This window comes from Cinclus cinclus, chromosome 22, assembly GCF_963662255.1.
Source record: "Cinclus cinclus chromosome 22, bCinCin1.1, whole genome shotgun sequence".
NCBI lineage: Eukaryota > Metazoa > Chordata > Aves > Passeriformes > Cinclidae > Cinclus > Cinclus cinclus.
The window spans coordinates 9,725,619-10,002,965 of NC_085067.1; the positions used below are offsets into that span (position 1 = coordinate 9,725,619).

General features: G+C 48.8%; 1 protein-coding gene across 1 annotated transcript; it reads left to right on the forward strand.

The window, feature by feature from the left end:
- Positions 1-46,999: 46,999 nt before the first annotated feature.
- On the forward strand, positions 47,000-241,955 carry GALNT17 (polypeptide N-acetylgalactosaminyltransferase 17). Its single transcript, XM_062506983.1, has 11 exons — positions 47,000-47,237; positions 100,275-100,458; positions 120,524-120,690; positions 129,241-129,415; positions 131,090-131,287; positions 175,076-175,193; positions 229,269-229,454; positions 232,551-232,688; positions 233,794-233,889; positions 241,104-241,271; positions 241,827-241,955. The coding sequence occupies exons 1-11, from the start codon at positions 47,000-47,002 to the stop codon at positions 241,953-241,955; spliced, it is 1,797 nt and encodes a 598-aa protein (XP_062362967.1).
- Positions 241,956-277,347: the final 35,392 nt, after the last annotated feature.

Below are 277,347 nucleotides of genomic sequence, written 5' to 3' on the forward strand. Positions count from 1 at the left end.
TTATTATTATGTTCAAATTAATTATGCTCATAATTTTTTGAATCCTTTTGCCTCCTGAAAAATGTGTCAACTGTTTAATTATTTTCTTTCCAGGTGAACAACTGGAATAATCTGTAAGAGTCTAATTTAAAAGTACCTCTAGTTAAAGGCAACTTGCAGAAAGGTATAGAGAGATTCTGTGGTTTTGCTTGGCTAAGGCTGACATATCAAAATGTCAAAGCTTGCTGAGGGAGTGTTGAGTGCTAGCCCTGTAGGAGTTCTGAACTTTGGTCCTACCAGAGAACTGATATGGGGCTTTTGCTCCCCAGAATGCTCAGGCAGGGGATTCCTAACATCCCTTAGGAATGGGTGGTCCCTCTCCAGCTCAAAGCAGGCAGGAGGAGAAGGGTCCCGAGCAGACTAAGCTATTATAGTGCTGTTCCTCTTCCAAAAACTCTTGGCTGAAAGGAGGTGAGGGGAAGCATGAACCACCTGCAGGCTCTGAGAAGGAGGGAGAACAGAGCATCCAGGGGCTGCAGGCAGGCAGGATTGGCTTGGCCAGTGCTCAGCAGCCACAATCTGCCATGTCCTGGTCCTTCTGTCCCCTGCTTTCCTCCCCCAGCCAGGCTGGGAATGAGAACATCTATAAACTTCCCAGTAACTTCCCAACTGTCCCTGGGCCCAAGTGTAACCAGTCTTGGAGGATGCTGTGCTTTACTTTTTTGAACTATTTCTGCAAACCTGCTGCAGCCCTGTTGAACTTCAGATCTCTTCTTCCTCATCCATTGCCCCCTATCTCTGCCCTCTGCAGAGGGGACCCCTGGTTTCTTGCAGTGTTACAGGCACCCACCTGATGCACTGCTTGTTCTGGAATAAATTGAGTCCAAATTAAAGTAAGCCCTGAGTTGTGCTTTTCCAGAATTTAGACATTCAGCCACAACCACTGTGTGTGAAGGACAGACTGTTCCTGCTGGTGAGTTATCTGTCCTCTGGACAATATTTCCTAGAGTGGGAATTTTCCTTCTTCTCTGTCTGCAGCCAGGTTGGAGTAGCTGTGTCTGAGACAGCAGTGGAGATGGAAATGACCCTGCCAGTGAGGAGCAGCCAAGCCTTACAGTAGATAATGCTACAAGAATTTCTGAAACAGGGTGGCTTTGGCAGCTCTCTGTGCACTGTAGGACCTGCTCCTACTACATGGTAGGAAGGACTTGGGATGATTAGCATGAAATTGAATTCTGTGTTAATCAATCAACCAGGAGTAGAGCACAGAAGTGACGAGCCTGTAATTTCATTCCTTCCCATCCCTTAAATAACAGAGCTGCAATCCCAGCTCGAAGGGGAGCAGCCACTCCTGGGTGGTTATGTGAGAGTCGAGGCTCTGTGTGACCTTTGCAAGGGGACAGGATTCCAGTTCACTGGAGCAGCCCAGGGCTCCCCTGATGGTAAATGGAGACTGGTTCATTAGCATTTGGTTTTGTCCTTGCTCTTAGCTCAGTATCTAGGAACAATGGTTGTTTTAAATTAGGCTGGAATGGAAGCATTAGAGGACTGGGACAGGGTATTGTATAGGTATGAAAGTACTGTATTACCAGATTTAGAAATCCAATAAGATATCTGATTCCAGACAGCAAAAAATGCAGTCTTGCATCAGAATGTACAAATGGGTGTCTCTTACTCCTTGTTCAGAGAAAGTGTCAAGGGTGCACACAGCACATTAAAGTGATTATGTTGTTTGTGGAAAGTCCAGATTCTGGAAATACTTAACTTTGGTATGCATGCAGTCACAATGAAATTGGGGCAAGTCATAGAATGAGATCATCTAGGGTAGAAGGGACCTTTAAGATCAAGTCCAGCAATTCCCTTAGCACTGCCAAGGCCACCACTAACCCATGTCCCCAAGTGCCACATCCACAGGGCTGTTAAACCCCTCCAGGGATGGGGACTCCACCCCTGCCCTGGGTAGCCTCTGCCAATGTTTGACCAACACTTAAATGAAGATGTTTTTCCCAATATCCAAATCTAAACTCCCCCTGCCCAGCCTGAGGCCGTTCCCTCTCCTCCTGTCCCTGTTCCTGGAGCAGATCCCAAATCCCCCCCAGCTGTCCCCTCCTGTCAGGGAGTTGTGCAGAGCCACAAGGTCCCCCCTGAGCCTCCTTTTCTCCAGGCTGAGCCCCTTCCCCAGCTCCCTCAGCTGCTCCTGGGGCTCCAGCCCCTTCCCAGCTCTGTTCCCTTCCCTGGACACACTCCAGCTCCTCAGAGTCTGTCTTGTCCTGAGGAGCCCAGATCTGATCCCAGGACTGGAGGTGTCCCAGCAGTTCCAGCACAGGGGACAGTCCCTGCCCTGGTCCTGCTGGATGCACTGGGGCTCATCCAAGCAAACTTACTCTTCTGAAATTTAATTTCTGGAGGAGAGAAGCTTTCATTGTTTAAGTGTTTAATGCCAGTCAGTTGCTAAACATTTCAGCAAACATTTCCAATTGTTTTCAAATTATGGAATTATAATAATTATGGAATTAATCAATTAGAGTTGATGTTTTGGTTTGGAGACCCCTATAAACTTGGACATTACCAGCAAATAAAACATGAATTTATATTTCGCTTTACAGTGTTAAATAAAGTAACTGCAGTATACCTCAATCCTTCCTGCAGGCCACTGTCCTCTAAAGTAGGAGGTGTTATTATGGTGGTATTCAGAAATCACTGAATATTTACCGTGTATTGTTCAGGAATTACTTTTAATTGAAATAGAACAAAACTGGCAAAAGCTGGAGAAAGTATTCAAAATTCCACGGCTTGCCACAGACTACCACAGCTTTCAGAATATATTGATTTGGCCACATTAAACACAATATGTGATGCCAGGGCCTAGACTGAGAATGTGTAGCATGAATAATTTACCACCTAGATGAGTGAGCCTGTCTCCAGGAGCACAGAGAGAAACAACCCTGCGAGCTGAGGCTCTGCTCTAAAAGCCAAGAGCTTTGTTGGAAGGGGAAGCATGTGATGTTGAAAGGCCTCAGGAGGGTGAGAGGTTGTACACAGCAAGCAAGAAATGTCCCACTCATCTCGTAGCTTCCCTTCCCTGCCTGAGAATGTGGGAAGTTCTACAGATGCATGTCTGACCTGGGCAGAGCTCCAGGTGCTTGGAGAAGTCAGAGTGCTCTGCAGGGCAGGGCTCAGCCAGGAGAGAGGGACTTGCACAGCCCAGGAAAACCTGGTGTGCAAAGGCTGCCTCTTGTTCAGCTCTGCCAGGCTCTGGATGCAGGCAGAGGACTGTTGGAGAGCCCTCTGTCACATCCTGTCCTTTGTGTTCAAGGATGGATCTGTCTGGAATAGACAACGACCCTGACCCAGGGATTGTTCTGCAAAATGAATCACCAGAACTGCAGGTGCTTCTAGTTCTGTGGAGACATAAAGACTTGGTACCTCACAGGACTTCACCAACAGAGATAATTTTCCACAGAGCTGCTCCCATCCTCTGTTTTCTGAGAGGTTTCTGACTTGCCCATTTAATTGGCACTGTAATTTACAGACGAACAATTTCTCTGTCCCTTCCCCTTCCCCAAAACACCCAATACTCTGCCTCTCTCCATCACTCCTTCCTGTTTCTTAAGGGGAGGACAGAGAGAATGGAATCAAAACAAGTGAAAATGCACAACAACTAACATATATTTTGAATAAACTAGCAAGTTGTCACTTAGTGTGACAAGTGGAGGAGGAAATTGGAAGTTGATAAACAGGAATTGTTGATGTTTTTCTACAAGGAAACTATGAGAAGATAAATGGTAGAGAAATGTCATTCCTTCTTTCTCATCTACCTTAGCCTCCCTTTGCATGGGTTTATATGAACACTTGTGGTTCAGAAAGTGTCCCATGTTCCTGATCAGATCGCCAAACCAAGGCTGTTTCTGAGCAATGGTTTCACTGTCTAGTTTCCCACCTCTGAAAAAGGGAACTTCATACATCTGTTCAGATGCAGACCTGTAGGAAATTCATGGAAAGAAATTTCTGCTTGTACATTGTATTTGAATTCCTGAGGGGGAACCTGACAAAATTTTTGAGGTTTTTCAAACCATAATTTTTCAAAAATGTTGCTGTCTTCTGAAACCCAGACACAGTGTGGGAAATTAAAGGACTATGAAACCCTGGGATATATAGAAATGGTAAAAAATAGTGGTTCTACTGAATGCTTCAGCTTTTGGATTTTCAGAATTAGCCATTCCAGCCTTTACATTGACTTGGGCCTTGGGCTTGGTTCCGAGGTGCAAGTTCTTTGTCGTAACATCAAAGCCCAGATTATTCTAATTACTGTTCTCAGTGTAAAACTTGTATTCACTCTTCTCCTAACTTTGCTTGGAGGAAACCTCAAATGAATTGAAGTTCTGGTCTGAAGTCATGGTCATGACTGGATACAGACTGTGCTTTTATCTGTTCAGAAAAAAAAGGAGTCCTGACTGGGATGAGTGACACAGCAAAAGATGGTGTTTAGAGCATTATTGTGATAGAACAGTTTAATCAAATATTATCTTGGCAGGGATGTCCGATTTTGTAATTTTCTCTCTTCTGTACTAGTTGGAAAACAAACCACCGGGCGATTCCAAGTCAGAATAACAATTTAATAGAAAAATTAAAATAAGGGCAGAAAAACACTGTCTTAACCTGACAGAGTCCGGATACAACCTGCCCCCCTGTTGGTCAGGGTGGTGGTAGCCATCCCATTAAATGGTGGCTGCAGTCCTGTCGGAATGACAGATGTGCTTCTGTTGAAGCCATGATCCTCTAGAAGGGTCTGGTCTTCCTCTGAAGGCCCAGTGGTGGTTATGGAGTTCTTGTCCTCTAGGAATTCAGTAGGTAAGGCTGCCCTTGGTGTTCCAAACCTCAGATTAGATCCAGAAAGGAATGCTTGACTCATCCCCCTGGGCTGAGCATCTCACAATGGGATGATGTAATTTTAGGAGTCATGCAGTGAAACTTGGTGGCCCATTAGTGGAGATAGCCCCCGGAGTTATTAGGGAGGAGTCATGGAGGAGATGAGGAACACTGCTTCACCTGCTTTGATGGCTTATGAAGGTGGTAATAGAATACATACACTTGGTTATAACTTACATTTTAACCTAAGGCATCTTCACATCAGGAATCCTTGCTTTTGGGATTTCTTTACTTCCATTTTGCTCTTCCAACCCAATTGAGAGGACAAGAGCAAAAGCTGGGCCAGGGGAGGCTCAGGTTGGACACCAGGAGGAATTTCCCCATGGAAAGGTTGGTCAGGGCTTGGCAGGGGCTGCCCAGGGAGGTTTGGAGTGCCCATCCCTGAGGTGCCCAAGGAAGGGTTGAACCTGGCACTCAGTGATCTGGGCTGGGGACAAGGTGGGGATCAGACACAGGGTGGACTCAAAAACCCTGGAGATCTTTTCCAACCTTAATGATTCCATTTTCCAGGAATGATTATATTTTCCATGTTTCTACTTTGGCGCTTAGTACAGGATCTCTCGCAGAGCCTTTTAAAGGCACCAGGAAGAAGAAGCTGTTCTGGGACAGACCTGTGAGGACCTACCCACAGACTCTCTGCTGTGATAGTGGTGGTGGCTCTGCTGCCTGGGGGCTGCCCCAAGGAGCTCTGTGGCTCATTTTTACTCATGTTTTGAACACCCAAACCCATAATTCCCAGTGGAACTGCTGAGGGCTTGCATGACAGCACAACCTTTGCCTTTTCATTTAGCCTCGGACCTGATGCAATCTCCATTCCAGCAAGGAGGTGTGTTCTGAAATTAAAACAAAGTGGTGATAAGTTTAATAGGGTGATAAGTTTAATAGGATTCATGAGTTTAATCTCTCCTGACAAACTGAATTCACCATGATAGTGAAAGAAAGGCGTTACCACGCAATTAAATTGTTTTAGGTTCTAGACAAGGTCTTTAATGGATGTCTGGTCCTGTGTTTTAATACTAGATGATAGAATTATTTCCTGTCAAAAACTTTCTAAATGTGGGAAACAAGAAAATATCTTCAAGCCTAAAAATGCTATTTATAAGTTTGTTAAAATTATTGGAAAAATGCTAGAGACCATATTGCTAACTCCACTTTTTAAATGATAAGTCTTGTTTGTTGGAAGACCAAGTCTTCATTCTTCTGTTAAAAAACAAAGAGCGTTTTCCACACTGGATTAAAGAGGCTCCTGGTTTTAGAAGACCTTGCTGAAGCATATAAAATATATTGGTTAAAACTAAGGAGCTGGCTGTGAGCGTACAGCTCCAACGTCTCTTGAAGAATGAACAGAATGAAAAAGGTGTAATCACCGTGAACAAAGAGGGAGATAGGATTCTTGAATTGCTCAATGGGACTTTCTGGTACCACAGTCACCACAGTCACATTGGAACAGTCCCCAGCAGTAAATTCAGTAGTGGGGCTAACATCTGTATTCTCTTATCTGCTCTCAGATTGCAGGGAGGTCCCGTGCACTGGGTACGGCCTCACTGCCACACGGCTGGGGCCGTGTTTGCTTCTGATAACCTTGTTCACAGCCCTGCAGGGAGAGGGGCAGGACAAACACCTGCAGTCTGGGGAGTTCAGAAAGCACACAGGGCTGGGGCTGCTGGGATGTTGGTCTGCACCAGCCTCTGGCTCTCAGCTGAGCAGCTCCTCCGAAAAGGATCCTCTCAGTAATGTTTGAGGTTCCTGTGAGCTTCCTGTTAGAGCTCATAGACACAGATCCTTGTGCTCAGGAACACAGAGAGAAGAGCACAAATGTGGGCTAAAAAGCACTGCATGCTGTGATGAAAGAGCTAGAGTTTTGTCAGGCTGTATGGGGGAGAGCAAGGGTGAAGATCCCCAATGTCTGCAGTAACCTCCTGAAATGTCAGTGGTACAGAACCACAGCAGAGCCAATTCACAGCCTGCAGCTTCCTCCTGAGGGGCAACTCCCATCTCCGCTTCTGTGACAGGGACAGCACCCAGGGAAGGGCTGGAGCTGTGCCAGGGCAGGGTCAGGCTGGAGATCAGGAAAGGTTTTTCCCCCAGAGGGTGCTGGGCACTGCCCAGGCTCCCCAGGGAATGGGCACAGCCCCGAGGCTGCCAGAGCTCCAGGAGCTGCCAGGGATGCCCAGGGAGGGATTGCTGGGGGGCTGGGCAGGGCCAGGGGCTGCACTGGGTGATCCCCGGGGGTCTCTTCCCACTCAGGACATTCCATGATTCTACTGTTGTTTATGTGCTCTTGAAGAGTAAGAACTTTACATGCTTTTCTTTTGTTTCCTCTTTAATCCCCAGAGAGACACATCAGTGCCCTGTATCCACAGGGTATATAATAATTACTGTAACACATCAGATTCATCTTCTGGTGTCTGTATGGAGAAATATTTTAGGATACTAAGGAAGTTACACATGCTTTTTCTTCTCCACAAGAGTTTCTTAGGCCTCTGGGGAGGATGCTTTCTTGGTTAAAAAAGAGACATTCTTTGGATATATTTGGATAATGTTCATTGTATAGACTCTGTGACTTGCTTGAGAGCAAGCATGAAAATTAATCTCCTTCTTAAGAGAGTATACAGACAAGGGGAAACTTGAGAGATTATTGCATCCTGTTTGAGGACATATCAAGTGAATAGAGCATAATGTTATTCATAATGATACATTTCTATCTGACATCAGCATATTATACCTGTATGGAGACTTAAAAACCTATTGCTTCATTAGTGAAGGGCATGTGCATGTTTGCTGTAATGCTTCAAACTGTCACTTTGGGCTGTGCTTAAAAGGACAAATTAGGCAGTTCTGGGTTTGTCTGAAGGCAGCTGAATATATTGCTCATAAAACTGGTGTATTAATTTGTCTCTCTGAGAATCATCCAGGGATGCAGCTCCTGTTTTGAGGCCTCAGGCACACATCTGAGCTGTGGATGGAAAGAGTAGGATGTGCCTCTGTTTGCTCAGAGGGGCTCCTTGGCTCCATGAATAAACAGAGGCTTTCTCTTAAGTAAACTGAGGATGTGAACCTTTGGATAAATGGCCAGATTTATGCCTCTGTCTGTGAAAAAATAACAGGGACAGCCATAACCTTTGTCTTGTGTTCCATTGTTTGTCATTATGGTGGTACTGTCAAACAACACTGACAAAAACCACCAAATTAAGAATGGCTCAAAATGTGTTTGGTAAATGTTGAGGCTGTCTTGGGTATTCTGCCTTCTTTCCCAATACTGAAGTGAAATAATAATTAGTATCTTCAATTCTGCCTTCCTCTCATAATTAAAGGTTTGCATAGCTGGGAATCCACAATTGTTGGGAAAGCAGCCTTTGGAATCCCTCAGGATTTCTTTCCCATTTTAAAATCATAAACAACGTCGGTGTTGACCTACATAGCCTCTGATTTTTCTTTTTTAACCTAAATTGTTGCAAAGGCTACTAATTACAGTACTCAAAAGTAAATTAGCAAACCATCAGTAAAAATTACATTAAAAGCAACATTATTTCCCATAAAATTAATAAGCCCTTTTCAGGTGTGATTTATTTTTGGAACAATTACTGTACAGTCTCCTGGAAGATGTATTTCTGTGTAGTTAATATAATATACATGTATGCAATTTTCCATTTTAGTGCCTATGGATTGCTTCATTTTTCATCTGTATTAGGCTATTCTTATAATTTCCTCTGGGCTTTCAGGAATGGCAGACATCAAGGGAAAATTGGAGTGCTAAGTCCTGTGGGAAATGCAAAAAAGCAAATAGATCAGAGTCGAATGGAAAGGACTGAGTTCAAGTGCACTTGCATCATGAGAATTTAAACTGCCTCCAACCTTTTAGAGATCTGAAAGTATTTTATTGAAGGAACTTTGCTTTTATGTATTTTACTGGGAAATGAATTCTAATTGTGAGCCAAGTCCTTGTGCATGTAAGAGAAGAGTGTCCATTCTGCTCTGTTTGACAGCCTCCAAGCTGACAAGGTGAAGATGAATGTGTTTTGCTCTCAGCTGTATCATTTGAAAATCATTTGGAAACTTAGGTACAAGTTACAGTAGCTCAGGAAGTTTTATAATACAAACCTAGTTCCCAAAATTCAGATTTGCTACTTCAAATGTCCAGGGCTGCAGGGCACACTGGTGTCAAAATGTAAGAGAAGGTAAATTCGCTTTTATCCATGTGAACTGAGAAGCAACTGTTTTAGTTCAAATGAAGCATGTGTACAACTGGAATGAGTCCAGAGGAGGCCACGAAGGTGGTCAGAGGGCTGGAGCCCCTCTGCTGTGGATACAGGCTGAGGGAATAGGGATCCTGGAGAGGAGAAGGCTCTGGAGTCACCTCTTTGAGGCAGCTCAGTACCTGAAGGGGCTCTAAGAGAGCTGGAGACAGGCTTCAAAAAGGGCATGGAGGGAAAGGGCACAGAGAGTGGCATCACACTGAAGGACAGCAGGTTTAGATGGGATATTGGGAAGGAATTTTTCCTGTGAGGGTGGGCAGGCCCTGGCACAGGGTGCCCAGAGCAGCTGTGGCTGCCCCTGGATCCCTGCAGTGCCCAAGGCCAGGTTGACAGGGCTTTGAGCAGCCTGGGACAGTGCAAAGTGTCCCTGCCATGGCAGGAGTGGAATGGGGTGATCTCTGAGGTCCCTTCCTACCCACATCATTCCATGACTCCATGGACTGCAGTCATGGGCCCTGGGGTGAATTGTTCCCCTTTGCTGTCCCCTCAGGCCTGCCTGTGGGGTTGTGCTCACAGGCTCTGTCTTCAGTCAATTACAGACATTAATTTATCTTCACAACTCTCAGTGAGATAATTAAATATCATCTTATTAAAGAGCCTGAGTGCTGCAGTACCTGTTTATAATACAGTCTGGGATAATGGAGTTAATTTATGTTCCACTGGCAGGGGTAGCTATAACTTTTTGCTTGTTTAATGGTTACTTGTGCTTTTACAACCACTTGACAAAGAGAATCAGGCACAGGATTTGGCTGTGCAGAGTGAGGGAACAAAACTGGAGCAAAGGAGCTGATACATAATCTTCTAAGACCACCTTATTGTGCTGAAATCAAAGGTGTTGAGCAGGGACATGGATAAGAGAACTCCCAACCAAATAGATTCAAAGCTCAAGTTAAATTTCCATCCTAAACCAAGTCATTCAATCCAGTCTGTACCTATTATGGGGAGACTTATTAGACTGGATGGTTCACCCAAACCATTTTAGAAAGTGCCCAGACTGAGTGAGAAAGTGCCCAGGGGTGAGTGAGAGTCAGAGAAATACAGTCTGTCCATATCCAGCTGGGCACCTCTGTGAACTTCTGGAGATTTGTTACCCATTCAAAATCAACCATTTTCTGTAAACTGGTCCAGTTGTTAGGAAAATTAGATTTTTAGAGATGCCCATGAAGAAGTCACCAGATACCTAGTTAGCCTTCTTGGAGGGATTTGCATACCTGGCTTCTTTAGCCTACAGTGCTGAGAGCTGAAACTATTCCACAGTGAAGACCTGTGCAAGTTACCTGGACGAAGTTTTGTGCCTTTGTCATTTCGTGCATTGCTTTTCTTAGTGCGCAGAGCAAAACACTGCAAAAAGGCATTTCCTTGTGAACATTTATATGTTATCAATCAAGGAGGTTATATTTATGCCCTTCCAGAAAGGTCAGGTTAAAAACTCCCATGCTGGATTAAACATGTGTCAAAATCAGATATTGTACAAACACAAAATTTAGAAGTTCAGCTCTTTTCTTTGAATGAACTGAAAACTCTTGATTGAATTTTGTTCTCTGCTTGTGATTTGGCACTCAGTGCTTCGTACCTTTACTAAAACTCTTCCACTGGCACTTCAAATTCATGTGGATCTTCCAGGGCCACCAGCTCCCACTGTCTTGAGGGGGAGAAAAGAGTTCTAGCACTGATACCTTCCAACTGAAAAGGAAACGATACAATCTTTTTTATTGTGTGCTCCTCTTGTATGAAAGATCTTTTTTCTCCCTTGATCATCCCTGGGCCCTGAAGATTCTCTAGCAGGCTACTACCTCAGCCATTTGACATAAAGGGTTTATTATTAGATGTTACAGCTTTTGCAAGCTGCTCCTCCAGAATGTTTTGACCTGGTTTGTGGTGGCTGTACAGTCAGCTTGCTGGAGTAGTACAGGTGCTCTTTATGTGAGGTACAGCTTCACCTCTTGAAGCCTCAGTGTGGTGTCATTACATAACCTTTCTGCCATCTGCAAGGAGCTTGCTCTTTCCACTTCTGAGGGATTTTTCTGAGCTTACTTCGAGTTGTTTTTGACTGCAGCAGAGTCAACTGCCACCCTTTTCTGTTAATCCAGGGTGGACCTTAAACACCAAGGGCTCTGCAGGAAGAACTGAAGCCTCAGTGCTGGCCAGGGCCATGTCAAGAGTTGCTTTTCCTGTGGTTTCCTAATTAACTACTTAGTGGAATAGTGATTAGTGATATAGAAAAATCAGTCTTGGCATTATGCCAGTAAATGTGACATTTACTTGATGCACATGGGGACCCTGGATTCACTCTTTACAGCTGCAGTTTTTGGTCCTGTGTTTCTGTGGTCTCTCTGAGGCAACATAAATCTGATTTGCATTTCTCTTTTTGAGGCCTTGAAGATGCTACTGCTGCTGTATGTGCGAGAGTGAGTGCTGAGAACTGCAGCTGGGACCAGGGGCTGCCCAGCTCTTGGGACAGTATCTATGCACGAATGATGTCCAAGTCACTACACCTGAAAGTTGTTCTTCTTCCAGGTCCATGCATGTTAAAAGCAAGTTCATACACAATATCAAATGTCCTCAAGGAGAGAGATCTTTCCAGATAAGACTGGGGGGGACGAAGCACTGTAGAGCACATTTTGTATGTACCAGCTTTGAAATCCTGATCAAAACTCAGAATTCCTCACTCCTTGATCTCACTGTGCTGCACATGTGATGGAGATGGCAGCTGACCTTTTTGGCTTTACTGATTCTCCAGATGTTCCCCACTCCTGCTGCAGAAGGTGCTGGTGCTCACTGCTCAAACCTGGCTCCTGTTCCCGTGTGTGTGGCCCTGTCCCTGTCTTGGGTGGGCATGAGGAACTTCCTGATTTCATTTCCTTTCTGGTTTTCGAACAAGTCTCCCAGAGAATTGCACACATGTCCTGTTTGCTGGGGTTTTTTGGGTGTGATACAAGTAAGGAAGGGTTTTCTGCTGAGGAGGAGATAAGCTCAGAAGACCTGAGAATGAGAAAATCTAATTACCATTCTGCTATTGCTCAGCATGACCTGTTTAACTTTCAGTCATTTCCTCAAAGGTGACTACAAGTAAGTAGCCATGAGTTTGGTTACTTTACTGAAGCAACTGGGGCTATCAAAGCCTGCCTGGCATCTTTATAGGCTACCGTTCTGTTTTATAGAGGGGAAAATGCAATTTTTCTAAAAATTTAATATGTAGGACAAAATTGCTTAAGTAAATTTGCTGAGATAAGGCTGGAGTGTTTTAGTAGTGAGTTTGGAAGGAGAGCTAAAGAGGAGGGTAAGACACAGAAATCTGAGCCTTGTCTGAGCCGATGCTGCTCTCAGGAGTGCCAAGACTTTCTTTTAGCATGTGGGAAGTTTTATAAGGACACAGACTGAGGCAAAAAACAGCACAATTCAAAGATCATCCATCTCTTCTAGTGCTAATAATTTCTTAGCTTTTATCTCTCTGTGAATCTAAAAGCACTTACACAGGAATTGGTATAAATTCTCCCCATTAGCCTGTCGTCACCTAATAGCTGAACCAGAAATGGAACTGGAGTGCTGGCTTGTCAGTCTGGTGAAACACTGGGATCAGGGGCTGTGCCAGGCTCTGACTGACAGAGCTGGGGGATGGTGTTGCTGTCACCCCTGCCTGTTCTGGCATCTCAAGCCATCCCAGCCTGGTGTTTACAGCACTGATCCTGATGGTCTCGTGGTTCACCACACTGCCAAGGAACACAAGGAGGACATCAGGTCTGGAGCTTTTTAGCCTGCTTGCTCATTATTTTTGGTCTGAGCAAAAGAGTGAGGAAGGCAGGTCTTGTGCCTTGGGAAAGCAAAGCAGTCTGGGAGGTGATTGTTTCAGCACTGTTATTGTCTTCCAGTGGTGTTGAGTGGAAAACTCTAGGTTTTAGAGGTGTGTTATTATTATTATTGTTGTTGTTAGTATTTTCATACTCCTGAATCCATTGTTGTTAAGTTCCTGTTAGAGGTCCTAAATGTATTGAAGAAGTCTGTAAGGGAACCCTTGTAACTACTTGTGTGTGTCTGAGGCGTAGGCTGACTGTTTTTGAAGCAATGGAATATGCCAGTCAGAAGCCAGGTAAAAACAAGTGATTTCAGTACAAGAGCTAATGTTCCAGTGACTTCAGACTGATTAGCTGCTTGCTCTCCTGGATCAAATTACTTACCTGCAAGTAAATAATTTCTGAGACCCCCGCAAACAGGTTCTGATGTTATCAGAGGATTTAGACAATGTGAAGTCCTCACAGTGTTCATGAAGAAGGAGGTGTTCTGTCTTCACCCCAGCAGCCAATAAAAACCTTCCCTCGGTTCGCGCAATAACACAAATGTGTGTTGTATTTGCTTTTCTTTTAGATCTCCTTATTCCAGTTGACAATAAGAGTCAGATGTGCCAGATATGCTTAATCTGGAAAAGAGTGTCAGTAGGATCAGTGGTTTCTCTGCTTTCTTATTTCCTACCCTTTTAATACTCAGAGCTGCTGCTCTGATTTCTCCTGGCCATACTTCTCTGTGTGTGGGGTTCTTTTTCCCTATTTCTGTTTCCCTGACTTTGGGTGGGATAACTGTGTATAACTGTGTATAAACTTGGTTCTTCCAGGAGGTACAATAATAAATGAAGTCTGGTAGGTGGCATGAAGGTGGAAATAATGTTACAGGGAGCATCCTGTCTGTGACTGTAGGGCACTTTGTGAAGGTCCGCGTTTATTTTAGGAGTACCTTGGTTACTGCTCACTTTTGCTTCTTCCACACTTAAAAAAACCACACAAATAATTTTCATGCAGTAAACAGGAAGGTGGTGCTATAAATAGAAATTGGAAGACAAACCATTTTTCCACAATGAAAATATTGCATAATGACAATAATGGTGATAATATTTTTTCATCAGAAATAACGCTTGAGATCACGATACTTTGATACTTTTGAGAGGATAATCCTGTCATTTAAAATGTTGCACTGAAATTTCCCTTCTACACTGAATGCAAGAGCCTCAGATTCCAGGTTGCTGGGTGGTAGAAAGCAGAGATAACACCATCTCTGCTCCTGGAATTTATTCTCTTTGTGCTGTTTCAGGTAGATCTCACATATGAGTGAGTCCACTCCTCAAACAGGTGTCAACCACACAGCTGCCTCAGCTGTGACTTTGCAGCAGCTTTGTGAAAGGGTGCAGGGACCTTCGCCAGGGCTGGGAAATGGGAATTGCAATAGGGAGATGCTGGTTGCTGGCCTTACCAGAGTTTCAGCCTCACTGGTCTGTCTCCATGGTGATATCCTGAGATGTGGCTCAGCAGGCATTTGCTCTGGGTTCTTTTCTGGAAGGTCAAACTGAAGCTGATAACCAAGTCATGAGTCTGGGGAGGTGGGGTGGGGGATTGGGGTTGCTTTCAGTGGAAATGGGTCTGCCAGTTTGGGTCTGTGCTTGGCAGAGTTGTCAGACAGCTACAGGGAGGTCAAGGCCCAGCTCCAGCTGCAGAAGAGTGCTGGTCAGGAGTGGAAAGCAAATCCTGGTACAGCTCAGTGGAAGGATTTGCCATTTCCTGATGTCTCTGGAAAGAAGGGGAGTTCTCATGCAGATGGGCTGATAGTTGCATACAGACATGAGACACAGCCAGAGATGCCCTAAAAGAGCAGCCCCACAGAGGGTGTATAGGACCCCCAGTTGAGCTGTTTGGCTTGGGCATGTTGAGCCAAAGCTCCCAGAGCAGTGAGGAAGGGTGAGGAGAGCTCCAGGCTTGCCCTGGAGACACCCTGGCCTGAAGTGCAGTGCCACAGAACCCTCAGCAATACAGCTCCCCTCATCCCTTCCAGCAGTGCTTGCTTGTTCTCCTGGGCTTGGCAATAAACCAGCAGGAAAAGGGAGTTTATTTTTACCTCTCTGAACCTCTCCCCTTTTCTGCCATACTTAAACTGGGACGAAGGAATTGAAATCATGATGAATTGAGATGCTCACTTCTACTGAGGGCTGAGCTATTTGTTTCCGAATGGAGGGGAGAGGATGGATTTTTGGGGACAACTTCCTGTTGGATTGGTTTATAGTGAAGCTGAACTCCATATTTACATAAGGAAAAGGAACTGAGATGTTTTAACAGTGGTATTTTGCTTGAAAACTGATTTTTCATGTTAATTACACATCTGCGGAGCGACTCTCGTATATGGCACTTGGAGTTACAGATGGCACAGGCTGGCCCCCAAGAGCCCTGGTTTGAATCATTGCCCCTCTGTAATAGACTGTGAGCCAGCCATGTGTGATGTTCTTGACAAGGATAAACCCAGCTGGCTCATAGTAGCAGAAACCAACATTTATTTCAGTCAGCTATTGAGTGATAGTCCCTTCAGTGTTGCTCTTGCTGCCAAGTTTGTTTTCCAAAACCCCTAAGGACACGGCCGAATATTGTTGGGAGCAGTGATTTTTTTCACACTCCTGCTTTTTGCCACCATCTCACACTTATCTTTACTTTCCAAGTGTAAAACTGTTTTCTTCATTGCTTAGCAAGAACATTTTGATGGTAAAATATGGTAAAATATATCTGGGAGGCTCTTCCTTACTGTTCTGGAGAAAGCTGCATTCCAGAGGTCGTGGGATGGGTATGTAGAAGGGAGAGTAGTTTGCTGCATGTGGTATGTTGGGTTTGTTGTTTCTTTTAAACAGCCAAAAGAAAGTACATGAACAAGAATGTAGAATTTCAGCTCATGAGAACTGAAAACTGAAATGGCTCCAGGATCTGGGTCAAGAGGAAAACTTGGTGAACTTTTGCATAGAACAAATACTTCCCTAGTGCTACACTGTGCTTTTCACAGAGTGCAAGAGAACCCAGCATTTGCAGGGACTCTAAGGAGAACACAGAGTGAGGTGGAGGGTGGAGGAATCAGCTCATGTGGGCAGTGAAATCCCAGACCATTGGCACTGACTGTGAGGGGACAGCAGCACAGCCTGGGTTGGCCTCCTCCTTCTCCTCCAAAAATTCTACAAACTTGAGGAAAATGCTTTTTAAAAAGAAATATCTCTTTTTAAAAGCGATTTATTTCTCAAAGCAATATACTTAAATATGTAGGAAACAATAAAATAAAGAAATAGATATGAAATATATGAAAGTTGATTTGCCTATGATCTTGTTAAATGTAGGCTTTGATTTTTGAACATGAGAACATTCATACATAAAAGTTAGCTCCGTTTGAGTTTGTTGTTATTTCCTCTTCCATTATTGCCTGGATTTTTGTTTTCCTGACAGTCAGTGTCTCATTCATTCCTTTGTGTTCAACCCTCATGATCAGGGGGCATATTCGGATTTCATTGTGCATGCAGAATTCCTGGTTATTGCACTTGAAACACATCTTGGATGGAGCCATTGGAAATGTAAACCAGGTGCTGAAAGCTCAATTGTAGATGGAATGTGTGAGGAGTCTCTGTGCCCAGGGACATAAATCTACCACCAAAGAGAAAGGAACAGGATTGCAGAGGTTGTAATTGCAAATCCCTTGCACGGGCAGCAAAGCTGCAGGGGCAGGACAGGCAGAGTGATTTCTTGTTGAAGTCTTTGCTCTTTTCTTGATGTCTCCAGGAGCCGCTGTGTATAAAGTTCATGTTGTCTGACTGCCAAAGGAAACTCCTGCATGGTGTCAATGTTCCTTTTCCAGAAGGGAGTGCTGAGGCTGGGAGCAGAAAACTGAGGGGGGCTGTGCTGAGCTGTCAGACACCCAGCCTGTCCCTCTGTCCCCAGCCAGCTGCTGTGGCTGCCTGGAAAAGCCTGTGCCACACCTCCAGAGCCTTGGGAAGGGGCATGTCTGAGACCTGCACCCAGCTGGCTCCATTGGGATGTGCTTCTCTAGGAAGTATTTTGGTGCACCCAAAATAATCACATTCTGGTTGTTGGAACCCTGAAGCCTGGGAGTTTTGAACTTTCTGTGCTTTCTGGCACTGACCCTCAAAGGAACACTGCTTTTTGACTTGAGGCCTTGGAGAAGGCTTCCAAAGTTGAGTGATGGAGTTGGAATCACTGGTGTGTAGTTTGGGTAGAAGTGTGTAATATCACATGGTAAAGAGTTTGAAATTTGGGGTTTTAGAATATAGTAATGGGTATGGGACAAGATGGAGGTTCTCAGGCGTTGGCTCTTCTTCCTTCTTGTTCCTTCTTCTTCTTGGTTTAGGTAGTAGCTTTTTGTTGGATAGAGAGTACCACAGTGTGGGTCACAGGTGTTTGGTCTTTGGGTCAAAAGTATAAATAATATAGATGTTAGTTTTTAATTGGATAGTTAGGCTTTAGAAGACCATGTAACAAGTGAGATACAGCTCCATTTTGTCACTTTTAGCTTGTTAGCTAGAAGTGCTGTAGAACTCACTGTACTTTAGATGAAAATTAATAAACAACTGAGTCTGAACACAAAAATCCATCTGTCATGCTTCAGTCCTGATTCTGACTGAAGGCAGAGGGAAAAAGAAGATCACCACTGATGTCTGGTCACTGTGAAGTTACTGGAATAGAAGAGATGGGTAAAGAGTAGCTAGGAAAGGAACAGGAGCTTGGGGGATTTGATTAATAAGGAAAATCACTACAAGGTATGGAGGGTGACTGAGAGGGGAATGGAACATAAGTCACTATAAGTATTTGAAGAACAATATTCAAGACAGAAGGGGGGTGAAACTAAAGAGGTATGAAATAAATGCAAGGGGGAGGCAGGTGTCTGACAGCGAGATGTTTCAGGCTGGGTAGTCAATAGCTCAGAGGGACTCCTGACCATCTCCTGACCACTCCTGGCTTGTCTAAAAACTAAACCAAAGACACAAGGAATGACACCTCTAGCAGGCAATCCTTTGTGGTGAGGCAGGAGGAGATGGAGTGGCTTAGATATTCCTACCAGCATTCAGAACTGAGAGCATGGCTGGTGTTCTGATATTTCAAAGTTGAGGTATCATAAATGGGCATGAGAAAGCTGAGCAGCTTAGTGCATAGACCTTGTGGAAGGTAATAGCTGGAAACTATAAATCCTGAGATTTCTGGGAAAAAAAATAATGCTTCTGACTTCACCTTGAATTAAAGAAATCTATTCCTGTGATGTAAAATGGATTTTTAATTGTGAATTAGACAGCTATGATTGTGTGTTAGGCTGTCCCAGTTGTTACAGCTGTGGGAGGTGTGTGAGAAGTCCCAAACCAGGCTGGAGGAGGAGCACTGTTCCCAGGTCTGCAGCAGGATAACAAGGCTTGTGTCAGCACACCTAGTAAAAATCATCTGCTTAAAACAACTCAAACAAATTCAGTATGCAAACCAGCAGGATTTCCAGGGATTGAAAAAGTTATCTGGCACCATGTCACTGCTCTCCAGGGTTCTCTGCTTCTGGCTGGGGAATGAAGGCTCCTGCTGCCCTGGAGAGCCAGAGCTCTGCTCTTCCCTCCTTAATTACCTGCTTTCAGTTAATCCCATGTTATCAGGCAACCCACAATGAACTGGAGAAACTCAGGTCTCTATATTATAATGTTTCCCAGTTGTCCAAGATCCTCTGCAGGAGCACATCCCAGTAGATCTATATAACTGTCTTCTATATTTAGTATAAATTCAATACTGTCAGCAAGAAAGATCACTTACAGCACTCCCATTGTATTTTAGTTTTAGTGAAGCCATTACTGGAGTCATGTCTTTTATTTATATTAACATGTTGTTAACTGTAAGCTCATAAAGATGTAAAGTGCATGAAATCAATTAGGTACAGATTTAAGGAGTGGACATAAAGGAAATTTTCTGATTTACTTTCCCATTTGTTGAATATAGACCTTGCATTACTTTGAACATGAAAGGAATCAATTGATTCTATTTAATTCCCTTAATTAATTTCTGTTATCGTTTTCCTTGCCTCTTTACTTCCACTTAAAACTACCTGGATCCCAGTTAGAAAATTCCCTGAAGTCATAACAATTTGAAATTAGAAGGCTTATTTTAAAATATCATTTGGGCTTTTAGAGCTTATTAGTTAAAAACTGTGTTCCAGGGTAATCTTCAACTTCACAGAATGGTTTAAAGTTTTAAAAAAATTATTTTTTGCGTCTGCTTTTATAAGGTTTTCTTTCTTTTTTTATTAATTTGTAACCCGAGAAGTATGGAAAGCTTCTTGCTCAGTAGAGAGAATTTTCTAAACATGCCCAAGCCCATGGTTTGCTTTTTAGCAAGGGAAAAGCCTATCAACTTTTTTTTTTTTTCAGTATTTTGTCCAAAACACTGAGAGCCCTCTGTGTAAATGCTAGTCAAATTAGATTTGCTAGGGATACAGTTTTTCCAGTACTGTCTACTTGTGAACCAGATTTCCATATTGCTTTTTTGATGTCAAAAGCTGCTGCTGACCTCCAGAACCTCAGGATTGCAAATAGCAGCAGCCACCAAGCTTTTGGGAAACTTCTTGGGTGGGCTTCAGTTGGTCAGATCGTGTTTTGTGCTGGCCATGGACACTACAAAAATTTAGTAACTTTAGAGATAAAAGAAGTGTTAATGAGTCAATAAATTATGTGGAGATCAGCCCTGTGAGTTGCAAGATGCTGCTGCTGTGCTGCTCCTGTTTGGCTTTGGATGTAACTGGAGCAGGCTGGGCTGCATTGCTGGGTGGTTAATTAACCTCTTACCATTACCACGAACTAATGAGCAGAGCCCGGCCAGGGTGGTCTCCTGGGGCTTTTATCCCTGCTGCCCCTGAGTACCTGCAGTCCAAGGGCCCCCTTGTCTTCCCATGTGATGGTCCTTACTTTGTAGGAGCCTTGCTGTGCCACTCCTGGTGGGACCTTGGTCACCTTTGGAGCCAGGCTCTGCTCCAGGGCCCAGCAGTGACACCAGAGGAACGGGCAGGGACTGAGCCCAGCAACTGCCCCTGCACAGGAGGCACAAATTCTGCCCTGGGCAGTGCCCAGCCCTGAACAGGCTGCCCAGGGAGGGGCTGGAGTGTCCCTCAGCAGGGATATTCCAGAGCCACATGGGCACAACCCTGTGCCCTGTGCTCTGGGATGGCCCTGCCTGAGCAGGGAGGTGGCACCAGGGACCCTCTGTGGTCCTTTCCAGCCTGACCCTGTCTGTGCATTTCTCTCAGATTCCTGCCCAGAATCATTCTGTGTCTTCCCAGATGAAGTCTCTTGGTCCCTGTGGAAGGAGTGTTGCTGTTGGGTGAGCAGAGCTGGACTGTCCCAGCTTCCACTCCTCAGGGCTCTGTGGCCTTTTGTGTGTGCAAAGCATGGAGTGAGGATCAGGCCAGCGGGACTTGGAGCTGTCAGGAGCTTTTTAGTCAAATCCTGGAAAACATTCCTCTCTGAGGCACTGGAGCCTCTGCCTGAATCTCAGTGTATCTGTGCAGTGTCTAAATTTAGGATGTGAGCACTTGGTTCCACAGACTTCACTGAAGTGTTGGATTTAGTAAATACTTCAGTGATGAGTTAGGGGCTTGGAAACTGGGAATCCTGAACAGTCCAGCATTGAATCTCCAAGACAGCTGACAGTCCCGCACCACATAAGGGTCAGAGTCTTACAATTAAAACCTCAAATGCTCATGAATAATGTATGCGGTCAAATCAGTTAATCACAGAAAAGGAATGGGCTGTGTGCTATCCTTTAATGTTCACTGTTGGGAAACAGGAGGGGAAGAGGCCACTTCTGTCCATTCTGTGAGAGGAACAAGAAGCAGCAGCAGCTGGAATTGGCTGGGGCAGAGCCTTGTGCTCTGAGATCACTCTGGAAAACAGAATTAGTGATGGATTAAAGTTGTGAAGTTGTCATCTGACCTGTGTCACTGAGCATTTGGAAGGGAAATGCTTTCAAATGTGCCTCTAAAGGCTCATCATCTAATGAGACAGAATAAAGAGTAATTCTTTAGGGAAAGAATTGGCTGAATGGAAAACAGTGGCTACACCCCAGCCCTTGACTTGGCCAGAAAAAGAAGGGTTTCTAAAAAGCATTGGGGGGATGTGTGTTGGTGGGCTTAGGTGGGATGTGCCATGCTTGGGATAATCAGTTTTTTGGTCCCCTGGGGCTCTGTTCTGGGGGAACTCTTCAGATGCTACAGTGGTAACAGATTTACGTGGGGGGTTTTGTGTGTGGTTTGGGGTTTTTTGTATTTTTGGGTTTTGAAACGAAGTGGATTATTGGGACTTCCTTCTGGGAACAATTTTCTAGGTAAATCTTCTTTAAGCTGTAACTGCTCTTGGGTCCAGCTGAAAGTGAGGAACCCTACAGCTGAGGATGTTGTCTCATATTACAGCTGGAGGCAGGGAAGTGTTTAGGGATTAAGAGAAAAATACCACCAGGCTTTTGCTGCATCTTACAAAACCAGGCTTTTAGGTGACTTTCTCAGTTTATGACTGGAAGCCCCTTGGCACAGCAGAGTTGTCATGGACACTCCAACTCCAGGACACTAAAGCCCATCATTTCTTACATTTATGAAATCTCCAACACTTTACAATCTGCTCTCAGTACCTCACAAACTTACATCAAAGCAGATGGTGCAGAGCTGCAGGAATAACCTCTTTACCTCCTCAGGCTTGGAGAGGGCTCTGCTGCTCAGAAAGCTCCAACAGTGCCAATAAAGTCATCACCTTTAATGTAAATAAAAGTACCATTTGTCATGGTTTCACTAGAGAGCACTCACAGCTATGGATGTGGGGCTGCCTTTTGCAGCCCAAAGCCTTCTGAGCTCCCTTCATCAAGGTGAGCTATTTTGGACACATGACATCAGTCAGTGAGCACAGACCTGCTGACCCAGAGCTGCTTGGCAGATTTTGGAAGCTGGGGCAAGTGCTGGGATAAAAGGTGGACTTGATTGTTTCTTTCTTTGCAGTGATGTGGGGAGAAGTGTTCTTCATGTTCAAGTTACAAACTGGAGAGCATAAGTTGAAAATAAGAGGCATTATGAACCTGCCTTGGCTTTGGAGTGGATCCGGATTTCAGAGTCTGTCAGACTCACCCTTATTTCCCTGTTTAATTGGCAATTAGTGCAATAGAGCTGTGTGCACCCCTTTAGAATTAATTTCAGCTGGGTGCTTGACAGATCACGAGAAGGAGCCAGGTGAAGAGAGGATGAGTCTTGAAAGGCAGTTTCTTCCATGTTTCCTTAATTATTCTTTGGAAGAGCTGCCAGCAACAACAATGCCTGTGTTATTGCTTTATTGAGCAGATGTAGGGAAACAAATACATTTTTTTAAGAAAACGTAGCTTTTGGGTCTGGTTCTAATAAATTATTTAAATTTATGTAAATTAGTAAGCTGTCAAGTATGCACATGATTCCCCCTTTCAGTGCTAAAAATAATTAATTGTAACTTTTGTGGAGCGTGGCACTGATACTTCGTTGGCTGGAGCAAGGCAGCCAGTGAAGGGCTGCCTGAAGAGCTGGGAGCTGATGGTGCCAAAGGCTCCTGGCTGCAGCCATGGGGTGACAAATCTGTGACTGAAGGTGCTGTGTCCTGCCCTGGGCACTGTGTGCCACTCAGAGGAATCCAGCCCTGCCTCTCCTGGACAGCTCCTGAGGCATCTCCAGCTGCCAGGAGCTCTTTGATGAGCACATCTGGGGCCAGAGCAGACTTAGAGCAGATGCCAAGACAGGTGCCCCCTCTGTGGGCTCAGCCCCTGTCCAGGGGCAGTCAGGAGCATGTGAGGGCTGTCCTGCAGGAGAGCTGAACCCCTGAGCTGGACAGGGCCATCCTGCTGTGGAGGGAAGCACAGGGAGGGCTCAGGCATGTTCCTGATGACAGCACAAACCACACCAGAGCCCCAGCCTGGCCCTGAGCCAGCACTGCAGGCACAGGAGCTGCGACCCTTCTGTCCCCTCCATCCTCAGTGCTGGCCAGGGAGCCCAGGGACACCTGAGAACAAACACACTTCATGCAGGGTCTGGGAGAAATACACATTTTGTTGTGCCCTCGCTGCATTGGGCCTTTGTCATGTCCATGCAGTGCAGGTGTGCAGGAGCACTCCCTTAGTTCTGGCTTTGTCCCATTTTCCAGCTGTTCATTCTACACTTTGCTTCACCTCTTATGCAGAACATTCTTCTGATCTATTTCTTTCAAGTGAAGCTACAATACAATATTAGAGAAAATTAAACAGGGGGAAACCTTACCTTTTGGGGAAAAAAAAAAGATCTTGGTGATTTTAAACTGTAAGTGCAGAATAAACACAGGAAGTTAGCATTTCTTTGGATCAATGACTGAATTGAAATTGGATGAATCATTGATTTTTTTTTTGGTGTGGCAGAGATGTACTACCTTGCATCAAGGAATGCCATAACTTGTAAGTAATGGGTTTGTGTGTGTGCTTATGGAAAATGGGCTGGGTTAATCAAGGTGAGAGTAATAAATACTGAAAGCCATACATCCTACCAGGAGAGGTGACAACCTGTAAAATAAAAAGGGGTAATTTTTAGGGCCTGCTATAGACCTGCTTTGGTGTTTGGTGGGACCACTGAGGTCAGGAGAGGTAGAGTGGGTTTCTAAGGGAATCAGGTTTTCAAGGATTTGGTACAGATGTTGGCAGTGTCCATGGGATTAGACCAGTGCAGAGATGCAACAGCCTTTTATAAAGCAAGAGGAACCTTTCTGACAGCAGTTACTTTATGAAATAGTTGTGTGGTTTGAGATGTTGAAGGGCTGCAGCTTTATTTATTTATTTAAACATCCAGGAGAAACTTAAAACTATCCTTGTGAGGGGAGATGGGAAAGTGATTATGGTTAATCTACACTTCAGTGGCTCTCCAGTCATTAACTTCAGCCTCAGGTACACTAACCTTGCAAAGAGAACAAATCAAAAACGCTTAAAAGGTTTAGCTACAACCCCCACCCACCAACACCCACCTTCAGCATAGTTAAAACATCAAAAGGGAAAGAGGCCTTGATAATAATGACGTTTGGAAACTCAAGAAATTACAGAGGTCACTTCAGATCCCATGGCCCCTGAGCAAAACCATTTCAAGGCATTTTACTTTTCTGACCTTCTTTGTACATATTTGAAAGCCACAGCTTTTTACCTAAAGTGCTCTAAAGAAGATTAAACAGCTCTTTAACATCTGCTGTGTTTGGTGTGTAGGAAGAGCTCTCGGTTGCTGGCAAGATAGATGGGTTTTTATGTGATTTGGAAAAGGTGTTTAAACATACTTTGATTTATGTTTTTGCATTCTGTTACACTCAGAAAAGGGGTAACGAAATACCATGCTTTAATTTGGTGATTTTCATTCAGGAGAAAGAAATGCTTTAAAAACAAAGTATACCCACATCTAGAGGTCAGTTCTGTTGCAGGCGTAAAAAGCAGCATCTGTTTAACAGCAAGTAGTGACTGTGTGTAATGATGTGATACAGAAATGCAGAGAAAAAGGGTACCTGGGAGAACATGGAGGATAAAATTACAGGCTGATTTGAAAGAACAACTAATATTAAACAATTGTGGGGCAAATGAGAGATTTGGCAAATGTGGTGTAAGTAAACTGCCTTTCTCATTTAATGTGATAAAATATCTCTATGATTTTATAGACTCATATCTTGCCTGCTGTGGTTAATCAGAGGACAGAGCTACTCTGAGGATGTCAGGACTTGGAATGTCCACACCTGTCTCCATGTTGGGGCTGACTGGGATTACTGAACTGGGAAAGGCATTTGAACTGCAAAGGAGAGCAGAGCCTGGACCAGCTCTGAGCTCTGGAGGGCCAGACTACCTCGAGGGCTGAGGGAAGGGCTCCTGGAGGATCCAGGGGTGCAGCTGACACACAGGTCTGCACCCAGCACACCTCAGGGACAGACACTCATCTCAGTGACACTCACCTCTGCACAAGGGCATCCTTAAGTCACAAATACCCTGTCCTGAGGTGCTGCCTGCTTCCCAAGACCTCTCGGTAGAGGCTCCTCTTGGAAAAGTTCTCAATAAAACACAGCTGCATCTCAGACTGGGGGGAATTGTGAATACTCAAGAGTTTGTGATTGTTAACAGGATATTCCTGGAGAAAATGCCACACACAGGCAGGGGAAAAGGATTGGGCAGAGTCTAGAACTGCAATTCTCAACCTCTTATTTTCATTTTTCTATACCCATTTTTCTTTTTTTTTTTTCTTCTTTATTTATTTGGCTTCATATTTGGTTCTTTATATTTTTGGTTCTTTACTCAGTAGAAAACACCTGACTGCTCATAACATTTGAAGTCCTCCTGGAAGCTCCCTGCAGCTGCCAGGTGATCCTTACCCTGGATGTCTTCCCTAAAACAGAGCTCCCAGGACAGTGTTGACCTTTTGGGATGGCTTTGGCTTGGATCCAGCAGAGGAACAGAGCCAGCAGCAGTTTCCAGCCTTTTTTTCTCTCGGGGACTCTCATTCCAATCACAAATCTGAATTCAGGGCTGCATTCTGCTCAGCCTGTGAACTCCTCAGGGATCATCTCTTAGGATAGAGCAGCAATGTGGAATGGGAATGGTGTTTGCAGTCTGCTCTGGTGCTGCCAGCTGCAGCCAGCAATGCAGTGCTCTTCACTCAGCCATGCCCTGATATTCCCTTAAATTCCCTCTTGGGCTTTACACCCCAGCAATCCAGGCTTTCTTCTTGGAACACCTTCACAGTCAGATCTGGAGAAACTCCTTTGGAGAAGTAACTGTAGATTTTTGAACTTCAGATGAAAAGCCAGGTGCTGAATCTCTTATTTATCAGAATTTCCCTTGACGTTAATAAGAGATGGAGCTGACCAGAGGATGCAGAGGTTGAGCCTTAGGTTTCTGGAATTCACATTTGCTGTTGCCTGATATGCATTGCCTTGCATGAGTTAATTATCCTGTATAGAGGATCAGTTTTTCTTCATTTTATATTTACATGCTTTGCTCAGAGCTCCTCTGCTGGGATGAAGGAATTTCACGTGGTCAGTTTATTCCTGCAATGAGATTAAAACTGAAGTTGAGCAGAGCTCATTTGATGTCTGGGCTCTCACAAAAGCATCTTCCAGCTGTGGCTCTCTGAGCTTGTGGTGAGGAACAGAAGGCTCTGTCCAGATGCTTTTGTATCCCACAGAGTCTGGGATGGTGTTGGGGGTTGGTTCTTTCCGTTTTCCCTCTGTGGAATTTTCCCCCTTGTCATGCTAAGATACCTGTTGACTGGGCCCTGGTGACAAGGGGGAGGGGAGGGGAGGGAAGAGGGAAACCCCACGAGATTCAAACATCCAGAAGAGGAAGAGGAAGGCTCTGGCTCGGCCCATTTCCCCCCTGAGTTCAGACGAGAAGGACGATCCCTGCCTCTGTCCCATCCCTGCCATCCCAGCGCCGGGAGCCACCTCACTGCTGTCAGACCCTGCCCTGCTGCCTTCTCACTGTAACCTGCCACCATCCAGCACTCTGCTGAGCACCAGGACCCACACCGTGAGCGGAGGGCTCTCTCTCCATCTCTCTCTCCCCCTGGGACAGCGCTGCCATCACCCCCAGCCCTCCTGCGGCTCTGCGGGACCCGCCCGCCCCCAGCACCGGGAACTGCAGCTCAGGGAAAAGGTGCCTGCAGCCAAAAAACACTGGGACTGAGTTACTGTTCTGTTTGTGGCTAATTTCATAGCTGTTGTTGTTCTTGTTTGTCTTGTTAGTTATACTAGTAAAGAACTGTTATTCCTATCCCCATATCTTTGCCTGAGAGCTCCCTTAATTTCAAAATCATAATAATCTGTAGGAAGGAAGGATCACATTTTTCAGTTCAAAGGGAGGCTTCTGCTTTCCTTAGCAAACACCTGTCTTTCAAACCAGGACAGATTTGTTTAATGAATGGGATTTTGAGTGAAGGCCTCAACTTAGAACATTAGAACTGGGCTGAATTACTGCAGCCTTTCAGTAGCTGGAAGAGGCTTCCAAGAAAGATGGAGAGGGATTTTTACAAGTGTGTGTAATGTCAGGACAGGAGGAATGGCTTCCCACTGCCAGAGGGTGGGGATGGATGTGATATTGGGCAGGAATTGTACCCTGGGAGGGTGGGCAGGCCCTGGCACAGGGTGCCCAGAGCAGCTGTGGTTGCCCCTGGATCCCTGGCAGTGCCCAAGGCCAGGCTGGACATTGGGCTTGGAGCAGCCTGGGACAGTGGAAGGTGTCCCTGCCATGGCAGGAGTGACACTGGATGGGCTTTAAGGTTCCTTCCAACCCAAACCAGTCTGGGATTCTGTGATTCTTACTGTGGGAGCCAGCAGGGCTGATTGTGCTTCCCTCACTTCTGTCCAATGAATTTTGTGTATCAGGGCTTGATGTGCTTTGTCCCAGGGACAAAAGCTTTTGTAGCTCAGCATATTTGCTGAGATCTCCACTGCTCTCTCAGTAAAGAGATTAGTTGAGGAAATAAGTTTTGCTCCCTTGGGAACTGTGGTGCATTGCCAGTTTGTAGATACACAGATGCCATCACAAGAAAAAAATCCAAATATTGTATCAAGCTGTAATGCCTGAAACATGTCTAAATGTCTAAAAGACTCCTGCTTTGATATTGAAGACTTAGACGTCATAAAAGGGAATGGATATGATTTAATTTTTTACAAGGCTACAGCTGAAGAGAGTGATAAAATTGTAATGGTGCTGCTCTTTTAGGGTATTTGCAGGGAAAACCAAACATCTTCGTAAAGTAAACTTCATGCTGTATTTTCAGAAGCAGGCAAGTCATAGTATAACAATCTTCACCAGAGGGGAAACAGGAAATATCAACCCTCTGTAGCCTCAACCTGCCCTCTCTAAGTGCACATCATCTCCTGGTGCTTTGGCTCTTGGCTCCAGTGTCCCAGGTGATTTGAGTTCTTATGTTGACTAGGAGAAGAGCGAAGCATCCAGATGTTTTATTGTAGCTTTATATTTGTCACGTGAAATGTTTGGCTCAGAGAAACTGATTCCACATTTTTAACTTGAGGAAGGAAAAAGGTGTGGTACTGGGAGCACCAGAAATAGGCTCCAGTTCTTTCATGCCTGATTTCTTTTCATGTTGCACTTTGCAGCTCTCCCCAAAACTCGGTGGGAGTTTGGGCTGTGGGAGCAGGAGATGTCACCTGGCCCCATGATCTGGGGCACTTTTTCCCCTGCTCCTCTGCTTGCCTCTCCCACAGAACTGGGTCACTGCTATGGTTGATTTGAAACTGGTTGTTTTGGGCAGTGCTGTATCAAGTTCTCTGGTTAACCTTGCTTTTCTCTGAACTTAAGGGGAAAATTATAATTTGCATTAATTAGCAAGAATTGTTGCAAAACCCCAGTGCTGAGAGGTGAAAAATTGAAGCTGTGAGCAGCAGTGGTGTGAACCTGCACTCGATTACAGAGCAGTGATGGATTTCACAGCCAACGCCCTGAGTTGGGGCTGTCCCTGACCCAGCCAGGGTAACCAGGTCCCTGCTGTCACCTTGCTTTGAGCTTCATTGCCTCTCTCTTCTCCCTGTGCAGAGCCAGCACTGCAGGGATCCTTGTCCTGGTGGCTGCCAGGCTGCTCCAGGCCATTTCATGCGCCAAGAGCAGACCCAAACTCTGCCAGTGCCATTGTGCCATGTCCCCAGTGCTGCTGTTTGTCCCCAGCCTCAGGGCCAGCCCTCCTGCTCAGCTGCCCCTCAGTGGTGCAGAAAGCCCAAACACACCAGGTCTGTGCCCTGCAGGGGCCCTGCTCCTCCCTCCTGCTCCTCCCCACGCAGGGGCTCAAGCCCCTTCTGCCCTCACAGCCACAATTCGATATTCTCTCTCAGGATGCTCATCAGTAAATGCAGCTTGGGGGAGAGGAGAAAGCAGCTTTCTCTGTCTCACATTTTCAGAAGCTGTAAATAGTACAATAAACTTAAACTTCACTGGAAAGCACTTTGTGAAATCCAAGCATATTTTTCACCCTAATTTGTCATCTCTGTGAAGTATCCTTTTTTTTTTCTTACAGATTTATTGTTTTTCTTTGCCAAGTGATTCCTGAAGCCTATCAGTATCACTTTTTAAAATGTATATATCATAAGGGACTTGGCAATTAAACAAACGAAAGAATACCACCCAGGAAATGCTTTGGAGTTTGGTTATTTAAATACCTACCTTGTTCCTGTGGAATATCTTCAGTTGAGATAAATAAAATCCATCAGGTTTGATTCCTTGCAATACCCGAAGGAGCTGACAAGAAAGATGGAGAGAGACAATTTACAAGGGTCTGGAGTGAAAGGACAGAGGGGAATGGTTTCAAACTGGGAGATAGTAGGCTCAGATGGGATATTGGGAAGGAATTGTTCCCTGGGCAGGCCCTGGCACAGGGTGCCCAGAGCAGCTGTGGCTGCCCCTGGATCCCTGGCAGTGCCCAAGACCAGGTTGGACACTGGGGCTTGGAGCAGCCTGGGACAGTGGAAGGTGTCCCTGCCATGGCAGGGATGGCACTGGATGAGCTTTAAGGTCCCTCCCAACCCAAATCATGGCATGGTTCTCCCTCACCTCCCTTCACATTGTTGCCAACACCATTTTCTTTGTGCACAGGCCATTTTTCTCCCATTGTTGCTGGTCTCTGGTTTCAAGATGTACTGTGAGCACTGGGATGTGCTGGGATACCCAGCGGGGTAGGTGAGCCTGCTGCATCCTCAGAGCACTGGGAGACAAAGCTGCAGCCCCAGAACACGAGCTGTGCCTGGCTGAGGAGCACAGCATGGGCTAAAATGGTGATCCATGAGCTGTGTGGGTCCAAGGTTGGGAGGGGCTGAACCTGCTGCTTGTAAAGCACCATAGGTATAAGTGATTCACCAGGGAATGCCAGGTTTAGTACCCAGTGAGGACCAGGCTTTGCTATTCTGGTCAGGTACTTGTAAACAGCTACTTGGAGATCCCTTCTAGGGATATAAATAGGCTTTAGCAGGTAAAGCACTACCTTGGAGTTGTAAATAAAGATGTCAAATGATAGTCCATAACCAAACTGCAGATACTGGGTGGAGGGTAATGGCTTTCGCTGTCTTCATGGGTATCTTATATCTAATTCACCATAAAAATGCTGGATTTTATAGCCATGGTTGTACTGAAGTGAAGGATGTTACGTTCCCTTCCTCCAGCATTCCTTCTGAACATTCCCTGTTCCCAGTAACTGCAGATCCCAAGAAGGTTTTCATTTAAGGTCCATATGAGAAGCATATCGCAAAATATCTCTTTGATCTGTCATTTATTAATGGCACCTTATGAAATATTTTGTTTATTTGTCTTCAGGGCTGTTCTTGCCTACCCTTGAAATTCAACTCTCTTCCCTGGGCAAGCTGATATTGTTTCGTTCTGGGGAAGTGAAAAAGATCCCTCTGCTGTGATGGGGTGACCCTGGCTGGGCACCCTGTGCCCACCAAGCCCCTCTGTCACTGCCCTGCTCAGGACACAGGGAAAGGCTGTGGCTGGGATAAGGGCAGGGAGGGATCCCAATCCCACACCAGGTGCTGCTATGGGCGAACAGACTCAGCTGGGGAAAATCAGTTTAATTTATTACCCATTAAATCAGAGTAGGAAACTGAGAAATTAACCCAATTCTTAAAACACCTCCAAACCTCTCCCTTCTTCCAAGGCTGAACTTCACTCCTGATTTTTTTCTCCCTCCTCCCCAGAGGCTCAGGGTGATGGGAATGGGGCTATGATCACTTCATCACACATTGTCCCTACTGCTCCTTCCTCCAGAGGGCTTCGATTCCTCACACTGCCCCTGCTCCAGCCTGGGGTCCCTCCCAGGGGAGAGTTCTCCAGGAACTGCTCCAGTGTGGATCCCTTTATCCATGGGCTCAGTCCTTCAGGAACTGCTCCGGTGTGGATCCCTTTATCCATGGGCTCAGTTCTTCAGGAACTGCTCCAGTGTGGATCCCTTTATCCATGGGCTCAGTCCTTCAGGAACTGCCCCAGTGGGGATCCCTTTATCCATGGGCTCAGTCCTTCAGGAACTGCTCTGGTGTGGATCCCTTTATCCATGGGCTCAGTCCTTCAGGAACTGCTCTGGTGTGGATCCCTTTATCCATGGGCTCAGTCCTTCAGGAACTGCTCTGGTGTGGATCCCTTTATCCATGGGCTCAGTCCTTCAGGAACTGCCCCAGTGAGGTCCCTCCCATGGGGTAATGAGCCCTTACAACAAACCTGCTTCAGTGTGGGTTCCTCTCTCTATGGATCCTCCAGGTCCTGCCAGGAAGGACCCTGCTCCAGCACAAGCTTCCCATGGGATCACAGCTCCCCCAGGCATCTCCTGCTTTGGGCTTCTGCAGGTGCTGCAGGGGAAACTCTGCTCCCTGTGTCGTCTGATGCCTCTCCAGGGGCTGCACCCTGGAATCTTTGGGGAACCTCAGCTCCTGCACCTGGAGCAGCTCCTGCCCCTTCTTCAGCCCTTCCCTTGGTCTCTGCAGAGTTCATTCTCTCTGACATTCTCATCCCTCCCTTCTCCAGCTGCAGTGGGGCAGTTTTGGTGGTTTTTTCCCCTCTGTTCTTACCCCAGTTATCCCAGAGGTGCTACCACAGTCCCTGCTGGGCTCAGCCTTGGCCAGCGATGGGTCTGTCCTGGAGCAAGCTGGAATTGGCTCCATCAGACACTTGCTGCAGCCTCTCACAGAACCCATCCCTAGAGCCCCTCCATCCCCCAGTCAAACCCCAAACACAACTGAGGGTTAAACTTCAGCCTGGGGAATAAGCAGCAGCAGAAATCCCTTAGAAGGCTCTTGCTTCTCTGAAAGTGCCCTTGATGATGCAGATTGAAGGTAGATCAGTATGGAAAACATGACCTAGATGTTCTTTCTAAGCAGAATACTTATATATACACACATAAATATATATGTAATATAATCATCTTGCAAGCACTGGCAGCTCTTTAAAGGAGCAGCAAAAGCTCTTTTTCTTCAGAAATGCCACATCAACAGCCTCAGCACAGTCCCCAGTGATTAAAGCTATACCTACAAGAAAAGCTGGAAGCTCTGCCAGTAAACCTTCCTCCTGCTAATGCTGCTGAAAGGCCCTTCATTATCCCACCCAAGGCAGAGCTGAAAAACAGATCCTTTCCAGCATCCCTGCATCAAAAAGGAGAGATTCAGGCAGTGACAGCAGAATCAAATATACAGAAATATTTTGCCCTTTCTACAGTGATTTGCAGATGCCCCTGAGACCCCTATTCCATGTACAGAGAGTCTGTGCTTCCCATAAGCGGCCATTAGACTGCTCACTCAGAATTTTTCCAGAAAGCTGTTTTGATTTAGGAGTATGTTTTAATATGAAATCTAGTAGCTGGATAATTGATAAATTATGGCCATAAATAGCTTAAATATAATTTGTTATTATGATGTAGAGAAGTGTCATTTTTGTAAGGAGGACTATCAAGTTATTATTGTAGGATTTTAATAGCCATTTATTAAACATTAACATAATTAAAATTAATCCTTTTTGGGTCATTGCATGTATCTGTCAAAATTTATTTTGTTCCCTGGTAGACTTGTAGTCCAAATTAATGTTGAGACCTTGTAGTTGATCACAAATGATCTCCAAAGCCAAGATGGAACTGAATAAACAGAAAGGCAGCTCAAAGGTTTGTACTGGTCACTGATGTGATCCAGCTCAAGGAGCTATTGTAATGAAATTAAAAATATGGTGCTTAAATGGGTTTGAGTCAGAGGTAGGTGTTGTCCTGGCCATTTGCACATGTGTAACAGCCTCTAATGTGCCTTCAGGTTCCCAGTACACTACTGAGATTCAGTGCAGAGACACTAAAGAAATAAAATATAAGATATGAATGTGAGAATTAAATACATTAAATGATGTTTTATTCATTGAATTGCTCCATCTGAGTTGCCCCATTGCCCCAAACCTGGTCCAAAGCTTTATTCCAAAACCTAGGTCTTGAGATCCCAGTTCCCCCAGCATTTCCTGGTGGAAATTTTGTCTAAATGAGCAGCATCACTGACTTCCCCAAGGCTGTCCATGGCACTGCCCAGGCTCCCCAGGGAATGGGCACGGCCCCGAGGCTGCCAGAGCTCCAGGAGCTGCCAGGGATGCCCAGGGAGGGATTGTTGGGGAGTCTGTGCAGGGCCAGGGGCTGCACTGGGTGATTCCCTGGGGGGGTTCATTTTTACTCAGAATATTGTGATTTTACCTTGGAGCTGTAAAGGAAAGCCCTTAATTTCAATTATCTCAAGAGGTGCTCTTGATATGCTTTCTGAAATACTTTCTGTGTGGCCCCTGAGTGGGTGCTAATCCTGAACAGTGAGAGCTCTGTGCTGGGTGCAGTCCTGAGCCTATTGAGTGGCCCCTTGTGATCCCAGCCCTGATTCCTCCTCCATCCACACTGAACCATTACAGGCAGCTTAGTGGCTAAACTGAGCTCAGGGCTTTTCTAACTCTCTTTTTTTTTTTTTTAAATATATGTGCATATATATAATTTCAAAGTGACCTGCTCAGTTCTTACTTCATGCAGTTTAGGTACAAGAAGAAAAGCATCCATTTGGGGAATTTTCCTGTGCAAGATGACAAATGCTCAGATGGGAAGGAGGCTTCTTCCCCCAGTCAGGTGAGTGTGAGTGCTCAGAGCTGTGCCATGTTCACCTTGCTCTCCAGAGGCCTTTTCCTGCCTTCATCCACCTTTTCTCTCTCCAGCTGCTGCAGCAGAGGATGCACAGTACCAGAGGTGGAGACGGCCAAAATTATGCCAAAGAATCCTTGGTGCTGTCCTGTGTCTGAACACCAGGGCACTGAATATTGAACAGGTAGAACAGACACCCTCTATGAGCTGTGCTGTTGGAGCTGCTGTGATTTGCCCTGGAGGAGTTGTGAACAGCATCTCCAAACCCTGTGAATTTTCAGGGCGATTTCTGGAAATGGAAGAATGTTTCCCAGGAAGAGCAAAGCAGTTTGGAAAGCTGCTGGTGGGATGTGTCCAGCCTCTCAGATCTGGGGGGTTTGTGCCTCCTTATATCCTATCACCTCTGTGGGTCATAACATTTCTTTTTTTTTTTTTTTTCCTCTCCCCAGAACGTGTCTCCTCTGTACCTCAAGAACTTCCTGTAGAAAATTTTTAGACTGCTGGTGGCAGCTCCATGGAATGAGTCAGCTCTGTGCTGCTTTCAGTCTGATGAATGAAAAGATTCTGGAGGCATAATTTCCTTATTACTGAATCCTGGGTTTGACAAAACTGTAGAATTCACTGCTTTCTCATAGATATGTGTGTCTAATTGACAAAAAGAAAACAGCAAAGCCTCATGTGAATCAGAATTTCAGAATCATTAAGGTTGGAGAAAAAACTCCAGGATCATCAAGTCCAATTGACCCAGCCCAGAGCACTGAGTGCCACATCCAGCCCTTCCTTGGGCACCTCCAGGGCTGGGGACTCCAAATCTCCCTGGGCAGCCCCTTCCAGTGCCTGACCACCCTTTCCATGGGGAAATTCCTCCTGGTGTCTGCTCTGAGCCTCCCCGGCCCAGCTTGAGGCCGTTCCCTCTCCTCCTGTCCCTGTTCCCTGGAGCAGATCCCAAATCCCCCCCGGCTGTCCCCTCCTGTCAGGGAGTTGTGCAGAGCCACAAGGTCCCCCATGAGCCTTCTTTACTCCAGACTGAGCCCCTTCCTCAGCTCCCTCAGCTGCTCCTGGGGCTCCAGCCCCTTCCCAGCTCCATTCCCTTCTCTCAGGCCTGAATGGGTGCAGATGAGAGGTGCCACTGTGCTGGTAAGTTGTGTGCCCCAGCTTTTGCTGAAGCAGGAACACAAGAAGAGCAACACTCTGGTTAATTATTCTGATACCTCTCTTCCTTAAGAGGCTCTGAGATGAGTGTAGCTTTTAAGGAAAAAATATACATCTTTCCTCCAGTAGGTTACTTCCCAGAGAAATACCAAAAATACCTTTCCACTGAGAATTAGTCTTTCTGCAGTAATTTCTCTGTATAAAATGCAAATCTACTGTCCAGGCCCCAGACAAACCCACACTGGAATGGCATCACTGCTGGTGCACAGTCCTGACTTGCTGCTGGGATTCTTCAACCATTTTCAGCTCCAGCACTTAGGCACAAGCCTGAAACTCCTCACCTTAGTCCTGCTCATATTTTTCCCTTACTTTGAGGCTTTGAACAGCTTAAAGATCACCTCTCTCAAAGTACTTGACAAAAGTATCTCTGCTATGTGAGAAGGTAACTCTCGCACTCCTCATCTGAATCATTTTTCTATCTGCCTGATCTTTTAATGTCTTTTTTCTTTTCCCAGAAAATTCACCTTCATCCTCTTTTTTGTTTCATGGCCTGCATCCCACTCATTTGTGGCCTACTCAGCCTGGGAGGCACCTCTGGAGTGCTGTGTCCAGCTCTGGATCCTCAGCACAGCAGCGACAGCGAGCTCCTGGAGCAGGGCCAGCACAGGCTGTGAGGATGAGGAGGGCCTGGAGCATCTCCGCGCCCAGGAAAGGCTGAGGGAGCTGGGGCTGTTGAGCCTCGAGAGGAGCCCCAGCTGAGAGGGACCCTCAGCCCTGGGTGTCCCTGTGTGCAGGGAGGGTCAGAGCAGGGCCCAGGCTCTGCTCCAGGGCCCAGCAGTGACACCAGAGGAACGGGCAGGGACTGAGCCCAGCAACTGCCCCTGCACAGGAGGCACAAATTCTGCCCTGGGCAGTGCCCAGCCCTGAACAGGCTGCCCAGGGAGGGGCTGGAGTGTCCCTCAGCGGGGATATTCCAGAGCCACATGGGCACAACCCTGTGCCCTGTGCTCTGGGATGGCCCTGCCTGAGCAGGGAGGTGGCACCAGGGACCCTCTGTGGTCCCTTTCCAGCCTGGCCCAGCCTGGGGTTCTGGGATCCACTGGCAAGACAAAAGACAAGACCAAGTATTATAAAGACCATGGAAAGAAACAAGGTATGAAACACATTTAGGCTTTGACTTTCCATGTGGCAGTCTCAGACTCTATTTCCCCACTGCATTCCCCAAATATTTCCTCCCTGTCCCACCATCCCTGGTCATCCTGGCCATCCCTGTCCCAAAGCCCTTCAGAACTGACCAGGATATTTAGGATTAATGGCTGAGCTTTATTGTTTCCATCCACAAAATGGATATTGCTCATCTGAAGGTTATGGTCAGAACCGATGGCTCTAAAGCTCCTTAAAGATATGATGCTGTAAAAATTGTAAAGGCTATTGATGGTTTGTTATTTTTTATCTGTAATATTTACTGCCTTTCACTTCCTTCTTGCATAACATAGCAAATGTTGTTCTGCTTCCTGAAAATGTGTGGTAAATCAAGTGATTCCACTGTTGTTTTCAAATATCCTTACTGAGTGTTAGTTTTCATGCACGTTTTGGAATCTATGTAAAATATGCCTTAAATAGCTGAATAAAATAAATGCCAGGGCTCTTACAGCTTTTTCCACCTGCTTTCAATGCAGAGCTGCCAAACAGTTTCAGTGGTTTATAGCCTGTTGCCCAAAATCAAATTCTGTGTTACTTTTGGTTTAAGGGCTAATAGCTTTTTGAAATATATTAGTGTTTTCTGGTGTCAGATCCAAGATTAGCTGTTTATCCATTGTTCCAAGAGGTATTCTATAATCCTGTGGCACAGTCAACTTTATGAGAAATTTTACAACCTTTCATGAGAGCCTTGTGTTTTAAAATGCTAAAAAAGCAGTTAAGGAGAGAGGAAAACAAAGCACTGCAGTGTGTCCCTGTGATGTTCCATTGGCCTTTGAAGTGCTGGGGAGTGAGGAGGGATGACTGCAGGAATGACTGCAGGAATGACTGCAGGAGGAATCACTTTGCCCAGACAGACTGAGGAGCCAGCCAGCCAAAGTTTTTAAGTGCTGCAGAACTGCTTTACTGGAGGAGTATTTGCCTGAAGTCAATTAACAGCCAGAGTGGGGGAGCCCAAATCACTGCCAGACCTTGAGCATGTCCTTGGGACAGCAGCACTGAGAGAATGACATCCATTGGACTGATGTCAGTCAATCCTGATTTTTTCACGTGAGATCAAAACCAAAGTGGCCAGCAGATTGAGGAGAGGGATTGTGTCCCTGTGCTCAGGTGACACCCCACCTGCAGAGCTGTCCCAGCCCTGGGCCCAGCACAGGCAGGACCTGGAGCTGCTGCAGAGAGTCCAGAGGAGGCACCAGGATGATCAGAGGATGGAGCAGCTCTGCTGGAGGAAAGGCTGAGGGAGCTGGGATTGTTCAGCTGGAGAGGAGAAGCTTTGGGGTGACCTCAGTGTGACCTTGCAGGACCTGAAGAAGCTGACAGGAGAGATGGCAAGGGATGGAGGGACAGTACGGGAAGAATGGCTTCCCAGTGCCAGAGGGAAGGGACAGATGGGATATTGGGATGGAATTGTTCCCTAGGAGGGTGGCAGGCCCTGGCACAGGGTGCCCAGAGCAGCTGTGGCTGCCCCTGGATCCCTGGCAGTGCCCAAGGCCAGGTTGGACATTGGGGCTTGGAGCTGCCTGGGACAGTGGAAAGTGTCCCTGCCATGGATGGGGTGGAATGAGATGAGCTTTACGTTTCCTTCTAACCCAATGCATTCTGGTATTCTCTTCTGTGATTCTGGGATTTCAGACAGTGCAAAAGCAGGACTTTTGGGTGCATCCATTGCTTCCAGGTGGTTCCTCCAGGGCCAGACAAAGGCAGAGCACTGCTGGGCAGGCTCAGGACATCCCTGCTTTGTGCTCCATTGCAGACTGTGGGTAAAACTGGGATGAAGTCTCTCCATAATACTTTATTGCTCTTTTGCATGGGGAAAAAGGGAAACACCCAAGTGCTGTGATGAGATAGACCAGAGGAGGAAGAATTGGATGCGCTCAGCACTGTTTTTTTCCTTTAAAAGCTACTCTGAGACCTTCAGCCCTAGATGCAAATTATATCCCTCCAGGAGAAGTATTTCTGAGGCAGGGTCCAGCACATCATTTTCTCTCCCTGCCTCCTTAAAGATGTCATATCCTTCCCCCACAACAAATGCTATTGTTGGAAAGAAAATGGAAAATTTTTCTGGCAATTCTTCTGAAATGAAAGCAGCAATCTTCAAAGCTAAGAACAATCCCTTCAGGGTAGCTGAGTAACTGCTCAGGCTATACAAAACCAGCCAATTTGTACTTGTGAGGTATCAAGACTCAGCTGCTCCATCGGGCTGGAGATGTTTGTACCTGGCAGTGGCTGGAGTTATGTGTCACTGGGTCATGGTGGGCTGGGCCTGGTCACTGAATGGTGCTCGAAGCCTGTTTTTGTATTGAGGGAGAAATCACAGCCTATTTTGGGCACCATTTTTCCTTTGATTGAGGAAGTCACAGGTTTGGCTGAGCCTTGGGATCTGCTTTCTTTTGCAGCTCTACCATTCTGTGCCTGGTGGGAGTGGGGCAAGCTCAGCCTCCCCTGGTTTGTCCTCCCAGCCAAAACTCTGCTTTGTTTTGTCCCAAATCTCCTACTGCAGTTCCACCTAAACATTAAATGCGAGGAGGAGACAGGGTTCTCTGTGAATAACTCCCCAACTGAGAATATTGGTGGTAAAAAGAAGACTCCTACCTGAAAAGAGCTTTTTGGGGGGGCTTCCGCAGTGGGATTAGCAGTTCTGTGGATCCCACCTCCCAAACCAACCACTCCCCTGTGGCTGGCAATATTTCAGCACCAGTGCTGAAACACCAGATCTGAGGACTTCAGGCTGTTCAGTCACTCTGAAACTGCGGCCTTCAATTGAGTATCTGAATATTTGACCCATGAGAAGATGGACAAGATGATCAGAGGGATGGAGGGTTGAAACTCCTCTCTAAGGAAAGGCTGAGAGAGCTGACAGGAAACCTGTCAAGCTTACAAGGTCCTGGCACAGGGTGCTCAGAGCAGCTGTGGCTGCCCCTGGATCCCTGGCAGTGCCCAAGGCAAGGTTGGACATTGGGTTTTGGAGCTGCCTGGGACAGTGGAAGGTGCCCCTGCCCATGGCAGGGGTGGAATGAGAAGGGCTTTAAGGTTCTCTCCAACCCAAGCCAAGCTATCACTCTATGACTACCCCGAAAATTCAGCCCTGTGCATTTTGCCTGGAGATACCCAATGAATCAACAGCAAATCTGTGATCGAATCCAGTTAGGTTTTGTTTTTCCCACTGTACCTTTCATTGAACGCCACAAGGATACACAGCACCTGTGAGGTTTTGCTGAGACAGGCACTTGGTGTGTCTGGGGAACTGGGAAGACAGTTCATATAGATTCCCAAAATAAAATAAAAGGCTGCCTGAGAGGGAAGTTCAGTTGTTTAACTCAGAGTGTAAACACATATATGTCTGTTTCTTGACCTACTTGATTTTCTAAACATTAAGAACTGCTTTGAATTATTGTTTTTTGCTGGGATGCAGACATCTTGAAATTTTTATGAGAAACATCTTCTAAATTCTGTAGCAAGTATTTACTGATGTCAGTCAATGATGTTTAATCAGTGTGATGCAGTTCACGCTGGCATTTGTCAAGCAGTTGTTGCTGTCTGTGATTCCTTTTTATTGGGAGGTTTAAAATTTTTGGGTTAAAGCAGTGTATTACTTGCAGATGGCCAGCCCACTATTCAGAACCCCAGCAGGATAAACACTCCCCTGGCATGCCTGTGGCACAATTTAAGCACAGTATGAGAGACATCTGAGTACTGCAAAAGAAGAATTACATGAAAAGACATAGGCAGGCAAGTATTTGTGCACAGTGGTTTGTAAAAGTCACGGGATTTAAAAAAAATTTGCTTTCTTTAATACAACACTGTCTGTATTTTGTGATTGACACACGGAGGGTTCTCGTGGATAAGGAATAAAAGAAGGGTGTCAGTTTTCCATTGGCATCTCTGGCCGCACCCATGAACAAAGCTTGGGTTTGTACCTTCAGTACAGTCTCTGTGACTTTGGATTCTCATCCTGCCTGATATGGTCCTGCTGGGGGGAGCAGGAGAGTTGGCAGAGCCATGGACGGTTCAGAAAAGGCTTTGAACTTTGACCTTATGCTGAGTACTTGGTGTAAGACAGGAGATAAGTCATCCCTCTGGGGCATGAGCTGTAGCATCCAGAAAGCCCTCAGAGCAAAGGCTCAAGCAGCAGCCAAGAGGGGATACTCCATTTCTGGGCTCTCCTCTGAGGTGGGAGAGGTCAGGTTGCTACAGGAAGCAAGAGCAGGCTTTTGGGGAGACAGCTGAGCCCTGAGAGGATTCCTCCATCCAAGCGAACTGACTTCTGGGCTTTGTCTGGACATTGAGTTCTGGGCTTAGTCTTTCTTGGCTGCAGTGTCAGAGCTGCACTTCTGACAGTCATGGGAAAGGCAGTCCCCACGTTAATAGGAACAGGGATGATGCAGTTTGACTTTGAGATCTTTCAGCATTTCCCTGCTTCCCACAGGCATGGCTGTCCTGCAGTGCTGGTGCAGGGCCCAGCAGGTAAGTGTGTCAGCCTGGGACTGGTGACAGCCTGACCTCTTGTCCTGAAGGCTCCTAAAGGCTTTGGTCCTGGCCAGGTCCTTTGAGTCATCTCTTGGTCTCCTTGGAATTTAAACTCCAGGGAACAGCTCCCCACTGCCAAAGGGAAGGGATGGATGGGACATTGGGAAGGAATTGTTCCTGTAAGGGTGTGCAGGCCCTGGCACAGGGTGCTCAGAGCAGCTGTGGCTGCCCCTGGACCCCTGGAAGTGTCCAAGGCCAGGCTGGATGGAGCTTGGAGCAGCCTGGGATAGTGGAAGGTGTCTCTGCCCATGGCAGGGGTGGCACTGGATAGACTCTAAGGTCCTTTGCAACCAAACCATTCTGTGACTCTGTGGTTTTTTCAAAGGTCTTCATGTTTTTGAAGACCTTTCTCCATTCTTTCATCTTTTTGTTAGCTGGTATAACATGAAGATACAATGGTATTCCCTGGCTCAAGGACTATCAGGTGTTGATTAGGTGCTGAAATAACTTAGGCCATGTAAGTATATTCTGTAATAAAAAAGAAATAAGTGAGGATTTATTTTCTAGTCACACAAGAAGTCAATATTTAAAATGGATTTTCTGATTTTTCGATGATTTATCAAAATTTCAATGAGTTTGCTCCTCTTGCTCTTCTCCCTTCCCCCCTGTTTTTCAAGGAATAAGCTGAAGCTTTTCAACCCAGCTCTAATAATAAAATTATTTAAGAATTAGGTTCTGGTCATCAAGATGAATATTGATGTTCAAAGCAGCAAAACTGAAGAGTAGTTGACTTTAAACTATGATTTTGCTTTTTGTAAGTTCCTTAATTTCTGAAGTCAGTCAAAAGCTGAAGCCATTCTAGAAGCTTTATAAATGCTGATCCTGAAAGATACTTATTGATAACCATAGCACAGATCTTTTTAATATCCTTGAGGGAGCCATGCAGCAATCTCATATGCTAAAAGCACAATAAGTTGCTTGTTTTTTCACAGCATTTCCCTGAGGTATCAGTGATGAGCTGTCCATGCTCACAGGCTGAACTTAAAAATTCATGAAATATGAATGGAGTTATTGTAATGTGCAACTAAATATGCTCCCAACTTTGAAGATAACACTGAGGAAAGTTACTTTCGTGCATTAGCTGTTCCCATAGTGGAGAAAAACGTTAAGGCTGGGGATAAAGGGTTCACTCCTTGATGTTCTATATGCATCAGAATGGCTCAGAGAGAGCAGAGTGAGCCATAAACTTCAGAATATTGGCTCCTGATAATAATAAAACATCTTTCTATACATGTTTTACTCCTTTCACCAGCCCAGGCCTCACAGTGATGTTGGTGACCCTTGTAGGGAGCAGATTCTACATGGAGAAAACACCAGTGGGAAAAACAAGGAGTTCAAAAGCAACATGGAGGCTTAAATTAATCTACCTAATGAAGATTGGGCTTTCTCAGAGATGGTTTTGGTGGCAAAGCAACAAAATTGAGGCTGAATAATCAGGAATTCTTGAGAGCCTGAGAGAAAAAAGGGAAGATGCAACTGCTGACCACCACCTGAAGCCTGGAAGCAAAGAAATTACTCAAATGGCACTCACAGCACTCTAGTCAGAACTCTCAGACTTAGAGGAAACACAATTAGCTTTAAATTGAACCTTTTCTGCAGGTTTTTGTTTGTCTGTTTTCTTAATTTGCAGATCACTGTTTTCACACATGGATTTGGTTATGAAAAAGCTCATTTATGCAATTGAAAGAAATTTATCTAAAAGACCCAAACATTTTTTTCCCCTTTGAACTGGTGCTACAAGGCTGGAAATGTAACTGGGTGCACCCTGGGATCATCTGGGTGAGGACAGAGCTGGTGCTGAGGGAAGGCACCCTTGCCCTGGAGAACCCCCAGCACTGGCAGAAGCTCCAGTGAGTAACAGAAACGATTTTTCCTGCCTGTTTTACATCTCCCAGACTGTGAAGACAGTCTGCCCCAGATCTGTCATGGTATCATGCTACCATCACACACTCCTGAAGTGATCGGGGGGTGATAGCTCCTGCAAATCAAGTTATTTTTGTATTTTTAATACTTCTTCAAACTGGCAGCTCATGTTGGCTGTATTTTAAGGAGCAAAGATTTCAGCTAAAGCATTACTATGTCATTAACCAATCCATTGAATATTCATGATTTAGTGCATTTTTTTCCCCACAGAAGGAGAAAAGTAATTATTTTGGCTAGCACTTGAAAAGTATGTGTGTGCTGTTCACAGAACTCCACTGGAATGGGCAAAAATAGAATTTTTCTATTAGACATGCAAACTGATCTCCTCTGCCTGATACTGACACATATCCTTCAGTTCTTCTTCTCTATTTAGTAACAATGTTTCAAGCTATTTTTTTCTTGGTAGAAATGTAATGAAAATGAAAAAAGGATAAAAAAAATAGAAGAAAAAAACCTCCAAACTCTTCAGTGGAGGCTGAGCTATGCCTTAGTTGAACCCTGATTTAGAGAGTGGAGTCTTGACAGACCTTTTCAAGCAACCATTTTGTATTTGCTGTTGAAATTTAGTTCAGTGTTCTGGGGGTGCAAAGCCCAAAGGAAATATGTGTGGGGAAGCTGCTCTCAGGCCTTGGGATGCCACAAAGCATAACTTTACCTGGTGTCCTACAGCCATGTCCTGTTGGTGTCCAACATCAGGGCAGGGTGACAGGAAAGAGCTCCAGGTCATGCGAGAAGTTAAATCAGATATTAGGAAAGTTTCATCACTGAGGGTGGTCAGGGCCTGCCCACAGCAGGATGGAATCAGCACCCCTGGAAGGGTTTAGAAGACACATGGGTGAGGCAGGTGGGAACAGAGGTAGTGCTGAACAGGACGGTGAGGCTGGGTTGATGCTTGCACTGGATGATGTTGGAGGTCTTTCCCAACCTTGGTGGTTCTGTGATTCTCTGATTTAGTGGACTCTGATGTTTGTTGTTGTTATCTGAAGCATTCTGCTCTCCCTGGTCGCTGTCAGGGAGGTGCAGAGGGATGTGTACGTGGATAATTCTGCATCTCTGGTGACACAGGTGGCACTTGGCTCCTTGGCAGTCCCAGAGAGCTGAGCCTTGTTCAGAATGTGCTGAGTCAGGCCACATTGAAGGGAATGGGATGCCTAGTGTGAATACTCTGGGGTTTGTTTGGTCTCCTCAGGCCAGAAGTGACTGGAGTACCACTGAACAAAACTGAAATAACTTCTCCCAAGTGAACGAAATGACGGGAAAGTTGTTGCTGTTGCTGAGAGCAGCACAGCAAAAGGAGCCTGTGGAACACAGAATGCTGCAAACCAGTTCAGAAAGAGGGATCAGCTTTTCCTCAGGCTGGTTCCCTTAGCAGTTCTGCAAAGGGGAGCACTGCCCAGCTGCCCCCGAGGCCAGCAGCAGGGCCAGCTGTCCTGGAGGCACGTGCAGCTGGGCTGGGGACAGTCCCAGGTGATGGGATCATGGTCAGCCAGCACAGCTTCAAAGTCTGCTGCTTGCCTCTCCCCAGAATAAAAGAACAACAGCAGCAACAGAAACTTGGGGAGCTTTTAGGAGTTTATCCTTCCAGATAGGGCAGGGGAAATCCTGGCATATGTGTATTTTGACATTTTAGCTCTCATGTTATTCCCCACACAGAGATTTTTTTCCTTGCATTATTTTGGACATCTTTATTGTCCTGCTGTGCTGTCCTCCCCAGGACCACACACTCACGGGTGCCAGGTGCCCTGTAGCCATCTCTCAGCCTAAGGGGACTTGTGGCTTTCTCCCTCCCTCCAGTTTTTTGGGGACTTCTGCTCCTTTCTTAGAGGAAGTGGTAGCAAAAATGCTTGTCTTGTCCTTCAGCAAGGAGCTGCTTCAAATTCTTGCATTCTTCTTTAAGATCCTAAGATTTTTTCTTTTTTTTTTTTTTTTTTGATTGGGATCATCTGTAACAGCCATGTGCCAAAAGCCTTTAAATCCAGCTTTTTCCAAACTGGTTTATAATTAAAATAGATCTTGCTGCTTCTGGTAATACACCAGCCTGACTTCAGTGGGAGCAGTGGTAATGAAGGACAGCAGGAACGGGTCTTTATCCTAGACTGCTTCAGAATAAGCAGCAGGTACTTTTCTGTTTGCACAAATATTTCTGCTCCTGACAGTTAAGGCCATGTGGTTTCCCTTTTTGGTAAACTACTCTGCCAAGTTGGGGTGGTGTTTGTTTATTTGTTTAATAAAAAGTGCGTTTTTTTATAGAGAAGAAAAATCTCCGTTGTCAGCTTTGGAATCAAATCTTGTGTTTATCTGTGCCAGAACACCCCTATAGAACCCCCAAACCAGCTTCCCCTCAGTGCCTGCCAAAAGCTGGTTTTCAGCTATTTGTGAGGCATTTCTAGTGAGGTATTTGTGTCACACAAATCACTCACATTTTCACCCCCTTATAATGAACCTGGGTGTGGATGATGGACTGACCACAGTATTTCAGGGTCTGACTAGGAGTTATGTGCCTGTCTCTTCTCCAGGTTTGTAGCAGGATCTGCGGTCTGAACATACAAACCATAAAAGTCTTCATGTGCAGCTAGGACTGAATTAAAACTCCAAATCCTCCAAGGCAATTTTTGGTTTGTTTCCATGACATTGATTTTTTGTTGTGGTTTTTTTTTTTCCTTTTAATTATGGATTGAAGGTGAGAGGGGTTATTCTTACCTTTTGAAAAGTTGCCTTGTAGGATACTATGACTCAAGGTTGTTTGAATTTCTAATGCCTGTTGGTGCCATCTTTCTGAAAAGCAGTGTTAACTGTGGCATATGGCTAAAAGACAAAGCTTGGAAAACGGGGGTTACTGAGGTTTTTCAGTAGTGGCTGTGCCCTCATGAGAAGATTCAGCATTCAAGCATTAAAACGTTGGATGTGAATTGTAGTTTATGATGTTTTATCACTTCACCTCATGCCAAGGTCTGAGGTACAGACGATCCTTGCTAACGACACTTGTGACAGCTCGGAAGTCATTCTCTCGCTCCGACACGGAGCCTGGGGAAGCAGGATGCTTCCTTTGTGCCGGGGCAGGGAAAGCCAAGGTTCCGAGGGAGAGGACAAACCTTCCATCCGGGAGAGCGGGGAGCAGAATCCAGGAGAGAGCCACGCACCGGCACGGGGGCTCAAACTTTCTGTGACACCGAGCAGCCCGAGCGCGTTACCGCGACCGGCGCCATCTCCATCCGCTACAGTCCCGCACTGCCCATCCCCGCACTGCCCGTGTTACAAATGTTCGTCACACACACTGACTCAGAGCCAATTGTCCATCAACCAGTGGAATTTATTAAGCAAGCGGTAACAAGCAAAAGCAGCGCTGGGCGGCCGGGAGTTTGCACTCCACCAACGGCGCGCACTTTCCTCTCTCAGTCCTTTGGGTTTTATACCCCTTGTTTCTGGTGTACGTGTCCCTTTTGCAATCGGGTCTGCGCTGGCACTGCCTGTTGATAGGGGTCGTACTTTGCCCTCCGGTGGTTGTTGGAATGAAGAAGACTCCTCTTCCTTGCAGCCGTATCTTGACCTATGAACCTCTGCCTTATCAGTAGATCCTTTTTACACATTGAACAATGGATACTTAAGTATGGTTAACTAGCTCAGCTAAAACTAATCATATCAAGACATTCTTGTGGGCTACGGGTGCATGACTTGTGCCCTCTCAAATCCGGTTCTATTTTCTGTTATTTTATTGAACTCCTGGTAGTCCTTTTATTTTAATGAACAATTCTTATGTTGTTTTTATTACACCCAGCACTCCTCACCCCGCACTGCCCATCCCCGCGCGGTCCCGGCGCTCCCCATCCCGTAGGGCCGGCGGGGGCCATGCCCGGCCGCGCTGCCCGCTCGGCCCCGCCGCAGCCCCCGCGCCGCTCGGGCCTCCATGCCGGGCTGTGGCGGCGGCCGGGCCGCTCTCCGCAGGCGCGGGCGCTGCGCGGGGGCTCTGCCGCAGCCGCCGGCCCTGCGCGGGGCGGGGGCTCTGCCGCGGCCGCCGCGCCGCCCCCCGCCCGGGCTCCGTGAGGGGCGGGCGCCCCGCGCCCCCGCCCGCCCCCGGCCCCGGCCCCGCTCCGCCCGCGCAGGGGGCGCCGGCCCGGCCCGCTCCGCGCAGCAGCGGCTCCGCTCCCCCCGCGGGCCGGCGGAGGCGGGAGGCGGGCGGGGGCCGGGCGTTGATGCCGGCGTTGATGTCGCCGCTGCCGCCGCTGCCGCCGCTGCTGCCGCAGGGCTCCTCGGCCGCGCGGCCGCCCCGCAGCCCCGGCGCGGCCGCCCTGCGCGGGGCATGAAGTTGCGGCGGCGGCAGCGCGGCGGGCGGAGCGGGGCGGGCGGCCCCAGCCGCGCCTCCTCTGCGGGTCCATAGTCCGGGGCGGGCTCGCCGTGCCTGGCTGAGCGGTGCCGCTACTCGCCAGCCCTCCCGCTCCGCTCGCCTCCGCGGTCGTGAAGCCAGCGCGGCCGGCCGGGACGCGCTCCCCGCGATGTGCGCGCAGAGGCGGGCGGCCGCCGGCCCGCTCCCATAGCCCTGCCGGCAGCGCGGCGGCTGGCGGGGCCCTTCGGGAAGTTTGATGGCTTCTTTGAGGAGAGTCAAAGTGCTGCTGGTGTTAAACCTGATCGCTGTGGCTGGCTTCGTCCTCTTCCTGGCCAAGTGCAGACCCATCACGACCAAGAGCGGCGACTCCTTCCATGACATCCATCCCAGGGCAGAAGTGGCCAACTTGACAGCCCACGGCATCAGCTCCATCCAGGATGCAGTGCTGAAGAGGCTCTCGCTCCTAGAAGACATAGTCTACAGGCAGCTGAACGGTAGGAACAGTTCTGCTCTTTGATGCCTTCGGGGTAGAGTCGGTGATGGTGAATCGAGCTCGGAGCAGGTGCCCGTCTTGCTTGAAGTTTGCATGACGGGCCCCTGCTCTCCCCTCTGTTGTGCAAACGGAGTCTCAATAGATTGAACTGATTTAGCCTCTGATTTCCGAGTTCCGTGTGTTTCTAAAGCTCGGGGTACCTTGCACAGGATGGAAGGAAATGGTAATAACAGAATGCTGCCTTTCAGATTTATAGTGGCGGTCAGAAAATGAGCAGCACGATTTCTGCATCAAACGAGCCGGGTGTGCAGTGGGTGAACACGGGTTGGATCAGCACAGGGTGTATTGATCGAGGGAATGGCTTTTCCAAATCCCACAGAGCAGAGCTGGGTTGGGAAAGGAGTTTTCAAATGGCTCAAGTGTGTTGCATCATTTGAGTGCAGAAGGTCAGAAAGCAAAAGGCACTTTCTCTAAGAAGTTAGGAAAACTGTTCAGTATTTCCTATGGCTCAGCACTGGTAACTGCTAATTAAAATCTCAAGTAATGCTTCTCTTTATAGCGCAGAAAAGGGATTTCTATTAAAATCTCACCAGGTTCAGTAGTTCAGAGATGTAGAAAGGGAGTTTTAAAGATGCTGTGCAGGATAGAGAAACACATCGTAATGATATAAGAAATCTAGGCGAGGTATCTAATTAAAACACTCACTTTGGAAGCTGATTTTTTTTAAAGTTGTTCCCCACAGATTCACAACTGGGGGTGTAATTTCAATCAAGGGTCTTGCTTATTGCTTCCAATCTCTGTAGCTTTAATCCCTGCAAGTTTCTGTGTATCAGAATGAGCAGAGGTAGTGTTTCTGGCAGTGTCAGTGTGATTCCCTCTCTGAGTTTGGAATATGGAGCTCATGCCCCATACTTTGCTGCGCTGAACCAAGAGCTGGTGTGGGCTGAGTCTGAGCCTGAGCTGTAGCTGGTGTCACTTTGCACCCAGGAGGAGAGGCAGGTGCAGAGATGCAGCGTGGCTTTCCTGGAGCACTTGGCTTGGGCAGTGGCTTTGGGGACAGCACTGGAGCACTCATCTGAGGAGGAAACTGTTACTGATATTCCCACTTTATACACTTGCATGAGAAACCTGTCCTGCCTGTGCCTGGCACCCGGAGATGCTGAAGTGGCAATGGTGAGCGATAACAGAGAAGTGTAAGAATAATGAGGAATAAGGTAGAAAGTTGAATGTTATTTGTGATCAAACTGTGAAATTGCCTGCTTCTGGATCCTGCTAGGGCAGAAGTTTCCAGGAGGACTTAGGCAGTTACTTGGGCAATAACTGCAGCTCAAGATAAGAGCCCTTATTGCAGGATGCTGGACTAGGATAGGACAAGTGATCATGCAGGAGTCTGCCATCCCTGCAGACACAGGGTGAGCTGGGGTTATCACTTACTGCCCTTCTGTGGAGGTTAACGTGGGGCTCCCGCCTCTGCCCTGCCCCGGGGGCTGCTCTTGGCCGTGTCTGGGGCTGGTGAGAGAAGCTGCAGGGGCAGGGACAGCTCAGTGCTGTCCCCAGGCTGCTCTGGGCACGGGCAGCGCTGTCTGGAGCCTGCTCGGTGTTGAGCAGCAGTCATGCACCTACACACCAGGGGAGGCAGAGAGGGAATAGAAACGTTGGCATATCACAAACGTTTTCTCAGGGCAGGCAGAAAGCTGAGCACATGAATGTGACATCTTGTCTGGCCTCTGCATCCTGGGGTGATTTATAGCAGCACTGATCAGTCTGGCTGAAAAATAGCTCTGGCACAGCGCTTATGTAACTTTGGGTCAAGTGTATATTTGGTACGTGTGGTTTTGAGAGAAGCTCAGTGCTCTGAGGAGTGGCTGTGGGCTGTGCCTCAGCTGGGCTGGGGTTTACAGCAACATGTGGGGGCCAGGTGAGCCCATCCCCACCCACCAGCACTGAAGGGAAACAGTCAGGGGCACTGGGACAGCCCCTGGGACTGAGAATCAGGAGCAGCTGGATTAGTTCTCCCGACTGGAATTTTCTGTGCCTGGATCAGCATTCATCCTGGGCACTTGAGGAATACCTAAAATCTCCTGCAAACAGGAGCTCTCCAGTTCTCTTTGAGTTTCATGCTGGTAGTTTTGTGCTGGTGCCTCACAAACCCCACCTTAGCTCTGGGCCAAGCTCCCTGCAAAACGAACCACTGAGTCTGAGATTCCCCTTTTGGTCCTAAAAGGTCATGTTTCATTTGAAATCTGACCTGTGGTTTAGCAGCTACAAGATCATGGAATAAAGTACCCATGGTGTGGCACGTGGAAAGCCTGCACCTCACAGAGCACTGGGAAGTGAGAGAAGCTACAACCCAGTCTCGGTGCAGCCTGCTATGGACCTCTCCTGCATTACAGGACTTGGCTGGATTTCAGTGGGAGTTGAAGCCATCTTTAAAAACCTGAGTGTCTTCAAAAGCTCCATTCTGTGCGGATGAAATGAGCAATCTGATCATACCATTGCTGTGGGTTTGGTTTGTGAGTCATGTAGTGTAAAGCATATCGGAAATAATAGCTCTCAGTGGTACAGCAGCCCTCATGTTTTATATGTGTTTATTTATTTATCTCTGTAAAGGTTGGCTATAAAAACAAGCTAAACATCACTGCTTCAGCTCTGGAAAAGGAGGGATTTGACACAATCCTTCTGTCTGAATGGTGTTTCTCTGCCATGCCATTCTGGAAATAATACACCAGGTTCCCTCTTACTCCTCGCTGGGCAAGAAGAGCTGTCCCAAAGGTGGCCCAATCTGTACATTTGTTTTATTTTTTCTAAAAGTTGGTTATTGCTCTTTAACTTGTTGCACAGGTTGTGTGGGGTTTGCTCTTTGCTGATCTCTAATTGATGCCTCCCACACACAGAAGTCCAAGGGTGCCCTTCGGAATGGAGGGCTTTTTATGTGCAGGCACTGATCTGGGAATTCAGAGGATATTTAATTTCTGCAGTCTCGTGGATGGAATTCTCTTGTCCAGGAGATGTCCAAAGAAAACTAAGGAAGGTCAGAAAGAAATGTGTATTTTACTCTGGGTGTTAACTACAACTTGTCTATTTGATCCAAGCCTGTTTCTTTCGTGTGCCGACATTTACATCAGTACACATTGTGATCCAGATTTTTTCCAACTTTATGGAGATTAGCACAGATGAACTTTGTAAATTTTGTGTTTACTTCCAACTTTATGGAGATTTGCACAAATGAACTTAGTAAACTTCGTGTTTACAAAGAGGGAGTTTCTGTGCTGTGTGACCAGGTGATGAGCAGAAGGGAGCATCAGATTTTCAGGATCTGTGTGCTGCTTCCTGGGAGGTCATTAACCCATCCTATTCCTCTGGGGCTAATATAGGAACCCATTAATGATTATGAGGAATTTGAGAAATTGGGCATTTATAGGACCCAGAGACAGCAAAGGTGGGCCAAGCTTTTAACATCCTAGTGGCTGGAGGGTGAGTGACATGGCTTGAGGAAAGCTGATGTTTGTGTCCAGTGTCCAAAGGTACTGTGAGACCCTCTCCGTAGAATGGGTCAGTAAATGGTGCTGCCAGTGGAAAAGAGGGGTTGGAGGAGGGAGAGAGCTGTCAATAAACCCTGGGTTTGGGGAGCCATCCCCTGTACCTGCCATGTCTGAGCATCTGGAAAAGATGTGAGCAGGTCACCTGTGCTGCTCACTTGGGGACCTGAGGAACCTCCCAGGCTTTGTGTCCAGCTGAGGTCTGGCTCTTGGATTAAAGCCTCCAAGCACCATGAAGGCTGGAAAATCCCTCTCTGGTGCTTTGGATACTGGTGGGTAGGGGTGGATTCACAGCAGCAGCTGATTCCAGTCAGTGCTCAGCTGCCTGGAAGCCAGCATCACATGGATGACGTGGCATCTACCTGAGTAGTGTGGAAAAACAGTACAGAAAGTCTGAACTTCAGGCTAAATACTGGTGACACAGAGAACAGAAGGACATTGCTGACTCATCCACAGCTCTTCTGTTAAATTTTATTTTGTGGTCTCTGAACAGGTTGTAGAATCACTGAATGGTTTGGGTTGGAAGGGACCCTAAAGACCACCCAGTTCCAGCTCTCTGTCATGACCAGGGACACCTTCCACTATCCCAGGGTGCTCCAAGCCCTGTCCAACTTGATGTATAACATCAGGGAGAACTGAAGCAATTTGCAAATTGTTGTAAAAGGGAGAGCAGTGATGAAAGAGTGCTGAAGTGAAGCTGACCTGAAAACAGGTGAACAGACAGGGCTTCTTCCCCTGTGCTAAAGAAATGCAGAGATTCAACTGCTGCTTTTCACAAGTGTTAATGTTGAAAAGGAACTTTACATTCCTTGGGGGTGAAATAAGCCTGTGTTCATTTCTTTAAAGCAGCCTGCATCTATACTTTTGCACATGGAATAATGTGAATATGCTGAGGTATGGCCAAGTGCATGCTAGCTGCCTCCTGTGTTCTGGCTGTGCTCTCCTCTGCTTATCCAATTAGGAAATTAACTTTGGGAGGGTTGCATATGGACATGGAGGCTGACACTGAACCACAGCCCTCAGCTCGGTGTTGCTATCCTTGTAAAGTGGCACTTAATTAACTTAAAACACTTTGGAGATACGTGGATTTGCTTCCCATAAGGAAAAGATAATGCTTATCTTCTCTAACACTTATCATCCTCCAAACACATTACAAACTTAGCTAACCACTGAGTATAGAAATTATATATGTAAATAAGGCAGATTAAAAGTGGTTTTATCAGCATTTAGGAAATGTAATAGCACTACACCCACAGACTGGCAATATTAAGGTTTTAATGGGTAGGTAATATATTAAATGCTAAGAAATTCCCTGATTAAGATAAATAACTAAGTGTAAATAACTGAGAGCAGAGAAAAGCTGTTTGTAGGCAGAAGGACCCAAACTTTAATGATGTTATTGAGCTAAAGTAGTTCTTCATACAAGCAGAGCCTTGGTGGGTGAAATCCTTTGATATAAGAAATGATGATGTGGAGATAAGAGATACACAATGGGGATGTGGCTGCTGTGTTAACTGATGGTTGTCACACAGCAGCTGGGATGATGTTTCCCTGTCTATCCCATTGCCAGCATGTTTCTGAAGTAGAAAATAACTGTATTATGTAGGACACCCTTTACATATTATATAGCAACTTGATGAAAATTGTTTTAACATTTAGGATATACCAAACAGATTTGGTTGCTATATTCTTTATTAGGAATAATGAAAATTATGCATTCAGTAACTGCTTTTAGAAGTTCTCAGCCTAGACTTCCTCACAGCAGGGGAGAGGTCTGCACAGGCTGAAGGCACCTGAGAGCTGCTGCCTGTAAATTATTCTTAGCAGGTTCCTATGAGTTGGGTTTGATACTGATTAAGGAATGAATAAAGGAAATACTTCATAGAGTAATAATAGAGTTAAAAGGTGAAGCTTAAGACAGACATTCAGAAGCATCTGGAATCTCAGGCATTGACATGACATTTAGTTTGCAACCCATCTGACAAGGAACTGAGAGATAATTTTGGGGTTTGATGGTTGTTTGGCATCATGATCCAAATATTCCCTGACACTCACAATGAATGAGTCATAAGCCAGTAACACATTTGTCGTGCAGAGACAACACAGGATTCATGGGATGCAACAGCAGTGACCAGAATACAGTGACAACAGTGGTGGTTTAGTTTTGCATATTAATTCAGGCCTCCCTGAATGGAGAAACAGAACTTTCCTGGCTGGTAGAATTCACAAAGGTATGTTAGATTTACACTGCCTGTTTAGCTGTGCAGCTGTGAGAAATATCTCCCCAGGGATACAAAAACACCCAGGAAGGTGCTGTAATTCTTTGAATAACAGTCCTGCTTGTGAACCTCGGTCTGGAGCAGGAGTGTCCTATTGTGTCTTCAGGGAGAGACACTTGGAGGTGGATTTGTTTGGAGAAGCATGGACATCTAGAGATGTTTCAGTGCTTGGAGGCTTCAGCTGCCACTCCACAGTGCAGGACTCTGCCCATTGTGTTCTCCCCAAAGCATCCTGGATACCCCAAGCCCCTTGGGATGGCAGCAGGAATTGCTGAGGAGCAGTCCTGTGCTTGCTGTTGTAGAGATCTCTGACCAGGCAGGACTCCTGGATGAATTGCCTATAGGCATGTGCTTTCTGTGTGCTTGGATTTTGGGGAATCTTTTGATCCATTCGAGACCATCCTCCCTCCTTATCCTCCCCTGGCAGAGATCGTTGCTGATCTGAAAATGCAGCCTGTGAGAAACCCACATGTTAGCAGGCACAACAAAGGGAAATGAGCCTGCTCAGGTAACCAAGGAGGTTTTACTAATTTTGTGATTCACGCCACTAATCTTTGCCTGAAATGGAACATCTGCTCCAGATGTTGCTGGCAGGCTGCCAGTTCCCAGCTCCTTAGACATGCCTGAGCTGTGGGGTGTAGCTGAGGGCATTCTGCATGCTGATAGATTGCATTTAAAAGGGAGGCTTATTTTTGGTAAGATGTCCTACCAAAGTCTGCAAAGGGCTGTTCAAGCTGAATACTCGGAGTATTGACCCTCCTGTGAGTCAACAGCAGTGATTCAACTCCAGAAATATACCTGAGCAGCACAGAGATTATTTTTCCTGAACAGTTCTGGGACTACAAGCAAGTGTATTTTCCAGCCCCCAGTCCCCATGGTCAGATTTGTTCTAAAAATTGTTGAATGCTTTGCACCTTATAGCTACAAGCCTTGCTATTTCTGCCTATAAATCTAATAGCTATCGACCCACATTCTGACATCCTCTGATGGTTATCTAAAAATAATGCAGGAATGATGCAACAAGACATAAAACTGTGAGGAGAGGGCTGTGCTGCGCTCCGGGTGCAGCTCAGGGCTCTGCTGCTTGGGTCCTTGGGGGGATGCAAAAGTTGCCTGAAAAAGGAAGAAAATTCCTGGTGAGTTGGATAAAAAAAAAAATCACAGTTTTAATTTTCCTTTTTTTAAAATCTGCTACTTGGCGCTCACACCATGCTTGCTGTGTAATGAATCCCAGTTTCTGTGATCCTGCTCTCCCAGGGATTCTTCCCTGGGAGTCACTCTGATCCCTGATACCTCAGGGAGCAATGCCAAGGGCTGTCTGCCATGTCCCAGCACTTGTTCTGCCTTGGAACAGCAAACACAGACAGCATCACCAGGTCTCTGCTGTGGGAGTAATCTGAGAACTCTGCTTTAATGGATTTGTTAAAAATAGGGATCTCCCTGGGCTCTGTGACCCGGGCTGGTGTGCAGGAGCACCATTCTTCCTGCTGACAGGGAAAATGAGAGATCTCTGGACCTCTGGGGCTGTGTCACACACAGTCAACCAGCATATCTTTCCTCACAGCTGGTCTGCCATGGTGAACATGGGGATTTCATTCCAGAGCAGTAAAACCACCAGTGTGATGTGTCAGCATGGGATGCTCAGGAAGGAAGAAGGGAAGGGGAATCCTTGGTCCCTCTCCCCTTTGGTACCCTTATTATGTGCAAGTGGATAATGCTTATAATCACAAACTGGATTGAGTTGGAAAGGACCTCATAGCCCATCCAGTGCCACCCCTGCCATGGGCAGGGACACCTTCCACTGTCCCAGGCTGCTCCAAGCCCCAGTGTCCAACCTGGCCTTGGGCACTGCCAGGGATCCAGGGGCAGCCACAGCTGCTCTGTGCACCCTGTGCCAGAGAGTGAAGAATTCCTTGCCAATATCCCATGTAACCTTGCCCTTTGTCCGTTTAAAGCCCTTTGGTCTTGTGTCTCTTCCCGTGGTTTGAGGTGTGAGTGCCCCCAGCACGTCACCAGCTCTGGAAGGGGAAAGGCTCAGTCTGGGAAGAACTGGGCTCTGCCATGTGCTGCCTCTGGGCATCCTTGATCCTCTGACTGCATTCCCCAGTACCCAAAAGGGATACAGGACTTCTTTGCTCCCATTTCTCTATGGAACAGAAAGGCCTTTCTGTGTTGGTGGCCCCTGGAAATCCAGATTGCTGTTCCTTGTTGTCTAAGTGATGACACAGAAAGCAGAAAGCCATTACAAGAGAGAAATCAGCAGTGGATTAACAGATAGCAGCAGAGCCCCAGCTGAATTATTCTGGATGTTTCCTCAAGCTGCAGAGTCTCAGAGAGCCAAGCAAGGTTTCTTACCCGCTGGTTGTCATAATTTACTTAACCTTAGTTTTAATCTTCATTAGTTCATGCAGTATTTTGGGCAGGGTAATGGCCCAACATAGTTGTGCCTGTTCTCAGAGCATAAAGGTAAAGGGAGAAGGCTAATTTTAAAATAACAATTGGAATCTCTTTCTGGGTCTTTGCCTATATAACACTTTAAATGAAATCATGAGGGCACTCATGTTTACACCAAATTACTGCTAATTCTTCCAAAGTAGTTGCTTGATCACACTTTACAAACACAAAGCAGAGGAGGAGAATAAAAGAGTGAAAAGCCATTTAATGGATTTTAAAGCTTGCTTATATTTCATTATTGGATTTTAAATTTTTGCTGACCTTTGTGTGTTTTTAGTATTTGCTGCCTTCAGAGAGGTGGGGTGGATCACTGAATGCTTTAAATAGCTGGAAACATAAACCCCCTGTTCTGCTGGATTTTATTGCAGTATTTCCTCTTCCACTGACAAGACAATAACAGTAATAACCATTATCCTGGTGTAGGCCACGTCGTGCCTCGCCCTTTGCTAAGTGTAGCCCAAACACTGTAATGTGGGATTTCAGTTTGCTGGAAGTTGTTGCTCTTGTCATCAGGAGGGACTGGTGTCACCACTGAGGGCAGCAGGATCCAGCAGGAAAGGCTTGGGGCTCAGTTTTAACTCTGATGTTTTGTGTGATGCTCCACCAGTCACACAGAATGCTATTAGAAAAAATATGTAAGTTAGTGATTTATGTTTCCTTATGTAGTACTGAAGGGATGTCTCAAGGACAAGAAGAGATGAGGTTTTTATGTGGGGAATGATATGAGAACAAAGAAAACCTTGCAGACGAGTTTTGGTTATTTGAAGATACTTGGAACTGGCATCAAAGAGGTGGGAACGGAAAAAATGAGGCAGGAGAGATGCTGGGCATGCTTCTTCCTCCTTAGGGAATCCCACAGACTGGGTCAGGCTGGAAGGGACCACAGAGGGTCCCTGGTGCCACCTCCCTGCTCAGGCAGGGCCATCCCAGAGCACAGGGCACAGGGTTGTGCCCATGTGGCTCTGGAATATCCCCGCTGAGGGACACTCCAGCCCCTCCCTGGGCAGCCTGTTCAGGGCTGGGCACTGCCCAGGGCAGAATTTGTGCCTCCTGTGCAGGGGCGATTCCTGAGCATCCATTCCAAGGGCTGGGATGGAGCCTGGATGAAGTGATTTCCCTTCCCTTAGGCTGTGGCCTTGCCCAGTGGCCGTGACTGATTCCTGTCCTTGATACTTGGTGCTATAAACCAGTGAGAAGCAGGCTGTTCCCAAAACACTTAATATAAATCATGCAGAATGGGGCAGAAGATTGAGGGGAGGGAGAATTAAACCTAAAGTTGTATTAATTCCCTGTCACTTTAGGATTTCAAAATCCTCTTGGTTTAAGTCTGTATTAATTGCATGACGATTACAGTGAAGGGAAGATATGTTAGAAAATTAAATAATAGAATCATAGAATATCTTGAGCTGGAAGGGGCCCACAAAGATCATCCAGCCCAACCCATGGCCCTGCACAGGACACCCCAACAATTAATCAAGCAATTATTAAAGGGACGCACAGGGGGATTCTGGTTGTGGGAAGGTGGGGGAAGCAGAAGTTTCAGTTTGGAGGAGCAGGTGCTGCTGGTGGATGAGGGCTCTTTGGATGAAGGGACAGGGTGGACCCTGGTTTTCAGGCCCCTCAGGTGGAGATCAGGAGCAGACCTTCAGTCTCTGGAGAAATAAATGATTGATTTACCCTGTGGGATGAGGGAGCTGCTCTCTCTGGCATGAAGGGGAATGGTTCACATGTGGGGCTGTTTGCTCAGTGCTGTGTTAGGAGAAGACAATGAATGAGGTACATCATGCAAGTGATTTATGGAGGTGCAGACACCCCTCAAACCTCCTGTCAGGAGTGTCTGGAGGTAGTTCCTGCCTTTTGTAGTGTCTGACATGGGAGGTGTTGTGGGGTCAGGTCATATTGACTGGAGTTACCTTTGGATCAAGCACTGAATCAATACTGACTTTCTGGGGGAATTTAACCACTGCTCTGACAGCCGTGAAAGGGGCTAGGCAGTAAAATGGGATTTTACACTTTTATCAGTCTTTTCCTAGTAAGTTACTCAACTTCCAAGTACTAATTAATGCTGTGTTCCTTCCATGATTTTTTCTTCCTACTGATGCTGTCTGTTTGATCTGAGAGCAGCTCCAGACCTTGCAAATTAGAGCTGCCTGCCAGACTGCAGTGGGGACAGAGAATGGGAAGGAGTAAAACTTAGACATCACATCCCCATTGGAGGCCTTCAGCATAATTTATGCTCTTTGTGCAGCTGTTTGGAAAATCCTGCAATTCCCTTGAATGTCCAGCTCTGCGTATCCAGAAACACCCAGCTGCAATTCCAGAAATTCCAAAGAAATTTGATTTGGATATCCATATTCACTCCAAAGCTAGAGACCTGGGTGGAGTAATCTCTGGTATAATTTTATTCTCAGGCTGCCCAGACTTTTCCAGCACGAGAAACTGCTTTAATTTGTTTATACTTTTTCCAGCTAAACTGAGATGGTTAGATACTGTGAAGATCATGTTTATCTTTAATGGCATCAAACTGGTCCAAATGTTTCTGGGAAGGATGTGTGAGAAGAATCAGACTGTCCTGAGCTGGAAGGGATCCTCAAGCACCATCCAGTCCAACCCCTGGCCCTGCACAGACACCCCAACAATCCCATCCTGGGCATCCCTGGAGCAGTGTCCAAATGCTCCTGGAGCTCTGGCAGCATCAGGGCTTGGACCATTCTCTGTTCCATGTATCAAGAGCAGGTACCATTGTCCCCATGGAGGGACAAAAGTGGCTATAAAGGGGAAATGAGTGGAGTGGTTGAACTGGCAGCTCAAAAAAATGGGACTAAGAAATCATGGGAGCAGAGAAGAGCAGAAGTGAGGAGGCTGAGATGGGTGGGGACCTTTGGAATTGAGAGGGAGGGATGGGACAGAGTGTCCAAGCAAGGAGAAGCAGTCCTGGGGACATCTCTGGTTTGATTCAGGAATATTTCTATGTTGTGCAGGTGCTTCTTATGTTACAAGTCATGATAAAAGGTCTCTCTGCAAAAAAAAAAAAAAAACGTATCTTTTCAACTCACTACTTTACATAAACGAAGTATAACTAAAAGGAGAGGTACTTCCAGAAGCCTTAATGGCAAATGTAGTCCTTGGAAGTTTGTTCTGGTTTGGTGATTCCAGTGTGAGCCTCGCTCAGGAGATGAGTGAGTGCAAAGCAGGGCAGGTATTATTAGCTGTGTAAAGCAAAACAGTACAGTTGCTGTGGAAAAATTACAGGGTTTGTACTGAAGCAGATATTTAACCTTTGTTTTTACAACTCCAGAAATGAAGCAGTTTGTTTCTTAATGTAGGTTTAATGCTGTGAGTGTGTGCTGACTGGGCTTTCACGTGGAATGGAAGAGATGCTGGGCTATTAAAGTCTGGTTTAATGATCCTTTTTCCCATAACTCCTAATATTTGCCATTTACTAATTATGATGTTCTGAAGTAGTTTGCATTTGCAGTAGATGTTTTAAATGCTGCAGCTGTTTTAGTTTCAGGCTAGATGCTGCTGACTTTTTTTTTTTTTTAAGATGTATTGCATATTATTGGGAATTTTTGGAGGCTGGCATGAAGAGCTCACCTCAGACTGTTCTTTATTAGGAGTTTTTTTTATATCCAGGCCTCCAGTGGAAGCAGAAAAAGATGAGGCAGAGGAGCAGTGCTGAAGAACCCCCCAGCTGGTGAGGGATCCCTCCCTGCCCTTATCCCAGCCAGAGCCTTTCCTTGTGTCCTGTTTCCCCTGCCCAGCTGAGCAGGGCAGTGACAGAGGGGCTTGGTGGGCACAGAGTGCCCAGCCAGGGTCACCCCACCACAGCCCTATTGTGTGAGTGACCTCCCTGCACAGCAGAGCTGAGAATTCCAGAGAAGTGGTGAAAAAAACCCCACACATAAAGTGTGAGTTAGTCTGGGGCTGTACTTGAAGGAGAAATGAGATAAACTACTCAGAACTACTGGGATGCTCTGCAAGGAAGGCAAGCCTGCTAGCTCAGCTGTCTGTTCCCTTTGCGTGTTATTTTACCTTGTATTTTACTTGTGTTGGTTTTTTCCTTAATCCCATTTCTCAATCACCTTCGCCAGAGGCAACTCCAGCTGTGACTTGACAGCTGCTACTGTCTTCTCCAGCATGTGCTGCCAAAATCCCAGCTGATTCTGGGGCTTAAGGCACAGTGCAGTCTATTTTCTGTATTTCTGCCCACTATGAAATCATGCATATTAATATTAATCATCCTCTTTCCAAATTCAGAAGCCTCCAGGCCTATTGCAGTTATGGGGTGGGTTTTTTTATTTAGTTTTTGGCAGGTGTGCCCAGGCAGTAACACAGCTCATGAGCTTGGCCCAGGGCAGAGCTTTGGGGTTGGGTGTACTCAAGTCTTGAACTAAAATCTTAAACTCCTAAGGAAGCCTGAGTGTGAATGAAAATTTGGAATATACTCTCTCCACTTGATTATCCCATGAAATAATTCCTTGACTTGGCAGAAGGGGCTGTGGTGCCAAGGGTGGGATGCCAGGACCTCATGCTGAGCATTGGGGTGTTATCCTGCACACATCTGCTGTGGGTGCCTTAAACTGAGCTCATTTCCCACTGCTTTTAGCTCCAGGCTCCTTCTCTGCAGTCTAGAGGGCAAAATGCTGCTGCTCCTGGAGGCAGAATCTGACTTGAAGCTTGCACCCCTTCCCAAAAGTATTGAAACAGGAAGAGAGATTTTACTTTTCTTGCCTGCTCCTTCCTTGGCATTTCTCACACCTCCACGCTGAGCCTTGGCTTAAAGCCTTGAAAGTTGAAACTCAGGAAGTTGGGGAGGGGCAAAAAAAGCTGATCCAGGAATCTTCTGCCTGGATCAATGGAGCAAAGGACTGGCTGAAGTTGCACAATTGGGAGTCAGGAGAAGTTTGCTCATGTGCTGTGTCAGGAGCTTGTACAAGCTTCAGATTATCTTCAGAGGTGCATAAGGCAAAAGCTTTTCCAGTCTAAGGAACTTCCTTTTCACTTGAGTTTTTAAATGCTGATTTTTAGTTTATTTTTTAACATAAAATTGCTGATAGGGGCATTCAAGTAATAATGAAATTTTTGTGGTTCATTTTCTTTGACTTGTTTTTCAGATGTTACTACATAAACCCTTTCCAGTGTTTGCCTCCTGAGAGCACTGGAATTCCTTTTCCTGCCTTCGGTTGCATTCTCTACATCTTCACACTCAATCCTGCCAGGCCCCCAGAGCTTCCCAAAAGGAGCTGGGTAGCAGCAGCCTGGGGTGCCCAGCCTTGGAGCAGAGCTCAGCTCCCCAGGTGTCCCTTGTCACCAGTTCGGTGACCAGGGCTGGAACTGGGAGCTGCAGGAATGTGTTCTGTGAGTGCATGAGCACAGCTCAGGAATTTCCTTATTCCTTGAATATTGCCTGTTCTGTCAGCCAGGCTGCGAGAGCTGGGGGTGCTCACCTGGAGAGCAAAAGCTCCAGGGAGAGCTCAGAGCCTGTTCCAGAGCATAGAGGGGCTCCAGGAGAGCTGGAGAGGGACTGGGGACAAGGGATGGAAAAACAGGACACAGGGAATGGCTTCCCAGTGCCAGAGGGAAGGGACAGATGGGATATTGGGAAGGAATTGTTCCCTGGGAGGGTGCTGAGGTCCTGGCACAGGGTGCCCAGAGCAGCTGTGGCTGCCCCTGGATCCCTGGCAGTGCCCAAGGCCAGGTTGGACATTTTGGCTTGGAGCAGCCTGGGACAGTGGAAGGTGTCCCTGCCATGGCAGGGATGGCACTGGATGAGCTTTAAGGTCCCTTCCAACCCAAACCATTCTGGAATTCTGTGAAACCGCTGGTAGGGTTTAAAATCCTGCAGCCAAACCTGGATGGTTTTCTGAAAAGTCGGCCTTGCCTGCATCTCTTCATGTGGGGGGGCTGGGAAAACCCCAGGAACTCTGGTTCCATCATTCCAGGTGTAAGCTCTGCTCTTTGCAGGGATTTTAGTGGGGTTAGGATCAGGCTTTGCTCCTAATCTTTATTAATCGCCAGTATGAATTGGAATGCTCTGTGCTAGACTAACATAATAAAAGGGTAGGGCCTAACTTTCAGGCTGAAATTGATGTAAGCTGGGCTTGTCTCATGTGAGTCCCTTGAGCTTCTTCAGTCTAATTCAAGAGATTTTTTTTTTCTTCTTTCTTCCACTTGCTAGGTCATGAAGAGCCTTTGTATTCCATTTGCATTGTGTTACCTGTCAGGGACATGGGCTTGTAGCTGTGGGCCACACTCAGAACTACATGGAGGGCAGACACCTTCCAGATACCCTTTGTTTCTGAGGCTCAGGTTGATTTTTCTGACAAGTACGGACATTTTCATATTTATACTCATGACGGAAATAAATCAAATTAGTCTGAAACCACCCATTGCTCTGACAATGCTCTGCACTTTCCTTACTTTCAGGAGATAAGGAGACGAACAAACCTGCTTTGAAGATGAGCTGATTTCCATAGCAGGCAGAGTGACCTACTTAAAGGGAGAGGGGGAGTGAGCAGGGCTGGGAATGGGCTCTTTATTTATTTATATCATCTCCAAGTGTCTGTGTTAGCTCCCCTGGCTGAGCCCTCTCCTGACACTCACCTGACAGCACCAGAGAACGTGGAGCTGAGCGAGCGCTGTTCGTCCTACAAGGATCTCCTGTGTCTGACCAGCCTGGCTGGAGGCTCTGGGGAGGTGCCACCATTCACACGGGGCTTTTGGGAATGTTCGTCTTGGCTTCGCACTGGGAGAAATCTCCCAGGTTGCCTCACTTAAATGAGGGGGAGCAGGCACCTCGCTTTGGGGGTCTTGAGTGTCATGTTCAGAGCCCTGTGGGGAATTGCCAAAGGGCTCTGGAGATCCAGGGATGCCCTAGGGGATGGGTCGGAGCAGCAGGTGGGTGGTGAGGTGCCCTGCACTCTCCTGGTTTGGGAGCCAGGTGACACATGGAGTGGATGCTGCCTGGGTGGGTGTGGGCTTTGTGGCCTGTTCTCTTTAAAATGGGCTCTCTCAGTGATAACCTGTGTCTGACTGGGGTCAGGTGCCATGCTAGGGGGGACCTAACTCTGCAGAACAGTGTCTGCAAGGCCAGTGCTGACCCTGGCTGTTGCTCTTGGGGTGAAGTCACTGTGTCACAGAATCATCACGGGGGTCTGGGCCAAAGGGACTTAAAGCCCCTCAGCCCTGGAGTCCTGCTGGGCAGGAGCACCTTCCACTGGGCTAGGCTGGCTGATGTGCATCTGCATCAGAGTGACCGTGGTCACACCAGCCATGGAAATGCATCCTTTGTACCCTAAGAGCTGATGTTCCTGTCCCAGTGGGTTTGCGAGCCCCCCTCACTCAGGTGCTGAGGGCTGCTGGGCCCTGCCAGTGCTGCTACCTGGGCTTGTGTCTTAGCTCCACTTGCATCACCTGCAAAATAATTTCTAAACTTAGAGTTGGTGCAGCTCAGGCATTGCAAGAAACTGTGATGATCTGAGCTTTCACAGGCCCAGAATGGATGGACACTCCTGCATTTCCAGGGTGATGTCCTGAGTGTCTGGGCTGCTGGTCGGAGCTGCTGACTGGGACACTCTGGTCTGAGATGACTGTGTTTGTGCAGAGATGAAGATTTGTTCATTTAGGCAGAGAAAGCACTTAAAAGTTTTATTTGCCTACCTTGCAGAGGGACAAATATTTAGTAAGAAGAACGTGTGTCTGGTTGTCTTTGCCTGAAAATCCCTGCCCTGTGGGTAGCTGGGTTTCACTGGAGCCATATGCCGAGTTAACAATGCCCATCAGGAATTCAGCAGGATCTGAGAACTAAAAATTAAGCACCGAGGAACAGGTGAAAAGAGCCTGTTCACAGCCACCTCGGGGCATTAGTGCTCCTGTAACAACTTCGTTCTGTGCAATTACTGTCCCCTGTTGCTTTTTAATAACATTTCTGTTTCTCTGAGTCAAAACTCAGCTCCTCTAAACTTCCATCCTTCACTAGGAACAGCAAATCTGTGAAGTCTGGAGTAAATCTGTGGCCTGCTTTAAGTAACATTTATAAAAAATAAGTTTATTGACTCAGTGCAGAGAGTAAACCTCAATAGGATGTAGAACTTATTTCTGTGAAGGGTAGCAGAGCCCTGGAACAGGTGCTCAGGGAGGTTGTGGAGTCTTTGGAGACATTCCAAACCCACCTGGATGTGTCCCTGTGTCACCTGCTCTGGGTGGTCTCCAGAGGTCCCTTCCAACCCCAGCTATTCTGGGGTTCTGTGAAAATATGTGAACTTCTGGGGAGTTGCAGTGAGTACTGTATCTTGGTGGTTTTTTTGTTTTTTGTTTTTTTTTTTTTCTATTCAGCGTTGCAGGGTTCACCTGTCCTCAAGCTCACCTGTCTTTTTCCCGGGGTGGAGAGTCCCAGTTTATTTCCTCATCTATAAAAGCACATTTTTAAAATATTTGCTATCCTTTTGCTTTGTGTTGCTACATTTCTCTTTTTTTTTTAACTGGAGCTGTCCAGAGCTGCACCCAGTAGTCTGGGTGGGAAAGGTGCCTGAAATAAGAGGAGGGGGACATTCAGGCCAGACACTGGCAAAATGGCACCAGTAATTGCTGCAGATTCAAAGACATTGCTGTATGTGTTACTCCTGCTAATGATGGAGGAATTACTGTTAATTCCTGCTCTTAAAGTTGTTTGGGGCTCAGATGGACAGGACAGTGCCTTACAGAAATGAACCTGAATGGCTCCAGTGCTTCCAAGTCCTCCTTGTCCCACCCTCTTTCCTGTCCAGAAGGAAAGGCTGGAAGATGTTCCAAGTCCTTCTGCTGCTTTACAGGGTCTGTAGAGCCTCAGTGTCTCAGAAAATCAAAGTAAACTCTGAAACCCAAGTCCAGAATGACACAGACTTGAGCCATGTGTGGAACTCTACGCCATTACTGTTGTCACCATCAGGATTTCTGGAGTTCTTAGGAACTGGTGTGACCCTGCACCTCCAAGGATGTCTTACCTGTGGTCAGGGGGTTGCAGAGGGATTTCTCCCCTTTACTGTGAGTGTGTACCTTGTGAAAATTTGGAAGCTCTCTCGGGCCAGAATTTTGATGGTCTGCCCTTGTGCCAGTCTCCACCCTCAGCTCTTCCTCTTGCTCAGTGATCCTTACAGCTTTTCCAGTCCCACATGCTGGACTCTGTTGCTGATGTCAGATAGCAGCAAAGCTGTGATTTATTTTTGGGAGCAGTTGTATTTAATGTGTGTGTCGATAGGATGCACTTCAGATCAGCGCGTCCTGACGCTGGAGAGTGTAAACAACCCAAACAGAAATGGAAAACCTTTTACAGCCTCCTTCTGTGGCATTAAAACAAGTGCTATCTTATGGGAGGAATTTAATGACTCCTTTCAGAAAGATTTATTTTGATATAATATTTTAAAAAGCTCACTTTAATCTGCTCAACTGTTGGAGAGCAAACAAGACAATACCTTCCCCAGATATTTTGTCATTTGATTGAACAGTAAAATAAGTAAGTTCTATTAAAAATATAATTTTTGCAGAGCACTTAGAGAATTATATAATTAAGAAATACCAATGAAGTCGTTCAGGCATAGCCCTGGGTGGTCTGTTGGAGGGGTGTTGTCTTGGTTTAGTTTAAATTTCCTGGCCAATGCATCAAAAATGTCATAGTTTGGTTTGCCAATTTTAATATATATATCTCTTATTGTGAAATATAATTAGGAGCAAAAGCAAAGCAGGCTTAAAACTTAAAAGGGGATAAAGAAAAACTTTATTAAAAACACAAAGAAAATAATAATAAATCCAGAATAGATCTTCAGACCACTCCCTCCTCCCCCTTTTCACACCTTCTTAACAACATACAGAGACACTTCAATCAATTCCTTACTTAAATAATCTTTTTTATTTCACTTTAGGGAGACAAGTTTCTTCCTGTTCAGCTATAGGGATCTTTTTCAAGAGAGGGGAAAAAAAGAACTTCAGTTATCTCCTGACTTCACTTTTTTCACAAATAGCAGCCGCCTGGGAATCCGCAATCACGAAACTCCTCCCACCTTCACAGCCTTCCCAGAGCTGTGCTTGTGGGCCATGTCAAACTCATGGGGTTTTACTTTAAGGACGAGCTACTCAAAGGCAAAAGCTCTCTTTAGTTCTCTTCTCTCTGTTCATACTTCATTGCCAGGAACAGAGATCCCCCTTTTCCCTCGGGGCAAAGGAACTTCCAAACACTTCACACCGCACCCCAGCCCCCCATGTCTTTTTCCATGGTTTGAAGGAATTCTTTAGTGTAGTACAGTCCACCCCTATAACTTACAAAAAGATATTTCAGCCAACCTTCATGGCGTCTCCTCATTCTCCTTCCATTTAGAAACTTAGCTTTTGCTTCTTTGACTTCAGTGTATCCTTTCTGTTCTATTTCTTCTCACCCAGTGAAGGATGGAAGGTCTGTAAGTCTTAGCTGAGCATTGGGGAAAAAAAATTAAAATCTCACACAGAAGTTGCAGGAGTTGGGCCAGGCCATTCTGGAGCTGTGTCAGGATCTCAGGCCGCCCAGGCCACGCTGGAAGGGCAGGACGAAAACTGCAAAGTGCAGCCAGAGGAGAAATGGGTGCCAGGGCTTTGGCTCCATGGCTTTCTCCCGGCACTGACCGCCCCCAGCTGCAGCTGCAGCCCGGGGGTTCTCCCTCTGCCCTGCCCAGCACACAAAGCCCTGGGGGCTCTCCCAAACCGGACCCAGCTGGGCCACATTGGAAGCAGGCCCTGGCCACGGCAGTGTTACCTTGTGAAAAGGCTGGAAATGCAAAAGAGCTTTCCTGGGGTTTACTTGCTTCAAATGTGATTCACGGAGCAAACTGCCTTTTCTAATTGGTTTCTCAGGCTGTCAAAAACTAAACCAGCCTCCAGTTGGTCCCATCAATACACAGAGGAAGTTCTCATGGAGGGAAACTTCCTAGTGTGCCCTCCCCCAGGTGGCTTCAAGGCATAACAAGCACAGGTGTAAAGTGCAGGGGAGTGTTTGATGTCCTTGACTGGAGTTTGGGGTGGGATTCTGCACTGGGGACTCTCCGCTCTCAGTGCTGGCCCCAGTCCCTCTGCTGTCAGGGTGATGGTCTGGGCCCGGTTGTCACCTGAGCCCCTCTCGGGGCAGCAGAGCCTCTCATGAACCAGCCCCAGCCCGAACTGCAGAGGATTGATGCTCTAGGATGCAGAGATGACCCCTGCTGCTCCCAGGGTGGAGCTTTTGTCTGCTCATCAATCTGGTGTTAACCTGCCAGGGCTGTCAGAGCCTGCAGGAAGATGGAGTGGGAAGCAGTAATTCCTGCAGAGAAGCTCTGTAGCTCTGTGTATTCAGGAGTGTCCCAGTGGGATGCAGTGAGCTTGCACCGGGTGAAAACATCTGCAGGAAAAATATTGTTATGCTGGAAGTGTCCGTCCTGCCCAGAGGAGGGTCCAAAAAGCTGCTCAGGTTCACTGACAGTGAGGGAACTGAGAGGTTGGGAAAGGCAGGATATTGCCCAAATATTCAAAGTTTGCCAGGTCCCAGAACAGGATGTTTTCCACACACCAGAAAGCCCCTTGAGAAAAGGGAGGGAAGAAGTGACTCTGGCCCATGTCAGGATTATTTCTGGGAAAGGCTGTCCTGAAAACAGGACTTGGATTGGTACAGACTGGGCAGTACCTACAAAGAGAACCAAAGCTGAAAGCTGTTTTATCCTTTGTTGTTATAGAGCTGTCTTCAAATAGGTGGTGAATGAGAACTCAGATTTTAGGATTGTAACCTCTTGCCTGGAGCTGAAGGCAGTTTGCTGTGGATAATGGCTTTGGGTGGCTGGGAGCCCTTTTCCAAGAGTTTGTGACCTTCGGACAGCAGTGCCAGCACAGCAATCTGGGATTAAAGGTACCCAGGGCTCTTGGGACTCTGGAGCTGCTTCTGTGCCACGGATGAACTCTGAGGCACTGGTGAGGTCTCTCCTAGGGTGTGATACATCTGGATAAAGAATCCCCGTACCTGAAACCTTGCTGAGGGTCAGCAGGCTCTTGGCTCTCAGTTCAGTTGTTCTGCTCTGTGGTGAGATAATAAAATACAAAGATTAAGCCTGGACTTTGAATCCTAAAGCATTACTGTTAGCAGTTGCTCTGTGTGGATGGCACTAGACAAATGAAACTGCTGCTGAATGCCCAGAGTTCCTGTCCTCAGGGCTGGGGAGCTGGCAGGGCTCCAGCCACAGGGGTGGAAAATGCACGAACAGTTGAGCAGTGATGATGACAGTGTCCTTTCTGAGACATGCTCATCTGTGCCATAGGATAAAGACATTCCCATGGGGGTGGCAGTGCAAATCCAGCCAGTGGAGCTCTTGGATGCAGCTGTGGAAGATGGAACAGATGGGTCCTTGTGTGCAAACTGAGTGTGTTTCGTGCCCGTCTGTTGTGGGAGTGGAGCTTCGAGAATGCCAGGCCCTGAAAAGCCCCGAAAAATCATCTTTTCTTGAGGAAATTAATTAACTAGATGTTTTTCCTAATACATGTGGACTGACAATTTGTGCTGTTGCATATGGAGCTTCTGCATCACTGAAGCTTTGGATTCCCTCCCTCTTGCTCTGGTGAAGCTCCTGTAAAGCTCCTGCAATTCCCCTGGGCTGGGAGCACTGCCGCCTGCAGCCCCTGCTGCCTCCCAGAGCACTCAGCCCTTTCCTTGGGGGCACATGAGACTTCACAACCTTCTGAAGCCATGGAATAGATAAAGAGACACAAAATGATGCCGACATCTTGTCTTGGTGATGAGAAAGGTTGGATGCAGCCACTTCCAAAGGGTCAGGGCCACTGGGATGTCCCTGAGCTGTGCAGGTGTTTCACGTGGACCTCTGGAAGAAGGGAGGGCAGTTTTAAAGGCTTCAATCTGGAAGAAACTGGAGTCATAGAGAACATCTCTCCTAGGGGCAAGAGGAGGAGCAGGTTTGGATTTTGAGAAGAAATCCTTGTGTAGTGTTTCTGCCCTTTAAATGGTCTGAACTGCACTTGGTGCAGCTGGATGGGACCTTGCTGATGTGACCTTCCAAAGAGACAGTGGGACTGGTGTTTCCAAGAGGTCCCAGAGCCTGACACCAACTTGGTGCCTCCTGTGCAGGGAAGGGGCCAAAAGCAGCTGAGCCTTCCTGAAGTGTAAAAACGGAGAGCTGGAACATGCAGACCTCCAAGAGAAACTGAAGTGAAAGATCTGAGATGCAGCAATGTCCAAAATCTTCTCTGGCTTTGGGGGTGGGGTGATATGGAGGGTGTTGATTATTTAGGGTGGAGTTTGATTTTTTTGTTAAGTTTTAGGTTTTTGGCTGGTTTTGTTGCCATGTAGCCTGGTGTGCAGCAGTGGTAAAGGGAGTCAGCAGTGGAGCTCATCAGGGGTAGGATTTGACTTCCATTTGAACAACTTGGAACCTCCTTGTTTAAAAAAATGCAATCTCCTTGTTTAAAAAACCTGGTAATTTATAATGGTAAACGATATACCCAGTTTTGTACAGAAGCAAATGGGGAAAGCTGTCAGGCAGCAGATTTCCACTTAGGGGTTGTAAAATCAGGCTTTTTAGATTTTCAAAAGTCATTAGTACCTGTTGTCCAAGTATGCCTGGGTAATTGCTGAGGTTTTTGTTGTCTACATGAGGCATTTCTGGGATCTTTCTGTACCAAGCCTGTGATAAGCAGCTTCCCTTTGGCAAGAGGTCCCTGCATCCCTCCCACTGCTTTCCCTTTATGGCTTAATTCCCTGGGCTTTGCCACACTTTGATTTTATTTCATGCCCTGCAGCACGAGGTCTCCAAATCGCTTATGTCTGTTAAGCAAACACCTCTTTCTGGGATTGATGTTTTAATTTAATAAACCACTTCCTAATGGGGGTCAGCTGCAACTGTGACTTTGTAATGAGTTTGCTAGGAGCCCTTTGGAAGGGCAGAGCCTGGAGGTGTGGGTTCAGAGCCTCTGCAGGGTGATGTGACAGAGGGATTCACACAGTGTGAACTCCTTGTGTTGGGTCAGCTGGTGCTGCCTGAGCCCCATGTTTGCCCTTCCATGGAATCCCAGGAATGCTACAGGACCAAAATAAAGGTGGATCAGAGGTTCAGTTTGGATTCAGCTGCAGACAGCAAATATGTGTGGAAAGGTGTTGTGTATTACAAAGTACAAGGAGCTGTTTCTAGGAACTTAACTAAGGGATCCTCTTTTGTAGCACACATGGGAGATTTTGCCCTCAAATGCTTTGGAATCACAGATTTGTTCAGATTGGAAAAAAAAGCCTGAAGATCATCAAGTCCAGCCACTGGCGCAGAGCACTTCCATGTTCCCTGCTGAACAGTGTCCTCAACTGCCACATCCACGTGGTTTTCTGAATACTGCCAGGGAAGGAGACTGCCATTTCCTTGGGCAGCCCCTCTCAATGCTTTACAACTCCTTCAGTGAAGATACTTTTTTCTGGTGTCCACCCTGAGCCTCCCCTGGCCCAGTCTGAGGCCGTTCCCTCTCCTCCTGTCCCTGTTCCCTGGAGCAGATCCCAAATCCCCCCCGGCTGTCCCCTCCTGTCAGGGAGTTGTGCAGAGCCACAGGGTCCCCCCTGAGCCTCCTTTTCTCCAGGCTGAGCCCCTTCCCCAGCTCCCTCAGCTGCTCCTGGGGCTCCAGCCCCTTCCCAGCTCTGTTCCCTGCCCTGGACACACTCTAGCTCCTCAGGGTCTGTTTTGTCCTGAGGGGTCCAGGACTCAGGGTTAAGCCACCAGTGCCTGGCACAGTGGACAGTCCCTGCCCTAGTCCTGGCACAGCCCTGGTGCTATTGAACACCTGGGCTGCTGTTCAGCTGCTACTGGCCAGCACCTCCCACCAGATCCATTTCCAGCCACTCTGCCCCAGCCTGGAGCATTGGATGGGGAATGTTCAGGTCACACAAATGGAGCACCCAGGCAGGGCTGGTGCTGTTCTACACAGACACCAGGGAGATCCCAGACCAATTACTTGGCTCATGGAAGCAGGTCCAGGGCAGGAAGTCAGAGATTCCCAAGGGCCCCTCATAGCCTTGGGATAATTCACCTGTTGCTGGGCATCAAACATTTTTTCCTCATTTTTTAAGGGTCAGAGAAGCCTGCCAAGGCAGATTGCTGCTCCGTGTCTGTGTTTATCCAGTGTGTGTGCAAGCCAAGGAGCAGGAGCTGTGTTGTGCTTTGTGTCTGGTGGAGTTAATTGGGGTCTTGTTTGTTTGCTGAAGCAGCACAGAAGGATCCCAGGCTCTCAGGACACGAGGCAGAGAGATTCTGTATAAATTATAGAAGATACATGTATTAGTACATTCTTTCATATATCCTTTCCCATCTTTGCTGATCTCTAATAATACAGTGTTTTGGAGACCAAACAGAGGAATGAAAGATCTCTCTCTATTAGGTTTTTAATAAGTTCTCCCTCGAGCCTTTGATTTAATTTTTCACTTTAACATACTCTGTCCTACTGCCGGTGTCTTCCCTTTGGTAACATTTTAAAGTGAACTTCGTTTGCCAGACTTTTCCAAATGGATTTGGGATGGAACATTAGGCGTCAGATTAAAGTTCGTTTCCTTTCCCCCCACATCTTCCAAAGAAAATTCTGGCTTTTTTCTGAAGATGGACACAAATTTCTATTACAAGTCAGTGAACTTCATTTACCACTGCATTAACTATTTTGCTTTGCTACCTTCCTGCCAGCTCTCACCAGGGCATCTCTAGTGAGACTTGCAGCAGAGGAACCAGCTCATTCCTTTGGCAGTGCTGCATTCTGGGGTGTAAAATTCCCTGTAACCTCTGGTTTTATTCATGATGGCTGTCCTGGACCCTTTTTTGTGTTGCATTTCTGCTGGAGCCTTTACCTGCTGAGGTTTTACACCTTGCTACATCCCTGGGGCTCACTGCAGTCATTGTTGGGGTGAGGCATCGAGCTGAGCTTGCCCCTTGTCTCTGCTGTTCCCCAGGAGCTCCAGTTCCAGTGGATTCCCAGCACAGGGCTCGCCCAGCCTGACAACTCTCTTGGTCACACCCTCCAGCTTTAAGATGTCCAGCGTTTCCCTTGACATCTTCACTCTTCATTCTTCATGTCATCCTCCTTTTCATTCCTTGTTCTCTTGCTCTCACTTATATATATTTCTCCCTGTTATTACAGTGCCTGTTGGAGTTGTGCTTTAGCTCAGTATAGCTGATACTTCAGCAAAGGGCCAGGGGTTCCCACCCTGCAGAGCTTCACTCTGCCTGAAGGGCTGGCAGGGAGCAGGGAGGGGAGAAATGGGATGGCAGAGCAGTCCAAAACAGCACAGTTCTGACTGGAGAACGCTTAAACCAACCTTGAGCTTGCAAATGTGTCACAAATCCTTTGATTGGTTTGACTGCTGCTGGTACCCCAGGTTATGGAAAGGGGTTCTGGATGCTTCATGTTACCATCTACTGACCCTCCCCAGGCATCTTTCCTTCTCTGGAAACACTGATAGACTGCAGTGAGAATCAGACTCCACGGAGGGCTGGAGGTGTGCACTGAATAACTTGTTCAGGGCTGAGGGAACTCTCCTGTTGAAACCAGGATCCTCTGACTGTGAGGAGCTGGTGCTTTCCTGGGTTGGCCTTGTATTTCTCTATTAAGGACATGTGATTATCCTGGAGAGGCATTGCTGTGCTGAGAAGTCTTTGCTCAGGATCTCCAGCCTGAGCCATTGTCATGAGAAGAATGGATTTCTCCCCTTCTGTGTATTAGGGATGTGTTGTGACTTTGTGGAATCACTGCAGGAGTAAATGATGTATGAAATGAGAAATCTCTGCTCCGTGTATGCAGGCACAGCCGGGGCTCTAAAACTTTCAGCTCAGAGGCAGCCAAAAAAATCTCTGAAGTGTCCAACACGAGTCTTCTTGTAAAACACTTTCCAGCAGGTTTGGTTTAATGCTTTTTTCTGGTGCACTCACAAGTCTTGAGTGATAATTTCAGGGAGAGATGTCCATGCCCAGTGTGGAGAGCACTCTGTGTGCACATGAGAAGGCTGTTTCCCTGGAAGTTTGTAGCCAAGAAGGGATGCTCCTCAGCTTGGGAGGAAGTATTTTTTTCCTTCAGAGTCCCTTAATAAAGTCCTTTTATAACACTTCCTTCTGTAGACATCCCAGCTTGCTCCTTCCCCAGCCAGCTGAGCTGGACACACTGAAACTGGCAGGTGTTACATGCAAGCAGTGCTCAAGTGAGACTTGGGAAGTTGTGCAGCTTCCTGGCTTTTACTGCCACATGTGGATAAAGCCCAAGGCTGAGGTTCAGTCTGCTCACTGACGTTCTGTCCTTCCTTGGGCCCCCCGCCCTCCTTTATCCCCACAGGAGAGCCTTGGGTAGATGGATCAGCCAAAAAGCATGAACTCCTCACACTGGAAAACATCAGCAACAGTCTTCAGATTCTTACAAGGCAGGTTCATGGAGCTAAAATTACAAGACTCCATGTATTTTCTAAAATAACCTCACCTCCTTGCAGGTAATTCAGTTGGAGAACAATTTGGAATTGATAATAAAGGTCATTTTTCTTTCTACCTTTAACAAGGAGGCAGAATGACTGAGAGATAACTCCCTTTGATTCATTCCAAGGAGCCACATCAGTGTTCCTGGGAGAGTGCCTGGAACTCACAAAATACATCATCTGTTTAGCCCAGGCTGGATGAGTTATCAGTTCAGCACTAACTGTGCCTCTCCTTGCTGCTCTCAGTGGGCCCTTCTTTCCCCCATGGTATTTGAGATGAACCCTTTCCCCTGTTCAGACTTCTTGTGTGACAGACCGGTGACATTAACCCTTAGAGTGCCTCAGTCTGTATCAGAAGCCCTCTAAAAAGCACTTTCCTGCATCAGAACTTTAGATATGGATGAGCATGGCTGACCTCATGCAGTCCTGCAGACACCCTGACCTCTGGTTTTGGCCCTGGTTTCTTGTGAGGTGTGGGGAAATACGATACTGTTCTGTGCCAGCAGCTCCTCAAGTGTCACCCTCACTACATCTATGCCAGGAATAAATAAGTCTAAGGTAGGGAGTGGGGACAGATGGAGAAAAAGTGATTTTTTTGCAGCACTGGTGCAGCCCTTTGGCTTTGCTGTGATTCCAGCATGTTTGGTCATCTGGAAGAGCTCTGCCAGTGACGGCAGAACATGAGACAAGGGCAGCAGGGGTACCTGGAGTCCTTGTGGGGAGTTCTTTTACATTGTGAATCACAGTTCTGTAGGATCTTTCTGATGAGAAAATTGCTATACCAAGCATTCATTTGGGGGCTTCTTGCAGGCTCTGAAAACTGTTAAACTTGGATCTTCCTGGCATCTGACCTTGAACCAGGGACTGCTTCAGAGCTCCAAGAGTGGCTCTTATGTCTTAAAACACTGGGAATGTGTCTGTCAATGCAACTTCGAGGGGGTTTGCTCTCTGTGCTGCCATTTCAGCCTTGTCATTTAGTGGAAGGTGTCCCTGGCCTTGGCAGGGTGTGGAATGAGGTGGTCTTTAAGGTCCTTTCTAACCCCTTCTGTGGTTCTGTGAAGATTTCTCTGCCTTTGCATGTTAAAAACTTGCTTCTCCTTCCAGCTGCTTTTTCTGTGCTTGAATGCCTGTTTTGCTCCTCTTGAGTGAAACCCACTTTAAACCTTAATCAGTTGCCCCTGCAGAGCTTTCACCAGCACATCAGCGATTGCCTCTAGAAGAATGTTGGGGGTTAGGTTTCTTTTCTTTTATTCCTTCTTACCTATAGAAATTTTCCCGTGAGTTGCTGGAAAACGCTGACTGCTGGTACTTATGGGTACTTGAGAAAACAAAGGTTTGGCTGGGCCCGGGTAAAAGGAGGGCAGGGGCAGCTGCTGGCTCTCTGCAGCTTCAGGGGACACCTCGGAGCTGCTGCTGCTTGGGGAAAGGAACTCACCATAACCCAGCCAGGAGCTGCTGCTTCTTCTGTGGGGTGAACCGGGGCTGTGAGAGCAGCCACTGACCGGGACCTCATTAACCCTTGCCTCACTGAAAGAGGGCCCAGTCCCCATGTGCTCATGTTCAGGGAACCCTGATCCCCATCCCTGCTGGACCCCTGATCCCCATCCCTGCTGGAACCCTGATCCCCATCCCTGCCCTGATCCCCCATCCCTGCCCTGATCCCCCATCCCTGCTGGACCCCTGATCCCCCATCCCTGCTGGACCCCTGATCCTCCATCCCTGCCCTGATCCTCCATCCCTGCCCTGATCCCCAATCCCTGCCCTGATCCCCCATCCCTGCCCTGATCCCCATCCCTGCCCTGATCCCCCATCCCTGTCCTGATCCCCATCCCTGCCCTGATCCCCCATCCCTGCCCTGATCCCCATCCCTGCCCTGATCCCCATCCCTGCCCTGATCCCCCATCCCTGTCCTGATCCCCATCCCTGCCCTGATCCTCCATCCCTGCCCTGATCCCCCATCCCTGCCCTGATCCCCCATCCCTGCCCTGATCCCCCATCCCTGCCCTGATCCCCATCCCTGCCCTGATCCCCATCCCTGCCCTGCCCCATCCCTGCTGCTCCTCCACCCTGCTCTGGTTTCTCTGCTCTGCAGCCCCAGCCCCTGCCCTGCCGGGACCGCAGTTCAGGCACTGCCCCGAGTTTCTGCTCCATCTCCTCCCCCAGCCCGGGATTCCTGCTCATTCCTGCCCTTCCAGCTCGGTGCTGCTCAGAGTCCTGCAGGGCACGGGGACCGAGTGTCCCGGGGCTGTGGGAGGCAAATCCTCTCCTCCCTGCTGTCCCCTCTGGGCTGGCACGGGGTCCCTGGGGCTGTTTGTTGTTAATTCCATTGTTGTTGTTGTTGTTGTTATTGTTTGCCTGGTTATACATGCTGGTAAAGAACTGTTATTCCTATCCTTGTATCTTTACCTGAGAGCCCCTTAATTTCAAAATTATAATTATTCAGAAAGAAAGTGTTTACATTCTTCATTCCAAAAAAAGATCCTACCTTCCCTAGCAAACACCTGTCATTCAAACCAAGACAGAAGAGCATCTTCAGGAGTGCTGTGGTTGTCCCCAGGACACTCTACAATAGAATTGTTCATGGAATCATGGAATCTTTAAGGTTGGAAAAGCTCAAGATCAAGTTAAACCTGTGTCCCATCCCCAGCTTATTCCCAGCCCTTCATGGGCACCTCCAAGGATGGGCACTCCAGACCTCCCTGGGCAGCCCCTGCCAGTGCCTGACCACCCTTTCCATGGGGAAATTCCTCCTGGTGTCCACCCTGAGCCTCCCCTGCCCAGCCTGAGGCCGTTCCCTCTCCTCCTGTCCCTGTTCCCTGGAGCAGAGCCCGACCCCCCCGGCTGTCCCCTCCTGTCAGGGAGTTGTGCAGAGCCACAAGGTCCCCCCTGAGCCTCCTTTTCTCCAGGCTGAGCCCCTTCCCAGCCCCCTCAGCTGCTCCTGGGGCTCCAGTCCTTTCCCAGCTCCATTCCCTTCCCTGGATATGCTCCAGACCCTCAATATGTTTTTGGTTTTTTTGTCATGAGGAGCCCCAAACTGAACACTGCACTGAAGGTGCTTCATTAGTGCTAGCACAGGGGGTAAGGTCAGTGTCCTGGTCCTGTGGCCACACTTGGGCTGGCACATCCCAGGTGCCACTGGCTTTTTTGGCCACCTGGGCACACCTGAGCTCACGTTCAGCCTCTGTTACCAGCACCTCTAGGTCCTTTCCCATTGGGCATTTTCCACCCCCTCTGCCCCAGCCTGGAATGTTCCATGGGGTTGTTGAAACCCCAGTGCAGGCCCAGCTCTTACATGCTTATGTTTATGAAAGTGGTTAAGCTGGGTCTTTGGTTGAGACTTTTCATCACAGTCTAAAAATTATAGATGCATGTTTTATAGGAAAATTAATGATCTGCTTTAAAAATCCAACCACAGAATTTAACTATGGTAATCCAGCAGCGTTCACAAAAAATGCAATAATGTTGTGGTTGAAACCACCATGTCTGGGAGCCTGCAGAGATGGCTGGGGCTGGGAGCTTTTCTGTGTGGGTTTGAACCGAGGAGGGGACGTGGCTCTGCTGAGTCCTGCAGAATAATTCAGTAAACCTCATTTTGTGACACTGGGTAGGAACATCTCCATCAGGGCAAACTGATGGTGCTGGAGGTTTGCAGGCTCTTTAACTAATGCACAGGAGTGTTGTGTGGTCTGTAACTGCCCAGACCTCCCAAGGAAATTGATGTCTTTCATAAGTGTAGCTCACAGACAGTTGTTTTTGTGCGTGTGCAGGCTTGATTCACCTAATAAAACCCAGCCTTGTGTTGGTCTGTAATTGTAAATCCTGGAGATCAATGCATTTCCTTTCCATTTAACAGCTCGTGGATGAATGCAGTGCTGCACAAAGGGGATGGTTAATGAGGGTGTTTCAGCAGGGTGTGCCAGGCAGGTGTGGGGGTGAGATGAGCCAGCAATCCCATGGGAGAAGCTCAATCCTGATTTATATAACCCTCTGCCACTAGCTGAACCTTGGCTGACTCTATATATTATATGCCCAGGACATTTGTGGCTGTTAGGAATTGGTTTTGTCTCTGTTTTCAGGAGGGAAACGTGCTGATCACCCATGTTCCTGGAACACAGCATCTGAACTGCCTTCCTCCCTGGCTGGGAGGGTGAGGAGGGACGGGTAGGGCCAGGCAGCTCCACATCCACTCTCTGTGCTGGTGTGTGCTGACAGACTGGCCCAGAGGCTGCCCAAAGGCTCTACCTGCTCCCATTAACCTGCATGCTGACCTCCCCCAGAGCTCAGCCAGCTCCCTGTGTCCTCTCTGAGTGATGGCTTCACATCTTTATACCAAGAAGGAGGGGAGAGTCTTCCCTGCTGAAACAGGAGTGAAGCTGATGAAGCTGATGAGTGGAACAATTGTTTTCATGTTAGATCCAAACACTTTGGTTCCTGCTGGCCACACGAGTGCTCTTTTCAATGCTCCAGCCATGGGTGTCTCTGCTCTGGCCCCTCTGTACCCTGTGAACCCTTTCTGCTTTCCTCTGGTGACCCTCTCTGCCTGCAGAGGCCTTCAGCCAGGGGGAAGTGCTGGAGAGGTGACCCTGAGTAAGGACAGTGCTGTGGTGGAGATGTGATCTCCTTTCTGGAGCTGAATTTTACAGAATCATCCAACCTCAGACTGCTTGGTGTTAGAAGGGACCTTAAAGCTCAGCTTGGTCCAGGCCCCGCCACAGGCAGGGACACCTTCTACTATCCCAGGTGGCTCCAAGCCCCGTCCAACCTGGCCTTCGACACTTCCAGGGTAGTGCATAACACTTTTTATTTTAAAGCTTGGGAGCACAAGTCGTGCACAGAGCGTGGCTTGTGCTCTTCCAGATGGGGCTGGAGCTGGATTCAATTGTTTGGCTCATAATTTAAATTCTGCCCGGGCTGCCTGATGTTCAGGAACGCTGGACAAGGGATTGTTTATGGCCCATATGGACTGTGCTGCACACCCAGGGGTCATTTGGGACCCCCTGTGCCTGGGGAGTCAATTCATGCTTGAGAACTTGGGCCACATAAAGCTCCTTCTGCCCCACAGGGGATGTGGCACCCCTCCTGATTTGTTGTGCTCTTGTCAATGCTGATGTTCCACTGTTTACATTAGCATAATTACATTAACATAAACAAAATATTTATATTGAAGTCACTGCAAGGGAAAAATCACTTTCCTTATCCTGTCTCAATCTCCATGTTGGTCATTTTTCATAACACACCTTTGAATCTTCACTAATACTCCTATTCAAAAAAACACAGAGATCTTGCAGGTACAGCTGATAAGGAATAACATAACTCATGCTGGAGGAAGAACAGTGTCAGTGTTTCAGATACGCAGAAAGCAGGATTTGGAAGTGCTTGGTTTGGACAATGTAAGGAAGAGATTTTCAAGGGCAGAACATTAGATGATATCAAGAGGAATCAAAGGCTATGTTTTCCAAAGAATCTGTGTGGACTGAAGGCCACATTTTATGAGAAATCAGACTTACTGTTTTATAGAAGCTAGGCTTAACTGCATTAGCTTACATGAAGTTCATCAGTAGAGCAGATTGGCAGTGCACTGAGATAAAAAGATCTCAAAAGTTCCTCCAGAATTATAACTCTAGGAAAAATCAAAGCATTTAACATTTACCGGTGTCTTTGGAAATCTCTGCTCTCACACCATAGCTCAAAAACCCCAGTTTTAGGGTTCCAGTACTAAAATCCCCAGCCGCTGTGCCTGAGGCTTCCTTTTCCTGCCGAAGGCAGAGCCACTTCACTGTACCCATGGCAGTGGTACTCCCATGGGAGTCATGGAACCCCAGGCTGGGCCAGGCTGGAAAGGGACCACAGAGGGTCCCTGGTGCCACCTCCCTGCTCAGGCAGGGCCATCCCAGAGCACAGGGCACAGGGTTGTGCCCATGTGGCTCTGGAATATCCCCGCTGAGGGACACTCCAGCCCCTCCCTGGGCAGCCTGTTCAGGGCTGGGCACTGCCCAGGGCAGAATTTGTGCCTCCTGTGCAGGGGCAGTTGCTGGGCTCAGTCCCTGCCCGTTCCTCTGGTGTCACTGCTGGGCCCTGGAGCAGAGCCTGGGCCCTGCTCTGACCCTCCCTGCACACAGGGACACCCAGGGCTGAGGGTCCCTCTCAGCTGGGGCTCCTCTCGAGGCTCAACAGCCCCAGCTCCCTCAGCCTTTCCTGGGCGCGGAGATGCTCCAGGCCCTCCTCATCCTCACAGCCTGTGCTGGCCCTGCTCCAGGAGCTCGCTGTCGCTGCTGTGCTGAGGATCCAGAGCTGGACACAGCACTCCAGAGGTGCCCCCCAGGGCTGGGCACAGGGGCAGGATCACTCCCTGACCTGCTGGGAATAACTCTTCCTGATGCACCCCAGGAAGCCCTTGGCCTCTTGTCCCCAGGACACTCTGCTGCCTCGGGGACAGCTCACAGTCCATCACTCCTTCTCAGAGCTGCACCAGCAGCCCCCCCCCAGCCTGTGCCAGTGCCTGGGGTTGTTCCTCCCCAGGTACACAACGTGCATTTGAACTTCCCGGAGCTTTAGACAGTTCTTATCTGCTCTTCTCTCTCTCCCATCTAAAGGTTATAGTAATTATAATTAGTAATAAAAATCGTATCAGAGATTTCTGTCCTATTGCTCTTTCCTACCTCAGAAGGATCTTTAATAGAGCTGCTGTGAGGCAGAAGCTGGTGTGTCAGGCTTGCCCCCAGAGAAGGTTCATCTCTTGAGCTGGCAGATGTGTATTTGAGCAGGGATCTGACAGATGTGGATTTGAGCAGGGATCTGACAGCCTCCCCCGGCAGCAGCGGGATAACGCACGGCGTGCTGGATCTGCTGTGACATTCATCTGTGCGAGGGCACAGACACAGATGATAAGGCCAACTACACCAGTCATGAGTTGTTTGGCCTCTTTCATGTCTGGAAGATGAATGTCAGGAAGTACCCAAGGCAGCCCATATTCTTTAGATTTTTGCCCTGAATTATTTAAGCATATTCATGTCTGCTTTTGTACCAAATTCCATCTGCGGCCCTGGGACAGATACTGTGGTTTGTACACAGCACTGAAGCAAAAAGGCAATTTTCCAGCAGCAGTCAGTGATGCTGGTGCCTTTATTTTGTCCTTCTGTCTTACCCATGGTACCTTGTTAAAGGCCACGTTTTTTCATCTCCTGCCTTTCCCATTAAAGCAGAACTTGCTGTTCCATTTGACCCTGTTACAGTCTGAGGTTTTTTTCTTGTTTCTTTGTTTGGTGTTAATCCTGCTCCTAGGGATGTGTTTGAGGTTAAACAAGTGCTTCATGCTTTTTGTGCAAGGTATCTGTGTCCCCTTGAACACACCCGTGGCTTTTAGGGACTTTGATTCTTTCTTTGCAGTTGAAGTCCAGGAGTAGATGCTGTGTTGAATGCCATGGGAATACTCATGTTTTTGAAATGAAACAAAAATAAGTAGCCAAAAGCAGCTGCTGGACCAGTGCTTCTGGTTCTGGTCCTGCAGAGGATCTCTGGACACTGACTTCAGTGTCAGCACAGAAATCTCGGAGACTTGTGGGATCCACCATGACTGGCAGGGCTGGAGTGCAGGGTGTGGACAAAGGTAGTTTTAGTTAAGTCAGAGAGGAAAAACAGGGAGAGAGAATCAGTGGTGGCACTTTGGGTCATGATGGAGCTCACTGTGTCCTTGGCCCTCATATGAAGCTCACATGAAATCTTGGCCTCCTTTTAGACTGCAAACTTCAAAGAATTTACCGCTGCTACTGGCTTCTATCTCCTCACCTCTCCCTTTTTTTCCCTTCTCCCCCCTGCCCTTTTCCCTTTCCCTCTCATTTTCTATTTTCCCCTGCTTTTGCTTTTTCCTTTCCCACGCTTTGATCAGAGCAGGAGAAAGTGCAGATGCAGTGCAGCCCTGCCACACAAGTGAGCATTTTATCATTTGGGGTAAGCACATCTCAGCCCTCCTGTCCATTGCTTTGCTCCCCAATTCCTAAATTGTCCAGCTGCCTTCTTCAGAGTGCAGGTTTCAACCCTGACAGTCCCTGGCTCTTGGGACTATGCTTGTCAGGATTCAGGTTTCCAAGAGTGTCATTGCTGTGCCTTCCCTCAGACTTATAGTCACTTCAAAAACCCATTACAGTCTGGGATTTCAAGGGCACAGTTAAACCCCTCCAGCATCCATCTCTTCAGTACATGGATGGAGTGGATGAACTATTTGCAGCCTGACACCATGGATCACAGAGCTGCAGGTATTTCCCTGCCAGCACTCAGATCCTGGCCTTGATTTGTGAGGATGCTGAACACAGGAAGTTTCCCCCAATGCCAGGCAATGCTCTGTGTGCAGGTACATTTGGTGTGAGCAGGAAGCAGGGCTGGAATGGATCGTGTTCTCGCATGGAAAAGCTGTCAGCCCTTACTGAAAGGAAAGGTGGGGGTGTCTTTTCCAGGTACAACTGGCAGCAGGTACCAATCCAGGGCCCTGTCTTTTAGCCAGGCATTGGGTTTCCTTTCTTGCCTGTGCAGGTGTCCCACTGTTCATTTCATTGGCCCATAGAAGTGGTTTAAGACTCAAACCTATTTAAGCACATATTCAGTGTTAAGTTCAGTAATGAGGGCATCTCTCTAATGAGGAAAGGTTGAGGGAGCTGGGGCTTTTGAGCCTCAAGAGGAGCCCCAGCTGAGAGGGACCCTCAGCCCTGGGTGTCCCTGTGTGCAGGGAGGGTCAGAGCAGGGCCCAGGCTCTGCTCCAGGGCCCAGCAGTGACACCAGAGGAACGGGCAGGGACTGAGCCCAGCAACTGCCCCTGCACAGGAGGCACAAATTCTGCCCTGGGCAGTGCCCAGCCCTGAACAGGCTGCCCAGGGAGGGGCTGGAGTGTCCCTCAGCGGGGATATTCCAGAGCCACATGGGCACAACCCTGTGCCCTGTGCTCTGGGATGGCCCTGCCTGAGCAGGGAGGTGGCACCAGGGACCCTCTGTGGTCCCTTTCCAGCCTGGCCCAGCCTGGGATTCTACAGCTTGGTACAGGAAACTGGCCCTTCCAGGGAATGACCAAAACAGGCTGGGCAGGATGGGCACAGCTCATATTAAATATATTTTGGTGTTTAATGCCAGGTTGGACAGGACTTGGAGAAACCTGGGGTAGTGGAAAGTGTCCCTGCCATGGCAGGGGCTGGAATGAGATCTTGCTTTGAAGTCCCTTCCAAACCAGAATGGGAAAGGCATCCAGAGCTGTGGGGGTCAGGTGCAGCTGGGATCCCCTGGTAATGGGACACAGATGGTGCCTGAAACATCTCCTTGTGGGCCCCCAAGGTCCCAGATGTACCAGGAGGAAAGACTCTGACCAGTTAAGTTTGCTGTGGGACAAATTGATGTTCTGCTTTTTCCAGTTGTGACCCCAGGCAAGAGATCTTCATAGATCACTTATCTTTTCAATTATAGAATCAGAGAATCTCCAGAGCTGGAAGCGACCCACAAGGATCATCCAAGTCCAGCTCCTAGTCCTGCAGAGATACCCCAAGAATCCCACGCTGTGCCTGAGAGTGCTGTCCCAACACTTACTGAACTCTAGAGTACTTGTAATTTAAGTTAAATATGATTTATCTTATAGTGAAATTGGTGGAAACTGGAGTCTAAATACCCTTAAATACCTGGCTGCAGGTTCTTGCCTGGAAATTCTCACTCCATATGTAAATAGCGTGTAATATGCCTGAACCAGAGCTGTCACTTGGCCTGAGTTTGGGAAACCTTTTTAATGTCTTTCTTTATCAGAGCTGGAAACATGCAGAGATGGTCAGTAAGAGAGAGCCCCTCAGCCCCAGCTGGCTCTGGCTCTGGATCTGGCTCTGTGTTTTATATGCAGCCAGACTCTTCGCTGTTTGCACTGAGCTCCAGTCAACGTAACAAACTCATTTGTGCTGCCTCAGTGGGAAGGAAAATCTGTTGCTTCGAGGACTTAAGTGTCTGCAGGTTGCTGTGGCACGTGTGAGCATCATGCACAGGCATAAGATGGAGCAGAGATGAGTGAAGAGCTCCCAGGATGGCAAATGTGCTGCTGGAGAGACGTGGGGGCTGTGCTGGGAGTGTGTGACAGGCTGTGATGTGCTCCAGCAATCTGATGGGTGATGACATGGGAGATAGCTGGGCTGTGTGATGCTGCTGGATCTGCTCCAGCAAACATCCCTGTGGCTGCTCCTTCCCTGAATCTCTGGGCATTCTTCGCCTTTCTTATCTTAATCATGTCTAGCTGCCTGTGAAAGGCACTGCTCTAATATTATTGGGCTTTTATTTAGTGCTTCTGATAGCATTGCCCTGGCTGGATCTGTTGGATGGCTGGATTTTTAAAAGGGTAGCACAGATGTACTGAGATATTAAAAAACGAGCAGGACTGCCAGGGGAAAACTCTTCTATGAAATCACTAATTTTTCCATATTTCTGTAGCATGTATGACACTCACAAAGACTTGTAAAGGATCACGGGTCACTCACCTCTCATTTTGGTGGTGGTGGTGCAGGGGGGAATTCCTGCTCTACATTTAAGTTATACACTCGGGAGTTAAAAATAACCTCAGCCCAAGGAATTGAAGGATCCCAGGCTGTTGGGTGGGATTCTGAGTTATCCATACAGAGGTATCATCCAGCTCTGATGGAAAGGAAGGGCCCACCAGACTCCTCAGGCAGCCCCATGTGCTGGGTAATACTGAGCTCAGAACTCTGAGAGTTTTAATCCATTTGATTCCAAAAAGCTTTAGGCTCTTCCAGCTCAGCTGCCTGCACCCAAATGTCAGCTTTTGCACCTAACCCTGGGCACAGCATCCTTAGGGATTGATTTCCCTCCTTCCTCTGGGGGCAGGACATTGCAGCCATGTGCTGTTACTCCACTGGGGCTTTGCAGAGCAGATGGCCTGGAAGAGTGGTGTGCTGGAAGGAGGGGAAAACTGGCTTTATGGAGCTGCTGCTGGTGGTTTGGGCCATGAGGTATTTGGTAGCTGCTGCCAACACATGGATTTTATTTAAATTTCACAGAATAGGGAATCATGTGAATGAAAACATGATGTGCTTTTTTTAGGCACAGCAGCAGTGGCCACATTACTCTGAGTAGGGGATCAAACCTGAGAAGAAAAGTCACTGATTTTTTTTTCCTGTCTCTTAATTGTGATTCCCTGAAAACTTTTACCAGCATCACATTTTTTTCCTGTTATTACTAGCAGGAAATTAGGACTTAGTACTTGATAACTAAGTCTAAGATATAGACTTACCCTTAAGATAGGATTAGACCTCATGTAATGATTTTCAGCTGTTTATTATTTCATTTGACTAATGCATGGCCTAACCCAGAATTCAAAACCAAGAAGAAATGCCAGAAATATGCACAGCAGGGTTTTGGTGTTTGGGTTTTTTTTTTTAACACGAAGCACAAGTTACTTTCTGTAGACAATTGCAGGCACGTAACATACGCGGAATTACGGGATGAGGGACACAATGGTCCTGTATTTATAAAATATTCAGGGTCCATATGGGAAGCATTTCTCTTGCTGCTCTATGGACAGACATTCCTGTGCAGCACGAACACCGTGGTGCTGAGGGGCTGGCACAGCCCCCACACAGCCCCAGGGTTTGGGGTTTCATTGCCTCTGTAAGGTAAGAGGTTGATGGAAATGCTGGGGGTTGTAGGCATTAAGGTGGAGAATAAGAGGAAGTTTTATTTACAGCACAAACTCCAGTCAGCTCACACGAGGATGTTCCATGAGCTCTCAGACAGAGAGACCAAGAAATGGGCACGTGTTGCCCCTCAGGTGCTCCTGAAAGTGGCCTGCTGGTGATTCACAGAACTATCCAAGTTGGAAAAGGCTCCAAGATCGAGTCGAGCTTTGGCTGATCCCCAGCAGCCCCGAGCCCTGAGTGAGCCCTGAGTGCCTGGTGCAGTTGGATCCAGCAGCTCCTGCCTTCTCCCCACGTGCTGTGTGCCAGGAGCAGGCAGCAGATGGGATTTGCTCCTGGAGGAGGAGCAGCTCCTCTCCCCAGCCTGGGGAGGGGAGGGATGTTCATTTTATAACACACTGGCAAGTGTTTAAAAATAAGTCAGCAGAACAGCAGCCAACATTGGCTGCAGATCAGAGTTTTGACGTTGCAAAAGATAAAAGCAGATTTGGTAAAATTCTGTTCAGTCCCTGCAGTCTCCCCCATGCAATAATCCCAGTCTCAAACACAAGGGAGTTTGGGGCTCCTTTGCTTTGGCACGAGCACACAGAGCCCTCAGGCCAGGTTCACCTCCCTCCTGAGGGTGATAAAGTTGTGCTGATTAACAGAGTAATGTCCCAGAGACTTTCGGTCACCTTAAATATATTTATTTATTGCTGTTGTCATTAGTTATTTGTACCTAGGTGGTGTTTAGGAAGCCCAGTCATGTATCAAGATCTCACTGAGTACAAATGAACAATAAAATAACACGGTGCTTCACAGACCTTACAGTTAATGACTTAACTAATTACTCTAATTAATCTGTGCAAAATTGGGGAATTAGCCCTGGGACCTTTTGAAAAATTAGTAAACATATATTGGTTTTCTTTCTGTTAGATACTCTCATCCTGAAGTTCTTATCACTGCTCTGGGTTACAGAAGAACAGCCAAGCTGGGACATCAAAGCACAGCCAAAAATGTCCATTTAGCCTTAATTTATGGAGAGTATTTTCCAGTGTCCACTCCCCTCCCAGGCCTTTCCTAGTGCTGGCAGGGTCTCTGTCTGTGCTGGCAAACGGTGTGGGGATTCTGGGGGGTTTGGGGTGTAGCACATGGGCTGTTTCACAAGCCGTGGTCTGGAAACAATTGATCTTAGAGGCTTGCCTAGTTGAAATGAGCAGCACATCCTTTCCAAGCATGTATTGAAAATATGACAAATTATTTGGCCTAGAGGATGTGATACTATCCTTCTAAATGTATCCTCCTGAGAAGCTGACCTTTAGAAAGGATGTTTTGTTGTTTGTTTTTTTTAACAAGATAATTTCTAGTACCACAAACTCCTGCCAGCCCCAGGTTGGAGCTGAAACCTTGAGCAGCACAAGTACATTTATTACTTCTGTGCTTTTTTTTATTTTTGTGTGTTGTATTTGCTCTGTCCTTCCCCCTACAAAACAGAGGAAAAAAACTGGTTCCGACTGCTCCTTATCTGCCTGGTACTGAAATTAGGGAAGGGATGATGGACACAAGTAGGTAATGGGGGTCATGTGCCACAGAGAAAACTCTCCCTGGGTCAGAAATGAGATTGAGTGAATGCTCCCCTCCAAAAGCCCTGACCTGCAGCAAACTGGTCAGGTTTAGATAAAAGGGATCTGTCCTGAGGCTCACTGAAGTGAGGGGAAGGACTGCCAGGAGGTCAGACTGCTCCAAAGCCATTTTAGCACCTCGGGTTCAAGAGTTCAGTGCTTGTTTTAATCCCTAAAAGGTGTGGAGGGTAATTGGCCATGGCTGCAGTGCCTTCAGGTGCTGTCCCCACCACCCAGAGCCCCCAGCTGTGGGTTCTGAGGCTCAGAACTTCCTTTTTTACCCATGCAAATTAACTAAATTGAATTAAACTAATGCCTCACTTTGAAGTTCCTGCAGTGCATAGCAGTGCATCAGGGTCACCTTCTACCTGCCTTTTCTCCAGGGAAGCCTCTCACAGATTTGGAAAGTGAAACTCCCCATTTCAAATTTCATAGTCCTGCAGTCTTTGTTTCAAGCCTGAATTGTGGTTGATCAGCACCAGCCCCCAAGCATGTTCAGCTTGGTAGCTTGGATTTGGAGTTTCTGATGGTAATGTTTCCATCAATAATTTGAAAACTGAGGACAAGTGTATCCAGAGGAATAAATCCAGAGCATCCTGGCATTCCACTTAACCAGGGATACATTGAATTAAAGGGTTTTGGTAGCCAGAGCTGTCTACTGCTAGGCTGAAGTGAGAAGGGTCAGTTTTGAGGAAAAGAGGGATGAATGCTGCCCTTAGATGCTGTAATAGCCAGAAAAACCCAAATATTCCCTCTCTGAAAGGAAAAAGGCACTTGACCAGGTTGGTAGCACTGGAGAATATTTCTGATGACCTCGAGCACATGTAGGGGTGAGAGGGGCTCAGGCAGAAGGGGTGGATCATGGTACAGCAAGTGTAGGAGAAGGAGGGAAGCTAAAGGAAGGAAAAGGAAGGGAAAGGAAGGGCTGGCTGGGGCACAGAGCAGGATTTGGGGATGGGGATGGCCTGGAAGCCCATGGAGATGCAGGAGGGCTGTGAGCACAGGGTTATCATAGCAGCGACTGTGGGAAAGGGGAAGCAGTATGTGAATTTCTGGTGTGATGGGAAACTTTACACTGGAAAAGCAGCACTGAAGAGCAAGTGCAGTCCTGCAGTCACACTCCACTGTGAAAGTGTGTACTGGAAACTCAAGATTTAAGTGCAGAAGTTGCCTTTCCTCACTTCCTGCTCAACATTTGTAATTCTCTTTGAATTATAGATCCAAGTTGCTCTCAGGTGTTGTCCAAAGGTGGGATATCCTTAATCCCTAAACATGGAGAAGTGGATGCAATACTTGTGGTTTTTCTCTTGAGCACCATCTGAAGCAGGAGCTATTTTGCTCAGAAGTGAACAATTTCCCCAAGGACAATGCAGTTTTTGCACACTGAGGGGTGTGGAAGGCTTGGCCATGGCAAGAAGGAAGAAAAAAGTGGCAGATCCTGGAAAGATGTCTTTGGGTAAGAGTGGGGGGAAAGAAATTATCCCCTTCAGGCCTCGAGTGAGTCAGGGGAGAGTGTGACCCTGTCCCCATAGAGGGTGTCCCCAGTTTAGGTCCTCAGCTCCTGTTGTCTGTCCCGAGCTCCCAGTGAGGTCAGATTTTCATTCTCATGGATTTGTTCTCATCCTGGGGATTTTAAGCATGACCCTTCTCTTCTTAGGGCATCTTTTCCACAGCAGCTCCGGGGTCTGCTTGAGCAGGGAGGGGTTTGGGCTCAGGGTCTGGCAGCTTGATGTCCACTGAGGCTGCATTTTCCAGAGAGCAGCAGATTCCCTGCTAAACCTGACCTGCAAAGGCAGGGAGCTGTTAAATGAGGTTGCTGAGTCTGGGTTCTCTACAACAACATTTTTGGTTCCCCTCTGAACTCCTTCAATTTGCTGAAGGGTGAGGAGGGCCAGCTTTGGCAGGTGGATGCTAACTGTGCTCCTAGGGAAGGTGGAAGAGGGAGGGGTGGATATAACTCACTTAGAGCTGTTGCAAGATACTTCCCAAATGGTTTAAGATGACCCGTTTGGGAATTAATTTAAATATGGCCTTAACAATTTGGATTTCTCCCTGTCTAGGGAGAAGCAATTTCTGCCTGTCTAGGACAAGCAATGGGAAGGCATTTTTAACACAGGTTTTTTAAACACAAAAAGAGCAGTCACTGCCTGTGAGCTGGGGAGCTTCAGGGTTGCTCATTAGCACAGTTCTTAGGGGGGAATTAATTATAATTCATGGGAATTTGGAGCGAGTCTTAGGCCTGATCTTGGCTGCCCCAGGGCAGGTCAGAGGATGGGCTGTACTGGGGGCAGGAGGGGACTGAGGGCAGCAAGGACTGAAGTGTTCAGGGGATGTGGTGTGGAAGGAGACTGGAACTCAAAGGGATGGAAATCAGATGGAGGCAGGATGGAAGGACAGAAGGAAGTGTGTATTGGAGAGCTGGGGGGGTGGGAAGGAGAATGGAGATGAAGATTGTGCTGGCCTGGGAAGTCATGGTGCTGACTGGCAAACACAGGTCAGCTCCTCCAGACCACACATTTGGCACAGGCCACATTTTGTGAGTCCTCTTTGATTTCTGGTCCCCAAGGGAAAAATGCAGTGGCAAGTGTGACTGTCCTGACATTGGTGGTCCTGACCAGGATGTGTGGGGATCTCTTCCACAGCACAGGAGACTAAGGGAACCCATGGGGGCACCACACACTGGGTGTGCATGATCCGCCTCGGGGGCTTCTTCTCACTGAACACTTTGCTCTCAAAAAATGGCTCCAGACACTCCTCTTTGGCTAAAAATGGCATCCTGTGATGCCTCAGCTGTAGTGGCTGAGGCCCTCTGGGTTTACCTGGTCCTTCCAGATCAGCCGTGGAGCCGTGGCTTGGCTCTTGGAGTGAGGTGGTCAAAGCACAGTGGTCAGTGCTCAGGTGTCATCTGTCACTTGGTGTGGTCGCTCCAGAGGGAGGGGCCTCTGGGGGAAACCTCCCTGCCATGGCAGGTTCTCTAATTTCCTTTCTCTAATTTCCTAAGAGATCAGGTTCTGTCTGCAAACACCAATCCTCAGCTAAGTCACCTTGGGTAAGTTATTTTCTGTGTTTGACATCTGGATAAGGAGTGAGGTGTGTTTTCTCCTGAGTTCTCTGACAGCCTCAAGCACAATGGGACCGAGACCCTATTGTACTGTGTACCCTGTTGTGCCAAGTGTTCTACAAAAGGATCAAGGACAGTCCTACTCCAGGTAGCTGAAACTCCCAGTCCTATATTTAGCTGCCTCTCAGGAGTGCTTTGAGCGTTAATTATGTTTTTAAAGCACTTAGTGCCTATCATCAGAAGCTCTCTATAGAAACACAGAGTTAAACAGTCACAGATTTGGGGCCTCTTAGGAACTGTTCCCAGTGCTGAGCAGTGTAACCATTCACAGACGTGCATGGATGGTGGAGAGTGAGCTCCAGGCTCACTCTTCAAGGCAAAGCAGTTCAACTCATGCTTTCCCTGAGCGGTTTCAGCGAGCTGGGGTTGGTAGCAGAGTCCTTGAATGCATGCAAAGCTCTTCCTCCCCCACAGGGAGACTGAATCACACTGGGACAATCCCAGGTTTTTGTCCAAGAGGTATCTGTTGTGCTCCTGTACTCATTCCAACAGTGCATCCATTGCATAAAGCTGCCCAGATCCATGGCTGCTGTGTCTGTCAGGAGAATGCAGATGTGTGCAGTAATAAAGGCACTGAAGTGGAGAATATTTCTCTCTGATGACCAAATTAGCGCCTTTATTTCTGGCTTTGGCTGTGTCACCCCTATGGCCCATTGGCAGAGCACAAATGGATAGCAGGAGTTTGAAGAGCACAAGCACTCTCTGGGCTGCCCTGTGTGTCTGAGAGCACACCCCAAAACCAGCAGGAAATGGCTTTGGGCACTGAGCGAGGACAGTGTCTGAGCACAGAAGTTAAATGCACCAAGCAAACATCTGCCAAATGGACTTTCTTGACCTTAAGAAGGAATTAGTGCGTTCATAGCTCAGTAAAATGCAGTTAGTTGGGATGAGGTTTGTACATACTTGCTAAGGATGCACCTGTAAACCCAGAGTTTGTCTCTCCGCAGCCATTTTCCCATCATAATTGCATCCTTTTTGTGGGAAAGCCAATTTTGGGCAATGTCATCCCTTCTCTAATGTGTCAGTCTTTACAGATAGAGCACATTGGAGGTAGCCCAGGGAAGGATTACTTGGATCAAGGGGCCCCTTTGGAACTTGGAAGCGTTCTGAGCAATGTGGTGCTTCTCAGGGTACAGTCCCAGGGACCCCTTTTGTCCACAGGTGCCCAGCCTGTGTCAGTAACCTGGAACTCTGCTTGGGCCCTGGGTTCCAAACACCACCCATGTGTTCCCAGACTTCAGGAACAGGAAAAAGGGAAGTCTGTAAGGTTTTATAGCCTGGTAGGTGTTTTGGTGACCATCTGCAGTTTCTGCCTCCCCCAGGGCTCTGTGAGGAGGTGCCCTGTGTATGGGGCTCACAGAGCTGTGTAACCTCCCACATACCCACGAAACTCAGCCCAAAACCTGAGCAGCCACTTTCGTATTGATGATGTCTGCTCTTACACTGTGGTATTTCCTTATTTCTTATGTTGCCAAATGGCAGCAATTTACCTCTTTCCAACAGGCCAATCTATACAGAGAGAAAATATTTTCAGGAGGAAAACAGGATCATGCATTAGAGGAAACCACAAACACTAACAGCTTGCTATAGAGACATGGTCTGGAAATAACAGATTCCTTGTGAAAATAAAAATGCTAAATATTATTTATAACCTTTGAATGAGGTTCAAAAAATGTTCATTTGTGTTTTTGTAGGTTCTGTTCTTTTCCTGTTTCTGTACTTGTTCCTGTGGTTCTGTTCCTCTTGCTGGGGTAGTCCCATCACACTGCAGGTGCTGCTCCAGTCACAGCTTCTCTGGGACAAGATGGATTTAAGAAATCCTTATTTTCCTACCTTGTGCTGTGTGTTTTTGGGCTAGTACTGAAGTTTGACATCTCTATGCCCAAGCAACAGCTCTGTCTGGAAGGAAACTGTGATGGAGGTGGGAATGGACTGTGTTACCCAAAGAACTGAAATTTTGCACTGTAGGATAAAAAAAACAATGAAAGCTCAAAGGTTTGCCTGAGCCTGGAGTGGTGGTGGGAGTCACTACCTGGGGATGAGCAGTTTGCAGTTTGGCCTCAGAAATCACTGCCTGAGCACAAATATGAGGGCTGACATTTTGCTGCTGAGGATGGAAAAGTTTGGGAATTTCTTAAAATGCCTGTTCTAAAGATGTTTCCAGACTCTTCCATCCTCAGCAAGAAAATGGTTTGGATTGAAAAGGATGTGTGAAGATCATCTTGTTCCAATGGTCACTCAAAGCCCCATCCAGCCTGCCCTTGAAGATTCCCAGTAATGGGATATAAGTGATTTTTCTGGGCAAAGAGCTGCTCCTGCCGTGGTCCCTGAGCAGCCTGGCACGTAGGAGTGTGTCCTGCCAGAGCAGTGTCCTGGCAGCTCAGAAAGGAGACCAAGATAAGTTCTCTCTTGCTTGAATTGCAGCCCGTCTCCTAAAAATAAAGCTGCAGGTAATTGTTTAATTCATCACCCAAATAGGCCCTTGGCTGAGCAGTGTAAATATGCAAGGTTGTTTTGACCTTGGCCTTGCTCCCTTGAGCTCCTGTGTCCTGAGCTGTGCCACAGGCACGGAGCCAGGCAGTGTTTGGGAGCAGTGAGGGGCTTCAGGAAAGCCCAAGTGCAGAGCTGGCACTGGGCTGTGTGGAGAATCAATATCCCATTGGGTGCATGGACCTTGTCTGTCTTGGGAACGGTGGCAGGCCCTAAATTGATCTTTGAAGCTACTGGAAAGTGTCAGAGCTGTAATGCCAGGTCCTGCTGTGGGTTATGCTCTATGGCCTTGGTGGCTGTAACACAGACTCCTCTCATGACACTTCATCAGGCTTTAGCTCATGGTGAGTCCCTCACAGCAGAGGGATGGCTGGGCAAAGCTTCCAGTGTGGCTCTTTCCCCAGGCTGCCGTCAGGGAGAGGAGAGGCTCATCCATCCTCCTCTCGTGGAGCAGCAGCCACATGCCCAGAGCCCCTCTGGTCCTGCAGCCTCAGCAGGTGACTCCAGGCTCGTGGCTAGGCAGGAGCAGCCAGCCCTGCTCCCCTGGCAGGGGCCTGCTGTCTGAGCAGGGGGAGATGGCCCAGCAGGCCTGGAGGGGGCCTGGAAGCATTTTGTCTGCAGTGATGGCAGTGGGGATGAAGGTCCCGGAATTAAAGTGAGCCCAGGCTGCTGGATGGCAGTGTCTCACCAAGGGGCATTTCAGCCATGCACATCTGGTTGTGGTGCCTTGGATGAAGCTGCTGTCCTGCTGTGCTGTGCTGTGCTGTGCTGTGCTGTGCTGTGCTGTGCTGTGGGACCTCCTCTGCTCTGCTTGAGTCTCCTCACTGGTATCTGGCTGTGCTGGGGAGATGCTGGCACAGAGCAGCTGTGGCTGCCCCTGGATCCCTGGCAGTTCCCAAAGCCAGGCTGGACAGAGATTGGAGCAGCCTGGGACAGTGGAAGGTGTCCCTGCCCATGGCAGGGGTGGGGATGAGGTGAACTTTAATGACCCTTCCAACCTAAACCAGTCTGGAGTTCTATGCTGGGTACTCTTCACAGAGTCACCTCCCCTCTCTGAGGGTCTCCTGTGCTTTCTCACTGCTGCCTGGACATGCTGGTGCTTTGTGGAGATCTGTGCCACTGGAAAAGACCAGGGAGCAGCTGGTGGGAAGGTTGCTCTGGGCTGTTCTGACCAGCTCATGCAAATACCTTGCTGTGTGTTGTGCCTGGATCCCAGGAATATTGCATCCTTGAAAGCAGCCCTTAGGCAGGGCTTACTAAAGCCAGTTCTCTGGAGTTCTCTGACATCCTGAATGCAGGTGTGGTGTAACTGGAGTCAGCTCTCTCCCTAAATGATCTTAGTGATAGTTTTGACCCTGATTTTCCTTTTTGTTACACACTGTGATCTACTCCTTTTTGCCTCTTTTTCCTCCCTTTTTTCCAGTATTTCCAGAATGTGACAGTCCCCTATGTTAGTCAGAGGTATAAATCTGTATTTGTGTCATAACATGCAGGTAAGATTTCTGCAACAAACTCTTTCCTTTACCTTTTCTGCAAATCCCCTTCATCCTTTCCTGCTCCCAGATCCCAGGCTGTTATCCAGAATTCCCAGGCAGCTGTGGTGCTGTGAATGAGAGCAGACATGAAGGGCTACACCAGTGGGGTGTAACTGGTCATTTTGGGACAAACCTGTATGTAACAGCTGTAAGGGATTGGCTTCTTGAGTGGAATTTTCCCTTTGAGAGGGGCAGTCCAGAAGCAGAACAGCTGCTGGAGTGGGGGTGGCTGTACCTACAGGGAAAGGCATTGCTCTCATTGTTAAATTGCCAGGAATGCTTCATGTGTCCAGGCTTTCCCTGGGATATGAATCACCTTCAGTCTTGTCTTTTGTGTCTGAACAAGGTCTCTGTGCTTGAGATTCCCCTGACAGCAGTGGCTGTTTTTCCTGCTGAGCTGCAAAGAGCTTTCTTTAGCCTGTGGATTTCTGCTCTACACCAGCTCTGCTGCCAAGTTCTGCCTTTCTCAACAAGTTATTTTATCAATGTGAGCAGAGTGGTAAATGCCACTATTTTTGGACTTTAGGGGGGACAGAGCGATGTCCAAACTTTCACCAGTCCCTGGTGTTGGAACCAAATAAATCATTCCTCAGGGGTAAACAGCCTTGGCCTGGGGAAGGATTTCTGTTATTTTGTGCCAGGAACAAATCTTGATTGGGGAATTATCATTTGGAAGCAGAACTTGGTAGTGTAATAGGCTAAATAGGCTTTGACATTGTCCCGATGACTGCGTTGTCCTTGCTCTGGGTGCTGATCCTCCCTCTGGCTCTGAAAGTTATTTCCCTCTGTTTCCATCTCTATATTGATAAGAAAACTTCATTTTTGAATCCCTGTCTGTATGGACATGGAAATGTAGATTTGTGTTTAAACATTTCAAATGAGACTTCATACCTGTGCAGTGACTGTGCTCCCTTCTCCATCCTTTCCGAGGAGTGCAAGGTGGGAAGAAACCTGGACATGGCCTGACTGTTCCCATAATGGTGTAAGCACAGCTGGGCTTAAAACATTCTTCCACAGCTCATCATCTAATCTAAGCTTAAATCAGAGAATCCCAGAATGGTTGTGTTGGAAGGGACATTAAAGCTCATCTCATTCCCCCCTGCCATGGCCAGGGACACATTCCACCAGACCAGGGTGCTCCAAGCCCCACCCAGCCTGGCATTAAAAAGATTATATTATTAAATATATTTAAAAATGAGCTGTGCCCATCCTGGTTTTGGTCCTTGCCTGGCTGGGCTGCAAGAAAATGTGTTCAATTCCCTTACCCCTACCTGTCACAATTGTTTAAGTGAAATCTTAATGCTCTGTTGGACAAATTCATTTCAGCCAGAATTATTCACATAATTTTTCATAGGCAGGAGCTTTTTCAGAGATGCAATATGTTGGAGTACAGGTGAAATATGCTCTATTTTCAGTCTGTATCTGCTAAAATCCCTGCTTGCCAAGCCTAGGCCCATTCATCTGCTGCTTTTTCTGTGTTCCTGTTTGTCATTCAGCGTGAAAGCAGAGGGTGGGAGTTTTTGTGAACCCCCACTTCTGAAAGTCACCATGCTCATGGTAATCTCTGCAGTAAACCAACACTTCATTTGCATGGTGAAGGACACCAAGCAGCTCTGTGCATTCCTGCACTGGGGGAGATGTCCTGATATGCTAAAATCCAGCTCCTGGAAAGGGACTGTCCAGTGGAAGGGGAAGCCCTGACCCTTTAGCTGCAGCATCTGATTTGAGGTATAAATTTTTGATAAGTGGTCAGCCCTGGGAAAAATAAATTTAGCATGTACAGTGAATACAATTGTATAGGGTTCAGGGGAATACTGTTTTTTCATTGGGCTCTGGTATTTAAGCTGATTTTTAAACTTTAAATATTTTTTTCCCCAGGAAAAAGCAAACTCTCATATTCCGATCCCTTTACCTCTACTTTTAGTTTCCCTGCAGGAGTATGAGGGCTTTGGGGAGGCAGTGACGGCAAAAGAAGCTGACAGGGTTCTGTTTGTACTCCCTGCACAGTTCCCACAGCCCTGTGGCAGCACAAGGTTCCACCTCTACACAGGTGTAACCTACAGCCAGAGGAGTGGGGGTTATTTACCCTAATAATAACAGACTGGCTAAATAATAAGTCTGGCTAAAACTGTGTAAAAACTGCTGCAAGGAACTGGTGCCTGTTCTTCTGCCAATCCCCCTTATTGTTAATGAACCCTCCCTTTAATAGTCTGTGTTTGCAGTGATCAGCAGGACAGCACTAAAAACTTCAGCAGTTCCCATCATTTCCAGCATTCCCTGGGACATTCTGCCCTTTGTAGCAGTTGTGGTTTCTCACACAATGCCCTGGGAGCCTCTCTGCTGTGTCCCCTGTCTCTGACTCCTCTGCAGGTCGCACATTGGGACATTCACCTTTTCAGTTTAGCTTTTTCCCCAGGTCAGAGATTCCTTGTTAGCCTTCAGCTCTCTGGCTGACTTAGGCCAGGAGCAAACATCCCTGTGAGAACTCTTGGGGCTGAAAAATCCACTGTACTTCACTGAGTGAGAGCTGTGCTTTGCAGAGACATGTCCTTTAATTTCACTTTATAGTTCCCATGTTTTCCAGCACCATTTCAGTGTTACTAATTCCTCTGGAGAAAGGGAGGTTCAAGTTCCTCTTCCCTGTTGGAATGTGGCTTCCACCCTGAGCTCTGTGTGTTCTGTACCTCATGCTGCAGGATATACAGATATGGAAAGATGCAGCTAAAAATTTTGTTTTCCCAGAAATCTTTCCTGTATTAGAATCCCAGAATTGTTTAGGTTGGAGGGGACTTTGAATGTCATCCCATTCCACCCCTGCCATGGGCAGGGACACCTTCCACTGTCCCAGGCTGCTCCAAGCCCCAAAGTCCAACCTGGCCTTGGGCACTGCCAGGGGTGCAGGGGCAGCCACAGCTGCTCTGGGCACCCTGTGCCAGGGCCTGCCCACCCTCACAGGGAACAATTCCTTCCCAATATCCCATCCATCCCTGTCCTCTGGCAGTGGGAAGCCATTCCCTATGTCCTGTCCCTCCAGCCTTGTCCCCAGTCCCCCTCCAGCCCCCTGTGACCCCTTTAGGCACTGCAAGGTTGATGTTTTCCCTCCTCACCCCCAACATTAAGCTCAGCACCCCTTTCTCAGAAATGGCTTTTCATTTCAGGACTCTTCCTTCTTCCCCACCCCCCATCACAAATTTCCTCAGCTCAGAGTTGTATGGGAGGGTTAATATTTTCCTTCATCCAAGCTGACATGGAGCAAAAATCTTTCCTCCCCCTCCAGCTCCCAAGGAGACTTTGGAAATGAAGGCTGCGAATCACATTTGATTGTATTTCACTAAAGGTTTTCTCTGTCCTAGAAAACTCCTGCCTCCTCCTGAAATACACTCAGCTTAAGAAGAGACTAATATATTTACTCTAACTGTACTCAGTCTAGGAATAATTTTGCTGTAGAGATTAAATTTTTATATCATCTTGAAGAAAATCAGCTCCTGCCAGTCCCCAGGGATCCCCTGTCTGGCCGCTCCAGCAGGAGAGGCTCAGATCTTGGCAGCTCCAAGTGTTGTCTTGCTTTTTCTTTTCTCTTCCATTCCTGCTGTACAATGGCAATATATTCCATTTGTTCCAAAGTTCAGAATTTTTAGGAGGTTCTGAAAAAAATTCCTGTTTTAGCTTTGGATGAGTGTGGCTTTGGGATGAGTGAAGCTTGTGGCTGCTCAGAGCTCTGATCTGCACCTACACCTCATCTCCATGCAGCCTGTTCCCATCTCCTGAGCTTGCAGAATTCCCTAGGGGCCAAATTCACTGCAAAGATCAAGATTTTTTGTGGGGATTAGTTCTGTTTATCACTACAGGTAGGCTGGAGCAGGCATTAGGAGAGACTTTCTGGCAGAGGTTCAGCACTTCTGCTTTGTGCCTGCCTGGAATGATAAAGGGTTTGCTCTGTGACTTGGGAACAGTCCTGGCTCTTTGCTTTCAGCCCTGTTCTTCAAGGAAACACGCTGATGGCACCACGCTCTTCTTGCCCTTTTTTGCTCATGCTGCCTCTGTGTGTCACTTCTGGCCCTTCCAGGCCAATTCAAACAGATCCCATGGAGTCCCAGAATACCCTGAGCAGCCACATGGGCTGGGCTCAAGGTAATTCCTGAAGTCACATCAAAGGTACCTCAAATTCACAGAAAGGTGCCCAAAAATGTGGTGAATAAACACCAGTGGATGGATTTGCTGGATGAGGATGTGCTGTCACTATTTGTTTTCAGTTCCGCTGCTCCTGAGACACCTTTTCAGCCAGCTGGAAACAAATTCCTTCCTCTTCTGTTTGGACATGAATTATCTTCCTTGCCAAATGTTCTTGACTCTTGCTTGGAGTGCCATGCACCAAAGTGACATTGCTGAACCCTCCTGACTGCCTGGGCTGGAGAGGAAATGTTGAACCACCCCAGAGACAGACAGGGGATCCTGCCTGGCACATCCCACCTGGGAATGTTCATCTCCATGACTCTCCCTGCTCCTGCTGCTCTCCTGCAAGGGAGGATGGGCTCATGGTGATGCCCTGCCCAACACAAATGGATCCATCTGATTGATTTCTTTGGTTAAAGGATGTTGGTTTATCAGCATGTACCAGCTCAAAGTAGTAGAAAGACAGAATATGCAGAAATAAACTGAGTGAGCAGAGAGAAATGTGTGCTGGTATCTGTCCTCCAGGCTGGAATGATGTCAGTGGTTGGTGGTGTTTTGAGCACTCAGGGAGATTCCTCACCTTGAATTCCAGGTCCTTCACTGAGGTGCTGTGCTTGGGAGCAGAATTCCCTACCTGAGCCAGAGATGAGAACCTCTGGAAGCTGGCTGGGATCCTGTGGGGGATGGATTCATCTTGGAGGGATCATCCTTCCCTGCTGGCCTCAAGCGTGGAGCTCTGGGACAGGCACTGCCTTGCTGTCTGACTTAATTACCTATTATTAGCTGTTGGTAATAACCTGAGCTTGTGATTTTAAAACCTGCTTCTAACAGAGCCAAGTGCTGGGCTGTCCATGGTTCCCACATCCTACTGAGTGTTCTCCATCCATGGAGCCTCTGCCCCCTTCAGGAAGTCCCCACTTCCCTCTGTACAGCGGTGTGGCTTCAAAACACAAAAGCAAAAACACTGGGGCAGGGAGAAATGTGTTCAAATGAATCAAGAAAAGCAAAATTAAGCTTTAAAAGCAAACTGGGAGATGCTGAGGGTTCCCAGAGTGGATAAACTTGGGGTTGGGCAGTTCACAGAGTGACCTGCTGAGCTTCTGCAGGCCACAAAGTGCCACCTTTCCCAGGCTTCCTGAGTGACCCCCTGGCTCCTGCTCAGCCTGGAGCTGGGAAAGGCAGCCTGGATATGTGATCACAGCCTGGGGCTCCTGGCAGCTGATTTGTTGTTACTGTCCTCAGATAAAATCTAATCAAGCCCAGTGTGGTCAGAGGGGCTCTGATGGAGCAGGGAAGGATGTTGCAAACTTCCTTGTCAGAAGGAATAACAACAACAACAACAACAACAACAACAATAATAATTCAAACTGTGCTTCCAACTGTGATTTACATTCCCATACAGCTCATTTTTTCCTGTCTCTCAATGCTACTTTTTGAGGAAAAAAAAAATCTGTGGGGAGGCAGGAATGTTTTCTCCTGGACAATGGAAGTTCTGGACAGTGGTGGGTTTGGGAGCTGGACCAACTTTAAGGTTATTGTCCCTTCCAAAGCTTCAGAGGTGACAAAATCTGTCCTGTTCTCAGTCAGGGCTCTACCACGGAAGTAATGGGAATATACCCTGGTGTCTTGCATTATTAAAAAAACAGACAAAAAGCAAACCAAAATCCATCATTATTATTTTATGTTTCTGACAAAAAAAAAGAGTGAATTCTGCTAATGAAAAATATTCAAATTCCAGGTGTCCTGTCTAATAAATAATAACATGAACATGGACTTGGCTTCCCACAGCCACCACCAAATCATCCATGGAGCTCTTTATATGGAGCTCATTTTGAACTTTACCTATTTCCTTCAGCTATGCAGATATAAACAAATAATTCCCCTTGATAAGAGTCTGGGAACGCTGTACTTTAAAAGATAAGAAAGCTTTGAGGGGAAATTGTTTTTAAATCCCTACCATTTGTATGCTGTTCACTGTTCACACTGAGCAAAAATTCATTCAGCTGGCACTTAACCAGCCCTGTTTTATTCCTGCTCTGTGTTCAGCCTATCCTTCTCCTGGGGACATCTAACCTTCCATGTAATTACCTCTCTGAGAGTGGGAAGGAGGCCTGAATAACCTCCCTACCAACTAAATAAATGCACAGATCCTGGGACAGGTTATCAGCTGCACACCAGGGGCAGGGCTAGCAGGAGCAGTGTGCCTGAGGTGTGAGGAATTGCAAGACTTGAGACATTTTTATTCCAGCATTGGGCCAAAGAAGGAAGACATAGAATGTTTGCAGAAAACCAACCCAAAACAGCCAGAAACCCAAACCAGCCAGAATTGCTGGAGTATTTTTTTTTTCTTTAGGAGTTGGAAAACCAAGGGTGGTTTTTACCAATGATGGGCTTTACCAGGGCTGGGTTTTACCAGGCTTTTAGCAGTGATGGGTTTTACCAGGACTGGGTTTTACCGGGGCTGGGTTTTACCACCCTTTTACTAGTGATGGGTTTTACCAGGGCTGGGTTTTACCAGGGCTGGGTTTTACCAGGGATGGGTTTTCCTAGTGATGGGTTTTACCAGGGCTGGGTTTTAACAGCCTTTTACTAGTGATGGGTTTTACCAGGGATGGGTTTTACCAGGGATGGGTTTTACCAGGGATGGGTTTTAACAGCCTTTTACTAGTGATGGGTTTTACCAGGGATGGCTTTACCAGCAGTGTTGTTTTTGTTTTCCCCCCAGGTCTGTCCAAGTCCCTTGGTCTCATTGAGGGCTATGGTGGCCGTGGCAAGGGTGGCCTCCCAGCCACCCTGTCCCCCGAGGAGGAGGAGAAAGCCAAGGGACCCCATGAGAAGTATGGCTACAACTCCTACCTCAGTGAGAAGATTTCCTTGGATCGTTCCATCCCGGATTATCGCCCAACCAAGTACGTGCCAGGTGCTCCAGGAGGGAATGTTTGTGTTCAGGTGTCACCCCAGAGCCAGGAGTGCTGGTGGCTTTCCCACTTGGGTTTGGAGCTGTTGGCTCTTCCCTCATTGTTCACAGGGCCCTGCTCAGTGATGAGAAACTGGGGTGGTTGGGCTGGAATGAGCTCATGGAGTCACAGGATCATTGAGGCTGGAAAAGCCCTCGAAGATTATTGAGTCCAACCATTCCCCAGCACTGCCAAGGCCACCACTGACCTGTGTCCCCATGTGCCACATCCCCAGAGCTGTTTAACCTCTGTAGGGATGGGGATGCACTGCTCTGGGCAGCTGTGCCAGGGCCTGACCACCTTTCCATGAAGAAATACTTCCTAATATTCAACCTGAACCTGCCCTGACACAACTTGAAGCTGTTTCTGCTTGTCCTGTCAGTTGGTACCTGGCAGAAGAAACCGATCCCCACCTGCCCTCACCCTTGTTCCAGGTAGTTGGAGAGACAGAGAGTTCAGCAAGATGATTTATCAGGGGAAAGAAGTGAATTTCTTCCCAGTCTGTCTCTGTTTTCCTAAAGCAGTCCATGTTTTTGGGTGGAAGTAATGCCATCAGAAGCTCAGCTCTTCTTTCACTGAGCTTCTGAGCTCTTGGTGTTCAATACCCTCTAAAAATGTGCAGAGATTCTCCCTCCCTTCCTCCTTATTAGCTCCTTCACATCCCTGCAGGACCTCCAGGGTACTTGGGCTTCCCTCAGGCTCCTCCCAGCTCAGGGATCCTCCAGGGATACTCTGGGATCTCCTGTTGGACATCTGGGCCTTTAAAGGGAGTTTCTACAGATATAATATCCCTCCTCTCCTTTTTTTGATGGAGCTTTTAAGGTGCTGGTGATGTTTACCTGCCAAGCAGAGCAGGAGAACAGCCTTTAAAAGAGGTGACATATCATTTTGTTCAGAGGATGAGGAAAGACACGCTGCAAGTTTATCCTTGTGAAGGTTAATTTTAGATATGACTGCCAGTGTTCCTCAAAATAGGGAAGTGTCAGTATGTCCAGGCCTGGAGTGAAATCCCTGATAAAAAAATGAGCTGAGAGAGGTTTAGACTGTGAAAGATTTGTGTCCAATGCGTGTGTCATTGGGGCAGTGACAAAGTTATTGCCAGGCATCTATAGTGCACAGAAAAGTGTGCACTCAGGGATGCAGCTCTGTATGTCAGGTGCTCCAGATTGTCCAGGCTGTGGAGCAGGGACAGCTCTTGTTCCTGAATTCTGAGAAGCCCCACGGCTGTCAACCACTGACAAGAGAAATCCCTGGATGAGTTCCCAGAAGAATGGAGGCCCAGCCTGCATTTTGCTGCTGCAGCAGCTCCTCCAGCCATGCTGAATTGCAGGTACAAATTGAGAGGCACCTTTGCCTCTGTGATATGCAAATCCCAGCACAATGCAGGATCCTTGGAGCGAGACCTTCTCCAGCACTTACCTGAGGCTGAGCTGCTGATTTCCATTTCTCATCCACAGCTCTGACTTCCAGCAGAGCCAGCATTACTTGGTGAGAATTAATTTGAGAAGTAATGTTTCTTTTCAGATTTTGGGGGAAGAAAAGGATTAATTCTGACATTTTCAGGCTTGCGTTGTATTTTTCCTCAGTTCCACTATCCATCATTCCATGAGAGAGGGGAGAGGACAGGGCACAGCACTGCATTAAAAATGCTTCAGTTTGGAGCTGGGCTGAGACTTGGGAGAGAATTTGTGGGTACTGAGTGCAGCTGCACAACTGGATGCCTTTTATCTGCTGAAGAACTTCAGGAGTCTGTTTTGTTTATTGGTTTTCTTTTTGTTTTTGGGATCAATTGTCTTGATATTTTAAGAGAACAGTTGGTCTGATGTGTAATAGGCTGGAGTTTGCTGGAGAATTTGGAAAGTTTCACCTCTTCCTACCTCTGGTTTCTAGGTTCCCTTGCTATTTAGTGCATGAAGTTTTATGGCTGATTTTATGAAGGGTTGAACACAAACCATTTAAGTCAATTATCCTGGTTTCTGATTAAAATAGATTCAAGTCAAGGGAAATTAGCCTAAATGGCTTTGAAATTGCAGCATTAGTGGGGAAAAACTGTTGAAAACCCTCCAGCTGATAAGCATTACAAAGCATGTAGTAGTTTTAAATATAATAGTGAAGCCTGTGTGGTTCAGCTAAAGGCTGCAGAGTGTCTGGAATGCCAATGGACTGGGACTGGTCCTGGCACAGGCTGGCACTCCCCAGCCTTTCCTCTCAGTTTGTCCTGTGTTTCAGGAAAGATTTATGTGGTCAAGTGTCACTACCCTGAGTGCTGAGCAATGCTGCATCCAAGCTCTGAGGCCTTTCCCTGCTCCTTTTTTTTTGTGTCTGTGACTGAAGGGAAGTGGAAGAAGGAGAGTTTAGGGAACGTTTGGCACATTTTGTGTGTATTTTTGCATCTCAGGGCTCCCTGCACCTTGTGGTGAGCATCACTGAGGGTTCAGGGACTCAGATATCCCTGCTCTAGGGATTTCAGGTGCTGTTGGTGAGGAGAAGCCAGCCCAGCTCACAGCTCAGGGCCTCTCAGTCCTGCCCAGAGGGAGAGAAAGGAGGGAGTTTCCCTGGGAAGATGGTTGCAGAGGTGTAAGGATGTTGTTCAGGAGAAGGTGAGGTTTTTCCCAGCACCAGGAACTGTGGCAGAATACCTTGTTTGTCCTGATTTGGGGAATTGTGGTGTCGCTTTCTGGTAGTTTGGATTATCTTCTTTGCTTTAGTTGAGCAATTTCCTTCCCCTTTCTCCTTTCCCTCTTCACTTCCCTTATTCCTTCCTTTTTCTCCTTCATCTTTCTCGTCTCCCCATTTCCCCTTTCCCTTTTCCTCTTCCTTTTAATTTTCCTTCTCCTTTTTCCCTTCTTCTGTTTCCCCTTCCCTTCCCTTCCCTTCCCTTCCCTTCCCTTCCCTTCCCTTCCCTTCCCTTCCCTTCCCTTCCCTTCCCTTCCCTTCCCTTCCCCTCCCCTCCCCTCCCCTCCCCTCCCCTCCCTTCCCCTCCCTTCCCTTCCCTTCCCTTCCCTTCCCCTCCCCTCCCCTCCCCTCCCCTCCCCTCCCCTCCCTTCCCTTCCCTTCCCCTCCCCTCCCTTCCCTTCCCTCTTTCTCCTTTACTTTTTTATCTTCCCCTTCCCTCATCCTCTTGCCCCTTCCCCTGTCGTGTTCCCTTTTCCCCTCTCCTCTTTTCCCATTCCTCTTTCCCCATTTCTGCTGGGCTTGGGGGTTGCCCTGGGCTGGTTGCCAGAGGAGTGGGATGAGCTGTGTGGAGCTGATTCCAAACGGGAGCTGTGCCTGTCACACCTGCACCTCACTGCTGGTCCTGATCCTGACCCTCTGCTGAGCAGGAAGGGTTGTGCTGGGTGTGCATGAGATTTTCCAGTGAATCAAGTAACAGATTCCAGTTGGGATGGCTGGGAAACCTCTTCCTTAGGCTAAATAAGGCAGGACTGGTGTTTTGGGGTGAGTTATTCCAGAACTTTTTGCCACACAGTGCCATAATGAGAAGGGCATTGGGAACACATTTCTATCATGCTTGATTGGGTTTTTTGGCTTTAAGATGAGATTCCTGCATGTTCTGGAAAACAGTCTCTGCTTCCAGATTGGAAGTACCCAAGGTGCTGTCTGCAACCTGCAGGACTTCTACACAAATCTCCACAAAAATGAGCTGGAGAGATTTTCTTCAATTTTCTGCAAAGCCTCTGAAGGACAAGGCTGCAGTGTGAGTTTTATTGTTTATCCATTCTCAGCACTTGCCTACCTGGTAAGGATGGGGGGTTTGGGAGATGTGTTGTTTTCTATATCAAAAGTGACACATATATACATGGGATCCCCAGGCCTGCAGACATTACCTGCTTGGATACAACATTTTATGCACCTCTGTTTTATCCTGTGATACAGGGTTTAATGGGAACTTCTCCTATGTGTAGCCAGAAAATAAAATTGCTTTGTTAGATCAGCCTGCCTGTCCATCTTATCCAGTATCTAATCTATGATAGTGGAATTACCAGATGCTTCAGGTCGAAGAAATCATATTAAGGGAAACTATGAAATAATCTGCCCATCTGGTACGTTCTGCCTCCCCCATTCTCTCCTTTCAATCCTATCCAATATAAATGTGTAGTTCTCATTATCTCTTTAAAAGTCTGTTCCTTTCTGGAATCCTGCTAAGCTCTGATTCAGTGGTATTTTATGGCATTATAGGATTAAGGGGTAGATTTAAGAGAAATAATACCCACAATTGTTAGGACTATTGGATCATTGGGTGCAGATGACACATTCCTGCTGCTGCAAATCTCTTGACAGCTGTTCTCAGGAGGGGAGCCTCCAGCTATTAAAGTGAAGAGCAGGGATGGTGTAAGAGATAAGCAACTCCCACAGTTTGATTTTTCACATGTTTTGAGGGCTTCCCAGCCTGGAGACACAACCCCTTCTGCCTGCTTTGGGGTCCTGCACATGGCTCAAGAAATGCATGGAAAGGGACTTTGTAGTGATAGTGTGAGGGGGAATGGCTTAAAAATGCCAGAGGGTAGGGTTAGATGGGATATTGAGAAGTAATTCCTGCCTGTGAAGGTGGGGAGATACAGGAACAGGTTACCCAGGGAGGTTGCCCCATCCCTGGGAGCATCCAAGGCCAGGCTGGACAGGGCTTGGAGCACCCTGGGACAGTGGAAGGTGTCCCTGCTCATGGCAGGGGTGGGGCTGGATGAGCTTTAAGGTCTCTTCCAAGCCAAACCATTCTGGGATCCTCTGATGGAAAATGTTTGGAGGTGTTGGAAGCCTGGTGTGCAGCTGTGCTCTCACAGCACCTGGTCTGTGTTTGCCATGGGACCCTGTGGAGAGGTGCCCTGGGCAGAGCCTCCCCACCACCTGCAGCTGAAGGGGGAGCAGTGTCACATCCCTGCTCGGTGTAAGTGTTCCCGTGCTGTGTTTGGGGTGAGTCAGAGCTATCACACTGCCTGAATCACCCGGTTATTCCCAGACTGCTGCCATGGGAGCCTGCCAGCAATTGGGCTTTTCAGCACCATCTGCCTTCAGCTGCTTTGTTACCAGGGGCCTCATGAACAGCAAGCTGAGAGTCTTTCTTTGGGATATAGTGCAGAAGATGGGGAGTTTTGGCTTCTGGGTAGACTTTGGGTTGTTGTTAGACAGCTTAACTTAAAGAAACTAAATCAAGTTCTGATTAATTTTTCTTTCAAGGGGTTTGTATGTGGCCTCTGTGGGCTCTCAGTGTGTACCTGCTGGGTGCTGGGGCACACTGTGGGGTGGAGGGGGCCCTGTTCCTCTTGGGGTCTCTCCCCATCCCTGGAGACTCTCCTGCCCTCTACCATGGGGCTGCTTCGGGGCCTCAGCCTCCCTCAGACTTAACGGAATGTTGCAGGGCCCAAGAATTCCATTTTGGCTTTTTGGCAAGAATTCCATTTTGGCATTCCTGGAGGCTGTAATGGAGTCTCCTGCCCACGAAACCACTCCTGCCTTCTTATCTCTTGTGCTGCATCCCAGCTGTTCCTGCAGAGCCCACACTGGCCATGGTTTGTAGCAGGAGCTCAACCTGTGCCCTCTGCTTGGCTCTGATGGGAAAGTTTCATGTTCCACCATACTTACTTTCCTGTGAAAATACAGAAATCTCTTCCACTTTGGGAGTAACTGAACTCCCTGGCTTTGCAGGTGCCTTTGTCTCAGATTCCTCTGGTCCCAAGGCACTGAAATGAGATATTTTCTCAACACCTGCCACAGCTTGGGCAGGAGATGCCCCTGTCACTGCTCCATGGATCTCATTTCCTCCCTGAAAATGAGGTTGCACAACCTCCTTTAATGAAACAAAATGCTTTTTGCCTCTCCCTCTGTCCACAGGACCATGTTGGCTGTGGTGGAAGTGTCTGAGATGTGCAAATATTACTGCAGCCAGTGGGAGAGCTCAGTGGTGGTTTCCTTGAGGATCTGGGACATTCCCGAGCACACAATTGTGGTGATGTGCCAGTCACTCATGTCCTGCCCTGTGCTGTTCAGTCAGGTTTGATGAAGTGAGTCTGAGGGGAAGGACAATGTTTAAGAAGGCAAAACAAACTACTTGAATTATGAGAGTGGTATTTGTTGGGAAATAGAGTTTCATGCCTGTTTATTTGTTGTGATTGCTGCTTATTGCAAACAAAGGAGGTCAGAAGAGCTCCTTCTCTCTTGCATGCACAATGTGCTCCTACAATCCAGTATTTTACCTTCTGTAAAGAGTGCTTTGATGGGTTTCAGTCCTACATCTAAACAAAAGCCAGGAAAAGAGAGGAAAAATATAGGGCTTTTTCTTCATCAAGTAACTATAGGGAAAACTAGATAGGAATCAAGACAGTGGAAGAACAGAAAAAAAGATTCTTTCAGATGTGAAATTCCCTTTGTGAATTGCATGAGGTAGTGTATTAAAAGGTCGTTACAGCTCTAGGAAAAAGCCAGGACTGGTTGTTGTACCTTCTTTCCTAATAGATGGTTGTGGGTTTGATCCAGAATTGTATGAAAAACACTCCTGCCCTTGGCTTTTTATAGCTTCAGCCATAAAAAAGGCAAAGTAATATTTTCCAGTACTTGGAAAGGTGCCACCTGAAAAATTTCTGGGAGAGCAAGTAGAGAAATCATGCAGTGAATATCAGTGTCACAGCTCTGGCATGCAGGAGCTGTGCCTCAGAACAGGGCTCTCCAAAGCCAGAGCAGATTTGCAGCTCAGGGATGGATTGTTGGATATTTTCTGTCCATGTGTTCTGTCCTGCCCAATCTGTCCCATCTCTGTGTGGCTCCAGGCAGTTTTATTCTGCTAGGTTGCACAAAGTCATGGAAACCTCCTGAGCTGGAGGGGACCCAGCTCAGGAGAATCTGAGGATCACTGGGGTTGGAAAATCCCTCCAAGTGCATCCAGTCCAAGCTGTGATCCCCACCTTGTCCCCAGCCCAGAGCACCGAGTGCCACGTTCAGCCCTTCCTTGGACACCTCCAGGGATGGGCACTCCAAACCTCCCTGGGCAACCCCTGCCAAGGCCTGACCACCCTTTCCATGGGGAAATTCCTCCTGGTGTCTGCTCTGAGCCTCCCCTGGCCCAGTCTGAGGCCGTTCCCTCTCCTCCTGTCCCTGTTCCTGGAGCAGATCCCAAATCCCCCCCGGCTGTCCCCTCCTGTCAGGGAGTTGTGCAGAGCCACAAGGGCCCCCCTGAGCCTCCTCTTCTCCAGGCTGAGCCCCTTCCCCAGCTCCCTCAGCTGCTCCTGGTGCTCCAGCCCCTTCCCAGCTCCGTTCCCTTCCCTGGACACGCTCCAGCCACTCAGGGTCTGTATTGAAGTGAGGAGCAAAAGCATCCAGTGCAGCCCCTGGCCCTGCACAGACACCCCAACAATCCTTCCCTGGGCATCCCTGGCAGCTCCTGGCAGCCTCGAGGCTGTGCCCATTCCCTGAGGAGCCTGGGCAGTGCCCAGCACCCTCTGGGGGAAGAACCTTTCCCTAAAACCCAACCTGACCCTGCCCTGGCCCAGCCCCAGCTGGCCCTGTCCCAGTCACAGAGCAGACATCAGAGCTGCAGCCCAGTGAGGTCCTGCTGGTGTCACTCGAGGCTGTGCCCAGGCTGTCCCCTTCCTGCTCTGAAGATCACAGGGCTAGAAAATAGTTCCAATAGTTCCAGACAAAGTCAGGTTTTTATTTCTTCTGCATTCTCAGGGCTCTGAACTCTAAGGAGCTGCTGCTGCTGATCTGTGTGTGCAGGGCTGCTGCAGGGGCTGCCCTTTGCCCCTCCTGCCCTCCAGGGATGGGGCTACAACTTCTGCTGCCTTGGGGATGATTTGCAGAGAGGAAAAAACCTCTTTGCTGCTTCATTGCTTTCCCAGCAATAATACAAACCAGCAGGCTGTTGAATAAATACCAGTATTGATCTTTATTCCTCAGTGTGTTTGGACGTGCTGCTCCTGACTTCCAGCAATGCTTTTTCTTGAACACTGGGCATGTAAAGACTCTAAAGGCATGCTTTTCCAGCTGTGCTTTACATTTGTTGATCATTATTTAATCCCGCTCCTGTGACCTGCAGGAGCAGCTTGGCTCCTTGGACACACAGACATCTGGGGCTGGCTCCAGGGAGTCTCCCTAGAACTGGAGCTGTCAGAGTCCCTCTGGAAAAGTTTAGGGGTTTGTACTGTGTTTCTGTCGTGGGTTTAGTTGGGGACAAAGGACAGCTTTTTCTTTCTTTTCCTTTTGAAGCAGAGGTCACTGGAGCACACTTTGTCGTCTTGCGTGGGGTCAGGAGTGTGTCAGAAGCCTTCGGTGCTTAAAGTCCCAATATCTTCTTTAAACCCAGTTGGGAAGAAAGTGCTTTGGGGAAAGCAACTGGAGTTTGCTTAGCAGCTGTTAGAGAGTCTCTTATTTCCATTGTGCTGCTCAGTATCACCTGCAAACACTGTGACCATGGATTTACAGAACACACCTCAGGGTTCTTTATGTCATACATTCCACTAATTGTCAATTTTCCTTTCCTGGCTGCAAAGTTATTATTACCTGTTCTTGTAAGTTGGGAACATGGTGCTTCAGGGAAGACTTCTGTGGCAGGAGTGTGCTATCAAACACTTCCTAATGTAAACAGAACTATTAAATTATCACTTTGGCAGAGGATGGGATTAGTATAATTTAACAACTTGCTCCTCTGAACTCCTCTGCTGACAAATACCTGTGTTATCATAAATACTTCTGACTAAATTGTGCTTATGAGAATAAATGAACCAGTTTAAACTTTGCATACACTTCTCTCCAGTTGGCTTCCAAGGAAATCTGGGCTTGTGTGTTTGTTTGTGCCACCAACCTGCTCCCCTGGACTGCCCAGAGCTTTTCTGTTCCAAACCAGCACGTGCCCAGCCAGACCAGGCAGAGGGGGAATCAGGCTCTGCTGCTTTGACAGCCTTGGTCCTGCAGCCATTTGTGCAGTTTTCCAGCAGGAAAATCAAAGAGCAAGGAGGTCTCAATGACTTATGGTGTGTGTGTGAAAGAGCTAGGCATGGGCAGAGCTGGGTAAGTAGATGTGACACTGGGAATTGCTCTGGCTTTTATCTCCCTTAGATCTGTCTGAGCCTAATAACTTTATTACTAGAGCCTCTCACCAGAGTAAATCCCATTCTCTACATTTTGTTTTTACAACTTTGCAGATGATTTCTTCTTAGGACTCACCAAGTAATGTGCCTTTAGAAATGTCTGTATGTCCCTAAATTGTAATGTCTATTTTTGAGAGCCTAATTCTAAAATAGAGCTGAACTTTTCTGAAGAAGAATTACTGAGTATAAAGTAGGTGCTTTAAAATCGAGTTTCCTGGGGAAATGTGAGGAAGTTTCAGGGCTTTGTGGTCAAAAATAGTTTGAGAGCCTTGATCTGTATACAGTGAACTGTACCAGACAGCATTAGGTGTATTAAGATGCTCAGGTCACAAAAAAAATGTATATTATAGGATAAACACAATAGATTTAATGTTGGCAGTCCCTTTTGCAAGCAGACATGTGCACTGAATCAGCAAAATCCAAAGCAGAATAAGCAATTAATGAATGGAGCATGATGAGGAAGTGGCAGGATGAATAGCAGGCTGAGCATTTGCTTTCTTTTAAGCCTGTTCATAATCTTTACAAAGGACAAATGGAGATCAATTCATTTCCTGGTGAAGCTTCATTTCAGAGGACAGTATAAAATGAAGCTTGTTTGGTACCAGTGGGTTTCATTTGTGGAGTTGTTTGTCACCAGAAGGACAAACCCAGAAGGTTTTTTCCTCTGCCATTGAGATTTTCAGGCAGCAGGCAGCACAGATCTGTAGGGAAGAGCTGGGAAGCAGTGCCTGTGGATTAAGGTATCCAGGGAGCTTGAACCTGCCTGTGCTGGCACAGCAGAACCTTACAGTGAGATTTACAACATTTTGTCCTTCAGCCCCGGTGCTTTGCAGCCCAGCCATGGGGAAATCATTCAGTCTTATCAGTGCTGCATGGATGGATCAGGATTTACCTCCCAGGCCTTCAGCTGCTAAGTTCCTCCGGGTTTTCTGTGGGCCAGAGGGAACCTGAGAAGCTGCAGGCAGCAAAGCCAAGCCTTGAGTGTGTGTGGCTGTGCAGGGAAGGGGAGCTTTGGTGTTAGGGCTGGTGAAAAGCAGGTAAAAGTCCAATGGCCCTAGTAAGGTAAGGATGAGAGAGAAGAGCCCAGAATTCCCCACTTTTCAGGTGTGCATCCAAACCTATGGTGTGTGGAGGTGACGAGGATGTCTTGGGAAGCTGTAGAGTTAAGCTCATCAGAAATCACATTTAAGCCTTTCGGATTCATTGTGTACCTCTGCACATATTTTGATATGAGTTTGCTGTGTTTTGCCAAGTGTGTTATGGAATTATTTAGGTTGGAGAAGCGCTCCAAGACCACTGAATCCAGCCCAGCACGGCCAGGCCACCACCATGTCCCTAAGTGCCACATCCATGACCAGTGCTCCTCCAGACACACCGGGCCAGGCAGTGTGTGCTCACTGCCACCTCTGGCTTCCTTGGGGGCTGGGCTGGTGGCAGGGTGACAGAGGAGCTGTGTCACTGTGTCAGGCTTTAGATGCTCCTGTCAGCATCTCTGGTGTGGCAGCAAACAAATCTCTGGCCTGAAGTCCTGCTCTCTGGGATGGAGCAGCACTGAAAGGCTCCCTGAAGTGCCTGTGGGAGGGAGCTGCTGCTGTCCTTCAGATCTCTGCAAGTGAAGGCAGGCACAACAAAAAAGATGTGAAACCCCACTTGTGGGACATCTCTGGCCTGTCACTAAAAACTTGATTGTGTTTTGGTTTGGGGTTTTATGAGAGGACAGGGAGAAGTTGGAGCATTTTTTTATTTGTGGGGTTCTTTTCTTAACCTTGTGGTAATTCAGCTTTTGCTTGACTGGCTCTGTTGGGTTGGATCCCTCCCTACCTGCTGTGAGATATTTTGTGGTGTTGTAGTTTTGCACTGGGTTAAACTGGGTGCCTTTGTGTGCTTGGGCTGTGAGCTGGTCACCTTTGTCTCCTGGTTGTGTCTGTCATGTTTTTGTCTTGGCAAAGGTGGAAGATGAAACAGTAGAAAAGCCACACAGGAGCAAATCTCTCCCCAGAATAACAGGGGGGGTGTGGTGCTTCCTCTCTGTAATCAATGGACACTTCAGGCACTTTGGAGTGAATGCTTGTGTGTGGTCTTTGGTTTGTTAACTGTCCATCCTGAATGTCCCCTACATGAAGGGGCACCAGTAATTATGGACACTTAATTACATTCAGTTAACTGGTACCTGACATAGAAATATGAGGGGAAGAGCAGATCTAAATCAGCCCCATCTGCTGATTTTGACTGTTTGGGACTCGTTTTTATTCTTTTCCACCCACAGTAGTACAAGTGTCTTACCAGTGTGCCCTGGTGAGCAGCCTGTGCTGGGGTGGGCTGTGGTAGTGCCAGCTCCAGGATTTTGGGATGGCAGAGCTCTCCCTGGGGTGCTGGGATGGCAGAACTGTCCCTGTGTGACATTTGCTGGGATGGCAGAGCCCTCCCTGTGTGACATTCCCCATGCAGGAATTTGGCACACAGGGCTCAGTGACACCCCTCTGCCGAGGCTGATCCAATTGTGGCAGAGGTTAAACAAACTTATCCAGTGGTTTCTGTAAGTAACAGGAAAGGTTTAAAAACCTCTTCATCTTCCAGTTCATAAAGCCGTCAGCAGCGTGGCTCTATGATCACAAAGAAGAGCTGTCTCTAAAAGTCCATTGTGCCTTTTAAGTTCATCATTTTTATGCCAGCTCTTCCAGCAGTGGCTTCATTCCGCCTTGTTCCAGGCAGCACAAGTGGTGGCCACTTTTCTTCTTCATTGCCCCATGTCTGTCCTGGAGATGTCAAAATCCTGGGTTCCCATGAGATCTATCAAATAAAACACTCCTGCCTCAGGCTCTGTACGAAGGATTTCATTTTCAATTTGAGAGGGAAGATTTCCAGCAGTGCCAGGTTTATCCCAACCTGTCTGAGCAGAGCTGTGATGTTTGCTGGTGGGACTGTCACCCTGGAATCCCTGGCTGGGACACGAAGGGCTCCCTTCCCTCACTGACGTTTGTCTGAACGTTCAGCCTGGGGCTGCCTCTGAACAAGGGAAGAAGAAGGTATTTTCACCTTTTCTTAAAAAACAGCTTCAGTGTGTTTTACCTGATAGAAATATAGCTGGGATGGAGGGCTGGAATAAGTTGTTCTTTTGGCAGTGTCAGTGTCACTTCATTGACTTTGAAGAGAACTCTGGATTCTGCCTTAGATGAGCTGTCTGTGAATTACCTTGTCCAGGACTGTGCCTACATGAGCAGCTCAGAGCAGCAGCTGCCTCTGTCAGAGGATGTCAGAACATACACTGTTAATTTACAACTCATTGTTAATTTACAATTTAGTGTTAATTTACACTTGACTGTTAATCTACAGTTTTACATCACTGCCTTTTATTTGTGAGCGCTCACCCCTTTCCAGTGGCCAGGATCTGGTGTTGCCCCTGTGGAGCAGAGTCAGGGTTCCCTGCCTGCCCTTCCGTGGTGGAAACACAAGGGCTGCTCAGCACGTGGTGATGGAATCAGAGCTCACAGCTTGGGAGCCTCATGGCAGGGTAGGGCAGAGTGCTGCTGCCTCTGTTGTGATCATGTAGAATGCTGCTGACAGCCTTTTCAAAGTCTGCTCCTTCAGTCCATGCCTGTTTGGACATCATTCTGAGTTCAGCTGTGTTTGCAGGGCACCGTTTTAAAACAAAGAGAGAAAAAAAAATGCTCTTAAATTTCCTCCCTGCCCAATCTTCCTTGCCTGGGAGGAGAGAAAGGCCACCAGCCAGGCAGCAGGACCTGCAGGCTTTGCTCCTAAGTCCTGCTGACCTCCTGTCCCCTCATCCACTTCATCCCTGAGCATCGTAAGTTCAGCATCTTGTGTTGCTTAAATCCCTCATGCCTTGGTTGAGGGGACAGCAGCCTCCTTCTCCTGAGAACTCGTCAAACTGGGAGCCTCCAGCTGTGCTGTGGGTGGCCAGATGTGGCCATGAGGAGACCTTGGAGCTTGCAGGGCAGAGGTTGTGACCAGCCCTGCCTTGTGTTGCTGGGGCTGATGAGAAGCCAGGGGCTCTGTGCAAGAACTGGGTATACAGTGGATGTCGTTCCTGGTGCTGTCCTGAAAAGTGTCAGGTGCCAGGGACACACTGGTGGCTGGCTGTGGGCTCCTGCACCACACCATAGGAGGAGTCCTGAGCTCTGAATTTGTAATGGGGTAAAATTGCTGGTACTTCCTGTTTGAGTAGTGATCTCAGTTTTGAGAACCTCAGCACTGAGAGATGCAGTGGTGACTCCTTCCTTTGCAAGGTGATGTTTTCCTGAAGCAGCAATCTCTGGGATAGGAATTTGGGGGAGAATTCCACTTCTTGTGCACTAATTCTGACTGAGCTGTCTCTCACACATCCTTGGCTTTAACATGGCAGTTCCATAGCTCTTGTAGAAAAGGCATTTAAATATGTGTGAGTGGAATTCTTTCCCTGCTCCTGGGCCATGATTTACAGGAACAGCTCCACAGACCTGTGGAAGATGTGCCCACATAGCTGAACACTTCTATGATGTTCATGGTGTTTTTAAGGGCAGGAAGTAACAAGTCATTTATTCTGCTGATCGAAAGAATATTTGCCTGTTTAAATATTCAAACCCTTGAGCCTGCTACAAGACTGGAATGTCAGGAAGGGATAAGCTCCTGATAAGCACGTTAGCTGGATTTATTTAGTGTGATAGCCAAAAGAGAAATCATTAATAAGTTAGGATCCAGACTGGGGAGCTCCTGGGTGCTCAGAATTAAAAATAAAGGGGGTGGGGGGCAGGCAGGAGGCAGGGAGGCTGTGATATGGAGGAGAGGAAGAAATCTTGGAGAACACATCATCAGGATCTACTTTTATAAAGAGGCGTGCTCACCATAATCAGCACCACCACATTCTTTGTCTGCTCTGTGCTCTTCTACAGGTACACAGGATCTGGATGGGCTGAGATGATCTTTAAGGTCCCTTCCAACCAAACCCCCTCAATGATTCTGTGATCTGTGTCCATTTTGTGCCAGCTGGCACAGATTTTTGTGTCTGACTCTTCCTGTGTGCTGAGTGTCTGTGATGGCTGATCCCACAGAGTTGGGATGCAGTAGAACCCCATTAGGAGCTGTGGGAATAACTCCAGAGTGTGAGGGAGCAGCACAGAGCCCTAAAGCCATGGGTGTTCTACAGACCCAGGGTGTTCAGCCCTCCCCATGGTGGTTGCTTCTGGTGGCATTTCAGAAGGACAGGTAGAGATGTCCCCTTCATGCTCTGGGGGACATTTGTGTCCTGAACACAATGATGCCCTGAGGGACGTCCCTGGGAAGATGAGGGGTGGTGCAGCATAGGAGCTGATGGTGCTGTAGTTATGAAATGGACACTCAGGTCAGTCAGTCTGAGCAGACTCTGCTCTTCACACCCTCCCTGTGGGCAGGTCCCACTCCTGCACCGGCCGTGAGTGTGTTCCCTAAGAGCACAGCACAGTCCTGTGTGCTCCAAAGTCATCTTTCAGGGTGCTGCCATCCTTACGTGTGCCAGGCATCAGTCAGGCCAAGGGACTGTGTGTTCCAATGGCTGCACAGAGCAGGCTGCTGTTTTCCTGCTCTTATTTTGTTGACCTTTTCTCCTGGGTGTATTTCCCAGACCCGACATCCATCCAAAGCAGAGCAGGGTCTGCCCATCCTGAGTGGATCCTATGCCAGCCTGCATGAAATGTGGGCACTGCACAGGGTGTCCTTTGTGTCCTGGGTTGGAGGGAGGGACAATTGTCATGGCTTGAACCTGACAGGAGGGGACAGCCAGGGAGGGGTCGGGCTCTGCTCCCAGGAAACAGGGCCAGGAGGAGAGGGAACTGGGCCAGGGGAGGTTTAGATTAGATACTGGGGAAAATTACTCACTGGAAGGATGGTCAGGCATTGGAAGGGGCTGGCCAGGGCAGTGGGGAGTCCCCGCTGTGGATGTGGCACTGAGTGGTGAGTGGGGCAATGCTGGGGTAGTGCTTGGGTCGATGGCCTTAGAGGGGTTTTCCAACCTCAGTGATTCCATGATTTATGCCCAAGGAAGGACAGGAAGCCCAGGACCCCTGTGTGTGCCCTCTTCCCTCAGGTTGTAGGGCACGTTTGAGCCCTTCCCTGTATTCTCATAGAACCTGTGAGGGTTCTGTGTTCCTCTGGCATTTACTTCTTCACTTCCATTTGGCCTCCCTTGCCTTTGCCTTGGCCGAGCCCAATGGAGCTGGCAGTGCCCTCTGCAGCAGGGACTGGGCTGCTGGGGCTGAGCTGGGGCCCTGCTCTGGCCTGCCTGCTTGTTTGGGCATGGCCAAATCTCCACACAGAACCTCTGCTGGAGCTCCAGCTGTGGCACCAGCCTGGAGGAAAACAGCTCAGGGCAAAAGGTTGTGTCTCTGTGGTGGTTCCATAAAATGCAAAAATACATCCCCAGCCAGAGGAAGGGACTGCTGCACCCAGTGTTTAAGGCACAGTGAGGTTGATGTTTGGTTTTTCTCTACCTTGCTTATTAGAACTGTGATTATAAACCAGCATCAGTGTTCTGAGACTGAGCAGCAGCCACTTTTCCTTCAATACTTTTCACTTTTACTTCAATACTTCTTCTAATACTTCTTTACTTCTTCACCTCTTTACTCCTCCCAGTTTGTGTCTCTCGGGATCTTTATGAGCTCTGCCTGTGCCCCCTATTGGAGCGGTGGCTCCGGAGGGCTCCAGGCTGGACTGATTAGAAGAGTGTCATTAGGAAGATCAAATTACTGCTGGATAATTTCAGATGGTCTGTTGCAGCTTGGTTTTTGTCTAAATGCAAGTATTCCCTTTAAAACATTGGACATATTTGAAATCCAGGGAACTCTGACCAGAGCAGGCTTTCAGAGGAATGGAGTGCTACTTAGACACCCCAACAATCCCTCCCTGGGCATCCCTGGCAGCTCCTGGAGCTCTGGCAGCTTCAGGGCCGTGCCCATTCCCTGGGGAGCCTGGGCAGTGCCCAGCACCCTCTGGGGGAAGAACCTTTCCCTAAAATCCAAATGAAACCTCTCCCTTCAAGTGGAGTCTTGGACCAAGGACAGAAGAAACCCCTCACCCTCCCCCCCTCCCCCAATTGAAGGCCAAGAGCATTTCTCAATGAGACCTCAGCAAGGTCCTTAAATTAAACACAGTGCTGAACATGGGGAGTTTTTCCCCAGCCTCCTCAGACTTGGAGAGTTTTGTGAGCATGATTTAATGGAACATATTCAAGCATGATTTAATGGGACATAAAATGCCTCTTTGATATCCCATTGATCTAAAGGAGAGACAAAACTGTAAGGTGGCTCTTTCTTTCCACTACTGATTCATGATACTTTGATATAAATCCTACAAGCAGGTGCCAGCCTAGGCTTAATTGGAGAGAGAAGGATTTAGTGGGACAAAATGTAATTGTGTAACCTGCACTGATTTCTTTCCAGATGTTGGCAGGTGCTCTGTGCTGGGCCAGGGAGGTGTTTCCCACCTAGCAAGGCAGGGATGGGGAGGGGCCACCTGCAGCCTCCCTCAGTTTTCTCCAGTCAGGCCCCATTGCAAACTGGCCCAGTGCCTCTGTCCTGCACATGTGCCAGGACATTGCCTTGGGGCCACCTGCAGATGTGCATGTGGCTAAAGAGCAGCTGCTCCGTGGGCAGGGAGAACTTTGTGAGACAGCCTTTTGGTAGTGATGGAATGATGAACGTGGGCTAAATTAAACATCAAATGACAGGCTTTAGCTGGGTAGCTAATCACTGACACTGCAATGTATTGTGGTGGTCTAAATATTAGCCCTTGTATTTATTTTAAATATAGAAGTTTTCAAGTGTAGGGAGTGAGCCCTGAACATTCAATGTCCTGCAACAAGATTTGCTTTGGGCTGGCCAGATACAAGCATGAGCTGAATGCTAGAAATAAAACCTGTTAGAAATAAAACCTGAGATTCACAGAATCTCAAGTGCTTTGGGTTATAGGGACCTTACAGCCCGTCTTTTCCCAGGCAGGGACACCTTCCACTGTCCCAGGCTGCTCCAAGCCCCAATGTCCAACCTGGCCTTGGGCACTGCCAGGGATCCAGGGGCAGCCACAGCTGCTCTGGGCACTCTGTGCCAGGGCCTGCCACCCTCCCAGGAGAGGAGTCCTTCCCAGTATGACTCTCTTTGAGCTTAAGAACCACTTCCCCTTATCCTATCACTTCTTGTCCTTGCAAAAATTCCCTCTCCAGCCTTCCTGTAGCCCCCTTTAGGCACTGGAAGGGGCTTCAAGGTTTTGCTGAATTTTGAAATATTTTGGCTTGGGATCTGAATTCCAAAGGCCTTGGCTGGCACACAACCAAAGGCTGAGGGGAATAACTGTGGACAGAGGGTGTCAGGAGTCTCAGGTGAGGTTTGGTGCATTGCTTGGGACTCTCCTTGAGCCCCTGGAGTTCCTGCTGGGTCCTGGGCTCGGTGCTGGATTCTCTGTGGAGTTCCTCAGGGTTGTCATTGAAATTCTGAAGGCAGCTGGGATTTCCCATCTTGTGCCTACCCACCTGCAGAAAAGGCAGCTTCTCAGGTGGCCAAGGTGTTGTTCCTGGAGGTGCAGGAGGGTGCAGGTGAGGAGGGAGGTGTGGGGACTGCAGGGATGGGCAGCCTCTCCAGGGCTGCTGAGCTGCAGTGAGTCCTCCCTGTAGGGTGGGAGTGTTCCCACCTGAGAGTAAAGAGAGAGAGGAGAGACTAAAGCAGTTACACCTGTACCTCTGCCTGCACATGGGCTGAAGGATGAAGCATCCAGATCAGCCCTTTTTCTATGAAAAATTGTTTAAAAGAAAAAGCCCAAACCACCCAACAATGCAAACTCCACCACTTCCCACCCTGTGCCCTCACCATTCCCGCTGTTCCCTGCAGCTTCGCCCTGGCCTTTCCAGTGATGTTTGACCTCAAGTGTTGCTCTCCCCATTTCCCCTCCTTGCCCCAGGACAGCCCAGCTGCTCCAGGTGTTTTCCTGCACACTTGCAGGGATGTTTGCTGGTTTGTCCACTGGAAAAAGCCTCTTGGAGCTGCAGGCTGTGGCAGAGCATCGCTCACCCCTCGGCTTTTGGCACCAGCACTGAAGGGACCCCGTGGGAGGAACCCAACAAACTTGATGTTAATTTGGTTTAAAATTGCTGCCTTCCCAGTCTGTGGTGTTAGCCAAAGCCACCAGAGCAGGGTGTTTGTGCAAAGCCTCTCCTGCCTATGGAGAGCTGGAGCTCTGTGCCCCAGGAATGTGGGTTGGCCTTTCCCACTCCTCCCTCCCAGGCTCATCTCCTCTCCCTGGATCTTTGTCCGCCTGTCCTTGGAGACTGGGGAGGGAGAACTCTGGTGCAGGGAGAATGCCAATGAGCAGGAGATGAACCTCAAAGAGCTGGGTTTGGATTTGCCTCCAGAACTCTTTGATCACAAGCAGAGCTCTTTATCCTCTGCTGCATTCCTGGGGGAAGGCTGCCCAGAGGTGAGCAATGATGAAAAGGAAACTCTCCTGCTCCTGTGACAACCTTGACTTCATTGGAGCAGGTATCAGCATCTACCAAAAGCTGTTTTTAATGTTTGAGTCAGTTTAGTTTGGCTTTCTTGACAGCGTTTCAGGGTCATTTATCACTTTGCCCCATCATGACCATTCTAACATTCATGTTAGAGAAAGATTTTCCGTTTGGAAGATCCCTTTCAGTGTTTGGCTGCCTTCTGTTGAGCTCTTGTCTTTCTGTAGGGTAGACAATAATTAAATGAAGGAACACAGCCATGTTTTCACCCAGCAAACTTGTTTAACTAAAGAAGATTCATAAAGAAAATTGTTTCTGTGAAGTCTTTGTCTCCCAGGTCTCATGTGGAGTCTGCTGTTGCCTAAGAAACACCCAGGACAATGAAATGCAGAGGCATCGCTGGGGAGTTGAGGAGCTGCTGGGATGTCACTGCCTTTGGTCTTTCTCTGCTTATTTGGGTTTGGTCCCTGCACACTCATTGTAATTCTGGAAACTCTGCTCCTGTTCTGTGGTTAATCTGTCATGGATGTGGGGAGGGGGCAGGGAGGCTCCTTCCATCCTTATCCCACATGGATCTATTGTTGGGGAAGCTGGAGAGTTGAACTAAACTGTTGGAGGTGGTTTAAGATCTGTTTGCTTTCCACAGTTGCTCGTTAAGAGGAGGTGTCTAGTTGAGATAAAATGTGTCAGGGAAACAACATCTGTGTCCCTGTGTTCCCTGGAGAGCTGGGGGTCACCTGGAACACCCCTCCCCGCAGAGCTGCCCCAGCCCTGCCCCGTGGCTGTCCCATCTCTCCAGCTCTGGTGTGTCCATGGAACGCGGACTTGCTGCTTGCCAGGGATGGTGCTGGTGGAAACCTGGGAGTTCCTGCTTTTCTCTTGCTCTGAAGTCTGTGAGCAGAGACCCAGCCCCTGCCTGAGTTAAGGAACAATTCCTGAAACCAGGGAGGTGGTCACAAGGGTTTGGGTTTAACCATCCTGGCTGTGGAGTGCAAAGACACCAGGCCACAACGCTGCTTCAGACAGGAATTGCTCAAAACTATCTGCTTAGAGAGCAAAAACATTTATTGAGACTATTTAACCAAGACTTATTTTATGTTCATTTCTTTCCAAAGCAAATGGGAAGAAAATTCCCAAGTGGTGCTTAAGAACAAGGCTTATTTCTGAGCACCTGTAAATCTGGTACAGTGGGACTGGGGAGTTTCCCTTGAACTGCTAGAGGCATCTGCTGTGTTCTGGGGGCCACTCTTGCTTATCTGCCCACACACACAGGTGAGGTGAGCTCTGGGTGTGCTCTCAGAGCCTGGGGATGCTCTGCTTTGCTGTTTTGTTCTCCCATCAGCAGTGGTTCAAGGATGGATTTACAGGCAGTGCACAGCTGGGAGGTGGCAGCCCTGTGGATTTTCCATGTGCCTGGCTTGACGTGCTGCCCCATGAGCTCTGCTGACCCCATGTCTCTCTGCCCTTTGTGTTGCAGGTGCAAAGAGCTGAAATACGGGAAGGACCTGCCCCAGATCTCCATCATCTTCATCTTTGTGAACGAGGCGCTGTCAGTGATCCTGCGCTCGGTGCACAGCGCTGTCAACCACACCCCTGCCCCCCTGCTCAAGGAGATCATCCTCGTGGATGACAACAGTGACGAGGGTGAGCAGCACTGGCAGCCCCCAGCTCCACCAGGAGGGGCTGGATTCCTGGGAATCTCCTGGAGGGTTCTTGGGGCAGAGGCACGTGGGGTAAGGGGGTGGGTGTGCTGCTGGCACAAAGTTCCCTGCAGCTTCTCTGGTGAAGAACGGGATCAAACCACAGTTAAATCTGAGAGAGTTGTTTGAAAATGTAGCTGAGAGCTGGAAGGTGAAGGAAACCAGAGAACCATCTGACCTTTCTCTTCAGAACCATCCAGGAGCTCTGATTTCAGGTTATCCTTGTTTCTGATAATAACACTTCAGTTGTTGCAGAGATGCACTTCTAAATATTTGCCAGGACAAGAGCCTGGAGCCCAGAGGGATTTCTGCTCTGGCACCTCCCAGGGGTGTTAACTGAGATGTTTCCTCTGTGTGTGCCTCGGTTTCACTGTTCACCATCCCAGGCTTTATAGATGGCTGGTGCTCTGCAGAGAACCACATTTCCTGAGTTCTGGGTTTGGAACAGGAAAAAGGAAGAGGAGGAAATAATCCCAGCCTATTTGTCCAGGTGAAGCCCTGCCACAACCCAGAGGGGATGTTTAGTTTCTCACATTACACATGGGTGTCCTTTGGTTCCACCTGCTCTCAGTCACTGTTATCATTCCTTCCCTTCTGGCTCTTGATAACACAGAACTGCAGGAAGCATTTTCATACTCAACATCTTCCAAGGTCTTTTTTTTCTCTCAGTATCCACCCAGACAATGTAATCAGGGCAGTTAAAATCCTCGTGAAGGACAGCAAAGAGTTAAGTGACTTTGTTTACTGCCTTCTTCAGTTGTGCTGCGTTTTCATCCTTTTAATGCTATTTGAAAAAAAAATAATCAAGGAGTGCCGTGGATGTTGTGATTGGAGGGAAGAGCAGGGCAGGGTGTGGAGAGCTCATTTCCAGAGGGAGCTGAGAGATTGCTCTCTGTCTGTGAGGAGAGGAGCTGGTGCACAGCGAGCTGTTCAGGCTGTAAAAATAGGCACTCAAACACCACAGTAATGAGCACCACAGAAAGCTGATGAGTTCTAATTACCAGTAAAAGAATCAGGAGGGCAGCTCCTCAGCTGGTGGGAATCACAGAAGCTCCAGGGCAGAAGCTTGGATGGTGTCCACGATGAAGCTGTGGGAGTTCAGAGCTGGAACCACTTGGCTGGTGAAGGGGAAGTGCAGGTGAGGTTCTGCTGGGGTATCTCACAGTCCTCAGCCCTTGGAGAGCTTGAAATACCAGGATGAGAGGCTCCTTCTCAAAATTTTATCCTATTAATGGGGCAAAGAGAAGAACTCTTTCAAAGAGAAGCCACTGGTGATAATCACTGAGCTTCTCCCCTCGTTGATGTGCACAAAGGATGTGCTTCTGAACAGCCTCTTCCTCATTCAGTGTGAGGTTGGTGGTGAGCCAGGTGCTCAAGAGGCACTGGAAAGGGACAGAGCAGCAAAAAAAATCCTTCCAAAAGCATCTGCCTCTTGCACAGGCCAGGGCTGCACCTGGCAGTGAGGATCAGGATGGAATCCCTGTACCTACTGTGGGATTGCAGGGCACCACTGGGGTTTGTCAGTGGTGGGGCTGGGGGATAGCAGGGCAGCCAGAGGGGTGCCCAAAGCTTGGACTGTGTTCAAGCACTTCCAGCTCCGGGGTTTCACAGAATCCCAGAAAGGTTTGAGTTGGAAGGGATCTTAAAGCCCATCCAGTGCCATGCCCTGCCATGGGCAGAGACACCTTCCACTGTCCCAGGCTGCTCCAAGCACCATCCAGCTTGGCCTGGGACACTGCCAGGGTTGTGTTGGAGTGTTGTACAGCACCAGGGAGGGAGAGGCAGGGAGATGAGCCCAACTGATGGACAAGTTCAAACTCCTGGGCACAAGGTGGGAAAATCCCAGTCTCCTGACACACGTAGGCTGCATCCTACCCTGAGGGTGCTTTGGTTGGAATCAGGAGTGTCCAGGGTCCCTTGTGGTGGCCTAGGACTGTGCTGAGGGTTGAACATCCCTGAGGAGTTCTGTCCTCAGAAACACTGGGATGGAGGTACACAAAGAGAGTGGGGTGGGAGCTGAGGTGGTGCCATCAGATGGGAAGGTGAGTTGTTAATAATGCCACTGTTCTGCTGCTGAGGCTTTGCAGCCTCATAACAAATGAGATTTTTAAGGAGAGATTTGAAGGAAGATAATGAGGTAACTTGGCAGATGTTTATGAAGAGCTCCTCCCAAGCGTGTAATAATCTACTTTTCTCATGTAAAAGAAATGATACAAGCCAGAACGTAGCTCTGGGACCATGTGCTCCCTCTCAGCATCCTCGAGGAGCTGCAGTGACAGCCAGGAATTATTAATGGCAATAACATTGTCACAGAGTTCCTACTAATGGTAGGTAATAATTTTGAGCAGCAATAGCAACATCGCAGAGTTGATGCTTTGGATATTACAAACAAAGTCATCATAATAAATAGATTTGGCTTCTACAGGAAAATAATTACAGGAAAATAGTTTCTCATGAGCTCTCAGATTTAGAGATGAATCCTGGAGGATCAAGCAGAGGATGAGGCTGTGTGGGTGTGACTTTGGAGGCTGTGATTGAACAAGAAGGATTTTCTTCAGCCTCTGTGCTGAAGAGAGCAGAGGAGCAGCTGTGTGGGAGAGAGGGACAATTTCTGTGGGGATGTGGCTGTAGCCCAGGAAAAGCCTTTGGGGGCTCAGCTGTGTCACCTGGGAAAAGGTTGACTCCAGGGAGCAGTGCCCAAGCCCAGAGCTGTGCTGTCCCCTGGGTTACCAGGAGCAGCTTTGGGGAAGTTGCTGAAGGCTCAGGACAGTCCCTGGCTGGGGTTTATGTGAGTTTTGTCAGGGGGGAAGAGGAACCACAGCAAATCTAGGCAACTGAAGGACAAAGCACCACATATTAGAGATTTTCAAATCAAGTTTTAAGATTAGCCCCAGGGGTAGAGGCAAGAGCACCTGCCCTGCCCAGCTGGCTCTGTGCCCTCCAGGTAGAGCTGTGACACAGCCAGGAACAGAGCCTGGTGCTGGTGTGAGGTTTTCAGGCTGGAGCAAAGAGCTTCTGAAGCCTCATTAGACACTCCCTGCTCTCAGCTTTGTTGTACAACAGCATGGCACAAGACAAAAGTGTGCAGTGAGAGATTAAAGTTAATGAACACCGGCATTCTGATGCTTTATGTCTGAGCTGTAAATTGATAAAAGATGCCAATGTATTGTAATAGGAAAAAAAAATCCCTCCTTGAAGGAGAAAGCTTGGGGAGTTGTAGTTTGAACCCCCTTCTCCCTTGAGCTGCACATTACATTTCATAAAGACTCTTTTGGAGGCTGCTTTTGTTTGTGCTTGTTGCAGGGCTGTAATTCCAAAGGCAGTGTGCAGGTTGTGTTTGGGAGTGATAAGGAGGTTCCCAGGCTGGTGGAGGATGCAGCCACGTGCCCCTGAGATGCTGTTATCTCAGCTGCACACTTTGTCTGAGCCTGTAGCTTAATCATCACCTGCTTTTTTTTTTTCTTAGTTGTTGTGTCTTTCAGCGTTTTTAATCTGGGATAACATCTCTTTGAAAAGCATCTCTCAGAATAAAGGAAACCCTTTGGATAAAAGGCTGCATAAAGGATCTGGTTACACCAGGGGAGACATGCTCAGGGTTGTAATTTGCCTCAGCGTTGCAAATTTGTGGGACTCGAGGGATCCCCTGCTTGTTTTGCTCATACCAGCAGCAGCAGTGCCCGTGCCTGGCTCTCCAGGGAACTGTCTGGGTGTTTGTGCTCAGAGGGAAATTGCAAGGAGCCGAGTCACATCCCAGCCTTTCCCAGTGCTGAATATTCCAGCCTGAGGATGGGCTGTTTAATTGGAGCTGGGCTGTCCCACTGGTGCTCAGTTCTGAGGCTTTCGGGGCTCTCTGGAGAAGAACAGCACAGGGTGAGATTGTTGGGGTGTCTCTGCTGGACAGGAGTTGGGATCCTGGACCCTTGTGGGTCCCTTCCAACTCAGGGTGTTGATTCTCTTTGGCTTTTGCTGAACCAAATGACCAGAGACTTGAGCTGCATGTCCTGGCTGGGACCAGCTTTCTCTGTGAGAACTGATACATCCCTCTGCTCCCCATGTCACAGTTTCCTCTTGTCCAGCTGCAGGTAAAAAGCTTCAGAGACTCCCCTGGCTCTGAGTCTCCCTGAAAAATGTTCACATTTATTTACTGACTGTTGAATGAGCTGTTTTAATGATTTCTTGCAGAAATCTCAGCCCTGATGGCTTTGGAGTTTCAGGCGGGTGAGAATGTGGGACAAGGGTGGCTGGGGTCTCCCATGGCACTGGAGCACTGCTAGCCCTGACCCCTCCACTGTTGCTGATAACCTTGCTCTCTGTAGGCTTTTCCCACCCAGCTGAGCCTGGCACACACATGAATGTTTTCCTTAGGGGTGTGGAGGAGGTGTGGTCCTCTCCCAAGGACCACCTGGCCAGTGCTGCACAAGGAATTCCCTGCTCTTGGTAATTCTTTGAGCCTCTCTGGTGCTGCTGGTCTTGGCTTCTTTCTCTGTGTGGCTACAGCCAGTTCCCACCTTTAGTTCTGGGGGCTACCACGGTGTGGAGAGGTTTGGGCAGGATTTGGGGTGGGGATGGAGCAGTGGATGTTTCTGTACTTGCAGTTGGGCTGATGTCTGTGGTGGGGTTACTTTCCTTGGCATCAGGTGGTTCCATTTCCCTGGCAGTCACATTTCCCAGTTCATGTAGGTGACAAAATAGTTTATAATAGATAACATAAGTCATTGCAGCTGGCAGCTGGAGTTTTTAATGGAGCAACAGGTCCATTGGATTCAAGTTCCTTGGACTTGCCCTTCAGGGAAGATCAATTGGGAGAGATGGAGAGCAAAAGACAGGATTGAAATTCAACCTTTTGGCATTTTCAGGAGTGTTTCTCTCTGCAAATCTTGCCAGGAAGCAGCTCATAAAACAGCAGAGATTCAGCTCTCCCAGAATCCTGAATGAACAGGGATGCTGGGGGTGTGCTCTGAGGGAGGCTCCAGCTGGCTTAAGTGTGTGTGGGAGGAGAGCCAAGGGGTGCAGGAGAGAAAGGAGTCTCCAGGCTCCAGGGCAGTGTTGGAGTGAATTCCTGGTTGTGCAGCTCCTGTGGATCCACCACTGGAATCCTCAGGAGTTCAGGCCTGAAGGAATGCTCCTCTGGTTAGGAGGATGAGGGGAGCTGGGGCCACTGCTCTGCTCCCATCCAGGCTCCTGACCTCCTTTACACCCAGAATCCCAGTTTCTGAACACCAGGCTGGTTATCCTGGCTCAGAGTTGTGGATGTTCTCACTGTCAGCCCTGTGCAAACACCACCGTGGTCCTGTGCCAGCAGAGGTGGGAATGGCAGCGAGTTCCCTGAGCTGGAGATGCTTTGTCCTGCTGTAGTTTTGTGGAGTCCTGAGAGGAGCAGATCCAAGGGCTAGTCTGCCCCTTTGTGTGACAGCTGTTCTGTGCTGCTGTCCCTCAGTGCAAGTCACAAATCCCTGGCATTCTATTCCAGGCCTCCCAACCTTGCAGTTGTAGCTGGGACCTGCTGTGAAGGTGCCTCAGCTGGGGAGGAAACATTTCCTGAGCTGATAGGACAGGTGAACAGCTTCAAGGTCAGCAGCAGCTCTGCAGGTCCTGAGGGTGGAGCTGGATGTTCTGACAATGCAGGGCACTCGGTGACTGCTGACTGAGGGAAATGTGGGGTGAAATCCAGGATAACTTCACCTGACTTGGATTGGGATGAAATTTGTGAGTCAGTGATGGTTTCCAGAGGTTTGAGCACATCTGGTCCCACAGGATCAGCATCCCCAAGAGCAGAGGAACTGTGCCAGTGCAGCTGTGCAGACACTGGGGTTCCCACTGATGCTTTTCCACACAGACCCATCAGCCCTGCTCACTGACAAGGGGGAACCTGGGCCAGGGCTCACGGGATTCTTGAATATGAGTTTCTCAGAGAATTTAGTTATCCAAGGCCAGGTTGGACAGGGCTTGGAGCACCCTGGGTTATGGAGGGTGTCCCTGCTCATGGCAAGGGGTGGAATGAAATGAGCTTTATCCCAAACCATTCTGGGATTCCTGGAGACTGGCATTTTCACTTTTGTTAGCCAACACTGGATTTTCCACCCATATACTTCTGGATGCTCTGGGAAATGAAATACAGAGCTCCCCCCTTCCGAGTGCTAGGGTTGTGTCTCGTAGTATCAGAACAGTGCTGTGCTCTGTGCTTTCCCCTCCCAGAGATGCAGGGACAGCTCAGAAGAGTGAGGCTGGCCCAGCTCAGTGCCATCCTCTCTATTAGGGCTGTTCAGGCATGGAAGAAATGTCAGTTCTCCCAAAAGCTGTGGCCTGAGCCAGAACGGAACAGAGGCAGGGAGCAAACCTGGAAATCTCTGTGAGGCTGTGCAGGAAACCCTTAGTGGAGAGAGGGCCTGGAAGTGCATTTCCCACTTCTGGTCAGTGCTTGTGTCTCTGGAGTGTTGCTCCAGTGGGCAGCAGCCCCATGGGGACACCTGTGTTCCACGCTGTGGGCAGGACAGGGCCCTGCCCTGCCAGTGACCAGGGTCAGAGTGGTGCCAGCCATGGCACCTTCCACATGCCCTGGTGCCATTCCAAAGGTCTGCTCTGGCCCCGCGCTCCCAGCAGGTCACTGTGCCCCTGTGGCACCCAGGGCACGGGAGAGGAGTGGCTGTGACTGCCTGGGGACATTCTGAGGAGTTGCTGTCACACAGCAGGGTGGGCACAGGGGTCTCAGGGCTGGCCCTGTGCTGCTGTGAGCTGGGACACTACAGCTCTTCTGTTTCACTAGAGCTTCACTCTGCTTTGAGCTGCTCAGACAATTCCCCAGGGGAGTTCTCACATTTTCCTTCTGCTGAGATTCCACCTCCAATGTGAAAGTTGTTTTAATCACTCCGTGGTGCAGTGGTCTGCTGCATTAATGACTTACCTGCTGCCAAAGCCACGTGAGATGCCAAGTGCTGTGCTTGTGGGGCTTCATCTGTCAAAAAAATCGGTGTCTTTGTCGCCTTAAAACCATTTGGGAGAGTTGTTGTCTCCATAAAATCCTGGTTTTGCTCTGAGTGGCTCAGCATGAAATGGAAGTTGCTGAGTTATGGATGTGTGTGATGCAGATGCTTTGAATTGAGGAAGGGGCTCATTTGCTTTATTCTCTTTATTCCCACTTCAGCATAAAAGAGAAAGGAGACTTTGAGGAAATGGAGATGTGAGGGGAAGGAAGCATCCCAGAAAGGCAGTGTGGAGAAAGCACATTTACCGTGCCTGGAAGGAGGCGTGGCAGGGAAGGGAACAGATAATCCTTTTCCTTTGAAGATTTCAAAGCAGATGAGACTTGCTGTTTACTCCTTTACTCTCCATTGTGCGTTTCCTTCATGTGGGACCCCACGTGTGCTCGTGTGTGTGAGGGATTTTATCATGTGGATGATTAATGTTGACTTTTTTTTCCCTCTTTATTTTCTGTCCTGGAGAGAGAGAGAGAGAGAGAGAGAGAGAGTTCAGTGAAGGGTAGTAGACTACAATTTAAGGTCACGGATCATATCCTAATTTTCTGCTGTCTGAAGCCTCACAGGGATGAAAGATACTCTAAGGAACTGCTTTCATGGTGTTGAGAGTTTGTGTTGGTGCCCAGTGGCTTTGTTGAGCTTTTTGAGCTCCTCTCTCCAGCACAGCTTTGTGCATTGAGCTGGTGCAACAGACACTGAAAGGACCAAGGTTTCTCTAGCAGAGAACTGGCACTTTTCCAAAGGGCTGGAAGAACACACTCGTGTTTATCCTTTGTTGTAGCCTTCCATCTGCTTCCACCTTCAAAGCCCTCAGTGTCTTTTATGCTGAAATCTTGTACTCTGGTGGATTTCTGTGCTGGTGGTGGCCGAGGGCTTGCAGGTCCCTGAGGGTCTCAGGCACTGCACACGCAGACCTGGGCAACAGAGTGAGCTGCAGTGAACACGAGATGCATGGTGGGAGGATCTTCTGAACAAAGCCAGAATCCCTTTCATCCCCTCCTAAAAGCAAGGGGAATTTCAACTTTTCTGGTGGCAAAACAAGCAGCAAGTGTCAAGGCTGTAGTGGTGAGGCTGAATGAAGAGGGCAGTGAAGCTCAGACATGGTTTTGATATAGTTTGGGTCACTTTGGGTGGGTTTTGCAGCATTTTTAACAATACATTCAGCTCAAACCTCCATCAGGAATTCAGAGTGCTGCTGTTTGCTGTCCAGGGGTGACATCTATCTTTGTGTTTCAGTTCCATTTTCTTTAGTGCAGAGGAGTGTAAGTGCCTCTCCCTGCCCTTGGCCTCTGAGGTGGCCCGTGGGCTCCTCACTGGCCCAACAGCAGCATTCTGGGCCACCCTGAACCTCTTCTGTGTGGGTTGTGCTCGGTCCATGGATGGACCCCAGGTAGTTGTGTCCCTCCCAGTGGGTGCAGGGGTGTTGGTCCCAATGATCCTGCTGCAATCCCTGGTCAGGGTGGGTTTGTGCCAGGTGGGAGCTGTGTCCCTGTCCCACGGCTCTGTGTCCTTGTCCCCAGAGGAGCTGAAGGCGCCGCTGGAGGAGTACGTCAACAAACGCTACCCGGGGCTGGTGAAAGTGGTGAGGAACCAGAAGAGGGAAGGGCTGATCCGAGCCCGGATCGAGGGCTGGAAAGCTGCCACAGGCCAGGTCACCGGGTTCTTTGATGCCCACGTGGAGTTCACTGCTGGCTGGTAGGTGCAGGGGCTTGGGCAGAGGGGGGCAGTGGCCAGGGGAACGTCCATCGTTCTGTAGGGATGTGTCCTGCAGAATGACACACAAGTCCTCTGGCTTGTTAATCCTTCTCCAGGATTCCTTCTGGATTGAATGGCATGATGGGAATGTATGAGAAAAACTTTCCCTTGCTCTTGTTCCTGTGATCCTTCTCTATTCCTTCCCTTTGTGCATGCACTTTCTCTGCTTCCTGTTTGTATTTTTCAGGATGATTTCCCATTCCCTTAGCTTTAAGTAATTCCCGCAAGTGTAAAAAAAGCCCAGGCAGCAAGGGAATGAAGGAGAAAGTGTTTCCCACTTCTGTGCCCTTTGCTGGATCACAGAGGGGAAGATGCTTTGGACTGATTTGTTTCCTCTGCTGCTAGGAGTAAAAGCAGAGGTGCACAAGCAGCAAAAGGTGTTTAATAAGGATTTTTTTTTCAGATAGATTCAAAACATTTGAGCTCAAGTGGCTTAAGTTTGAATCTGTGTCGTGACAGGAGCCTGAAAGGGATTTTTTTTTTTCCTTTAACGATGTGTAAAAAGTAAATGGACCATGTTTAGAAAAGTGGAGGTGGAGGAAGCTAAACTTGTGTTGAATTTGAACACAGTAACAACCACCAAAAAAAAAAAAGAAGACAAGTTGCAGCTGTTAAAGGCAGAGTTCTTCACAGCTATTGAATCCTATTTAATGACAGCTGAATTTTTAATGCAGCTGAAGGGGGTATTTTAGGAGCTGTTTTTATGTTTGGATCTGTATTCCCAGCTGAACATTGCTCTCTCTGGTCACTTAGTCCTCACACCTGATTCACTGAGTTATTCCCATTCACTGAGCTCTAGAAGCTCTTTTTTAGGGATATAGAGGAGGCATTTCTGCAGGGTGGGCTTGACTCTCCCTCTTCCCCACCTGCTGCTCTTACTGGGGGCATTGGGAGTACCAGTTACCCCAGATTCCCCCTGGTGTGGGCAGACTGACCCTGGGGAACTCGGTGGCTCTAGAGCTGCAGAGGTGAGGCTGAGCACACCCCGTGCTCTGAACACATCCCACAGATGAATTTTTAAACTATAGAGTCATCAAACTACCTCCCAAGGGAAAAAAGACTTCAAACAGTCCTGCTTTCAAAAATGTATCCTGTTTTGAGATCTGGGGGAAATCTGGACTGGTTCAAGAGTGGTTTGAACCAAGAACACCCTTCCTGGCTTTGCTTTACAGAAGGGAAGGTTTCCAGCCAGGCTTCCCAGCCTGTGGACCAGGTTTTTATCCAACACAAGAAGAACATAGACCTGTTGGAGTGGGTCCAGAGGAGGAACACGAAGGGCTGGGGCACTTCTGCTGTGAGGACAGGTTGAGAAAGTTAGAGTTGTTCAGCTGGAGAGGAGAAGGCTCTGAGTGGATTCCAGTACCAAAGGGAGCCCCCATGAAAGCTGAAAAGGGTCTTGGGACAAGGGCCTGGAGGGACAGGACACAGGGAATGGCCCAGGACACGGGGGGCAGGCACAGATGGGATACTGGGGAGGAATGGAATGGAATGGAATGGAATGGAATGGAATGGAATGGAATGGAATGGAATGGAATGGAATGGAATGGAATGGAATGGAATGGAATGGAATGGAATGGAATGGAAGTGACCCTGTCTGGCTGTGCTTTCCCCCAGGGCGGAGCCGGTGCTCTCCCGGATCCAGGAGAACAGGAAGAGGGTGATCCTGCCCTCCATCGACAACATCAAGCAGGACACCTTCGAGGTGCAGCGCTATGAGAACTCTGCGCATGGCTACAGCTGGGAGCTGTGGTGCATGTACATCAGCCCTCCCAAGGACTGGTGGGACGCTGGGGACCCCTCCCTGCCCATCAGGTATGGCCAGGCTGGGAACACTCAGTGACCAGGGCTGGGAACACTCAGTGACCAGGGCTGGAGACTCTCAGTGACCAGGGCTGGGACAGTCAATGACCAGGGCTAGGGACACTCAGTGACCAGGACTAGGGCAGGGACACATCCAGCTGCTGACAGCTGCTGGGTGAGCTGGACAGTGACACTCATCACCCTGCAGTGATAGGGGAAAGGGGAATGGCTTCAGACAGAGCAGTGTTAGATGGGATATTGGGAAGGAATTGTTCCCTGTGAGGGTGGGCAGGCCCTGGCACAGGGTGCTCAGAGCAGCTGTGGCTGCCCCTGGATCCCTGGCAGTGCCCAAGGCCAGGCTGGACATTGGGCTTGGAGCAGCCTGGGACAGTGGAAGGTGTCCCTGCCATGGCAGGGATGGCACTGGATGAGATTTAAGGTCCCTTCCCCCCAAAGCCATTCCATGGTTCTATGAAAATGCAAGAAGATGAATTGAGGAAGCCGCCTTGGAGAGGTAGGGTCAAGGTCATAACCCTCACCAGCTCTGTGACATGAGCCAGGGAGGGTTTGGAATGATACAGGGATATAGGAAAGGATGTTGGTAACAAACCCACTGGGGAGGTGCAGGAGCTGTGCAGATTTGTCCAGGCTTGTGCTGAAGTGCAGGTCACAAAGTGGCTTTGCCTCAGTTCCAGTGTTCAGTTTGTGCAAACCATGAGGAATGAGGATATTGTTCCCATGTAATGGATTGAGAGTGGATCCACGAAACACAGCACTGTGTTTTCCTGAATGAAAAGTCCCTCTCCTCCCAGGGCAAGCTTCGGAAAAATGTCTCAGGCTGTTGTAACACTCCAGCTGAAGGGCTGGCAGATCTGAAATGTGCTCCTGCCCTGCCAGGCTTCAGGGGTGGGATGAGCCCAAAACAAGAGCAGGAGGGCGAGGAAGAGCTGGCTGTGGGTGGGAGCTGGGGCTGTTCTGTGTGCACAGCTCAGACGTTTTCCCTTCACAGTCCCCAAATATCACAAGTGCTGCTCTGATCAGGAGTGGTGTCTGGCCAGGTGGGTTGGATCCACCTGGATCCTGACGTGGTTTGTCTGGAGAAGCCTTGTCCTCAGGCACAGAGCAGCTGCATGTGTGCAGATCCCTGCCTGCTAGGAATCCTGAACCCAAACAGCTCTGCTTTGGTCACTGACATAATCCCTGGAAGCTGAAATTAGGTCTGTTCCCATTCACACAGACTTCTTGTTATTCATTGGCTTCCTTGTCCCAGGCAGCCCATTCAGCCCTCAGTGGAGGAGTTAGTTTAGTTTGGAGTCAGTTTATTCTGGACAGGAGTCAGGGCTTTGACAAATAAACAGTTATTTTAACCAAATTCAGGCTGCTGGACTTGTTAAAGGAGGGCTGGGCCATGCAGAAGGCAAAGCTATGGAATCCTAAAGCTCTCACAGGTGAGGTGTAAGCAGTGTGGTGCTGGCAGCTCCTGCTGGAGCCTGTGGAGGGTGATAAAAGTGGGTCAGCACTGCTGGGATGAACCTTTCTCAGTAACTACAAAAGTCAAGAAAGAACAAACTTATTAAACTGAAGTGGTGCAGTTGGGAGGTACAGGAAAGCTCTGGCACAGGGAGTGTCCCCTGATTGTGACACCACCCTGGGAGCTTGCTGGGCTTCTAAACCTCAAGTGACAACTTGAGGTGATTGAGGAAACTGGACCCCCCACTATGGCATTTAAAGATCTGGCAACACCTTCTGCTCTGTTGTGCTCACAGAATGGGGTTTGAGTCTGTGTCAGTGCACTTCGGGGATGGTTAAGGACAAATTGGGGTAGAGTCACATAGGGAGAGACAGCTTTGGTTTGGGGAAGGTGTTTGATGGCAGGGGAGGTGAGGTTTGGCTGATTTTTGGAAGGTGTTTGATGTGAGGGGAGATGAGAAGGCAGAGTAGTGAGCTGAGGAGTTTCTGAGCTGAGAAAACTCCTGTGAGGGGCTGGAGGGTTGGGTGTTCATGAAGGGATGTAGTGGGGAAGTCACGACCTCCACCTGGAGGATCTTGGTTCTTTAGGATGCCTTTCCCAAGGCTCCCCAGTATGAACCAGTTTAGGGGTTCCCAATGAGCCAGGAGTAAATGGGCTCACAGGGATGTTAGACACTTCCACACAGCTTCACATCTCAGAACATTTCTTTTCTTTGCTTTGGTGCTGAGAACCAGAGGTGCTGCCTGGGGTGGATCTGCTGCTGATCTGCAGCTGTAGAAGTGAGGTGTTTGCTCTGGGACTTGGCTCCCGCTGGCCAGCAGGTCCTTGTTAGGTTGTTCTGGTGCTTATCTTATCTTTAAAAATGTAGGGATGGTGCTAAAATCTGGGCAGGACATTGAGCATCACATTCTGCATTTCAGCTGATTGCAAACAGTTACTGGGAGTTTTTATCTGGGCTTCCTACAACCTTTGTGCACCCCTTACATCCCTTTTGGAGACAGCCCTGGAGCAGGGGATGCCCCATTATCCCCACAGCCAGGTAATCCAGGGATGTGCTCCCTCAGCTCTGAGCACTGCTGAGTGGAAGGAACATGAAAAAGAGATTAGAGCAGGGTTCTGGAGGCACCTGGACTTTGTTAAAGGCATCTGAAATGTGGATTCTGCTGCTGAGGCCCTGGGGGTCTGAGGGAGCCAGGGGGAAGGACACAGCTCTGAGACCCAGGAACCTCCCAGCCATGTTAAATATTAAACAGGTGCAATAACATTGTTAGCAGACACTGGGGGAGGATTAGGAGGAAGATAAATAGGCAATGTCTCCAACAAGAAGCTAATGACAGGTGGTGTCCGATTGTGTACCCACTTCGGGACCAGAAATAATGACTGCAGTTATTTCTTTGTCACATAAGCTCAGAAAATCCTGTACTTTGTAGCACTTTTTGCATGGAAGGGATAGCAGTGCAGTGCTCCATGTAATTATGCATGGGATTAGAGGAAATTTGGAAATTATAGCGTGCAGAGGTACATTAGTTTTTAAGAGATATTTTAGGATAAAAAGGTGGGAGTGAAGTAAAGCAGTTTATTCCCTATTTTTGGGTTTACTCTTGGTGCATGGGGACTGTGGCAGCCCCAGGAGGAATTTCCTGCCCACCAGAGCTGCTCCAGCCCTGTGAGCCCACAAGTGAACAAATACATTCAGTGGGGATGGGAGACAGAATTTGGGAATGTTTTGGGCAATTTTCTCTCATGGCTAATTCCCAGATATGATTATCCAAGCAGAGAGCTGATGGCCTCTTTGAAATGAAATTCATCTAAAATATGGCCCAGTCTCAAACTGGCTCCAGGCTCCTGCTTTAACCAATAATACCCTGCAAGAAATAGCCTCCCTTAATCCCTGGGGAGCAATGCTGCTGCAATACCTGGGGTCTGCAATACATCTGCTGTTGTATTTTTATCACCTTAACATTTAAAATGTTGATACACCAAAGATCCCCCCAATCTCAGCATTAGCTGGGCCTGGTTTCACAGCCAGCCTTTCCTTGCCACACTCTGCCTACCTCTGTGCAGGAGATAAAATTGTGATTACAGGGTAATGGATCATGTCTGAATTGGCTCTCCCCAGAAGAGGCAGACAGAAAATGACATTTCAAATAGTCATCATAGAGGTCTTGATCTCCACCAGAGCGAGCTCCTACACAGCTGGTGGGATTTCCTGGTGCTGAGGTGTGTTAGAAGGGGATCTGTGTCTACAGTCCATACCTGGATGGGCTTTGCTGTGGAGATGTAGCCAGGATTTATCCAGTTATTAATGACAGGTGTTGATCAGAGTTTGCTGAGGGTCCACAAAACCATGAATGCCATGAAAAATGGAAGAAAGCTGATGCTTTCAGAGGTTCTGTGGGAAATCCAAGTGAGGTCTTTGGAGATTCTGTGAAACAGCAGATTCATGGGCTGGTCTTGGGGTACCCCACAGTGGGATCCAGCTTTTTAGCATCTTCAGGGATGATTTATTTCCCACTGACAGAACATGAGCTGTTTTGAGGTTCATTGAGATCTGAAGCCTCGATGTTGTTTCACTGGTATGAACCCCAGAGCCAGCAGCTCCTCCTGCCTGACCTGGTCTGGTTGTGTCGCATCAGCTTTGGTCAGAAAGCTGCTGAAATCTGGGAGATTGATAGTTCCAGTGCTGATGGTGCTTCAGGGCAGCCCCAGGATTTTTAATTACAGGTGTGAGGTCCAGGAAAACAATGAAATGTTCTGTTGCCCCTGGGTCTCATCCAGGAGCCATGTGAGTGAATATTGAGCAGCCCTGGGGCTGAGGGACACTCACCTGAGCATGGAAATGGGGCTGGACACACTTTTCTGCTGGCAGGAGTTGTAAAACCTGGAGCTTTGCTGCCTGGGTCCTGCTGTCACTGAAATCACAGAGCCATTGAGGGTGGAAAAGCTCTCCAAGACCCTCAAGTCCAGCCCCTGACCAGGTGCCCCCATGCCCAGCAAACCACATTGTGAGATGCCACATCTACTCCTTTTTTGAACACTTCAGGGATGGTGACTCCACCACCACCCTGGATAGATCGGATTATTTACAATATAATGATTTTCCCGAGTTTCTCTTTGCATTTTCCACACGTGCAGAGCAGTGGAGGCAGAGGCTGAGGGACTCCCTTAGTGAGCACCCTCCATACGGTGCTGGGGCTGGAGAAGCCCTCAGGTGGCTCCAGAGATGACAAGAAGCCTCCTTCCAAGCCTGCCAGGCACAGATGCAGCTGGCAGACAGCTTTTAGGTTAAACTGGACTTTGGACAGGGCTATACTGCAGATGTTTTATGTGGCACTTTATTGGTGCTGGAAGACAAAAGCTCATTTAATTAGAATTAAGATAATGAAGAGGAAACGAGGTTTGAGAGTTATGGATTGTGCAAGAATAAAAGGGCTGATAGGTTTGGGTTTTTTTATAAAGATGAAAATAATGTTAGTTTACCCACCCAATTACCTTCTGTCTCAACCTCACAAATGTTAATGAATTTGCTCTTACAGTGTACCTAGGAAAGAGCAAACTTCATCCCATGTGGGGCAGTGATGCAGGGGTTGAGGTGGGAAAAAGAGAGGGGTCATAGGTTATTGAATATAGCCAAGGAGTGAAGGTTCTGCTGCTTAACAAGATGTGTTTAATTAAAGTGTTCTTCAGTGACAGAGCTCAGGCAGTGCTGAGCTGTCCCTTCTGGTGCTGGACTTTCATTTGGGGTAGGACATTAGGAGTTTGTGGTGGGATCATTTTTATATTTATTTATTCATTCTGGAAACCACTAACTATTGATTCTTCTGTGGGGCTTCTTGCAGCCATCATCCCATGATGGTGTCTAAAAGCCCAGAGACTCAGTGCTTTCTTTAATTAAATAAATGCTGTTTCTTTCATCTTTTAGTCCAACCTTTAAGACTTCTTTCAGGCCACTGTAACGGCCTGAAACTTCTGTGCACACAGATTTGCACAAACTCTGAAATATCCAGAGGAATAGAGCTCTTGGGAATAACCTCTACTGCCATAAAATGCTGGAAGAGGATCTCCAGGCCTGGGACAAGGCATTCCTGTAGCACATCCTCACCCTTGCAGGGTTAGCAAGGTGTACATCAGACCCTCAATAACAGATTTAGAGAGGTTTGCTTAAACTCTTGTGAATCATTCCACCTTGAGTGCTCAAGGTGGCAAAAGGCAACTTAGGGTTGGTGCAAACTGTTGGACATGGGTTGAACATCTTCTTCTGCAAACACCTCAACAAATAAGACCCATCCATCTGTAGCTCCTGGAGACTTGCGCTTCCAGGGATGTGAAGCTGAAACCTAAGGTTTGATCACTCCTGGCTGACATGGATAATGAAGGTTTCTGAAAACTTGAAAACAAATAACAGAAGAATTGCAGAATCACAGAATATTTTGAGTTGGAAGGGACCTTAAAGCTCATCTCATTCCACCCCCTGCCATGGAAACCTTCCACTATCCCACGCTGCTCCAAGCTGTGTCCAACCTGGCCTTGTACAGAAGAAATTGAGGGATTTTTTTGTTTAATTAGTGTTAGTCTTGTTTGGGCTCAGAATGTAGGAGAGGGAAGATTTAGGTCAGAATCACAACCTCAATAACTTTGTCGTCCAGCTCCAGATTAAATTAAAACCATCAAGCGCTTTATCAGCTTCTAAAGTACTCCAGCAAGAACCTTTTCACTGTTCTCAGTTTGGGTTTTCCTTTTAGTGTGGAGAGTTTTTTTTCGGGGTGATTTGAGGCCACATAGTAAAAATTTTAATTGACTTTCTCAATTTTTATATTAACGGTTCTGGGAGCAGTGATCCTCAACTGGCTGCACAAAGTGACTTTCACTCCCTGCTGTGCTGATTTGAAGCTCTTAAACTTCCCATAGATTCCCTGTGGTGTGAGAAAGCTGCCATGGATGTGTTGGAGCTCAGGTTGCTGTTGGGCCTCTTTATGAGGAATTCTTCATCTGCTGGTTTTTAATGTCACCTGATTTAGTGCTAAGTGTAAAAGAAGGCTCTGTAATAATTTGTGATGGTGTCAGGTTTTACAAGATGAGCAGATTGATGTCACTGCCTGGAGAGCCTCTGCTGAGGGTGCACCTGAGGTTTGTGCACCTGGAGCTGGCTGGCAGCAGCCCATGGATAAACAAGCTCTCCATGGAGAGTGCTGGATCTTGTTTCAGGTCTCTGTATTCTTGGAAGACTCTCTTTGGGATTGGCTGCATCCAGAGCAGAAGATTCAAACCTTGCTGAGTTTGGGAGAGGGCCCAAAGACATGGGAATCTTCTATGAATTAAAGAAAAGTTTCTGGATCTGTGTTTGTGCAGCTTCCCAGTGTCAGGGACAGAGCTGTCATCAGAGCCACCACAGTGTTGTTGCAGGGACACAGCAGAGGGACCTGCATGGGCTCCTGCCTGGCTGCTTTGGCCAAGTGACCTTGAAAAAGCAGTGGGTGGGACTTTTGGGGCATGGGGTGGGATTTGGGCTCAGTATTAAATATCTGCCCCAGGGAAGGCACTTCCTTTCCTGGAATGGAGGATATCCACCCTTGGGTGCTGAGCCTTCAGGCCAGCTCCGTGCAGATGGAACACCCTAGAGCCCTGCCCAGCCTTGGGTGGGACTTGCCACCAAAACATTTCCCTGCTTTGCCTGAGAAGGGTCTGTCTGCAGTCAGGAAAGTGATTTGTGGGTTCCTTGGCTGTTCCAGTGACTCCTGGATGAAAATAAATGGAGGCAGTCTTTCTTTGCTTTTTGATGATGGTGTAAATGTCATCACCATGCTGGGAATCATGGGACACTTTCTAGAAGTTTTATGGATGGGATTGTCCCACTCTACTCTGCACCAGGGGCAGTTTGGGGCAGTGTAAGACAGATCCAGAGTTACTGGAGACCATTCAAAGGAGGGACAGGGAGACAGTGAAGGGCCTGGAGGGGCTGTTGGGGTGTCTGTGCAGGGCTAGGAGCTGGATCGATCATCCTGTGGGTCCCTTCCAGCTCAGCATATTCTGTGATTCTACAAAACCATCATTCTTGGCCAAATCAAAAGTGTTATTGCTTAAAGTAAAAACTTAAAATCCTCCTTCAAGCACCAGTCAAGCCCAGCTTCTCCTTGAAGGGCCTTGAAAACTGGGCAGGGACATTGAGCTTCTGGCTTGTCCATTCAGGAGAACAGAGTTGCAGGCAAGGGAGCAAATTCTCCTTCCTGAAAGGGAAGGGGGTGTAGTTTATTGGTAGAAAATGTTAATGTAATCATTTTTATGAAGAAAACCACGCTGGCCATACTGGAAGTGTTTGCTTTTGTATTTGCAGAGCTTTGCATAAGAGAATTATTTTGATTAAAAAGAAAAAATAATTATGCTCTTGGTTGAAAAAATAAAAAATACTTGCACTGACAGAACTTTAATCTGAGCCCAAGTCACAAAAACAGCCTTTATTGATGTCAGAGTTGCTTTAGAAATGGAAAGAGTAAACAGGATTTGGCCTTTAATTTGTGAAGGGTTTTGATTTTTCAGAGGCATTAAAGAGACAGAAAAGATGGGTATTGAATTATTTAACAATTGCTAGGAAAATTAAGCTTCAGAGAGCTTGTTTTCACTGCAATAATCTTATTAATGAAAACAAAACAATCTGGGTCAGCAGCAATATTCGGAGCCCATACCCTGCTGCCTGAATTGTTTCCGAGTGGTCCATGAAGTGATTTTGGAAGTCAAAGCCAAGCTGAGCCTTTTCTGTGGTCTGTTCACACTTCCCAGGAGAAAGCTGCTGTTGATGGATTAACCAAACATATTTTTCCTCTAAATTCAAAGCAGAGGGGAAAAATATGCAAGGAGGAATTGGGGGGATTTGGCTCTTTGATTTTTATTTTTTTTTATTGTCAGATGCCTTTTAAGTGATTTATTGGCCAAAACAAATCAATTTTCATTAGAAAGCAAGTATTTAATGACTTTGGAGGTGGGAACTGAAAACAAAGAAGTGCTGGGTGACACAGCAGAGCAGCCCTTCATCAAACAGACTTTAAAGAGTGCTTGAGAGCCAGTGCTGAGGGCGATGATTTCCTTTCATGTGCGCTTTAATTCACTGTCCTTTGCAGTCAGTGGTGCATAAATAGGCCTAGATTGAATTAAAGGAAAAATGGATCCCTGCTCTCATCCTCATGGGCTGCAGCAATCAGTGCTGGATGCCCTGGGAGCTGCCAGCTGGCTTTGCCTTGGAGCACAGGAGCTTTTATAAACTCCCACTCCCTCCCTGCCCAGAGCCCAGAGCTGCTGCTTTGTCCTGCAGAGTCTGAACTAAACCCTCCTGAGGTTCCACCTTGGAATGCTGTCCTGGTGCTTGTGGAGTGTCTGCCCAGGCAAGAGCAGGGGCCTGGCAAACCCAGCCAGCCACAGCCACCTCCCTCCATCCTGGGTTTCCAGCATGGCTTTGGAAATCTGCAGATGGGGAATTTGCGGGGAGCAGTTGGCAAGGTCCTGATGGTCCCTGTGACCCCACCTGCAGAGCTGTCCCAGCCCTGGGCCCAGCACAGGCAGGACCTGGAGCTGCTGCAGAGAGTCCAGAGGAGGCACCAGGATGATCAGAGGATGGAGCAGCTCTGCTGGAGGAAAGGCTGGGAGAGCTGGGATTGTTCAGCTGGAGAGGAGAAGCTTTGGGGTGACCTCAGTGTGACCTTGCAGGACCTGAAGGAGCTCTGGGAGAGCTGGAGAGAGACTTTGAACAAGGACATGGAATGACAGGACAAGGCAGGTGGCATTAAACTGAAGGTGGCTTTAGATGGGGTATTGGAAATGAATTCCTGGCTGTGAGGGTGGGCAGGCCCTGGCACAGGGTGCCCAGAAGAGCTGGCCAGGCTGCCCCTGGATCCCTGGCAGTGCCCAAGGCCAGGTTGGATAGAGCTTGGAGCCACCTGGGCTAGTGAAAGGTGTCTGGAATGAGAGGTTCCTCCCACCCCAAACCTTTCTGGGATTTCATGACACTTGTGGGTGCACCCACCCTTTACCCTCCTGACTTTTGGGGATGAACCACTCCAGAGTTGGGATTTGCTGCTTTCTGCACCCACACTGGCCCTTGGTGGAGTTCCTGCTGGGTGCCTGCAGAGCACAGCTTGAGCACTGGTGGACTGCCCTGCTGACAAGGGATTTTTTGCATTCATATGGAAGTGAGGTCACCCAGGAGCATGTTTTAGTTGCTCATTTTTGAGGCTCCAGGTCCTGTCAGAGCCTAGAAATGACATACCTGGGGCTGGCTCTAGGCTGCCTAGATACAGAAGCTCATTTGTAGTTTTTCCCTATTTACAGGGGAGCATCAACCCTGCTCATCCTGCAGGGCTTGGTGAGGTGCTGGATCATCCCTGCTCCCACCCTCCCCACCATGAACCCCTCAGCTTTGCCTCAGGGGTCTGAACCCTACCTGGAGAGGCCATGAGCTGAGGGGGGAGTTCTCATAGCTCATTACGATTTCTGGGCTCTCCAAATCAGAAACCCTCTGTGCTTGCAGTCCTGAGAGGACCTGGGCAGAGCAGAAGTCAGTTCCAGGGCAGTGGGAGGCTGGAGCAGCTGCTGGGAGCAGCTCTGGCCGAGGTTGTGCTGTGACAGCTGAGGCAGCTCCGTGCCCTGTGTGGGTCCCGTGGTGCTTAATGAACACCGTGCTCACATCCCTGGTGCCTTGTAGCTGCTCTGCTGCTCAGAAAACGAGCAGCTCCTTGCTAATGAGCACTCGGGATGGGGCTGTGCTGAGCTGGGTCTGACTCGTGCTGGATTTGCTCCCATCAATGCCTGGGCACACTCAGCTCTGCTGGGGACACAGGGCTGCCACAGGGAACAGAAGAATTGGGTGTCTGTGAGGGGGCTGGGTCTGCTCCGGCTCATCTCCCTGGGGGGAGCAGCCCTGCAGCCCATCCCGTCCCTTCTTTGGGCCTGGTTTAAATTTGCAGGTGTTTGGGCATTAGTACTGTTCTGGCATGGCATTATCCCAGCACAGCCCACAGCTCTGGCTGGTGGGGTGACAATCCTGCTGGGCACCAGCCTAGTGTGTCCTTTCCTTCCTTTCTGCATTCTCTGTGCTTTCCCTTCAGGAAAATGTACTTTGGGAGAGGAAAAGAAAAAGACATGAAATATTCGGGTGAACATCTGTCAGTGTTTTTGCGTGCTGCTGTAAGACCTCAGAGTACTGTAGCTGCAGTAAATAGGTCTGAATGGAAGACCTGGGCTTAGGAGGAAGGTTTCGTGATTGGGAAAAGGTGGCACAGGGTGGGTGCCACATCCAGAGTGGCCTCCACAGAGATTCCTCACTGCCTGCAGGAAGGGAGGCCCAGGTTTGCTCTGTCAGTCCTTCCCAAAGTCACTGCTGGGACTGTTTGGAATGAGCTCTTCCCTCTGCTGAGCAGGGACTGATGCCTGCAGAGGCACTGGTCCCTGCTGTCCCCAGCCCTGCCACTTCCAGCACAGCTCTGTTAGAGAAGCCATCAATCACAGCCAGATGTGCACCCCTGGTTGCCTTCCTGGGCTCCTTGGTTAATGCTGCTGCTCCTGTCAGGCCCTGGGAGGAAAGAGCAGCTGACAACTTTCCCAGATTCTCCACAAATGGGATTTAATGGCCATGTGATCTCATGGTTCTGGATTCTTTTTTAGGGAAAAGTTCTGTTTTTTCCTACTGCAATGACAGAACTTTTTCTTTACGTGTGGAAAGTCAGCTAAGGCAGGGTGCCAAGGAAATGTGAATTCCTCATGGTACAAACTCCATGCAGGCAGAACTAAAAACTTGGAGATCTGTAGGCTCCAGGGAAGGTGCCACATCAGATTTTGAAACTGTGGCAGTCCTGAGTGGGACTGCATTTGAACCATTAAATGTGTCAAGAACATTTGCTGCAAACAGAGGCAGAAGCAAAGGCTGGCACTGAGAAAGAGTTTGGGGATGCAGATTGATGTATTTTGCTCCAAGTTTGGAGGAACTGGGAAGCTCCCTGTTGGGCTGTGTGCACTGGAGGGGACAATAAGGCAGACTGGGATGGAGTAGTTGGTGCAGGAAAATGGGAGTGTTAAAAACTGCTCTTTGCTGCATGTGTAGGCATTTCCCAGAGGGATCAAATTTTTGGTTCTTCCACTATTCCAGGGTGCTCTAAGCCCTGCCCAGCCTGGCCTTGGACATGTCCAGGGATCTAGGGGCAGCCACAGCTTCTCTGGCCACCCTGTGCCAGGGCTTACCATGCTCACAGGGAAGGATTTATTCCTTATATTTTACATGAATTTCTCCTCTGGTAGTTTGTACCCATTTGCCTTTGTCCTGTCCCTCCAGTTCCTGATGCAGGGTCCCTCTCTGGCTTCCCTGTGGCCCTTTCAGATCCTGGGAGGTGCCAGGAGGTCTCCAACAAACTCTTCCCCAGGGTGCACAGCCCCAGCTTTCCCAGCCTGTGTCCATGGGGAAGTGCTCCAGTCCTCCCATTAACCTCACAGCAGCTCCCAAGTGTCCCTCTCCTTCCCAGGGAATTGGGATGTCTCAGTGCATTTCCTGCTCCTTCTTGGGAAAGGAAAGGGATGGGAACATTTCCTGAGAGCTGTATCAGCTTCGTCTTCAGGCTTATCTCTCTGCTTCAGTTGACAGCTGTGTGGGTATCATCTCCAAAGCAGAAAATAAACAAACTCCAGGAGCTCTGAGTTCTGTATTTTCTCTCTGTCCGTAGGCAGCTGCATTTGTATGTGGGCAGTCATGGCTTTGTCACTTTTCTCAGAGGGAACAAAATGAAAAATCTGGGGTTTTTTTTAGATGACAAAGTCTGCTGAATATATTTTCCCCTTCCTCAGAGTGATGTTCAGGATCTAGGTCTGTCTAATCCACAAGATATTTTGTTTTCTCTGTTTCAAAGCGTTCTGTCCACTGGTCAACAAATGTCTGGTGTCTACTAGAATATTCCTGCTGGGAGAAAATGTGTTTGGAAGAAGAGAGAAGCCACACAAGATGCAGTGTTAAGGATGGGGAACTGAGCTCTGGCTGAAGATGCTCTAAAAATAAAGTGGGAAGGAATGGGGGAGAGCTTGCAATTCCTTCTGGAACAGGAGTGAGGAGAGGGGGGAGGAGGAAGATGGCTGCTTTGCTGGATTTTTCGATCTAATTTGGGGATGGAGACTTGCAGTTATTTCCAGGAGAAATCACTTGGGACTGCATGGGAACAGGCATACTACAGGATTAGCAGTTTTTGTGGGCGGCGGCACCAGGCTGGTGTCCCTCCACATTTGCCATCCAAAGGGGCTCTCAGTGCTGTCCAAGATTTCCAGGGAGGTCTTGACACAAACCAAGGAGCAGCCCTAGCAGTTCTCGGGGCTCAGGCTCACAGCAGAGCCCATGTTCTATTTTAGCAGGGAAAACAATGTAGTTTGAGTGCTTCTTTGCAGGGAGCAGTGCTTCCCTTGGCCAAGCTGGCCATAAATCAGCCCAAATTCCCTTTATGCCTGCAGAAGTGGCTTTGTTTCAGTTGTGAGGGAGAATATGCTTCTCCTGCAGTCATTTCTTTTTCAGCTTTTGTAAAATAGGCTTTAATATAGAAATAAATCATCAGAGCATTACTAAATTAAAAGTAAGCGTAGAAGCAGGCAGAGCTGCCAAACTAAGGTTAAACTTGGAGCAGGAGATCAGATTATGGTTCAGTCTTTGTTCCCACTCTTTGCTTAATTTGGTACTTAAACGAGCCTAATAAGCACTGCAGAGCTCTGCACACCCAGCTGATTTGGAGAGCAGTCTCCTGGTCCTCATGTTCTTATTTTGGGTCACACACATCACTGCACTGATGTGCTGGAGCTGTACTTGTGGATGCCACAATTTATTGGGATGAAGAAGGATTACACTTGCTTTGAGCAGAGATTAGAATCAACTTTACCTACCCTCCCTGCGAGGAAAAGGAGCATTTCCAGTCCACTGCAGGTCTTGGTTTGGCTTAGTTTACTCTCAGACCTGACCCCAGCTCACTTTTGAAGAGTCTTGGAGCAGTAGCATCATCAGGAGGAAAAGGGACCATCACTGACAGGCAGCTGGGAACTTTCCAGGGACAGACTGGCAAAGGGATGGAGGGGCTGGTGCTGCCAGGGATTTACAGATATGTGCCCAGAGCAGGGGAGGGTGAAGAGGGGCTGGCAGAGACCACCTGTGGCTACCTCTGGATCCCTGGATGTGTCCAAGGTTGGATGGGGTTGGAGCAACCTGGGATAGTGGAAGGTGTCCCTGCCATGGCAGGGGTGAATTGATCAGCTTTAATGCCCCTCCCAGCCCAAACCATTCTGGGTTTCCATGTTTCATTGCCACTCTGAGAGAACTGAGCTGGAGTTTGGAACAGCCCTGGATTTCACAAACACTTTGTCCCTTTCAGAGCCTCACTTTTAATTCCTCTTCCCCTCCATTCCTAGCACTTCCAGGAATGGGATGATATTTTCATCCTGTTTTTCCTCTTTATTTTACTGAAAGTTCAACATGGCAAAATCCTTGAGCATGTTCCTGCCTTGGAGAACTAAAAGAAATCTCTAAATGGTGCTGGATGTGATCCACATGATCCATGCAGGACTTTGCTGAGTCCTGGCCACTGTTTGCAATGTTCTGTACAGGTCGTTTTGCTCTTTGTTTTCCATAATCTCCATCAGTTGTGTGATGCCATTGCTAAACAAATGGGATGATAATTAGCATAGCAACATCAGAGGAAGTTGATTTTCTGTCTGTAATAGGGATGATGATAATTAAACATGCATGACCTCATTGGGTTGAATAGGAATCAATTAAAATGAAAGCTTGTTGGGAATGCTTTTTCTCCTCTGAATTTTTTTAGAGAAAGCAAGAACAATATAACAAGTCCTAAAGACAGGAAATTGGGCTGATTTTCACCCTCAGTATTAAAAAATGAAAAAGTTTGAAGATTTTTCAGGAATGGAAAATTTGATGGTACCTCCCCTACCCTGCCCCAGCCATGTGTAAATGCCCATTTTGATGAAGTTTTTAATTGGGAAAAAACAAAGTTTAGAGCTTTCCAGCTGTTTCTAACACTGTTTCAGATCAAACATGTGGAAATGTTTTCCCAGTTTGTGTCCAGAGAGGGTCTGTGGCCAGCAGGGCACATAAATTAGTTTTGTAACATGTCCTAATGTCCTGTGCATGAGTGAACACTGCACTGGAGCAGCTCCTTTTAGAGGGAAATTATCTCTTATTGGAAAGGTGGAGCAACAGAGGGTTAAAGCTGGAAGCTCAAGTCTGGGGCCCCAGAAAGGAGCTGATGTTGCCCTTACCTTCAGCCACAGTGGTGGGACCCGAGAGGCCCCTCTGGAGTGCAGGTGGAAAAATCCTGGGTTAAATTCCTTCTTTTTGCCTTTTGTTTCCAAAATGAGGTTTCAGTGGTGCCTCAGCAGTTGCAGCAAAACTTGCCCAGGGCCTCTGGATTTGGGTTTTGGGAGAGGTGTGAAACCTCTTGACCTGCAGGTTGGTTCAGGTCAGAGCAGGGAGAAGAATGGGAAACCAAAGCTTTGGTAGTCCCAGACCCGTGTTCTGCATTTTGGGATTTGCTTCCAGGCCTTTGGCTGGAGCTCCTCTAATTTGTGAGGTTCATCAAAGGTGGGAAGGGGTTGGAAGCAGGATGCACTCCCAATCACTGTGGTGAGGGTGCACAGGGATCCTCTGGATTCAGCTGCTGCTTCCCGTTCCTGGTGTCCTGGATAGATCCTGCACAAGGCACTCCACGTATTTGCTCTGGGTAGTGCTGTCCTTTGGAAAGGGCCACTGAGGGAACAGCCTCAGGTTGGGCCAGGGCAGGCTCAGGTGGGACATCAGCAGGAATTTCCCCATGGAAAGCGTGGTCAGGCACTGGAACTGCCCATCCCTGGAGGTGCCCAAGGAATTCCTGGACGTGGCACTCAGTGCTCTGGGCTGGGGACAAGGTGGGGATTGTGCACAGCTGGGACTCAATGGTCTTGGACAGCTCTTCCAACCTTACTGAATCTGTGATTTTCTCATCTTTCCCCCTTCCCTGGCAGAAAAACCCAGTAAATCTTACATCCAGACAGAGCAAAACAAATGCTGAAATCCTGCTTTTTACTCCTCTTCGAGAAAGTTTCATTTCTTCATCATCCATTGGTGTCATGGAGGGTATGGTGACACTTCTGTGTGCTGGTGGCTTAAATTCAAAGTGTGGCCTCTGGTTCCTGATGGGATTTGCCACTTTTTTAGACCTGTGATGAGGTTATTTCTGATTCAGATTCTCAGATTGCCCCGTATCTGGTAAATGACATAACACAAGCTCATGTCTGTGCAGGTGACACTCAAACCGTGGCATGGGAGATGAGCACACAAAACATGTGACAACATACTGCTGTGGCTTTGGTTTGAATATATCCTTTTAAACTTCCATGTTTTCCACACGAACTTTTTCATCTGCCATGAGCATCTTTGTGAACATGGAGAAGTGTTTCTGAGGAGGCATGCAAGATGCATCTCTGATAGCTTAAACTAGCAAATCCTGGCTTTATTTAGTTTTCATCTCATCCTGGCTTTGCCTCATTTAGGTTCTGTTTCTGCAAGATGGGGTAGTCAGAACTGAGAGTGATGGGTTCATTTTCTCTATCCTCATAGGCTTCGCTAAAAATGCAAGGATTTCTCTCCACAGGCATCAGCTAAAAGGAGTTACTGGGGCTGCAGGAGTCCCCCCAGCTGAGTTCAGATGAAGGCAGCACAAAGACTCAGTCCTTGATGTGAACATTCTGCTGCCTTTCCACATTCCAGGGGAATGCTTTCCTCCTACATTTGGCCTTGGAGCTGCACAGAAGGCAGCTCCTGCCAGTGGCTTTCCAAGAGGGAAGAACGCTGCCACGTCTCCTTCAGGCACTTTCTACCCACTGGTTTTTATCACACCCCATGGAGTTGTTCACGGAATGCCCTGGGTTGGGATCCAGCCCCATGGATGCAGTGGGGCTGTGCTTATGTTCCCCCACAGGGATGTGGGTCCTCTCCATAGCACCGTAAGAGTCGCTGGACAGAATATCCTGAGCTGGAAGGACTCACAAGGATCATCAAAGTCCAGCTGCACTGGACAGCCCCAAGAATCTCACCCCATGCCCGTGACCCCTGTCCCAACTGTGCTGTTTTCTGAGCTCATGCACAGTTTTGTGGGGGTATGGAGTTAATGAAGACTCAAGAGGGTATTTCACTGCCTCTTTGCTCCTCATCAGGTGGAGCTCTTAGGGATGGATCCCTGTGGAAGAAGGATTTATCCTGGAGCAGCTCCTCCTTCAGTCCCTGGGGGTTCAGTACCTGCTGCCATCCCACAGGTGTGGGCAGGGTCCCTCTGCCTGCTCACAGGGCCAAGGGGGGGTTCTTGGGGCCTCAGCACAGCTCCCAGGGGTCTTTGGACTGACAGCAGGGAAAAACCATCCTGTGGTTATGTTCATGCATTTGCTGTTGCCATCACGTGTGACCTCTTTGGTTGCCTTTGGGGTGGAAAGGACCAGAGCTGAGTCAAGTTTGGCAGTTTGGCAGTGGTTGGGAGAGGTGGGGAACCCCAGGCTGGATCAGGCTGGAAGGGACCACAGAGGGTCCCTGGTGCCACCTCCCTGCTCAGGCAGGGCCATCCCAGAGCACAGGGCACAGGGTTGTGCCCATGTGGCTCTGGAATATCCCCGCTGAGGGACACTCCAGCCCCTCCCTGGGCAGCCTGTTCAGGGCTGGGCACTGCCCAGGGCAGAATTTGTGCCTCCTGTGCAGGGGCAGTTGCTGGGCTCAGTCCCTGCCCGTTCCTCTGGTGTCACTGCTGGGCCCTGGAGCAGAGCCTGGGCCCTGCTCTGACCCTCCCTGCACACAGGGACACCCAGGGCAGAGGTTGTGCCTCTTGTGCAGGGGCAGTTGCTGGGCTCAGTTCCTCTGGAGCCACTGCTGGGCACTTTTTAACTCCTGAGCTGCCCTGGCCTTGCTGCAGATGTTTTGCCCTATGAGGTGTGCTCACAATCCCACAGTGTTTTCCAGGACAAGGGAAGTTAAACTTGTCCATTTGAAGTGGGATTTATAGAACACAGTGAATTTCACAAGGGCTGAAGCTGTGCAGGGTGGAGGATCAGAAGATGAGCTGTAATGGGAGGACCTAGTGCTGTTCATGAGGACAGATCTGGGAGAGGAATTCTCTCTTCTGCCTCTTAATTGCCCTATCAAAACTGGGACCAAACAGGCAGGATGCAAGTGAGTGCTGCTGCCCAAGATGCTGCTCTAATTAGAGAACCTCATGCAGACTTACAGTGTAGTATCAATTCAGGTTAAATTGGGAAACTGAGCAGAAAATTGCTGTCTGGTGTTTGGAGTGGTTTCAGCATCTTAACATTATCTGATATTGTATCATTATGTACTGATGCAAAATGCCAACAAGTAATGGCAGAGCCCTGCAAGTAATGACACCGGGATGGGAGAGCAGGAAATAGTGAGAGAAATTTAATTTCTTATGCAGTTTCATGAAATAAAGTCAACTCAGGTACACACTTGTTCAGATTAAATATAATGATGTGTGTCTGCAGCCTGAATCTGCCGGGAATGCACATCCAGAGGCTGGCCATGGAGAGGGGAGAGTTGCCATGGAAATATAGCCAATGTCACACTTGCAGCGTGGCAAATGGCTCATGTGTCATGGCTCATTTTCCAGAAGAAGCGGGGAAAACTGGGAATTAAGGGAAAACATCTTTAAATGTTTGTAGCAAGGCAGGGCCAGGATTGTGCGGGGACAAATGTTGGCAGTGCTGAGTTTGTGGGGAAAAGGGAGACCAGAACACACCTGGGGCAGGGCTCTGCCCCATTCCTGGGCTGCCTGAGCCCTTCTCCTTCCTCCTGCTTGAGCAGCACAGCTGGAACACCCCTGGGCTGGCTGGGCTTCCCCTGCCTTCCCTCAGGGGAATGCACAGGGTGACAGTTTTCCCTCACTTTGCTCCTTCCACGCCTTTGGCAGCCCAATTCCTGCAGTTGCCTCTTCCATTCCGAGTTGCCTGAGCTGTGCCAGATGATCCAGAGTTATTACTTGGTCTGTCCTGTAATTGGGAATTCAGTTGCTGGCTCTTATGGGGACTAACACAGCTCTTGCTTTAAAATTGGATGAAGTGCTCAAGGGTATTTTTCTTATTTTGTTTTGATTTTGGGGGGGAATAATGGTTTTGCCATGCAAAAATAAATGAGGCTGCTAGATAAACAACTTGGGCTGTTAGAGCCTCTCTTCAAGTAATGATGATGTAATTCAGGCCTCTGAAATAAGAAGCAAACAATAAATAAATTATTAACCTGTCTTTAGAGTATTGAAATCTCTATGTATTTTAAGGCCGTAGTGGGTAAATTTGAGCAAATGAGTGTTTGAATAGTCAATAGAGAAATGACAGGAGGATCAGGGAACCAGAATCCAGGAGAATTCCCAGCTCAGGACCTGTCCAGCTCCTGCCAGGTTCGGTTCTCTGTGTTTCTGTGTGGCAGGGTGGAACAGCCCAGGATTCAGGTGTGTTGGAAGTGAGTTTGGAGGTGTGAACTAGGAGTTCTTTAAATACCAGAGTTATTTCTGTATGGAGAGGAATGAAGGAGCTGGACAGTTCTTCCCTGGTGGTGAAGGCACTGGTGCTGCCGTGCACAGAGGGGTGTGAGGGAGAAACTGGGCTGTTTGATTGGAATGGGACTGAGCTCTCAGCTGCACCAGCTCCACTGAGCATTTACAGACAAACTGCACTGGGGCTGAGCTCTGCAGAACCAGAGGGTCCCTGGTACCCCTGGCACAGCCCAGGGGTGCTCCTGCTGCAGAAGGGCAGGGAGGCAGAGGGTGGTACAGAGGGGGAAATGCACATCCTCCCTCTTCCTCCATCTTCCCTTCCCCCTCCCATCCTCCACTCCGAGTAACTTGTCACCCTCAGCACCCTGAGGTGAAAAGTGGCTCAAACTGGAATATAAGTCTTGGGTCCCTTCACTGTGACAGCAAAGCTCTGGGTTCTGTCAGCTGAGGAATGCTCCCAGATCCCACCTGTGAGCCTGGGCAGGCGTCCCAGAGCTACAGCTCCAAGGAGAGTTTATTCTCTAAAGCAAGGTGATGCTCCTTAAAATTAAGTGTCATTTCTCTCTTCTTGCTGATATATTTCCTTGAATGGCAAAGAAAGGCTGCAGAAGAAAATTGAGTGGAGTTCCTGCCGAATTCAAACACACTGTAGTGATAAATATGGTTCTGGATAAACCTCCTTGTAGTCACAAATCAATTAATCTTTTTTTTCCCGTGTGCTCCATCCTAAGGATTTACTTTCTCATTGAGCTTTCCTAGCTCGTGCAGTACCTAATTCTTCACCTGGATAAATAACTGGTGGCATTTTTATTCCACAGCAAACTGGCATTATCTTTCTTGCTGTGTACAAGCAAAGGGAATTTTATTTATTTGTTTCTTTATTTTCCTCAAAGCAAACTCTGAGCTGGGGATTGGAATAAAGCAGAGTTCAGGGCTTGGTGAGGAGCAGCTCTGCCATGGTTCAAGGAGTGTTTGGACAATGCTCTAAGGGATGTACAGGGGGCGATTGTTGGGGTGTCTCTGCAGGGCCAGGTGTTGCTCTGGATGATCCTTGTGGGGCTTTTCCAGCCCAGGATAGTCTGACTCCATGAGCAGCCTCAGAAGAGAAGGGGTCTTCTCCATCAGTTTACTGGAGCCCTTTGGTTTGCCAGACCTCTTGGCTGAGGGTGCAGTGTGAATTTTTAGGGACGGGCTGTCCCACAGTTTGGCTGGGATGGAGGGCAGAGCTCTTCCCTGCTCTTGTCCTGCTCAGAGCCAGCCTAAAAGCCCTGCAGGGAGTTGAGCTCAGGGCTGGGGTGAGCAGGAACAGAGCAGAACCTTTCCACCTTGTGTGGTAGGAGCACTTTCTTCAGCCTTCTGCTTCTCTGGGGGTGAGTTAAAAATAGAGGTTAGAGAAGACCAAGCACATGATTGAGTGTGAACGTCCGGTGTGCTCAATGGCACCTGGAGCTGCAGCACATCCTCAGCCTGGGCTGCTCTGCAGGGACAGACTCTGGAGAGAGCACAGAGGGGGTGGCTGAGTGTCAGATCCACAGTTCTGAGCTGGGGCTGGAGCAGGGCAGAACTGAACTGGAATGGGAGAAATGCTGGATGTAAAAAGGGAAGGATCTGGAGCCCCAGGAGCGGCTGAGGGAGCTGGGGAAGGGGCTCAGCCTGGAGAAAAGGAGGCTCAGGGGGGACCTTGTGGCTCTGCACAGCTCCCTGACAGGAGGGGACAGCTGGGGGGGATTTGGGATCTGCTCCAGGGAACAGGGACAGGAGGAGAGGGAACGGCCTCAGACTGGGCCGGGGGAGGCTCAGGGTGGACATTGAGGAAAAGTCCTTCACTGAAGGGATGGTCAGTTCCTGGCACACCAAGGGCAGGGGTGGAGTCCCCATCCCTGGAGGGGCTTAACAGCCCTATGGATGTGGCACTTGGGCGTATGGAGCAGTGGTGGCAGTGCTGATGGAACAGTTGGACTCAATAACCTTTTACAACCCAAAGAACTCCATGATTTTATCCTGACCTTACCTACCAGCATGACCTAGTACTGGAAAACCTCCTGAGTTTCAGCAGTGCTGGATGTCCCTGTTAAACTCTTTGAGCTCCCCTTCTCTGTGCCTGCATGTTGAGATCTGTAACAGCTCTGCCTCTGCTCCTTGCAAGCACAGGGGAGAAACTGTAACAAATATCCATGGTCTTGTACTTCTGAGTAAAAGAACTCATTCCAAAGATCTGCTGGATGAGCAGCTCATTGAGAGATGCAAACATTACTGACTGGCCTCTTCAGGGCTTCTGTAGAATGAACTTTTCAGCTCCTTTCTGTTGTCTTTAATATGTGAGAGGTGGGATGAGAGTGATCAACATCCTAAAAATGGAGTGCCCATTGGGTTCTTCCTCACCCAAGTGGTGAAGGTGAGGGATGCTACACAGAAGGGGCAGCAAAGGACAATCTTTGGGAGTGCTCTGAGACTCTGGACAATGATGATGGATGGTAGAGAATTTATGTCCTGAATTATGAACCCCCTGCATGTTGCCACTGGGGTTTGCCTCACAAAAATGTTCCTAAGAAGGCAGGGCACAGGAGCAGGAAGCTGCAAGTCAGCTTACAGAGGTCCCATGAGCTTTCCTTTCAGCCCTTGTAGATGTGAAATATTGACTCAAGTTCTGAAATCCTGAGAAATGGATATTTAAAATCTCTGAGGGGCTCTCCTGCTCTGAAAGGTTGTCTCTCATTAGCATCCCATCAAGGATGCTCCCTGAAAAGAGGAATCTTCCCTGTGTATCAGAACAGAGGGCTATTAAATGCCTTGCTTGGCTTGTGTCCTGTGCTTTCTGAAGGAGAGATTTTTTTTTTCCTTTTGCCTGGTTCTGTGTGGGAGAGAAAAAAGGCAAAGGAGTATTAATTGCTTTCAAATGCTGTTTCTAAAGTCATGGAAAGGATGAACTCCTGGAAGGGGCCTTTGTGGAACGTTTGGGGTTTCCCACCACAGGATCTGGGCTTTAACCAGCAGGTGAGAAAAGCCTTTTGCTGCCTGTAGATGTGGCAAGGGGCAAGGTGGGACTGGGAGGAGGCAGAAGGATGCCAGGGGATGGCTGAGTGCCTGCTCTGTCTTGGAGAAGTGTCCTGCTCCAGGAAATCCTCTGCCAGCACTGGGAGCCACCAGGCTCAGATGAATTCATAGCAGTGAGGAACTGTCTGTAAATGACAAAGTTTGCCAGCTGCAAACATCAGTTACAGCCAGCAGCAAAGGGAAGCCAGGAGCAGATGGTTCATAAAGCATCGCGGCAGCTCTAGAAGTTACCAGTTTCATTTACTGGTGGCAATGGCAGTCCTTTGTTATCAGCTTGGCCAAGGGAGGCTCCTTTTGGTCCACAAGATACATCTCCTCATCCTCCTTTGTTTGCTTTTTTGCCCTGAGAAGAAGGAGGGTGATCAGCATGAGCACATTCCCTCCTTGACCTGGTGATACCATGGGGGATGTTTTGTCTCTCTTTGTATCACAGGAGAGTTCTCACCAAGGTCCCAAAAGATTGAGCAGCCATGTGTGGAATCCACACAGGAGCACTCCACGGTGCAAAAGAGTGGGAATAGCTGGAGACAGGTGTTCCCAGGTGCAGTGAGGTGTCAGAGGTTACCCAAGGCCACCCATCACGCTGGGAGGGCAGGGCTGCAGCCAGGCTGTGCCCTGGGAGCCAAGCACCAATCCCCAACCTCTCTCAGCACGTTTCTTTGCTGTCCCTGCCTCCTTTAGGCTCAGTTTGTGTGAGGGCTGGGCTGAGCTCTCAGTCTGGCACAGTGAGGAACAGAAACAAATGATCCCACTGGGAAAAGCCTGTTGTGTTACCTGACATCCCCTGGAAAACCTGCCGGGGTGGAGGTGTCATCCGCAAACCTTCCTGGCACACCCAGAGGAGCACCTTTAGTGTCCTAAAACCTGAACCACCCCGGGGAGTGATGCAGGAGGGCCCAGGACCCCTCCCCTTGCAGGCAGTGGTGCCCTGGTGGCGCAGCAGGACCCTGCTGGCCCTGCTGGCAGGGCTGACAGCAGCAGGGAAGGACTCATGTTTAATCCATGAGGCTGACTTTGTGACAGCCCTGTCACTCCAGAGCCAGGTCCCTGGGGCTGAGTGTCACCAGGCAGCAGCAGGGAGCCCTCAGGGGCTTTGGCAGAGCTCAGCTCTGGCTGCTGCTAAAGAGAAGCTGCAAATGTCCCAGGTGGGACAGGGCTCTGCAGGTACCTGTGACTGCTCCTGCAGGGCCTCCAGGGATGTTGGATGTTTGTGTTTCCCACCTTTTGCCCCTGAGGCACCAAGGGAGTCCAGGTGCAGAGAGATTTCAACTTGTGGAAAAGTAATCAAGAGTTTGTACTGATTTCATCCAAATCAGAGGCTGATGGGACAAGCCACAAGGACAGCCTGACTTTGGAAAGAAGGAGAACAGCAACAGTGTCTCCCCAAAATGGTCTGTCTTTGGGAAGCCTCTGGAATAACTGTACTCACCAACAGCAGGGTTGTGCTTCTGTGTGCCCTTAACAGCTCCAAAATCCTGGCACAACCACGACTGCCTGCTGGGCAAACACAACTTTGGGATTTAAGAGCAGCTTTGGAAAAGGTTGGGAGGATGGAGTGAGTGTGGCAGGGGACATATCTGGGATTTCTGCATGACCCTAAGGACAGGGAGGCCTGGGTGGCCTCACTGCCACCACTGGGAGCTCTGGAACAGGAGGAGCACCTGAGCTGCAGAGCTGGGCAAGGGTTGGTGTGTCAGAGCCCAGCCCCAGAGACACTGAGAGCAGGGAGGACACCTGAAAATCCAGGTGTCACAGCTCTCTCCCGGTGTTCTGATGGGAAATCTTCCTGCTGCATTGCTGACAATAGTGGGGGACCAGCTGAGGGAATTTGAAGTGATAACACCTCGTTAATTCTGATCTTCCCCTGCAGTATTTGGGAAGCAAATGGGATGGATTTCAGAGCCATTTTCCTCAAAACAGAAAAAGGAGAGATCTGCCCTAAACTGATGAGGTTCAGCACTGTGCATGTCCAGGTCACCTCTGGAGATTGGATTTTGGTTCTGAGGACCTCTAAGCACTGCTGAGTAATTTGCTGCAGTGAAGAGTTGAGGTTTTGTGATGCAATTACTCTTCCTCATGCGCCAAAACCTCACAAACTCCTGTAAGTGTCACTGTCAATGGAAACATTTACAGGAAATTAACTTCTCGATGGACAACTGCTCCTGCCCCCTAAGTTCCAGCAGAATCCCTTTCTTAGTGAGATCAGTATGTTCTCATCCAACATCACCCTGCTCAATATTCAGACTCTGAAAGGAGAAAGGGGGACAGAAGTGAGACAGTGGAGTTGCAGATGCAAGTTGAGAAGGATAAGGAGAGCTAAACCCTCCCATAGCTGAGCTGGAACGCTGCTGGACACGAGGTGCTGAGCATCCTCATCACCCACAAGACACAGCTCTGGGATCTCTCTCAAAAAGCTTGCTGGTGCTCAGCATCTTGCAGGATTTATCCCTTTGTGCAGGAAAAAGAATCAGACAAATACTGGAATATTTATCTGCTGAGTTTTCAGCAGGAAGATGGATGAGTTTGGAATTCCTCACCATATGTTCCCTTCAGGCATCAAGCTCTGCACTATCTGCCTTGCTTCTGGGGACTGGAGTGAGGGAGCAGGAGAGGATCTCAGACCTGGCTGCCACAGCCTTCCTCGGTTGCTCAGCAGCTTTGAAACACCAATATTTAATGCAGTGTCTTCCTTTCCTTCTGCTGCAACTCCCCCTGGACTTTCCATCCCCTCATGCACTCAGCGTGTTCTGCTCCCCCTCACATATGGCACACAGAATTTTCCCTATATTAAAACCCTAACTCAGGGTTATTTGGTGCTCAGGGAAGGTCAGGGAATATTTGATGCTCCAGAAAACATAGCAGAAATTAGAAACATGAAAATATGAGGGTCATTGGAAGGGAAGGGGATTCCACCCAGGAAATAACAAAGGGATGTGTCTGTAGCATGTCCTGCTGCATTGGTGAGCAGGGGCTGGATGAAACTCTTTGAGGAGCTGAGAATTAAATCAGGGTAACTTTGACCACCTGGCTTTGGGAGAGGGAGGGCAGAGCCTGGCTGTGTCCATGCAGGTGTGGGAGCTGCTGGCAGCTGTGTGTCCCTGAGCCCATGCCCTCCCCTGTTCCCACAGCCTCCCCTCGCGCTGCATCTCTGGGGTCTGACCCCAGAGCCCTGGGCTCTGCCTTCCCTCCCACCCCAGTCCCTCTGGAGGGCAACTGCTGCTCCTGGAGAAACCAGCTTGGTGTTACCCAGGCTGGGATGGGCAGCCATAGCTGTGCTGTGGGGTCTGTGGGGTGTTCAGGGACTGAGAGCAGTGCAGGGGTGAGGCCATCCACACTGCCTCCCTGCAGGGAGCCTAGGTCTGAACTGGGAACGAACCCAGCTCTGAACTGGGGATGAGCCCAGCTCTGTCCCTAGGATGAGGGACAAGGGAACAGGGAATTGTTTTCTGAAGATGTAGTGAATTTATTGGCTGTGGGGGGGCCTGGAATGGGACTTGAGGTGCAGATGAATTAGTTGTAAAATTTTGCCTCTTTACTCTCGAGGTCTTGAATTTGTATCACTTTAAACCAGCAGAGGGGAGTTGTTGCTGCTGTGCTGCTGCGCAGGGAATGGTGTCAGAGGAAAGCAGAGCTGAGGTGTGATGAGGATGGCATCACCCCTGGCATTAATGTCATCTCTGGAGCTGAATTTCACAGAATGATGGAATGGTTTGGGTGGAAGGGACCTTAAAGCTCATCTTGTTCCATGGTCAGGGACACCTTCCACTATCCAAGCTGCTCCAGCCTGGCCTTGGGCACTGCCAGGGATCCAGGGGCAGCCACAGCTGCTCTGGGCACCCTGTGCCAGGGCCTGCCCACCCTCACAGGGAGGGATTCCTTCCCAATATCCAAATTTCCTTGTGCTGAACCCCAGTTCCTAGGTTCTGTTCACTTCAGTCCCATGTGGAGCAGCACAAGGCTCTTGTGGGGGCTGGGAATATCAGAAGCCACAATCTGGCTGGTGGGTTTTCCTGAAATTTCAGGCAGAACGAAGGCAAGATCCTATCCAAGAGAACAGTATTGGAAAATACACTGGATCTGTCTCTCAGATGTGATGTTGAAGTTTTTGATTGTTAGGGCATCCAAGGCACTGCATGAAACATTTAATATGAAAATAAATCAGGAAATTAGTTATCTAAATTATAAAGTTTTATAAGAATAACCTGCGTTCTGTGGCAGTGCTTCCCCAGCACCCCTTATATTTCCTCCTATTTTTTAATATTTTCTTGGTTGCTTGGGAATACAGAACTGAGACAGTGGAATTTGCTGGCAGTTCTTATGTTCCATAAAGGATTCCAAGGATTTTAAATCCCTTTCCTGAGTCTGGGAGATACAGTGCAGATGTGGAGCAGTGAACTAAGGGAGTGCACTCAGCTTCTGCAGGGGATTATTGTTCAGAAGAGCCATTCTCACTGTCTCAAACCTGTATAAATTTTATTAATAGAGGTATTAGAAATCGTATTGCCTTTTTTATCCTCTTTGGTTGATGAAAACAGCTCTGACACCACCAGTTTAATTTTTCTGAAGTACTGCACTAAAGTGCTTTCCATGTTTGTACAAATGAAAATAACGTTCTTTTAAAAATTAAATTGAAGCTGTCTGGTTGTTTTGTGAAGCTGATCCCTCTGTGTTGATCACACCCATAATGAATTATTCTCTGCATTTGGGTTAAAAGTAACCCAACCTCAAAGGCAGTGCCCTCCAACCCTACTTTATTCTTAATTTGTGCCAAGCCATTAACGTGAGAGAGCCCCAGGCAGGTTCCTGTGCTGTGGGTGACCTTGGGGACACCATTCCCTGCTTTGGGCAAGTGCACTTTAGTTTCCCTGGATTGCTGTGGGCAGGACAACTGCTGCTGGCAGCTCCTGTATTAGCAATTTTGAAGCCTGCATCATTTTCTAAGGCAGCTGTTCAGTTCTCAGTGATTTTTGTCAGGAATTTTGGTTTCCATCATTATTTGGTGGGAAGGGTGTGCCCATGTCTTTGTGAAGCTGAGTGGGAGTCAGGCATTGATGTCACCTGAAACAAAAATGTCAGTTTGGGGATTTTTTTGGGGGTTAAGCTAATCAAAGTTTCCAAAACAGTTAAGAAGTTAAGAGAAAATCATTAAGAGAAAATTTTTAAGAAGTCTGCAGGAGAAACAGGCAAGAAGTTTTGGTGGTCTTGCAGTGGGTAAAATAAAACCAAACTGGTCTACAAAGAGCTGGTAAGGGGTTTGTGGTGTCTCTGAATGCTGACTCTCACAGAGCCACCAGAGATCACTGCACAAGCACAGCCTTGTGTGTCCCTGGCCTCATCTCTGTGCTTGGACTCTCAGTGGAGTTTGTCCCTTGTGACAGAGAGGCTTGTAGTGGCTTTTTCTCCCACAGCATCACCCTCTTTCAGCTTAAAACCATCAGCCATCTCTCAGAGCAGTCTTTTTAACCGTTTCCCTTGTCCAAATGAGTGGCTGACAACCCTGTGGAAAATCCCAAAGCAGCTGGTGCTGAATCCTGGGGCTGTGCAGCCTGGAGTAGAGGAGGTTGTGTGACCTCCCAGTGCTTCCCAGGCTCTGGAGGGGACACAGGGAAGGCAGAGAGGGAGCCTGCATCAGGAACTGGAGGGACGGGACAGGGGGAATGGGGTCAGACTGACAGAGGGGAATTCAGGTCAGGTACAGGGAAGGAATTGTTCCTGTGAGGGAGGGGAGGCCCTGGCACAGAGAAGCTGTGTCTGCCCCTGGATCCCTGGAGGGTCTGGTTGGACCAAAACCCCTTTCCCAGCTGAACCTGATTGCAAAACCCTGTCTCCTCTTGAGCCCAGGTTTCCATTGATTGCAGAGGGACGGGTCAGGTTTAGGCTGATTGTTGTGAGCTCTGCTGAGGGCAGATCTGCCTGGCCCGTTTGCCTTTGCACATCTCTGAGTTCCAGCCCGGCACAGAAAGTCACCCTGTCCCTTCCCCTTGGCAGCAGAGCTTCCCGTCCAGCAGTGGGATGAATCCCCGAGCCTCCTTCAGGCCTCCTTTCAGTCTGTGAGGAAATCCAGGAGTGCTGCAGCTTGGGAAAGCTTGTGTCAAAGAGGTCAAAGATGTTCCCCTTCGGATTGATCCATGGCTGCTCCACAGGCTGGGCATCAGCTGGAGCCAGCAGCCATCCCTCAAAGGCTGGAGCCAGCAGCAGTCCCTCAAAAGTGTCCTGCTGGACCCAGGAGGAGAAGCGGGATGGAAGAGCCAAGTGCTGCCCACGCCAGAAAACAGGGAAATCATAAAACCAAACAAGGTTTTAAGATCAGCTCTGCAAGAATAATTGGGGTGTTAAATTCATGCAGTTCTCACTACAGAGCTACACAATCGTTTTCCCATTAAAGAATTACTCACTCTTGCAGGTTTTTCCAGAGCAGTAGGATGAAAATTTGCTGCTCTGAAGTCCAAATCTGGTGGATTTGGGGGCAGCCAGGCAGTGATAGGTCACTGCCTCTCCTTCTGCATCCTGGGATCCATCCTGGGAGACAATGTGTTGTTTTTCCAGTCAAAATGGTCCAAATCAAATGCAAAGGATAGTTTGGAACAAGTGGTGAGCAGGAAAACAGTCTCATTATAACATGCAGAGCATGGAGCCTGAGATGGGAAGAGGAAGCACACAAGGCTGTTAGCCAGGACACCAGCCTCTTTCTCTTCAGTTTAGTTTCAGCTTCCCTTAAAATTCCTGCTGTTTATCCACTTTGCCCACACAGGAGCCAGAAGCTTTCCTGCTCGTTTCTGTCAAATTAAATTAATGGGGAGAAAAAACAACCACACAGATGCTCCAAATCCCAGGCTGGAACTGCAGAGTTTTGGCTCTTGCATCTGACTCTCAGTGTGGTTCAAAAGCAACTCTGGAGGCACTTGGGGCACTCAGAACAGGCAAAAGAGCAGCAATTTTTGTGTTTAAAGGGGGAGCTGAATTTTTCAGCCAGCTCTGAAAGGTGAGGTGTGGGATCTGGGATCTGGGGGTGTGTGCATGTGTGATGGGCTGATTTCCTGTGGGAAATCATTGCACAAGGGTTTTCCAATGCCTGCATTGGCCAGGTGAGCTTTTCTGCTAAAATCATTGTATAAAAAAAAGAACTGGGAAGCTTCTGGGAGTGTGAGAGAGGTGCCTCTCCCATATGCAGCTCCCAGCAAAGCACCTGGGAGGGGCAGGGATGGAAAGCAGGTGGCCCAGAACCCTGTGTGTGCGCTTTGGAGATGTGACTCTTTCAGGGCAGTTTGATGTTTCTAACATCATTCAGAGTCATTTCCTTCTTTGCAGCTGGCACAGGACCTGGAGAGCAGCTCCAGATCCAGTGGCCCCAGTCACAGATGAACTGGGGTGAGCTTGTACAGCCACCCAAGAGCAGAACCTAGGGATGCAGATCCCAGTTTTGTGCAGGGAATAATGAAGGCAGAGGGTGCAGCAGGCAGGGCAGAGCACCAGCTTTTATCCTCTGCTCAGTGCACTGCCAAGGACCACGAGCTGAGGGGAGATGAAATGAATTTGTGTCTTTAACCGTGTCTAAAAACCCAGATTGCCCTTCTGCATATGGCTTTGATTTGGCTTTTTATGGGCAGCTCAGACCTTCTCCTACCACCTCTCCAATGGCCTTTCTCCTTTCTCTTTTCATTTCTCCTTTCCTTTCCCCTGGGTTTCCATGAATGCTCCAGATGAAGGACTGGAATCTCATGGTTAGGGTGCGTCAGTGGTGTCCTGGGCATGAATTTCCTTTGTCTCCTAATAGCTGTTGGATGGTGGGAGGAGTTCCCAGACCTCCAGGTAGTAGGCAGCAGTTTTGTTTGTCAGTGCTAATTAGAATGAGCTGGTTTGGCCTCAGTGGAGCCAGCTCTGGAATGTATAAAATTAGGGATGTGAAGGTGTGGGGGATCAATGCCAAGGATGTGTTTAGGGTTTTGCTGAGTTGAAGAGAAGATCAGGCATAAGCACTAACCCTTTGGAAAACACATATTTTGTGATTCTTTCACATCTTCTAATTTTAAACATTGCATTAGGTGCTGTTTGCAGGATTAGGGCCAGAATTGGCCAAACTGTTTCTAAATGCTGAGGGACAGAGAGCTCTGGGATCCCAGCACTGGATGAGTTTTGAGGTCCTTCCACCGCAAATCAGTCTGGGACTTTGTAGTGGTTCAGGGTTACTGATGAGAACAAAGTTTTTGTTTGGTTTTTCCCCAGTCTGGGAGATTTTGCCCCAGGATAGGTTATTTCAGTGCCTTTGCTGCCCTTTAGTGCTGCCAAGCTGCAGGCAGGGAGCAACAATTTCTGGGAATGTGAATCTGGGGAATGTTTTGTAGGACAGAACTCTTCGATTTTTTAAAGCTGCCAAGCAAGAATCTCTAAAATGCATCAAAAGCCCTCAGTTTGGGGTTTGATGGTTCTCTTAATTCTCAGTGAATTCCTCAGTGAGAGCCTGCCAGCCACAATTTGATGTCACCTGTGAAAATGTCAGTGTCACCTCTCAGAGCAGTGGGACTGGGACGAGCAGGTTGTGCAGCTCAGCAGCAGCACTGAAGTGCTCAGATGTTTTTCAGGTGGGGATTAGGAACCTTTCCATGGCAGCCCTTGTCCCATGGAGGTTATGTACACGTTTATCCCACAGCTCAAGGGAGCTGGCTTCTGGGGCTGTCTTCAATCCCCTCCTTAACATTTCCACCTCCTGCCCCTGCATCTGGCGCCCAGATGTTGCAGCTTCTCCTCTGCTCTTCCCTGCTCTGCCTCAGGCTGTTAAATCAGCACCTTTTTTCTGATTAAAATTCCTGATTAAAACTGGAGTGAAAGTGCTCCTGGCTCTTTTGGCACGTGGTGCTTTGTAGGAAAAGGGCATCGAGGGCAAAGTTGTTCCTCCCTGGAGTAAAACCAGCAGCCCAAACCTGTTTTGGGCACAGGACTGGATTTTTTTGTCTTTCCTTCCTACTGCTGGTTTTCCACAAGCAGGAAGCCCCTGCAAAGACACAGCATAAATGCAGTTCAGGTATGTCCAGGAATCCGAGGGCAGTTGGACTGGAGTTCTTGGAGCATGTCCTGAGGGAATGAGCTCATGGCAGCTCCTGGTTTGCTTCCCCAGCCTTTGGATGTGCAGGGCTCTGCAGGTGATCCCCTGGCAAAGGTTCCCTGCTAAGCCAACTTCTTTTTAGGGCTTCAGGCACTGAAGTCCCCCTCCCTCCAGTCTTTCTCAGCCTGTGGATTCCATCAGTCTGGATTTGTTAAAGGCTGCAGCCTGTTGGAGCTGTGCCAAGGCAAACTGCAGATCCTTTTCCCCGGAATCTGATGCTGCTCGACTTCGAGAGAAAACTCAAGGAAGGCTCAGCCCCTTGGCCACAGAACTCCTGGAGTGTGAGACAGATCCCTCCTGAGCCAAATGGGACTGGTGGAACCCTTGGGATTCCCTGTGCCAGGGTGTCACCTTGCCCTAGGAGTTGGGAGCAGCTCCCTCTGCTCCCAGCTGCATTTTTATCCATCAGGGTACAAACTCACCCTGCAGAGCTGGAAGGACTGGCTGGGTGGCAGGCAGGTCCCTCCTGTGTCTGTGCCAGCCCTGGGATTGGGGAACCAGAATTCCCTTGCCCCTCTCCCTCTCAGTCCTGGAGTTTTGCTGCCAATTGGTTGTGACTTGCAGGAAAGCTGTGCAGACACAGGAATGCCCATTCTTGCTGAGTGCTTTGTGTGCAGCAGGGAATGAATTCTGCTCCTTGGGGTGACACTGCAGGGGGACAGGGCCCTGTTTCCTGCATTTCTTTTGCTCCCTGAATGCTGACTTCGAACAAGCTCCCCTCATGTGCAGTGTAGAATTAAATCTTGGCTCTCCAAGTTCAGTTCTTCTTGGGCTGATGCCACTTGGACACAGGGCTGAGCCCTTTCATCCCAACTTGTCACCTCGTTGCCAGGTGACAGAGGACAGGAACTGCCTGGGGATGGCCCCTGGCTGCTCAGCCTGTGAGCCAAAGACATTTTTTGAAGATTTTCCTCATACATTTCATACAGGAAGGTGAACTCTTGCCACCCAGGAGCTTGCTGAGGGTTTTGCAAATGACTTTGAGTGGGTCTTGAATAAAAGTCTCTACTGGGAGAGGAGGCTCCAGAGTGCTGGAACTCCTCTGCTCTGGAGCCAGGCCAGGAGAGCTGGGGGTATTCAGGATAGAGATGAGAAGGTTTTGGAGAGACCTCAGAGCCCTTCCATTGCCTAAAGGGGCTCCAGGAGAGCTGCAGAGGGATTTGGGACAAGCGATGGAAGGATATGACACGGGGAATGACTTCCCACTGCCAGAGGGCAGGGCTAGATGGGAGATTGGGAAGGAATTCCTGGCTGTGAGGGTGGGCAGGGCTGGCACAGGGTGCCCAGAGCAGCTGTGGCTGCCTCTGGATCCCTGGCAGTGCCCATGGCCAGGTTGGACACTGGGCCTTGGAGCAGTGGAAGTGGGACAGTGGAAGGTGTCCCTGCCATGGCAGGGGCTTGAAGGGGGTGATCTCTAAAGTCCCTTTAAAACCAAGCCATTCTGGCATTCTGTGATTTAAGAAAAATCAGTGCATTTTGCATTTGGTGATTTCAAACCCCCACAAACAACAAGCCAAAGTAAACTAAAAAAGCAACACCAGCACCCTCCACACTCAGAAAAAGAATGTAGAAACCACAAGCAGCCGATCCAGAGGGAGCTCATGGTGAGTGTGCCCCAGCCCAGCAGAAGTCAGTCAAGAGTGTTGTAGCGCTCATGGTTTGAAGTCAGGAGCTGATCTCCAGCACTTTCCTGGTTGCCCTGTGCTCAGCATTGCTCCGTTCTGCCTTTTCCAAGAGCTCTTGCATCACTTTGTGCTTCCCAGCTTGTGCATCTGTGGGAGGAAACCCAGATTTCCATGGGTGTCCTGGTGTGATCAGTGTCCCTGGGATGGGATTTCAGCTTTGGGAGCTGTTAGCTCCGAGTTGTCTGACCCTTAAACAAGCAGTTGGGATAAATCTCTCTGCAAACATCAGCCTCTGTGCTTTGTGGTTGGGTGGATCTGCACTAATCCAGGTAGAGGTGACTCCAAACCATCCTCTCCACCCCTGAGTTCCCTTACCTGGCAATCATCTTTACCAGGCTTGCATTTACATTTCACTGCAGTTTTTCCCATTTTCATTTTTCTTTTCCATCAGCTTTGCTCAGTGTTTTAAACAAAACAAACCTCAGCGTTGAGCACTGAGAGTGACATTTGCTGATGAATGCTGGAGGCACAGGATGGATCTGCTGTTTCCCAGGAATTGTGCTGCTGTGCCAGGGTGTGAAGGAGGAGATAAAGCTGGGAGCTCCCTCCCCACCAGTAGCTGCTATCAAGGAGGTGTCACAATAAATGCATTACTCAGCTCCTCCAGGTGCTTACCCGCTGTTTCACTGCTCCCTCATTTCCCAGGGAGTGGAGCTGCTCCAGCTGTCAACAACCATTCCTCACACCCCATGATGGGGATGGAAATCACTCACCTAAACTCTGTCTGCAGGAATTTCCCTGGAATTCCCAAGGACTTGAGGCTCCTGGATCTTTCCTGGCCATTGCAGGGATCTGTCAGAGAGCACCAGGGGCTGTGCAAACCCCCAGCAGTGCCTGGAATGTAGAGCTGGGCAGGGATTGGTGTTCAAGAGCTGCTGCTGAGGGTTTGAAGGGACCTGGGACCAGTGGATGAGTTGTGGTCGTACTGGAGGTTTGAATGTGACAGTGCAAAATCACCCCAAAATCACCCCCAAGTCACCCTGTGGTGGCAGAGGTGCTCTGGGGCTGCTCCCCCAGTTCAACCCGACCTTACCATGGCCTCAGCCTTTCCCTGCTCTGCTGTTCCTGCTGCTTCCTAGGAGCTGACAGGGACTTGTGCTCTGTTCTACCTGTCAAGGGAATTACTTCTCAACTCAGCTTTGTGGCAGGCCACAGTTCCTTTGTGTGTTTATCCCCAGATGCACAGCTCAGGCTTGCAGATTCTTTGTTCCAGGCAATGATTTGCCCAGGGAGATTTCTCTCCTGATTTCTGCAGTTTGGCTGGAGTGTTCAGAGATTAAAAATGGTACTTCAGTTGAAAACATAGCAGGTTTGTTCTGCAGAGATGCTCACCTGAGCCCTTCTTCACCTTCAAAAGTCAATTTCTTGTAGTTTCTTTTATGTGATGCCACTTGGAGCAAGTGTAGGAGCTGCAGGAGTATTTTGGTGGAAGATAGGTCAGAAATCACTGCCCAAGTCCCAGTTTGGGTACCAAGCTTAGGCTCAGGGTGTTAATCCTGATCCTTCAGCCTCAGCTCAGTGCTTTAACCAGGGCATGGTTGTCATTTTGCCTGAGACAAAGAGAACTTTGTTTACCTGTGAAATTTGCTCATTGTGATTTTTCTGCTCAGTGGAAAGGAAGAACATGACTCAAAATCAGCTGCTTGGCTGCCCTTGAGAAAAAATATATTCATGTTAAAAACAGCAAAGTAAATAACACGTCCCTGTTAAGTGCCTGACAGTTATACATACTACATCCCAGAGTAATTATCATTTAATTAGCACTCTGGCAACAGTGGAAGGAGATGGAGTTACAGTGCAGTTCTTGCTGAAGGGTCGTGTTCCTGATGAGGAATTCCTGGAAGGGCTCTTTGGGGAGTGTGAGCAACAGCAGGAGCCAAGCCCCCAGGGCAGCAGAGACCCAAAACACGCAGGGTTCCCTCTGCTTTGGCCTCAAGTAATGAGGTGCTCTGCCCCCCAAAGGCAGTGGGAGTGGATTTAGGATTAGATTTGGGATTAGATGAGCACCTACAGTCTTGGCCACCCAAACTCTGGTCACCATCTGAGAGGTTTCTAAGGAGAAATGTTTGCCCCCTTTTTTCCTGCACTTCATTTTGTTGTCAGTCAGGCTGTAAGTGCCAAGTGTTAAAGAAATCAGTGTTACTCCTTTTTGACTATTTTTATGTTCAACAGAAATACCTATTTCCTTTTTATTCCACCTGATCTTTAGGGTTTGGGGTGGGTTTGAGATGAGATGGTCTGCAAGGTTCCAACTCAAACTGTCCTCTGAAATAAAAGGCCACTGAATCTTTCCTTTCACGGAGGTGAAATCTCAGTATCCATGTGCTGTCATTGGGGTTTTGAAGTGGTGCAAACTCAAATCCTTAAATCTGGGATTTATAATCAGATTTTATTGTCCTCTCGAGGAGCTGATGACTGGTTTGAAGGTCTGTGAGTGTTAAATCCCAGGATCTGGTGAGGCCCTCCTGCTCTGCTCCCAGCTGCCTATGAGCTGGATTTCAGTGGCTGCCAATTACACAAATGAGCTTTTAAACTACTTCTGGGGAACTTTGAAGCCACTGGCTCACTTTGCCCTGGGGAGTTGTGCATCCCTGCCATGGAATAAATAGGTCTGATTTGCATAGGGAAACACTGCCAGTTTAATGGAGATTCCCTTGGGATTGAAGCCCCCAAGGAGCTCTGAGGAAGTGCTGGGGGCTGGGTTGAGGTGACTGATGGTCCCTGCTGGGGGTTAATAAAGGGGTGTGCTCTCCTTCCCTGTCCCATTCTGGAGCAGCAACTTTCCTGAGCAGGGATCCACAGATGGGGACTCTTGGATTTCCTCAACTCCCAGCTCAGATTAAAAATTTATAATTGCTTACTTTGGTCAGAACTGTATCTTCTGTTGGTGACCATGCTTTAATGGATGAGACAGCAGCAAAAATCCCTGTCCTTGCTGGAGCCCAGGCTGGGGCTCAGCTCCTGGGCTGCTTACAGGATGTGCTGGAACATTTCCGTGCAAGGAAAATAGAACAGCAATTTCCAGATCTGCTCTGAGGGCCACACCTTTAGGGACCAGCCATAGAGGGAAAATAAAAGCAGGTTAACCAGATCCTGAGCCTTCCTGACTCCTCATCTCTACTGCTCTGGGCTCCCTTTGTGTCCTGCCTTGATTTGCAGTGGCTTTTCAGGCAGGGAAAGTGATTTTCTTTCATCTTGTATGCATTTTCAGTGGCTTCCAGTATGAGCCAGTGCACCAATGAAAATCTTGCTCTGCTTTATCTCAGCCCCAAGCATGAGACTCTGTGTGGCCTCTCCTGTGGGAGTGTCCCTAATAAATCACTGTGAGTGATCATAATTATTCCCCAATTCTGCCTTTGTGGATAAATGGGGCCTGTTAGGGGTCAAACCCCCAGCAAGCAGATGTTTGCACATGTGCTGTAGGGGCTGTGGGAAGGAGCCTCAGCCCCCTGAGCTCTGGGGAGGCACCTGGGCACATCCCTGTGTCCCTGAGTGCCCCCAGCAACAGCTCTGCAAGCACCAGCAACTGGGCTCAGATGAGGAGCCCTCTTCCAAGTCCACCCCAAGGGAGAATCCTGCCATGGTAACTATTCCCTCTATTTCTCATCAGCACCAAGTCCCATTTGAAGGTAATTATCAAATTAACTTTGGCCAAAGTGGTTTCTCTGGGGTTTGTACTCTGCGACTCAGAGTGCAGCCCCCAAACGCTGCCTCTGCTGTGACACAGGAGCACCAGGGCCCTTGGAGATGTCACCTGGAGTTATTTCCAGTGATGGAGAACAGCCCCAGACACTTTCTGCATGTTCTCATGGCCCTGAGCAAGGCTCATCCCAGCTCAGGGCTCTTGGCCTGGAAGGGTTTTTCAGGTTGGTGCCTTTTGTGAGGTCCCAGCAGGGTGGGGGTGGGAGCTGGATGGGCTCTTGGCATGAGGGCTCCTGCTGTGGGAATGGGATCAGCCCTGATCCTTGGGCTGGAGTTTTAACATCAGGTGACAAAACACAGAGAGTTGAGGACAATTGCTCCCTGCACAGGAGCATTTTGGCAGCCTAGAGCAGCACATCCATCTGGGGACTCCTGTACAAAGTGCCTGGGGCATGAAGGAGGTGTCCAAGCATCCAGGGGTCTTCAGTGCTGGGGACATCCTTAGGGTTTGAGAGCATACCTGGAAGGAAAAGGCTTTTAGGCAGTGGCTGAGGTAGAAGTTTCACCCTGGAGGGGGAATTTTGTCATTGAACTTGGACAAGGAAATTGAAATCAGCAGTGGTTCCCAGGCTGTGTCTGGGCACAGGGTGGGAATCAGCTTCTGGTGCTGCTCTAGCAGGGGGTTGGCAGCAAGGCTGGGAAACAGCAAACCCTTGCCCAGAAGGTTGTTAACCACTGTGCTTTTCTCACCAGGGACTGAGGGGTCTGGTGCCCATAGCAATATCAGCAGTGAATTCAGCAGCCCCAAGGAGAAAACACAGAACTGATTTATAAATGGTTTTTCTCAAGAGTATCCAGGTGTTAACCTCACCTGACAGAGGAGGAAAGAGAGCTACAAAGGAGTTAAATGCTTTGCCTGAAATCCCAGAGCAGACAGAGAACAGTGACAAAGTCAAATGTGTGTTCAGCAAGGTCACAGGCATGGTTAGATGTAAGAGGTATTTTTAAAAATCCAGTTTTCACAGCCTCCTTGCCATTAAAGTTTAAGTGGTATTAATCTCCAGTAAATTCAGCAAAGCCATCCAATCCAGCATCTCTTTTATGTGGTATCTCTTATTTTTAATTTGTTTCACAGGTTCTGTGGTACTTAGCAACAGCAGGGAAATAAACCCATTGGAAACAGACAATTAACCAAGGGCAGTGGGGCAGGAAAAGCAGAATTGTTCAAGGAACAGCTCTTGGAGATGCTGCCCTGGGGATGAGCTTAAGGAAGAGATCCTGCTGGGGACTCAAATGCCCTTCCTTCATGGACGTTTGGTTACATGACTGGGAAAGACCTCCAGCTTTCTCTGTTCCCCTGGCAGTGAAGGGGAGCTCGGATCCTGGCTCTTCCCAGCTCCTGCTCTGCACCGAGGGGTCCCACAGGAACATGTGATTCTCCTTAGGAGATGTGCTTTGTGCATGACACTGGATTTTGGGCTTTTGCCATCGGGCTCCTGCCTGGGCAGTGCCAGCAACCACCTCCCCCTGGCTGCCCTGGCTCCTGCCCTTCCCCTTCCTGCAGAAACCTGGGGCTGGGCTCCCTTCCAAAGCAAACCCGGCTCCATGGAATGAGTCCTGCCTGCCTGGGCTGCTTGGGGTTGGGAGGAGCTGGGATGGGGCTGAGATGGGGACACCCTGTGTTTGGGGTTGGGAAGAGCTGGGATGGGGCTGAGGAAGGGGTGGGATGGAGGCACCACATGTTTGGGGTTGGGAAGAGCTGGATTGGGGCTGAGATGGGGGTACCACGTGTTTGGGGTCGGGAGGAGCTGGGATAGGGTAAGGAAGGGGTGAGGTGGAGGTGCCACATGTTGGGGGTTGTGGCTGAGGAGCCCGTGGGGAGAAGGCTGAGAGAGCCAGGACCAGGCAGGAGGTTCTGCCTCACCCTCACCTCTCTGTTGAGTCCTGGGTGTGGCCCAGCCCTCTCTGAGGACAAGGAGTGGGATGAAGCTGAGGAGGACAATGGGCAGGTGGGGCAGGGGCAGCTCTGGCTCTGGATCTCTGGTCTGCTCTGCCTGACCCCATTTCCCTGTACAGGGATTTCTCTTGTCTCTCTGCAATCCCATTTCAGGGAACAGGCTCACTGCAGCTCCAGGCTCTGCCTGACCTCTCTCATCCCAGCCTGCCCCTCCAGGGCCCCCAGGACCTGGTGAGGCTCTGCAGCGCAGCTCCCAAGGAGTGGATCGTCCAGAAGCCAAGTGCCACTGGGACCCAGACCTGCTGCTTTCCGTGACTTTTTAATTGCTCCAGTTGCCCTCCTCCACCAGTTCTCTGAGGGAGCAGAGGTTTCCTCCGTGGCTTTGCACACGGGGTGGTTGCAGATGCCCTGAGAACAGGGATGTCACCTGGCGGTGGCCTGGGGACACAGAGGAGGGATGCTGACCCTCAGCCACCCCAGAGCCATCCTGCTGAGCTCACACGGGGCCCAGGGTGGTGCTGCAGTGGGCTGGACTGGTCAGGGAGCAGTCAGAGCTGGAGGCTCCGTCCTGGCTGCCGGGACACAGCTGCCAGTGGAGCAGGGGTTTGGATGGATTCTGTCCCACGGGGATCTGCCCTGGGGCAGGGTCTGGCTATCCCTGTTGGATGATCAGAGGGGTCATCCTTAATGCCCCATCCTTGTATTAAATTTCCACACAAACATTCCCTTGTCTAAACCTGTGTTACTTATCCCAGACTTTAATACTTACTTATTCTCTGACCACAGAAGGGACAGCACTAAGTTGTTTCTTTTGTAGGCATGTCCTTAATCTTGCCTCTGGCCAAGAGAAAATCCAGTGTTTTATCACAGAGTGTCACATGAAAATAAAAGTGGTGTTCTTCCTTTCCCTGCTGTCATCAGGGAAATCATTGAGAAGCCACTAATTAAAGCCACAGACCTTAATTTGATAATTTACCTGACATTTTCTGCATATTGTGAGTTGGTTGAATTTTAGCCCTGGAGCTCAGAGGCTCCCAGAGTTTCCTGCTGAGATGCTGGATCCTACCCAGCTGACTTGTGGAGGTACAGAGAGGTAGCAGGAGTGGAAAATCCCAAAGTGGAAAATGGGATTGTTCCCATGAGCCCCCACCTGGAGCCCTGCACAGTTCTGGGGTCCCCAGCATGGGGAGGACATGGAGTTGTTGGGGCAAGGCCAGAGGAGGCTGTGAATGGTAAAGGAATGGAGCTGCTTCCCTGTGGAGACAGGCTGAGACATTTGGGATTGTTCAGCCTGGGAAAGATGAGGTTGTGTGGAGCTCACAGCACTCCCCAGGGTCTGAAGGGGCCATGGGGAAGGCAGAGAGGGATGTTGCATCAGGAACTGGAGGGACAGGACTGGGGGAAAGGGTACGTGGCATATTGGGAAGGAATTGTTCCCTGTGAGGTCAGCTTATTCCATGGATTCCCCATCCCTGGCAGTGCCCAAGGCCAGGCTGGATGGGGCTTGGAGCAGTCTGAGATTGGAACTGGATGAGTTTTAAGGTCTTCCCAACCTAACCTGTTCCATGATTCCATGATTTTAAGATGTGTGAATTCAGTGTGTTGAATTAGGAATGGCAATGTTGGGAGAGGGACAAAGAACTTCCTTCTGGGCATATATAGGACTGTCCCAGATGCTCCAAGTATGGGGCAGTGCCTTGTGGTGTGGAAGGTGAGCACCTGCATGATCCAAGTTTATTAGAACCAGCAGCAATTTAACAGGAATTGGACATCCTGGAAGTTCTTCCAGTCTCTTCCCAGCCTCTTGCAGTTGATTAGTCGACCCACTAATTATTTTTTTAATATCTTTTTGCTACATATTTTATAACCTGCTCTTTAGTGTAAAATTGGAAGCCAAATCCAATTGTGGGGGAAAATTAATTTCCTTGAATTGAAGGAGCAATCTCTTTGAGACTTTTTAATCATTAGATGATAACTGTGAGCTAAAGAAAGGAAGACCATTAAAGTAACTTAATAGAGCAGGATAAATGTTTTTCCCTGTATCTCCTTTATCTTTATTTAGAGATCCATGAGGAGGATATTTCATAAAAGCTGCTCTTCTTGACCTTTCTTCACTTGTTCTATAGAAGAACCAACCAAAAGAATGGCAAGGAAGTAGCACTGTGGAGTTCTGGATAGAAACCTAATAATTCTGCTCAACATCTCTGCTCTTCCTTCCTGCCAAATTCTGCTTTTCCTTTCTCATTAAAGGGAGAATAGCTATCGGGACAAATAAAAATGCATTTGGCTGAGCTGGGTGATTTTTAAAAAACAAGCTATGTTAATGCTTTTAATTAAGGGGCAGAGGAACAAGAGGCTTTATCAGCTCTTTGTCTGCAGGCCATTATTTCATTGGGGATGAGCAGTCCATTTTTGTCAGCAGCCACCTTTTTGAGGGATTTACTCCCAAATCAAATGGTGTTTTTATTTAAATTGTTGAGCACTGCTTGATTCCTCATTTATTTAATGTAGAGGTATTGTTACAGAGGAGAATGAAGCACTTAATTTGGATTGCTTGAGGGACCAGGAGCAGTGCCTTGGGAGCTTCCTGGTGTCCTGGGCTGGAATGGGGTGTGCAGCACAATGAGGAAGGGGAAAACTTGAAGGTGAAGTTGCTAAATCCCATTTAAGCTGTTTCCAAGAGATTTTTGGGAAGAATTGATGTCTCTGTGCTTTATAAAGTGAAGTCATGTTGTGAAGTCTCAGGAAAGAATTCCATCCTGTAAGGGTGGGCAGGCCCTGGCACAGGGTGCCCAGAGCAGCTGTGGCTGCCCCTGGATCCCTGGCAGTGCCCAGGGCCAGGTTGGACACTGGGGCTTGAAGCAGCCTGGGACAGTGGAAGGTGTCCCTGCCCATGGCAGGGGTGGCGCTGGATGAGTTTGAGGTCCTTTCCAAACCAACCCATTCCATGATTTATAAATTACAATGTAAGAAGCTCTCAGGGTACAGCTCCTGTTCATGGCTCCTCAGTTGTTTCTAGTCCAGAAAACCTCATTTTCCTGGTTGAGAGTTCCCACTGATCCACATTATTGGGTTCAAAATGCAATTTCCTTTGTCTGAAACTTGCTCCTGGATTCCTTTTCTGGTTTTTGCCTCTTCTCTGAGTGCCTCTAACAGTTTTTGACAGGAAAAGTCAGAGGTTTCCACACCTATTCCCAGCAGAGGAGATGAACTGGGTTGTTCATACTCTGGATAAAACCAGAGCAATTTTCCCTTCTCTTAAATTCCAGCAGGTAATCTAGGATAATGGAACTATTAGATTTGGCATCTGTAAGGTGGTTATCATTTCAGAAGGAATTGTTTCTGTTAATGGCAGTTAACTTGCTACAAATAAAGCAAGAGAATTGAAATCTTAAGTACCAGAGTGGCAGCAAACCATGAAACATTATCCTGCTCTGTGGAAGAAAGGCTGAGCCAGCTGTCAGGGAAGAAATCTATTGGAAAAACCCTCTGATGGATTCCAATTGGAACTAATTTGACATGGAAGCAGCATCCAGCTCTCCTACTTTCTATTAGAAATATTAAAATGTCTATAAATAATAATATTTAAGTGGGCAGAAGCTTTCATCCAAAGAACTCATGGTTTTCCTCAAGACGAGTTTGGTGACTGTTAGTGGAGCTGAGCTGTGAAATCCTTGGAATTACTGAGCTGCCCTGGGACCCCAGGAGCTCCTCTGGCAGATTAGAGCACTGTGTGAGATGTGGATGGAGAGCTGGAGCCTGGGCTTTGCTGTCTGTGAGCCAGGTCTGGGGGAATTCAGGGCTGTTCCCCACCTCTGCAGGCCAAACCTTCTCAGTCCAGCCTTGGATGTGCTCCATGGCATGGACAGGGCTGGAATGGACTTTGAGCCGGGATTTGGGGGCTGCTCTTGTAACACAGGATCCCACTGTCCCATTCCTACCTTGAGAGCACCTTCCCTCTGGAGAACAGGCATTCCCAAGGGGTGTGGGATTTCCATGGACTCACAAAAGTGGTGGCCATCCCATCCCCCTGTTCAGAGCTTGGAGCTCAAGGTGGGCAGGGGAGTCCTGGAGCTTCCAAAAAGTCAGGAAAATGGAAAATTCACTGGCACCACCCTACTGGACTGAGTGGATCCCTGTTTTTTTTTCTTTACAGCATGGATTCTAAGAGCAGCAGTCAAATGGGAGAATGCTTTTTCTGTTTCAGCACAGGGAATATCCCAGGGGCAAACTGCACACACCATGGCAGCAGCAGCTGAGAGGGTCCCCGAGCAGCACGAGCAGAACCACTCAGGGTTGTTCAGTGCTGGGCTCTGGGTAAAGTGCAATTTTATGGAGAGGGTCAGAAGGGCTAAGCACTCAAAAAGTCCCCTGAAATGTGATCTCAGAGTGTGTGAATCAGAACTGCATCCTCATCTCATGGCAGCTGGAGCAGCTGAGAGCCGGTCCAGGGGTTTGCAAGTAATGAGGGTCATTAGTAAACACAACTATCTATAATGTCCTTTAAATTGCACAGTTATGACAAATTAACCCCTGACACTGTGTTTATCCCTCCCTCCTTGTGCTATTCCACTGATGCTTCCAGTTTTCTGTGTTATTTCCCTGCCTAGCCCCTGTTCCTGGCTGCTCCTGCAGTGTGACCTGAGAGCTCTGAGCTGGAGGGCACGAGGTGCAGGATGGATATGACAACTTGATCCCTAACCCAGAGCCTTGCTGATGCTGGGGGAGCTGGGAAATGACCCCACAGATGCTTCTGCAAACAGTTTTTAGAGGATTTGTTTCTACAAATTTACAGGGAGCTTGTTGCTGGTGGTGATGGCTCCTTTGTGATTCCAACTGGAAACGCTCTTTGCTGGATTCCCTAAAAATACCCATCCTAAAGTTTACATTGTTCCAGACATGCTGGAACCAAGAGAAGAGAAAGGCCATTATTGTATTTCCTTCATTTATGGGCAGAGGTTGTGCCCTTGCCCACAGACACTCTTGACGTATTTCCAGCAAAGCACGGCCTGACAGCTCCTCTTTAATTGCACTCCAGGAAAACCTTTCTCCAGTCTGTACAGACTGAAATGAGCTTGGATTTTGGGTAATTTATTGCAGTGGTAAAACAATGTCTTCAGAGGCACATTGCTGTGAAATCTTTGGGATAACCAGTGGTGGGAAGCAGCTGAACTTGGCAGTGGTGCAGCAACGAGCCCGTGGCAAAGCAAAGTGTCCCTAAGTGTGATTCCTGTGGATCTCTGTCTGTCCCTAATTCTGCATTCCTATGGGTCTCTGCCTGTCCCTAATGTGATTCCTGTGGGTTTCTGTCTGTCCCTAATGTGATTCCTGTGATCTCTCCTGTGCAGGACCCCTGCCATGATTGGCTGCTCCTTCGTGGTCAACAGGAAATTCTTTGGGGAGATCGGGCTGCTGGACCCTGGCATGGATGTGTATGGAGGGGAGAACATCGAGCTGGGCATCAAGGTTTGTGCCACCTGGGCAGCAAAATGTAACCTCACAGTGCTCTCAGGAACCCAGAGCTTCCACTGAGTTGGACAGTTACTGGAATCCTTCAGGGGAGTTGGGAGGTGATGGCATTCACAACATTTTCATTTCACTTCAAGGGAGAAAAATTACTTGGTTTCAGGGATGAGTTTAATTTTTTTTTCCTTTAGATTCCAATCTGTGTGATCTGATGCAAAAAGCTTCTGAAATGAAATGGCATTTCTGGTTTGAACCTGACTGTGATGTCAGAGTGTTGCTGGAAGTTACAGGGATCTTAAATACCAGGAGAAATACAGTTGGGTGAAGACTGTTTGGGGGTGCTGGGATTCCTGTGAGTGTCTCAAGAAGACACAACGCCTGCAAATATTTTCCAGGCATTTAGCATCTGCAAGCAAAACGTGTTCACAAGCACAAAACCTGCTTTGAACAGTAGAACTCTACAAGCCAGGATTTCAGAGCTGCCTCAATGCCTCCCCCTGACAACATCCCTTGATTACTGTGTACAATGTAAGATCTGGCTTAGTGATTCAAGTGTTTACACACACTGAAGTGATTCATAAGTGATGAATTCCATGTTCAGAGTAACCTGGGATGGCAGAGTCTGTGGAGATTCTCCCAGGCATGGTAGGGACTACGACACTTGTGCATTAACGAGCTGATAGAGGGAGGCTGGAGACTTCTGACTGGAAAATTGCATTGATTGTGCTGTTGTAAAAATGAAAAATCATTGTTCAGCTTAGAGATTTACCAGAGGATATTTGCTTTGCTGGCAAGGAAATTTGGGAAATCTGTTGTTGTTCGCTGTGGGGAGCAATAATCTCACTTAAACAAGGGAGTGGAAATTAAAGGCTTTCAGTGTGCCACAGAGCTCCACTCCTTGTGAAGTAATTACTGCTCATCCTGCAGTGGGGCTGGAGAGATTCTTCTCCAAACCCAGATTCTCTCCTGGCTCTCCTGGTTTGTTTGGATTTGGGATTTTTTGGTCTCATTGTGGACCTGCTCCTCTCACAATGATTCAGCTCATTTGCCTGGTTTGGAGGGATGGCACTGAAGATTGGCTTCTTAACTGGAAAAATCAGAGGCGTGCCTCAGAGAAAGTCATGAGCATTTGTCCTCTCCTTTTTCATGTGCTGAATTTCTTAGAAAGGCCAGTAAACATCCTTTTGGGGAAAAAAAACCCCCAAACCCTTCTCTTCCCTAAGTGACTTTCCCAAGCTTGAGTTTCTAAGCCATACATTTTCATATCCATGCTGTGTGTTCTGGTCAAGGTTTTTAAATTACTGGTGATTTAGAGAGCCAAAATACTCAGAAATCTGCCTTGTAAGACTGCACAGAAAGTAGAATTTTAAAAATTCTTGAGCTCCAAAAATCTTTTTGTGGGTGTTTTGCTATATTGCCTGAGAAGGGGCTGTTAGGAGTCCCAAAAGTAACCTGGGGGCTCCCTGATGGTTACAGTGATTCCTGGATGAAAAAAAATGCAGAAAGTGTTTCTTTTTGATGATGGTGCAAATTCCATGATCATTTGGAGAATCCTGGGACATTTTTAAATGTTTCATGGATGTGATTGTCCTTCTTTGCTCTGCACTGGTACAGCCTCACCTCAAATCCGGTCAGCAGTTTTGGTACCACAATATCTGAAAAATCTAAAGCCAGAACCGCCCAAAGAACAAAAATTAAATAATAAATCCATAAATCCATTGAGGCTACAGTAAGGACATGGAAAATTTGCAGTGTTTCAGGCAAAAGCACAAACTAACCCCGTTATGGGAAATTAAATCGAGGAATCTGAATAATAAATTGAAATAAAGAATTGAGAAGGTTTGGCTGGACTAACATGTAAAGGCAAAAGTCCTGTTTTATTAATGTGCTTCAGGGTGGGGGAGTCCCCATCCCTGAGGGATTTAACAGTGGGGATGTGGCACTTGGGGACATGGTGCTGGTGGCACTGGTGGACTTGGCAGTGCTAGGGGCACAGCTGAACTCAAAGATCAGAGAAACTCAAAGAAACTATCCAGCCTAAAGAATTTCATGATTCTGTAAGTACTGTAAAATGAACTGTACTGTGACTGTTGTGGAGAAATATGTGGGTCTTATGTTTCTTTCAGCTGCTGAGTTCAGGGAGCAAAATGAGAAATGCAGGAGCCTCTTAAAAACCCCTTAAAAGCCCCTAAAAAGCCAGCCCTGTTAGTCCTGTTAGCAGGGTGGCTCTGGGCTCCTGGTGTGCACTCTGAGATTCCACAGTTCCATGGCTCAAGGCTCCCATCCTGGGCAGGCTCTGAGTGCTGTGATCCCTCTCGTGGCCCAGCTCAACTCCTGCTCTCTCTGAACGAGCTTTGGGCCAAATCTCTAACCCTGTTCTGGAAGAGTTCCTGCTCTGATTTCATCAGCCTGGTGCCCAATTCTCATGCCTTGAAAGAGCTGCTGTGGGTCCCTAGCAGCTCCAAGTGGAGATTTTGGCACAGAGGCTTTGCTCCCCATCCCTGCTCCTCCTGCTGGAAAGTTTTCATTTCTTTTGGAGCTGTTTGTGGGCCTGGGTTTCAGTGAGTGTGACTAAGTAGAGAGGCTGCCTGTGCTCTGTGCCTGCTTGTGCTCTGCAGGGAGGCTTAATGGCTTTTCATGGTTAGTCACAGACATGCCCTAAAGATGCTCCATAAAATTGTGTGTATTTGTTGGAATAAAGATGCCAAAGTCTGTGCCATGGCTGCTGCCATGGTTTCAAAGTCTGGGATGGGCTGCAAGGTTGTTTTTAGAGTATTTTGTGCTTGTGTCATGCATTGCTAATTAAAGTTATTGGAGTTGTCTTTTCGAGATTAATTTAATCAATAGGGATATTATTACTACTTTGATGGTATCATTTGTACAAATTGTCACTTGAAGAAAGCAATTAACTGAGAATGCTTATTAGCTGGTCCATCCCACACCTTATTTGTGCAGTAGGGATTGATTATTGGATTAATTAAGTCAAGCACAATTCAGGGATCCCTTTGAGGTTTAACCACTGACTCGAGCTGCTTTTACTGCTGCCGTTAACTTGGCTGAGGGTCAGCTTGGAGCCTTAAAAGTATTGCCAGAAGAAAAGCATGGCATCTCCTCTTTAATATCCCAGACTTTTTTTCCCCCCAGATTTGTCCTCTACATCCAACAAGGCAGATCACTGGTGCTGCCAAGCCAGAGGATTTATGTGCATGGAGTGGCATTCCCATGGCATGGGAATCATGGAATGGTTGGGTTGGGAAGGATGTTAAAAACCATCTCATCCCACTTCTGCCATGGGCAGGGACACCTTCCCCTATCCCAGGCTGCTCCAAGCCCTGTCCAACCTGGCCTTGAGCACTTCCAGGGATCCAGGGGCAGCCACAGCTTCTCTGAGCACTCTGCCAGGGTCTCCCCACCCTCCCAGCTGGGAATTCCTTCCCAATATCTCATCCATCCCTGCCCTCTGGCCGTGGGAAGCCATTCCCTGTGTCCATCCCTTGTCCCAAGTCTCTCTCCATCTTTCCTGTGGCTCCTCCACATCCTGTAAAGCCACAGTGAGGTCACCCTGAAGCTTCTCTTCTCCAGGCTGAACAATCCAAATTTTCTCAGCCTTTCTTGAGTGCTCCATGTGGAGCTCTGAAAATAAAAGGGTACAACAAGGCCATATTGTTGTTAGAGGGGATTTTAGCAATCAGAGCCTCCTCCTGCAGCTGTTGAGGACAAAAGTGACCCCCCTGCCCTGGCAGGGGCATTGATCCTCCCAGGGGTATCCTGGCTCTGTCCCTTCAGTTCCAGAAACCCTCAGAAGACATTTAGTGACATTTCAATGGCACACATCTCCAGCCATGGAGGAGCCTGTTTTGTTGCTGTGAGTGTGATTATTCACATGCTGAAATATTGAGAGGGTCAGGCAAAAGAATGAAAGGAAAACTGTCAAAAAGGTGTGTTTAAGTTCTACACAGAAGCCTGTCTCTGCATCCAGAGATTCAAATCCTTCTCTTCCTGCATGCATTTTCCATTAAATCATGTTGCATCTCTCTGTTAAGAAACAAACAGTAAGGGTGTTTAGAGCAAGCATCTCTTTCAGCATCTGTGGGGCCTGGGGTGAGGGCTGGGCAGCCTGGATCCCATGGGAACAGAGGATTCCCCGTGGGTGGGAGCAGAGGGAGGATGGCAGAGCTGCCAGATGGGAGAATAATGCTTTGGGTTTTTTTTTTATGGTTTTATAAAAGCAAATACACTGCAAGCACAGACTGGCCTTTCCAGCCTCACTAGGAACAGACTCCATGTAGCTTTACATGGAATTTTTGTGGAGAGTGGTGGGTGGGAGTGTAGTGGGGGCACTCAGATTCCATTGTAGGATGGAGGTTTGGCTGGGTTTGTGCTTGTATGGAACTTACATCTGAAAAATAATTAGTGCCTGTCAGCAAAATGGAAAAAGCATCCCTGCTTAGGGTGGAATTTGTTTGTATAATGTCACATTTTGCCTTGGACATGTGTCTGTGGAAATGGGGTTTGCTGGGATTTTGATCACCCTCTAATGTTTCTGTCTCCCTCTCAGTGTTTCTGATCAATGAATTACAGTCTGGGAGCAGACAGAGGGAGCTGACAACAGCCTGCACCCCAAATCCCTCCTTAAGCACCACCAGTGCCTGCTGTGAATGCCAGCGGTCCCAGGGACTGCCACCTCTCCTGGCATGGCCAGGGATGCTCGATGTGGAGTGTGTGGGATTCAGGAGCTGGGGGTGATGCACTGGAAACCAGGAGATTGAAAAGCCTGTAATTTTTTCCTGATAAATTTATTAGGCTTTCAGGGTTCACAGGAGTCAGGGATGAATCCAGGTCCTTGTGAGTTTTTTCCCCACCTTGCTTTGAGGAGACTGGATTAGCCATGGAATGAGTCGTGCTGCAGGGAACACTTTTCTGGGAAGTGTGGGAACAAATCAGCTCAGATCTCTGAGGGATGGCCCTGGAGGAGCACAGAGTTTCCTGCAGGTGCCTCCCAGGGCCTGTTCGTGGTTGGCTGCGGGAGGTGTGGGCACACCTGACTGCAGGGAGGGAGGGAGATGTGCCCTGGTTGAGCTGAAGGCTTTGGGGTAGAATTCCCAGGGATTTTATTCTCTGAGGACTGTGTACTGTTCTAACAGCTGTTCTTTGACAGCCCTGAGGAGCTGAGACCTTCCCAAAATCAGTGGAGGAGATGAAGCAGAGCCAGTGCAGGGGATGCTCAAGTGGGGCTGTTGGCAGGGGGGAATCACAGAATCATGGAATGGTTTGGGTTGGAAGGGACCTTAAGGATTATCTGATCCCACCCCTGCCATGGCAGGGACACCTTCCACTGTCCCAGGCTGCTCCAAGCCCCAGTGTCCAACCTGGCCCTGGGCACTGCCAGGGATCCAGGGGCAGCCACAGCTGCTCTGGGCACCCTGTGCCAGGGCCTGCCCACCCTCACAGCCAGGAATTCCTTCCCAATATCCCATCTAACCCTGCCCTCTGGCAGTGGGAGCCATTCCCTGTGTCCTGTTCCTCCATCCCTTTTCCCCATTCCCCTTTCCAGCTCTTCTGGAGCCCCTTTAGGACCTGGAAGTGGCTCTGAGCTCTCCCTGGAGCCTTCTCCTCCCCAGGTGAGCACCCCCAGCCCTTCCAGCCTGGCTCCAGAGGTGTTCCAGACCTGGGAGCAGCTCTGGGGTCTCCTCAGGTCTTGTTCCATTTCCTTCCTGTGCTGGGAACCCAGAGCTTCACTCCCTCCAGCAGGGAATGAAACTGTGCTCACTTGTGAGGGAAGGAAATGTTGGAGTTAGAGCAAGATGTGGAAAAAGCAACAGGGAAACCACAAAAACCTGGAGCAATTTTATTTTCAGCCATGGGAGTTGCATCTGGCACTGATCTGTGGGATGGGGCTGTGTGGGGATAGATCAGCTCTCCCTCCTCCATCTCCAGGCACAAGCAGCATGGAGCAGCTACACCAGACCTGCTGATGCCTTGCAGGACCTTGGAGACCCCTGCAGTTCAGCAAACATTAAAAACCCCACAAACATCAGAAGAGGTTGAAACCAACAAAAACCCCCACACCCCAAACTTGCCAGCAATACAAACTTAGGACGAGTATTTCATAAGTATTTTAACTGTCAGACACCAAAATCCAGTTAGAAATTGGGACCCAAATGAAAATCAAGTTAATTTGGAGGGAAATAAGTAGTAGGACTGACCTTGGAAAAGCTCTTAGAAATAGATACACCAGGAATACACAACTTCCATCTGTTTATTTGTACCTGAAGCCCTGTTAGAGGAGATTTTGCTCTTCAGAGTGATTGTGGCACGGTTGAAAGAAATATTTCCCTTCCTGAGCAATATCCAATCACTGCCTGCATTTATTTTAAGAGCAGAATCTGCACAAGTGTGAGTTCGACTCCGAGGTTTGGCATTTGAGCTGTCAGCTCAGGATTTACGGTGGGTGCTTGAGGGTGCTTTAGCTGAAGCTCTGCTCTCCTTTTCTAAACTGGTAAAATGCTTTTCATCCCAACCTTCTCCACAGAGATGGAGCTGTGTCTGGATTGTTTCCGAGCAGGAGGTGCTGGGGTTTTGGCTGTCCCTCCTTGGGAAGGGGGTGGCAGGAGGCTCCCAGCTCGCTTCCCTCCTGGGAGCAAAGGATTTGTCATCCCTGTTATCTGCTGGCAGATGGAACAGGGAGAGCAGGGAGAAAAGACTGATATTTTTCACCCCAGCTGATTCTCCTGTCGTCCCTGACAAGTTGATTTTTATGCTAGGAAGACTCTGATCATCTTTGCTAGGAAATGTGATGGCTCTGCTGGTGCAATAACCATGTGAGAATCACTGGTCGGTGAAGAAATCTATTTCAGGGCTCAGGCATGCCTTGATGCCACTTGAAACGCTGGCAGGTGTCAGCTTTTCACTGATTTTCATGGGATTGGTGTCTCTGGCAGGCAGCAGTTGGGATTTGTCAGGTGTTGGTTTAACACTGGGCCATGGTTAGAGCCTGTCCAGGGGCCTGGATAGTGAAATCCAGATGTGGAGAGCAGGAACAGCATCCCTGTGGCTGCTGGTAGCAAGGACAAGGGGCTGGGCAGGTTCATGGATTTGGCAAAGTTTGCTTTCTTTGTGCCCTTTACCAGTGGCTTTCAGAACCCCCGAAGGAGCTCCTGCCATGCTCAGCTTTGGTCTGACTCTGCTCCTCCTCACCAGCACTCACCCACTGCTGCAGCAGAGCTCTTGTTAGGAGTAGAAATGAGCCAAGAGACAGATTCTCATTCAACAGCAGGAAAAAGCTCCTGGTTTAATCTGTTTTACAGCTTAGCCATCCTGACTGCTACAGCAAGCTCCTGCTGTAGGGTCCAGCTGCAGGCTCTGACTGCTGGCTCTTTCCTGCTGCACTATGGCTGCAAGCTTGGTTTGCAGACTCTGAGTGCAGCTTTCACCCAGCTCAGCTGTGACTGCAGGGTACAACAGCAGTTCTGACTCCCTCAGACCCAGACTGACCTCACAGCAGAACTTGTACAGAAGTAACTCTTCCTTGTTCTGTTCTTCTTTGTTTCTCTCATTCCTTCTTCCTCAGGGCTCCTCTACTTCCTCCTGGTCCTCTTCCTCCTGGACCAGCCAGCCCACCCACTATCTTTATTAGTCACAGCTGTGACCTATCAAGGGCAATGATATTCTTTGGTAATTAGTACAACTGGGACTTAATCAGGGGTGAGGTTGCCTGTAATCTCCTTTTCTACACCTACAACTCATGTTGCTCTTTCCACTGCATTTTGGTCAGGCTTGAATTTCCCCTGCTGTAGGATTTGGCTCTCACTGGCTGCCCACTGAGGCTGCTCCAGGAATTCCTCAGGCAAGTGTTCCCACCCCTTCCCACACCCAGCCTGGGGACACCAAAGACACCTCCAGTGTCCCCAGCTGGATTCTGGTTTTCCATCCCACACTCTTTTTCTTGGGCATGGCTTCTGTCACTTTAATTTCTCCTGGGCTTCCAGCTCTCCATCCTCTGTGGGGAAGGAGGTAGAAAAGGAGGCACCTGAGTCTTTCCCCCTTTCACTAAGTGCCTGGACACCTCCAGGGATGAGGACTCCAGACCTCCCTGGGCACTTCCAGTGTCTGACAGCCCTTTCCAGGAAGAAATTCCTCCTGATGTGCAAGCTGAGCCACCCTGGTGCAGCTTGAGGCTGTGTCCCTTGTTCCCTGGGGGCAGAGGCTCCATGGCAGTGCTGACTGGGATGCTCAGGAACCCCTTTCATCTGCACCCCCAGAGAGTCCTCAGTGCTGCCCCATCCAGGACGTGTCCCCAGCCATTTCTTGCTGGTGTAGGGAGGATTCAGGGACTTTCTTGCAGCAGGAGCTGGCATGGGGGGTGCCAGCAGGGAAATAAAGAAATTCCATCTTGCCAGCGTCCTGCAAGACACGCTGCTCCCCTTCTTTATCGTCCCCCTGGGTCCTGGGCCAGCCCTTCCTGTCCCCATTGCCTGAACCATGGCCACATTTCCAGCCCTGAGATCTCATTACTGTGGGGATGAAGCATGAGCTGGAGCAGCCCTAGCTCCCCCAGTGCCTGGAGGCTGTAATTTGGTAAGGAATTGTTGAGCTGCAATGAAGTTAGGCCCCCTGGAAGCTGTTTTATAGCAGTTCTCCCTGGAGGACAACTGTCCTCCAAGGTATTCCTGGGTGCCTGGAACAGGCACTGAAATCTGCCCTCACTCTTCCCTATGCAAGGTGAGCATCAGCACATTTGCTCTGTGTGTGTGCTGCAGTGTCTGGGATATAAATTGCCCCATAAACCAGAAAACCAGACTTGTCTCTCTGTAAAATCCAACTCCCAGCAAAACTGAATTTTGTCTTCTGACAAAAAAAACGCTCTTGGGCAATGCCAAGGAAAATGTGACACCAAGAAGTGAGGCTTATAATGAACTCAGGTGAGGAATGAGGGGTTTTTTCATGCCATTATATTCTGAAAGCATTTGGAAAGCTCCTTGCTTGTCGTGACTGCAAAGCGGAGGGGTTTTTTGTTTGGTTGGTTGGTTTTTGTGTGTGTTTGTTTTGGTTTGGTTTTTTTTTTTCCTTTTTGTAAAAAGAAAAAGTCCGTCCTTATGAGCAGACTCATTTGTGATGCACCTGCTGAGGCTGTGGGGGACACACAGGTCCCTTCCCATCTCAGCCAGAGCCACAAAGTTGATTTCATCCCTCTTATGGTGCCTGCTGGCTCAGGAGCAGCCCTGTCTCACTGAGTGTTGGCTTTTTCCAGGGATCAGACTCTCTCTTCATCAACTACAGATTTCCCCTAAGCTCAAGGATTATTCCTGGTAAGATGTAATCAGTGCTGTTGCACTCCTGTGATTTTCAACTCAAAACCTTGGACTTAAAAATTCCCAAGCAGCTTTTAGTGTTTGGGGTCTCTGTGAGCCTTTGCTGTTGTCCTCTCTCAAGGACTTTGAGGTCAAACCTGTTCATTTTTACAAACCTGTTTACATGTTTTCCATGAGCCTGGGCTGCAGTCGAGGCTCTCAGAGCTGGTTAAGCTGCATTTCTTTCTCCTCTGAACTCCTGGATAGGGAATGCAGCTGGAAGGCAGCTGACAGCCTGATGGGATGGCAAGGAAGAGACTGACAGCATTTCCCTGCCCACATCCATCCCAGCCTGCAGAGTCAGCAGGAAATTGTAGTGACAATAACAGAGTTTGTGACCGAACATTGTCCCAGCCCTGGAGGAGGCATCTGCACTCCCAGGTTCAGGGAGAGCTTTCTGCCCTGCCTCCTTCACCATCCTGTGTGGCTGCAGGACCCAGTATCTCTTCCTGGATCCCCTTTGGACACCCAAATCCCTTGGAAATGATGCCTTGGGTTTTAGCTTTTATACTTTTCAGAATCTCTGCTGCTTGGTGTGTAACCCTGAAACTTCATATTTGGTGTTAGTAAGTTCTCATCACAGGGTAGTTGCACAAAACAATCCCTTTCTAGCTGGAGAATCAAGGACACCTGATGCCCAAAAAGCACAAACAACAGCGAGGGAAAGGGGGCAAGCCAAGGGGCTGATACATCATAGCTTGGGACTGTGGTTGGGTAACGGACCCCAATATGTAGATGAACCAAAACTTATAGAAGTGTAGACTCGTGACTGGGATCCATCTAGGATTTGATTTGGCTGTAGCCCTGGCCAGGCTCTTGCACTGCCCAAAGTGTATCTTTTCAATAAATACCTATTTTATCTCTTTTGCCCTGTCTAGTCTCTATTCCAGGTCAGCCTTTCCAGGCATCACACCCCAGTCCTTGTTTTTGGGATCATTTGAGAGCCCTGTGTTTGATGTCAGCCCAATGGATGGATGGTGCCATTCCCAGCCCCCAGTGCTCCCCAAATCCCAGTTTGTGTCCAGTCCCTGCTTCTGCCCTTTGCCTGTGCTGTGACTGGGTGTGCTCCCTGCTGTTGTCACCAGCCCCACGTGTGGAGTACAGAGCAGGGATGGCAGCTCACAATCCTGCCTGGCTCCAGGGCTCTGGGAAAGGCTTTGGGAGATCTCTGTGGGATTGTGCCCTGTTGAGCCTTGGCTCGCTCTGATCCAGACAAATCCTTAAGCTTACTATGCCTCGTGTGCCATGTTCAGGTGGGTTTTGTGTGCCTGAAGCTCGGTCAGGGTAGGAATTGCAGCACCTCCTGGGTGTAGGACAGGTGTTGGCACCCCTGGGCTCTGCCAGGATCCCTGGCAGTGTTCAGGAGCAGCAGCTCATTTGGTCCTCTCAGATTCACAGGCTCCCTTCTCCCACAGCTTTCCCAATACTGGCAGACATGAGGGACTGCTTCAGTGCAACGAGGAGGAGAAAATTTCCAGCCAAATTCAGTGGGAACTCATAATTTCTCTCCACCATCCTAGAAATCTAGAAAATCCTAGCCATCCTAGAAAATCTCCCCTTTCCTTCCAAAAGCAGGAGGAGCCTGGCACTGAGCGTGTGTCCCTCAATGTGTCACCACTGAGCCTTGTCCTGAGCATCCCTGAGATAACAGTGGGAACAACAGGACAGGATTTACATTTCCCTGTGCATTTCTCTCTGTCTGGAGTCCTTGTGATCCCCATGGGAAGGAGCTCTGTGGGGCTCCTGAGCAGCATTCCCGGAGGGAGCTCCCTGGGAAGGGAATTCCCTCCCAGCAGTGAACTTCCTTCTCTGAGGTGATTGTTATTTACAGCCAGACTGTTGGCTCAGAGATGATCTGATGGCTCTGATGTATCTCTGCCTAAGGCCTGAGATGTGTTCAACTTCTTTTATCCCTCTCCTGACCTCCAGGGTTTCCTCAGGAGTCCCTTTAGCAGGAAAGATGCTGCTGCTCAGCCTCCTCCTGCTGGAGCTCACCTCCAGTCCTATCCTGCCTCAAATTCCATAAGGATTCTGTGGGTGACTCAGCCTTCCTTGGCTTTGGCTAAAAAACTGCCACTAAGGCACTGGATGCCATGGAACTGAAGGATCTATTGGGGTTTTCCTGCTTTAGGATTGGAGCAGCATTTCCTGACTCTCCCTGAGCTGGTTGGAAGCTTCTGGTGTGGGAAGCAGATCAGAAAATGAAATTAAATTCCACCTCTGACTGCCCAGGCTGGGATCCAGCAGAGCACTTGACTTCCAGCCACCTGGGTAGCCTTTTTAATTTTGGTGGTACTATTTCACCTGCTTAAGTGCAGTTCTGGATCGAGGCCTCTGGAGCTGAACTTGAGCCATAAGGGTTAATAGTTCCAGAATTAATTTTTTTCCCTGCAAGAAGGTGCTGTTCCTCATCCCTGCCCCTCCAAACAGTGCTTCCATTTGATGAGCTAATTGACTCATGTGACTTTAAAATACAAGTACATCCTTCTTGGCTTTTGTCATGTGTCACTGCCTTCTTGGGAGTTATTATGTTTTATTTACACAGGAAATACAGAAGGAGGGAAGTGAACATGTTCAGTGCTTGAATTTATACCCAAAGCCTCAGTAGCAAACCCATTATTTCATATTCATCTACAGATACAAAATATGTGTTAATTAACCAAAGTGCTGCTAGTGGGCATATGCAAATGAAGTGGAATCAATCAGACCAGGTTTGCTTTTTTATTTTTTTAAGTTTTTCCTTTATTAGGAAATATAGCTTTGTGCTGACGGCAGCTCCTTAATACCAGATCTGTGCCTTGAAGCTCAGCCTGCAAAGAGCCTCAGAATCTCCCAGCACTGCAGAAACCACTGGAAATGATGCAGCTGATAATGAAGAATTCCTATGTAATCCCAGGGAGGACAGAACTGTCTGGATCTGCCTCAGGCACAGAGAAAACCCAGTTTATTTTTCTCAGAGGTGTTTCATTCTTTCAAAGGAGCAGCGTTAAGCCGAGAGAGACAATTAGGCATAAATTCACATTTGGACTAAATATATTGAAGTTAAGATGGAAAATGGGAGTTCTGAGTCTGCAGCTTGCTTTTCCTAGGCACACGGTGCCAGCGGGACCCCCAGCATCTGCCCTGGAGGTGCGACAAGTGCTCAGAAGGGGATCCTTGGGGTGTGTGCCTTCCCTGCTCCCTGGGTGCCCCTGTCAGAGGCCCTGGGGATGCTCCTGGCCCCTCAGCTTGGAAACCCCTCAGATCTGTGCCCAGCACTTGGCATATCCCTGTCCTGCACACCCCAGGCCAGGGCAGGGGGGTTCTTTGGCAATGAGCAGGCTCAGGGCTGACCTGCATCCAGCATCTCTTTTATCTGATTGTGCCTTTGGCATCATTCAAGCATGGGCTGAGCTAAGGGTGTAGCAGTGGCTTTAGAATTGCTTGGTAGGATGCTTTGTGTCTCCTTCCCAGAGGAAATTTTGGGGAAGGAATTTATAACTGATGAGCCAGGACTGGGGGAAGGGGCTGGAGCCTTTAATGTTTAAGAAAAGCTGGCAAAGACATTGTGAATGATGAAGAAACTTTGTGTTCTCTGGCCTTTTCCATCCTGAGATGCTGATTTCCCCCCACCCCCACCAAAGGGAGACAGCTGTTGATTTTCACCTTTCAGGTAGCACAGGAGTGCTCCCAGTGTGAACCCCAGCTGCTCTGGCTCCCTCCTGTGCCTGTCCATTTTGTTCCTGGAGCTCTGGACAGAGGGAATTGATCCAAATCCAAAGGCTGAACCATCCCTCTGTGATTTTCTGTGCTGTCAGGACACATTTTCCTCTTTCCAGTCCCCTCCAATCAGTGTGAGTTCCAGCAGAGTGAACCCAAACCCACACCTGGGGCTCAGCTGTCACCCCCCTCTTAGGTTGGGTTTGGTCAACTCTGAAGCTGTAGAGCTGCAAACAAACACAAAGTTTGCATCTGGAAGTTCAGTGATTTTCCTCCCCTTCCTGGAATTTTGGGTTTAAATCCATCTAAATGTACAGAATTACATCAGGTTTCTATTTAGCATTTTGGCTTTGGCCATTTTGAAGCTCTGTGGGTCTGCAACAAGCTCATGTTCCTTGTTGGATTATTCCAGGATCGGGAACCTTGCCTTTGGCTGTGAACTTTAAAACCCAGTGTTCCTGTGGCTTTGGTTTGTGCTCAGCCAGTTCCAGATCTTGTAACCTCTCACCAGCCTGGTGAACTCAGACTTTGGCAGGAATTGTTTTCTCCTTATCTGTGCTTGTTCCAGAGGGTGCTCAGAGGTGGGGAGTCACAGGAGATGCCACAGGCAGTGGCCCAGGGGTTCCTGCTTTAATGGCCAGCACAGATGTCTTCATTCCGCACCTGAAAAAAGCAGAGCTAGAAAAAAATGCAGTTTTTTGATGCTCTCAGCAGCTGCTGCCCTGAGCTGCCTGTCAAAGCAGACAAGCCAATGCCTGGCTCCTTCAGCCACAGCCAAATCCCATCAGGGCAGGGGGATCACTTTCCCTTGGCTTTGCTTTGCTAAAGGCTCTCGCAGGCTCCTCCCTGAGCCAATCTGGGCTCACCTGGGCTGCACCTCCTGCCCAGGGGTTTGTGCTGCCTGCAGCTGCATCTCCACCTGCTTCTAAGGCTATGGAGCAAAAGCTTCTAAATTCAGCTTCCAAATGGTTCAGAAAGCAGACCCACGTCCCTGTGGCTCGGGTTTGTGGATAGCAGGAGCAGCAGACAGACCCTTTCCAACAGGGCACCTCACTGGTAATTTTTGCTGACAGCCCAAAATCAGCCAAGTGAACCATTTTAAAAAACCTTCAGAACTGTTCACTTCCATCATTTGCTGCCTTCATCAGGCACACCGAAGTGTCTCTTGCTATGTCTTTTGTCTCATTTTTACAGGACTTCTGTTGTCTATTTAGATTAAATTACAGGAGCAAACAGTTGTTCAGGGATTAGCATTGGGATGATCCCAGGAGAGCATACAGGAACAGGGTGGTTACCTCAGGTGGACCTGTCAGCAAGTAGATTTTTGTCCTTCTGTATGAGCTCAGATGTAGCAGTTGAAGCTGCAGCCAGTGTGGATGGGTCCCCAGCCGTGGAGGGAGTGTTTGGTGTCCCCAGGTGAGGTGAGGGACTGGGGACAGGTCTGGGTTCCATTATTTTGGAGTGTCTGGATCGTGGGTCCTTGGTTAGAGGAGCTGGAGCCAGGGGATGTGCCCTGGGGGAGGTGAGGATCCTGCTGGGAGCCACCTGGGCAAGAGCCAACTCCCTCCGAGGGAAGAGGGGTAGGAGGTGTGGGATTTGTGTCATCCCTGCTTCCAAAATCCTCTGGTGGAAATTTGCACCCCAAGCCAGGGATCTTGGCCCTATGTCCTACTTCAAAGTGCTTCTTCCTTCTAAAATCTCTGTTACATTTAAGTTTAGAAACATTTACAGCAGCTGTATTTTCATTTTTTGGGAGGATTATGTAGACACTGAAACCTCCTCCCCTGTTCCCACACCTGTATGTCCAATAAAATTGAGAAGTACCTTCCCAAAAATGAGCAGGCAGGGGAGTGTGAGCCTGGGCTGCCTGGTTTCATGTGCTCCAGGGGTAGCACTCGCTGTGTTTAATGGATTTGCTTGGCTTTCCAGGACACATTTAAAGGGGAAAATGTGTTTATTGGCATCAAATTTAGAAGACCTGGAACATTTAAGAGGGAGATATGTTTGAAAATGTGATGTGAAATAGGGAATTGTCAGTTTTGCTGTCTTTGCAGAAGTTCTGGCAGTTTTACTGACCAGGTTTCAGTGGTGCAGATAGAATCTGAGCCCTAAAAAACTGAATGCATAATAAAATACCTATGGCATGCCATAATTTCTGGTTATGTTACTGTAACTGGGGTGTATATCTAAAGGCAATCATCGTTGTAGAGGAGGGAGGAAAACACAGAGAGCTTTAAATTTCATTAGACATTGAAACATCTGAAGGAGGAACTCTAATGGTTATATATAATAAACCTCTTTTTTTATCCTCCCATAAAATTGTATTTCTTTTCCCTTTTCCCCTCAAGTTGAGCTGCCTTGCAGTGTGCAGGGTTCTGAAATAAATCGATGATTAACTAAACAACAGGAATTCATAAACCTCCTTATTTTATAGCAACATTTAAGGTAGTGCACAGTGCATGGTCCCCAAGCTGATCTACGCCCTCAGGTCCATTATCTGAGCTGTAGATAAATGAGGCGTTCTATCTGCTGGAGGTTATGCTCAGGTAGTTCCCACCCTGCTGGTGTAAATCCAGGGGTTTATGGAAGGAGAAGAGCAACATTCTTTATAGGTACAAGGAAACGTTACCCAGGGCTGGAAATGTCTGGGGATGATGTTGCTCCTGCTGAGCTTTTCTCAGCACATCTTCAGGAAGTGCAAATAAGATTTCTTTTCCTGGGTTCCCATCTTCCCTTTCTAGTTAACAGCAAGTCCTGGGGCATAGGGCTGGCTGCTTTCATTACTGGAAAGCATCACAGGAAGGGAGAAAGGAAAGCTGTGTTCTAAAGAAGCAGCTCAATTGTTGTCAGGGAAAGCATTTAGCTCCTGGCAAATCATGTAAATAGAGCAGACTGAAGAGTATCTGATCCTGGCAGCTGAAAGGCATGAAAAGCCATCGCACAAATGCTCTTGGTAATCACCTGGAAGGGCTGTGGTTCTCAGAGCTGAGCAGTTTCTCTGTTAGAATTGCTCCAGAGATGGAAGTTTTGTGATGGTTGAGCCACCTTTGATGCAGGATCCTGCAAGCCCCACAGATTGCCCTGCCCGTGTCCCTTCTGTGCCTTAGGAAGCTCTGTCCTCTCCTCTGCACGGAGGTGTCACCATGTCACTCCTGCAAACAGCACCTCTGAGTCAGTGACAGCAGAACCACGGGGATTTATCAGGAAGGGAGCTGAGAATAAATTGTTCTGGCTGCCCACACCCTGCCTGCTCCAGGACTGCAGGCTCAAAAGTGATTTCGAGTTGGAAATGGGTGAGAGGAGGGCAGGAAAGGACTCTTTCATCACGGCGCGGGGAGTGCTCAGCAGAGAGTCTGGAGCCTGGAGGGAGGAGGAAGATGTGGGAAGGCTCCAAATCAGAAGTGACAGGTCAAGAAAAGAGAGGCTTTTCCCTGGGCCCTGCACTGGGAGCACAGAGGGGTTTGGAAAGGCTGAAGATGCTTCTCTGTGTGTGGATACTTGGCTGTTGCTAAAAGTCCATTTGTTCAACAAGTTCCTGGGTTAATTACAGGATGAAAAGCCTGTTCAAGGCTATCAAATTTAGAGAAGGTTGCCTCAGCCTCTGAATGTCAGCCCCATCTCTGCCCAAGGCTGGGGTGAGCTCTGGGATGGCAGAACTGTGTGTTCCTCCTCTTCACCAGGCACTAGCTGTTCCCTACATCCAGCTCCACTTCCCTCTCAAAAAGCTAGGTTTGGATCTGGCTGAAGGCAAAGAGAGAACTGGATTTTGTCTCTGCTCTGTCTTTTCCACCCCTGTTTCCCCCTCATTGTGCTGGGCACACAGCAGTGTGCTGGCTGTGCTGCTTGTGGCCGTGCAATGCTCCGGGCCTCTTACTGAAGGGTCTCCCCCAAATCTCACAGGAAAATCCTGGACAATTCCTGTGCTTTATAAGGAGAAGGAAGTTGGACACGGATTGATTCATCCTGCTAAAGTGTCTCTCCTGCTCTGGGAGTTTGGATCAAGGCCTGAGGCTGATCCAGCCCTGGGGATGGTGAGGAGAGATGGATCTGAGCCCTTGGAGAGATGGATCTCAGTCCTTGTTTCCCTCTGCCTGGGTGGCCTCACTTCACAGTTCTGGTGTGTTACAGGACAGCTCCTGCGAGGCCAGAGAGCACAGAAGATGCACACAAGTTTACAGTGAGTGATTTCCGAGCTGTTTGTGCTCCCTGCTGCCAGCTAAATCCTCAGATGGAGGGAAGTGCTTGGCATTGGGAAGGATTTCTTCTGACAGAGCAAATCAGCTCAAAAATCTCCTTGCAGGAGAGGTTAAGCACAGCAGCCCCAGATCTGTCAAAATTGCACTCATTTCATCATCAAAGCAGACAGTGTTCTCTCTTTGCAGTGAGGAGTGTGGTATTTGTTAACCCTTTAGCCCCTTCCTTTCGAAGTCGCTGCCCTTTAATCACCCGTTAATCAGATTAGTGGGCCTGACTTCCTCCTGGCTGCCATCCCTGCCAGCCCAGCTGAGCCAGTTAAAAGGCAGGACTGACAGATGCCACAGATTTTTCTATTTGATTTTTTTTCCTGCTGTTGCTCCTCATTCGAGCAACAAACTTCCTTTGTGGCTCTCCCACAGAGATGCTGGGAGATGGGATCTGTTTCCCTTTGCGGGTGCTGTGTTTGCAGTGAGGCTGATGCATCAGCACTTCCATTGAGTCACTTCAGGGAGGTTTAGCTGGGCCATAAAATCCTGGACTGGGCTGAGAGCTGAGGCTGCAGGGACCCCGAGGCAGCAGGGATGTGCTCTCCAGCTGGATGAGCTGGGGACATGCAGCTGACAGAGCAGAGCTCAAACCTCTGTCCTGAGCAGGGCCAGCAGTTGGACTGGATGGTCCTTGTGGGGCTCTTCCAGCTCAGGGTACTCTGTGATTCTATAAAATGCTTTTCTGGCACTGCTGTTATTGCCAGGATTTGTTCTTTCACATGAACAGCAGGTTAGAAAGGAGATGAACAGAATCGATGCAACAGCAGAGCTCAGATAAAAAAAAAGTGACTGCAGGACACATTTATACTGCCAAGAAAAGCAGCTTTGACTTCCCACCTCAGAAAAGATGTTTCTCTTCTAAGAGTGATTGAAATACTGCTTTTAAGAAGGAGAAAGAAAAAAAAAAAAAAAAAAGAAAAGCATTGAGGCACAGTGGAGCAGCTGCTGTGTCCCTGTCCCAGGGTCGGGGTCAGCACAGACATAACTGCACAGCCTGAGCAGGGACACACGAAACCTCTGGAGCAGAAGAGATGTCACCAGAGCTGGAGCCATCAGTGGGGGACAGCTCCTGCCCTGCAGCCAGACCTGGCCATGGGTGCTCTGCTCTGCAGCACTCCTGAACACAGGCAGAGCCACCTCACACCCAGCACACCCCTGGTTTGTCATTTGAGTCCGGCTTGCTAAAGCCCCGCCAGCCTGAGTGGGTGATTCCTGAGCTGGCCTGTGCAGAGCCAGGAGCTGGACTTGATCCTTGGGGTTCCTTCCACTCGGGATATTCTGTGGTGCCTCAGCTGTTCAGGGAATGGGCTCTGGCTCCCACCAGGCACAGAGCTCTCGGGACTGTCCTGTTCAGGGCCTGCCAAGGTCTCATTCCCAGACTGTCATCCACTGTCTGCTTCCCCTGCTCTATCTCAGTTCCTTTGGAAGGCACTGCTATTTAAAGGCAGCAAATGTTCTCCTGAGCATGTAAAAATATCAAACACATCTTCCCATGTTTCACCCTGTGCTTCCTGCTTGTTGAATGGAAACTGCTGGTTCAGTCCTGGAGCTGTCCTGGCAGTTACATGATCATACATTAAAGCAGATGTTATTATTTACCCATGAACATGTGCAGGGCAGCAGATAACAACAGTTTCTGGGTACCAGAAAATGCCCATTTTTCTGCTCCCCTGTTTTTGTATCGATCCATAAGGAACTCCCTTGGAGGCAGAAAGTGGCAACTCCTTGGTGTTTGCTAAGGGGAAATTCTAAAACATTAAATAGAGTCAACTCACCTGGTTTTATGAGTCTTGCAAGCATAAAAAGGCAGTCTGTAGTCTGGCATTTTCCTGTTTCTCTTAATTACCATCGGAGGAGGTAGACATTTTCCCTTGGAATGGGATGTGGCAGTGCCTGGGATCTTTATTGGGATTTTAAAATATATATTATTATTGTTATTTTTGTTATTATTGGCAGGTGCTCAGAGTAGAATATTCCTGAATTTAAGGAACCACAAAACCCAAGTTAGTTTCTGTTTGATGAAGTGGTAATGAAGTGATGATGAGCAGGGCTTATCCCTAAGCGTGGGAATGCAAAGCCTTGGGCTGTGCCAGAAACCTGGGAGCATTTAAACATGTTAATAGGCATCACTTCCAGGGCATCCAGTGCCAGCCTCTTGGTTTTGCTGTGCTGTTCCCCTCTCTGGATGATTCAACAGGCAGCAGAATGAGGCGCAGGCATGTGGCTGTCCTGTATGATCCAGTGGGCTCATCCTTGTGGGAATTCTCCTGGCATCCTGCTCAGTATGGTGTCCATGTTCCAGTAAATGGAATTGTGTGAATGATCCTTGCTCTGCTCCCAAGGACTTTGGGAGGTGAGGGACTCTGCCCCTCACAATACAGCAAATGCTGCCCTTGGCTGAGGGGGTTTAGTGGAGGATTTGCAGATGTTTTCCCTGAGTGTGCCATCAGTTGGTGTTTGGGTAATCTGCGTTGGAGTGCTGCTGGTGCCTGGTGCGGGAGGGAAACCAGCAGTTCCAGTGGAGCTGGATGTTCCTCGTGGCTGTGGGATTGATGCTGGTGACAGCAATCACACTTGGCACTGCTGTCACTCACAGCAGAGTCCCTTCCAAACCTGTGATCTGAGTACAAGCAGGGATTGAGCTCAGGCTTGGCACCTGCTGAGATCTCCTGGTGGTTTATGAGGTTTTCCTGAGGTCTGTCCTGCCAGGTTTGTATTTCCCAGGATCTGGGCCTGCTTTCCATTCTCACTGTGTCTCTGGAGCTTCCTGGTGCTTTGGGGGTGGCCAGAAGCCAGCGAGGCTCTTCAGGCTGCTGGGATGGGTTTGTGAAGGAATTTAATGTGTGGCCTGCTGTCCCCACGGGCTGCAGCTGGGTGAAGGTGGCTGTGCCCACAGCTCCCTGCAATACAGGCACCCCATCCCCATGCTGGGGCTCCCCTGCCCTCCTCTCCCTGCTCAGAAGCACAGCTTGGGCAGGCGGTGTGAAATGAGAGGAAAAAGGCAGAGAGCTGCAGGTGTGTCAGGGGAGAACCACGTGTGTCAGTGACAGGAGATTTCATTGCCAGAGTTTCAGCCAGGCTGGACCTTCAGGCAGGACTTGTGGCAGGTGTGTGGGGTGGGTTATGTAAGTGTAGAAGAAGAGATTATAGGTGGCCTTACCCCTGATAAATTACAGTTGTACTAATTACCAAAGAATAGCCTTGCCCTTAATGGGTCACAGCTGTGACTAATAAAGATAAGTGTGATAAAAGGGCTGGGGCCCTGGTCAAGGGGTCTTGGAGGCAGAGGACCTGGAGGAGGTAGAGGTCCTCGAGGAAGAAGAAACGCCTCAAAAGGACTGACCAAAGGGGAGAGAGACTTGCTGCTGTGAGGGATCTGCTGTGAGGTCGGGCTGGGTCTGCAGTGGGGATGTGCAGTCAGAGTCTGCAAAGGAAATCTGCAGTGGGAGTTTGCTGCAGTCAAAGTCTGTGATTAGTTGGAGTCAGGATGGCTAATCTGTAAGAAGGATAAACTGGAACCCTTTTCATGTTGTTGGCTCATTTCTACCCCTAGCAAAAGCTCTGCTGCAGCAGGGTAAACCACTGCCACAGTGCCAAATCCCCCCGGCTGAATGTGTTTTGCATCAGCTCATCGTTCCTATTGCCAGATAAAATATGCTGCAATAATGAATATTGCCTCTTCATTTAAAAGTGACATGAAAAAATCATCTCCCTCCCTGGCACTGCTCCAGCCTGGGAAAGTCTGAAGGAGAACAGAGCTTTGATGCCTTTGTACATCCCTCTGTTAACCCAAGTGCCAGGAGAGCATCACCAGACTCCCTCAAATGAGGGCTTTTTGCTGAGGAAGAGCCTTTGTGACCTGGGAATGGCTGGGACTGCTTGGTCTGGCAAACACTGTGCATTATAGAATAATTTCAAGAGGGAAGTACAGCAATCCTAGCACTGGGAAATGGGCAGGACAGGGTTTTCCTGAAACCCTGGCTGCTCTGGACAAGGTGGCTCTTGGTGTTTTCCTGTTTGCCTTATCTCCAGGAAGGAGATAAGATTTCTAATTGAAGAGCTGCATATGCTCTGTGTTCACCCCCAGCTCTGATTGAGGCCTGCTGCTGCTGGAATACATATTCATGACAGGTTTTGCTTAGAGTAAAGCAAGTTATTTTTGTGGAAATACATAGGGCAAGAATCCTTTCAATTTGTTACCTCCTGAAGTGTCTCTGGTGATTGGAATGAGAAGCAAAGTGGTGGCTTTGGGTCTGCATCAGTCTGGGAGAAAGGGGGACATTCATTAGGGAGAAGTGTCTTGGAAGGGGATGTGAAGCATTCACAAGTACTAAGGGATCCTGCCATTTATACTTGGGTTTATTCCCAGATCACTCCTGGCTTCTGTGACATCCTTACATTATTACTAGATAATTCTGGAATGGTTGGACTTGGAGGGACCTTCAAGCTCATCTCAGGGACACTTTCCACTATCCCAGGCTCTTCTGAGTTCCATCCAACCTGGCCTTGGGCACTGCCAGGGATCCAGGGGCAGCCACAGCTGCTCTGGGCACCCTGTGCCAGGGCCTGCCCACCCTCACAGGAAAGGATGTTTTCCTGATAACCGATTTAAATCTATGCTCTTTATCAGATCTATTGTTTGAGCTGGATAAACTGCTCCAGGTGAGCTGCTGGCCCAGCCTGGGAGTGGCCGTGTCACCAAGGAGTTACTGGGGTGTGTCCCTGTCTGCCCACAGATACCAACCCCTTGTCCTTCCCCAGCACTGCCAGGGTCAGGCAGATCCCAGAGCCACAGGAGAGCTGGTGCTGGTTTCTGATGGAATGTGAACTTTCAGCATGCTGTGGAGATGAGATCTCCCATTCAATTAATACACTTAATTATAACGCCAAATAATTACTTGAAGGGGAAAAAAAAAAAAAGGCGCTCCAGGTGATGGATTATGTCCACAGCTGAGTGTGTCTTGAATGAAGGCACATCAGGACTGCTCCTTTCCTGGAGAGAAAATTCCTTTGAAAAAGCACATGCCTGGGTCTGTCTGTGCAAATCCACCCTCCTTCCCTTTTCCACTTGAATTATAAAATGTTTCTGTTTGTTTTATAGAAGCATTCAGTTGGCTTTGATAAGGAACATGATGTTATTTACTGTGCTTTAGCCTTGTACTTTAATCTGTGTTTTAGCAGCAGAACAAATTAACTGCTTTCTCCATCTCCAGACAGAGCTCTCTGGTCCACAGCCAGCTGAGCCTCCCAACAAAGGATGCTTTTAGTGCCTGCATCTTCCTGAGCTCCCATCTTTAGTGGATTATTTTACTATTCTGCCTCTGATTGGAGATCAAAAGTGGCTGTGTTTAAAGCTCTGTATTTACACTAAAGCAGCATAAGCCCCCCCTGAGCTGCTGCAGCTTGGCTCTGCTCCACGGAGAGCACCCAGAGTTATTCCCAATCCTGAGCTTTGCCAGTGTCTCAGGGATCTGACATACGTGGAGTGAAGTGGCAAATGCTGCTCAGGCAGCCAGGGATTATTCACCCTGGGAATTAACAGATGGGGAAATTAGGAAGCTAGAGAAACCTCCTGACAGGGGGTTGTCTTTTGTAGGCTAGGACCAGGGCAGGGATTGTCCCCTGTCCTGGCACTGTGTGGACACCTGGGGTCAGTTTTGTGCCCCTCAGGACAAGACAGACCCTGAGGGGCTGCAGCATGTCCAGGGAAGGGGCTGGAGCCCCAGGAGCAGCTGAGGGAGCTGGGGAAGGGGCTCAGCCTGGAGAAAAGGAGGCTCAGGGGGGACCCTGTGGCTCTGCACAACTCCCTGACAGGAGGGGACAGCCGGGGGGATTTGGGATCTGCTCCAGGGAACAGGGACAGGAGGATAGGGAACGGCCTCAGGCTGGGCAGGGGAGGCTCAGGGTGGATTTTAGGGAGTCCCCGTCCCTGGGAGGGTTTAACAGCCCTGGGGATGTGGGGCAGTGGTGGCTTTGGTGGTTCTGGGACTATTTGGGCTTGATCTCTGAGGGCTTTTCCAACCTTAAAGAAGCTGGGATTCAGCATCCTCTTCCCCAAACAAAGCTCCAGAAATCTGGTGCTGCAGCATCTAGGAAATCAGGGAAAGCCTCATCACTGGTGACCAAATCCACTGTGGTCCTGAATGTGTTATCCCAACAGTTTGGGGTGGAAGTGGTGGAGAACTTCAGGCTGTTGCAGCTTTGGATGGGTTTTTCTGACCAGATCCTCCTAGAAGGAATTCCAGGTCCTGGTAAATAGCCACTTTCTTCTGGCCAACATTATCACAAAAAATATTATTTCCTTGCTGGGAAGCTACTTATCCAAACTTTGCTGAGCCCTGATTATATCTCAGTTCTTTGGAAAGGATTTAAAGAAGATCATGTTTTAAATTCACTTGCATTTCCTTCCACTGCTGCCTACACAGTAAAAAAAACTAAAACCTCACATAAAATATCTGTTTTTTCTTAGTCCTCAGTTATAAATCACTGCATTTCATATGCTTTTCCACTTGTCTTGTTCAAATATAGATTGTGCCATGCACAGAAATGCAGAATTATTTAAGGCTCAATAAAAAAAGGGACTCTAAAGCTCTTTGTTTTTCCACGTATTTGCATCTTTGGGCTGAATTTGGCAGGAAACCACTGGCAGCAGAAGTCACATTCCCTGTCCACAAGGATCATTTAGACCTTACTGCAACATTCAAGCAATCATCATAAGCATACTGCAAATTCTTATCCCCCTTTTAGTTCTCATGCTGTACCTCAATTGTGACGCTTGCCAGACAGAAAATTCCTGAAATAAAACCAGGTGCTGCAGGAGTTATGTGAAACGGTTTTGCTGAGGTGAGAGGACAGTTGGAATATTATTGTCCTAACTATGAAATGGAAACCACATTTAGAAAATGAAAAGTTTTTCCTGTTTAAGAAGGAAGGCAGAGTTTTCGTGGTGCAGGTTCCATGTGTTGCCCTGAATTGGCTGCAAAATTTCTTGGGGGGGGAAAAAAAAAACTCTGGAACTTTCTCCCCTTGGGAATGTTTTCACTGGTTGCACACTGATGGAAGCTGTGCTGCTAATAAATTACTTGCCTCAAAAGAAAATGCAGGAGAGGGTTTTAGGAACTCTTGTTTGAATGCCTTGTGATGATTCCAATGATTCCACAGCTCAGGATGCAGGGAATTCTTGGTGCCCCTTCCTTGCTTCCTACCACCAGAGTAGAAGGGGCTGGATCCACCTGCCCTTCCCTCCCAAACAGTTTCCAACAGCTCAAAGTTCAATGAAATTTCCTTTTTTCCATGTAACAGCCCCCAAAACCCTTGTGGGTATGGAATATCTGGCTCTAGCTGGATGAGGAGTTATCTTTATGGGCTGAAGGTGTCATCCAGCTTCTGTGCTCTCATTTCCTCTGCAAAAGCCACAAAAGCAAAGCTGGCAGAGCCTTCCCCACACTTTTCCTTTGGCTTTGGCTTCTCAGTCAGTCACCCCGCACATGTCCCACTGTCCCCAAATTCCACACAAACCCAGGACCTGGGAAAATGCTTCCCTGTGTAAATACCCCTGCAGAAATGGCTTTCCTGGAGATTCCTGTATACATCCAAGTCTCAACCTGGCACCATGCTAATATGAGCAGAATTAATTAAAATATAATGCATGGCCTGGGAAATGAAACTCAATTTCACCTCTGCTCTGGAGCCGAGGTATTCTGACATGAACATGGTAATAAGTGTTGGGAATGCAGGTGAATATCCTGCAAATTAAAGGGGGAATGGAGTGTTTTCTAATTTTATCTGGAAAAACACATGCAGGATGGCAGGGGGGCAGCTGGTGCAGGATTAATCACTTCCCAACCCCTGTGGTTGGGCTTTGGGGACACTTGAATGGCTGCCTGCTTGATCAGGGAAAAGAAAGGGAATTTTGGGCAGCCTGCCCAGCACACACAAAAGGTGCCATTAACTGCCTGCAACTGCCCAGTTTTTCCAAGTTAGTTTTCCTTAAAGACTATTATTGAAGCAATTATTTTCTATTTTTCCTCCTGTAAAAGAGTCCATGGGAAGAGCCAAAATGTTTGTGCCATGCAATTGCTGCTCATGATCTTTATGGCATTTAAACAAGTACAGAAAATTATTGACTTGTGACTCTGAGCTGGCTACAAGAATTTATTCCTTCCCAAGCAGCAGCCAAGGAGAAATCTTCTGGCTGTTTCTATTCCAATTTTTTCCATAATTTTGTTGTTATGGATCTGAACTCCTGTTGTCTCCCAGGCTTGTTTTTGCCAGGAATATAGGCACATCCTGTTGGACCACTGAGCTTGTGAAGAGTGGTGAGGAACAAAGGAAAGATGTGGCCTAAACTGGGGGCTCATGGATGGCTGGAAGCTGCTACGGTGTAGATGCAGCTAGCTCTGGTTTTGTGCTGTAAATCCTTGGATTTGGCATGGAATAAAAATCTTTCAGCCCACCACAGTCCTGCTGAGGTACAAACCATCAGCAAAGCCACGGGTGGCTGTGGTCACTGGGACTTGTGGGGACCCTTCAGGAGGGCCTGGAGATTTGGGACCCCCCCCAATCTGACCTTCTGTACCCCACTGAGCTCCCATCATTCTGTGCTGACTCTGGGGAGAGCTGAGGGAGCTGGGGAAGGGGCTCAGCCTGGAGAAAAGGAGGCTCAGGGGGGACCTTGTGGCTCTGCACAACTCCCTGACAGGAGGGGACAGCTGGGGGGGATTTGGGATCTGCTCCAGGGAACAGGGACAGGAGGAGAGGGAACGGCCTCAGGCTGGGCCAGGGGAGGCTCAGAGCAGACACCAGGAGGAATTTCCCCATGGAAAGGGTGGTCAGGCACTGGAAGGAGCTGCCCAGGGAGGTTTGGAGTGCCCATCCCTGGAGGGGTCCAAGGAAGGGCTGGATGTGGCATTCAGTGCTCTGGGCTGGGGACAAGGTGGGGATCAGGCACAGCTTGGACTCAATGGACTGGGAGGGATTTTCCAACTGCAGTGATCCTGGGGTTCTGGGACCATCTCTGAAGTGGCAGGAGGGTGCTGGAGTGTTGGAGGTGTGACCAAGGAAGGGGTTTAGATGACCCAGCTCAGGTTTTGGTGATTCAAGTCCCAGCTGTCCAATGTCCCTAAAGCCACATATGGCTGTGAGCTCTCCTTGCAGGGCTGGAGTTGGGTTTCCTGCTTCAGTAATTTGTGATCACAGATTCCCAAAATGTGAGGGACCTCAAAACCCATCTCATTCCACCCCTGCCATGGGCAGGGACACCTTCCACTGCCCCAGTTGTTCCACGCCCTGTCCAGCCTGGCCTTGGACGCTCCAGGGATTCCAGCCACATTCCTGGTGAGATTGGTGACTGTGCCTGAGTTTGCTCTTCCCATGACCCATGTGTGCTGCTCCAGCTCTAGCTGTGCTGCTGCTCCTCTGCTTTCCTGGCCTGGCTTTTGTTCACAAAGTGCTTCATTCACCCTCTTATTCTTCTTCTCCCTCCCTCCTGCACAGCAGATCAGAGCAGGGCTGGAGCCTACAGGGCTCACATTCTGTTCCTTAGAAAGAGTAAAGAAAAACTGATTCAGGGCTTTGGCCTCACACTGCCCTTGTGTCCCTCCAGCCAACATGTCCTAAAGGTTTGTCGTGTTGGATGAAATCACATCTGTATCCAATATCCTTTATCACCTCTGTTTTCAGGATGACAGGGAGGGGTTGTGTTGCAGCATATTTTATCATTTTTTGGTAAATGGGGCTCTTCTAGAAGCTCTGAGGACTTGTCCAGGCTTTTGTCACCTTCAGCATTCAGTGTTGGGTGTCCTCAACATCTTGTGGTCCCTTCTTTGCCCAAGAAAAATCCTGGGATGGCTGTTCAAAAAGGAAAGCTGTTGGCTGGATGATATCACAGCTGTTTCATCACACAGCTGTGACTGAACTTCTACCCCTGATGCAGCTCTTTCAAGGAAAACTTGCCCTGCCAAGTGGCCAAGAGACAAGGCTGAATCAGTCCTTGGTGTGCAGAGGGCATGGAAGGAGCCTGGAGGAATCCCTGTGGAGCATGGCAGGAGAGAGGAGGCTGTGCAAATCCATACAACCTATATCATAAATATGGGATATTTGGGATGTGGGGCCTGCCAAGGACTGGAAGTGACCCTGGCCCAGTGCAGAGGAAGAGCTGTTGTCCAAACTGGGATTTTCTGGGAACAGCTGTTTCAATATCTCTATTTCCAGGCAGCTTCGTAAATTTCAATGAAATTCCATGTGGCAGTGGATTTTATGTGTTGAAAGCTGGAGCTTAGATGCTTCAGAGTTTAGTTCCAAACTGAATTGTTTGTTGTCTGCAGCAGGGGAGGGAATGGGATTGTGTCCCTGTGCTCAGGTGAGACCCCACCTGCAGAGCTGTCCCAGCCCTGGGCCCAGCACAGGCAAGACCTGGAGCTGCTGCAGAGAGTCCAGAGGAGGCACCAGGATGATCAGAGGATGGAGCAGCTCTGCTGGAGGAAAGGCTGGGAGAGCTGGGATTGTTCAGCTGGAGAGGGATGTGGGAGTGTCCCAGGCCAGGCTGGACGGGTCTTGGAGCAGCCTGGGACAGTGGAAGGTGTGCCTGTCCATGGCAGGGGTGGAATGAGTTGAGCTTTAAGGTCCCTTCCAGCCCAAACCACTCTGGGATTCTGTGAATTCCAGCAATTTAAAGTGGGAATTTGTCAGTGGTAGCAGAAGCTGTGGTTTCTTGGAGCCCAGCCCAGGGAAGGAGCTCACTTCCAGGCTCTCCAGGGCACTTAGTATCAGCAAGACTGAGAAAAGGGAGGAGGGGCTCAGCAGACTTTAACAATGCTCGGAAGCACCAGATAAAATGAGTTTTGTGATCTAGGTGAAATGTTTAACTCAACATCTCAACATTAATAAATGTGATTATAATAAAAATGTCACATTATAAATGTGATTATGATCAACATTTCACGTTATAAAAAAGCCACTGCAATAAAGGGACATTTTGATGGGCAGCCTTGGCTCTGATGGTGTCTCATAAGTGAAGCAGCAAGATCAGTAAATAAGCCCTGTCTCTGCTTTACCTTTTCTCTTAATACCACAGCTGATGAATTTTAAGTGCAGGCAGCTCAAATAGGAGAGGACGGGACAGGGTTTGTCTCAGCAGTGGCAGTGGGGGATCACAGTTCTTCCACTGAAATCAGGAATGTGTTTCCCAAGTCTGTATTGAAGTCGGAATGACTGGAGAAGAGACAACATGACAAGCAGGACAGGAAAGAGGATTTAAATGGCTGAAGAGCAGGGGTTTAAAAAACAAGGGAAAAAATTCCAGGCATCCTCCCCATGTCGCAATGAAGGGGTTTGTCCTCAAGGTTGTTGAGATAATCCCACTTTTCCTCAGGGCCTCTGTAACCTCCCATCACTCTGCTTCCCACGCCTTTCTGTTCCTCTCTCCTGTCACTTTGAAGCTTCCCCTGGTTTGAAAAGCAGCTCCAGCATTTCCTACCCTTGGTTCCCTCCCAGTGGCTCCGACAGGAGGAGATTGACAGTGGCCTTTATCTGAAGGCAGAGTATGAATTTTAGTCAATAGAGAATGAGGGCTGCTCTCAGATTTCATTTTGTTTTCTCAGCCTGGTTAATTGTGGCAGGAATTGCTGTGCCTGTCTGGGCACAGTGCTAGGAGAAGCTGCCTTTCAGTGCCTTAATTGAATTCCTTCGTGCAGGGGACCGTGGGGATGCTGGGGAGCAGAGCCTGATGGTATCACACAGGAGGGGTTGAGCAGCCCTGCACCAGCAGGATTATACATCAGTGCTAATATATTGGGTATAAATATTATCATAGATATTATTATATATATGAACTTCCTTGTAAAAGTCGGGGCTGCTTTGTTTTTGGGAGAGAGAAATCGTGGCAGCATTAACTGATTTAAATATCATTAATTTCTTTGAGGATGAAGATTCCATCCAAGCCTTACACCAGCTGAAAATGCTGAAAATTGGGAGCCCGAAGCCAGAAATGCTGAAGCAGCATAATATATTGTTTCCCTTGTTCCTTCCTGTTCACAGCTGTGATAAATTCAGAGGATGAATTGAGCCCCAGCCTTTTCTCCTGCCTGATGAGATTCAGGTTTAACATCCTGGCCAGGTCCAGGCTTGCATTCATTCCAGGGATTTCATGCATTTCACCATCTTTGCTGCAAAGCAGGGCTCAAAGCTGCAAAATTACTTTTCTGCAAAGTGAATGTTGTCAGTTTGAGCTTCCTGATTGGGAAAAAAGATCCATTTCCACGTTCCTTCTGAGCCTTTGGTAGGGAATTTGCCCATCTGGCCGTGGTTCTGTGCAGTCTCCTGGGTGTGAGCAGGCACTGAGTCTTCCGCAGCACAGACTGGGGCTATAAATAAGCAAAGAGCAAGATTTTTTTCCTTTCCCCCCCCCGCCCTGAATTCCTCTCATCCTTACGTATTCTCTGCAGCAAATGTAATTCTTCACCTGTTTCCTGGGCACTGGAAAGGTCAGTCCTTTGCACAATCCAGCACTGGAGTTGTGGCCTGGCTGTTCCAGGTTCCTTTTGGAATTCTGAACAGCTATTTTATACTTTCATTCCCCATCTTTAAAATGGGAATAAGGAGTCTTTTTTGTGCCTTTATGTGCAGCAGAGAATATATTTGGCCACAATGCTCTGCAAATCCAGCTCCCAGTGAATTGCCACTAATTCCAAGAATAAAAATCAGTGTTACCCTGAATGGATGGTCGTGGAATCTCAGAATATCCTGGTTTGGTGAGTTTAAGAGATAAAGGACCATCTTAAAATTCATAAGATGTATTTTCATGGGTCTGAGCTTTGAGCTTTATTGAAGATAAGGGTTTTTTGAAGGACTCAGTAGCCAGTACTGCACCAAAAGCCATCACAGCCCTGGGGGTATTCTCACCTGTTTGCCATTTACTGTTAAATATTCATGTTGTTATCAAACTTATGTTAAAGGAAATAATGGAGTCATTAAGGTTGGAAAAGATCTCCAATGTTTAAGTCCAACCTGAACCACTGAACCACATCATGAAGTCCTACACTTTTGAACAAGAAAAATTTTTAAAATTACAAAATAAGCTTGAGCTGCTGTTCAAGTATCTGGGAAGCCTCGGCAGGCCAGAAACAAGGTAAAAAAAAGTCAATCCTTGATCAAGCCCTGGAGATTTTGACTGGTGTGAGTTTGCAGGGTGCAGGTGTGGCTGGGAGCCTGTGCTGAGCCAGGCACAGCACAGGGCTGCTTCATGGGCTGCCCATTAATTATGCAATAACTCACCCGGGGCTAATTAAGCAGCTCAGTTGTAAAAAAGGCATCAGGGAATTGGCTACAGGGCCTTTGTTTGGAGAGCACAATGCAGTGTTTGGGTTGGGGAAGCCAAGCATGATCCCATTGTGATCCCTTCATGATCTCATTGGGATCCCATTGTGATCCCATCATGATCCCATTGTGATTCCATCATGATCCCATTGTGATCCTATTGTGATTCCATCATGATCCCACTGTGATCCCATTCTGATCTTATTGTGATCCCATTCTGATCTTATTGTGATCCCGTTGTGATCCCATCATGATCCCATTGTGATTCCATCATGATCCCATTGTGATTCCATCATGATCCCACTGTGATTCCACTGTGATCCCATTCTGATCTTATTGTGATCCCATTGTGATCCCATCATGATCCCATTGTGATTCCATCATGATCCCATTGTGATTCCACTGTGATCCTGTTGTGATCCCATCATGATCCTGTTGTGATCCCAGTGTGATCCTATTGTGATTCCATCATGATCCCACAGTGATCCCACTGTGATCCCATTCTGATCTCATTGTGATCCCACTGTGATCCCATTGTGATCCCCGTGTGATCCTGCTTTTGATCCACTTGTGATCCTGTTGTGATCCCGTTGTGATCTTGTTGTGAATCCCACTGTGATCCCGTTGCAATCCTGGTGTGATCCCATTGTGATCCCGCTGTGCCCTTGGAGCTGGAGCAGATCCAGGAATGTGCCTGGAGGCAGCAGGGTGGGATTGGGGTACCCAGCACCACCATCCTGAGAATATATCACTTTTAACTGAAGCAGAGAGGAAGTGCTTCTCTTCAAGGTGGCACAGCGCCTTCTGGCCTGGGCCTGCACCCAAATTCCTGATGTCCATCATCCGCCTTTCTATCCCTACTGGAAGGTGTCCCTGCCCATGGCAGGGGCTGGAGCTGGAGGAGCTGTAAGGTCCCTTCCATCCCAAACTACTCAAAGATTCTCTGAGTCCATGAATCTGCTACCAGCCTGGTGAATGTGGCTGTTCCTGGTGGGAACAGCAACTCTCTTGAGCAGGTTTAATAATCCTGAAATTTTGTCACTAAGTTGGGCTCAGGTTGCCTGGCTTCAGGTGGAACTTGAGGGGGATAAGATGTCACAATTCCCCTTTTTTCATATAAAAACTGTCAAAGTGATGGATTTGGTCAGAAGTGGTCTCAGTCTGACTCAGAGTCATCAGAAAGGCAGAAGCTCTTGGAGGGTGTGGAATTGCCAACAGTTCACAAGAGCTGGGCTGGTTTATCAAACACCCTTCTGATTGCTTGGTCTGTTCGTCTGGGGCTGTTTGGGGTGCAGTGGCAGGGAAGGATTCCCATGTGGGAGCAGCCAGGAGGAGGAGAAAGCTCTAAGTAGAAAGGTGGAATCAGAGCAGAGACTGACACTGGCGAAGGGAAGCAGGAGGGACTCTTGGTGGCCACTAAAGCTAATTAAACCAGACCTTTTTTGGCTCCAGGGGGTACCAGTAAAGATTTTAACGCTGTCCTGGCCCCTGCAGAGAACCCCCAGCCCTGCTGGAGTGTTTGTTGCTCTCCTGGCTGTCTCTGTGGGAGCAGCAGTGCTGTGTCTGCTGTGGAGTCTCTCACACGCGTCCGTGGGCGTCCTGTGTAAATCACAGCTTGTTTACTTACCTTTCACCGAGACTTAGGATGAAGTGTGCCCACAAAAGGAATTAAAAACTTAGCAAGCAGAAAGGTAAAATTGTCCTTTCCAGGGAAGACATTGGGGATGACTGGCAGCTCTTAGTGTGTACCTGTGCTGCATCTGGAAAATATTTTGACAGTTCAAACTGAAAGCAGACTTTGGAGTTTGGATTGTCTTTTTGAAAAAAAAACATGGTGTGGAACACAGCTTTGATGCCTTAATGGAATCTAGAGAGCTCAATAATATGTTTCAGGTTTGGATAAAAGAGAGGTAAAATTGCTTCCAGCACTTTTTTGCTCAAGGAAAACAAAGCCCAAATCATCTCTCTGTGATGTCTCATCTGTAGTAGTTTAGCAGTGTGATATCTAAGTACAGCTTTGGTAGAGCTTTCTGGGACTTCTCAGCTCAGGAAGGAGATCCAAAAGGACTGGGACATGCTCTGAGTTACTTTGTATTGACCTTTCCTTGAAATAAAGAGCACAAACTGAAGTGAGGTCCAGGTGGATGGTTCGATTTTCCAGGATCATCTGCCCATGGCTCAGTGGGACATGCAGGATGTCAGGGAGAGGTGGCAGGAGTCTGTGTGGCTGAAGAAAGAGCTCCTGACATTAAAACAAACACTCCAAAGGTGAAAGCAGAGTCAGATCCCTCAGGGAGAACCCAGACACGATCCAGGTCTGTGAGGGTGGGATTGGGAGAGCCAAAGCCCACCTGGACTTGAATCTGGTGGAAGACCTGGAGGGCAACAGCAAAACTTCTGTGGGTCAGTCCGAGGTGGAGGAAGAGCAAGGAAAGCATGGGGCTGCTGCTGGCTGGGGCTGGGCAGCTGGAGAAGGGTCAGGTCCCCAACACCTCCTTCATCTGGGCAGACTGCTCCTGGAGAAGCCTAGGTTCCCAGCAGGACTGGACATGGCCAGGTGAGCATTTACATGGACTGAGATTTAACCTCCAAACCCCCCTCTGCTGTAGCTGTTAATTCCATATTGCCACAGGACTCCCAGGAACTCAGGCTGTGCATGGCACCTTCATAATCCCAGCTCCAGGAGTTCCTCTGCTCCCTCTCATCTCTCCTCCTGTGCTGCTTCTCATCAATAGCTCTGTAGATTTTGGTCTATTATTTTTGCCTGCCAAGCATCCCCCCATCTCTTTATCTCCTTTTTACCTGTACATCCTTATCCTTCTTGTGGAGACAGCTTCATCTGCAGGGACTGTGCTGCAGATAAGGAGCAACAGTTCTGGGGGTGTTTAAGTTATTTGAAGATTAGGTGAGGATGGAAGCAGCCAGCTCAGTTTATCTGCTGTTGCTTCTTGTTAATTGTCACTGGAGAGAAAAGGGGTTTTATGTTTCCAGTGATGGAGAGCAGATAACTTTTTAAATTTTACAATCTCACTCGTTCCAGTCTCATGACTCACACTGGAATGGAAAAAATATTAATCTAAAAGATCATGAGATAGCAGCTAAACAGCTGCTTTCTTTGGGCCAGGCTTTTCCCCCTCATTCCCAGGACAGGATAAAGCCAAAGACATAAATGGTCCTGCCAGCCTTAGCATGGGGTGAGGGGCAGACACACCTCGAGTTGGCTCTTGCTGGCTCTTTCCCTCTGGTCTGGATGGAGCTGTGTCAGCAGCATCCCAGAATGGTGTGGATTGGAAGGGATCTTAAAAACCACCTTGTTTGGGCAGGGACACCTTCCACTGTCCCAGACTGCTCCAAGCCCCAATGTCCAACCTGGCCTTGGGCACTGCCAGGGATCCAGGGGCAGCCACAGCTGCTCTGGGCACCCTGTGCCAGGGCATCACCACCCTCACAGGAACAATTCCTGCCCAATATCTGATCCACTCCTCTGTCAGTGCAGTTGGTGCTCTGGAGAGGTTTGGGATGTGTTGTACTCATCCGGACCTTTTCTGCTCCTCTTTTTGCTCCCCTTTAACCTCAGCTTTGGAAGTGCACATGCTGCACCCAGGTCTTTTCTCCTCCTTTTTGGCTGCTGGTAAAAATTCTTGTTGGAAGGAGCTGAGGAATTTCTTCCTCCTCTTGTAGCCCTTTGCACTTAGTTATTTTTATGAAGGAGGAATAATGATTTGCAGATGGCAGAGCAGAGCCCTGTAAGAATGTGCCTTTCCTTGGAATGTGTCTTTTTACCGTGGGTTGAAGCCAACAGATTTAAGAGTCAGAGTGAAATCACATGAGGCTGATCAGAGAATGCCAGATTCGATCTGCCCAGCTCTGGATTTTTGATTCCTCCTTCACTTTGATGGCTCCTGTCATGGAGAGTCTCAGGAAGTGCCCAGTGGTCCCTGGACCTGCCTTCTCAGGGGTATCAGTGGGTGCTGCCCGAGGGAACCCCTCAGTCATGGGAAACATGGATTCACAGCTCAGCCTCTGAGATTTGGGACTCATTATTCTGTTTTTAAAATCCTCTCAGTGTCCCAGTTCTCACCAGTCCTTGCACTCCTCAAGTGAGTCACTGAGTTTTCAAAGATGTTTTCTTCCTGTGTTTCCCTGCAGGTTCCCTGCTGTTTTGCAGATTTGACTTGATGTTATGGTGTAGATGAGCTCAGAAAGCTGTAATTGTTTGGCCAGCAGTGGCTGTGACAGTGTGGCTGTCACTGTGACTATCACTGTGACTGTGTCTGTGCAGTCTGGGGTTCTTCCTGCACATACCACCAGGGGTAGGACAGCCCTGGGCAGCATTCACAGCTCAGCTCCCTGGGTTTATGGCAGGCAGAGTCTCTGCCCTGGCATCTGTTGAAACAGAGTTGTGTAGAAATTAGCTGTTTTGTCTTAATTAACCTAATTAGTGCATAAGGGAGCTGGGTGCTCCCCTGGGCGCAGCTCTAGCTGTGCCCATCCCTCTGCTCCACATCAGGGAGACCATCAGGACCAGGGGCCTTTCCTGTGCACAGCCAAGGAAATCCAGACAAGCCTGGCTTAAAACGTGTTCCAACAAATCCCTGCTTTTGGAGGAGTTTGACTCTCCTGCTCCCACCTGCCTCCCAGGATGGTCCTGCACAGGACAGGTCTCACATCCTCACACTGTGCATGTGTCCAGACAGCAGAGACAAAAGCTTTACATTTTAATATTTTTTTAGGTTAATCTGTTTATTCTGCTTAATAAGGACTTAACTACAGCTTGAGCTTCTTGCTGGTGACTGAATATTTTAGTCCTTTTTCAGTGTCTGGTGAGGCTTGTAGGAATTTTGTATTGATTTTGATAGGCATTGCCTTAGGTCTAAAAAATGCTGCTTCCACCAGGCACTCCCAGGAGTGTCTCCAGCAATCCAGGAGTGGGGGGGGGGGGGGGGGGCATCCAAACCTAAGTCCTTCCTAAACAATCCCATGTGTGGATGAGCTCTTTTAGTATTCATCTCTGGAAATCTCTCTGTGTCTGGCCCCAGAGCTGGGCTGTCTGTGGGGGTGGGAGGGATACAAGTGGAGGGACAGGTTTGAGTGGGAAGGGACCTTAAAGCCCATCCCATCCCATCCCATCCCATCCCATCCCATCCCATCCCATCCCATCCCATCCCATCCCATCCCATCCCATCCCATCCCATCCCATCCCTCCCATGGCAGGGACACCTTCCACTGTCCCAGGCTGCTCCCAGCCCCAGTGTCCAACCTGGCCTTGGGCACTGCCAGGGGTCCAGGGGCAGCCACAGCTGCTCTGGGCACCCTGTGCCAGGGCCTGCCCACCCTCACAGGAACAATTTTTTCCCAATATCCCATCCATCCCTGCCCTCTGGCTGTTAAAGCTTCTCTCCAAAGCAGGAAGGGAAAATGAGAAAAATAATGGTTTTTCAGCTTTCTTTTCCTTTTTTGGGGCGTGAAAACTTTGAGGTTTGGTTTTAATTTAGAAAATGCAGAAAAGGGAAACACTAGCAGTGTGAAAATGAAATATAACAATGGGGTTTGGGCAAAGCAAAGCAATTCTGAGAAAAACAGCAACTACAGTTCCATTGTCCTGAGTAATTGTTGCTGCCTTTTGGAGGGAGCTGAACACCCCTTAATTGTGGATTGCAGATGGTGTGGGCTGTGACCTCTGACAATGCAGAAATTAATGCCTGCCTTTGGATCCCACATTTTTTTAACAGCTGCTATTAGTTCATTTTAAGAGATTTTACAGGTCTGGGACTAGGCCCAAGTCCCTGTGCCACCATCACACGGTGCCCTTGGCAGCATCAAGGATTGCTGTGCTCTGCACAGCACATGTGGGACCCAGCAAAGTCTGGTTTTAAGGCAGGTGGAGTGGAATCCTGGCTCTGTCCTGCATGTGTGAAGCTGGGGAGAAGTTAAATTAGCTGGTGTGAGGCTGACTGCCACCGTGGAGGGTTCGTTGCTGGTGTGGTTGTGCTCCCAGTAAATCACTGCTGTGGGCAGACTGGACAAGCTCCAGGAGAGCAGTGCCTGTGCCTCTGTTCTGCTGTGGTGCCTTATCTGGGACTGGAGAGGATTTTCCAGATTGTATTTTCATGGAAATGGAGTTCCTGCTGCCTGGTGGGCTGGCTGGGCTGAGCCTTGTCTGTGGGACTGCAGCTGGGACCTCTGTGCTTGCCCCGTGCTCTCTCCAGGCTGGGCTTGGACTCCTGGCAGCCATAAAGCCCAGGACAAGGCTGGGGTTTAGGCAGATCACCCCAAACATCCTCATTGAATCCTGCATTCCTTTGGGTTGGAAGGGACCTTAAAGCCCAGCCAGTGCCACCCCTGCCATGGGCAGGGACACCTTCCACTGTCCCAGGCTGCTCCAGCCCCAGTGTCCAACCTGGTCTTGGGCACTGCCAGGGATCCAGGGGCAGCCACAGCTGCTCTGGGCACCCTGTGCCAGCCCTGCCCACCCTCACAGGGAACAATTCCTTCCCAGTATCTCACCTTACCCTGCCCTCCAGCAGTTCAAAGCACAAGGAGAAGTTTCTCCTGCTGTTTTATTTTTTCGTGAGCATGGGGAGTGTGGGTCCCTGGGAAGCTGAGTCACGGCTCTGTACTGGAGACATCTGTCTCAGCAGTAATTAGAGGAGATGAAATCCATCAGTGACAAGCTCTGTCCCAGCAGTTGTAGCTCAGATTCTCATTTCATGCTGCAGAAGGATGAGTAATTCTAAATAGTTCTGAAAATGTTTAAAAGCACCCAAACCATGACAGACAGCACTGAGCAGATGAGAACAAGGTGAGTTATTAAATGCCTGCTGAGCACACACAAAGCCCCATTATCACTGAACACTGGTACAGGAGCTGTGTGTGTACCTGTGCTCTGCTCCCCCAGGGTGGGGCAGCTCTGGGGACACCACACTTGAGCCTTTCTTTTCCAGCAGCTCCATGGGCTCTGAGCTGGGCTGGAAACAGAAATTCAGCTACTCTGTCCTGGTGCTTTCAGCAAGAAACCCTTCATTAAAAATGCAGGGGGGGCCATTGGGTGGTGGAAGGAGTCTGTACCCTCAGACAGAAGGCTTGGAACACCCCAGAATTCCAGGGAGGAGCCAGAGAACCCCATCCTGTCCCAATATGAGCTATCTGGCAGTGAGGAAGATGTGAGTTCCAGGTGGGATGTATCCCTGCTCCAGCAGGATGTGGATAACTGTGCTTGGCAGAGCTCCTTTCCAGGAGAGGTCAGTGAACAGCTTCCAGTTAAACCAGTGAAAAGCTGAGAGGAGTTTCCAGCTCTGGAGCCTTGGAGGAGCAGCTCCTTTTGCACTTGAATGCAGGTTTTTAATGAAACTAAAAGTTTTGCCAGCGTTATGTGCCGGAGTGCCAGCCCTGGTGGGGGCTGCTGATGGCATTGGCACTGCTGAGTCCAGGGGCTGGCATCGTGCCCAGGGCTTTTGGAGTGCATGGAAGTGTTTCCATTTTCCTTTAGGGACTTGGTTCACACTTTCCAAGTGTAATTTGAAGTGGAGCCAGAATGTGGCCCAGGTCTTGTTTTAAAGGGAATTTGGTTGAAGGCTTTTCATCGCTTTAAGTCCTACAGTGACTTTAAGGCTGTCTTGTGACTCGCAGAGAAAATAAAATAAAATAAAATAAATAAAATAACCTTAACATGTTGGCACGACTTGCAAAATGTGAGCAGTGTTGGAGAAGTTATTTTCCTGTGACTTCGCAGGAGCACAGTCACACAAAGGGATGCACCAAAATCATCCCTGAGGCTGCAGCAATGAGCACTTTCTCCAGCAGAAAAATTTAGGGATAAATCTGGGGGCAATCGAACCGGGATCTTCTGATTTCCTGCTTTGTTTCCCTCTCTTTTGGTTTTGTGTGTTCACAGGAAATTTCTATATTTGTTATTTTACATTTGGGCCAAGTCCAGGGATGCTGATGAATTGGAGACTAATAACAATTAGTGTTGAAATCTAAACAAATGAACAAGGAATGAGTCATAATTTTGGTGTGAGCTGGGGACACAGCACTGCTCATTGTCCCTTCTGCCTTGTTCACTTCCTACATTCTTTCCAAAACTCATCATTTCTATTTGGGTTTGCAAATGCATTTCAGAAAAAAACCCTGAAAAGTGTCCAAAACTGAAGTTCAGAAATGTAGAGTTGATGAGGATGTTTGGTTGCACTAAATCTGAAATTTTGCTCCATTTTGCTTTTATTATCAATTATTGAGGGTTTTGAACTTCATGCAAACTCAGAAATGCAGACACCCTCCATTCTGATGAGCTCTAAATGAGCTCCATCCATTCTACTGAAATGCTCCATTTCTTTTTTGGCAGAATTTCACTGGAATCACCACATTCCAGATTTTTAAAGATAAAGTTTTTAGATGCTTTTGACTCATCTCTGTTTTTCAGACATGGGCAGACTGAATTCACAGCAAATCCCTGTCAGGGAAAAGTGTGAGACTGGAGCAGGGATGTTCATTTCCTTTGTTTTCAGGGTGCAGTGGGGTCTCACAAATCAGGCCATAGGATCATGGAATCTCCTGAGTGGGAGTGAACCCACAGGGAGGATGGATCCAGCCCAGACCCCCAATAATCCCACCCTGGGCATCCCTGGCAGCTCCTGGAGCTCTGGCAGCCTCGGGGCTGTGCCCATTCCCTGGGGAGCCTGGGCAGTGCCCAGCACCCTCTGGGGGAAAAAGCTTTCCCTAAAACTCAACCTGACCCTGCCCTAACCTAGCCCCAGCCCTTCCCTGGGGTCTGAGCACAAATCTGTGCCTGAGGACATGTCCTGTCCCACTCTCTGGGTTTTGTAGCCTCTGTTGTTTGACAGGAATCAAACAGAAGGAGCTGCTTCAGCAGGGAAGTTATTAATGCTGGGTGTCCTTGAATGGCAAGGCTCGGATTTGGAGGAAAAAGCTGAAATGAGATATTTTTCATTTTATGATTTTTTTCTGTGGAGAATGTCTTTTTAATCTCAATTTAATGAAAGTCACCTCAAGACATGTGAGTGACTGGGAGTGCTTGGAAGAGATGGGAGCAAAGCTTGAGCTCATAGCAGGATGAAATTCTCCCTGAGATGAGGCAGAATTTGGAAGGGGATGGGTGATCACCATCCTCCTGTTTGGAAGGACCTGATGCTTTCATTTTTCATTTCATTATTCATTGGGGAAATCCAAGCCATTTATATTGGAAGGGATTTCCAAAACACAAGGTATACAAGATACAGAGATAGCAAATGTGGCAGAATTAATTAAACTGGTGTCAGGGACATCAGGAGTTCCCACCTTTTCCAGCCTCTCAGACCAAAATAACAGGGCACAGTCTGGCCCTGTTATTCTCCTTTTTTCAGTGCCTTTTCCCACAGCCTTCCTCCTGGTGCAGAGGGGGAACGGGCTGTGGCTGTGCAGAGCACCCACCCATCCCCCAGGGCAGGAGGCTCTTCTGGTCCTTAATCTTGTCCTTCCTTGGTGCCTCACAAAAGCCCATCAGAGAGCTCCACCCAGCCTTGCCCTTCCCCAAGGGCTACCAGGTGACTTCCAAAATATGAGTCCAGGCAGGAATGTCCCCTCCATGGGCCTCACATGGAGAAATCTCTGAACAGGTTTCCACCAAGAACTTGGCCAGGTGGGTGGGTGGCATCACAAAGAGCTTCAGACTCGCTGCTTTCTGAGGACATCATACCTGCTGACAGAGCCACTGCATCCCCACGGGCTGGGACAGTCAGTCCAGGCTGCTTCCCTGGGAAGGCAGTCCCAGGTCCCCTTGCTGGAGATGCCAGGAGCCCTGGAGGAGCAGCAGTGCCCTGCTGGGTTTGTGTCCTGGTGCAGAACCCAGCACTTGTTGCTTCTGGGTGTTGGTGTCACCAAGGTCCTGCGGATGGGCTGGGGACTCCTTGTGTGAGTTCAGTGGGGAGGCAGAGCCTGTCCAGGAGCCCCTGGGGGCTGTGCCAGGGCTGGGGTGCCAGCTGTGGGGTACCAGGGGCTCTGTAGCAGGGGTGGAGTACCAGGGGTGCTGTGCCGGGGGTGCTGTACAGCTCCACCCACACCCTGTGGGCTCCTGCTTGTCCATTTTCCCCCATTTGTTCTTCCTCTGGAATCTTTCCCTGGCCCTCCTCTTCCCAGGCAGTTCACTGCCCACCCCTCAGCTGCTCTCCAGGAGCTGCTGGGACTCAGAGAGCTGCTCATGTGGGAGAATCTCAGAATCCCAGACTGGTTTGGGTTGAGAGGGACCTGAAAACCACCTGGTTCCACTCTTGCTGTGGGCAGGGACACCTTCCACTATCCCAGGGTGCTCCAAATCCCATCCAGCCTGCCTTGAATTCCCTGGCTGAAGAATTCACGATAAGAAATCCATGCTTTTCCCTGGACTCTCTGGTCTCTGGCTCTAATTGAAGGAAGGGAGAGCAATTCTCCTCCCCAGCAGCCTGACTTCCTTCCCTGCCTGCCCCTCAGCCCTCCCCAGTCCTGGAGCTTTGGGAAAGGCTGGAGGAAATGGCTTTCCCCAGGACACGGAGTGCACGGCAGGATGTGTCACAAGCACTAAGAATCATCTTCCTGGAAGTGTCTGATTAGAGAATAATCATTTTCCTCTTCTTGCTGGGAGGGGTTGAGGCTCTTTTGCAGGGAATGGCAATGGATGCCTTCTGTTAGAATCAAATCTCTGAGTGTGTGAGTTCCTGTGAATGTACACAGAGAAATCAATGGAAACAGTCGCTGTTTTTATCAACAGGCTCCCTTGGGAAAAAGAATTCCATAGGAGCTCTTTTATGGCTCTATAATAGCAATTTGGGTGAAATCGGGCTGCGTGGTGGGGCTGGATCACTTCCACTGCTCTTTTCCCTAATTGGGAGATCAAGGACAGGAGGAAGCAGGGAAAAGATAAGGACTGGGCTGCTGTTACTAAAATGTAATTTTGAAATTACCCAGTGTTGGGTGAGATTTAGTGCTGCTAACTGGGCTGGCAGGACTTTTCCAGGGAGTCAGGGCATTCTTATTCTGCAGAGAGATGTTTATTTGTTATTTATTTGTTTGTTTATATTTGTTTATTATTATTTGTTGAGGGATACATTAATTAGTGATTTTTAAAAATTGTGTTAAGGAAATAGAAACAAATGGATGTGGGGTGACCTTAAATAATGACTGTGAAGTTGTGGACTTTGAACTGAAATTCTTCTTAACATTTATTGCATATTTAGGGAGACTTCCGTACAGAACAGAATGAGGGAATGCCCAGCAGTATGAAGGAGTAAACAGAATCCTGTCAGGTAAATGCAGGAAAGTTTTCCTGTCTGGTTTCCCCACAGTCTCTGTTCTGTACGTTTCACACAAAATAAGTAATCTCAGGTCCTAAACTTTGTAAATAAATCAATGAGCTGAGGCCATGACCCCTGCAGAGGTGGTTTGGTTTGCTTTGATCCAAGGCCTCGGGATGCAGCTCGTACAGAAATGGCTGTTTGCACCAATATCCAGCACAGTTTAATTCACTCCAGGGATTTGACTGCTCAGGAAAACAGGGCTTTTATTGCCTGTCAGGATTCCTTAAGGTTTATCCTTCCACACTTGGCAGAGTGCCTGTGCTGCAATTCAGCTCCTCTGGTACAACTTGATTGGAAGACTTTGATCAGTAAAAGTAGAGGTTGAGCTTTAAAAGTCTCCAGCTTGTCACCAACCTTTGTTCTTCAAGACCCCAGGCACAGTTCATGTCCTTGTGTGCTGTTTGCTACATGACCAAAAGAAATTTGTCTCCTGATCCATCTCAGCATCACACAGTGGATGATCCCATCTCCTCCATGCTGTAAGGAACATGGAAAACATCCCAGACCAGGTATTCACTCCGGTACTTGTGGGCACTGACTGTCCAGGAGTTACTTTACAGTGTTTGGGAAGAGGGAAGTTAAAGAGTTCTTAAACGGTGCACAGTAATCCCCTGAAGGCATCTTCTCAACTGGGGTAATTCCCAGGATGTGGAGATGAGATTAGAACATCTGGAAAGCACTGCAGTAGACAGTGAAGTTTAAAATGTCCCTAGAAGAAAAACTCCTGCTATTCCAGTACTTTGAGCAGGCCCCAGCTGGGGTGAGAGTGCCAGTGCAGCAGGAGCTGTCCCGTGCTGTGCTAGCTCTGTCCTCCTGACTGTGCCTCAGTCAGGGGCTGTAAAAGGAGGGGACAAAGTTAAACAGCACAGAAAGAACTTGTCAGGCTGCACAGGGGAAGAACCAAGACAGGATTTCACACTTCCCTCCCCAGACCCAGCAGTGCCCTCACTGGGACCTCCACACATCCATGTCAGGCAGCTCTTTACAGGAATTTCGGGATAATTCAGGCTGAGAGGGAGGTCTGGGGTCCCATTCCAGCTCAGAGCTGGCCAAGCCCCAGCGCTGGATCAGCTGTGCCAGGATCAGCTCAGCCGGCCCTTCCCTGCCATATGTGGGGACATGTGAGCAGGACTGGGGCCCAGCTGGACGTGGCAGAGGTGGCAGAGGTGGCTGTGCAGGGGGTGGCTCTGCTGTCACCTCTGATCTCTTCATGGAGCTGGGACCGAAGGTGCTCAGCCCTGGGGGTTGGGTCATCCCAAAGTGCAATTTCAAATGTGTTCTGGCTGGGGTGGGGTTTTGCTCAGAGAGGGCCCGTGAGGGGCTGCTCTGCCAGAAAACTTGGGGTGTTTTCTTAAGGTCTGTGATTCTTTAATTATGATAAATAACACAAACACATAAATTCACCGTAGTTCAAGAAGGGGATGAATTGACCAATCTGTTTGCATTTTCATGCCACCAACACAATGGGTGGTAAACATTAAAGTGGGGGATGTAACACCTGCATGTGCTGGGGATCCACCACAGCCTTCCCCAGAACCTTTCTGGGGTCAGCACAAAGCTGTTGCATCTCTGCTTAGACAAGAGAGGCTGAAATGCTGGCAAAGACACTGGGAGTTGTGCTGCTGGAATTAACATAATGCAAGGCTTAGAACCAGATTAGATTGAGTGTTAATACCATTAGCAATAAAAATGGGACTCACCTATGGTTTTGATCAGTTCTGTGCAGAACAGGAGGAAAAAAAGAATTTTGAATCAGATGCATTCTTGCTTCCAGCCTTTCCAAATCTGTCTCTCAGCTGTTCCTTGGCTGTACTGGTGCAAAGGTTGCATTTCTGGCTGCTGTCCGAAGTTCAGGGGCTCAGCAATCAGTGGCCACTCACCTAAAGTTTGTCTCCAGAATGGAAATGCTGTGGGTTTTGTTAAACCAACATCTCACCGTGAACACAAGCCCTGGCCGTTTGCTCTGGGTACATCTGGAGATGAAAGTCCAGATGGCCACCAAAGTCTTGGAGTGTTCCAAGGACAGATCAGCTGTCATCACCCTGAATGCTGCCCCCAGATTTCCCATCAGAACTCCATCTCAGAGGCTGCTCTGTCTGGGAGATGTTTCAGGAGCTGGCCACACTTGAAGGAGCTGCTGGTGCCACCAGGATGGGGGGAGCAGAAGTTAGGAGGTCATTAACCCAGGAGACCCTCTGCTCAGGGCTTTTCCGGGGATTTACAGGAATTTTAACACCCTTTTTGGGAGCTCTGTGACAGGCACTTACCAGGGAGTTTGCTGATAGGACATTCAGAACTACAGAGGTTACTCAGGCTTTAGACTTCCATACTCTAAACTTCCCCGCTTGCAAAGTGTTCATTATTTCCAAGGACATGATGGCTCCAGTGGAGAGGGGATTTTAACTCTGCCAGGGAAAACAAGCAGATGATGGAGAGAGTGGCAAAACTGTGGCAGAGCTTCTGGTCTCCAGCCATCTGGTTTGGAGCTTGGTGGGACATTTCCATCCTGCAGCTGGGCAGTGGCAGGAACAGCCCTGGCAGGATCTGTCCTGCAGAAATGGGCACATCCTGGTGCCCCTCTCTAATGAGGGGTCACAAATCCAACTGGCCCTGCCTGGGCGTCACTGCAGGGACAGGTGGTGGCACTGCAGTGTCCCTGGGGCTTGGCAAGACACAAAAGCAGGTTTGGTGCTGGCTCCCTCTGACTCTCCTGAACATCAGCTCTGGGCATTCCCTCCTGTCTGACCCACGATCAGCTGAAATGCAGCAATGGGCTTCACAGTGTCCAGCTCCAGGGTTCCCAGCACAGCAAGGACCTGGAGCTGCTGGAGGACTCCAGAAGAAGCACCAGGATGATCAGAGGATGGAGCAGCTCTGCTGGAGGAAAGGCTGGGAGAGCTGGGATTGTGCACCCGGAGAGAAGGCTCTGGGATGACCTGGTTCCAGTGCCTGAAGGGGCTCTAGGAGAGCTGGAGAGGGCCTTGGGACAACGACCTGGAGTGCCAGGACACAGGGAACGGCTCCCACTGCCAGAGGGCAGGGTTAGATGGGATATTGGGAAGGAATTGTTCCCTGGGAGGGTGGGCAGGCCCTGGCACAGGGTGCCCAGAGCAGCTGTGGCTGCCCCTGGATCCCTGGCAGTGCCCAAGGCCAGGCTGGACACTGGGGCTTGGAACAACCTGGGACAGTGGAAGGTGTCCCTGTCCAGGGCAGGGGAGTGGGACAAGCTTAGGAAACATCTTAAGTGTGGCTGAGCACAGACAAGGAGTAAAATACCTCGTGTGTCTCCCTGTGTGTCCCTGCTCACATCACATCACTCAATCCCCACAACCAGACCCTGCCTCTGTCCCTCCCTCTTGCATTTTCCTGCTCTAAACTCAGGAGCTGCTCTTTTGACAAATTCCGTGAGCAGTTTTCCAGCGGGATAGGCAGAGTCACGGCCAATCAGACCCATGCAGGAACATCCATGAGGAACTTGTCTCCCTCCCAGCACCTCCCCATCAGGAATGGTGGGAATGTCTGTTATTACAGATCACAGAGCAGTGGGGGTGTGTATGCTGGACTCACAAAGGCTGGAAGCATCTCCATGGAGCTGGGTACTGTCAGCTCAGGAGCTGCTCCATCCCTCACCTGCCTCTCTCTGCATTAATTATTCTGTTTCAGAACCACCTCTCATGATTCCAATGCTCCCTGGCACCTCCCCCCCTCCTCCTGCCACTCCCCACATGGAATCCTGTTAGGCTGAAGAACGGGCTGTGGATAATTTCCTCCAAAGGCTTTTTGTGCATGAAAAATAGATTAAAATCCTGGAGAACTATTTATGCTGGTTTATTTTTACAGCTCTGACAGAAATGGTAATAGGAAAATGAGATCAAGATGTTTTTGGTACATTACTGGCAATAAAATAATAAAAAAAGAGCAACCTCCAAGCAGAGCAGGGTCAGATCCTGCAGGTAATTTCTGTGCTAGGAGTGCACAAAGCTCAGCATGTTCAGCTCCTTGTGCAGGGCCTCCAGGTATTGTGGATGCTGTTTTTGAGGCACTTGTCTTTTATGAGTCTATAATAATCTTTGCATTATGCTATTACAACATAATCAGGTCCTTGTCATGCTGCCAAGGCTGAGCAGATAACATCAGAGCATTGAGGAATTTCAGCTCTAAACTCATTAGGAAGGCCCGGATTTGTTCCATGATAGTTCCAAACCTCTCTGGAGCTCTGTGCTGGGTGGGGATGTGCTCTCAGCCAGATGGGGCTCCAGCTCCCAGCAAAGCCTGGGAGTTCAGCTGAGACAATGTCTCTTCAAGATGGGATTTAAAAATATTCTGCTCCTCTTTTTTTAAAAAATTATCTCCTGGGAGCACCAAAATGACAAAGTTGCAGTGACTGTAGGTACTGTAATTTCATGTTGCAGAAATTCAGGAATCACTCCTGATACACTGGGAAGTGAAATGCAGTTTTCCAGCAGTTTTCCCAAGCCAAGGGGATGTGACCATTTGTCATTCCAGAGGATCCTCCCCATGCTGTGCTTTGGGATCAGATTATTTGAAATGCAGCTTCCCACCAAGCATCTGATGGATTGTAATGGGTGATAAGGTCAGATCAATCCCTTTTGCAGCCAGCAGGAATGCACTGTTTAGAGCAGGTCGAGTTGCATTTGTTGGAGAGGCATAGCACAGATTTTTCCTTGGAAAAGCCTCCAGTCTGAGCAAATTCCATTGCAGTGTGTGGGAATGCTTCTCCTGGAGAATCCCTGGTCTGCATGGATGGGAAACTTGCTTTATTCTGACCTCTCAATATGTCAGATGTTAAACTGTTTATGTTGCTTAAGGCTGGGAAGTGGTTATTACCCATTTTTGCTGCAGGTTAGGGGTTGTGGTGTGCTTCTGATTCCACTCTCCTTTGGCATTTTTAGTTGCCATTACAAAAGGAATTAATTTAGGAAAGGTTGGACATTGGGACACTGGACTCTTTGGACATTTCTGTTATCGGTCTGGCACAAGATAGACAAACCTGTCCAAAGTGTATCATCCATGAGGATAAAACAGGAGAAAAGTAGAGCCAAAGATGAAAAGTAATTACATTTTAAAAGTGCTTTCTAACCCTCTCCTCCAACTTCCATTTTCTGCTGGAATGGATGTGGGCTGGGATGGGCAAGTCCATTGGAAAATCTGATTTTAGGGAGATGGCCCCTGGATACTGGGCCTGAGCTGCTTCTGATCCTCCCAGAAAGGTTTTGTGGAGCCTCAGGACAGAGGGAGGAATTCTACAGGTGCAGCAGCGAAATTCCTTTTCCTGTTCCAAGTGCAGGATGTGAAGTCTCCTTGACTTCTCCCTGCAGGTCTCTAGGATAATTCTGCAGTTGTTCAGGATGGAGCTGTGCAGGGATTTCCAGCAGGATGCTCGGGTGGGTCCGTCCAGGGCTGCTGCCTCTGCCAGGGCTGTGCCAGAGAGCTTGGTCCTCGTGCTTGGAAATGCTTTTGCATGCCCTGGCTCTGGATTTGGGGCTGCGTGTGATCTTGCTGAGCCTCAGAGATGGCCCAGTCACTGCTTTGGATCAATCCCTCCAGGCCTGATGTGGTCTGTGAAAATCCAGATCTTCCTCTTCCCTGAGCACTCATCCACCTGCAGAGATCAAGAGTTCCAGAGTTCCCAAAGGCAGCTAAATTCCCTCCCTTTGTTCCCCTCTGTGGGTGGTTTCTCAGCTCCCCTTCTGTGATTCCACTGCTGAGATTCTGCTGGGATGGTGACAGGAGACAGTGGCACTCCAGAGCCTGCAGGAGCGCTCTGGTGAGGATTTAGGATCCAAAGCCCATCTCTATATAAATATAAACATGAAAATATATATATAAAATATCTATAATAAAGATATTATGTAATATATATATATAATACCTATATATCCATGAAATCTCTAGATAAATATATCCAGGCACAGCCAGCCTGCTGGGTGTGAGGGTTATGGAATGAGATTGTAACCCATAAAGGGCCACCAGCTGATGATGGGGACGTGTTGATCTCCCAAAACTGGGGTTGGACAGGCTGGCTGGGGTAGGGGTGTCTCACTGCTGCATTCCACAAGCCTTGTGCCAGGGAAACAGAGGGAGCACAGAGGTTTGGGGGAAGCAGCTTCTCCATACCATTCCTGGCAACACAGGCTTGGCTTGGGGACCTCCTCCCCTGGTGTCCTGGGGGGAGTGGGATGGGGCACAGCCCAGATGGGAGCAGGAAGGATGGGAATGCTGGGAACATGGTTGTGCATGTTGTTTGTTCCCACAAAAGCAGTGATTTGGAGAGATAAAGTCTCTCAGAACTTTACAGGGCAAATTATTCTTTCTTTGCCTTTTGTGCTGTTTCTCAGATTGATTATTTAGCCCTTTGTTCTGGTACATTCTGAATTATTTCAGCCGCCCTGGTAATTGTGCTTTCCCCTTAACTGTGGAAGTTACTTTTCAAAGGAGAGAGGGGAGCAAAGATAAGGCAAAACTGCTAAATAGGAAAACTGTGGCTGATTAAGGCAGGGGGGTTGCTAATCACCTTAGAAATGAAGTTACCAGCTGAAAAGCCTGGAGTGGGTAGAATGAAAGTTAGGGAAGGGTTTTTCCCCATTTCCTTCTGTCACAATGCATGGAGAGATTCAAAGTTTCCCTTGCAGACACGTCCTGACACCATTAGATGTTGTCTCTTTGCATTAACTGCAGAGCTCGAGCTCGTCCGGGATAGATTTCAGTCTGGATAGGTAAAATTTTGCCAAGCTCTGAGCAAATAAAGGCAGGGCTTCATGGGAGCTGTCAGTGCTAGTCATGGATGTCACACCATGCTCCAGCCAGGACCTGGGGTAGGCACTGTCCCCACTGTTCTCTCACACCCTGTGCCACTGTCCCCACCTTCACAGACAGGAATTCCTTCCCCAGATCCCATCTAGCCCTGCCCTCTGTAATTTTTAAGCCATTCCCTGTGTCCTGTCCCTCCATTCCTTGACCCCTGTCCCTCTCCAGCTCTTCTTCAGGCACTGGGAGGAGCTTTAAGGTGTCTCCAGAGCCTTTTCCTCTCCAGGTGAGCACCCCCAGCTCTGCTAGAGCACTGGAAAAGCAATTTCCTTTGCAGCTGAGGCTTGGGGTGTGCTGGCACACCTGGAGCTTCTGCTGGGAGCTCCCCGTGCCCAGGGAACCACCTGGGCTTCCCCTGGGGCTCTGCTGCTCCACAGCATCCCTGCTGAGCCCTGTCTCAGCCTGGGCTTGCCCTGGACAGGCTCAGAGGTCCCACCTGTGTCACAAATGCTCTCACACACCCACAGCACCCCTGGCTGTGCTTCCAAAGGGTGGCTGGACACCAGAGCTGGCTCATCCCATCACTAGAGCACAGCCTGTCACAAGGAGACCTCGTGACAACCAAAGTTTGCCTCCCACAGGGAAAGAGGAATTTGGAGAAGGCCTCTGAGTGCAACCATTCCCCAGCACTGCCAAGGCCACCACTAAGCCTGTCCCCAGGTGCCACATGCACATGGTTTTTGAACATTTTCAAGGACACTGACTTCAGGGATGGTGATTACACCATTGCCCTGGGCAGCCTCTTCCAATAATTGACAACCCTTTCTGGGAAGAAATTTTCTCAATATCCACCCTAAGCCTCCCCTGGCACAAGCTGAAGCACTTCCTTCTTGTCTTGTCACTTGTCAGCTGGGAGAAGAGACTGACCCCCACCTGTCTAGAAACTCCTTTCAGGTAGAAAATAAGAAGGTGTCTTGCTTTGAAAGAAAGGTGTCTGCTAAGAAAGGCAGGAGCCTCTCTTTGAAAGGGAGAATGTAAACCCCCTCCGTCCAAATTATTATAATCTTGAAGTTAAGGGGCTCTCAGGCAGAGATATGGGAATAGGAATAACAGTTCTCTACCAGGAAAAATTAAAATAGAAATACAAAAAACAAACCCAAAACACTGGCAGAGTCAGAATCCAACTTGACACCCTGCTGGTGAGGGTGTTGGCAGCAGTCCCATTAAATGGTGACTGCAGTGATCCTGGAGTAACTGATGTGGTTCTGTTGAGGAACTGATCCTGTAGAAGGGTGCAGTTTTCCTCTGAATGCACAGTGATGATGTAGAAGGGTTTGGTTTTCCTCTGGAATTCAGTGGGAAAATGCTACTCTGATATTCCAAAGCTCAGATTTTATCCAGGTAGGAAATGCTTGGCTCCTCCCCCTGGGTGGAACATCTCCCAATGGGATGATGGAATTTTATCAATCATGCACTGGGATTCAATGGCCCTTTAACAGGAGATATCTCCCTGGAGAGAGGATGAGTTGTGGAAAAGATAAAGAACACTGCCCCAGCTGGTTTAACAGCTGGTGATAGAATACACACTGCTGGTCACATCCTGTATTGCAACCTAAGACAGAAGGTCTCCCTGAGCCTCTTTCTCTCATGTGCCAAAGCTCCTGGAAAGCAGATTTAGCAGTGCAGTGTCAGCTGTGCTTGGACATTTCACTCCCCAAGACAAGTCACTGCTTTTCCATGCTCAATCCTTAGGACAGTCACATTTTCCTTGGGAAAGACTTACAAATGTATCCCCCAGCAGCTTTCTGCAAAACACATCAAAGATTTCCGGGTGATGGATTTGTTTTCTGTTTGTTTCTCTGGGATTCCTTCACTAGAGTTTGGTGTTGAGTGGTTATTTATAAACTCCAGCATTTCCCATGGGTTTGATTGCTCCTGTGTGTGGATTGATGGAGGTGTTATTGACTCACCCTCATTTTCTGAGGGGAGTGGGTCTATTTTTAGTTCTGTATCGCTTCATGGGTAAGTAAGTGGCAATTTAATTGTTGTGTGGGAATGGGAATGTCAGAAAACAGAAAACTGGAGACTTGCTCATCATGTTTAACCTGCTGAGTTACTATACCCTGAGCCTCTGAGCATGGCTTTGTGTGAGAGGGACAGTTTCCAAGGGGTGGAGGGACAGGGCACAGGGAATGGCTTCCCACTGCCAGAGGGCAGGAATGGATGAGATATTGGGAAGAAATTGTTCCCTGGGAGGGTGGGCAGGGCTGGCACAGGGTGCCCAGAGCAGCTGTGGCTGCCCCTGGATCCCTGGCAGTGCCCAAGGCCAGGTTGGACACTGGGGCTTGGAGCAGCCTGGGACAGTGGAAGGTGTCCCTGCCCATGGCAGGAGTGGCACTGGATGGGCTTTAAGGTCCCTTCCAACCCAAACCATTCTGGGGTTCTGTGATTCCATGAAAAATCTAATAGGATTCCTTAGCAGGAAGGTTCTCTATGTTTTAAAATGCTTTGCTGGGATCAGTGGCTGCTCCGTTGGGACACAAAAGGTTCCCAAGGACCCTGCTGCCCTCCAGGCTGGGTGCCATGGGGTGAAGTCAGGGCTGGGACATCAGGGTAGGTGACTGCCCTTGTGCTGGGAGGGTTGGGATCACTGGCTGAATCCTGTGGGCACCAGGAGAAGGAATTCTGTGCCCTTGAGCCATGGTCAGGGCTGAGGCCTCACTCTGAGCTCATGGGGCAGGCACAGCTCCACAGCTGAGGGGGATTCACTTGGGTTGCAGCTCCCTATGCACCTCTTCACCTGCATTTTGGATGCAGAAGGGGGCAGAAATTCCTTGTGAGGCCGTGGGAACAAGCAACTCCTTCCTGGGACAGAGATTCCAGTGGGACTTGGCCATTCTCTGGGTCATTGCTCCTGTTGTTCCCATCAGAAATATTTATAAATACCTTATAAAATTAGGAGGTTTAAAAATGTTTAATGGCAGTTCAGGCTCTGTTTAGGAGGTAAATATATGGTCTTTCCTTGGATAATTCCTGGATTTAGTTTTTATTGATCTCTCTGGACCAGGCTGTGGATGTGCACCCAGGCACTGCCCAGCTCTCTGCCTCACCCAGGTTATTCCAGTGTGGGGACTTCCAGGTGGTTTGTACAGATATTCCCAAAATATAAGGAAGCTGCCATGAATAATTTAACTGAAGCACAGAAGAGTAACAGTGCAGTGGTGTGACTTGGGGCAGGCTGCTGGAAAATCTTGTTAATTATGTTTTTAGTAGTTTCAAAATAATTATTCTGATTTTAAATCAGGACAAAACCTAACAAATCCCCAAAAGTCCAAAACCAGGAAATGCTGGGGATCACTCTGGACTGGAAGATTTATTCATTGTAGTGGTTGAGCCCAGCAGCCTTGGGAGCACCTAAGGGCAGAGCTCATTCCTCTATTTCACCAAGATGTTTAGAAATTAAATAACTGAGCAGGCAAGAAACACGTATCCTGCCTTAGGAATATTCGTTTTAAAATATATCTGTTTTTCTTTGGGGTTGCTTAGTTCATCTCTGATTTGCTTTGCCTGTGGCCTGTTGCAAACCTTGAGTGGATCTTGTTGGCTTGTCTGGGGTGGGAGGAGGAGGGGAGGGACAGGGAGGGACAGGGAGGTCCCTCTCTGGGACACCAGCTCTGAATTCCCTCTGGGAGCCAGAAATTGTCTTTAAAGTATTCTGCAAGGTCACATGACAGAGCAGGAGCACAGTGGGATTTTTCTGCATGGTTATGGAGCAGCTGCTACAACAACTCAGGTTTTTTGATGGGGGCTCCTGTTGTGCAGCCATCCAGGTGGGAACAGCATGAGGAGCAGGGATGACCCAAGGGAAGGTGTCCCCTCTCTTCTGTCCCTGGGCATGTGCTCCACACTGAAGGGGCCAAAGCCACCCCTGGGAGGTAACACCAGGCAGTGCTCCAGGCTGGGGACACCTGGTGTTGCTGGAAGAGGGAACTGAGCAGGGTCCATGAAAATTAGGGCCCACAGGTGGGAGGAAAGGTGGTGAGCCTAGAAGGGATCCCAGAAATGCTGGGAAAACAATAACTGTGCAAAATGGTAATGCAGAGCAGCCTGCTTAAGGTCTGCTTGGAATGTGGGTTTGGAAGGATTGCCCAGGGCCTGGAGTCCTGTCTGGAAGGTAAATAACTTCTTGCTGATGACAAAGAGGCAGGGAAGAAGCCAGGTATGGCAAGTCTTCCTGCAAATTCCCTGTGTGTGAGATTAAAAGAGGATCTTACAAGATTTTATTAACTTGTAAACTGTGATTTAAGGGAATTTGAAGCAGCACATGAAAGAACAATAATGAACAAATGTTTTCAAGTGGGAGAAATCTGTCCCTGCCATATGTTTCACTGACTCATCCCTTCTGCAGGAGGGGATCTTGGAACTGTTGGAACTATTCCAGTCATTAATGCTTTTTATTTATCAGGAAGTGCAGCACTGCATCCTCCACCACGTGAGAAAGAGACCTGATCCCTCTAAAGCTTTGGGCACAGGTTAATCCAAGAGGAGTTTGGGTTGGAAGGGATCCTGCAGATGCAGGGATGCAGGACTTCAGGTTGCTCTTTAAAATGCTGTTTATTGTATCCAAATGATGCAGCAATTCACGGGTCCTGGGTGACAAGAGCCCAGCCCACAGCCTTTTCAGCCACAGCTGTGTGCTGGCTGAAGCCAACTCTAGTTCTGGTTACAATGCATTGTATACTTTCCATTGCAGAGCATCTTAAAACATGTGAACCAATTAATACTTTTACTATTACCTATAGCCTATCATAACTACTAACATTACTGTATTCAGGTTATTATTTTCTAATTACAAAAAGTTATTATGTTACAGTTTAAGCTGGAAGTTGTTTTTTACTTTTCTTACTGTGGAAGACGGAGATCTTTCTTTTTACTTGCAACATGGCATTTTTGTTTGCCATTTTGTTTGTGAAATTTTTTTTGCTTAGTAAAAACATCTTTTGTTTGAAGTGGATTTATCCTTTGCTTTGAGTCATAAAAACTCCTTCCAACTCACTTTACTCTTTGGCTTTTTAGCTATCCAGTAAGACTGGCTCAGCAATCCTTTTATATCAAAACTTGCTTTCATTTCTATATCTTCTTTCGATTCTACATTCAAAGATCTGTCTGTTATACATACATATTTGTGAGATCTTCCTGTCAAATCCTTATCCAGTTCCAACCCCACAGATGCTCCCTGTGTGTCTCAGTGCTGAGCAGAGGCCGTGGGGTTCTCGTGCCACTTGGAGAAGCGATGCTGGGATAACGTGGGATGCTCTGAACTCCCTCCCTCCTCTTGCTGCCCATGCTGAGGGAGCTGTGGCTGTGTTGCAGGTGTGGCTGTGTGGGGGCAGCATGGAGGTGCTGCCCTGCTCCAGGGTGGCCCACATCGAGCGCAAGAAGAAGCCCTACAACAACAACATCGGCTTCTACACCAAGCGCAACGCGCTGCGCGTGGCCGAGGTCTGGATGGACGACTACAAGTGGCACGTCTACATCGCCTGGAACCTGCCCCTGGAGGTACAGCCTGGCCCCGTGGTCACTTTGTGCTTCAAACCTGAATTATGGAGCAGTTAGTGTCCCTAAGCACAGCCTTAACCCCCCAGGTCTCAGCCCCAGCAGAGCTCCCTCGGCTTTGAGGGAGAGGCTCCAAAAGCTGCAGGCTTTGGGGGGATTCCTGCTCTTCCCACAGCCTTTTCTGTGTGGTTCTAAGAGTCATACCTGGACTGTGGTGTTTGTCTCCCCCCTGAGTGTTTTCCCAGTGTGAGGGGATGTCCTGACGCTGCTTTGCAGATGGAGTCTGTCTGCAGACTCATTTGCTGGAAGATTACTGATGTCAGTCAGCACTGTTAGTGCCTCAGGTTTGTTCCTGTGTCTCATCCAGCCCAGCTCAGGTTCCCAGCTCATGGATACTACCAGAGCTCCCTAGGGATGTGTGGCTCAGAGATTGGGGCTGTTTGTTTTCCAGGTGCTGGAAAGTTTAAAGGTAAACGATTGGAGGTTGGTGGCTCACAGACAGGGATCCCCTTCCTCTTAAACTTTCTCCTTGAAGAGCTTTGGTGCTTCCTTTGATTTCTGCCCAGAAATGCTCAGGTTTTCTTGGATCTGAAACATTGATTTTGATGTAAGTCCTGCCACATCACAGCTTGGTGAATCTTTGGAAAACCACGAGGTGCCACCAGCAGGTCCAGGTGAGCATGTGCAGGGACACATCCTGCACAGCCATCACTCCCTGCACTTCTGGGAAAGCCCCATGGGCTCCAGGAGGAATTTCTGCAGGTCCAAGGCTGCTGCTGGGGCTCTGCCCTCCCTGCAGGTTGTGTCTGATCTTGGAAGCCAAGAACATCTCCTGGTTCCTGGCTCCAAATGGTGCCTGGAGCAGCCCTGGCAGGATCCATGCCCCATTTCTGCCTCTGGCACTGCCACGGGAGGAGCAGGGACGTGGGCATGGGGAGACACTGATGTTCCTGGGTCATGGGCAGATGAAGGAGCACTGGGGGCTGCCCAGTTTCACTGTGACACTGGTGCCACAGGTGCCCAGCCCCCCTGGGTGCACTGATTTCCAGCCACCCCTTGGTGCTGAAAATGAACACAAAATATTTCTGCTTTGCCAAGGCTCAAAGAGCTGCTGAGTACTGGTGCTGCTGAGGGAGCATCCCCAGCTGATATCTGCTCCAGGCCTCTGGAAAAACAAGAAAACACAAAAATCTGAGCTGCTGCTGCATCTTTCTGAGGAAAGGTTATGTCTGGGGAGAGCTGCCTGCATTTGGAGCCACAGCAATCACAGCTTTGTGTTGAGTTAGGGAACAGCCTGGGAAGGGCCAGGAGCTGCAGGTTTGTGGTCCTGGGGGTGAGGGCATCCAGGGCCACGTGATACAAAAATACCGGGAAATAAAGGAATAGAATGGAAGGAAAAGCTGCTTTCCCAAGGAGCTGCAAGAGGCCTCTGGCTGTGACAGGCACCACTCCAGGGGCTAGGAGAGAGGGAATTTGGGAATCTTAAAAAGAGGCTTCAAGATCCAAATGCTCATGGGCAGGGATCAAAGTCCTGATCCTTGGGCTGATTCCTTTTTAGAGGTGAGGCACCATCCTCCTGCTCAGGAGCAGCTTTGGAGCATTGCAGAAAAGATTAAAATCCATCTTGTCGAGCTTGGAAAAGGCAGCAGCACATGGATCAGCACTGGGGGTGGGAACAGGCCTGGGTGACCCAAAATCAACTTGAGATTTTTTTATGTAGGTCTTCCCAGTAGGGCTGGGTTCCCCAAAATCCATTTGAGTTTTTTTTATACAGGTCTTTTCCCAATCAAGTCAAGATTTAATTTGAGGGAAGCCTTGTTGGATGGGGGAGGTCTTATGGATATTCAGTGGATTATTTTGTGATGCCAAGGCAGAGCCCTGCCCTGACCATCCCAGGTGCTGCCTGACTGCTCTGAGCCTCACCTCACCCACTCAGATCTCAGCCTATCCTGCCTGTCTCCACTGAATCATCTTTATTTTTACTTCTCAGCTACCAGGGGCACAGTGAAACGGGTGTCTCTTCTCAAGCAGAGTGAATAATTCATTAGGAGATCATTACAAGCGTTGTAATGGAAAATTGCTTTCCCAGTTGTGTGTAATGATTGCTGGGAAAGACAAGAGCAGGAGCTCAACCAGAGTGGAAGCCCAGGCACATGCAGGAAAAAGGGGCTGCTGTGTGCCTGCCTTTGGCCTCCCTGCTGCATTAGCTGCCCAGCTTCCATGGTGGAATGAAGGGGGGCAGCTCTCCAGCCCTGCTCCCAGCTCCTGCTGGGTTATTGCTCAGGCCAGCTTTGTCTGCAGGAGCAGTGGGGTTCTGCCCTGTCTCCAGGGAGACCATTCCACCCTGGAATTGTCCAAATTGCCAAGAGATTTTGCTGAGGTTCAGCCTCAACTTTCTTCTCATGCAATTTTTATCCTTTATTTTCAGCTGTCTGCCTCTGCTATATTTGAATCTCAAACCCTTCTCTCTTTTCTTCATTCTTTTTCCCGTTTATTTTACACCTTTTACCCCTCCCTTCCTCTGGGTTGTGTCTCAGTGGGGTCAGGGAAGGGTTTGGTGCTCAGTGCCCAGCCAGGGTTTGCATTTCCATCTTTTAAATCCTCATATCCACTTGCTGATAAACTCTCCTGGAAGTCCTGTGCCTCGGAACCCAAACAGCAGGAGAAATCTTTTAAAAACACCTTGTTTAAAAATACAGATCAGTCTTTGTCAGATGGATCCAAACCCAGGGGAATTGGGATAAGACTCCCCACTGTTTCACTGCACTTCCCAACTTTCCTCCAAACCTTTTGCTATCCCTTTGGCTCCTCTTTTGTAAATCATTCCTGAGGACCAAAGCCTGCCCAGCATCAGCCCATAAAGGGGCCCTCAAAACCCAGCAGAGAAGTTGGTGTCCCCCTCTTGCCATGGCTCTGGAAGCCACATCTTCTTTCTGATCATTTCAATCCTGGACAAACATCCCAGAATTCCTGGAATTACTCAACCACGGGCAGTTCCCAGGCAGTTTGGAAAGGATCTCAAAGCTCAGTGAAATACTTTTTTTTTTTTTTTTTTTTTTTGGAAATGTGACCACAGTGATGTCCTGTGTTGTTTTTCAGAATCCAGGGATTGATATTGGGGATGTTTCTGAGAGGAAAGCCTTGAGGAAGAGCCTGAAGTGTAAAAATTTCCAGTGGTACCTGGACCATGTTTATCCAGAAATGAGGAGATACAATAACACCATTGCTTATGGAGAGGTAATTTAGTCCCTTAAGCCAGCCTGCTAATATTTACAGTCCCTGATGAGAAATAGCCTCAAAGGAGAGGAGTCTGAATCACATCTGAATCACTGGCTTTTTCTGTGTAATTATCTAAATTTGTATAAATCTGCTCCCAGTTTCTTCTGAAAACTAGTTTGGGGATTTGTTGCTGTTCTTGAAGACTGTACAAAGTAAAAGATGTTAATACATCATTTAATGAATTGACAGAAGTTATCCATATTTCCCATTGATTCCATGGATTAAGCAGCTGTATTTGTATTTTTAATACACAGGCATCTTCTAAAACCCTGTGACTTAAACTCAGCCTAATTCCTGACAAGGTCTCAGGAGGATTCAGTGCCTTGTCACAACAGCTTAAGGACAATATAAAATAAGGGGACTTAATTCAATCTCTTCTGGCTTTGAAACCATTCTGGGAATATAGGAAGAGTCATTTATGGGAACTAATAACAAATACTCTGCTGCAATGGAATTGATGGAGTTGTGGCACTTGGAGTAGGCTCCTTGAAACCTGGGCACCCCAGATGGGTTATTCATTTTAGGAAAGGTTTGTTATCAAAGTTACTTAAGACCTTCAAGCTAAAATCTCTCAAAAATTTCTATTTCCATAGAAAATGAAATTTCAGAATGGTTTGGGTTGGAAAAAAAGCCCAGCTGGAAAAAGGATGTGATGACTCCAAGGTGATCCTTGGAGTTTGAGTTGGGCTTTTTTTCACTTCGAGCTTTCACTGAAATCTGAGGGGTTCTGCATTAATTTCAGGCTTCTGGCAGCCTAAACTTGGGTTTGTCCCCACCACCCATGACCAGACACAGCCAGCTGTGTCCAGGGACACTGCTCCTTGGAATGGGGATTATTATACAAAACCAATCATCAGTAGCCCTGGAAAAGAAAGGTTTAGTGCTGTGTAAGTTTTCTTTGCCTGATTATTCCTGGTGTTACAGCAGTGAGAGGTAGAGAGGGCAGAGAGGAAACTGAGCATCAGTTTCGTGCTTATCTCTTAAGAGAGGGCCTTAACTCTGCCCTTTTTCTGCCATAATTCTGCCCTTTTGTCCCTTAACTCTGCCCATTTTTCCCTCCCAGCTGCGGAACAACAAGGCCAAGGATGTGTGCCTGGACCAGGGCCCGCAGGAGAACCACACAGCAATTCTGTACCCGTGCCATGGCTGGGGCCCACAGGTGAGCTGGCACTGCCACAGCCAGGTGCCACCCCAGGGGACAGCCTGGGGCTGTGCAACCTGGCTGTGGCCTTCACTCTCCAGTGTTAAAAACACCTCGGGTGTTTCCCCAGCTGCTACTCCAGTGTTTTCTGGATTCCCATAATCCTGCCAGAGTTGCAAGGAAAAGCCTTGAAAAAAAAATGGAAATCTTTGTAAATTGAAAATGTTGAAAAGTTGGAATTTTTGCAATTCAAAGCAAAAAAAAATAAAAAAAATTGTAATTTGAAATAAAATTTTCCAGACAAAGCTAAGTAACAATAATCGTGGACACAATCTGAGCATTTCCTTCCCCAGGCGAGGTTGGATGGGAGTTGGAGCACCTGGGATAGTGGAAGGTTGGAGCAAGATGATCTTTAAGGTCCCTTCCAGCTCAACCCATTGTGGGATTACTTCTCTTCCACCCAGCAGAATAAACCCAGGCTAATGGGGTAAAGAAAACAATTAGTGCTGTGGTAATGAGCCATTTCAGCTTAGCTGGAATTTGTTTTCCAGCACTCCTTTTGCCTCTCCAAAAGTTTTGGAACATCTGGGGCCCAGCAGGCTCAAGGAGGTCCATTTTCAGCTAAAAAAAAATTATAAAGTTCAAGGAGTGGGAAAGCATAAAAATCCTGTTCTCACTCCACAGTCACCCTGGACTAAGTGATCCCAGAGTTCATCTGAGCCTGAGCTGGGAACCTGAGGAGCTGGGAAGCAGCTGTGGGGTGGAGAAAATCCCACTTTGGGTTGCCTTAAACACAGATCAGTCCCTGGGGCTGATGGAGTCCCTGCTATACAGAACCTGCCCTTGCTCAAACACCCCATTTTTCTCTGAAATGGCACCAACTGCCTTTTGCACTTTGTGGCTGCAAATTTGAGGCTCTAAGTGCATTATTGTGTGAGAAACTGGATTGGGCTGACGTTGGCTGCTGACCCTGGACTTCAGGATGAATGGCTGAGAACAGTTATTTATTTTTTCCCTCAGTGTTATTTGGATTAAATTTAACGATGTTTTCCCTACCTGAAGTTCTGAAATCAGATTTTGCTGGCTGCCTGGAGCTTGCCCATTTCATCCTTCTTGGTCTTCCCTCTCCACCTTCTCCCTTCCCTCTTCAGCTGAGAGCCAGTTCTTGGCAGTTCCTTTGTTTCATGATGCATCCAGTTATAGTGAAACTCCTGGAAAATGCTGGATTTAAGCAGCTATCAGTGAGTCCAGAAGCTTCAAAATGGCCTTTGTGGCACCATGAAGGAAACTGGACTTGCCCTACAACTGTTTAATTAGTGGACTGCAGGTTGTAATTTATGGCTGGGAATGGAATTAGAAGTAATGGAAACTAAAGTAAAAAAAATGTTTTTTACATATATATATATATATAATTTATTTTATTTGTATGTGTATGAAACCCTACAAGGAGTTGTTGAGCTCCTTTTGAGTTGCTCACATCCCAGAGCACGCATGGTATCCTAAAATCTCCCCTCTCCTTGATCCTGGGGCCCATCCCAGACATTTTGACATCCCAGACATGCCTTATTTCAGAATAAAGAAATTACTTCACAGCCAACCTAGGCAGGAATGAAAGAGGGGAAGGTGTGGACTCGCTGCTGGCACTGTCACATCCCGAGGACAACAGGGCCCTGGCTCCTGTTTCCTGCCACACCGCGGCTGGTGGGATTTTTTTGGAAGCCTTCCCTCTTCCTAAATCCAGTCCCACTGCATCCCTCTGTCTGTGGATCCCAGCCCAGTTGGGAGAGAGGCAATGTTGGATTTGCCAGGAGGGATTTGTGCCATTCAGGGCTGGCCAGTTTGTGTCCTGTCCCCAGTTTCTGCTCTCTCCTGTAACTGCCCATGGATTTAAGCTCAGCCTGGATGCAGTTCATAATGGTGGCTCTGAATGCAGATGAGATCTTGCCTTTACTCACTCATCCCTCGCTGAGTAAAATTTTGGGGATTTTTCCCTTCAGCTTTCCATTCTGCCTGCTTCCTTTCATTTCCAGGTCAAATCATTATGAGGTTCCATCATCATCCTTTTATCCTGTAATTATATTGAGGCTACTGATGGATTTTTTTTTCCTGCTTGATGGCTTCATCTTTGAGGCAATCCCTCATGGAAGCACCTTGCTGTAATGATGTATTACACTAATAATGCAGCGATAGCTCATTGCAATGACACAGCTATGGTGATATATTAAGGTGATAGAATGCACTATAATGCTATAAAACTTAAGATAATGTTCACCCAGCAGAGCATTTCATTTAATTATAGGATAAAATATGTTTTGCCCATTTAAGCAGCAGAAGTTGAGGACAAAGCCATCAATACTGAGCTCATGGGGGACACGGTAGGAGCAAGGGTGACGAAACAGCACCCTTTAATCAGATTAAATTGTGGTAAAAGGCAAATCCTGAACATTTTACTGATGGCTGCTAATTGATGGTCTGCTCAGAGCAGAAGGGAAGCTAAACAACCCAAAATTATTTTCCAATAGAGTCAATGAAGGTCATCAAGGCTTTTATTTCCCAGGTGCTGGGATGTCTAATTAACTTTCTGCCATCCCTGAGATGCAGCCAGCCAGAAATCACAGTCACAGGAGATGGGTTGGAGGTGCAGCTTTGCCACGGGGGGATCAGCCCCAGCCCTGGAGCAGCTGAGGGAGTTGAGGAAGGGGCTCAGCCTCACAGGGCCCTTGTGGCTCTGCACAACTCCCTGACAGGAGGGGACAGCCGGGGGGGATTTGGGATCTGCTCCAGGGAACAGGGACAGGAGGAGAGGGAACGGCCTCAGGCTGGGCCAGGGGAGGCTCAGGGTGGATATGGGATGAAATTTCTCACTGAAAAGGTGGTCAGGCACTGGAAGTGGAGTCCCCATCCCTGGAAGAGTCCAAGGAAGGGCTGGAGGTGGCACTCAGTGCTCTGGGCTGGGGACAAGGAGGGCATCAGGCACAGCTTGGACTGGATGGGCTTGGAGGGATTTCCAGCCCCAGGGATCCTGGGATTCCTCCCAGGGACAGCTGAAGGTGCAGTTTCCTGGATGAGGTTTTATGGAAGGATGTTCTGGGGGCTGGGGTGTCAGTCAGTGCCTCGGTCTGGGGATGTGGCTTTGGGCCACTCAAACTGATGAAGGGGGTTAAAAACTTCATCAGTTTGAAGCAGTTTGAAACGCTTGGCTTGGGAATAGTTTTAAACTCTTTTCCTTTGGTCCTTTGTCTTGTTCCTTCCCTTGTTTCTTGTCCTGTCCCAGGCTGGGTTGGAGCCCCTGGCTCTCTCTGGAGAGGAGCAAAACAACAAAATAGGAATTAAAGCTTGGAATTAACCTCTCCTGTGAGGAGAGGCTGGGAGAGCTGGGGGTGATCACCTGAACAAGGAAAGGCGCCAGGGAGAGCTCAGAGCCCCTGCCAGTGCCTGAAGAGGCTCCAGGAGAGCTGGAGAGGGACTGGGGACAAGGGATGGAGGGACAGGACACAGGGAATGGCTCCCACTGCCAGAGGGCAGGGTTAGACGGGATATTGGGAAGGAATTCCTGGCTGGGAGGGTGGGCAGGCCCTGGCACAGGGTGCCCAGAGCAGCTGTGGCTGCCCCTGGATCCCTGGCAGTGCCCAAGACTAGGTTGGACACTGGGGCTTGGAGTAGCCTGGGACAGTGAAAGAAATGATCTTTAAATCCCCTTTTCCTCCCAAACCATCCTGTGATTCTCTACAGACATCCCTAAAGAAGAAAATCCCATTAATGTCCTGGGAGCATGGTGGGACTTGCACTCATGAGTTAGATGGGTTTTTTGGGGATAATCCCCCTCAGGTTTGGCTTGGGGGCTGCAGTTGCTGCAGCTGAGGCCGTGCTGTGTTTGGTGAGTGGCTCAGGCCCTGTGCTGGGGCTGCCTTTCCCTGCTGTTTCCAGCACAGATCTCACCTCTGCCAGACGCACTTCCTGCCTCGTGCCTCACATCCCTGTTGGTTTTCCAGCTCATCCCCACGGTCCTGCCCTGCTCCCTTCCTGAGCAAGGATTGCATTTGTGCTCTACTTACTTTTCCCAGCACATTAGGCAATAACATGTCAGAGCAGAGATCCTGGTGCCTCATGGGCATTGGGCCAGCTGTGTGGGGACAGGCTGCCAAAAGCTATCTGAAAGGGGAGAGTCTGGCATGCTCCTTCCCAGCAGGGAGGGAACACCTCGGGAACAGGGGATGGCAGGGCACTGGCACTGCCCATGTGGAACATCTGGGTCATTTCTGCCTATGTGACAGCCAGGGATTGTCTATCTGTGTTTTGTCTTTGCCTTTACGCAACTTTTCCTTCCTGCAAGACAAGAAGTGTCATCAGACAATCATGGAATGGTTTGGATTGGAGGGACCTTAGAGCCCATCCAGTGCCACCCCTGCCATGGGCAGGGACACCTTCCACTGTCCCAGGGTCTTCCAACCCGGCCTTGGACATCTCCTGGGATCTAGAGGCAGCCACAGCTGCTCTGGACACCCTGTGCCAGGGCCTGCCCACCCTCACAGGGAGCAATTCCTTCCCAATATCCCATTTAAATCTGCCTTCCATCAGTTTGACCCCATTCCCCCTGTCCTATCACTCCAGTTCCCTCTCTGGCTTCTCTGGAACCCCCCAGTCCCTGGAAGGTGCTCTGAGGTCTCCACACAACCTCTTCTTCCCCAGGTGAACAATCCCAGCTTTCCCAGCCTGTCTTCATAGAGGAGCTGCTCCAATCCCTAAACTTCAAGGTCCTCCTCTGGCCTTGCTCCAACACTTCCATGTCCTTCCTCTGCTGGGGACATGAGAATGCTCTGAGTTTGGTGCTCACATGCCAGTTCAGATGAGCTGCATAGTTCAAACCCCTCTGTGTAGCTCAAGGCTTGGCGCATCAGCACATCCAGAGGAGGCCACAAGGATGGGAAGGGTCTTGAGGGGAAGAGGAGCAGCTGAGGGCACTTGGAATGTTCAGTGGAGAAGGGGAGACTGAGGGGAGACTCATCACAGTTACATCGTCCTCATGACTGGAAGAGGAGGGGCAGACACTGATCTCTTCTCTGGGTGACAAAAATGGGACCTGAGGGAACAGCTGGAGCTGTGCCAGGGCAGGGTCAGGTTGGGTTTTAGGGAAAGGTTCTTCCCCCAAAGGGTGCTGGGCACTGCCCAGGCTCCCCAGGGAATGGGCACGGCCCCGAGGCTGCCAGAGCTCCAGGAGCTGCCAGGGATGCCCAGGGAGGGATTGTTGGGGTGTTTGTGCAGGGCCAGGGGCTGCACTGGGTGATCCCCGGGGGTCTCTTCCCACTCAGGATATTCTGTGATTTTGTGATTCTGTCTTGCAAAGGGCCTTGGGGACAGAGGGGCATGTCCTGCCCAAGGAGGATGAGATGGGGCAGCTTTGTCCCCAGAGCAGCTTTGGCTGTGGCCCCTGGATCCCTGGCAGTGTCCAAGGCCAGGTTGGACACTGGGGCTTGAAGCAGCCTGGGACAGCAGAAGGTGTCCCTGCCAGGGCAGGGGTGGGATGGGTTTTAATGTCCCTTCCAACCCAAACCATTCCATGATTTTGTGATCAAGGTTGGAGCTGCTCCTGACTCCTGTGGGGAATACCTGGCCAGTGAACAGGGAATTATGAGGAGCTCAGGGCTTGCTTTGATACACATTTTCACTCCAGGTGTAGCCCCAGCAGTACCTGGGAGCAGAGCCTGGCTCACCCCAAGGGAGCTGGGTACCCTGACTGGACCTAGGGTTATGAGCTGCAGTCCAACTCTGTTACATTGTTTTAACTTGATTTCCAGTGTTTAATTATTACAGCCCAGATAGCCCAAACACCCAGTGGGATTTACTGCCTCTTTCCTGGCATCTGGGTCACAGATATGCTCAGTTAATTAATGTGCTGAATCCTCCTTATTTGTCTGCTGGATGATGGCCTGCTTCATAATTTAAATAAGCAGCTGTGGAGATCTTTCCCTTGAACTATAAAAGGCAGGACACTGGCATTCATTTCTCCTCACTCCAGAATTTAAATATGTTTAGGGAAATATTTTAGTGGCATTCCTTGAAATGGAGGAGTCCTTTGTATGCTCCTGTCCCCAAGTGCATCATCCCTCCCTGCTGCTCCCATCCTGCATCCCCTGGGAGCCCCTGGGAGCTCTAGGCAGCTGGATCCCGTGGGAATGGCCGGAGGTAGCTGCAGTTCTGAGCCTTTCTTGAGGGCTGAGCCATGGGGCAGATCCAGGCTCCCATCCCAGTTCTGGCCCTGCTGCTGCGTGGTTGGAGCCCTGGAGGCTGTGCCAGGTACCCAGAGGCACCAGCCCAGCCAAGGCTGGCTCACACAGCACACCAGGAGCTGGGCCAGCAGGACCAGCCAGGCCATCTGGCTCCAGCTGGAATCCAGGGAACACCATCCTTTGCCCCGTACCACAGCGTTCCAGGAGGCTGCAGGAGTCTGCTCCAGGAGGGGTTTAAGGCTTGGGATTCTTCCTACCTTCCTACCCATTCCTGTGTGTACTGGTTTGAAAGCAAAACCAGTAAGAGACTCCAAGTCAGAAATACAATTTAACAGGCAAAAAAAAAATTAAAAAAAATACATGCAGTAGTACAAAAGAAAAGCACTGACAGAGTCAGAATACAACCTGACACCCCGCCAGTTAGGGTGGTGGTAGCAGTCCAGACGAAGGGGTCTTGTTGAAGTAGTGATCCTGTAGAAAGATCTGGTAGCACTTGTCCTCTGGAAACCAGTGGGTAAGGGCTTGGTGTTCCAAATTTCAGTTTTTATCCAGCTAGGAAATGCTTGGCACCTCCCCCTGGGTGGAACATCTCCCAATGGGATGATGGAATTTTATCAGTCCTGCAGTGGGACTCAATGGCCCATTAACAGGAGATATCTCCCTGGAGAGAGGATGGGTTGTAGAAAAGCTAAAGAACACTGTCCCAGCTGGTTTTTAACAGATGGTGATAGAATACACATTGCTGGTTCCATCCTGTATTGCAACCCAAGACACTGTGTCTTAATTCCTCACCTGCATCTGAAAAAAAAAAAAAACAAAGCCAAAAACAAACACAAACAGGGATAAAAGGCTGGAGGAAGTTGGGATTTATTTCTTCCAGCTCTGTTTTCCCTGTGCATCCCCACAGAATTTTTCCAGGGACACTGTGCTGTCCTTTCCTCTGTCGCTGTCTCAGTGCCAATGCTCTGAGGTGCTAAGGTGTCCCTGCTGTCCCTCTGTCCCCAGCTGGCCCGATACACCAAGGAGGGGTTCCTGCACCTGGGGGCCCTGGGCACCACCACGCTGCTGCCCGACACACGCTGCCTGGTGGACACGGGCAAGAGCCGCTTCCCACAGCTGCTGGACTGTGACAAGGTCAAGAGCAGCCTCCACAAGCGCTGGAACTTCATCCAGGTGTGTCTGGGGCTGCCCCTGGAGGGCTCCTCTGCTTCCCAAACCCTGGGTGGGACACAGCCCATGGGATGGGGTGGGACAAATGGGAGACGGTGCCATGGGACAGCAAATTACAGGTCCTGGGACAGAGGGAGAAGGTTAAGAGGGATCAGGGCAGCATTTCAGGACAATTTCTAATCAAAGTTTTCCTTTCTGGTAGAAGAAAGGTGGATCTGATTATGTCTGGTCTGCCAGTGACTTCCATATTCCTTTGTTTCTTGTGAATGAAGAGTGAAATTCATTCACACACTTTTGTCCCAAAGCAGAGTGTAAATAATGCACTTTTACAGAAAGTGTCCCACTTCTCAGCAGCTGTGGGATTTAAAGGTTACAGGATACCCTTGGGTGCTGTCAGGGGCAATGGATGTTCATTCCATTTATTTGGGGAATTATTTTATTGTTTGAATTGCATTCCCATCCAGCTGAGTGCCCAGGGCTGCCCTCCTGGTCCTCATTTACTTCACAGGCAGTTAATATCTTCATTTTTCCATCTTTTTCCATCTCCTCTGACTGCAGAACGGAGCCATCCTGAACAAGGGGACGGGCCGGTGCCTGGAGGTGGAGAACAGGGGCATGGCTGGCATTGACCTGATCCTTCGCAGCTGCACAGGGCAGAGGTGGACAATTAAAAACTTCATCAAGTAGAGGCTGAAAGAGTCAGGGGAGTCTGACTTGATCCACGGCTGACGAGGACTGATCTGCCTGGACTCCTTTGGAAAGGATGGAATATCAATCAGAGCTTTATTCGTGTTCCTAGGAGAGGACCTGGGGGAGATGAGCATTTGTGGCTTTATTTTTACCATATGTGAGTCTCCCCCAGGTGATCCCAGCTGTGTGGAGCTGGCTCAGAACTGCTGTTCCCTCTGGCCAGCACTCCAGTAGGTGCCACATTCCCTGCTGGAGTGGCTGTCATGAGCTGGGGCAGTCTGGGAGCATTTACTGACAGGGAATTTCTGCTTTCCCTCACAACTCCAAGCTCCCCCAAAGGGCTGGGGAGGTTTGCACCATGACCCTGGACAGACCTGCCTGGCAAGTGTGGAAACTGAGGAGCTTGGGAGAGGAAAAGGTTTCCAAGCCCCAAAGGTGTTTGAAGGATGTGGTGTTTTGCTGGGTGCTTGTTCCCTTTTCCCTTTCCTGCCCCTGCATCCAGCAGCCCCTTCCCTGAGTTTTGGAGAAGAAAAACACGCCCCAGCAGCTCCCAGGCATCTTTCCAACCCTTAATCACAGAAGTTACCCAAAAAATTCAGTGGAATAAACCCCCTGACCTCCCCTTGCCCACTTCTCCATCACCCATATGTTGCTGGCCAAACCAGCACCTCCCTTTGGAGAGCCCAAAGGGGTTCGCCTTGGGAATGACCTGGGGTGTCTGCCTGCCCTTCTGGGTGACAGCAGGAATGTTCTCTGAGGCTTGAGCACCCCTGGCCTGCTTGGTCAGGCCTGGCCAAGGTCCCCCCAGAATCACTGCAGCTCTTCCTGAGCTGTGGAAGAGACAGGGAGGGAGGCCAAGGCACCAACAAATGTCAGCTTGGCTGAAATTCTTGGCCCTGAAGTCACTTCAGGCTTGTTACTCTGGTGGAGGGATCTCAGATGATTTATTTTTGGCTCACAGTAATCATGGCTACCAAATCTTGGCTACCAAATCCACCTAGGAGATGTCTGCTTGGGGTCATGATGTGGTTGCCTGGAAAAGGGAAACATGATCCTGCAGAATTGCTGTACATGGATGGACACAGGCTCTGCTCAGCAGGGAGGAGAAACCAGCCCATCTCCTGTCCTTCTCCCAGAATAATCCTCTTTGTGGCTGCCCTCTGGCTAGGGTACACTAAAATAGATTAATATATGAGATGTATGTGTAAATATGTTTCCCAAGCTGGGATGTGCACAGAGTCCTTTGCTGCAGAGCGCTCATGCCTGTCTTCCATTTGCATCAGGATGAAGCTCCCTGGATGTTGAACGAGCTGAATTTCCAATGCCATGCAGCAGGTTTATAACTGATGTTTTAGTAATTTATTGAACAGAAGCAGTTCTATTTCATCGTTCCTTCTACAGCAATGAGCATCACCTAGGACTGATTATTCATTTAGGCTTTACAAGGCTCCCTCAACCACTGGGGCTGTCTTTGATTTTTCTCCTGCCTTCCTTAATGAAGTAAAACCTCTTAGTTGTCCTGACTTGCAGAGTAGAGAGTCAATGTGAAATTTTACTCTCTTTTTTGCTGTTGCATCATCTCTTGTGTAATAAATTTGAGCACTTCCAAACCTGATACGACCACAAGTCTGTGGATGCATGATCCAGCTCCCCTTGCCTTTGTTGCTGCCTTCTAAGAGAAGCAATTTTCTGGTGATTCCAGGGAACTCTGAGGGCTTTCAGACCCCACAGCTCTGGTCCAACTGGTAAAATGCCCTTAAACTGAGCAAATATTAGAGAAAGGAGCCTGTGTGGGTCAGGATAAGCAGCCAGACAGCCCTGGATATTGCCTGTGCTGTAATTCAGCCCAGCTCGAGCCCTGCCAGTGCCCAAGGTGGCAGCAGATGGCTTTTGTCACATGTCACAGTGGTAGGGCAAGGTGCCCCAGCCTGCAGCACTCCTCTGCTCCTGCAGCAGGACTGGATGTGATGTGTGGCTGCGCCCTGGCTCCATCCTGGCTGTGCTGAGCCCCTGGGCTGGAGTGCCTGGCTCTGTCCCAGTCCCTGCCTGTCCCTGACCCCTCTGGGATGGCCGTGTGTCCCTGGTGCCACTGCAGTCCCCGTGCCAGGTGGCACAGGACAGACAGGGCATGAGGATCCTGCTGCTGCTGACTCTGGGATCTTTGGGAATGTTCAGGCTCAGACCTGCCTTTCCTTCGTGCTCCAGAAGGAAAAGCGGCCCCTGACACGGCACAAGGAAGGTGGAGATAGCCCTGAGCTCCAGGACCCTCAGCTGGGTCAGAGCCCCCGGGGAGGTGTTGGCCCCTTCTCCCTGCTCCAGCTGCAGCTTCCAAATGACTGGAAGCAGTCAGGAGCAAAATCAGGCTGAAAAGTGGGAATTTCCTCTGCTGTTCTGTCCTGACACCGTTTGTGACTGCAGGGTGACCACAGGGCTGCACCCCCACCCCAGAGAAATCTGTCTGAGATCTGGGTCTCATTGTTGCATCTCGCTTATCTCTAATCATCTGTTAATTGCTTTAAGAAGTGATCTCCAAGTTGGTCTTATTAAATATCTGATTTGAGCCTTGCCTCTTGAGTGATTTTCAAAACATTCTCTGCTGCTGAGATACAGAGGCAGTCGTTCCTCTCCGTTACTCATGTAATAGAAAAGTGCTGCTGTTTTAATGAAACTTCTATTTTAAAAAGAAATGGAAATGAAGGAGAGATCAAGAGAGATGGTGGGCACAGATGAATTCCCATCGATCCCTGCTGCTGCCATTCACCAGGATAACAATGACAAGCTGGAAAGAGATGTCATGTGGTCAATGAAGCATCATTTGTGTTCCTGAGCCCAGGCTGGATGTCCCTAAATGTTCCTGAGTGCCACCTGGAGCTCCGGACACTCCTTGAACCCATTCCTTCCATCCATGTTCTCCTGAGCACCAGGTTGGTGCTTTCCTGGGTGGGAAGGAAGGGTCTCTGTGGGGGCACCGTGTAACCAGAGGGAGCAGCAGCTCCTCCCCTGAGCTGGGGCACAGGTGAGGGCAACCAGGTGAGTGTCACCTGGGCAGGAGGCACATCCATGCCCTGCTGAGCTTTGGAGCCACAGGGCTCCTGCAAGATGGTACAGGATGGAAACCTGAGCCCTTGTGGGGAGCATTTTACCCTCAGGGCTCTCCCAGGGGCAAGATCATGTTGGAAAATGGTTTAATCTGCTTCCGAGCACATGGAATCATGGAATCCCAGAATGGCTTGTGTTGGAGGGACCTTAAAGCCCATCCAGTGCCTTTCCACTGTCCCAGGCTGCTCCAAGCCCCAGTGTCCAACCTGGCCTTGGGCACTACCAGGGATCCAGGGGCAGCCACAGCTGCTCTGGGCACCCTGTGCCAGGGCCTGCCCACCCTCCCAGGGAACAATTCCTTCCCAATATCCCATCTGTCCCTTCACTCTGGCAGTGGGAAGCCATTCCCTGTGTCCCGTCCCTCCAGGCCTTGTCCAAAATCTCTCTCCAGCTCTCCCAGAGCTCCTTCAGGTCCTGCAAGGCCACACTGAGGTCACCCCAAAGCTTCTCCTCTCCAGCTGAACAATCCCAGCTCTCCCAGCCTTTCCTCCAGCAGAGCTGCTCCATCCTCTGATCATCCTGGTGCCTCCTCTGGGCTCTCTGCAGCAGCTCCAGGTCCTGCCTGTGCTGGACCCAGGGCTGGGACAGCTCTGCAGGTGGGGTCTCACCTGAGCACAGGGACACAATCCCAATCCCTCCCTCAGGGCTGGGGGTCCTGGGCTGGACCATGTCCAGTGTCATACACAGCAATCCCAGGGCCTTCTCCCAGGGCTGCTTCAGCTGCTCATCCCAGCCTGAATTGATCCTGGGGGCTGCCCCAACTTGAACTTGGCCTTGTTAAACCTCCTGAGATTCCCAAGGGCCACTTCTCGAGCTGTCCAGGTCCCTCTGGCTGGCCCTGTCCTCCAGGGGTGTCACTGCACCCTCAGCTTAGTGTCACCTGCTGAGAGTGCCCTCGATCCCTTCGTGTGTCATGGATGAAGACATTTAAACACCAATTTAGCCCCAAAAATGACCCTGAGGGCACCACTGATGTCCAGCAGGACTCTGAGCCATTGGCCACGACTCTCTGGAGGCAACAGGGACTCTTCCTCTCAGGAGCTTTGTGCTGCCCAGGGCAGAGAGCAGAACTTGCAGATGATCTCTCTAAGTCCTCAAATGATTCTAAACTCTCACTTCAAAGCTGAGAGTTGAACCCATGGATCCCCAATGGCAAAGCCTCTGCTTGGGCACAGAGCAATTTGGGCACTGATCCATGGCTAATGGCCATGGAGCTGAGCACTTCAGGCTGGAATGAGGCACTGGGAACTCTGCAGCTCCTCTTCACAGATGGGAAGCCATCCTTGCTTGGCTTGGGACTGGGAAAAGCATCTGTGGCCATGAGGAGTCTCATCCGGATTTCCAAGGACACTGGGATGAAGGCTTGAGGCCTCCCCTGGTACTGCCAAACTGAAATGATCCTATAAACCTCAGAAAGACTTTGGATCACTTTAGGGACAGGAATAAACCCTTCCAGCTGAGAAATGTGGGGGGCTGAGCTCATTTTACTGCAAGGCCAAGATCTCCTGGAATCAGTGGTCTTATAAATCAAAAAAATTATCCCAGAATTAATGATGGCTTTAAGTCTTCCTGGAGCCACACAAGCCTCTGGAGCCAGCTGTCTTAGGAGTTCAGGGAAGTTGGCACTGCTGGTTTGGGAATGTCAGCTGTGCCTTTTGATGGCAATACAACCAAACCAAATAAAATCCAGCAGAAGTGAGGAGCTTCAGAGCCAGAAACCTCCAGCCACCCAGGAAATCCTGTCAGGAGCAGGCGTGTCCAGTGTCACACCCCAGGGGATGAGTGTGGCAACACCGCCCATCTCATCTGCTCCTCATCCCAGGAAGCGCTCGGGTGGGGATTTATGGCAGGGAAAAGGGTCAGTTCCCATTTCCTGATGGTTTGGGTGACTCCTGCAAACCCCAGCTGGGGATTTGGCCAAGGTGCTTTGGGTCCCACTTGGAGCTGAGTTCAGCTGTGCTCAGGGCAGTGAGAAAGGAACAACCTGGGGAGTGGCTCCAGGGGTTCCTGCAGTGCCAAATATTCCTTTTGAAGCCATCCAGGGCTCACTATCTAGAGCAGCCACCCTGATCCTCTGTGCCAAGAGTTGTTCCTCCAACAGAAGGCAAAGAACAGGGAGAGAGATGGGATAACCCTGGGAGCTTTCCACAGGAGGAATTTTTATTTTAGTCCCATGTGGTGCTTGGAGTCATGAGGGGTAAGGGCTCTCCAAATGTCTTTCCTGGCTGTTGCAGTCCCAGGTTTTATTGTTATGGGCAAAAACCCAGTCAGGAATTAATTTCTGACTGTGCTCTTGGAAATCCAAGCCTAGAATTAGAAATGATCCAGAGGGGTACAAGGGGCTGGGCTGAGCTGCACAACTGCACCCAGCACCGAACCAGTGGCAGCTGCCAGAATTCTGAGAGTGGAAGAGCCACCACAGGGATCTTTCCAACCTCCCGAGTTCCCATGAGGAGCTGGGCTGTTTCCTGCAGGGTTCCCCACCATGGAAAAATTTCCTGAAGCCTCATCCCTGGAAAATCGGCCCAGGAATGCAGCTCTGGATGCAAGAATGAGCCCAGGGATCCTTGGCATCCTTGGAGCACCCTGAGGCTGTGGAGATGCTGAGCTGGGGGAGCTGTGGTGGGCATGGCCTTGGATGGTTCTGGAGAGGACCCAGGTGCTCCCAGCCACTTTCCATAGCATGGCAGGGGGAGAAAATCACATGGAAAAACTTCTGGAATGGGAGAGGGCACTCACCAGGCTCCATCATGGGCAGGATATTGATTTGGGGAACAATAACTTGATTAATTACAATTACAAATGGGGTGGGTGGTGAGAGGCAAACTGAAACCCCAATAACCCTGTTGGCCAGGCTCACCTTCACTCAGTCATTCCCAGCTCTGTCATTCCAGGCAGTGCAGGTGGATGAGATGGAGGTTGGTCCATCACACTTTACCTGTGGATTCTTGCTCACACCTCCCCCCTGTGCCACCCTGGGGTCTCTCTCATGGGATAAAGTCCTTCAGGAGCTGCTCGAGTGTGGATCCCCCATGGGCCACAGATCCTGAGAGCGTGCCGGGGGGAGCAGCTTCCCCTGGGGCATCTCCCCCTGCTCCAGAGGGGGCTCTCCAGGGGCTGCCAGGGGTCTCTACTCCCCTCTTCATCTCCAGAGGCTGAGGGAGCCCAGCTGCTCCATGGAATCCTAGGGGAAGTTCCTGCCTTGCCCTTATTACTGCTGGGCTGTTTCCCACCCATATCCCTCCCTCCTCTCTCCCACAGCAGCTGCACAGCAATTTTTACCCTTTCTGGGAGGTGTTACCCCAGACGTGGTACCCCAGCTCCAGTGCTGGCCTTGTCCCTGGCACAGCTGCTCTGGGGCCAGCTGGACCCCAAACTCACACTGGGACCCCACAGGGAGGAGGGAAAGGACAGCACAGCTCAGGCCAGGGAGGGAGGGAGGGATGGATCACTATGGATCATTGTGGAAAGGAAGGATCACTGTGGAAATGAGGGATCATTATGGAAAGAAGTGCCAGGAAAATTAATCCACAAACACCAGAGGTTTATGACCAAAAAGGAGACAGAGGAGCCCTCTTTCTTTATTTGAATAAAGGGAGAAGTCATGGGGCATTCCCCTGGGGTCTCTCAAATTTTTGGAGGACACACTCTCATTTATCCTCATTTCCTAGCTGCATTTCCCTCTCTCTTTCTGCATTAGCTGAGGTACGAGAGGTACAGACTTCCCTGAACACCTGATACCTAAGATTCCTCTCTAATGTATATCCCTCTCTTTTAATTTTTAATTCTTATAGAATTCATAGTTTTCCCCCATTGCTTCCTCCATCTTTCAATATCGAATTTCATTTATCAGCAAACCCGCAGTTTGTTTATAAAGTCAAATATCTTTTTTTTTTCATTCATCAATCAGTGGAATCCTTCCCATTGTTTCTTTTATCTCTCAGTGCTGGTTTTATCTACCAGCAGACCCACAGCTTGTTTGTAAAGACAAATGTGACATTCCTCTCAAGAGGGATCACTGCGGGAAGGAGGGATCATTATGGGAAGGAGGGATCACTGTGGGAAGGAGGGATCATTATGGGAAGGAGGGATCATTATGGGAAGGAGGGATCACTGCAGGAAGGAGGGATCATTATGGGAAGGAGGGATCATTATGGGAAGGAGGGATCATTATGGGAAGGAGGGATCACTGCGGGAAGGAGGGATCATTATGGGAAGGAGGGATCACTGCGGGAAGGAGGGATCACTGCGGGAAGGAGGGATCATTATGGGAAGGAGGGATCACTGCGGGAAGGAGGGATCACTGCAGGAAGGAGGGATCATTATGGGAAGGAGGGATCATTATGGGAAGGAGGGATCACTGCGGGAAGGAGGGATCATTATGGGAAGGAGGGATCACTGCGGGAAGGAGGGATCATTATGGGAAGAAGGGATCATTATGGGAAGGAGGGATCATTATGGGAAGGAGGGATCATTATGGGAAGGAGGGATCATTATGGGAAGGAGGGATCACTGCAGGAAGGAGGGATCATTATGGGAAGGAGGGATCATTATGGGAAGGAGGGATCACTGCGGGAAGGAGGGATCACTGCGGGAAGGAGGGATCATTATGGGAAGGAGGGATCATTATGGGAAGGAGGGATCATTATGGGAAGGAGGGCTCCTTGTGCCGTTTCTTGCAGCAGCTCACAGCACCTGAGGATGCTCCCCCTCGGAGGGGTCCCTCGGGCAGAGCTGTCCCCTCTCCAGCAGGAGAAGGGAGGGGACAGCTCCAGCTGGGGCTCTGCTGTCCCCTGCTTCCTCTGCCCCCCTCCTGTGCCCTCCTCACCCCGGGGCTGTGCAGAGGCAGCAGCGGAGCCGTGATGCCTTGGGCTCGGCCCCGTGCTCAGATTTGCCTCTTGCCCAGTTCAGCTCCCAGGGACCTCCACTCCATTCATGGTGCTATTTTTGTTCCACTTTCCCTTTGTCTTCAGTGCTGTCTTGTCTCAGTTTTGTGTCTTGGGCTGCCTCACATCCCCTCTTTGTTCTCTGCAGTAGTTTGCTCCATCCCTGTCCCCTCTTGCTCCTTTGTTCTCTGTGTATTTTCCTTTGTTTGCTCCTTTTCCTTTGTTATTCCTTTTGATTGCTTATTTCCACTTCGGAATTTTTTTCGCTCTCATTCTTTCCTGCTTCATTCCTCTTCTTCTTTTCCTCTTGGTTTGTTTTCCCCATATTCTTGTTCTCTCTCCTGATGTTTTTGGTCTTTGTGTTTGGATTCCTCACCTCTTGCTTTCCTTCCTGAGTTCTCATTTTGGGTGGGGAAACCAGCCTGTGTTTCTTTCCTCCAATTTTAATCAAAGTGCCTAAAATCCAAATCCAAATTCTTTTTTTCCCTCTCTTTTTATTGCTAAGAAGGAGACATCAACACAACTTGTGTCAGCAATTGGTGCCTATCCTGCTGCAGTGCCTTGCCACAGGCTGGAAAGTGGGGATGCCATGGCCAAAGCCATGGATTTTCCAGATTCCAAGACCTCCCTGCCATGGGTAGGTGCAGACAGTGGGTGGATCCTGGTTTCAAGCATCAGAAACCCCTGGTGTCTGGGGACAGATCTCTCTGAGGTGGTGGGATGAGCCTGTAAGGGTCTGGCTCCTCCATGGGGATCCAGGGGGCAAAGGGATGAGATGGGACAAAGTGGATCTCCTCAGGAACCTGGGTTTGCTTCAGGCTGGGATTGTATATTTTTTTAATAAGGAAAAAACGAAACAACAAAAAACCATTATCCTCTACTGGTCATTGTGCTGCCCTTGTTGAGCTGAATGAGAGAAGAAGAAATGCCTGCCCAGGTTCCCTGGGGTGCTGGGACTTCCAGGGGAAAAAACAGAAGACGTGGGGCAGGAAAGGGGAATCAAGAAAGGGAAATTAAGGTATTGGGGCCAGATTTGGTGAAATGAGCCCTGGGCTCATTCCTGGGCTGCTACCTCTGGGATGGGTCTGGCTTTGGCCAGAGGAAGGTGCCTGACCCCGCACAGGGAACTGAGAAGGGTCAGCTCTGCCATGGCCACAGGCAGCAGCTGAGGCTGAGCTGGGAGGTGCTGGGCAACTGTTCTGTCCCCAGGGTGGCCAAACACAGCCCCTTCCTGGGGGATTTTCATCCCATCTGGTCCTGAACTGCTTCCCCAGGTACCCCTGTCCTCCCTGGCAGAAATGGGGTTTGTGTGTGTCTGTCCTGGGGTGACTTTTTGATGCTTGTATCCCCAGTTGTCTGTTCTGTTTGTGTTGAATATTGAGTTCTGCAGCTTTAAGACTGGTTCCAGGAGAGAAGGGGAGAGAAGAGGTGCAGAGTTTGTGATCAGAGACTGCACTTGCTCCCCAGCATCCTTCACACAGACTGTGCTGTCTGCAGTGGACAGCAGGAGAGAGCTCTCCTTTGCTCTTAATTTCTGACTACCTGAGGAGGAGAAGTTCCCTGGACTGTTTATTTGTTTTTTTCTTTTTCATGGAAGTGTTCAAACCTGCTCTGGACTGAAAACCCAGAGGAGCACCGGGAGCTCACACCTGTGGCATTTCCCAGCTCTGCAGGGACTGAGAACAGCTTGAGTGAGCCGGGCTGCAACCCACGAGAGGGACTTTTCTGAATTTATCATCTCTTAAGAGCAGTGAGAGGTTTTGCTGTTTTGTATTATTCATTTCTGTGCTGGGGAGGGCTTTTCCTGTTAAATAAACAATTTTTTTCCACTTCTCTCCAAGGAAATCTTTTCCCGCACCAGCTGGGGGAGGGACCACTTGAATCTGTTTCCTAGAGGGACCCCATTCAAAGATTTCCTCCCAAATTTGCCCTAAACCAGGACAATGTCCAGGCTGAATTTTCAGGTTGAAATGGCAAACCTAAACCTTTCTCCCTTCCCCAGCCCTGACAGGGAGGCTGGATGGATTTTTTTCTTTCTGTTCTTATTTCCTAAGTTGTGTTTCTTCCGATCAGAACAGATCAAGCCACAGATCTGTTTTTCCCAAACCCAAATCAGCAGAACCCTCTGTTCATCATGGAATCCCAGAATCCCAGAGTGGTTTTGGGCTGGAAGTAACCTTAAAACCCATCCAGTGCCACCTGCTGCCATGGGCAGGGACACCTTCCACTGTCCCAAGCTGCTCCAACCTGGCCTTGGACACTGCCAGGGATCCAGGGGCAGCCACAGCTGCTCTGGGAAATCCATTCCAGCACCTCACCACCTTCACAGGGAGGAATTTCACTCCAAAATATGTGAAAAAATTCCACGACCCCTGGAGCCAGGAAGCCTCCAGGTTTGGTGCAGAGGCTTCCCCATCCCCAGTCCTCCCTGGGAAGAGACAGCAGGATCCATCCAGCCGCTGAGTGTGTGACCCAGTGGCCTGACAAGAGCTCGGGCCGCTATAAATCATAAATGCCATTAATTATGGGCAATCCACGGAGCGAGGTCACGCTCTCCCTTTCACTTCCCTGCTCCGATAATTTCCTTGACCTCCTGTGTTTAAGTGGAGCAGCTCCTGCCGAGCCGCTTTGTTGCCGTTGATAGCGAGATAATTATAATTCCATCAGTGGTTAAACTGTTTCAATAGCGCCTGGCCCTCTCCTCAGGCCTTTGATGGATATCTAACAGAGCCCAGAGATCCTGGATTAATCAGATGCTATCTCCCGGCTGCTGGGAGCACACAAAGCGCTGACAACAGCAGCCGAGGCAAAACATTCTTTTCCTGGGATGAACATTCCAAAACCAGAGCGTGAGGACCGTGCCGGGGGCTGAATTTGGAGCTAGCTGCTCACCAGTCCAGCCAGGGAGCACCTGGGAGCTGGGAATGCAGCCTGGAATCTTCTCCCAGCCCTCACTGATCCCTGGTAGCACCAATTTTCTTTTCCAGGGGTGCAACTGTGGCAGGCAGAGGAGGGGGATTCACCTCTCAGTATGGCAGGAATTACAGAACAGTTGCAGGGTGAGGAGGGGAAAACAGTGCTTAAAATGTTCCTTAATATTTGGTGGACTATGGCATGAGGGGCCCATAGTGCTTCAAATCTCCCCAGGAAGAGTCGGGAGGTGAAACTGTTATTACCTGAGCCCCATCAACCAGCTGCTTTTCATGTTTTAAGAAGACATTTCCCCCACCCCACAAGTTTGTGTGGGAAATTATGGAAAGTTATCCACTCCTCCTTTTCTCTGTGATTTTGCTGTTGAACTGCACTGGGACACATCCAGTCAAAAATGCTGCTCCTGTTCCTTGAGGGGACCCAGCCATGACCAGGGGTCTGGAGCCAAAACTCCTCCTGCTCCCATCCTGTGCAGGAAGGATGAAGTTTTCCTGGAACCACAGAATATCCTGGAAGGGACCTCAAGGATCACCCAGTGCAGCCCCTGGCCCTGCACAGACACCCCAACAATCCCTCCCTGGGCATCCCTGGCAGCTCCTGGAGCTCTGGCAGCCTCGGGGCCGTGCCCATTCCCTGGGGAGCCTGTTCCTTAACCTGTGTAACTGCACCCTAGAATGTCTCACTCGATGCCTGAACTTGTGTGAGACTCTGATCAGCACAGAAAAGGTGTGATTGTTTTCCGGAGAGTTTTTTTTCCGTGGTTGTGATGTGGTGGGAGCACCCATGGTTCTGTTTGGTTTGGTTTAATTATTGTTATTTGTGTGTAAACACACCAAGAGCTTGTTGAAACCACTGGGCTGGAAAACTGCCTGGGAGGCTCCTGCTCCTCTCTGCAGTGTTTAAAATGGTTCGTGACTGTTATTTCCCAGCTTCCCTGCCTGCCTGAGCTCTGTGTGTTTATCAGGAAAGACCCTGCATGCCCCGAGCCGGGGATGTGCTCTTGGGCTGGGAGTGATGGAGCTGCAGCACCTGAGGGGAGGGGCAGGGGCTGGGAAGGGTGTTTGGGAATGGTCCTGGAGCAGGGTAGAGCTGTGTGCAGTGTGTTCACCCCTGCCCCTTCCCATCCTGGAGCCCCTGAAGAGCCAGGGAGGAGGGTGGGTGCTTTATTCTCTGCTGGATCTGGGGTTTTCCCCTTGCTCTGGATCCCCTTGAACCAAAGTGATCTCTAAATACCCATATAATACTCATATAATACCCATATAATACTCATATTCCCATTGCAGCCCTCACCTCTGCCAAACTCTCACCTGGCAGGTGCCACAGGGCACTGTTGTCACCATAAAGCCACTCCCTGTCCCTCTGCAGCCAGGCACCTGAGTGTCCCCATCCCTGCCCATTGTCCTGTGTGCCCCAGAGCTGTTTCCCCTCCCAGGTGGACCCGGGCAGGTCCTGGTGCCCCTTGGCCAGGGACTCTGGTGCCCACCAAGGGGGTGCCTTTCCCCCGTGTGCCAGGACAGTGCTCAGAGCACCCCCATCTCCCTTGGAGGGAACCACTGAGGTGCTGGGAAGTAGAAAATAAATCAGTGCCCCATGCCCAGTGCCCTGGGAGAGTTCAGGAGAGCAGGGAAATTGGGAAAGCTGTCATTGTGGTGGGTTTTGTACCCGGGGTGGCACTGGCAGCGACAGGTTTGGTGCCCAGGGTGGCACTGATAGGTTTGGTACTGGGGTGGCAGTGAAGGGTTTGGTGCTCGGGGTGGCACTTCCAGGACATGTCTGGCTGGACTCACGTCCCTGTCTTCGGGGTGACACTCTCCAGAGCAGGATCCGAAGCCCACGGGTCTCACAGGAACCACTTCCTGCACGGAGGGTGAACCGTGGGCTGGGATTTGGGATTTAAGGATGGGGACACCAGGGACCTGCCCAGGCTGGGCTGTGCTGGCCAGGGATGAGGCACAGGGAAGGGAAAGCTGCTCCCCCAGTGCCACCTTGTGCATGAAAACCAAAACAGCCTGGCGGGTCTGCAGGGCTGTCACGGGGGTATGGCAGAATCCAGGACATCCCTATGGGGCTGGCAAATACCAAATGGGGCTAAAAATGCCTCTTGGATGAGGCTGTGAAAGGTTCCCCTCAGAGGCACTCCTCCTGAGACCATGGCTTTGGGTGAAGCTTTACCCGGGCAGGCTGAGCACAGCCTTCCCTAAAGATTTAAAAATGCTTTCTATTCACCCAGCTGGAGAGGGGCACAGAGCTGGAGATTGTGCCCAGGAATCCTTGGGGTGCAGCTCCTGCAACCTGTGCCAGGGTCTTTCCTGCCTCACTGGGAACAACTCCTTCCCAATATCTAATTTAAATCTCTATTTTTTTAGTTTAAATCTGTTTCCCTCTGTCCTGTCAATATCTGCCAATGTAAAAAGTCCCCTTCCCTCTTTTTTTATGAACCCCCTTTAGGCACAGGAAGGGGCTCTGAGATCTCTCTGGAGACTTTTCTTCCCCAGGTGAGCCCCCCTAGCTCTCCCAGCCTGGCTCCAGAGCAGACTTGGAGCATCCTCATGGCTTCCTCAGGACTTGCTCCAACAGCTCCATGTCCTGTCTATCAAGGTCTGGAATAACAGGGAAGGAGGAAAGCCTGACCTCTTGAGAACTCAGTGATGGGACACGAGGGACAGGGGAGGGCCAAGAGCCAGGGCTGGAAGTGTCTGGAGAAAACAGGAATCTGGGCCAGCCAGAGATGACCCAGTGCTGTGTAAGCAGCAAAATGATCGGCCCTGGGAATTCCTAGGTCTTGAGAGGCTTGGACTTTTCCAACACAGAAATCCTCTGAACTTCCACAGCTCCACCTGAACTACTTGGCAGCCCTTTGATACGGGCATCTCTGCACACCACAAGTGACAGGGAGGGCTTCAAAAAGGGACAAAAGGAACCCAGAAAGAGGAACAAGAAGGGAGGAATTATAAATCTGCCCTTTGGAAAGAGCACCTGGGGCAAAAGACCTGGAATCCCCAAACCAGGAATTCCCAAACCAGACACCTCTGGAGCACCCAGAGGGATGATCATGTCCTATGGCTCAGGGTAAAACAAACCCCAGGAAAAGCTGGATTTCCTCTTCAGCTCATGCCAGATCCCTGCTCACAGTGTGGGGGACAGGCTGAAGGATGGGGTGTCCTGGGCTGGGCTCTGCCTTCTCCCAAGGAAAGCCCAGATTCCCAGGAGCAGGGTGGTCCCAATGCCTCTGGGAGAGGCACTACAGGCAACCCATGGTGTGTTAATTATCCAACCCTCGGGAATGAGAGAGGGGGTGATGGGTGGGGTGGGGTTGGAGCTTCACTTTGAAAGCTTTGAATGGCAGGGAAGGGTCTTGGAGCTGCTTAAAGGACTTGCAGGGCTGCTGCAGAGGGATTTTTGCCTTCAGCAGCACCTCCCAATGATGTGACCCCCTTGGGGACAGGGTGGACAGTTCCAGGGGCATGGGAAATGAAATCCTCAACCTAAGCTGTCCTGGGCTCCTGGAGGTGCTAAGCAGGAGCATCCATTAAAGAAAAAAAGGAAAGAAAATAACACAAAAAACCCCCACAAACAAACAAACAAACAAACAAACAAAAAACCAAACAAACAACCCCCAAACCCCCAAACATTTAAATCACATCAGATCTTTTTCATAGTAAGAAAGTCCTTGTAGATCACAGAATAACCAGAGCTGGAAGGGACCCTCAAGGATCACCCAGTGCAGCCCCTGGCCCTGCACAGACACCCCAACAATCCCACCCTGGGCATCCCTGGCAGCTCCTGGAGCTCTGGCAGCCTCGGGGCTGTGCCCATTCCCTGGGGAGCCTGGGCAGTGCCCAGCACCCTCTGGGGGAAAAACGTTTCCATGGGCAGCCCCTTCCAGAGCCTGACCATCCTTTCTGGGAAGAAATTCCTCCAGATGTCCAGCCTGCCCTCCTGGTGCCTGTGGGAAGCACCTGCCTTATCTGAGGTCTCAGGCCTGCTCTCACCCACAACACTCCAGCCTCAGGAGCTGGGAGCTGCAGGAGGAGGGGTGGAACAGCCCCCACACACTGACAGATCAGGTCTTCCTCACTGGAATTTTTCCCTAATGAGAAAAGCCTCAAATTAAGCATCCAGCAGAGCCAGATTTATGGGACTAGAGGACTGAAACACCAACAAGCAGCACAAAGAATTCCAGCTGTGCACAACCACAGGTTCTGCTCCTCCAGGGAGGCTCATGCAAAGAAATACTTCATAATCCAATTCCCAGGGGTTTCATGGTGACTTCCAAGGATGGCACAGCTGGCCTGGCACCCCTGCAGCTCCCAGGGTTGTGTATTTGTGCTGTAAAGCCAGGAGTCATCCTCTGGATCCCCTGGAACCTGAAGGGAGCTCACCTGGCACAGGTGGATGTTTGCAGCTTTGCAAGGGCAGGGGCAGGGGCGGGGGCAGCTGCTGCTATCTGGGGATATCTTCCCTGGTTTTTGATCCCAAAATTTCTTTAGAGCCGTTCATCCACCTGAGACCTCTCCTTCGCTTCCCAAATAAACGTGTTTTTACTTCCCACCACGAGAGGTCCCCAGGAACCTAAGGAAAAACCATCCAGTTGGAAAATGCATCCCCGAGCAAGGCTGGAAGCACCCATGCTGGAGCTGGGGAGGAAAGGTCTTGTCCTCTCACAGATGAGACTTCAAACACATCCCTGGCTGCTTGGATTTGGATCCTTGGGGTGAGATCCCCAACTTTCCCAGCAGGTGTGGGAAAGCTGAGCTGCTCCCAGCACTGTCTGCAAACTCTTCAGGGAAAGAGCCGAAGTAGGGGAAAACCAAATTTTTCAGGAATGGGATGCACCAAGGCAGCTGTGGTGAGGTTGTTCCTTCCCAGTGGTCAGGGTGTCTCCGGTGGCTGGGATAAAATGTCCAGGTTTCAGCTTTTTCACCTTTCCCAGCTAAGGGGACTCATTCTGTGCCCACAACCCCCTTAGGAGAATAAAAACACTCCTGTTAACACAGGATCATGGGATGATTTGGGTTGGAGTGACCTTAAAGCCCATCCAGTGCCAACCCTCCCATGGCAGGGACACCTTCCACTGTCCCAGGCTGCTCCAAACCCCAATGTCCAACCTGGCCTTGGACACTGCCAGGGATCCAGGGGCAGCCACAGCTGCTCTGGGCACCCTGTGCCAGGGCCTGCCCACCCTCCCAGGGAACAATTCCCTCTCAGTATCCCATCTGTCCCTTCCCTCTGGCAGTGAGAAGCCATTCCCTGTGTCCTATCCTTCCATCACTTGTCCCCAGTCCCTCTCCAGCTCTCTTGGAGCCCCTTTGGGCACTGTAAGGGGCTCTGAGGTCCCTCCAAAACCTTTTCATCTCTATCCTGAACACCCCCAACTCTCCTGACCTGGCTCCAGAGGGGCTCCAGTTCCTGGAGCATCTCCATGGCCTTCTCTGGATTCACTCCAACAGACCTATGTCTTTCTTATGCTGAGGACAGTTGTTTCTTTCTTTCCCCCAGAAACTAAAGACCACTGAAGAAATTTTTCCTCACATCCAGCCCCAACCTGCCCTGCTGCAAATGGCATTTGAGAAAATCCCTCTGTGCCAAGGGCTGTGGATGGGTCACCTTGTCCTTCCCCTGGCATGTCCACATTCCCCTGGCTCCCAAAGATACTGGCTTGTGAGTCTGAAACAGAAACTCAGGATTTGTGCAGATCTTTGAGTCTGGGAACTCTTTAGAGAGGCTTTGTAGCAGTGAAAGTCGTTCCAGACCTTTCCAATCAATACTTCAGCAGTTGAAAGAATTGCTTTAAAAGGTCTCGAAGGACAGAGTTTAGTCCATGTAAACACTGATATTGTCCTTACCTGATCCTCATTAATCCACCTGGACACCTCAGAGCTCGGGGTGGTGTGGTTTGTGCTGAGGAGTGGGGGCAGCAGTGGCATTTTAACCTCACCATGGCATTGCCAGATGGCCAGGAGTGCACTACAATATTTCCTTTCCCCTTTTCCTTCCCTCTCTCCCTTCTCTGGGCTTTTCCTTGGATTTGTGGGACCCTGGTGCCCAGGATATGGGAACCACCTGCCCTCTTTGCTCTTTCAATTTACTTCTGCAAAGGCAGACTGAGCTGGGTGCTCCAGCTGGGAATTCAGCCCAGGTCTCCTGGGCTGGAGAAGGTGCTGGCCACCTGTGGCATGGTGATTCCATGGACATGGAGGCCATCATTAGCAGGAAAACTCTGTCCTCAGCTCCTTTGAGTGAGGGGTTTTCCCTTTCAGACCCCACAGATCTCTGCCAATCCCTGCTGGATTCTGGGATCCAAGTGGAGCTGTGGGAAGCAGTGCTCAGCCACCAAAGGTCCTGGGTGCAGGGAAGGGTGACAGCCTGAGGACAGTGAGGGGACAGAGACAGAGCTGGATTTAGGTGGTGGTTGTTAAAGAAGAGCCCAGATCTGGACTGAATTCCTGAAGGAAAACACACACTGACTTCAGGGAGACCTTCCAGTGTTGAAAGGGGTTCCAGGAGAGCTGGAGAGGGACTGGGGACAAGAGACGGAGGGACAGGACACAGGGAATGGCATCAAATTTACAGAGTGTGGATTAGGTGGGATATTGGGAAGGAATTGTTCCCTGGGAGGGTGCTGAGGCCCTGGCACAGGGTGCCCAGAGCAGCTGTGGCTGCCCCTGGATCCCTGGCAGTGCCCAAGGCCAGGTTGGACACTGGGATTGGAGCAGCCTGGGACAGTGGGAGGTGTCCCTGCCCATGGCAGGGGTGGGATGGGATTGTCCTTATGGTTCCTTCCATCCCAAACCATTCCTCAATTCCACGACAGCTCCTTCTGAGGGAATCTGGCAGAGGATGAGGCCCTGCTGGGGCACTGCCTTTTCCTGTGGACAAAGCCTGTCCAGCTCCATGGGATTTCTTCTGGCCCCAGGTTCCTGCAGGGCTGAGGCAGCTTTTCCATGGAGGGCAGCTCTGCTTGACCCCAAAAAGCTGAGATTATCCTGCATCCTGCACTGACAGCTTGCTATGGTCCCAGCGGCTCAGAAAGAATCCCAGGAACTGCCTGTTGGGAAGACAAGGTGGGAATAAAGGGCACAAAAGGCATGTTTTTGCCCAAAGGTGCCATCTCTTTGTGCTGCAATCAGAGAAGAGAACAGCTATAGCAGGAGCTGTGTGCTCTGGGGTGTCCCAGAGCCTCTGGAGGTGCCCCCATCCTTTTTTCAGTGATCCTGCTCACTTCAGACATCCTAGGGCTCTTTTTTCTCTGCGCCTTGGCCATTTGCCAAAGCAGCAAAGGATGCAGGCAGTGATCACTTCTGAGAGAGTAGCTCCAAGGGCTGTGATAAAAGCTGGGAGCTGTTGTTGGTGTGATATCAGCCCACACAAAGGGCTGTTCTCCCTGCCCAGGCTGGAATTGGAATCACTCAGCCATTGCATGTAAAGCCCCGGTTTTGACAGACCTGCCCAGAAAGGCTCACACTTTGCACACAGATTATTGTCAGAAGTGCAGTGAACCTGCTCTGGAATCAGCCATGACCGGCGCAGCCAGAGCTCCACACAGGGGGGCATCTCCTCTTACCACTAGATGTCATAAATTTTTTTTTCCTCATTTCCAGAACCTGCTTTCTGTGCTTTCAGCTGCTCCATCACTTGATGAAGGCAGTCACGTTGATAATCCCTGAATAAACTCCTGGTTTTTTTGGATTTTTGGCATTTTTTTCCCTCTAAGTCATGCCTAGCTTCACTCTTTTTTTACCACCTCGCACACACGTGCCAGCACATTCTTTCTGCCATGCTGCAAATGCCACACTGTGGCACGTCTGCTGCAAGCTCAGAGCTCTTTTGGGCTTTGATTTGCATTTTTAACTTTCAGCTGCTCCAGCGTCTTCCCTGAAAGTGGTGGTGACATTCCGATTCTGTTGCTGAGCAGAAAAAAAATGATGAGATTTAGCTTTTCTCAGTTGAGTCCAGCTCAGAGCTCTTTGTGTGTCTGCCCTGTGCTGAGCCTGGAAAGGTAAAAGCAGGCTCTGCCCAGAGGAGGCTGCATTGTGTCCAGAGGTGATGACTCCTATCAGGGGCACTGGGAAATGGCCAAACAAACCCCTCTGCTCTGGAGCCAGGCTGGGAGAGCTGGGGGTGCTCACCTGGAGAGGAGAAGGTTCCAGGGAGAGCTCAGAGCCCCTGGCAGTGCCTGAAGGGGCTCCAGGAGAGCTGGAGAGGGACTGGGGACAAGGGATGGAGGAACAGGACACAGGGAATGGCTTCCCACTGCCAGAGGGCAGGGTTAGATGGGATATTGGGAAGGAATTCCTGGCTGGGAGGGTGGCAGGCCCTGGCACAGGGTGCCCAGAGCAGCTGTGGCTGCCCCTGGATCCCTGGCAGTGTCCAAGGCCAGGTTGGACATTGGGGTTTGGAGCAGCCTGGGACAGTGGAAGGTGTCCCTGCCCATGGCAGGGGTGGCACTGGATGAACTCTAAGATCCTTGCAATCCAAAGCATTCCATGATTCTTTAAGTGTCCCAGCTTTTTCCGAGCTGGAGGAGCTGTGCTGACCAAGTAGGACAAAGCATCAATTCCCACACTTCACCCTGGTTTAATTTGAGGACAGGCACTGTAAAACCCCTGCTCTGAGCTGTGCAGCCCTGTCAGGCCTAACAGATAGACATGACTCCACCTGGGTGGTGCCAGAACCCTGGATTGTCTCTGGGAGATCTCCAGATCCCTGATGGAAAAGCATATATTTGTATGTGAGGTGAGCTTTGCTTTGGGAGGTGTTGGCTCTGCACACCTGGGAGAGGTCAGACATTCCTGAAGGCCCAATTACAGATCCAAGACAAATGCTGAGCTAAAAAAAATAAGGGCTAGAAAACCTCCTCCTGCTCTTTCATCTGTGGTGCTTCCTCAGATCTGTTCTATTTCCCTAAGGAAAAAGAACTAGGGAATATAGCAGGGGAAAAAGAAAAGGCAAATGAAGTCATGCTGCTTCTTCAGAGCAAACAGGCTGCAAAAGGATCTGAAATGCAACCTTTGTTCTTCCAGAATATCCATCTTGCATCCCAGAGCACTGGGAAACTTTAGGACTGTCTGACAGCCTGAAGAGGTTTCTCTTCACCCCACACAGTTTCAGGGAGTCTGGGGATGTGGCCTTTCCAGGCTTTCTGGAAAAAAGCCCAGATACTGCTTCAGGTGAGGAGAGCATAGAAAGTGCTGGATCACACCGACCCTGCCTCATAAAATCATGGAATCAGTAAGGAAAAGATCTCAGACTCCCTCAAGTCCAGCTGTGAACCCAGAACTGCCAAAGCCACCTCTAATCCATGTCCCCAAGGAACAACACAAGGGGTTGTGGCTGAGGGCAGATGAAAACCAGCTGTGTTCTGAGGGATCTGCATGCTGCAGCAGCTCCAGGGGCTGGGCTGTCCCTGCGCTCTCCCCCATTCCTGGGCCTGGTTTGGGGCAGGGCTCTGGGCACAGCCCGGCCCCACATGTGAGATTTTAGTTTTGGAGTGGTAACAAAGAAGGAAATGTTATTTTAGGGAGTCAGTTCTGAAATGGATGGAGATGAATGTATTGAAGAGCTGAAGATTGCTCTGGGTATTGCTCCAATGTTTCTGTGGATGGATGCAGAAAGGAGGGAAGGAAATGTCTCCACCAAACCCCAGAGGGACCTTCAGGAGATGTGGGGCAGGGCTGTTAGTTTGACCTGGCTGCCAAGTCCATTAAAAACCTCATTCTGGGAGCCAGCTGAAGGAGGCAGGACTAGTTCTCATGGATAGGATGGATTTCTTGGAGTTAATTTCCAAAGATAAACACAATTATCAGAACTGTTCATTACCCATGAATTATCTCCATGGAGTGTGGTTCCCCGGAATGGAAGATATGCTCTGTCAGAAATTTCAGAAATATCAAAATAAACCAAACAAGCCCACAAACTCAGAAAAACAAGGGAAGCAAACCTGCCATAATTAGGTCCCAAGGGATGGTTATTCCCAGTTCAATGGAGAAATTAAGTCAATACAATGGAATGGTTAAATATTGACTGAGCTGTAATATTTAATCAAGAAGGATTCATACTGCTCCTCTTTCAAAAGAGCTTGAGCTGCTTGTTTTATTGACTTTTTAATCAATGCTTTAATTATATTGGTGCTCTAATTTCATAATAAGCTTACATTAATTAAGGCAGCTCTTCTATATGCAGAGAGTAATAGGAAAACCAAACCAAATAAGAGGAATGTGATGTTCCCCTGCTCCAGAAGAGACGGAGACTGTGCTGTTTGCACTCATTTACTCTCGCAAAGGGAAATGATACTACGAATTTATGGGACTCAGAGTGACCCGGAGTTCTTTCTTTATGCTTAAGTCAGCTTTGCTTCTCATTCAGTGAAAGACTTGTGGAAATAAGAACTTGGCTCAACGTGATTTGTACCAGGTTGTGCATCAGATTTCTGGGCGAAAACGGTGTTTGGGTATAGCGGAAGATAAATGGGGATCCCCCCAAAATGGGACCTCAGAATCTTCTGGTAGATGTCAACTTTGCCAGAGGGATGAGGGTGAGTGGAGAGGGCTGAGCTGTTTATTAAACAGGGATGTTTCTCCTGGTGCTTGTGACGGTCACAGGTTCACACAGGCTGGGAAGAATCATTAAGTTTTCCAAGCATTTTTTCCTTCAGATGGGGAGGAGTGGATGGGTGCAGTTTGGATGCTCCACCTGAGCTTGTTATCCTGGATCAGGGGAGTGTAGGGCACTGCCTGGATGAACTGCTCATTAAACTGCTGATTAGCACTGCCAGTGTCTCACTGCCACTGTCAAAAAACAATGACTGCTCCAGGGTAACCATGGTTAGGATAAAAACCTGGAAGGAAAGACATTTAGTCCTGTGGTTGAATAAATAAGGGACTGTCTCTGTTCTTTGCCCACCCCACCTCAGTGACTGGGGACACCTCAGGACCTCTGCTGGCCTGTGAGGTGCTCATGGCTGGACACTTCTCCTGCAGCCTATTTCCTGCTGCAAATGCAAATGGAGAAGCAATTCCTCATCTGTTTTTCCAGAGGCAGCAGGCAGGCAGATTCCTCCTGCTGAGCAGCGGCTCAGGAAGGCAGTAGAGTGCTCCTGGTTTGGATTAGGACAGAATGGGAGCAGCCAGCCCTGCTCCTGAGCCTACCTCAGCATGCCAGGGAAGCAGTGATTCCCTGGGATACACAGAGCAGCATTGTCTCAGCCAGAGGCATTAAAACCTTGTGGTGAGATCATGTCTTGGACCAGGCCATGTTTGGAATGCTAGGAGGATGCTGTTATCCCAGGATTTCTTTGCCATGCAGCCAGATCTTTGCAAAGTTGGACCCTTTCAATACAAAGGATTTTCATTAATGAAGTCACTGTGGCTGGAAGGGCTCCTCTGTCCCCGGGGTCACAGTGACTTTAATAATGCATTATTTCACACTTAGATGCAGACAGAAGGGGATTTGTGTAGCCAGTGAGATAAGGTGTCCCAAAAGCATTAAAAAATGTCTGTGATTGTATAAATAAGTTAGTGGGAACTGGAAAGGGATGTGTTGAACTGGCAGCTTTTTGGAGCTGCCCTCAGCTGATGTTGCCACATCTGGTGATTGTCATCTTCTATCAGCATGAGGAGGCTGTGAGCTGTAAAGGGAAACTGTTTGCCTTGTGAGGATGCTTCATTGATTTTTATTAACACTGGGTTTTAGCTCTACCTGCTGCTGGAAGCTCAGCTCAGCCAGGGGCGTTCTCAACAATTTCATCACAAATCTTCCTGGTCAAACCCAGTGAAAGGGGTAAGAGTACAAACAGCACTGAGCTGCCTCTGCCAGGGTGTAAATGATGTCTCTATCAGTCCTTGTGAGGGCATCGGGATGTCAGTGTCTCCTAAGCTAAGATTAAAAAGAATTAAATGTTAGTATTCTTTGGGAAGGGTGGCAGTGGTGGAGTTGCAGCAATAACAAACACAAGGGCTCGTGTAATTGTAATGGTGAGGGATTTCTGCTACCCCCTGGTGTGGGGTTCCTGCTCCAGCACTCAACATGAGCTGCAGGGACAGTGGGACCTGCTGGGGCTCTTCAGAGCTGGGACATGTGCCCAGGATGGCACAGGAACCAGAGCACAGCCAGCCCCACCAAGCAAAACCCAAACCCTTCTGCCTGGACAAGGCCCTCAGAGGCTCCCTTGAACCCTGAAAAATGAACTGGGGAGCAGCACCCATGGATGCTGTGCTCGTGCAGATCCCCTCCTGTGAAACTGCCTTCAGAAACCACATCCAGACCTCTGTTCTCGTGGGGATCTTCTGCATTTCCTCCCTCCTGCTGCCATGAGCGCTCCCTGCTCCAGCCCCACGGCCCTGCTGGAGCTCTCCCTGCTGCCATCCAGACCAATCCCATTCTGGATGGGCCAGCAGAGCCCAAGGAGCAGGACTTGGGGAAGGGCCCAGCCCTGGCAGAGCTGCGGCACAAGGACGAGTTTGGCTCCTCAGGACACGCAGGGCTCAGGGCTTGGCACGTGTGACAGCTCTGGGGAGGAACAAGTGACCACAGCTGCCCCAAAGCAGGGACACGGAGCACTGGGGGAGCCTTGGATAAATGAGCAGTGCAACCAGAGCCCAGCAGAACATCAGCTCCAGTGCAAAATATCCCCAGCTCTGGGGCAAAATGTCCCCAGCTCTGGGGCAAAATGTCCCCAGCTCCTGTGCAAAATGTCCCCAACTCCAGGACTAAATGTCCCCAACTCTGGGGCAGTGGAGCAGCCGGGAGCCTCTGCCCTGTGCCCGACTCAGACACCTTCAGAGCCAGTGGTTACTCAACAGCAGCACTGTGTGGAAACTACAGACAAAACCATTGATAAAACCATATGGACAAAACTATGGATAAAACTATCCACAGAATCATAGAGAAAACTATAGACAAAACTATCTATAGAGCTATCCACAGAACTATAGACAAAATATCAACAGAGCCATCCACAGAACTATAGAGAAAGCCATTCACAGAACCATCCACAGAACCACCCCGAGTCCAGCTCCCCGAGGGCCAGGAGTCTCCCAGAAAGGAGGGCAGGCAGTGTCTGGGGGAAATGGGAGTCTCTGTTCCAGGTTCCTGACATGGTTTGACCCTGGCTGGGTGCCAGGCACCCAGGACATCCACTCACTCACCCTCCCCTGCTATGGCTGGACAGAGGAGAGAAAATTTACTGAATGGTTCATGAGTGGAGATAAGGACCAAGAGAAAAAAAAAAAAACTCTAAGGGAAAACAGGCTCCACTTGAAGATGCAAAGTGAATTTATTACTAGCAAAATCAGGGCAGGATAATGAAAAATCCTTAAAAAAACCTTTTTTTCCCCCAACCCCTCCCTTCTTCCCCCTACCAGTGCAGGAAGACATGGTGGATTGAAAGGCCTCTGGGAAGACTGGGAGGTGTAAGTGTCCTGGTTTACAATACAAGATATATATGTTATTACCATCTGAGAAGGGTGATCATCCTTATCTCTGTGGGAAGTGTCTTCTGTTAATGGGCCATTGAGTCCTACTGTAGAACTGATAAGATTACATCATCCCATTGGGAGATGCTCCAGCCAGGAGGATGAGCCAAGCCTTTCCTACCTAGATAAAAACTGAAGTTCAGAACACCAAAGGCAGCCTTTTTCCACTGGATTCCAGAAGAAGAACCAGGCTTTTTCCACATTATCGCTGGACCCTTTGGAGGAAAACTGCACCAGCACCCTGACTGACAGGGTATCAGGTTCTATTCTGACTCTGTCAGTGGTTTTATTTTTTATTATTGCATGTATTTTTTTTCCTTTTTTCTCTTCCCTATTAAAAATTGTATTACTGACTTGAAGACTCACTGGTTTTGCTTTTCAAACCAGTACAGTAAGGGCACAATGGCCAGGTGGAGGAGTGTGGTTCAAAGCACCCCTGCATCATGTTCCAGCATCTTGGTAGTGCTGTATTAGCTATGAATGGATACCCCAGCCACAGAGATGGTGTCCTCCTGGCTCCAAAATGGAGAAGAAGCTCTGGGTACTCCTCATCTATCCAAGCCAGCACCCCATGGAACCAGGAGATGGCTCCTTCTCTGCTGCCCCAGGCAGAGGGAAGGGAAAGCCAAGCACAGGCCACATAACCAGCTCTGGTTCCTTCTGCATGAGCACAGGAGGACACGAGGGGGTGGGACAGTGAACCCACCTCTAAGCTGAAGCTGTGGGAGTTACGTGAGAGGGAAGAGAGCTGTTAAGGGCCAGGGTACATCATTGGCTGCTGTGTGAGAGGACCTTTACTCCAAAGAGCCATTTGCCAGGGACGATGGACAGGTGGGGGTGGTGGTTTCCCAGTGGTCAACTCCCAGTGACAACAGAGCAATGTCCCTGAGTGCCCAGCGTGTCCAGATGTGCAGTGCCAAGGCCCTGAGCAAGGGCTGGGATAAGTGGAATCTTCATTGATTCCCTGGAGAACACTCGGAGTCTCCTGTGTGGACACATGGACACACTCCTGAGGTGCCTCTTGCTTGGTCCTGCCCAGCCAGAGCTCCCACAGCCCCTCTGGAATGCCTGGCATAGCCTGGAAATGAAGGGAAGCAGAGGGAAAATCATCTCTTCAGCCATCATGGTGTCCAGCAGTTGCTCTGCCAGGGGCCCACTGGGAAGGGGCCACTGGAGCACCTGTCAGAAGCTGCTGGGCAGGGATTTCCCTGCCCCTCCCGAGTCCCACACATGCCCTGGTTTAGCCCGTGGTATGAGGTCAGGTGGATGCCATCAGATCCAGCTGCTCAAGGGTAGATCCCTGGTGCTGGAAGCCCAAACCTCCAGCACAGCCAGACACTCACCTGTTGATTTCCCCTGCCCCTTCCCAAACCCTGCACCTTTGTCTGGGAGGTCACAGGAGGACAGGATGTGTGCTCCTTCGCCTTGAGCACCTCTCCCTTTGGGGGGTTGGATTTACCCTGTCACAGCACCAGCAGCCCCTGTGTCACACAGTGGGATGGACAGTGACCTCTGGGGCTCAGCAAGTCTCACATCCTCTGTGCCATCCCACATGTGAGCTCCTGCTGGGCACCAGATTCTCTGGAGAAATCACCTGGATGGCAACCAGGAGTTCTTAGGAGAGAATCCCCAAGTGCTGATCCCTGAAGGGAGTTTTGGGGCCCTGGTTCTGACAGGGGAGGTGCCTCAGCTTTGCCATTTGCCTTTGCTGCTGCTCTTCTCAGAGGTTCTGTAATATAGCAAGGCTGTTAAAGGAGATGATGTTTAACTGGAGGTTCCTTCCCATTACTTGATCACCTGAAATGGTTTTATCTTCTCCAGCTTCTCCATAAAGGAGTCTTTATTAATGGATTTTGGCTCTGATTCATTTGAAAATGCTGCAATAATTGCAATTATGAACTGAATTCAAGCTTCCTGCCTGACATATCCTGAATAGTTTGAGCAGTTTATCATGGCAGCACTGAAACTGCTTTCCCAAGAAATTCCAGTACTTTGTAGCACCCCTGATATATCAGATCTTTCTCTGAGCCCTTTATTGAGACTAGCACAAGCAAATCCATGTCCTCAGTGTTTTTCCAGTTTTATCCCAGTCTTGTCCCTCTCATTTCTTCCCTTTTGCCCTCTGAACTGCTGCTTGGTTTTCCTCCTTATAGGGGACAATAATTTTAAAATAATTTGCAAGGGTAATTTCTCCAAGTGCGAGTGAACACTGTGATCGCTTTCCACGTGAATAGGACAGAAGTTAATTGATTTTAAAAGTCCTCTCGGAAATGGAATGTAAGAAATAATAAATATTCCAAGCAGAATGTTGTTGATCTTCAGGATTAAAGTATGGGTATGCACTTTCAAATAGACTTAATTTTGGCAGGTCTGCATTGACAGGTCCTAAGCTGGAGCTTGTTCCTGGTACTTGGAGATTTCTCTCACCATAAGAAGCAATCCCCATTTTTGGTATTTTTCAGGCATTTAGGTTCTCTTTGGTTCAAAGTGAGAAAAGACACTAAAATTGGCACCAGCACAGTGGGAGCTCACACAATGTGGTAGGAAACAACATCTCTTCTCCCTCAGATCCCAGGGCTTTGGTCACTGGGTTCTTCACGCATCTTCCTGCATCCGTCTGTTCACAGCACTTCCAGGCTCCTGCTTGTGCTCAAAAAGGCTCCCTTAGAAATGGTGAGAAAAAATGCTGTATCCTGGGTCTGTGATAGTGCTGTATCCTGGCATCCTGACAATGAAGTACCTGGGGGTACTTCACACAATCGCACCTGGGGGTTGTGATTGCCATTCTTGACCACTGAATTAAGGAAACCAGTTGTCCCTCCCAAAGCAAGGCTTGGTTTCAGCCCAAGGTCACCAGACCCATCCTGGGCAAGGCAGGAGAAACCCACAGGTTTTCCAGACACCTCCCACGTGCAGGATGCTCTGAGCTGGTCCCATCCCTCCTGCACCAGGGAGGTCCCTGCTGCTCCCCAGGCACAGACGGTGGCAGGGACATGGTGCCAGCCCAGGGGACTCTGGATGATAATTCAGATTTAGAAATGAGGCTCTGTCCTCTCATACGGGGGGGAGAAGATGAAGAAATCTCTTCTTTATGACAGCCGGGGTGCTTGGGGAATTCATCACTTGTGATCTGTCTGATAACTTCCTGATGCTTGTGGAAGCCTCAGGTCATTGCCAGGAACCTGAGGAAGCATTTCTGTACCAAAAGGGTGCTCAGACGCTGGGACAGGCTGATCACCTGATCTTCTCAGAAAGTGGTCGATGCCCCAACCTGGTCAATGTTTAGGAAGAGTTTGGAGATTGCCCTTGAAAACCTGCTTTAAATTTTGGCCATCCCTGAAGTGGTCAGAGCTGGACTGATCATGATCATTGCAGGTCATTTCAGCTGAAATAAACAGAACTGTTCTGTTCTGTTCTGTTCTGTTCTGTTCTGTTCTGTTCTGTTCCATCCCAAGCTGGAGAAGTACTTGGTGAAGCTGAGTGCAGTGAAGACGAGCAGCAGGAACTGAAATGTGGCAAACAGGGAACTATGTCCTCCCCACTGAGGAAGATTAATTCCTTGTTCATTCTCTATCTGAAAATACCTCTCTGGAAGTTTGATTTCAACAATCTGCAGATGCCAAAAGCTGCTGGTGCCAGCCTGGAAGTTCCATAGCTCCATGTGGAGGCCAGGCCCATGCCAGGTGAGGGATAAACTTCCCAAAGGCCAGTGGGAAGGATGCTCTTGCTATTCCATTCACATTTCTCACTGAACATGCAGATGAGTTTAATTTCTGTTTAATCAGCCTCTGCAAACAGCAATCACTTGAGATTTTTTCCTGCTCACATGCAGTGATTACCCTTCTTACACCAGCACTGCTCGTACCAGGCTGGGGGCTCTCAGCCCTCCAGGTGACATCTTTCACTTCAAGGAGGTTTTGCTGCTTTGCTGTGAAACACTCTGAGCTGGAACTTCTTGGACCTGGAGGTGGCTCGGTGGCATTATGTTCTCCTTGGGGCTGAGGTGCCCCTGGGGCCTCTGCTCTGCCCCTGGAGCAGTGCCAGGACTGGAGATATCAGTGGAGTCTTGTCCATGTCACCCCTCACCACAGGGGCATGACCCCAACTGCGGAGAGACCCCAGTGCTGGGTGTTTGCAGCACCCCCAGTGCTGGTATTTGCAGTATTTGTGCTCTTGCCCTACAGTCTGTGTGTGTGAAATTCAGCCCTGCAGAGATCAGCTGCTGCTGTCCCAGCTGTGATGACAGGACACAGGGAATGGCTTCCCACTGCCAGGAGGCAGAGATGGGTGGGATACTGGAAAGGAATTGTTCCCTGTGAGGGTGGGCAGGCCCTGGCACAGGGTGCCCAGAGCAGCTGTGGCTGCCCCTGGATCCCTGGCAGTGCCCAAGGCCAGGTTGGACACTGGGGCTTGGAGCAGCCTGGGACAGTGGAAGGTGTCCCTGCACATGGCAGGGGTGGCACTGGATGGGCTTTGAGGTCCTTTCCAATGCAGACCACTCTGGGCCCGTTCCTGCACCTGCTGGGGGTTTGCCTGAAGTCTCCGGTGCACAGAGACCACCCTGGCAGGTCCGGCTCAATGACTTCAGCACAACAGAGGCTGAGAACTGATGGGCTGGAGGCAGAGACCTGAATTTTTTGTGAAACTCATGATAAAGAGAAAGAAGAGCTGGAGCTTTTGCACAACTTTAGCTCCCAGAAAACTCCCAGAGTTTTGTCCCTTTGTGTTTATAATTTTAGTTCAAACCTAGAGGCATTTTGCCTCCTACATAGGGACAATATTTTTCTTGCCCTATGGGTGGGGGACGCTGCTCCTTCAATTAAAAAATACTCCTTCTGAAGCCCTGAGCAGTCTGAGGATGCTGAAAATTGGCTTTCCTAGACCACCAGCATCCTGCTGCAGGTTGTGGGCCACGTGCTGACGCTGGCATTTAATTCCTGTCGGCAGTGACACTCCTGTGATCATCTCAGCTGTCTGTCATTGCATGGGCAGTTATTTCTGACAGCTTATCCCAAAGCCGGTCATTATGGGCAAGGGGAAATTTAGGCAGTAATTAGGGTTAAAAAAAATTTATTACAGTATGCCAGGTGTGGCACTTGGCATCCTCAGCCTGATACTGCCACTTCCAGTGGATTGATCATCTTCCCTTTTTGAGAGGTGATGGTGGAGCAGAGCCTTTCTGTCTAGGAATGATATTAGAGTAAAATAAAATATCTGTCAGCCATCCCTTACTGTTCTGTGCACAAATCCCTGTATCCCTGGCAGTTCTTTAAATGTAGCTCCTCTTTTCTTCCCCCTTCTCCCCTCCAAATTTCCCCAAGCCTTAGCAGCCGGCTAAAAGCTGGAATGAAATCATCCCAGCTCTTACACAGGCAGCCTCATTTCTGTGGAAAGAGCAAGGATGGAAATTTCTGCTTCAGAAAGCTGCAAAAAAAGTAGAAGTCAGGGGACCGATGTGCAGCATTCAGCAAGCCTGGTGCTACAGCAGAGATCAACATCTGCTGTAATTACTTTCTTTAGAACTTCACAATTGTCCTGATAATTTTGGTAGGAAGAAGAACAAATGGGAAAAGATCCGGAAGATACTCTTGGTGAATTTTTTAATTAAAATGTTTTTGATTTGTTGAGGAACACTGAAAGAAGCAATTAAAACAAGATGATATTGGTCTATACTTACAAGGGAGAGCCTTGCCAGGATTAACTGGCTTGGCCCAAATAAATTACTGCCTCTGAATTTGCATTAGCAAATACTTCCTAGAGATGTTAATGAGGAAAGAGCAAGAATGGAGTGGGTGAGATCATACTAACAAAGGCAGTCTGCAGGGGCACAGAGTCCCAGAAGGGCTTGGGGTGGAAGGGACCTTAAAGCTCATCCCATTCCACCTCTGCCATGGGCAGGGACACCTTCCTCTGCCCCAGACTGCTCCAAGCCCCAGTGTCCAACCTGGCCTTGGGCACTGCCAGGGATCCAGGGGCTGCTCTGGGCACCCTGTGCCAGGGCCTGCCCACCCTCCCAGGGAACAATTCCTTCCCAGTATCTACCCAAAACCCACCATCTGTCAGTTTGATTCCATTCCCCCTTGTCCTGTCACTCCTTGTCCAAAGTCTCTCCCTGCTTCCTGCAGGCTCCCTTCAAGTCCTTAAAGGCCACAGTGAGGTCACCCCAAAGCTTCTCCTCTCCAGCTGAACAATCCCAGCTCTCCCAGCCTTTCCTCCAGCAGAGCTGCTCCATCCTCTGATCATCCTGGTGCCTCCTCTGGACTCTCTGCAGCAGCTCCAGGTCCTGCCTGTGCTGGGCCCAGGGCTGGGACAGCTCTGCAGGTGGGGTCTCACCTGAGCACAGGGGCACAGTGGCAGAATCCCAATCCCTGCCCTGCTGCCCACGCTGGGATCAGCCCAGGGCTGGAGGGGTCTCTGGGTCAGCCTGGACCTGCCTGGGGAAAGTGTGAGGACAAACCAAGACAGTGCTGCAGGTTTGAGTTTGGGGAGCCCAGAAATGGCCAGAGGGGCCATGCCTGAATTTCACTCAGGGTAAGGAAAGGTTTATTTCTTTTCTTCAGGATTTGTATTTCAGTAATTAAATTCCAGGCCTTGGCCAGACTCCATTAAAACAAAGCAAGGAGCCAGGGTGTGAAGTGCTGTGCTGTGTGATGACCTAATGCAAATCCCACAAAGTCTGGGAATGTTTCCACTGATTCCCTGGGAGCTGGATTAGACCTGCACCATTGCTCCTGCCTAGTGCCAGTGCCTGGTCCCACTGCAGCAGCAGTCCCCAAAAACCCTGAGGGGGCACAGCTGAAGGATGGGGCTTTTGGGTGCATTTCTCCAATAATGGAGAATATTAAATTAACCATTCAAGTTCTCCATCAATGGACAGTATTAAAATGACAAGGGAGATAAAGAGGCTTTGGTGGAGCTGGGACAATGGCTGCATTTGTGGGATGGTTATGGAGAAATAAAGTAGTTTGCTCTCAGGCCAGTTGCAGGGTGTTTTTCCTCTTTTAAAGCTGCTATTCTCCTGCAGTCAAGGATGATCACCTAGTGCTGTCACACTGAGCTGTGCTCACCTCTCCCAGGGCTGGTGGGCAGAGGATCTGTAGCAGCAGCAAATTTCAATTTCTGGACAGCTCTGGTGGCTGAAACTCAAGGTATAAGCCTGACTTTTTACTGACCTGCATGAGAACAGCTTTCAGTGTGGGGTGCAGGTACCTCCTTCCAGCTGGGAATTCCTTCAGTTGCTCATTCTTCCTATGGTAAATATACAGGAATTCCTGGAGTACATTTGATTCATTCCTGTAATAAATCCAGGCTCATTCCTGAGCCATTCATTGGAACACTCTCCAATGACACGAGAGGTCAATGAGTGTGTGCAGTGCCTTTTTCATACTTTACAGATTTGGTAAACATGGATTTCCTGCAGTGCTTGCTGTCCAGTTCTGGATTGCAGGGATTGCATGGAATTGCTCAGACCCAACCTGTCACAGGATCCCCAAATGGCTTGGGCTGGAAAGGATCTTAAAGCCCATCTCACTCCATGGGCAGGGACACCTTCCCCTATCCCAGGTTGCTCCAAGCCCCATCCAGCCACTGTGCTTTTCCTGCCACTGTGGCTTGGCCCCACCTGGGGGAAGCCAGCATCAACTATTCCTTTTTCAAACTGAATTTAGACACCAGTGCCAGGAATTGTGGTGTCAATGTGTTAACCTCACTGTCACCTTCTCCAGCAGGATGTGCTGGGCTGGCTCCTGTGCAGGAAGGACTCCAGGGAAATGAAGAGCTCTGGATTTTTTAAGGGACAAAGGCCCTCCAGGACACCTGAGTGCAGTTAATCCTCTCTGCAGAGCAGCTCTCAGGCTTGGCAGTACCAGAGTCAGGATTAAATATGTGCTCAACATCCTCCTCTCAGCAGTAACAGTGCCCCCAAATCCATCCAAGCTCAGGGATCAGCCTCTGGCTCTCTGGGAGGATAAAAAAAGGTCTTTTAAAGCAAGTGCTGACCTTTCTCCCTGACATCTGACCAGCTGTGGCTTTGCCTTCCAGAGGAGAAGTTCAATCCCTCCCTTTGGCTTCCTGTGCATATGGAATTGCCGATCCCATTTCTCCAGCCAGGAGCTCCTTCTGTAGTAACAGCCTTTTAAATATGTAAATCTATTTCCAAAGCAAAACGACCCCCCCAAATGTTCGTGCATCTCTCAGAAGGAATAAAGGGTCTCTGTCCTAGTATTTTATGCAAATCTTGATTTGCTCTTGCACTCAGGCATGAATGAATATCAGTGCTTCAAAAGAGGAAAAAAAGCTTCATCAAAAGAAAAAAACCTTTATTTCTATTGCATAAATAATGGTAAAATTAAAATATTTTTATACAGATTATATATTTACAGTAGAGTTTGGTTAGAGGGAACAGCTGATACATATGGCATTCAGTTTTCCTTTATACAGTCCTTTATACACTCAAATAACTTGCAATAACATAGGATTTATTTCAGTTGCATGCCCAGTTAATTTATATTAATATTTACAGTATTTTGTACAAAGGTTTTTTGTTTGATTTTTTTTTCATTATTATGCTGCTGACTTTGTGAATTTTTGTCTTTAATTAAAAAGCCATGTCTTCCGTTAATGAGCCAAAAACACTGGGTGAGTTTACAAATGAACAGTAAATGTCTGGAAAACACGAGATGGTGACAAAAGGGAGACACAGGGATTAGTGGAGAACCTCCTGGAGATGAGTCAGGAGGCATTGATTCCTTAGATCCTGCTATGGATTAAATGGCAACAGGCAGGGTCCTGGGATAATTCCACTTGAAGCCAATTAACTCTAATGAGTTATTTCTGATTGACCCCAGGGCCCACGAGTAACCTGCTCTGCCTTCCTCCCCCGGCCCAGATAAATCTGAGGGAACAAGAGCTGGAAGAGCTTTGACTGCTCAGGAAGGGATGCTCAGGAATGTGACTCCATCCTCGTTGGTTGGATGGGAATAGAGGCAGGAATTTGGGGACTGATGTCAACAACATCACCTGCACCCTTTGGAATTGCCCCCAGGAGGGACAGGATGTGCCCAAGTGCTGGTGGCACCAGACAGGGGCTCCTGGAGCCACCTCAGAGCTTCCCAAGGTCACCTGGTTGCCTGATGGAGACATAGGACCAGCTGGGAAAGGAAAGCTGGAACGTGGATCTCACCTGAAGCAGGGCAAATCCTGCTGGTTGGGGATGCTGGCAAAGACAGGCCAGGAACAGCTGAGGAAATAATTAGGTGGAAAATGGCAATTTCATTTAGCAATGGTTTTTCAGGCTACAAAGTATTTTGGTCTGTCTTGAGAGAAAATAAAAAAAACCCCTGTGGTACTTCCATCATCAAACTGTCAAGTACTGAGCTCTAGATCCAGAGGATTTCTTTTTTCTCCTTTCTCCATCTTCTGGGGCTGCAATTATTTCATAGTGAAGATGCCAAATTACAGCAGTTTTCCACACTTTTGCCACTGGAAAGGTGTAAGTGGAGCACACTTCCAATTAAAATGGTGTTAGATTTCATGCCCACCTTGTTCCTGGTGAAGTTTCTGCACTTCCTAGAGCTGCCTAAAATGTCCTTCTTGAACTGGAGAAATACAGACCCCATCCTGGTTACCACCAACAATGTAAAGAGATGGAAATGCTGTGAAACTTTTCTTTTTCTGCATTATATTACTGGGAAAGGAAGCGGTTCTAAGTAATGCCAGGGAAATGTAATTGCACTGTCAGAGCACAGGAGGGTAAAATAATAGATTGAAACCCAGCAAATTCTGTACATCTTCATCAGTGGAATGGAAGCATGATTCAGAGCCAAGAAAAAAAGACACTTCATCAGATTCTCATTTTTGAAGAGTTGGTTTCTCTTCTTTCAAATGCTCATCCATAAAGCAGAAACTAAATCATGGATTACAGGGGTGGGTAAAATAAGGGACTTCATTCTTAGAGATTTTAATATAATTCCTCCCACTGCTTCTCCCCTCACTGCTCCAGGGCTGACGGGGGCTGTGCTCCTGTCACCTCGGGGTGGTGACAGCCCTGGAAGCTCCCAGCACATGTAGGGGACGAGTTTTCCATGGGAAAATCTGTCCCCCCTTGTCCCAGGGCCCTCGCCGAGGATGGAGCCCTTCCCAGTGCCAAGGGTGGCCCAGGAGATGTTTCGCTCTTCTGTAACAGGCAGGAGGATGCAAAGTGGGGTTTTGGGACAAAATACTCCCATGCTTCAAAGGACCAGAGGGTGCTTGGCTCATCCAAACGGATTTCAGCCATCCAGAGTGGCAGCCTTGGGAATGTTTTCTACCTTGGCTTGCTTTGCTTGCTTCCTACCCTCATTCTGGATTTTAAACCCCTTCTTACTTGGCCCAGCTTAAAAAGAAGGGTATCCAAGCTGCTGGAATTAAAGCAACCAACATCCAGCCCTTCCAATGCATGCGTCCAACAGATGAAACCTCTGGATAACTGGGATGGAATCTCTCAAATGAACTGGATTAAACCCAGATATTCAGCTCTGGCTCACCAGGGAGCAGGGACAGGAGCTGGGGGTCCTCCTCTCTCCCACCCTCTTGCTCGCCCTGGACCTAGGGTCTGTGATCACTGTCCCAGGTGCTGACAGTGACTGAGGGATATGGATGTGCCCATGAAACAGGAAGGAGAATTATTTTGTGATCTCTCTTTAATTCCCTATCACCTCCCACAGCATGAGGACCACAGTCTCAACAAAGCCAAGCCTTCCTAATTGAAATCTTTCAATTATGTTGACATTGCTTCTGATCAGAAATTCCTCCTCAGTGGTGCACTCATGGAGGGGCCAGGCTCCTGTGGGTGGCACTGGAGGTGACACACCTCCCATGTGTCAGTGGCTGTGAGAAGCATCTGGCTGTCCAGGGCCACCAGCACCACCAGCATGGAATATCCTGAGTTGGAAGGGACCCACAAGGATCTCAAGTCCAGCTCCTGGCCGTGCACAGGACAAAGCCACTGCGCCTGTCCTGCCT

Bases quoted from the DNA above. Each gene is read 5' to 3' on its own strand.
- GALNT17 (XM_062506983.1), top strand. From the start codon at position 47,000: ATGGCTTCTTTGAGGAGAGTCAAAGTGCTGCTGGTGTTAAACCTGATC. The intron at 47,238-100,274 runs GTAGGAACAGTT...TTTTCCCCCCAG, and splicing joins AGTCTACAGGCAGCTGAACG to GTCTGTCCAAGTCCCTTGGT. The intron at 233,890-241,103 runs GTGAGCTGGCAC...CTCTGTCCCCAG, and splicing joins GCCATGGCTGGGGCCCACAG to CTGGCCCGATACACCAAGGA.